The sequence below is a fragment of the Myotis myotis genome, unplaced genomic scaffold (assembly GCF_014108235.1).
Source record: "Myotis myotis isolate mMyoMyo1 unplaced genomic scaffold, mMyoMyo1.p scaffold_m19_p_4, whole genome shotgun sequence".
Taxonomy (NCBI): domain Eukaryota; kingdom Metazoa; phylum Chordata; class Mammalia; order Chiroptera; family Vespertilionidae; genus Myotis; species Myotis myotis.
The window spans coordinates 14,772,875-15,002,989 of record NW_023416346.1 but is presented as its reverse complement, the minus strand read 5'-3'; the positions used below and the strand labels follow the sequence as shown (position 1 = coordinate 15,002,989).

Below are 230,115 nucleotides of genomic sequence, written 5' to 3'. Positions count from 1 at the left end.
CTAAATGAAAGAATGAGTAGGTAGACAAGTGTATGCTGCTCCATCTAGCCCATGGGCCGTATAAGGCCCACAAAATCATTTAGTCTGGCACTCCTAGGGCAATGGCAGGTGGGACTCAAAAGTCAGTAAATATAGAAGCTTTTTTCATAGCAACATAAACTTATATTAAGTGAATAATATTAAGCCAATTATATTAAGCAAATGATGTTATAAATGTCCAAAATGGCCCTTGGCAGAAGAAAAATTCCCCATTCCTGTTCTAGAGGGTTAACTACAAAGAAAGGAGGGAGATTGCATGATGGATATTGGGAGACAAGACCAAGAAAATTGGCTTTTTGAAGGAATAGACTTAGTATGAGCATATATGGGGAGGAAGGAGCCAGATGAGAGAGATTCACAATAGAGGAAGAGAGCTGTTGCCTGACAGAACAAGACCTCAGAGTGGGCATGAGCCCAGGGATATAGGCAGATAAGGATTGGCCTTGAACAACACAAGGAACTTCTCTTCCTCAACAGTGGAGAAGAGGATGGTGGGTGCAGATGAAGAAACATCTCATGGAAAGGTGTGGTAGCAGAATAATGACTCCCCAAAGATGTCCACATCCTAGTCTCCAGACCCGGGGAATATGTGATGTTATATAGAAACATCCTTGATATGGAGAGATCACTTTGAATTGACAATGTGATTGCAAGGGTCTTTAAAAGTGGGAGAGAGGCAGAAGAATCAGTGTCAGAGAAGTACCATATGAGAAGGACTCACCATGCCATTGCTGACTTTAAAGATGGAAAAAGGAGCTGTGGGCCAAGGAATGTTGTGGCTTCCAGAAGTTGGAAAAGGCAAAGAAATGGAATCTCCCCTAAAATCTCCAGAAAGAACACACCATCTGACATCTTGATTTCAGCCCAGTGAGACCTGTGTTAGACATTTGACCTACAGAATGTTATAGAATAACTTTGTTGTTTAAGCCACTGAGTTTGTGGTAATTTGTTACAGCAGCAATAGGAAACTAATGCACTGAGGACAGATAATTTGAGGGAGTCCATGCTTGATTAACCCAATTTTCTTACACACACACCCAATATCAGAGGACCATAAGACATTTCAAATTCACCTGAAGCAGAAGAGAGGGAAGAAGATGAAAACAACCCTGAGAAGTGGTAATTAATAGCGAGCTCTCTGGTATATAGTTCAAATTCATTTCATCTCAGCAGTTCAAAAAGTCCTCAGGCACCAGTCTTGTGGCGCCCCCAGGTGCTTGCTAGAAACAAATGCAAATGCTCTAGAGCAGCGGTTCTCAACCTGTGGGTCGCGACCCCTGAAAATACATCCTGCATATCAGATATTTACATTACGATTCATAACAGTAGCAAAATTACAGTTATGAAGTAGCAGCGAAAATAATTTTATGGTTGGGGGTCACCACAACATGAGGAACTGTATTAAAGGGTCGCGGCATTAGGAAGGTTGAGTCTAGAGTAACATACCTTCATTCTAGGGCTCTAAGGTTTCTCACAATTTTGCTCACAGTAACAAACAGCAAAGACAGAAAGCCCTCAGTGAAAACCAGTAGAAACAACAGACAGCAGGAAAAGACTGGTAAGACTTCAATTTATTCAAATTATCAGATAAATGCAGTGGTGTGCTGAGTTGACTCATACAGACTCAAGAAAGCCAAGCATCTCCCTCCAACTCCGTATTTATCAGTGATATCAAGATAGTAGTTTGAAATTGGCCAAGGTGGGAGTTTTTATACCACAGAAATCAGAAAATTTTATAAATCAGGGCTTTTTTTCTTCAGAGAACTGACTATTAAAACTTTATCAGCACACCACTGGATGTAGGTTGTAAAATTATCATGCATATTATCTTTAAAGAAATAAAATTTAGGAGGCCTTGGGTTTAGCAATGAAGTTTCATATACAACAACAAAAGCATAACCCACGAAAGAAAGAAATGGACAAAAAGGACCACATAAAAGTTGAAAACTTCTGCTCTGTGAAGCACACTGTTAACAGAAGGAAAAGATAAGCCACACACTGGGAGAAAATATTTGGAAAACACATAGCTGATGAAGGACTGTTATCCAAAATATACAAAGAACTCGAAACTCAACAATAACAAAGCAAAGCACCAATTAAAAAGTGGACAAAAGATGTGATGCCAAAGAAGATATACGGATGGCAAGTAAGCATATGAAAAGATGTTCAACATTATATGTAGTTAGGAAATTGCAAATTAAAATGAGACAACACTACACACCTATTAGTGCGGCTAAAATCCAGACAACACAAAACAGTAATGAGGATGTGGAGCAACAGGAATTCTCATTCATTGCTGGTGGAAATACAGAACGGTATAGCATTTTGAAAGACAGTTTGGCAGTCCCTAAAACTAAACATACCATCCAGCGAAAGTGCTGCTTGGTATTTTCCCAAAGGAATTAAAAAGTTATTTTCACACTAAAACCTGCACATGGATGTTTATAGCAGCTTTATTCATAATTTCCACAACTTGGAAGCAGCCATGATGTCCTTCAGTAAGTGAATGAATAAATAAACTGTGGCCCATACAGAGAATGGAATATTCTTCAGTGATAAAAAGAAATGAGCTATCAAGCCATGAAAATAAATGGAGGGGCCTTAAATGTACATTACCAAGTGAAAGAAGCCAAAGTGATATGCTACATACTGTATGATTGTAATTATATGTCATTATGAGACAGTAAAAAGATCTGTAATTGCCAGGGGTTGTGGGGAGGGAGGGATGAATAGGCAGAGCACAGAGGAGTTTTAGGGCAGTGAAAATACTCTATGATATAACAATGGTAAATACATGTCATTATACATTTGTTAAAATTCATAGAATGTACAAAACAAAGAATGGACACTAATATAAATGTGTCACTATAGGCTCATCTATTGTAACTGGTTTACTGCACTAATGCAACATGTCGATGATAAGGGAAACTGAAGGAAAGTGGGCTGTGAGAGGGTATATAGGAACTCTATATTTTCCACTTGATTTTTCTAAAAACCTAAAACTGCTCTAAAAGCAGCAATAACAAAGAAAGTCTATTAATTTTTTTAAAAGACATCCCAGGTAATTTTGTTCAACTAGTCCAGCACCAAGTGTTTAGAAACTACTATGTTTTTTTAAATATATTTTTATTGATTTTTTACAGAGAGGAAGGGAGAGGGATAGAGGGTCAGAAACATCGATGAGAGAGAAACATCGATCAGCGGCCTCCTGCACATCCCCTACTAGGGATGTGCCTGCAACCAAGGTACATGCCCTTGACCGGAATCGAACCCAGGACCCTTCAGTCCGCAGGCTGATGCTCCATCCACTGAGCCAAACCGGTCAGGGCTAGAAACTACTGTTTTAAGCAATACATGCATTTTGGTCAAAATACATCCTTAAATAGAGGCCATTGAAATGATTCATCACTGACTATAAAGTCTGCTTCCCTTGGAAGGCATTGTTGTTGTATTGAGACTTTGAAAAACAGCATGTTTAAAATATAGGGCTTTCTTTCTTTGCCTCTACACCTGTAGGAGCAGAGCCTGACAGGATCTTGTAGGAAGAATTCAATCATGAAATGGGATGTAGATTGGAAATAGGAAGAAACTTGAGTACCTTAGTGTTTCTTCCAACATAGCAAGTCCATGAGTCTCTGCATTGGTTTTCTATTGATTGCTTCTCGGCTCCAAATCCATCCTTCTTTAACTGTTCTGTGATGATGGAGATGGGCTTTGTAAATATTGCACCCTTACAAACTGTTAATCCTTGTCAGTAGAGAGTGCTAGAGATATACTGGAAGAGAAAGGGGTTTCCTTCCAGGTTTGGTGTGTCTTGCTTGCTAGCCTGCAAAGCACAGCTTTCTCCAGTGCTTGGCTCAGGAGCCCGAGGTGTCTTCTGTGCTTGGCTTCTAACTGCATTCACTATGTCTTTTACTTTCTGTATTCTGATGCTTTGATATCTGGTGTTCTTGCTGACTCTGGAGGGACAGCCCCTCCCAGGGTAAGCCAATTTCTAACAATAGTAAATAACTTGCCAATGAGCACACTTTACAAATGCAAACCAAACAATCCAGGGCCCTTATCTCCAGCCACCTCCTTTATTGGCTTTCACACTCCAGGCCACTCTTCACCTGCCCTAATCACCTTAGGGCAAGGCACCTAGGGACAGCCCATATGCCCCTCCACCCTGCTGAAATTACTCAAACTGGATAATCCTTAAATTGCTAGCCCCACTTCGCCCATCCTTTTCCTCAGAAACCAAAATACAGGCTCTTGCCCACAGTTCCCTCCCCTGACCCTGGTACTTTTAAATTTGGCCCCCAATGGTATGGCATGTCCCCGCTTGGGAATCTGTGAGTTTAACAAACTACCTTTTCAGTAGCAATTGCCTCTTTACTTACTAGTCAAACTCTTATTACTCCAATCCCATTAGTGTTCCTCTTATTACTGTTCCCCTATCCAAATGACCATGTGGTTTCTGTCTTTTGATTGGACTCTGACTGATACAGTCTACTAAGTCCTATAATCATTTTTTTAAATATATTTTTATTGATTTTTTTTACAGAGAGGAAGGGAGAGGGACAGAGAGCCAGAAACATCAATGAGAGAGAAACATCGATCAGCTGCCTCCTGCACACCCCCCACTGGGGATGTACCCGCAACCAAGGTACATGCCCCTGACCGGAATCGAACCCGAGACCCTTCAGTCCGCAGGCCGATGCTCTATCCACTGAGCCAAGCCGGTTAGGGCCCTATAATCATTTTTGATCATCTTTTCTTCAGGGAGTGTTTGAGAGGGGGAAGTTGTGGTTTTCATCAATGCTTTACAATATAGACCAAAGGTCTATTTCCAGAATGTCACACAAAGCAAAAAGGAGCTGAACAAAAGTATAGAACTTAAATTAGAAACCTTCCCAAACTGATTACACACCATGATAAGATGATTCATATCTCTGTCCTAAAAGTGAGTTTGAGCAGTTTAGAGAATTATTACCTCCATGAGAAAAAATTTAAGTCTGTAGCTTTAAGTTTTACTCTTTTATATCCAACTAGAGGCCTGATGCATGAAATTTGTGCAAGGAGCCTGGCCCTCCCAGCCCCGACTTTGTCCAGAAGGTTGTTTGGCTGTCCAATCTAATTAACATATTGTGCTTTTATTATTATAGATATCCAAAATCATTTAAAAAAAAGAATTTCAAGCAAATTACAAAAATTCAAACAAGATAAAATAAACTAGTTAATCAGGGAAACTGAAAGATAAAAATAGGGACAATAGATGAGTTTATTAGAATTTATGCTTCAAGATTCTATACACTCACCAGAAGTTTGCCACATATTTGTCTGTGAAGTTTTCAATAAAGCACAGATGATATGATTGGTTTCTAATTCATTGTGTCTTTAAGGTAAATATTAAGCCCTGATATTTGACAAAGGAGCCAAGAGCATACGGTGGAGTCAAGGCAGTCTCTTCAATAAATGATGCTGAAAAAATTGGTCAGATTCATGCAAAAAAATGAAACTAGATCACTAGCTTACACCATACACAAAAATAAACTTAAAATAGTTAAAGTACTTAAATGTAAGATGGGAAACCATAAAAATCTTAGAAGACTCCATAGTAAAATATCAGACATGTGTTGTAGCAATATCTTTACTGATACAGCTCCCAGGGCAATGGAAACTAAAGAGAAAATAAACACATGGGACTACATCAAAATAAAAAGTTTCTGCACAGCAAAAGAAACCATCAACAAAACAAGAAAGCCCATTGCATGGGAGAGCATATTTGCCAATGTTATCTCTGATAAGAGTTTAATCTCCAAAATTTACAGGGAACTCATACAACTTAACAAAAGGAAGATAAATAAGCCAATCAAAAAAAAAAAAATGGGCAAAGGACCTAAATAGACACTTTTCAAAAGAGGACATATTAAAATATACTCAAAGTCACTAATCATCCAAGAGATGCAAATCAAAACAACAATGAGGAACCATCTCACACCTGTCAGAATGGCTATCATCAACAAATCAACAAAGGACAAGTGCTGGAGAGGATGTGGAGAAAAAGCAACCCTCATGCACTGCTGGTGGGAATGCAGACTGGTGCAGCCACTGTGGAAAACAGTATGGAGTTTTCTCAAAAAGTTAAAAATGGAACTCCCATTTGACCCAGTGATCCCACTTCTAGGACTATATCCCAAGAAATCAGAAACACCAATCAGAAAGGATATATGCATCCCTATGTTCATAACAGCACAATTTCCATAGCTAAGTTTGGAAACAGCCTAAGTGGATTGCTGTTGCCACATACTTGTCTGTGAAGTTTTGGAAACAGCAGATGAGTGGATTAAAAAACTGTGTTACATCTACACAATGGAATACTATGCTGCTGTAAAAAAGAAAAAACTCTTACCATTTGCAACAGCATGGATGGATTTGGAGAGCATTATGCTAAGCGAAATAAGCCAGTTGGAGAGAGATAAATATCAGATGATCTCACTCATATGTGGGATATAATGAACAACATAAACCGATGAACGAAAATAGAGACAGAAACAGAGACAGAGAAACACTGAACAGACCATCCAACCTCAGCGAGAAGGCAGTGGAGGAGATGGGGGAGAGATCAACCAAAAGACTTGTATGCATCCATATTAGCGTAACCAATGGACACGGACATTGGGGCAATGGGGGCTTGTCCTGGGGGGAGGGAGTGGCGGGTTGGGGTGTCAATTGGGGAAAAGGAGACATATGTAATACTTTAAACAATAAAAGAAAAATGAAGCCCCAGTTGGTTTGTCTCAGTAGATACTAGAGCCTCGGCTTTCGAGCTGAAGGGTCCTGGGTGCGATTCTGGTCAAGGGCATATGTCCAGGTTGTGAGTTCAATCCCCAGTGGGGAGCATGCAGGAGGCAACTGATCAATGATTCTCTCTCATCACTGATGTTTCTATCTCTCTCTCCCTCCCTCTTCCTCTCTGAAATCAATAAAAAGTATATATATATATATATATATATATATATATATATATATATATAAAATAAAATGTTTCAAGAACAACTATTCCTGGTACTCAAACCAGGTGTCTTTCTATGATTGTTCAGGGTCTTGTGAAACTTAAACCCAATCCACTGGATATCCTGAAGTTCCATTTCTACCCAGTTGAAAGCATGTAATCTATGCATGGCCACCAGGTCTAGTACAGTATCTAGCACATATTAAGCATTCAATAATGTTTAAGTGAATGAATGTATAACTTTCTACCTATTTCTATTAAAAAGAATAATGCCACAGTGACAAGGTTCTTTTTAAAAACTTATTTTTATTAATTGAATTTATTGGTATGACATTGGTTCACAAAACCATAAAGATTTCAAGTGTACAACTCAGAACATCATCTGCACACTGCATTGTGTGCCCATCACCCCAAGCAAAGTCTCTTTCTGTCCCCATTTATCACCCATTGCCCACTTCCACCAACTCCCACGCCCCTTTCCCTCTGGCTATCATCACACTGTTGTCTGTGTCTGTGTGTTATTTATACATGTTTTTTGGCTAATCCCTTCACCTTCTTTTATCCAGTGTCCCCGAACCCCCACCCCTCTGACCTCTGTCAGTCTGTTCCATGTATCCATGTTTCTGTTTCTATTTTCTTCTTGAATTTATTATGTTCATTAGATTCCACATGTAAGTGAAATCATATGATATTTGTTTTTCTCTGACTAACTTATTTTGCTTAGCATAATAATCTCCAGGTCCATTCATGCTGTTGAAAAGGTACGATTTTCTTCTTTTTTACAGCCGCATAGTATTACGTCATGTAAATGTACCACAATTTTTATCCACTCATCTATTGATGGGCACTGGTCTGTTTCCAGATCTTGGCTATTGTATCTTTAAAAAAAAAAAAAAATCCTCACCAGAGTATATGTTCGTTGATTTAGAGAGAGGAAAGGAGAAAGAGAGAGAAACATCAATTGGTTTCCTCTCCCACAAGCCCAGACCTGGGACCAAACCCGCAACCTAGGTATGTGCTCTGAATGGAAACAAAACCCGAGACCTTTTGGTGTATAGTATTATGCTCCAACCAACTGGTCAGAGCCAGATATTGGCTATTGTAAATAATGCTGCTATGAACATAGTGGTGCATATATTCTTTTGAATTGGTGTTTTGGGATTCTTAGGAAATATACCCAGAAGTGGATTGCTGGGTCATAAGGCATTTACTATTGCAACAAAAAATAAGGTACATAGGAATAAATTTATCCAAAGAGGTAAAAGACCTGTGGTCAGAAAATTATAGGATATTGAAGAAAGAAATTGAGGAAAATACAAATAAGTGGAAGCATATACCATGTTCATAGATTGGAATTAACATCATTAAAATGTCCATACTACCCAAAGCAACCTGTACATTCAATACAATTCCTATTAAAATATCAATGGCATATTTCACAGATCTGGAACAAATATTCTAAAACTTTATATGGAACCAAAAAATGATAACATTCTTATAGAATAATACTGTAAGCATGGCAAGGAATTCAAAGAGATCTTGGCAATTTTTATTATTAAAAATTTTAATTACAGTTGACATTCAATATTATATTAGTTTCAAGTGTACAGCATAGTAGTTAGACATTTATATAATTTACGAAGTGATTAAATCTTGGAATTTGAATTTCTTTTTTCAGTTTAACTTCCAAGATCCATTCCAGCTCTAAAATCTGATGTTCTCCCCAATAACACTTTAACATTTGTCTTAGGTTAGGATCCTTAGAAGCAGAGGTACAGGGATGTGGGGGCACCTGATATATGAGCTCTCAGGAGAAGGGGGTGAGGAAGCAGGAAAGGGCAGAGAAAGGGGCTGCCCAAGGATGTGGTGGCAGGTAGACTCTGGCTTCAGCCTGATCTCATGAGCATCTCTGGGGTGCTAATTGCACCTCACCACTTGTTTCATTTTTATACAAGGGGGCAGACTTCTGTTCTCCGTGCCAATCATTTGCTGTGAGCTGCCCCAGGGTTGGGGAGAGGGAGTGTATGTAACCTTCTAGGAAAGATGGCTCCCATACCTGAAGGCAATCCTCCACAGAAGGGGGTGCCTGGGAATCCTTAGCATCCAACACTCCCAGCAGCTGGCAGATGGGGGTAAAGCTGCCAGAGTGGAACCACTCACTGTCCCAACATTGTCCATGTCAACATTAAAACTACTTTGTCTATGCTGTCAAGAGGGAGAAAAGTTTTTATAGTTGCCATTTACTAATAGCCTACATTTGCATCATGCTTACACATACCAGGCATTGTTCTAAGTACTTTATATACATTAAAATTAATCTAATTGCCACAACAAGCCTATGATAATCTGTATCATCATCATCATCATCATCATCATCATCATCATCATCATCATCCCCTTTACAAAGGAGGAAACTAAGCACAGAGAAGTCACTTGCCCAAAGTTACCCAGGTGCTGGGTAGAGGAACCAGTTTCAATCCAAACTACTGTGGCTAGGAGTCTGTGTTCTGGTGTACTTTACTCTGGTGCCTCATCAACGGACTCGGAATCCTGTCAAAGTAAAGTGTTTTATAATATCTTTCTTGTATTAAAATAAACATATCTCCACTCCTCAGTGTTTACTGTCTATAGATTTCAGCCCCTAATTACACCAAACCAATTATCCATGCTATTTCAGAGTTGGGAACAGAAATGGGTAATACTTATATAATAGTTGGTATTTTAACTTATATTTTAATATAGACACCTTTAGCATTCAAACAATTCGTAACACTCAAAACAGATCGCTAAAACCCTCCACCGAAGGTCTTGCAAAAGCAGTTTACCTCTGGCACTGTTAGGGCTGGAAACCATCTCGGCCCAGTGACGGCGAACCTATGGCACGTGTGTCAGAGGTGACACGAGAACTCATTTTTTTGGTTGATTTTTCTTTGTTAAATGGCATTTAAATATATAAATAAATATCAAAAATATAAATCTTTGTTTTACTATGGTTGCAAATATCAAAAAATTTCTATATGTGACATGGCACCAGAGTTAAGTTAGGGTTTTTCAAAATGCTGACACGCCGAGCTCAAAAGGTTCGCCATCACTGGCTAGCACCTAATTGTGCTGGCACCTGGCTGCCATAGGTGGCAAAGAAATTGCATGCTTTTTTCCCCACTTGGTTGAACCCCATGGGATAGTGTTCAGAATGAAAAAAAATCCCCCCAAATTCTGCACAATGAACAGGTCAATGGAATGCTTAAACATTTGCTCAGGAAGCTGGAAGTTGATGTATAACGTCCTTGCTTGGCAACTATGTTACTCCCCTGGTGGGGGTTGGGGTGGAGGTGGGGGCAGAATCTTGTTAATCCTCACCGGAGGATATTTTTCCATTGATTTTTTTAGAGACAGTGGAAGGGAGAGAGAGAGAGAGAAACATCAGTGTGAGAGAGACACATCAATTGGTTGCCTCCCTGGACCAGGACCAGGGATTGAGCCTACAACCAAGGTATGTGCCCATGACTGGAGTCGAACCCAAACCCTTCAGTCTACAGGCCAACACTCTATCCACTGAACCAAACCAGCTAGAGCCATTTTGTTTTTGTTTTCATTTTATTGGTCCACGTAATGCAAAAGTCTGGGGATAACTGGTTTGAACTCAGTATCTCCTTTCTTCCCCGGTGTAATGGCTAATTATATGTATCAACCTGACTGGGCCACAGGTTGTCCAGATGTTTGTTAAAACATTATTTCTGGGTCTGTCGGTGAGGACACTTGCAAAAGATTAGCATTTGAATCAGTGAATCTGTAGACTGAGTAAAGTCAATGTCTCTCCCCAAAGTAAGGAGGCCTCATCCAATCCATTAAAGTCCTGAATAGAACAAAAAGGTAGAGGAAGGTGGAATTCTCTTTCTGCCTGACTGTTGAGCCCAGACATCCATCTTCTGCCCTTACTACTCCTTGTTCTCAGGCCTTCAGATCCAGACTAGTATCTACCTTCAAAATATAAGACTGGCTTTGCTGAGTCTCCAGCTTGCAGATAGCATATCATGGGACTGCTTGGCCTCCATAATCAAGTGAGCCAATTTCATATAATAAATCTCATTATAGTCATGCTTTGTATAATGACATTTCAGTAAATAATGGACTGCCTGTACAAAGGTAGACACATAACATTAAAATGGAGCTGAAAAATTCCTATTACCTAGTGACATCATAGCCATTGTAACATCACAGTGCAATGCATTCTTCATATGTTTGTGGTGATATTGGTGTAAACACACCTACTGTGCTGCTACTCACATAAAAGTATAGCACATACAATTATGTGCAATACATAATATTTCATAATGATAATAAATGACTATGTTACTGGTTTATGTATTTACTGTGCTATACTTTTTATCATCATTTTAGAGTGTGCTCTTTCTACTTATAAGAAAACTAGAGGCCCGGTGCATGAAATTCATGGATGGGAGGGGGTCCTTTCAGCCCAACCTGCACCCTCTCCAATCTGGGACCCCTTGGGGGATGGGGCCTAAACTGGCAGTTGGACATCCCTCTCACAATCCTGGACCGCTGGCTCCTAATCGCTCACCTGCCTGCCTGCCTGGTCACCCCTAACTACCTTCTCCCCACCAGCCTGATTGCCTACAACTGCCCCCCCACCAGCCTAGTCACCCCAAACTGCCCCACCTGCTGGCCTGGGCGCCCCTCATGGCCCCCCTGCCAGCCAAGTTGCCCCACACAGCCTGCTGTTCAGTCATTTGGTCGTCCCTCACTAACCCCCCTATTGGTCTGGTTGTAGGCAGCCATCTTTGTGAGGGTGTGAGGGTTAATTTGCATATTACCTCTTTATTATATAGGAAGTTTGTTGTGAAACAGTATGTAATGTTACACCAGCAGCAGTCTCATACATATCGAGCTTACTGCCTCTCTTGATTGCATCATTTTTTCTTGTGCTTAATTTGATCTCATGTTATGTTGTACAAGTAACATTCTGTATAGGTTTGTACCTAGGAGCAAGACCATGTAGCCTAGGTGTGTAGAGGCTATATCATCTGGGTTTGTGTAAGTGTACTCTATGATGTTTTTCACAACAAAGAAATCGCCTAGCTATGTATGCACTTCTCAGAACCTACACCCCTCATTGAGTGGCGCATGACTACAGAGACAGATATAGAGATGATAAAGGTAGAGATAGAAATTAGAGATAGAGCGATAGATTCTGTTTCTCTGGAGAAGTTAATACACCCTCCCAGACATTTCTTAATCCTTACCTCCAGCTCCAATTGTCCCCTGAAAGTGTTCTTATCAAAGTCCAAACCACCTCCACGTTGCTGATTCGAGGGCCCACTTCTCTGCCCTACCTTACTATATGTCTCAGCACCACGTGACACTAAACCATTCCTTTTTAAAACTCTCTATTTTTTTGGCTCTTAGGTCCCTTCTTGTACTTGTCTCTGGTATTGCCTCAGGCTATTCCATGGCTTCTGTTCTTTCACTTGCCTCGTAAGTGCTAGTGTTCTAGTATCTTACCAGTGCAGGCCTGACAATTCATTCCTCACCTTGCCTCCTACCACACAGGTGGATATATGTCCCCTTAAGTGATTCCTGGGAAGGCAGTGTGGTCAATCCAACAACCCTGATATGGGTTGGGACACTTGTGTGTTGAAAGGCAATTCTCCATGACTATCTCAGGTTTCTGCATGTTCCTGGACCACTGAGTGAATGAATTTATAGCCAAGTTAAGAATGTTGGTATAAGGAGACATTCCCAGATAGAAGGTCCAAGGTCAAGGTCCTGGCAAGGTTTTATGAGAGTCCTGGTGAGAGCCTTCTTCCTGGCTTTCAGACAGCTTTCTTTTCACTGTGAACTCACATGGTCTTTCCTCCGTGCCTGCATATGGAGAGAGTGAAACCAATCTCTCCGGTGTCTCTTCTTATAAAGGCACTTATCCCATCAGACCAAGGGTCCCCTCCTAATGAGCCAACCATCAGCTAAAGGCCTCATCTCCAATTATTAATTGAGGGTTAGAGCTGCAACATATGAATCTGAGGATGAGAGATACAAACATTTAGTCTGTAATAGTGGGGTAAACATTTGACTTACAATTTTGGAAAAACAGAACCTTGCAGGAGGTAGCTCTACAGTGTGCCTAGAGATCTTCCCTTCCTTCCTCGAATGCTTCCTTCTCCTGTTGCCTTTTCTCCCCAGGCTTACCTCCTCTTGTGTGTAATATGGCTTCTGGGGCTCCACCAATTACATGTTAAGGTTCAGTTTGAAGTTATTAAGTTGGTAGGGCAGGATGGGTCTGGGATGGGAAGCGGGAACTTCATGTCTCTAGGTCTGCCTTTTACCAGGGTCATAAAGTTTGTTGTCCATACAGAGGGCAATCATAGGTGAAGGGGCCTAGCCATGATTTCCAACAAAACCAGAGGTGAGTTGACAAGGGGTGAGAAGTTGGATATGTGAACCCTAGCGAAATGAGCAGGGACATAAGTCTAGTCAAGAATCAGATATTGGCTTGATTTTCATAGCACTGATTTAACCAACATTAGTTAAATGTTTTTCTTAATATAAACCAAGGGCGAAAATTCCGAGGTTGCCCTACAGATGGCTGGAGGTGGGTTTTGTGGGAGGGAGGGAGAAAAGGGGGTGGGATGGAATTGCTAAAATGTATGGAATTGCTCCGGCTTGGAGAGGTCGTGACTAGGGACGCCCAGGGGCCTGAGCTTCCCCACCCCAAAACTTTCCTTGTAACAAACTGCTTGGCTAAAAGTGGGAAGAAAAATTGAAAGAAAATAAATGATTTTTAATCCTTGAATGCCTCTGAACTTTTTTTAAACGCCGTGTCTCAGTAATCAATCTGGTAGTTCACTGAGCAAATCACGTTCTGTGCCGTTTGTAGACTGCGATCCCAAATGGCTTGGGTCGCGTCCAAGTTGCCCCAGCCTCTGCCCCCTGTTCCGGTTTCCCTGGCGGGAGCATAGGTGGGCGTGGGCGGGTGTGAGGGGCGACCGGACGCCTGGCCTCCGAGCCGCCAGCGCCGCGCCCCTCCTTGGAACCCCCCCACCCCCACTCCCGCGCGCGCGGACTTGTGGGTAACGCAGGGCCGCCAGGTGACAGCTAATGGCGGCGACCGCCTAAGCCGGCAGGCGGCAGTTAGGGCCTCAGGAGCGCGGCGGGACATTCCGGCGCTTCTCTGATCCTGATCGCGGTTCCCCGCGGCGGCGGCGGCGGCGGCGGCGGTCTGGGCGCTCCATGGACCGGCAGGCGGCGGCGGCGGCGGGCAGCGAGGGCGCCGGGGGTCCGGGCCCGGGGCCGGCTGGGGGCTGGAGACCCCCTCGGGTCGCGGGGGCCCCGCCCGCCGGCTCCCGGCAGCCCAGTGTGGAGACCCTGGACAGGTAAGGGGGGGCCGGCCCGCCGAGGCCTCCGCACCCTGATTCGCTAGGGCCCCTCCTGAGCCCCAGCCATCCCCTCTGCGCGCGTGGGTCGGAGGTGTGGGTGCGGCGTCCTCCTCCTTGGCCCCCTACTTGGCCCACTCCGAGGCTCCGAACCCCATGTCAACATCCCAGACCCCTCACCTGGCTCACTTCCGCCTTGCACGCAGGAGTTCCCCTGAGGGGCTTTGCAGCTGTCAAACCATTTCCAGTGCCACCTCTTACTGTGCCTGGGCTGGCGTTGCCCCAGCCACAAATCACTGGGGAGGATATTTCACCCGGGCTCTCCTCTCGTAGTGGTTTGAAGACCACCATAAATCAGCAGCACCATGCTTGGGGTCTTTGATGTTGGGATTGGGAGTGGAGGCCAGGGGTGGAACCCCGTGGGTGTGGAGCTGGTTCACATGGGGGCAAAGATACCCTGATTTGAAAAATTGGGATGGAAAATGTCCAAACTGCTCCTGATGCAGAACACGCAATCGTTTACTTTCAGTTCTCTACCCTTGGTAGGAACCAGTTTGATGTTTTCCTGAACACATGAACCGACTGCTTGTTACCTAGTCTCAGAACTAAGATCCATCAGTTAGAAGCATAAACTGACCATGTCCAACTGGCAGGGCCATCCTAATGCCCCCTAATGCAAGGGGTGGGTTATGCCATCTCCAGAATATCCAGTATTCCCACATCTTGGCCATTTCACTTGACACCAGAGTGCAGTTAGGCAAGAGAGACACCTCCATCAGGTTCAGATGTTTATTCTTGCCTGGCTTAGTCACACTACTGAGCTGAACTTTGGGAAATTTCCAAAAGCATAGGAACAACAAGGAACACTCCCTTTGTTTCTACCCCTGTGTAATTACAGTGTATTTTAGTAAGTTAATCACCCAAGTGGTCAGCTTCACTGAAAACTAAACACAGCTAAGACAGTACTTGGAATGGTCAAAATTTTCCCCTCATTGTGAATACTCTGTAATGTCTGAGGGCTTGGAGAGTCAGAATATTTGCTCTCTTATCATTTAGTGGAGAAGACAAACCAGCAGTTTATGTGGAATGTAAGTGCTAAGGTAGTGTGAACATGGAAACATTCTAGATGGGGATCATCTGAGAAGCTTTTAAAGAACTCCATGGGGCAAGGCCCCCCTCCTAAGGCTTCTGATTCAGGAGGTTTGGGGGGAAGCCCAGAAGTTAGTAGTTTCGAAAAGGTCACAGCCTCAGCTGTGATCTGCTACATTGTGGGTACACGGAAGTGGGTACTTGATTTATTTGTTAGTGGTAGGGGGATTGGCAAGTCTGGACAGTAAGCAAGGGCCTTCGGAGGAAGCTGACATTTGAACTGAGTGATAAAGAATGAGAAGTTAGCCGGGGGACAGGTTGGGAAGGGCTTTGAGCCATTGGAGTGGAATGTGTAGTCATGGAGGTGGTACTGGATGTGGGGAACTGGTAAGGGAAAGACTGGCGGGATAACAGGGGCCAGATCTTGAAGGGACCAGTGTGCCTTCCCAGGGCATTTTGCCTTTATCCTCTGGGCCAATGCTTCTCAGGGCATGGTTCTGTATAACCCGCCACAGAATCACCTACAGTGCTTGATTTAAATGCATATTTTTGGGTCTCACCCTAAATCTAGTCCATCCACCTCTGGGGTGGAGTCTGGAATTCTGCATTTTTAACAACCACTTGGCACTACCTGTAGGGTGGACCTCATGATCTCTTTTGCTCAGGATGGTACTGGTTTACCAGTTGGGCCAGTGTAATTATTAACAGTGTTCTCCTTCAACTCACAGTAGTGATTTGGTTTGGAAGGGGAAATTATATGGTCACCCTAATGCAGGGACCACAAAAGGATTTCCATCAAGTGAACTACAGGATGGGACTGGCATTTGAGAACGGATTGGAAGCAGGTAGCCTTATTTATCAGATTATGGAAATGCTAATCATTCATTCATTTCTTCTGCAAATACAGGTGCCTACTGTGTGTCAGGCATTACTTGTATGTTGGACTGAGGGTATAGCAGGAAATAGACACAAATACCTGCCCCCGAGGAGTGTATGTTTGGTGGGAGAAAGACAAAAATACAAGTGAAATGTGTTCTCTGCTAGATGATGATAAGTGCTAGAGGAGAAAAGTAAGTTGGGAAAGGGATGGGAATTGTTGGGGGTATGCACTTGGGAAGTGGTTGGAATTTTATTTAGTGTGGTCACAGAAAGCCTAGCTGAGAAAGTGACATTTGAATAATGTTCCTAAAAAGGTGAGGAATCCAGTCATACAGATATCTGGGATGACTGCATTCTAGGCAGAAGCTTGTGCACCCTTGAGTGGGACTGTGATCGAAGTGTTCAAGGGTCAGCAAGGAGACCAGTGTCACTAGCGGGTAGGGAGCTAGGGAGAGAGCAATAGGGGACAAGGGGCAGAGAGATCACAGGGGCAGATGGTGGAGAGTCATGGGGAGCCATTGCAGGTCTTTCAGCAGAGGAATGATATAATCTATTTAGATCTGAGTAATATCTCCATGACTGCAGTGTGGACAACAGAGCAAAAGGGGAAAGGGTTGAAGCAGAGAGACTAGCAAGTAAGAGGCTACTGCAGTCATCCAAGTGAGAGAGGATGATGGCTTAGACTGGAACAGTGAGGGGTAGAGGATGGAGGAGAAGTGATCAGATTCTGGACATAATTTGAAGAAAGGCTCCAGGGTAGAGCCAATAGGGTTTGCTGATTTTTGGTTGTTGGGTAAGATAGAAGAAGAATCCAGGACAATCCTGAGGTTGCTGGTTTGTAGGAAGTGGTGTTGCTGAGTTGGAGAAGTCTCTAAGTGAAATAGTTTTAGGAGACTGGCAGGCTCTAACTCTGTACTGTCAGTTATGAGATGCCAGTTGTCCTGGAGGCAGTTGGTTTATATGACCCTGGAGTTCAGACGTGGTGTCTAGACTGCAGACCTCAATTTGGGAGTTTAAGCATAGAGACTGGGCTTAAATTCATGAGGCAGGAGGAGAACACAGAAGAATGATGGGTGTCTGGAAAGGGAAACTGGAATAGCAATCAAGCAAGGTGCGTTCTTGTGACATTAGGTGTGAGAGTGAAGTGAGGGGTGGACTTCAATGTAAACCCCAGTTTTTAGGCCTTAGGGGCCTGGGTAACTGGCTGTGCTTTCCTCTAATTTAGAAAACATGGGGCTGATGATGGTTCAGAAAGTTTGAGTTGGCAGGGTCTCTGGGACTGATTAGTGATGTGTCCTAGAATTATGGGCATCCACACCCAGGTTGGAGAAATAAGGCTGGGGAGGCGCCAAGTGATTGTTGATACCAGGCATGTGGAGGAAAATTTCACAGACTAAAGAGAAGAGGTTGGGAAGAGGGGATATGGCTTCCCTTCTTAGGTCTATCATTCACAGTTCTGATTCACACTCTTAAGAGTGACCATGAGTATGGAACCTGGCTCTCCAGCCATAGACTGTGGGACCCTCTCCTGTCTTCTGAATACTGTACTTCTCTTAATGATGTCAAATCTGTGGTCCTGCAAGAGGATGTGGCTTGCTCAAGGTCACAGAGCTAGCAGATGACAGAAACAGCACTTGGATCCAGACCTCCTCTCTACCCTCTCACTAAACCACACTGTTTGTAACTTTTGGTTTCAGGTGACAAAAAATACAGATCATTCTAGCTTAAGCCAAAGAACAAACTGTCTTGGTGCACATCACTGCTGCAGATAAATGGCCATAGCACATTTGGCACCAGAGTTGCAAATAGTGTTGTCAGCCTTCCTGCCCCCCAATCTATTGAATTTTTCTTGTCTTACTCTTTATCTCTGTGGGTTCCTCAAAGTGGTATGGGGAGTGGCCCCCAGTGGACTGGGGTGGATCCAACCCAGGGTCTAAGAGAAAAGCTTCAATTGGCCCAGCCTGGGTCACTTCCCTACAAGTGGGGGCAGGAGGAACAAGAGGTCAGTCACTCTTCTCCCTCCCCCACAGAAGCCTATGAAGTTGAGGGGTTGTTCCCCACAGTAGAGAGAAGTGTCCTTATCAGAAGAAGGGGGAAAGAATGCTGGGCAGATGGTAACAACAGATCACCCATGGTGCGTACACAGGCAGGTTTCTGTTAGATTTGCAGTCAGGGGTAGATGCTGACAGGGAAAGGGCCTACATGATAAGAAAAGTATGCTATAACTGGGCAATAAAGGTGACAGCCTTTAAAAAGGAAACTAAAATCCCTCCCCTTTCCTTCCTTCTTCCTCTTAGAAATTGTGGTAAATGAATTCTTGACATATTGTAGGAATGTCTTCCCATTTAGTGCATGTTTTTACTTATATTTTCAGTCCCACAGATAACCACTGAGATATCTTTGTCAAATTGCAATTTAGATCACTAGTAGAGAACACCAAATATCTTTATTTCACTCCTTAGGTTATTTTACATACTGCCTAGGTAATCCAGGTTTTTCTATTCTTCCATACATGAATGTGTATTTAATTAGAGATGAGATTTTTAAAGGTCTTGAATATTGTTTACAGTGAAAGCTACCTGCAAGGTAAATGTTTTGCCCTTTTGCTTGATCTCTTCATTGCTTTGACCAGTTGAGAGAAAAACCTGGCCCCTAGGGGCAGTTTATAATTCCCTCTCTGCCTAGTTTGCTTATGTGGTCCGTAGGTCAGGAGTGCACAGCTCTGAACCCTTACCAGCCATGTGACTTTGGTCAAACACTGGAACCTCAGTGTTCTCATCTGTAAGATGGGTCACTGTGAGGCTAGGGTGAGGCTGTGAGTAGAAATGTGTTGAATATTTTAGAGCACCATACAAGTGGAAGGTACCATTTTCATTGCAATGCGGTGTTCTCATGTAGGCAGTGGCTGGCATCTGTGGTGCTGGCCTCTGTTTTGCCTTCCAGCTCAGTGAGTTGGCCACTACTGGTTGTGCCATGTTCTGGCAGAACAGCCCTAATGGAAGTGAAGGCAGTCCTGCCACTTTCTTACCAGGTATGTCCCCTTGTGCCTCAATTATCTCATCTCAGAAACAAGTTGGCTATTTTCTGTTCTGTCTTCTTATACCATGGTGTGAGGCTCTGATATAATGACTGGAAGAGCCTTTGTTAGTCATCAAAGCCTTTACAGAAATATAAGGAAGCATTATTACTAGACACAGACATCATTTTTCTATTCTGTTCTTTTAAAAATCACATAATCAACTTTGCTACATTAAGAGTTACTTTGATTTATTCAAAATTACATTTTCTAGATTTGAAACTACCAACATGAAATCTATTGAATGTTTAAAAAGCATATACTTTAAGATAAATATTTTACTTTATAATTAATTTCCTGTATACAGCACATTAAGAATATCCACTCTCTATATAGAGGTTGGCAAAATCTATATAGAGCTAGGGTCCTAAAGACCGAAGGCTCGACCAGACCGGAAGTCAGTGCTGGGTTGCTGTGGTGACCCAACACTGACTGGGGCCTCTGTGGCGCCTGACCCAGCACTGACTGCCTAGGGGGCTGCAGATCAGGCCCAGAGAGAGGCCTGCAGAGAGAGAGGCAGGGTCTGATCTGTAGCCTCTGTGGCAGCCGTTGATCAGAACTTGCCTCTTTCTCTACCGACTTGGCCAACAGCTGTGCCTCCATTTCTCTCCAGGCCTCCACCAGGGCTGCTGATCAGCTCCCCCTTTCTGATCAAGCCCCGTTGATAGGCCCAGAGATGCTGACTGGCATAGAAACTGACCAGTCAGCCAAATCTGGGTGAATGTAAGGAGCCAATGGCTGCCTAGGAGGCAGAGCTTTTGACACTGACTGGCATAGAAACTGACCAATCAGAACCAAATTGGCCAGCAGAGGAGGGAAGTTGGGGGCGAGATCAGGCTTGCAGGGGAGAGCAGTTAGGGGCGAAATCAGACCAGCAGGGGAGGTCAGTTAGGGGTGATCAGGCAGGCAGAGGCAGTTAGGGGTGATCAGGCCGGCAGGGGAGAGCAGTTAAGGGCGAGATCAGGCCGGCAGAGGAGGGCAGTTGGGGGCAAGATCAGGCCGGCAGGGGAGGGCAGTTGGGGAAACCAGGCTGGCAGAGGAGGGCAGTTGAGGGTGAGATCAGGCCGGCAAGGGAGGGCAGTTAGGGATGATCAGGCAGGCAGAGGCAGTTAGGGGTGATCAGGCAAGCAGAAGCAGTTAGGGGAGATCAGGCAGGTAGAGAGGTTAGGGGCAATCAGGCAGGTAGGCAGGCAGGCAGAGGGGTTAGGGGCAATCAGGCAGGCAGGCAGGTAAGTGGTTAGGAGCCAGCAGTCCCAGATTGTGAGAGGGGTGTCCAATCACCGGTTTAGGCCCAAGGGGTCCCCGATTGGAGTGGGTGCAGTCTGGGCTGAGGGAACCCCCCCTCTGTGCACAAATTTTGTGCACTGGGCCTCTAGTAATACAATAATTAATCAGTAATAATATAAGAATAAACTTTTGCATACTCACAACTGTAAACCTATGTTTGCCCACCCCTGTAATTGGAAGAGTAAAATTCCATTAAATGATAGGGAATAACTTGCTTAGAATCTTAAAAATAAATTTTTAATTCATTTAAAATCAACCTGGGTGCTCGCTTCGGCAGCACATATACTAAAATTGGAACGATACAGAGAAGATTAGCATGGCCCCTGCGCAAGGATGACACGCAAATTCGTGAAGCGTTCCATATTTTTACTGTCTAGGGCGGGGGGATAAAATGGACACATATGTAATACCCTTTGTAATACTTTAAGCAATAAAAATTTAAAAAAAAAATAAATAAAATAAAATAAAATAAAATCAACCTGGAAGCTAACTTACTTCCTAGTTATTAGTCAGTATTTCAGTTCTATTAGTAAATGTAAAGGTAACCAAATAGTCTAATAAAAGTTGATCTGAAAAAAGAAATGTATATATATCCCCAGTCAGTGCTCATTTTTCTCACCAAGAACTTACGTCTTAAAATATTTAATCACACTATTTCTTTTAGTCCCACAGGATCACATGTTGAATGGTGTAAACAGCTTATTGCTGCTACAATTTCTAGTCAGATTTCAGGTTCAGTGACATCAGAAAATGTATCCAGAGATTATAAGGTAAGCAGCATTGAGTTCTTAATTCGTTTTCAATATGCTAAGTAGCCAAGAAGCTTTGCAATTTTAAACCGAGTGAGACTTTGGTCCCTTGTTGCTGGATGGCCATTTGCTTGGGAACAAGGCTGAAAGATTCTCTGTTGTTAGATGTGAACTTTAGAAGAGAAACTTTACCAGGATCTAGTATATGTGGTCATAATTTTCTAATTGAGAGGAAAAGATGTCTTTATATTATAATAATTCTTTTAAAACTCCAGTTTCATTTTATGATTTAATATATATTATATTATATATTACTTTTTTACTTTATTGTAATAAATACCTATATCTTCTCTGTTAATATTCTAAATTTCAGAAAATATCTGATGTACAGTATCTTCCTACAATTTGTTTCTGTATTTAGATACTACCTGTGGGTATTTAGCATTAACATGTGATAATATAATGTAAAAAACTTGTAAAAATCTCAAGAATATTTTATGGGTAGCCTGATATTTTAGTCCTTATTAAATTAAGAAATATCTTCTTGTTTATTTTTAAAGCTGGATTTTCTGCTTATTCTAAAGTTAACAGTGATAAGCTCCTTTTCAGTAGAGAGGGGCTGGGGTTCTTTTACTCAACACTGCTTCCCTAGCATGATCTTGGAACTTAACAGGTGCTCAATAAATATTTGTTGAATCAATTAACAAATAAAACACTTGAGTACTCCATCTTTTAGGTTGAAGATTAACTTTGTTTTAATGTAAATAAACTATTAACAGGTACATTAAATGAAACTGTGTTTACATTTCAGGTTGTAATGTTTGCTTGATTTGAGATTTCTGTTTATTATAGTAATTTTGCCTGCTAGTAAGAGATAATTGATTTTCATAAGTATTGCAAATTACATTTAGTATTCCAGACTACCCTCAGTCAACAGTCTCTCAAAATCATGGTCCTTGCCAGGCATCAAATCTTACAAACAATTCAAGAACTACAATAAAGGCCCTAATTCATTCCTAATAGCCGCTCCTTGTTTAAGGACACTGGACTCAGTTCCTTTTTAGCTCATAACATAAGTGCAAAGACTGGCTCAAGAGGCCATGTAATTGAAAATTTGGCTGTCATGCTGTACTTGCTTCATACAAGCTGTCAAATGCTTTTGATGACACCTACCGAAGGAAAGCATTGGCTGTGGATTAGTAGAAATTGGATAATCTGCCCAACCAGAAGGACAGTGTATTCCTTAATAAGTTTCCCTGTTATTTGATTTTTGTGTTTGCCCACGTAGTAGCAGCTGGGACTCCAGGTCCTCAAAACCTGGCAGGCGCCCTAGCTGGTTTGGCTCAGTGGATAGAGCATCGGCCTGTGGACTGAAAGGTCCCAGGTTCGATTCCGGTCAAGGGCACATTGCCTGGGTTGTGGGCTCGATCCCCAGTGTGGGGCATGCAGGAGGCAGCCGATCAATGATTCTCTCTCATCATTGATGTTTCTATCTCTCTCCCCGCCTCTCCCTTCCTTTCTGAAATCAATAAAAAATATATATTAAAAAAAACAACCCGCTGGGCAAATATGCCATTTCCAGATGGGAGAAACATCTGCTGTATCGCTGATGCTTGAGTGGCTGGTCACTGAGCAGTTACTGGTTGCCCTATTGCCTCCACTCAACTCTCCCTGTTGAGTGGAGAAGCTCAAGGACCCATGTTAGCAGAGAACAGCTCTTAGTCCTTGGAGTGATTTTCTGTACTGATAATTAATGAGTTAACTGTAATGTTTTCATTTGGTTAAATATTTGTTAGTGCTGTGTGAGTTCTATAAAAGATTGAATGTTGATTGTGTGCATAGCTTTCTAACCTCTTTATTAATACATCAGACTGAGTCTGTACTTCAACATAAAGCAACTAAGTGGTTTTTTTTTTTAATTTTAGTCTATTTACAAATTTTGTGTAGCAGAATCGGCTCATATCGGAATGGTTTAACAGATGGTATTCAGAAAAAACTAAGGCTTTTCTATATTTTGTAAATTGAATTTTAAGTATCTACATCAGATCATGGCTAAAGTCTTTGATGAATTATTGTCTTATCATTGTCTTTGTTATATTTGCCCTGTAGTCAAATCTACAAAGTTGCTGTTAAAGTTATTATTCGGGAGTTATATTTTTTCAAGGAACAAGTTTTTTTTTTTTTAATAATAAATATTTTTTATTCTAAACCACAAAGATAATTTTACATGCTACTTATAAAGTAGTTCTTAAAATCAGAGTAACCAAGATGGGCCTTTGAGATACCTCTGGCCTGGGAGCCATTGTTGGGGTTTTCCCTAAAGGTCCAGATATAACTCTTTTTTAAAAAATCCTCACCCGAGCATATTTTTTCATTGATTTTTTAGAGAAAGTGGAAGGGAGAGAGAGAGAGAGAAGCATTGATGTGAGAGATGCACATCGATTGCCTCCCGTATGTGCCCCTGGGATGCTGGACCCTACAACAGAGGAATGTACCCTTCATACCCTTGACCGGAATGGAACCTGAGACCCTTCAGTCCAAGGACTGACACTCTATCCACTGAGCCAAACCATAGAGCCAGATACAATTCTTTGATAATTTAATTTGTAGTCATCAATCAGTAATATTTGAAATTGTCTACTGCACAAATATCTTATTTAAAATACACACTCAAACTTTGGATGGTGGGCACACGGTGCAATATACAGATCTTGTAACATAGAAATTCACACATGAAAACTATATGTTCATACTGACCAACATCACCCCAATCAACTTAATAAAAGAAAAATACACACTCAATTTGGAGATTAATTTAATGTAGGTAAAATTCAAGGTTTGTAATTAAATGGGAGCAGGTGTTTGTATGGAACAGAGCACTTGTATCTTTATTTGAAACTAGAGGCCTGACCCACGAAATTCATGCACTTAGGGAGGTCCCTCAGCCAGGCCTGTGCCCTCTTGAAGTCTAGGAGTGGGCCTAAGCCATCAGTTGGACATCCTTAGTGCTGCTGCAGAGGCAGGAGAGGCTCCCGCCCCTGCCACTGTGCTCCCCAGCTGTGAGCCTGGCTTCTGGCTGAGTGGAGCTCCCCCTGTGGGAGTGCATTGACCACCAGGGGGCAGCTCCTGCATTGAGCATCTGCCCCCTGGTGGTCAGTGTGCATCATAGTGACCAGTCGTTCGCCATTTGGTTGATTTGCATATTAGTTTTTTATTATATAGGATGCTGATTGTCTTCTGAATGGCAGGCTGCTGAGACTGCTTCCACATCCTCATCAACCTCCTAGCATGTACAGGGTTTTGTGGTTTTGACATATCACCCATTTAAGCCTTAAAATAACCCAGTAAGGTCACTTTTATTATAATCATCATTTAACATATGAGGAAACCAAGCATTGGAGAAGTCACTTGATTTGCTTAGTATCATACAGTCAAAACTGGGATTTGAACTCAAGATGGTATTAAAGCTCTAATGTTTTGCTAGTACAACTTTACCAAAAAAAAAAAAAAAAAAAAAAAAAAGAACTAGGATTTGAACCCAAATCATCCCATTGAAGAGCTAGAATGAGTTTTAAAATTTGTCCTAACCCTCTGCCCACTGTTTTTCAAAATGTGGACCTTGGGTCTTCTCACATCATCACTCAATGGGGCACCTGCAAAAATGCATCTTCCTTGGACCCCTCCTACTCTGTGAATCAGAATCTCTGAAGGCAGGCTCCAGTGCTTCATATATTTCTTACGTACAATAAAATCTGAAAAGCTAGGTTCCCGAGGTTAATATCTGTTGAAATTAGTGATGGGACCATACATTTCTGGTACATGTCCACAAATCTGAATAATTAGCAACCCATGATAGATTTTGGAGATGATTGTTTTATTATTTACTCATATCATAAATTGACAGCTCAGGATCAGATCACCCAAAGTGTGGTAAGAAAATCACCAGTTTCACATGTGATGAGTTTAGATGGTATGTCCATGGACATTTTTAACAGTTACATAATTATTTTAATGAGTTTAGTAAAACCAGCACATCACACTTGTAGTTTAATGGATGTTATTGCTTAGAGCTAGGGAAAGTATGAAAAAGGAGTGGATTTAAAGGCCATATAAAGGTAAATACTAATATTAGTACAGGCACTATACAGATACAGCAAACCAACTTGTAGAGGCAATATATGAAATGACAGAAGTTTGAGAAACATTGTTGCTGATGAAAGAGTAGATAGCCTTTATGTTGATTTGTAAATCAACTAAATAAATGTTTGCTTTAATACCAATTCATCCTGAAGATTTGACTAATAATTAAGACTCCTAGAAGAAATATAATAAAACTAGAAGCCCGTTGCACAAAGATTCGTGCAATAGGCCTTCCTTCCCCTGACTGCCAGCACCGGTTTTCCTCCAGCACCTGGGACCCAGGCCTTTGGTCCGTCCACAGCGTGGATTGGCTTCTCCGTTGTGGCCGCAGTGGAGAAGCCAAGCCAAGCCTCTTCAGTCTTCAGTCTTCATTCCGGCCGGAGCCTTCAGTTTTTGCTCTGTGCCTGTGTATGCAAATTAACCACCATCTTTGTTGGGTTAATTTGCATAGTCACTCTGATTGGCTGGTGGGCATAGCAGAGTGACACCAATTTGCATGTTTCTCTTTTATTAGTGTAGATGTTTTGTTTTGTTTGCCCTTCCCCTCTACTACTCAATTGCTTTCAGTTTTACTGGCCTAAAAGAGTAAAATTCTCTCTTGAATTTGTCAATAAATTTAAGAACAAGATCAGAATGTAATGTTCCATAGATTAGATGAAATAATATAGTTAAGAATTGTACTGAAACGTTTTTAGGAACTATTAAAAGTGACACAGTTGATCAGTTTTCATTGCTGGGAAAGTAGGACTACGCCAGGAAGAGGGAACATGATGGAATAGTACAAACAGTACTGGTTGGCTTTGTGAACTTGTATAATCCATGACTGTCAGTTTCCTTATCTGTAAGGATAAAAGAGTTTGGATTAGATTGCAAGTCTCTAAACTCCTTTCTTTCTAGAAAATTCTTCAATTTTCTTTTGTCCAAAAAGGATTTGATTCTGGCTGGCCTTCAGGAAATTAGGACATTATAATTTTAATGTTATCATCCTCATTCCTCTGGTTCCATCATTGCCATTATCATCATCACCTCTATGTACTTCTCCTCCCCTCATCCATACATATACAGTAGCTAGATCTTGTCTTTAAACATTCTGAAGAAGATAATGGAGAGGGTCCTGTACTAAGTTTAATCATTTAACAAATTAGTACAGTGATTAAATTCTGGATGCTCAACAAAAATTTCCTGAAGGGCTTTGGAGAGAAGTGGAATGTAGTGTATGGGGAAGGCTTAATTATGCTTGAACTAAGTCTTAGTTAATATTTCTTAAATGAAGTACTATGAAAAGGGCGGCTTGAGCATGATCTTTCGGAATCCATGGCTGTAATCCGTTGTTGATAGCTTGATCTCATGATCTATTTATTAAATCTGAGTTTGGAAATACAAATGTCTACATGAAATAGTTAACAAGCTGGCAGATATAGGAGGGAGCTGTGGGGAACTGCGGAGTACAGCATCTCCCCCTAGAATAATTAAATTAGAAAAAAGCCTGCTGCCTATTTGAGCAACAGGCATCTAATTTGTAACCACTCTAATAGAAAAGTGCTATCCTGTCTCCCAGGGTTACATGTGGGGAAGAATTATTGCTTAGAAATATCAGGATTTGGGCTTTTGCTTTGAGAAAGATGGAGCAGATGTACTTTTTCTTATTCTTTATTTTTTAACTTTTTCTTATTCTTCATGCTAAGGACAACTAGAAACCCTGGACATAATCTGTAAAATAAACATAAGAATTCCATGAAAGGGAGAGAGAAGAGGCAAACTGGTCAGGCACCTCAGGACCCAAGGAACGACAGGGTAGTGAAATCCCTGGGTTTTGTTTTTGCCACATACTGTCCCAGACTTATTGCTGAAGAAGCCAGCAACCCCAAAATGCCAACAGGCACAGATAACAAAAGCCTACTCTGTAACCAAAGGACCATGAAAGGGGCAGCCTAACAAAAAGAAAATTCTTAGACACTAACCAGTGTACTCCAGCCAAACACCACAGAAAAAGTTTTGGCCCCACACCCACCCTCCAGCAAAGCCAAGTGGAGAGCCTAAATTCAATCCTTGCTAGACTGTAATGAGGCAGTGCCCATCCTCCCCTTCTGCTGGTGCAGTGTCAGAGAAAGCGAGCTCAAACAGCAGGTTTAAATACGATCATATAATACTTAAAATGTCTAGATTTTTATTTAAAAAATCACTTAATAGCCCTGGCCAGTTTGCCTCAGTGGTTAGAGTGTTGGTCCTCAGACCAAAGGGTCGTGGGTTCTTTTTAAAATATATTTGTATTGATTTCAGAGAGGGAGAGAGAGATAGAAACATCAATAATGAAAGAGAATCATTGATCAGCTGCCTCCTGACGCCCCCTACTGGGGATCAAGCCTGAAACCTGGGCATGTGCCCTTGACTGGAATCAAACCCAGGATCCTTCAGTCTGCAAGCCGATGCTCTATCCACCGAGCCAAACCAGCTAGGGAAGGTCGTGGGTTCTATTCCAAGTTAAGGGCACATACCTCGGTTGCAGGTTTGATCCCTGGCCTCGGTCGGGGCAAATGTGGAAAGCAACCAGTCGATATGTCTCTCTCACATAGATGTTTCTCTCCCTCCCTCTCCTCCCCTCTCCTTCCTTTCTTTCTTTCTTCCTTCCTTCCTTCCTTCCTTCCTTCCTTCCTTCCTTCCTTCCTTCCTTCCTTCCTTCCTTTCTTTCTTTCTTTCTTCCTCCCTCCCTCCCTCCCTCTTCCTCCTCCTCCTCCTCCTCCCTTCCTTTCACTCTAAAAAATTAATGGAAAAATATCCTTGGGTGAGGATTAAAAAAAGAAAATTAATCATTTTACCGAGAATCAGAAAGATCTTAAACTGAATGAAAAAAAGAGAATAGATGCCAAAACTGAGATGATAGATATTAGAATGATGTAAAAAAGGTTTGAAAGAAGCCATCATAAAATTGTTTCAATAAGCAATTACAAATATACTTGAAATAATGAAAATAGAATGTCACAGAAAAATAGAAAAGTTTAAACAAAGAAATATGAGATAAAGGAGAACCAAATGGAAATTTTAAAACTGAAAAATACGATAACTGAAATTTTTTTTTATTATTATTAGTTAAGGTATTACAAATGTGTCCTCATCCCCCCCATTAACCCTCAACCTCCCCCCACACACACAAACTCATGCTCCCATCCCCCTGTTGTCCATGTCCATTGGTTTGGCTTATATACATGTATACAAGTCCTTCGGTTGATCTCTTCCCCTTACCCCCGCCCTCCCCTACTTTCCTTCTGGGGATTGATAGCCTGATCGCTGTTTCTCAGTCTTTGGGTCTGTCCCTTTTTTAAAAAAACCTGAATGGATGAATAGCAGAATAGAGAGGATAGAGAGAAGGGAATTACACTAAGTAAAAAACAAAACAAAACAGCACTCCTGTCCTAGCCAGCACATCGACCGGCATACTGAAGGGTCCCGGATTTGATTCTGGTCAAGGGCATGTTCCTTGGTCACAGGCTCCCGACCCTGGTCGGGGCATGCAGGAGGAAACCAATCCATGTGTCTCTCACATCTGTGTTTCTCTCTGTGTCTCTCTCTCACTTCCTCTCTCTAAAAATCAATGGAAAAAATATCCTCGGGTAAGGATTTAAAAACAAACACAACAAGCCAAAACCACACACACACACACACACACACACACACACACACACACACAACACACAAACACACACAACCCAGCACTCCCAAAAGGTCACAGACTTTATGTTTTCATTTATATACTGTATGTTTTCATTTATATAACAGTCTTGAAATGACAAAATTATAGAAATGGAGAATAGATTAGTGGTTAAAAGGGGCTAAGAAAGGGAACGGCAGGGAAAAAGTGGATGTGGCTATAAAAGAACAACTTTGGGTTCTTGTAGTGATTAAATTGTTCTGTATCTTGACTGTGTTAGTGTCAGTATCCTGGTTCTGATATGGAAGTATAGTTTTGTTATATACTCCCATTGGGGAAATCAGATGACATGTACATAGTACATGGAATCTCTCTGTATTGCATGTAAAAAATATTTTGATTAATATTTCTAAAAACTCATAATATATCAAAAGTATGATTTAAATGAAACATATAGTTATGCTATGATATGTAAAAACAATTACAAGAGAAGTGTATTGTAATTTCTGAGTCCAAATCACTTCTATAAATGTGATGTAAGGCACCTGTTCTTTTCAAGGGGCTGGGCTGGGCTGCATGGAATTCATAGTAGGGGAAAGAGACACCAGAAAACATAGTACAAATTGGACTGTAGTGAGCATTCAAAGGACAAGTAAACAAGGTGTGGTGGGAGGAGGGGAGGGAGCAGAGCATGGCATTCTGGGCATTAAGCCTGAGGGCCTTTATCAGCCTCCTCCAGAAAGGGAATAGGTTTAGGTGAGGCCTTTTCCAGGTTAAGAGCATGGATGCTAAAACCAGCCAGCTTGGGTTTGAATTCCCACTCTGCTTTGTTGGCTCTATGACCTTGGGTAAGTTACTTCACCTCTTGCTGCCTTGGTTTCCTCATTTGTCATATTGGTATAATAGTAGAATCTCCTTTCCCAGTGGCTGGGAGGGTTGAGACAACACCTAAAACATTTACCACAGCACCTAACATTGAGTGGATCTTGTTGATAGTTGTATTACTGGTACTGGCTGGGTTTGAAAACTTTCTGCAATAACTTCACGCTGTTGAGGATTTAGGGGTGTCAATTACCTAAAGGAGAATTCAAACAGAAGCTGAACAGATACAGACCATAATAATTGCTCAAAGCTGACTTGAAGGGCCTGGCTCAGGTGTGAGGCCACAGTGGGCCCTGGATAACACACACTTTCCCAAAGGTAGCCCTGGACAACTTTGACCTCTCCTTTGGGGCAGAGCCCCAAATTCTTCATGTACCCTATAGGCAGGCTGGCACACAAAGCCCAGAGAGGCAAAGGGGGCACAGTAGCTCTCTTCCCCAAATCCACCCAGAGCAAGTGATCATCCCGAGCCCTTGCCTATCTAGTGGGGAGTGCCCCAAAGAAAGATTTGAATGGAACCTGAGGGCAGAGGAAGAGAGTTTTTTGCCCAAAACAAACTTTCATACAAATTTAAATTTGGGGTATTCTCTGGAAAATAATTCACTGTTTCCCTCCCAGCTACTCACACTGCATACCTAGACCACTTCTGACACCAGGTGTGCATTTTCCCCCCACACCAACCAATACTCCAACACCAGCTGGGAGTCCTCCAATTCAATTAAATTCTCACACTAACTGGAGTTAATGCAGAACCCAGAGGTTAAAGGCTCAGTCTCATGAGAGTGTCCCCCATTTCAGATGCCAAAGCAAATAGTGGGTTCCCAGTTTCCCCAAAACTTCTGCTAGACTTGGCTACAAGTTAGAGCAATGATGGCGAACCTATAACACGCGTGTCAGAGGTGACACGCAAACTCATTTTTCTGGTTGATTTTTCTTTGTTAAATGGCATTTAAATATATAAAATAAATATCAAAAATATAAATCTTTGCTTTACTATGGTTGCAAATATCAAAAAATTTCTATATGTGACAGGGCACCAGAGTTAAGTTAGGGTTTTTCAAAATGCTGACACACCAAGCTCAAAAGGTTCACCATCACTGAGTTAGAGGCTCCCACAACCCCCTGTTGAATTTGACAATTTTCTAGACCAGCTCACAGAATTCAGGGAAACACAGTTTCTTAAAAGGTATGATAAAGAACACAGATAAACAGCCAGATGAAGAGATAAAATGGCAAGGTCCGGGAGGGTCCCAAATGCAGGAGCTTCTGACCTTCTGGAGTTAGGGGCAGTTGAACCACCCTCCAAGCATGCGTTCAATCCAGAAGCACTCTGACTCCATACTTAACTTTCAGGTAGTCTGTTTGTTTTGTTAAATAGACTAAGATCATTAACTTTTTTGCACCTTCTCGTAGGTTCTTGGCATGTGTAGGTGGTGAGAGAGGGGATATGAAGCAGGTCAAGATAGTTGTGGTGCAAGTTGGGTAGGCTGAGACCCATCTAATCTAATAAAAGAGAAACATGCAAATTGACCACACCTCTGCTACACCCCAAGCCACACCCACCAGCCAATCAAAGCGACTATATGCAAATTAACCCAACCAAGATGGCGACCGGCAGCCACGGAGCTGGAGCAGGCAGGAGGCTTGGTTGTCCCAGTGATGGAGGAAGCCAAGCTTCCGCTACCCTGGCCAGCTGCAGCCTCCGCTCAAAGCAACAAAGTTTCAATTATAGAAGAAAAATAAATCCCAGATACCTGCTTCCAGCCAGCCTCCGCTGGGACCTTGGGTGACTGGGGGCCGTGGCAAACAGCCATCAGCCCCTCAAGCCCAGGATGGCCACACCCTCAAGGGTGTGAAGCCCGCTGGGGGGCTTGGCCAGCCTGCAAACAGCCATCAGCCCCTCACCCAGGCTGGCCAGGCACCCCAGCGGGAACCCCCACCCTGAAGGGGCTGTGGCCAGCCTGCAAACAGCCATCAGCCCCTCACCCAGGCTGGCCAGGCACCTCAGCAGGACCCCCCTCCCTGAAGGGGGTGTGCCCAACCTGAAAACAGCCCTCAGCCCCTCACCCAGGCTGGCCAGGCACCCCAGCAGGGACCCCCACCCTGATCCAGGACACCCTTCAGGGCAAACCAGCTGGCCCCCACCCATGCACCAGGCCTCTATCCTATATAATAAAAAGGTAATATGCAAATTGATCCTAACAGCAGAATGACTGGGAATGACTGGTCACTATGACACACACTGACCACCAGGGGGCAATCGCTCAATGCAGGAGCTGCCCTCTGGTGGTCAGTACGCTCCCACAGGGGGAGCTCTGCTCAGCCACAAGACAGGCTGATGGCTGCCAGTACAGCGGTGGTGGCGGGAGCCTCTCCCGCCTCCTCAGCAGCGCTAAGGATGTCCGACTGCAGCTTAGGCCTGCTCCCCGCTGGCAAGTGGACATCCCCTGAGGGCTCCCAGGCTACCAGTGGGATGTCTGACTGCCAGCTTAGGCCCAATCCCCTGGGAAGCGGGCCTAAGCCAGCAGGTGGTCATCCCCAGAGGGGTCCCAGACTGTGAGAAGGCACAGGCGGGCTAGGAACCCCCCCCCCCCAGTGCACAAATTTTTGTGCACTGGGCCTCTAGTCTATATATATATATAAAAGCCTAAGTGACCATTATGACCGGACGACCGGCCAGTAGCTATGATGTGCACTGACTACCAGGGGGCAGACGCTTTATGCAGGTGATACCCCCTAGTGGTCAGTGTGCTCCCACAGCCAACCTCCCACAGCTGGCCAACCTCCTGTGGTCCCTCCCCCACCCGGCTGGCCTGATTGGGACTCAGTGCAATGGCCTTGATCACCAGCCAGGCCGAGAGGCCCCACTCATGCAGGAATTTGTGCACCAGGCCTCTAGTCAACTATAAAAGGTTACCTAAATAGTACTGATGCTAACAACTGCTTCCTGAGTACTTATCCACCTAGGTACAATTTTGTTACCCAATTTAACCCTTCCAACAACCTTCGAGGGAAGTGTGCCCAGCATCACTGGTTTAGAGAAAAGGAGACTAAAACTCCCAGGGCTTGTGTTGCTCTTCAGGGGTCTGGCGGGCAGTAACACAAGATTTGACTCCAGAGTTCATTCTTCCAACCACTATGCCGGTTTGCATCCAGAAGCCTTGGTTGGGAAGATGTTTTCTGAAGTATTTCCATGAGGATTAGATACATAACTCCTGTGGTTTTAGAGCTGATCAGGACCTTGCAGTCATTCTGAAGACTCCTCTCCTTTTGTATTTATAGAGACTGGGACCAAGTGCAGACTTTAAGAGGCCGTAAATACTGGTAGGACCCAGGCCTCCTAACTTAAAACCACTGCTCTCTTCTCTAGCTTCGGTCAGAATCCAATTCAAGGGGGAAAAAAAAGAATGAATCTCTCTGTGTACCTGAAATGGCTTATTTCAGAAGAAATGTAAACTAAACCAGAGAGAAACACTTAGGCATTCACTTACAGACTTTCGGGAGACCTTCTTGGTCTTATGTAAAAAATACTAAGGATTTCATTACAGTCGATAAAGAATTATGTGAGTGTAGGCCCGGCGGGTGTGGCTCAGTGGTTGAGTATCGACCTATGAACCAGGAGGTCACAGTTTGATTCCCAGTCAGGGCACATGCCAGGATTGGGGGCTTGATCCCCAGTGTGAGGCGTGCAGTAGGCAGCCAATCAATGATTTTCTCTCATCATTGATGTATCTATCTCTCCCTCTCCCTTTCTCTCTGAGATCAATAAAAATATATATTTAAAAGAAAAGAATTATGTGAGTATAAAAGCATGTATCATCCTACCCCTTTCCACGCTTTTGAGTTAGTCTCTCCTTCCAATACGAAAGGCTTATTGATAATGGTATATGTCCTACATATAAGGAAGGAGGGCTCAGTTACACTACTTGTGAATGCTGCTTTGTTGTTTTCAGTTGTTGGTATCACGTTATAGAGAAAGTGTCAGAAATATTGTAGTTATAGAACAAATGTGAAAATAATGGCTTGCTAGAGCAGAGGTTTGGAGGTAGAGAGGGGGAGCAAGGGAAGTGATAGTGGTGTTGATTTTTTTCATTAACCTTAAAAGGGAGATTGTATGCTTGAAGACTATAGTTTAAATGTGTTAATTATAGTGATGCCATCCTGAAGCAGTGTAGCAGACCACCTGGGTTTAAGTACTTGCTCTGCCACCTTGAACTTGGCCGATTATTTAACCTTGACTTGGTTTTCTCATCAAAACTGGAACCAATAGTTTTTATCTCACAAGTTTGTTCTGAGAATGAAATAAATTAATACATACAAAGTGCTTAGAAGAGTGTCTGGCACCTAAAAATCATATCATGAGTATTTTAAATTTTTTATTGAATTTTTGGAGTGGTATTGGTTAATAAAAATATATAGCTTTAAAGTGTACAATTATATAAATACATCATCTATATACTGTATTGTATTTCACCACCCTAAGTCAAGTCTCCTTCCCTCACCATTATTTATCCTTCTATTACCCCATGAGTCTCTTCAAACTCTTCCCACCCCCATGAGCTTTTTTATGATGCAACTTTGCTTAAGGAAGACAATAAAATAACTAAAAATCAAATTTTCAATAATCAGAGATTAGGAAGAGAGAGGTAGTAGTTTGAGAGAGCCTATTTCCTCATCTTTTAAAATGGGAAGAAACTAGGTACTGTTTAAGGTAGACAAATCAAGAAGTCGAGGTGTAACCATATTTATGGTTATGGAGGCGATCCACAGAATTAAAAATAGGTCCAGTTAAACATGGTTATCACTGAGGAATGAAGCTCAGGGGGTGGAGACTTTCTATTTTGAGTTTTATTGCCATATATGTCCCATTTTGAGTTTTTATTAACACAAGTATGCATATTTATACTAACTTTATTGTGTTGTCATTAACAAATGATAAACTTTCCATATTTAGCACATACAATTTAATAAGTTTAGATAGGTATACACTTATGAAATGGTTGCCACAATTAAGATGATAAACATATATATAACCCACTGTGCCCTTAAAAAACAAAGCCAGGTTTAAGCTTCTTAGTCTAAATAGTCTAAGTTTAGGAACTTATGGGCTTAAATAAATCTCTTTGTACTACAACATCACATAACTCAGAAAGCTTTTTTTACTTCAAGAGTATTTTCATTTAATGATGATACAGTGATGAAATCTTCATGTGCTTATCTATCCTGAGGAAAATCTATACAGCTAATAAGACCCTCTGGTGATTTTTTAAACTAATCTATGTTCCATAGAACATCCAGTGGTTAGATGATCAGAAATCAGACTTTGGAATGGGGAACACGTGATTCAGGTCTTCCTCAGACAATTACCACCATTCAGTTTTCAAAAGTTTCTTTCATTGTTTCCTCTGTCCTAGGCTTCCCGAATGCATATACTGCATGTTCAAGTAGTATTCATAGGCTATTGGTGCAGGAAGAACATTGCTGAAATTAGTGTCCCTTATTCAATAAAGCCTGGCTTCCCCTTGCAGGGGCAACAGCTTGGGCCTCCCCTCCCCATTCTCTGGCCCTCCCAGACCAGCCAGCTACCTCTTCCCACCTGGAGCTGTCCTTCTCCAGGCAGCGGGGCCTGGGGGTCAAGAGAGGCATTTTTCTCTTGGTGGGGCGGCCACATCTGGGAGTCAAATTCTGGAGTCCCAAGTGCGAGTTGGAAATATAATTTCTACAGAAACCAGGTTATGATTTGTGGTTATCTAAGTTTCACGATACCATTAACACTGTAGCTGAGCTATGTTCTGGGTCAAATGTGGGAGCTTTTGTGGGTTTTAGGTTTGGTTTGGTTTCTGTGGGCTGGTTTGGGATTAGAACTGCCTTTTTATATAATTGTTTCTATGGGAGAAATGTATTCAGTATTCCAAACAGATACACAAATGAACTTTTCAAACACTGCCTGTTCACAATGGCTAGTAATAGCACTTGACAGAAGGGGTTTGTGTTTAAAATAATGTTGTTTGTCTTAGCCTAAGGGCAATAAGTTTCTTCAAACCATAGACTTGCCTGAAAATTATAGGACAAATGTGTTGATTGATTTGATGTTGAATGAAACTTTAGAGGGCAAATGTGTTAGGATCGATCTGTTTGGTTTTATGTACAGGATTATGATGTTTATTAGGGAATGGGCTGGTGAACTTAATGACATTTTGTACAGGTCAATAGTAATGTGTTTGTGATGATGATGTTCTGTATTTTAACTAACAGGTTTTCAGGAGGCCTGATATAAGGGTAAGGATGTTTGGCAGATGGGCCTCCTACTTGTGTGTCTCTGTGCTTTATTGAACACAGTCTATTTAGTGTTCTTTACCTTCTCACTGGTTTTTATGAGTCACTCAAATCAATTTGCTCTGCTGTGTCATAGCTTTAAGTGTTCACTGGAAACGCTTTATTTGTTAAAATGTTTTTATGTGTAATAATAGCCACTGTGTATGAGGGCAGGATACTAAAATTGTTGCCAGTGTGAAATACTGACTTTTGTTGTGTTACATGAATTCTGACCAAATGGATCTTCGTGGCAGGGGCTTATAAGGCAGAGTCCTCTTTTAACCTTGTTTAGCATGTAAGTCATGCTAAAGAATTTAGCAACAACAACAAAATTGTTAGTTGTTGTCTACCCTATCTAAATAAGATTATAAGTCACTTTCATGTCTGCATGCTGAATCTCAAAAGTAGAAGTGCTAATCCTAAAAATAAGTTTAGCAAAATCAGTCCCATTTAGTATTTCTTAAAACACAAATATAACTATTATATCTAGTGGGTTATAGCTTATATTTCTTCATGATTTTCCTTCCCTTTATTTCAGAGTATTCATAAAGCAAGACAAAGATTGGTAATGTGCATGCATTTAAGCCTGAGTATTAGATGTTGAAAATTAACCTATTTCCATTAAATGAAAACAATGTGGATTTTGGTAGAATAATTTAGTAACTTCAGTTTAAAATTCTTAATCTTATTGAAGCCAATAAGTAGTACAAAAATAAGCAGGTTACATCAAATTCTTATGATTCTAGTTGGTTTATCTTTGTTTAATCTTGTTTTCACTGTTTTCTTTCATTCGTGAGAATCATTGTCTTTCACTGATTCACATTGTTAAATATTAGTGCTTGGCTTTACACTTGCATGGACTTTGAAATGCTGTGTGATTTTTGTTGTTGTTGTTTAGCCATTCATTTTTCCTGTTTTTAAAATTTGTGTCAAAGAATGATTCAATTCTCTTTGTATTTAAAAATGGAAAGTTCAAAAAAAAAACTGGCTGCATTTAAAAAAATCAACCTTCATTGAAGGGGAGCAGTACCAATTGTGTACTAAATTCAGTCTGATATAAAGTATACAAATGTATTAAGTAACAATTTCACTTTATTGACAAAAATGAAAGATGGGAAATAGTAATTTCTTTTAAATCTTTGTTACTTCTTCACTGATTGCCTTTCAAAGAAATATAGTCAGTGGAACCAGTTTCATGAAGGAAAAAATATATATCTATGCTAAATTTTAATATTTTCAGTCTTAGAGACTTGATACAATAAGAGGTATTATAATTTTGTCATCTTAAGTATTTGTATTTTTTATACCATCTGCTGAAGTAAACATCCAATTTTTAAAGTTTCAAAAATTGATTCTATGAAGAAATTAAATTAAGAACAGTATACCTTAAAGGGATTGGAAAAAATTTAAATAAAGATATGTGATCTCTCAGCTGTTTCTTTGAAGCACGTTGATACTGTAATTAGAAATATTTAATATGGCATTGATTCATAATTCACAATATTTAATTAGTAATAAGCAATAAATACCAGATTATATGTATACATATATTTATATGTATATGTATATCTCTAGCATGATATGTGCATGAGCATGTTTGTGGAAATTTTGGTAATACCAGTGGAGTTGATCGCTGGACAATATAATAATTCTTGAGAGTATATGAATACTTACTGTGTTTAAAATACATGTCTATGAACTGCCTTTGTATTTTGGCTGGCTTTTGCCCTTTACCTGGTTTCTGTGGTGTTCTTTATTTTCCATGAGCATATTACCTGTCTGCTGTTTTGTTCTCTTTGACTATATGCTATAGTGTGAATTGCTTGATTTTAAAAAGACAGTACATTCCTTGAAATCCATGATATTTGTTTGCTTTCCATTTTTCTACCCCAACACAAATACAGAATAGATACTCCACTTTAGGCTGAGGATGCTATAGATGGCCTACACGTTATTTCCTTACCTCCAAGGGGTGAAATGTTGTGATTTGCAAAGCCATGAAAGGTGTGTCGACTTTTACATGCTTACTGTCTCTTTAAAAAAGAAGTTCTGTGCTTTCACCTGTCTGTTTGCACGTGTTTCTCTTTCTCCTCTTTGCTTTTTCTTGTCCATGCACCTGGTGCTGTGCAGGAGATTCAGGAAGAACACAATGGCTACCCTTCTGAAGCTGAAGCTGATCAGGTGGCAAGTTCTACATGTTCATCTGTTTGTAGCTACAGAGTGTGTATTTAGAAGCCATTTCATACTAGATTTCTAGACAATAAGCAAATGCTTTTACCACTACAGTAGTGCCCTCCTGTCCAAGTTTGATAGATTCCATGATGACATTATTTGCAAAAATTGGTTTATCCAACATTTTGTCAACGAGAAACTTGTTCATCCATACTTCTTGGTTTTCCCACATAGGGTTATTAAAGTGTTAATGAACCTCAGACATAATAGGATTCTGATGGGCCTTTACAAAGACTTAGAGGGGACAGATGCATATGCTAAGCATGCTCCTTGAGGGTGCAGACTTTGCTTTCTTCAAATGTTCATGGTCCGTGCCCAGCATGGTACCTTGTACCAGAGAGCTGGTGGACCTTCAGCTGGACCTTCAGGGTCACCGGAACAGGATTTGGGTGAGATCATCAGAGGAAATTCCTCAACTGGGCAACACTTGGAGCAAAAGCACCAAGAGGAATAGGTGTATTCATGAGATCAAATTTTGTTCATAAGAATCCATTCTTTGATTATGCTGTACATGGGTTGGATAAATCAAGGGTCAAATTATGTCTTGTGCAACTTAATAGTTGCAACAAAAGCTTAATGTAGCACAAGTGTGAGTCCCATTTCCTAACATCAGATTGGTAAAGGGAATCTACTGTACTCACCAGACAATGAGCCTTTAAAAACTATTCTCCTCTTGAATTCCTATGCTAAAGTGAAATGTGTTTCCTGTACAAAATAAACATTTTATGGGGAAATCTGAAGCAGCAGGATCATTTGTTCGTTTTGTTCTGACAGTTGCTTTCTCATTACTTAAAGAGCATGTCCCAGATTTAATTATTATTAGTGAGGTTTATCTCACTGTCTCACCAACACAGTCATGCTTCATATAAATGCACAGGTGTTTTAAGCCAAATTCAACATGGCTTTTAGAAGAAAAGGGAAACGTTTGATCTTCAACCTCTACCTTGAGAGCCTTGTATATTCTCAAAATGGTCCCAATCACTGCTGTCTCCATCCGCACATTTTCCTAGGTAGTCGTGGGTTGAGGATTTTAAGGTGTTTAATGTGGCTCCACATAAGGCTTAAAGTGAGCCACATTTCCCCCATCCCTTCCAGCTACAGTTAGATATAGTTAATTAGAACAGCCTGCTTTAGTAACTATATTTCAAAATAACCTATTCTCATTTATTTTAAAATATAAGTTAAAAATATAAGTCTATATAACATATAATATAATACTTAGCCATTAAAATAAGCTTTAACAATGTAATATTTGAAGTAGTACAAAACTTGAATATTGATTAAAATGACTTTCTCACATTGTAACTATATTATAAAATTACCCTCTAGTGCAAGCAATAAATTAAAGAAGGTGACTTTCAAATTAAGGCTTCTATTAAGGATTTGTGATTTCTTACTGTTTATAAAACTAGACATTTAAAAATATGTGTTGGTTTATGCATTAGTGTGTAAAAGATATATTTCCAAATCAGGTGTGAATATTAAAATGAACCCCAAAACACTTTCTCATGTCCTCTTTAGTAGTCCTCTAAGTCCCTAAAATTTTGGGCTGAAAAGTGTCTTAAAACCAATCTGCACTAAAAAATCAAATGAAATAAAGGTGTTTGGAGGTAATTTGTATTGTTTTAATGATAAGGAGGAGAATGGACTTTGTTATTTTGTGCCCTCCCCATAGAACAGACATATCCAGACCAACATTTAGCATTGAATTTGCTCTTTATGCCTTCACCTTTTCCTTTTCTTTATTTTCAAAATTTTGATGAAACTACTATGTTTAGTGTTTTAAAATCGAGTCCCTTTAATAAATCATAATGAAATACTCTTATAACTATGAAAAGTAGTTATTTTGAATTTTCAATAATTTTTATTAGAATTAAAAAGTTTTCAAGTTTTAATGTTTTACTTCACAAAATTATGCTGAAAACTTGGTATTGTCCGATCTGTTTTCCTCTGAACACCAGTGGCCTCCTGATGTTAACTAATATTTTTTTTTTGGAGAAAGCAGCTCATGACCAAATAGGTATGGGACATGCAGCATACTCTAGCGCCCTCTTGCTGATTTGGCGTACATTAACATGCTAAAGACTGGTCTCACACACACATAGTTTAACTTGTTTTCTTTAATCCTGCATTTCCTCAACTTTTCACACACACACACAAAAAGACCTATTCATATCTCTTGGGAATTTAATGCTCTGTGAAACACAGCTTGGGATTTCTAGGGTTTTGAACATCTTACTCTTATTCGTGATACATTGTGTCAGAGATGCCAAGGAGAAAGTAACCAGTTTCCTTGGCAGCATTGCAGAGGATGGCAGTACCTTGGAATAGGCCCAGAGTTCAGGTTCTGGTCCCCAGCTTTGTAGTTCGAGAGCACCATTTTCTCAACTTTTCTGAGTTCCCTGGCACTATCCAACCAAACTCACAAGAGACTGACTACTGGACTTCCATGCCAATCTGGAGAACTGTGGGCATGTACCCACATTTATACCCAGGCACCTTATAATAGTCATCTATCCAAGACATCCTTTTCCTAGCATCATTGTAGCCAGGAAACCCAGTACCTCATTAGCAACTTGCTTGGTGAGCATGGAATTAGCACAAGGGTGAATTGACTTTGACGAAGCTTGATTAACACACTCTGCTCCACAGTCTTGATTTACATACTCTTGTCTGCCAGATGAGGGCACGCTTTCTTGTGGTCTGGATGCTATACACACTGACAAGCCCCTGAACTTTGTATATACACATGGGTGGCTGGGTTGCAATACAAAAGCCGAGAGCTTTCCTTAGTAATATCACTGCCCTGAGACACCTCCCTGACTACTTTAGACTTCAGGGTTTCCCACATTATCTCATAAGCTTGGCCATTTCTACAACTAGCTAAGCACCTACATCTAATTTTGATTTTATTTGAATTAGTTTTATGCTCAGAAGATAATTTTTTTTTTACTTTATTTCCAAATTCTGGAGGTACCTTATAATAGCTGTCTGTGTAGTGATTAGAGTATGTATCTGTTATGTCAAGCCATTTCTGTATTAATGTTTTCTGTGAACTTTAAATATGTGTAATAATTTGCTAGAATATGCAGCATGGTGTCCTGTGATGTTGAGCTTTGAAACTGTCTTGTAAGGGGAGGGAGCATACATTTTGCACGCTTCTGTAGCTTTGTAGCAAGAGCACAGAACACCACAATTATTCCCACGTATACAGATGGGAAGTGAGATTTACTCCTGTTTGCTTTTTTGCCAGGCTCTAAGGGATGGAAATAAGCTGGCACAGATGGAAGAAGCACCGCTTTTTCCAGGAGAATCCATCAAGGCCATTGGTAAGTTTAATGCGTACACTTTGCTTATAGCAATCCATAAAATGACATGGCACTTTCGTTGTGAGCACATGTGATGTAATTGCTCAAGGTCAGTCAGAACACTTCTTTAGACGACAAATGGACTAGGTCTTTTCAATCTTATTAATGTCCTTATGACCTTAAGAGATAGAAGACTATAGAGAATCACTTTAAACTCTGATTCAGTATTAGTTGGCATTACTAACAGAAGAGGATCCACCTTTTCCTGATGAACTGAAGGCTGATTAGACTTGTTATGTAGGTTCACTGCTTTGTTGGAATCCTTCACTATAAGGAAAATGTATCAAGAAAGTGCAATTTTAGTGCAAGAAAAGGGCATGTGTTGCCATCCTGGATTGTAAGGGCAATGGCCTAAAGGCTTTCACATCCCCCCACTGTGGACTAGCAGGCATTTCAGCAGATAGTCCACTGTGCCATGCGTGGATGAGAGGGCAGCTGGGTGCGACCTTTTTACCTCATAATTGCTGGATTTGGCTAGGACAGTCTGCTTTGCTAGGCTGAGTATTGCCTTCTTCCCTCATGGCTCCCTTCCAAAGATGTATGCTCAGTCTCAGAGTATGGTAATCTTGTGTCAACAACTTCTGAGTAGCTGCACTCTCCTTCCACGGCCTGCACACGGCCACCCCCACTAAATAACCTCTTCTGTGGCTCTGAACCCTGCCTATCCTATCCTTGGTTTTGGCATTCTTTCTCTCTTTGGCTCCCAGTACCTCATTCACTCCTGGTAGTCCTCTGGCCTCTCTGGCTGTTATTTCCCTGAGAATTCTTCTAGCCCTGCCTCCAAGCTGCTTTGGGAATGATCTGTTTAAAATGCAAAGCTAATTATGTCATGCCTCTGCTTCTCCTGACAGCAAACTGCACAGATTTAAAGTGAACATGAAGAGTTTTGACACATTATACACCTGGGAAACTATGATCACGTTCAAGATAATGAACATATCCTTCATCTCCCAGCAGTTTCCTTAGGTTTCCTTATAAATCTTTGCTCCCATGCTTTCTCCCCATTCCCAAGCACTATAGACTAAATTATATTTTCTAGAAATATAATTATTGAGTACATTCTTTTTCTTGTCTAGCTTCTACTCAGCATCATTATGTTGATATTCATTCATACAGTGATATGGGTTAATAGTTATTCTTTTTTATTGCTGAATAGTATTCCATTGTATGGATGCACCATAGTTTGCTTATCCCTTCATCTATTGGTGGACATTTGGGTTGTTTATACTGGTTGCAAATTATACTATTACCAATAAAGCTGCTCTGAACATTCATGAACAAGTCTTCTCTGACCTCATGTCCTATCATCCTCATGTACTCATTGATCCAGCAACTGGCTGCTCTTTCTTTTCTCCTTCCCCCCCTCTCCCCCCGCCACCCCCCACCCTGGGCTTCCTTGCCAAATTAAGTTGATCTTTTTTCTGAGCTCTTGTCACGTTGTGTCCACATGATTATGATAGCATTTATTAGGCTATAGTATAATGGCCATTTTATATATTGTCGCTCACAAGTCACGGGCTACTTGTGGGCAGGAACTAGAACCCCCAAAATAGAAGCAACTCGGTACATAATGAGTTATAGAGAACGTTAATGGAAGTGTTTGTCTGGATGACAACTTTTGTACCTTTAATTGATCCAGTTGGACTCATCTGTAGTTACGTACATTCTTGTCATTCCAGTGGAATAATGCTTTGGGAAGATCCTGTAGGTGTTTTTCAATAGGCATGAGGTTCTTAACATGCATAGGAATCAATATGCTGTTGATACCATCTACACTAATAAAAGATAAACATGCAAATTGACCATACCTTCGTTATGCCTTAAGCCACGGCCACCAGCCAATGAGAGTGACTATATGCAAATTAACCCAACCAAGATGGCGGCCGGCAGCCATGGAGCTGGAGCAAGCAGGAGGCTTGGTTGCCCCAGTGATGGAGGAAGCCAAGCTTCCCGCTTGCCGCGGCAGCTCTGAGCTCCACTCAAAGCAACACAGTTTCAATTATAGAAGGTAAATAAACCCCAGATACCTGTTTTCAGCCGGCCATGGCCACGGAGCTGGAGTGAGCAGGAGGAGGCTTCCCTCCCACCCGCCCTGGCTGGCTCTAAGCTCCTCTTAAGGCTACAAAGTTTCAATTATAGAAGGTAAATAAACCCCAGAATAAAAAAAAAAAAGAAAAAAAGGAGAGTCGCCAGGGGGCTTGGCCAGCCTGAAAACGGCCCTCAGCCCCTCACCCAGACTTGCCAGGCACCCCAGTGGAACCCCCACCCTAAAGGGGGTGTGGCCAGCCTGAAAACAGCCATCAGCCCCTCACCCAGGCTGACCAAACCTCTATGGGGTGGGGGTCCCCACTGGGAGGAGCTTGATCAGCCTGCAAACAGTCATCAGCCCCTCACCCAGTCTGGCCAGGCACCCCAGTGGGGACCCCCACCCTGAAGGGGGTGTGACCAGCCTGCAAACAGCCATCAGCCCCTCACCCAGGCTGGCCAGGCACCCCAGTGGGGACCCCCACCCTGAAGGGAGTGTGATCAGCCTGCAAACACCCCTCAGCCCCTCACCCAGGCTGTCTAGGCACCCCAGTGAGACCCCCACCCTGATCCGGGACACCCTTAAGGGCAAACCAGCCAGCCCCCACCCATGCACCAGGCCTCTATCCTATATAATAAAAGGATAATATGCAAACTGACCCTAACAGCAGAATGACTGGGAATGACTGGTCACTATGACATACACTGACCACCAGGGGGCAGATGCTCAATGCAGGAGCTGCCCCCTGGTGGTCAGTGCGGTCCCACAGGGGGAGCTCTGCTCAGCTAGAATGGCTGCCAGTACAGCAGTGGTGGTGGGAGCCTCTCCCGCCTCCTCAGCAGTGCTAAGGATGTCTGACTGCAGCTTAGGCCTGCTCCCTGCTGGCAAGTAGACATCCCCCAAGGGCTCCCGGGCTGCCAGAGTGATGTCTTCCTGCCAGCTTAGGCCCAATTCCCCAGGGAGCGGGCCTAAACCAGCAGGTGGTCATCCCCTAAGGGGTCCCAGACTGCGAGAGGGCACAGGCCAGGCTGAGGGACCCCCCCCCCCGAGTGCACAAATTTTTGTGCACCGGGCCTCTAGCATTAAATATGCTGATATTGATATTCTAGATATGAAAATAAAAGTCTGTAGGGAAGCTGATAAGGAATTTGAAGCAAATAATTATTTTTCCACTCCATTGATGTGGTTTGGTTTTTGTCATCTGTAAAGCAGTTGCTTTTAGGAGGTGCATTAGTGGCTAGTTTTTAGCTTTAGTTTTCATTAGCAGTAATTTATTAACTGGTAGCCCACTGTCTTCAGAGATTAATTAATATGTTTTGATATGATTAATTTATCACTCATAGAAAAAAGTTAACCACTTGGAAAAAATGACAAAATGTAGCTTATTATGAAGCCCTTCACTTAAAACCTCATTAAGTACCAAAATAGAATTTTGTTTGATAAAAAGGAATTTTATTAGAAGACTATCCATGTCTATTTAAAGTAATAACAAATTTATAATTTATTGAAGCACAAGTCTATGGCAGTAGTTGCTACTTTGAGTTTTTCCTTTCAGTGAAAGATGTCATGTATATCTGCCCATTTATGGGAGCTGTGAGTGGAACGCTGACTGTGACGGACTTTAAGATGTACTTCAAAAATGTAGAGAGGGTGAGTTTTTAAAAGTATGTTTTATTTTAAAAAACATGTCAGAAGCGAGTAAACAATAAAGAAGAAAGTAAGAAGTGCCCTGAAATCCCATCACCCTGAGAGAACCAGGTGAGTTTTAAGATGTGCACATTGACAACCAGATTTTGTATCTTGAGAAAAAAAGCTGTTAAAGTAGCACTTATACCTGGAGGGGAAGTCTAAACATCTTTAGAAAACATGTTATAAATCAGACTTCAGTTTCTTAGCTGGGACAAAGAGGAAATGTGAAGTAAACAAATAAGTTTTAAGCCAGGGAAGACTTACAATATGAAAACTCTGTTGACTGACACTAATAGGCATTCATCTTAATTTGTAAACTCAGGACCCACATTTTATCCTGGATGTTCCCCTGGGAGTGATCAGCAGAGTTGAGAAGATTGGAGCACAGAGCCATGGGGACAATTCTTGTGGTATAGAGATAGTGTGCAAGGTATGGTACCAACACTAGTAAGACTGCAAGAGGCAGTCAGCTGGGAACTTTTTCTGACACAATTTTCCTGTTCTTTGGACAGTCACAGTAATTTGTACTGTTAGTAACTCAAATGTTTTAGGACAGAAACCTCTTTTAATCTTGTATCAACCAATTCATACTATTATGTAAGCCATTGAAGTAAACCTTTTCTTTCCTATTGAAGTATTCTAATTAGCATGGACCTGTAACCTACATGCTGATATTATTTGTTACATTTCAGAGAAATCAAGAGGAAAGCAGAGATCCATATTTTCCCAGTTTGTTGTTTTAAGACTAATCTTCAGAACAACGGATGGTCAAAGACTTCCTAAAGGGACAACAGTACAGTGACCACTGAGCAATGTGGGGCTTAGGGGCACCAACTGCCTGCACAGTCAAAAATTCCCATATAACTTTTTCAAAAATATGTTTTTATTGATTTTTAGAGAGAGAGGAAGGGAGAGGGAGAGAGAGATAGAAACATCAATGATGAGAATCATCTATAGGCTGCTCCCTGCATGCCCCCTATTGGGAATGGAGCCTGCATCTCTGGCATGTGCCCTGACTGGGAATTGAACCATGACCTCCTGGTTCATAGGTTGATGCTCAACCACTGAGCCAGGCTGGCCAGACAGTACATCTCTCTTCACCCCTATTGCAGTCCTTGCAGGCTCCCACTGTTATCAATTTTCATAGATACCCTCTGCACATAAGATGTATGTATGTATAATCTTTGAAAACATTCTGCCCTTTCCATTCCCCCTTAACAATGTATCTCGGAGCTCGTTGACATCAATACATAGCAAGCTGAGTCTCATTTTTAACAGCACTCTAGTATTCCATTATATTCTAGTCAGCTTCTGATTATTTCCATCTTTTTGCTGTTGTTATACATATCACAACAATAACTTCCTCATTTCCAAATTACTCTACCTTAAATTTGTTTGTGGCCATAATTATTTTTTAATTTCAAATAATGTTAAAGAATAGTGATAGTTTTGTGTTTACCAGCAGTGGTTTTAGAAGGTTGGGGGACACTGCTCAAACCAGTCCTGGGAAGAAACTGCCCCATATGAGCCACCTCACAGGAATCGCTCCTCCCCACCTTCATTTGAGCTTTTGGACAGCAGCTTGCATGGTGGGGCATTTTAAGAAACTGATCTTAAGAAAGAGCATTATCGTTTTTGTAAGGAAGTCACTGAGGCGGGAGTCTCTCTGTGACAGAGTCCTTCCTCTGAGTTCTGGGAAGGAACCTCTGTTGCATTTCTGTTTTGTGGAGGGTTCAAGATCTGTAATTGATTCTTTCAATAGTTTAAAGCTCACCATTGATTGGGTGTCTCATATCTTTAGGAAGTAAATGCGCAGGTCTTGATATACTAACTTTATTCTTGATTCTATCTGAAGAGTTTTTTTTTCCCCAACACATGCCCTCTGTTCCAGTTTCCTCACTTAATTTCCACACTGGGCTTGGCCTGTGTGGCTCAGTGGTTGAGTGTTGCCCCATGAACGAGGAGATCACAGTTTGATTCCCACTCAGGGCACATGCCCAGGTTTTGGGCTCAATCCCCAGTAGGAGGCATGCAGGAGGCAACCGATGGATGGTTCTCTCTCATCATTGATGTTTCTATCTCTCTCTCTCTCTCCCTCTCTCTGAAGTCAATAAAAACATATTTTTAAAAAAGGAAAAGAAATCTTGTTGGGGGTGTTTTTGTTAATTACCTTTTGTTAGTTGGAGCAAGATAAAGTATAACATGAGAAATGATCAAAAATATTTTATTGATCTCTTATAGCATGGTTATGACTAATAGGTACTCAATACACATTGAATAAATGAGTTTTGCTAATTGTTTAACAGGATATGAGAAACTTGCGACTTGCTTACAAACAAGAAGAACAGAGTAAACTGGGAATATTTGAAAACCTCAATAAACATGCATTTCCTCTTTCCAATGGGCAGGTAAGTACACCAATATAAACCTTTTTGCATTCCTTTGTGAGGGTCCAAAATATCATGCTTAATTATTCCTTTTTTCAGAGGTTGCCTTTATCTGTTTTCTCTCTTTTGGCAACTAATATTTGAATATTTAAAATTCAGCAGTTCTGTGTAATGATTAAGAAAGCTGCATATTTGGTGCTTCAACATTTACAAATTAAAAGAGGAATCTTAATACATTCAGCTTATAACTGAATGAAAAGCTTTACTATTGGGTATATGACATAGCAGAGAAATGCTGACATGTATTTTGTGTTTTTTTGTATCCAGACACTCTTTGCATTCAACTATAAAGAAAAATTTCCAATTAATGGATGGAAAGTTTATGATCCAGTAGCTGAATATAAAAGACAGGTAAAGTATGTTGCTTATCGAAACTAAAAATAATAGGTTGAGCATATTTTTGTTTTCTAAAAGGTTAGAAATGTTGTGGTAATATGTATTACTTATTTTAGATATTGGTAAGAAATTTCTGTCTCTAGAGGAATTTCATGAGTATTTTTAAAGACAACACTATGCTCATTCTTTATAAAAACACTACAAGAAATGTATAGTACTGGGATTCTAGTATATAATTTTCATTTTTTTTAGTGTGTTTGGAAATTCTTATGCTTCATTAAATTTTTAAATGGGTAGGAAATGGGTCATATTCGATAAATATATATTTAAACTTTTAACTAGCACTGGACAAATTATAAACAGATTTTAGCACAAAATAGGAAATGGATATGGTTCATGCTTAGTACTTTTCAAAAGTATAAAAGTATGCTTTCCCCCTCTTCTTTCTTCTCTAACACCCTACAGGGCTTGCCAAATGAGAGTTGGAAAATATCCAAAGTAAACAGTAATTATGAGCTCTGTGACACTTACCCTGCCATCATTGTTGTGCCAACTAACGTAAAAGATGATGACCTTGCAAAAGTAGCAGCCTTTCGAGCAAAAGGCAGAGTCCCTGTAAGTAATAAACATTGTCATTTAGGTATAAACATATTGTGTTAGATCTAATATGGGAAGAAAATAGAAAAAAAAATCTAGTGAACAAAATGAAAAGTAGAAAAATAAGCCTGAAAACCTGAACATATCTTTGATTCTCAGGAACTACCTAATTATGTAAACATTATGTTTGCTGACTGCCTCATATGACTTCACATTACTAAGTACAAGGGTAATTTCAGTTTAGCTCTCAAAATGTAGTACGTATAACAAAAGACAGCAAGAATGAGTTAGCATGTTACTGCTTTAATGGTTTGTGTCTCTGGTTTCACCAACTCATCTCGGAGAAAGACACTTTTTCTTGGATGCTGAGTGCAAGGCTGCAGCTGCATGGGTGGGACACCATTATGAAAAGAAACATAGGAGCCAGCAGGGTATGGGTTTTTAAATAGCTTTATTGAGGATTAATTGATATACAAAAACATGGCACATGTTTAATGTATAAAATGTGATGAGTTTGGACATATGCGTACCCCCATGATACTGTCACCACAACCCAGGAGGGAGTGAACATTTTTGAGCCTAGAGTTTGCAGTCTGGTACAATCCTGATTCTCTTGGCCACAGGAAGAAAAAAGGAGGTTTGGGGATATAGTTTTAGATTTTATGAGAGACTGTATATTCACTTTGTCCTTATCTGGCCACATATATCATTGTTGAGATACAAAGATGTTTTTTCAATTAGGAGACAAAATAAAACTAGTCGATCAAATAGGAATGGGGCTTGATGTTAGTAACCTTTTCACTTAGTTTCTGCTTTTCTTAGAATCATAGAAGTTTAGACGCGGAAGGGGATTTTTAGAGCTCATCTAGCCAGACTTTTTTCATCCTGACCCAAACATTGCATCTCATAGCCACTGTCATTGCTGTGATTGGCCTGACCTCTCCACTTTGAGGAAAATATACAGAAGAAGCTGTGCTTGAGAAGAGAACTTGTTTTTACTACATGGTATTTAGAGCACATACTGTTTTAGGAACTGTACTCATATTTGTTACTTACACACATTAGGTGTTGTCATGGATTCATCCAGAAAGTCAGGCAACAATCACTCGGTGCAGCCAGCCACTTGTGGGTCCCAGTGATAAACGCTGCAAAGAAGATGAAAAATACTTGCAGACAATAATGGATGCTAATGCACAGTCTCACAAACTTATCATCTTCGATGCCCGACAAAACAGTGTCGCCGATACCAACAAGGTACATTCTTGATGACATTGCAGAACCAGTAGGTCTTGTCTCATGTACTGTCTGTAAATTGTTATGCAGTTCAAATAGCCATTGACTTCCTCCCCACCTGAAGGTAGAATCTTTCCAAGTACCGTAGCTATTCCTCCATGGGATATAGCCTGTGGATGTCTCATGTGAGTTGGGATCTTGTCTCTCTTATTGTTCCTCCACAATCCTGTCTGCTGAATTAATTAAGCAAAGACCCAGAAAGAGAATTATCACCAAAAGAAACAACTAAGTACCTTAATGAAATGATCGTGAGGCCCTTGGAAGTCCTTTAACCTGTGAAATATGGTGATTGCTTGACTAATTCACATCTGGTCTGAAGGTCTGTTAGAATGGAGTCAAATATGTGAAACTAGGGAAATATAAATGTTTCCATAAATCACATGGAGCAGAAGCATCTGCAGACCACTCCATTTGATTCTCAGTAGCTGAAGGGGACAGGGCCCTTCAAACCTAGCAATAGCTATGACATCAAGCCTCCAATACCCACTATCCAAATAGAAAAGGCTCTGAACTGAGTCATTTCTACTTCCCATGATTGACTTTCCAGCAATGTGTTACTACAGGTAGGTATTTGGCAGTCAGAGGGCTTGGCCCTTTCCGCAAGTAATTTCATGTATCAGGAAGGTGGTGACAGCCCTTACTATCTCATGTCTTTTGGGCAACAAACATGTAATAAGTACCTACTAGGAGGATATACCACAACAGACCAGGTGAGGTGCTATTTACAGGTATCAACTCAGTGTGCTGGGGGAGCCAGGAGAGGGACTGGCCAGGCCTGCTTGTGAAGCTGGGTAAGGCTTCACGAAGGAGGCACCATTTGAGCTGACTTTGGATGGTTAGCAGGTGGAGACAAGCAAGGCATTCTAGAGAGCACATGTACCTACCCAACAGTGTGCCAGAGCATGTCATTCACAAGAGTGGCAAGAAGGAAGATGTCTGAGAGCATGGTCATGATCCCTCATGTTCTCCTCAGCAGTGCTTAGGGAGGTCTTTGTTTCTCTGGGCAACTTGAACCTCTTATTTCCTCAGTGATTATTTACTTGACCACAGTCTCCAAAAAGCCACCTTCCCATCTCCCCCCATCTCACTCTTCAGAGAAGCCATTACCTTCTTCAAGGAGCAAATGAGCCATCCATTTTCCTTCAGTGCTTGAGTGCCTGCTATGGGCCAGGCATTTGCTAGGTATTGGGAGAGACACATACTGAACAAGTAGTCGCAGCAACTGCCACATGGTCATCCTCTGAGGTATGGAGGAACATGAAATATGCTCTGAGAGAGCATAGAAAGAAACTGGTTATTTGCTATATGACTTCATCTTTCTGCACCATGATTGCCTCATCTCTAAAGTGGCAGTGACAGTAAACCTACTTCCTGGAGTGGATGTGAGACTACTGTAAAGGGCCTAGCACACTACCCTGTGAGAAAGCATTTGGTTCAAGTTAGCTGTCATTGTTACTGACCTCAGAGTGTACTGCTCCATTCTCTTGACTTTTATGACATTCACCCCCTGGATTTCTCTGTCTCCAACCTGGCTAGCTTGGTCTCCTTCACTGGTTCCTCTTCCTTTCCCAACCTGCAAATGGCAAAGCTCCTCAAACTCAATCTGGGATCCTCTTTTCAACTTTGTGCACTCTCCTCCTATGCCATGAATTTAAACAATCTATATGCTGAGTTTCACATCCAAGTTTCTATCCCACCCTCATTCCTCCTGAGGTCTAGACAAAATTTCCATCTGTTGTCTAGTTGCCATCTCCACTTGGCTGTCTCCCAGGTAACAACTTTAGCAACTTCCGAGGCAGGGTATAAGAACCCTTGGCTTGGCAATCACTTACACCTGAGTTTTTCTTCAGGTTCTGCCACTTGATGCTATGTAGAGCCCTGAGCCATTTACCTCACCTCTTCATAAGCCTCAGGTTCCTCTTCTATGAAATAGGAGATAACAGTGCCCTGTGTAGAGGGCTGTGTAAGGATTAAAATTAAGTGGTGCCGGGAGTCGGTCCATCCTTGCTGTTGCAAGGGACCCGGCATATATGGCATACTGTTCTTAATATGTTTGCTCACCTTCTTGGCACTATGTGTTTTAACCAAGGTCTCTGAGAAAGGTTGTTTCCCCAGGTAGGGATTTTCCCTTGGAGTTAGGGAGGGAATAAAACCTCTTAACTAGTGCCAGGTGGGTAATTAATCACTTTAACTACGAACAATCATGCTTAAGCTACATAATCTTTACTCCCTGGAATGGAGATAAGAAACGCCCTAACCTTTGTAATAGAGATTGATAGGATTGAATCAACTGGTATAAATACAGATGTAATAAGACAGCAAGACACAGAACTTAGAACACAGAACTTAGAATACAGAACTTAGAATACAGAGCTTAGAACACAGAACCTACAGACAGAAGAACTTCGCTGGAGAGAACATGGCAAAAGATCCTGGACTGAACCTGACTACAGAAATTGGCAAGAGAACCTGACTAGAACCTGGTGACTGAACTTGGCTGGAGAACCTAGCGAGGGAACATGGCTACAGAACCTGGCTGGAGAACCTAGCGAGGGAACATGGCTACAGAACCTGGCTGGAGAACCTGGAGAACCTAGCAAGAGAACATGGACACAGACCCTGGCAGGAGATCCTAAGCAGAACCTCTCTGAAGATCCAGACCAGAACTTGGCTGGAGATCCTGGCTAGCATGCTGATCAACTGAACGCTGTCTCCATGTCATTCCTTCTTCACCGACTCCGTCCACACCTTTGGGGACCCCTGGACCTGCTGGGGCCGGACCCCGGCAAAGTGGGAAGAATGCACATAAGGGACTCAGCACCGTGCTGGGTACATCCTCAGAACTCAGTACATGACGTTGATAAGCTCACTGTCTCAGGTGTCTGGCCTGGGGAGTGATGGGTGGCATCAGCTACTGAGATGGGAAAGACTGGAAGAGGAACAGGGTGGGGATGGAGATGAGCAGTACATGAGTTTCCTGAGGCAGCAGTACAAATTACCACACACTTGGCACCTTAACACAAATTTATTCCCTCATGGTTTTGGAGGCCAGAAGTCTGAAATCTGGCAGGGTTTCACGGGAGAATCTTTCCTTGCCTCTTGCAGATCCTGCTGGCTATTCTGTACATGTAGCCACAGCACACCAATTTCTGCCTCTGTGTCTTCACATGGCCTTCTCCCCTGTGTCTGTGTCCTCTCCTTTCTTCTAAGGATACTTGTGATGACATTACAGCCCACCCAAGATAATCCATGAGTTCTCCTCATCCCAAGATCCTTAACTTAATCACATCTGCAAATACCTCTTTTTCCAAAAAAAGGTCATGCTCACAGTTGCCAGGGATTTGATGTGGACATCTTAGTCAGTTTCTCTTGCTACCCACATCTGGTGGATCACTAACCCTTGTCAGTCTTTCTATGTCTCTGCATACTTCCTGTCACTGCTGTAATACTATCCCAAAGATATAAAACACAAGATGAAAACTATATTCACAGAGGCGATCTTCTAAACATCCAACAGAGCAAGGGAAGTTCATTGTGTTTCATCCAATGTGGAAGAGATAGAAGCAGAACACCATGGAAGAGGGTGTTTCAGCTCTGGCTGATATAACAAAACACTGCAGAATGGGTGGTTTATCCTATCTAATAAAAGAGAAACATGGTACTTGGCGTATGACCGCTACCCTTCCCATTGGCTAATCAGGGCGATATGCAAATTAACTGCCATCCAAGATGGCGGCCGGCAGCCAGGCAGCTTGAAACTAACATGAGGCTTGCTTGCTTCAGTGACGGAGGACTCCAACGTTCCCCGCCTGCCTTGCCGGCCTCTGAGCCAGCAGTTTAAGAAACATTGTAACAAATATAGAAGCTAAACAAAACCCCAGAAACCTGCTTTCAGCGAGCCGGGATCTCAGAACTGGAGTTGATACAGAGTTTCGATTATAGAACCAAAACAAACCAGATACCTGCTTTCAGGAGCGGAGGCCTAAGGGCTGGAGCCTCAGAGCTAAAGCTGGCCCAGAATAAAAAAGAAAAAAGAAAAAAAGGAGCGGATGGGAGCTTCCATCACCCGCCAGCCTGAAAACAGCCCTCAGCCCCTCACCCAGACTGGCCAGGCACCCCAGTGAGGACCCCCACCCTGAAGGGTGTGTGACTAGCTGCAAACAGCCATCATCCCCTCACCCAGGCTGGCCAGGCAGCCCAGTGGGGACCCCCACCCTGAAGGGTGTGTGACCTGCTGCAAACAGCCCTCAGCCCCTCACCCAGGCTGGCCAGGCATCCCAGTGGGGACCCCCACCGTGATCCAGGACACCCTTCAGGGCAAACCAGCTGGCCCCCACACGTGCACCAGGCCTCTATCCTATATAGTAAAAGGGTAATATGCCTCCCAGCACTGGGATCAGCGGAGCCACGAGGCCTCCCAGCACCGGGATCAGCATGACAGGGGGCATTGCCCAAACCCCCTGATCACCCTGCAGCTCTGTGTGTGACAGGGGGTGGGGCCACAACCTCCCTATTGGCCCTGCTCTGTTCGTGACAGGGGAAGGCACCCCAACCTCCTGATCAGCCCTGCTCTGTGCCTGATACGGGGGAGCTCCCCAACCCCCGGATCGCCCTGCGGCTCTGTGTGTGACAGGGTGCAGTGCCCCAACCTCCCCCCCCCACGGGCCCTGCTCTGTGTGTGACGGGGTAGAGCCATAACCTCCCCATCGGCCCTGCCTTGAGTGTGACAGTGGCGGCACCCCAACCCCCTGATCGGCCCTGCTCTGTGGGTGATAGAGGGCGGCGCCCCCCCCCCACGGGCCCTACTCTGTGTGTGATGGGGTAGAGCCATAACCTCCCCATCGGCCCTGCCCTGAGTGTGACAGTGGCAGTGCCCCAACCCCCTGATCGGCCCTGCTCTGTGGATGATAGAGGGCAGCGCCCCAACCCCCTGATCCACCCTGCTCTGTGTGTGACAGGGGGCGGTGCCCCAACTCCCCTATCGCCCCTACTCTGTGAGTGACAGGGGGGAGCGCCTCAACCCCCTGATGGGCCCTGCTCTGTGCGTGACAGGGGGGAGCTCCCCAACCCCCCTGATGGGCCCTGCTCTGTGCATGACCGGGGGGAGCTCCCCAACCCCCTGATCGACCCTGCTCTGTGCATGACAGGGGGGAGCTATCCAACCCCCTGATGGGCCCTGCTCTGTGCATGACAGAGGGGAGCTCCCCAACCCCCTGATAGACCCTGCTCTGTGCGTGACGGGGGGAGTTCCCCAACCCCCTGATGGGCCCTGCTCTGTGCGTGACAGGGGGCAGCGCCCCAACCCTCTGATTGGCCCTGCTCTGTGCATGACAGGGGGTGGCGCCACAAGCTCCCTATCGACCCTGCCTTGAGGGTGACGGGGCGGTGCCCCAACCCCCCAGTCAGCCCTACCCTGAACATGACTGAGGGTGGCATTGCAACCTCCCAATCCGCCCTGTCTGTGCATGACAGGGGGCAGCACCCCAACTCCCCAATTGGCCCTGCTCTGAGCCCAACCAGGGGCTGCACCTAGGGATTGGGCCTGCCCTCTGCCACCCGGGAGCAGGCCTAAGCCAGCAGGTCGTTATCTCCCGAGGGGTCCCAGACTGTGAGAAGGCACAGGCCCGGCTGAGGGACCCCCTTTCCCCCCAAGTGCACAAATTTTTGTGCACCAGGCCTCTAGTCCTATCTAATGAAAGAGAAACATGGTACTTGGCGTACGACCGCTACCCTTCCCATTGGCTAATCAGGGCGATATGCAAATTAACTGCCATCCAAGATGGCGGCCGGCAGCCAGGCAGCTTGAAACTAACATGAGGCTTGCTTGCTTCAGTGACGGAGGAAACCAACGTTCCCCACCTGCCTTGCTGGCCTCTGAGCTTGCAGTTTAAGAAACATTGTAACAAATATAGAAACTAAACAAAACCCCAGAAACCAGCTTTCAGCCAGCTGGGATCTCAGAGCTGGAGTTGATACAGAGTTTCGATTATAGAACCGAAACAAACCAGATACCTGTTTTCAGCAGCGGAGGCCTCAGAGCTAAAGCTGGCCCAGAATAAAAAAATAAAAAAAGGAGCAGTTGGGAGCTTCAGTCCCAGCCTGAAAACAGCCCTCAGCCCCTCACCCAGACTGGCCAGGCACCCCAGTGAGGACCCCCACCCTGAAGGGTGTGTGACCAGCTGCAAACAGCCATCATTCCCTCACCCAGGCTGGCCAGGCACCCCAGTGGAGACCCCCACCCTGATCCAGGACACCCTTCAGGGCAAACCAGCCAGCCCCCACCCGTGCACCAGGCCTCTACCCTCTATATTAAAATGGTAATATGCCTCCCAGCACCGGGATCAGCGGAGCCGCGCGGCCTCCAGGCACCGGGATCAGCGTGACAGGGGGCAGCGCCCAAACCCCCTGATCGCCCTGCGGCTCTGTGTGTGACAGGGGGTGGGGCCACAACCCCCCTGATCAGCCCTGCTCTGTGCCTGATAGGGGGGAGCTCCCCAACCCCCTAATCGGCCCTGCTCTGTGTGTGACAGGGGGGAGCTCCCTAACCCCCTTATCGACCCTGCTCTGTGCGTGATAGGGGGGAGCTCCCCAACCCCCATGATTGGCCCTGCTCTGTCCGTGACAGGGGGTGGCGCCACAACCTCCCCATCAACCCTGCCTTGAGTGTGACAGGGGGCGGTGCCCCAACCCCCCAGTCGGCCCTACCCTGAGCGTGTCTGAGGGTGGCATCGCAACCTCCAATCCGCCCTGCTCTGTGCATGACAGGGGGCGGTGCCCCAACTCCCCAATTGGCCCTGCTCTGAGCCTGACTAGGGGCTGCACCTAGGGATTGGGCCTGCCCTCTGCCACCCAGGAGCAGGCCTGAGCCAGCCAGTCGTTATCTCCCGAGGGGTCCCAGACTGCGAGAGGGCACAGGCCGGGCTGAGGGATGATCCCCCCCCCCCCCGAGTGCACAAATTTTTGTGCACCGGGCCTCTAGTCTATATATATAAAAGCCTAAGCTACTAATGACCGGTTGACTGTTCGCTATGACCACCAGGAGACAGATGCTTAACACATAGGATCGGGTTCCCTCCTATCTGGATTGGGCCTGCAGGGATCGGGCTCCTTCCTGTCTGGATCGGGCCTGTGGGGATCAGGCCTAAACCAGCTACCTGACATCCCCAAGGGGTCCCAGATTGCAAGAGGGTGCAGGGCAGGCCAAGGGACCCCACCCGTGCACGAATCCATGCACCAGGCCTCTAGTAAACAATAAACACTTCTCACAATTCTGGGGGCTGGAATTCCAGAATCAGGGTGCCAGCAGATCCCATGTATAGTGAAAACCTATTTCCTGGCTTCTAGATAGCCACCTTCTTGCTGTGTCCTCACACATCTAAGAGCAGAAGGAGGCCAGCTCTCTGGTGTCTCCTATAAGGGTTCTACCCTCATCACCTAATCCCCTCCCAAAGACCCCACCTCCTAATACCATCACTTTGGGGGGTAGGATTTCAACATATGAATTTTTCAGGGACAGAATCATGCAGTCCATAATGAGTAGTGTGGATTTGTGAGTCTGGGGACATGGGAATACTGCCCTGGCAGTTTATCCCTTTGGCCTTTAGGAGTTGCCTGCCCTCTCTGAGGCTTCAGTGTTCTCACCTGGGAGCCCTCCCTGCTACTGAGGATTGGCATGCTGATGGGTGGAGAGTGCTGTACACCTTCAACAAGCACTGAAGAGCTGTTTGAAATCAAGGAAATCTGAGTACATCCTTCAGCTGGCTACTGGTATTCAGGTTTCCTTTTCCCAAGAGTGTTGGGATGGCCCTATCTCCGCTGCTATCAGCTTATTCTTGCAAACTTGGGGGCTGGTTTGTAACAGCGCCCCAGTGTCACTAGCTCCTCTTCAGAGCCCTGCTTGCCCCCATAGAAAGAGGTCTGGCCAGCAAGTTCTTGTCTTCCAGAACTCTCTGAAACTCTCTCCCTGTTCCTGCTGGGACACTTCTCACCCTCCTTCCCCTTCTTCTGTCTCAAGACCTCCAGTTGTCTGTTCTTTGTGTCCTGGCTTAGAGTGGGTAATCACACTCTTTCTCTTTTATAACCCCATTTTCTTTTCTTAATTTTAAATATATTTTTATTGATTTCAGAGAGGAAGGGAGAAGAGATAGAAACATCAATGATGAAAGAGAATCATTGATCAGCTGCCTCCTGCACGCCCCCAACTGGGGATTGAGCCCACAACCCGGGCAAGTGCCTTTGACCTGGGACCCTTCAGTCCGCTGGCCAACGCTCTATCCACACAGCCAAACCCGCTAGGGCTACAACCCCATTTTCTGATTGTCATTTGCCTCATTTGGATCTTTAGTAATTAGCTTCCAGGCAACAAACTGCCTTGCTATACATTCTCCTGTTTAAACCCAGCTTTTGGCATGAGCTCCATGATGACATGTTTGATAAGCATGAGGCCCTGCCCAACCCCTCCTAGAGCCTCTTCCTCAGCACTCTCTCAGGGAAGGGCTCCGCCTGGCCCATGGCTTCAGACATGGTAGGTGCTGGTGAGGTAATACTATATCAGTGCTTGAGTGACTTTGGGGGATGGTGGACAGGCACCAAGCTTTGCATGGATTAGCTTCAAGATAATTTATTTTATTTTATTAATTTACTTAGCAGTTAATCCCCACAGTGACCCTTTGAGATTTTTACAAGTGAGAAAGCTAAGGTGGCATTTGGGTGGCAGAACTGGGATTACAAACCCACTCTCCCTGCCACCCAGGCCTGTGCCTTTAACCACTACACTGTGCTGTTCCTACCTTAGCAAGCAGCGTCTTCAGCAGGTGCTAAGGTTTATATTTTTTTATGAAAAACATAATGATGCCACGGAGAGCAGGACTGGACTCTAAACTGCTTTGTCCATAGTTGGTGTTCAAAAAGTGTTTTAATGATGTTTAGGTGTTTCATATAATTCTATAAAATAACGGAGTATAAGCTGGCATCCAAATATACAAAAATTATGTTGTTTTCCTGTTAGTCATGTTTGCCATGTACAGACTTTATCAGATATTCAGCAACTGTTCCTACATCCGGGAGACCGGGATTTCAGCCTCACGCACAGCCTCTGGTCTTCCCCAGGGCAGCTTTCCTTCTGAATTCTCAGATGCAAACTGTCTTCTCATACCTTAGCTTCTTGTGCCAGTGCTTACAGGCCGCTCCACAGCTGGTCCTCAATGCACGGACCCCCAGACCCTGCACTTCCTCCTGTTTCTCTCAGCTCTGGGACTATCCACATGACCCTGCCCAGCCTGGGCTCCTTAGGTTGTCTGTCTCCTGGCCAGCATCTTGGCTCATTAGCCCTTCAGCACTCCTGCCTGACCCAGTTCACTTCTCCTTGCCTGCCTTTCTCATGCCCACAATCTGGGCTGCTGAGTGTTACAGGAGGATAAGAGGCTCACAATGTGCAGGTTGGAGCCACTCCAGATTTATACTCTCCAGACTGGGCCCTCATCGCTGCTGGAAAGTTTTTCCCCCTCAATCACCCAATAGACTCCCCAGGAGTTGTTTCAGCCTCTTCATGACTCTTGTCTAATGACTTTTGTATGACCCTGCTCTATCCCATTCATCCTCAACAGCTGACCTTCCTTCTCCACAGAGGGTAAACCAATCCTAAGACAGGAACTCCCACTGCTCCTGCCACCACACATGGAAACTAGCTTGCATTGCTGTCTGTGGCAGCCTCTTGCCTCCTGTTATTGTGGATGGGGTGGCTGCCTTCTTGTGCCCTGCCATTAGCTCCCAACCTCTCCACCTGCTCAGTCATCCCTTTTCTTGCTCTGGGATCTTTGACCTTTCCCCTCCACTGACTCCTTCCCATGGAGTCATTTCCATCTACATAGATACGCCCTCCCTGGATTCATCATCACTGTCTCTTTCCAGCTAGCTCCTCCTGCCCTTTACAAGACTTCTTAGAGGAGCTGCCTCCTTGATCCCCCTTAGTGCTCACTGCCACTCACTCACCCCTTAAGCTATGTGAAACTAGCTCCCATCCCCATCTCTACCCCGGCTGTTCTTGGTAAAGTCCCCAAGTGTTTTCTTTTCACAAAATTCAATGTGTTTGTTTTTTTTTAGTTCTTTTCCTTGTTTTCGTGAGCTTTTGACATGGTTAAGTACTTTCTCCTTTTCAAAATACTTCTCCCCTTTTTTTTTTTTCCTTCAATCTCTGGCTGATCTTCTCTTGCTTTATATTCCTTAAATGTTGGCCTTCTTCAAGTTCCTGGTCTTTACTTGTCTCCTCACATTACATGCTGTCCTTGAGCACCATGTGCCAGACCTTTGTCCTCCAATATCATCCACATGTCCTCGACTTCATATTGATATGCACAGCTCAGTCCTCTCCTCTGAGCTTCAGACCTGTGTATCCCACACCCTGCAGGCCTCTCCACTTGAATTCCTCCCAGGCATTTTGTATTCACTATACTCAAAGCCAAACACTGTTTCTTCTCTAATAGTGTATCCCAGTAAATAATACCACCATCTCTCAGGTTACCCAGTCCAGAATTTTAAGCATCAGTGTCACCTCCTGTGTTCCCCAGTTCCATTGCCCCAATCAGCCACCATGTCCTGCCTTTTAAATATCTCAAAGCAGGTGCATGTCTCTGCCCTGGTGCCTCCATCATGATTCCTTCAGCCAGGTAACCGCCTGTCTCTGAACTGATCCACCTGCACAAAGTCCCCCCTTCTCCAGTCCCTTCTGTCCCTATGTAGCCAGTGCTGATTCTACAGTAAAAGTCTGATTCAGGACCTGACCACTCTGGCCTCCTCTCTTCCTGCTCTCACAACTGCCCTAGTGTTCTCTGCTGAACTTCTTGCTTGCCTCTCAGGAAACCACATCTTCACCCATCTCTGGTCATGTAAACATGATTGGCCCCTCTACCTTGAGTGTTTTCGACCTTCCTCCCCACAGCAAAGCTTTCCTAACTTGTATAGACATCTCTTCTGCCCACCCTGGCAGCCTCACGCTCTTCTACAGGAAAGGACTTGCCCCCTGTTCTTTACGTGCCCTTCTCCTCACCTGATTACCCCACTAAATGTTGAAGACCTTAAGGATTATAGTCTACACTTGTTCATAATTGTTGCTCCAGTATTTAACTCAGGGTTGAGCATTAGTACCCACTAGGCAAATGGTTGGAGACTAAATGATGAGTGTGGTCTTTGAGTTGACAGATGCATTTATTGCTTTTATTAATATAAAATTCAGTTGGGAAGGCTGGGGAGGGTTGGGGGGCAGGAGGGAGGGGGGTAAGAGATCAACCGAAGGACTTGTATGCATGCATATAAGCATAACCAATGGACATAAGACACTGGGGGGTAGGGGAGGCCAGGGGATTGTCAAGGGCGGGTGGGGGGGAAGGACACATATGTAATACCCTTTGTAATACTTTAAGCAATAAAATAAATAAAATAAAATTCACATAACATAAAATTTGCCATTTAACCATTCCAAAGTTTTACAGTTCAGTGACTTCCAGTATATTCACAATGTTCTGCAACAATTACCACTAATTCTAGAATGCTTTCATAGCCCCAAATGGGAACCCTGTGCTCATTGACAGTCTCTGCCCATTCTCTCTCCTTCCTCCTCAATCCCTGGCAACCACTAATTTACTTGCTGTATAGATTTCCTTGTTCTGGACATTGCATATTAGCAGGGTCATACAATATGTAGTCTTTCACACCTACAACAGTTTGTTTATTCCTTCATCCATTGATGGGCATTTGGGTTGTTTTCACCTTTGGCTGTTGTGAATAGTGATGTGTTCATCTGTGTACAAGTTTTTGTTTGAATACCTGTTTTCAATTCCGTGGGCCTGGGATTGCTGTGTCATATGGTGATTCCATATTTAACTTTTTGAGGAACCACCAACATTTTCTCCCACAAACTATGCAATTTTAATTCCCACCAGCAATGTATTAGGGTTTCAACTTCTCTACATTCTCATCACAGATGTGTTTTAAATGTTGATCTCTACAAAATATAAGTTAGATCATATTTTGTTATAAGATTACCAAGGGGTGAACCATATTCCCCTTTTTTGTTACAATTTTAGTTTGCTAAAATTGCTTAAATAAATATCATTGTAAGGGATTTACAAATGATTTTATTATTTTTATTAATTTTGTGGTTGTATAACTTTTTGTGTTCAGACAGATGGCATTAACAGAACTTTTTAAGCCTAAACTGCCTTGAGTAAGATCCATTTCTTAATGGTTTAAAAACTGACAATGGGTGATGGAGGATTATTTTGGGTGAATTGTATCTCCATTTAAAAAAAAAGTCAAAGTCCTAACCCCTGGTACCTGTGAATGTGGCCTTATTTCAAAAGAGGGTCTTTGTAAATGTAATCAAGTAATGATGAGGTCATTTTGGGTTAGGCTGATTCCTGATCCAATCTGACTGGTGTCCTTAAGAGAAGGGACACAGACACAGGAAAAGGACTTGTGATGATGAGGCAAAGATTGGAGTAATGAATCTATAAAATAAGAATACCTGGGACCGCCAGAAGCTGGAAGAGGCAAAGAAGGATCCTCCTCAAGAGTGTTCTGAGGGAGCATGGCCCTGCCAATATCTTGATTTTGGACTTCCCACCTCCAGCACTGTGAGAGAAGACACTTCTATTGTTTTAAGGCACTCGGTTTGTGGTGCTTTGTTCCAGTGGCCACAGGAAACTCATATGAAAGATGTAGGGAGTTTATAATAAACAGATGAGTTTGTTGCTTCTTTAAATGGTCTCTATTTGGTAATACTAGAGAGGACAACAGTTAACTCAGATGAAGTGATGTCTTTCTTTTGTCTTTCACAGGCAAAGGGTGGAGGATATGAAAGTGAAAGTGCTTACCCAAATGCGGAACTTGTCTTCTTGGAGATCCACAACATTCATGTGATGAGAGAGTCACTACGTAAATTAAAAGAGATTGCGTACCCTTCGATTGATGAGACACGGTGGCTATCCAACGTGGATGGGACACATTGGCTGGAGTATATCAGGGTAAAGAGGGCCAGTCCCTTACATGCTTTCTGGATAAGATTTCTCTGTGTTGGTGCCATAAATCTGTATCCAAGTGGTTTCTCAACATTGCAAATTAGTACATATTTGCTGTGTGCTTGCACTTCCTTAGTTTCTATGGGAAGCATCCAGACTTTGGTCTTCTTTGGGGGGGCTTCTGTGATATAATAAAAAGAGATAGTGCTTGCCTTACATCGGGTCTTTTAAGTACATTTCGGCTGTTATAGTAAAGGACCCTAGTTACTGCTATAGTTTTTCTTAGTATAAATTTCCCCCTCCCATGATACTACTAATATTTTCTAGTGATTTTCAATTCCTTACATTCTTGTTTGGCTTATTGATCTGAACTTCCTGTGTTCTCCCCAGAATTATTTTTGTTATAACAGAAATTATATGTTGCTTGGTCTAATGTGCCTTCTTTTCTGAAGATGCTTCTTGCCGGGGCAGTGAGAATTGCTGATAAAATAGAATCTGGGAAAACCTCAGTGGTGGTGCATTGCAGCGATGGTTGGGACAGAACAACCCAGCTGACATCTCTGGCTATGCTGATGCTGGACAGTTATTACCGCACCATTAAAGGATTTGAGATTCTCATAGAAAAGGAGTGGATAAGTTTTGGACATAGGTTTGCACTGGTAAGTTGAGATAGGTTCATGCTTCAACTGTTTTGCTCCATTATTTGATGTAGGTATGACCTACCTTCCCTCCCTCCCTCCCTTCATTCCTTTCTCCTCACCCAAGGATATTTTCCTTTGGATTTTTAGAGAGAGTGAATGGGAGGGGGAGAGACAGAGAGAGAAACATCCATGTGAGAGAGACATCAATTGGTTGCCTCGCATACACACTCTGACTGGGGCCAGGGGTTGAGCCTGCAACTGAGGTATGTGACCTTGACTGGGAATTGAACCTGCAACCCTTCAGTCCGTGAGCCGACGCTCTATCCACTGAGCAAAACTGGCTAGGGCAGTATGGCTTTTTAAAATAAAAGTTGAGCCTGGCCAGCATGGCTCAGTGGTTGAGCATCAGGCTATGAACCAGGAGGTCATGGTTTAATTCCTAGTCAGGGCACATGCCCGGGTTGGGGGCTGATCCCCAGTGTGGGGCATGCAGGAGGCAGCCGATCAATGATTCTCTCTCATCATTGATGTTTCTATCTCTCTTCTCCCTTCCTCTCTGAAATCAATAAAAAGATATTTAAAAAATAAATAAAATAAAAGTTGAGGTAAAACTCATATAACATAGAGTTAACCATTTAATGTGTAGAGTTCAGGTCCTGGCCACTCCCCAGCGTGAATACCTCAGAGTCTTCCTATGGCCTATGGGATTGTGGGCAAACTCCTCAGTTTGGCATTCAAGGCACTTGGTCATCTGGCCTTAGTCCACCTTTCCAGCCTCATTTTGTCTCCCTTGCTGTGCTTCATCCTCTGAGCCTCAGTTGTGCCCAGCTAATAATGGCACCCTGGTGCCCCCATTGCTTCTGATATATTATCTCCCTGGCCAGCCAGGTAGCAGGCATCTTCCTGTCCTCCAAGGTTTATCTCAAATGAGACCTCCTCCATGACTGACTTGTATGACTTTCCCTCCTCATTCCCTCATCTACCCCATATTAAGATGGCCACTTGCTCCTTTGTGGCCCTTGGAACACTTTATTGCTCTTGTTATTTATAGGTCTTTCTCCCATGACCAGACCATAAATGAATTAATCATCAAGCATGGGTACTCTGTCTCATTTGTCTTTGTACCCCAGATGCCTAACCAAGGTCCTGGACTCTACTAGACACCATGAAAATGCCTGAAATCCTGAGGGCCAGGCAAGATGTGTTACAGACACCATAGGAGTTCAGTGAATGTCTATTAAAAGAAAGAATCTCACTTCTGATCTGACTTATTTTCAATGGTTTTTATCAGTCCTATTTATGTGATTGAAATTATCTTTTACTTTTTGTTTGAATCTATTAATATCTTCTAAAATATCAAAGACTATGAAAAACAATTCTAGCTATCAATTATATCTCAGCTGGAAAAAAATTAATACAACACTGGACTCCTAGAACAAGGACTTAGCCATTATTATTTCAAGAGTGAGATTTTTGGGGTTCTCTGAGTCATAGAAAATTGCTTAAAATTTGTATATTGTTAATGATTATTTTTATTCTCAGACTTTCCTGGCATTTCTGAACAATGGAAAAAATGTGTGTGTTTTTTTCACTTGTGGAGAAAATGGCAATCATAATGTGCTTTATGAGATGCTAATTGGTAGTTCCAGGGTGACACTGTGCACTTGGTGTGGTGGCTGGGGGCGACCCCATCATTTGGACTGAAAAATGCTGGCTCTTTGCTTATAACTCTTGATCCCAGCTATATGAAAGAAACATTATAAAACAATCATCATGTAAAAATGTAGTACACTGAAATTTTTTTTCCTAAGACTAATGAAAGTCAGTTCAATTCAGTGAACATTTTTGAGTGCCTATTATGTGCTGGTAATTCTGTTAGGCCTTGAGACATAGGAGTGAGACATGATTCTTTTTTTTTTCTTTTAATCTTTATTGTTGAAAGTATTACATAAGTCCTTCTTTTTCCCCCATTAATCTCCTCCAGCCCACTCATGCCTCCCCCCCGCATGCCCTCATCACCCCATTGTTTGTTTCCACAGGTTATGCATATATGCATACAAGTTCATTGGTTGATCTCTTCCCATCCACCCTCCCCTGCCTTCCCTCTGAAGAGACATTATTCTTGTCACCAGGCAATCTTGAGAGGACCATGCATACATTAAAACATTTAACCTGTTGTTTCTTTACAGCGAGTGGGCCATGGCAATGACAACCATGCAGATGCCGACCGGTCTCCAATATTTCTTCAGTTTATTGATTGTGTTTGGCAAATGACAAGACAGGTGAGAGATTTCAAATACATGTTTGACCTACACAGTCTGATTCAAACATTCCTTAGAGTTGAGTAAATTTTGATGTTCATTCAAAATGAAGACGTGTGTAAAATATGATCCCTTCTATTATTTAATTCATTTTATTCTAATTCATTTAGATTTAGAAATATAAGCAGAAAATTAGAAACAAACAACTTCTCACCAAAAGTTACTTTTCTTGTACAAGTGTTCTTTGTCAGCATCCTGTCCCCAAGCCTTGCAAACCAAGGCCCTACTCCTTAGCCATTCTACTTATCTTGCTCACTTTCTGTCAATCCCCTGCTGGGTCAGAAATGTAATGTGTTAGAAATGGGGATGGGACTGAAGGCCAGCAAAGGGGATTTGACCAGGGAATCCAGGAGTCTCCATACCCTGCCCCCAGGCCACAGCCCCTCTAACCCCAAGGTCACTGAGGGAAATGTCTATTCAAGAACCAATGGCAGATAGAAAACTGCAGAGTATTTTGTCATCTCCTGGTGCTTAGTTCCAAAACCCCAATACAAAGGGCCCTGGTAAGCAAGAAGCCCATACATGGACCACCCGTCCCTAAGCCAGTTGGGCCTGGAGGGCTTTAATTCAAAGCAGACCATGAGGTATGTATTGTTTTTCCCCTCATCTCCAACATCCAAACCTGAGTTTGAGGATTTACCATCATGATGGGAGATTGTGCCATGGAAGTGGACCTGGAATCAGAGAGAGACAGAGCCAGAGCCAGTCAGAAAAAGAAAGACAGAGACACAGAGAGTGAAAGAGAGATGATGTCAGAGAGAGAGGGGCAGAGGGGCAGAGAGAGAAGGGGGCAGAGAGAGATAGGGACAGAGAGGGACAGGAAAAAAGAGGAGTCAGAGAGACAGTGTGGCAGAGAGAAGCAGAGAAAGGGGCAGGGAGAGGGCCAGAAAGAGGTGGAGTAAGGGAGGTAGAGGAGTGCAGAGAGTGACGGGGCCAGAGAGAGGCAGAAAGAGGTAGAGAGGGGGGACAGAGGGGCAGAGAGGAAGACATGGGGGCAGAGAGGTACAGAAGGAGGTAGTGGGGGAGGCAGAGAATAGAGTAGGAGAGAGGGGACAGAAGGGGGTAGGAGAGAGGGGTGGTAGAGTGAGGAGTATAGGAAAGAGAGGGGCAGAGAGGAAAGGTCAGGAGAGAGAGGGGGGGACATAACAGGGGCAGGGGCAGGGGCAGGGACAGAGAAAGGCAGAGAGGGGCAAGGGCAGAGAGAAAGGGGAAAGAGAGGTAGGGCATGGTAGAAAGAGCCAGAGGGTCAGGGAGAGACAGGCAGAAATAGGCAGAGAGTGGCAGAAAGTGCAAGAGGGGTTAGGGAAGGGCAGAGAAAGAGAGGCAGAGAGGGGTGCATGGATACAAGAACAGGGGCAGAAAGAGGGCAGAAAAAGGGGCAGGAGGCAGAGTGGGGTAGGAGAGGCCACAGAGAGGAGTGTAGGAAAGAGAGGGGAGTAAGAAAGAAGGGGCAGAGAGAGGAGGCAGGGAAGAGAGGGGACACAAGAGATGGCAAAGAGTAGGCAGGGAAAGGGGGCAAAGAAAGAAGGAAGCAGAGAATGGGGTGGGAGGCTGGGAGGGTAGTAGAGAGAGAGGGAAGCAGAAGGGGGCAGGAAGATAGAGAGGCAGAGAGCTAGAGGGGAGATGTAAAGAGAGAGGGAGGGGGCAGGGTTAGAGAAAGAAAGTCAGAGGTAGGGAGAAGAGCTGGGGAGAGGGGAAGAAGCAAGGAGAGAGGTTGGGAGCAAAGGAGGCAGGCAGAGGACTTCCCTAGACCAGTGCAGCTCATACTTAATGGGAGCACAGAAATCCCCTCTGGCTTATAGTAAAACTAGAGGCCAGGTGAATGAATTCGTGCATGGGTGGGGTCCCTCTGGTGGCCTGTAGGGATCAGGCCGAAACCTGCAGTCCAATGCCACCTGTAGCTCCTACCTGCTGCTCCCGCTCATCCTGGCCCCAATGTGCCTGCTGCAGGCTCCCACCTGATCAGTCCCGATCGCCATGAACCCTGCATCTGGCGCCCTCCCAAGGGGAATGGCCTGTGGGATTGAGCTGAAACCGGCTCTCCGACATCCCTTAAGGGGTCCTGGATTGCAAAAGGGCACAGGCCAGGCTGAGGGACCCCACCAGAGCACGATCAGGCTGGGGAGGGACCACGGGAGGGCTCCAAGGCGTGTCCGGCCCATCTCGTTCAGTCCCGATCAGCTGGACCCCAGCAGCAAGCTAACCTACCAGTCGGAGCATCTGTCCTCTGGTGGTCAGTGCATGTCATAGCGACTGGTCAACCAGTGACTGTCTGCCCCCTGGTGGTCAGTGCACGTCATAGGGAGTGGTTGAGCAGCCTTAGCATATCATTAGCATATTACGCTTTGATTGGTTGTTCAGTGGTTCTGCTGTTCGGCCTATTTGCATATTACCCTTTTATTATATAGGATATAGATTCTGATTTGTGAATCTAGGGGTGAGCCTGAGAGTCTGCATTTCTAATAAATATCTAACAAGTCATGCTGCTGGTCCATAGATCACACTTGGAGCAGCAAGGATCTAGAGAGCATAGACATACCTTCAGAAATAAGTAAAAAGGGGGCAGTAGATCAGAGCAACCAAAGTAAATTCCCAGAGTCCTTGGGCCTCTCTTGGAACTCAATTTTACTTTTAGACCAGGGAGCTGCTTGGGCTCAACAGTCATCTGAGTGCCAGGTCACAGCTGACTGAAAGCAGTCAATTAAAAGATTGTTGGGGTAAAAGTGGTGTTCTCACAGGCAGACACCCTGGTATGAGTGATAGACAGGTAACAGCAAACACATACTCACAAGGCTGGCCAGAAGTCTCACTGTTTTGTGTGCCATGCACTTCTTGCTGTTCATGTTGATACCAAGCCAGTACAAAAATTAAATGTTGGTTACATTCAGGTTAAGAAAAGGAAGTGTGAAATCCATCATAGAAAAAATGTATAAAAAGGCTGAACACAGCCCAGCCGGCATGGCTCAGTGGTTGAGCGTCGACCTATGAACCAGGAGGTCATGGTTCGTTTCCGATCAAGGCACATGCCTGGGTTGTGGGCTTGATCCCCAGTGGGGGGTGTGCAGGAGGCAGCTGATCAATGATTTTCTCTCATCATTGATGTTTATCTCTTTCTCCTTCTCCCTTCCTCTCTGAAATCAATAAAAATATATTTTAAAAAATTGAACACAAAAAGTAATTCTGATGCTTCTGAAGGGATAAGCACCACTTCGTGGATCTGAAGTAGCTTATTCCTCCCAAATGTCTAGGTAAATGTGCGTCTGTTATTAACATCTTCAATCTGACTACCACTTGTCATGTTGATTAGTGCCTATTTTCATGTCTAATCTGCATCATTTTTGTACTGCTTGTTTTTAAGAAAGAAAATAAGGGGTTTGGATTAGAAAATTTCAGATGCCTTTCACAGCTCTAAGACTCTGTCCATGAAATGTGCATAATTATTTTTAAATGATATTGTTAGTGCATTAGATGTAGAAACATGAATGATTGGTCTTTATCTATCAATTAAGTCACAAGTGAATGGATGTAACTTGTTAGAAAAGATGTGTTAATATAACAAGATTAACCTATTTTTAGGTTGTCTGCTGCTAAATCAAGTAAGTTAATGCAGTATAAAGCTGTCAGAAAACTCAGAATAAAATAAACTAATCTCTGTGCACAAATTGATATAAAATGAACTAAGGGGAAAATTGAGGGATTCTTTAGAAAAGAGTCTCAAAGACATTCTACAACAGCCAGACTTTAACAGACTCTACCTTTTTGGATAAGTTTAAGTTGTTGTTATTTTTGCCCCTCGAGAAGTGCAGAATTTTATTATGGACTAGAGGCCCGATGCACAAAGATTTGTGCAAGAATGGGCCTTTCTTCCCCTGGCTGCCGGCACCGCCTTCGCTCCGGCCTGGAGCTGCCTTTCTGCCTTCCCATGCTGCCCAGAGGCCCTGAGCGGCTGGGGCAGTGGGAACGCCTGCATCGTCGCCACGGCAATGATGCAAGCGTCCTGCCCTGCCCCTGGCCGCTTGGCACCTGCATATGCAAATTAACCACCATCTTTGTTGGGTTGATTTGCACACTCCTGATTGGCTGGTGGGTGTCGTGAAGGTACAGTCAATTTGCATCTTTCTCTTTTATTAGTGTAGATTTCAGTGGAGTGTTTAAGACAGCTGTGGGCAAACTACAGCCTGCGGGCTGGATCCGGCCCATTTGAAATGAATAAAACTAAAGAAAAAAAGACCATACCCTTTTATGTAATGATGTTTACTTTGAATTTATATTAGTTCACACAAACACTCCATCCATGCTTTTGTTCCGGCCCTCTGGTCTAGTTTAAGAACCCATTGTGGCCCTCAAGTCAAAAAGTTTTCCCATCCCTGGTTTAAGACCACACTTTTTATGTAAATGGTATAGTTTCCAGGAGAAGAGGCCAAAACAAATTATTGCTACTTGCCCTCATGAAATGTTTTCTGAGTTGAATTTAATGCCATAATGCCCTTTGAATGAGAATAGCAGTTGAGGTGAGTAGGAGCCTTTGCATTCCAGTGTCTTGAGTGCTGATGGGCTTGGGCTGAGGGCTGCCCCATGTCACCTTCCATAACTGGTGCCCACTAGGCCAGAATAAGGCTCAGAGTCAGTGGTTTTAGAACAGGGGTGGGCAGACTTTTTGACTCAAGGGCCACAATGGGTTCTTAAACTGGACCGGAGGGCCGGAACAAAAGCATGGATGGAGTGTTTGTGTGAACTAATATAAATTCAAAGTAAACATCATTACATAAAAGGGTACGGTCTTTTTTTTTTTTTTTTTTTTTTTAGTTTTATTCATTTCAAACGGGCCGGATCTGGCCCGCGGGCCATAGTTTGCCCACGGCTGTTTTAGAATGTACCTAACTGAGCTCCCAGATCCAGAATGCAGGCTTAGGAATGAAGACTCATAAGATTCAAAAATCCTATATAATAAAAGTTTAATATGCAAATCGACCAAACAGCAGAACGACCGGTCGTTATGATGGGCATTGATCACCAGGGGGCAGACACTCAATGCAGGAGCTGCCCCCTGGAGGTCTGTGTGCTCGCTCCCACAGGGGGTGCACTGCTCAGCCAGAAGCTGGGCTCACGGCTGGCGAGCGCAGTGGTGGTGGCCAGAGCCTCTCCCACCTCCACTTTAGGCAGGCGATAAGGAGCAAGGGGTCATGGACTGCTAGAGTGTGCAGGCCAGGCTGAGGGACCCCCCCACACACACACACTCCAGTGCACAAATCTTGTGCACCGGGCCTCTAGTATGTCAATAAAAGTCTTGCTGTCCTGTTAGTAAACATATTTTTAAATGTTTGAAAAGAAAATAGATTTTTCCATTCCTATCCTTGATTTAATAAAACTTCAATAAACACAAATGTTATATATTTGCTTCAAATTAAACTTCATGGTCTAATAATTTGTGAATAGGGCATAACTAAGATGCATAGTAAAAGACTGGGAAAGTGGACATATTATACACTTGGCCTTTTAAAAGCCATTTGGAATGTGAGGCCATTGTCAGAGTTGTAAGGGGCAATCTTAAAGGCTCTGACAGAAGATTTGTCAGTAGCTATTTTTAACATGTCAAACAGATTTAGTTGATCATTAATTTAGATAATCTGAGAACAAGAATGCTAAAAGGAACAACCACCACAGCTCCTAGAAGTTATTGAATAAATGGTATTCTGATGGGGCTTCTTAGAACAGAATTGTGTGTTTCTATAAGAGCAATCCTTAAGATGGAGAGAAGCTGACCTTAATCCAAGGTGGCTGAGAAGAATTGGTTAAATTGGAGAATGGAATATCCTGGTGAGGAAAATAATTTCAGTTGGAGTTTGGACAGTCCTAAGCTAAAAAATAAACTTGTCTATCAGTGACCCTGGTTGTCACTCTAGAGGTGACAGGATTAGTCATGATAGTGTGCCAACATCATTCTGAGTGGGGAATAGGTCTTTAAATTGACAAAAACATGCTGGGTAGTTCTATTTGGTTTTGCTCTAATTGGCTTTGTTTCATTCAGTAGATGATTAATATTTCACTATGTTTTTTTGTGTGTTTTTGCTGTTCTTTTTATAATTTTAATTTTATTTTATTGGGGTGACATTAGTCAACATGAACATATAGGTTACATGTGTGGATTACTAATTTACAAAATCTGTATATAGAACCATGTCCCCACCACCCAAAGTCAGATATTCTTTTGTCACCTCATATTAGGACCCTTTTCTTCCCCCTCCCCCCTCCCTCTGACAACCACCACACTGCTGTTTGTGTTCATAAGTTTCAGTTTTATATCCCACATACGAGTGAAATCATATAGTTCTTAGCTTTTTCTGTTTGACTTATTTCACTTCACATAATGTTCTCAGGGTCCATCCATGTTGTTGTAAATGATGCTGTTTCATCCTTTCTTATGGCCGTGTAGTACTCCATTGTGTATATATACCACATCCTCTTTATCCAGTCCTCTATCGTAGGGCACTTTGTTTTAAAATTAGAATTCTGGCACAGGGTAGGACCCCCCCCCCCCAGTACATGCCTGTTACTAGAATCATTATTATCATTTCCAGGTTGCCTTCTCGTGGCTACTAAATGCCAGCTACTAGTTAGAATCTCCTAGCAAAGGAATAGTCTTTGTTAGAATTCTCCAAAATCCCATTAAGAATTAGCTAAAACAGCCCTAGCTGATTTGGCTCAGTGGATAGAGCGTTGGCCTGGAGACTAAAGTGTCCCAGGTTCAATTCTGGTTGAGGGCACACACATGTGCCCAGGTTGGGTTGCAGGCTCGATCCCCAGTTGGGGGGCGTGCAGGAGGCAGTCAATCAATGATTCTCTCTCATCATTGATGTGTCTATCTCTTGCTCCCTCTCCCTTTTTCTCTGAAGTCAATAAAAATATATAGAAAAAAAATTAGCTTAAACAGTTGAGGTGATCATGTGATTTTCTTCCTCACTCTGTTAATATGGCGAATTTCACTAATTGATTTTTTTGTAACATTATTGATTTTCAAATGTTAAACCAACCTTTCCTTCCTGAAATCAACCCCACATGTATTGCTACCCTTTTTATGTATTGCCAGGTTCAATTGCTTATATATTGGTTCGCATTTGGTGGGAGGGGTGTGTGTGCAAGGCGTTTTCTCCAGGGGAAGGTTTTAAATTATGAGTTGTTTTTTTAATACATATATTTCAAATATAAAAATATTTCTATTTTTCCTTGAGTCACTTCTGATATATGCTGTGCCTGTAATCCCTCCCCTCCCCCTTCTTCATGGCCCAGAATGTACCTCTAGGTGGAAACCTGAGACAATAGTAGGGCTCACCTCCCTGTTTCCTTTCTCTTGGGAGTCACAGTCCCATGCTGTCTGGTGCTAATTTCTGAAAACAGATGTTTCATATATCTTGTCCAGCTTTCTAGTTATTTCTGACAGAAGAGTGAATATGAACTTCTACCATCATGGAGAAATGTGAGCTCCATGAGTTTTGTTTTGTTTTTTTAGATTTTTAATTGATTTTTAGAGAGAGGGGAAGGTAGTGGGGGAGAGAATCATGGATGTGAAAATGCAATATTGATCAGATACCTCCTGCAGACCCCCTACCCCCCAGGGGGTTGAGCCCACAACTCAGGCATGTGCTCTGACCAGGAATCAAACCAGCAACCCATTGGTGCATGGGAGGATGCCCAACCAACTGAGCCACACCAGCCAGGGCTCCATAAGCTTTTTAGGCATTGACGGTACAATTTTTATTGCTTCCAGTTCAGCCAGATCTATAAGCTTGGACTTGAAACTGTAGATAGTTATGTGTCAGCTGTCTTTTCACAAAAATATTGGTACCAATCTGTTTTAGACATTGACCTTTAACCTTATTTCCCTCTCCATTTAAGTTTCCTTCAGCGTTCGAATTTAATGAACTATTCTTGATTACAATCTTGGATCACCTTTATAGCTGTCTCTTTGGGACTTTCTTGTGCAATTGTGAACAGCAGCGGTTCAAAGAGGTAAGTGCATTATATCCTGTCCATTGCTTTCCAAGTTGCTCAAGTGCCTTTCCCATTAAGTGCCACTGTAGAAGGGGGACTGAATGGAGAGGGACATAGGTGTAGGCCCCCCCCCCCGCTTTTTTTTTCTAAAATGTACTCTAAAAAAAACAGCTCTCTTGAGATATAAATTCACCCTTTAAGTGTACAGTTCAGTGGTTTTTAGTATAATGAGTGTGCAACCATCACCATTTTTCATAAAATTTTTGTCACCTTCAAAAGAAATCCTATACCATTAGCAATCACTTCCCATCAGTGTGTAGTAAGGGTCCAATTTCATTCTTTTGCATGTGGTTATCTAGTTATCCCATCACCATTTGTTGAGAAGACCATCATCTTTCCCCTATTTTCTTGGCACTCTTATTGAAAGTCAGTTGACTAAATGTGAGGATTTGTTTCTGTATTCTTTTCTATTCCATTGATCCACATTTATATCCATGCAATGCCACTACCACCTGTATTGATTACTGTATCTTCGTAATAAGTTTTCAAATTGGCAAATGTGAGACCTCCAAATTTGTTCTTTTTCAAAATTGTTTTGGCTATTCAGGGTCCCTTGAATTATGCTGGTGTTTCTCTTATAAAGTAATGAAAAGGTCCGAATTGAATTTTCTGAGTCTGGATAGCTTGTGAGGAAGTCAGCTGTCTTGAAAAGAGCAGAATGGTAGAAAATACTCTTGGCCTCATCATTTTCTTGTTTTTATTTTGTCACTGGGCTTGATCCATGTTTAATATTTACCTGCCCCACCAGGATATCCTCATTCAGATGAGCAGTGTAAATGATAGCATTTATAAACATGAGCAGTGTAAATGATTATAACATTTCTAAACCATGTACCACAAAATCAGGTGGTGGGGAGATATAATTTAATGATATATTGACTTCTCTATATAAGGCTTCTCCAGCCTGCAACCCTGGTGTGTTTTGCACAAGATAGCCATGGTTTCCCAAAGAAAGGAATCTTATCTGTAAATTCTACCCACAGTCATTAATATTAAGAGTCAAAAAACAAACTGCAAACCGGAATTAAAAATGTATTTGCTATGGATGAGCCCCATCATTCCATGGCTGTTAGAAAGTTCTCATTCCGCCTTCACACAGATGCAGTTGCCAGATGTTAACTCAGCAATCCATTTTTCCAGGACAGTAATCAGTGTGTGTTTCCGTGCCATCCCTAGCATGAGCTGATGCATGACAGAGGGATGGGTGTGGGGCTTAGTAAATTGAATTCAAATAAAAATTTGAATTCAATTCATTTGTTATGCAAGTCCTTTTCTTTATGTAATACAAATTCTTAAGGATGTGAAGAAAAGCTGAATTTATTTCAATGTATTCCTTTTTTGTTTTTCAGGATATATATACGAAGACTATATCCTTATGGTCTTATATCAATAGTCAGATCGATGAATTTTCTAATCCCTTCTTTGTGAATTATGAAAACCACGTCTTATATCCTGTTGCTAGTATGAGTCATTTGGAATTATGGGTAAACTATTACGTGCGATGGAATCCACGAATGAGGCCTCAGGTATCTTTTTGTTTTTCTTCTTTTCAAAAGAGCATGTCTTTCTGTTCAAGTAAAGATGGTATTTCAGAAATGGGTGCATGCTAGGTGTAAGCACATTATACTGAAGGCCCTCTGCCCTTGACTATCAGGGTTCAAACCTTTACAGTCATGTTCCAGCAGGTTCCTTTCACACACCAACCCAGATGCCATTTGCTGGGTTAGAGTTAAAAATCTTAGCACCTCTGTCTTATGCTGATGGTACATAGATGAAGTATTATTAGCTACCAAGTTTGACTCAGCTTTTACAGGAACTTGACTCAGAGGTGTTATGGGGGTAGCAGTACCAATTATGCAGGGTACCATATGGGGAGTCAGTGGAAGGTATTTGAAAAATGCATCGTGGTTTGTTTCTAGATTCTAGTAGCACAGCAGAAAGGGGGGCCTGTGCTGAGCCGCAGAACAGTGCCCCTTGAAGAAGGGGTAAAGTTTCCCTCTCCTGCCACACTTTTTCACTGATATTTTCTGAGATTAAAAAAATAGAGAACAGTGCACATCAAGACCAGGCAGCCCGGCTGTGGTCACCCTTGGTCTTCAGGGGCTGAGTTTGAGCTGTGGTTCAGACATTACCAGTTAGGGTCCCCATGGTGCTTCCCCAAACCTTTGCTCTACACAGTCCTGCCCCACCCTCAATCTCCTCCACATGGGTGGCCAGGGCATGGTTGGTGCTAGGTGGGGAACATACTGTTGGAGGCAGCCCTCACCTCCGTGGACAGGCTTTCTGCTGAAGTTGTTTTTTAAAATTAAATATTGTTAGGATTTCCTGGCAGTCCACCTGGAGTATGTTTCCAGGGCCTTGCTTAACAGCATCGCTTTTGTTGGCCACAGATACACAAATCTGCCTTTCCTCTCTGCCCTCTTCCTTCTCAATTCTTCCCTCATTCAGTGTCTTCAGTCTCTCCAGGCACATTTCATCTGTCTTAATCTTCTAGAGCTGCCATAGCAAAGTACCACAGACTGGGTGGCTCACACAATAAAAATGTGTTGTCTCCCACATCTGGAGGCTAGAAGGACAAGATGAATGGTGTCAGCTGGGTTGGTTCTTTCTGAGGCCCATGAGGGAATGATCTGCTCCAGGCCTCTCTCCTTGTCTTGTAGATGGCCACCACCTTCCCTTTATGTGTGTTTGTGTCCAAATTTCCCCTTTTTATAAGATCACCAGTCATATTGGATTAGGGACAACTTTAATGATTTCGCTTTGACTTGATCAACTCTATAAAAAACACTTCTCCAAATATAGTCACAACCTGTGGTATGGGGGTTAGAACTTTCACATATGAATGAGGGGATAGGATACGATTCCACCTATAACAATCCCAAGCCCCACTAACCTTGGGGAAGACTAAACTGTTCATTTCCCTTTTCAGTTGGCTTGGCACTTGAACTTCGAAGGTACTGTCACTTCACTAACCTTCCCACCCTACTGGAAAAGTCACTCACTGTAGACTTAGCTCCAGGTTCTGTTTGACAGGTGCAAATTGCTGCCCAAGGCACTGCTTTTCATCTCCTGACCAGCTCCCTTTTTCTCTCACACCACAGCCCAAGGTGCTCATCACTTGCTTCTTCTTTTCCTGTGTCATTCCATCTGTTCCATGAAGCTTTAGCTACAGAAGCCCTTTCCAACTCTGGAACCTCTGAGTCAGCCATGCCACCCTTAAGACCTGAGGCCTATTTTCCAGAACTCCGTGATCAGGGCCCGCTCAGCCCAGTACTTGTCCTTCTGTCCAAGCAGATCCTAGAACCAGGCCTCAGGTTCCCCTGCACCTGTGCCTCTGCCACCCCTCCTCCCAGGCTGATGGACTCCATGCCCCACAGGCTGCCGCTGAGTCACCCCCTACTTTGCCTCTCATGGTAGCAATAGCTGGTGGTCTCAGAACCTTCTTTACAACCCTTCCCTTATTTGAAACTCCCCTCCATTTACTATATGAGGGCCCAGCTGCTGTTACTGTGTCTCATGCAGATTTCTAATGTGGTGCAAGGGACTACTAGCCACTTCCTATGTTACAGCGCAGAGTAGCAAGGGAAGCACACATGTCCACACTGGTGTGCGGGGATCTCAGCACTAAGGCAGCCAGAGCACATTTCTACATACCAAACGGGTTCTGGGTTTAATAGTGTGTGCTTTGAGTAGCAAAAATGCTAACTTCTAAGAGTTGTAAAGTATTTTCTTTATTGAAGAACATCTGAAGCTGGAGAGACACAGTCTCAACTCTTTACTCCATGAAAACAAATAGTATACATTTAGTATACATTGGTCAGTGGTCAATGTTTTAAATACAGATTTTTTTTTTTAATTTCACTTGTGGCCAGTAAGCCATTAGTAACTCATTTTAAATGTTCAGTAAGTTTATCCCTGTACCAGCGAGCATCTGTCCTTAGCTCTGTGGCATCTGTGCAGAGTGCCATGATATCAGTTAGCAATCATCTGGCCTCCAGAAAGCTTCCTCACAAGCACAGTTCCAAAATCTGTTCTCCTTTCCTCTTTGGAGTGGCCTGCTCCTTGAGCCACTCATCCCCTAGTGGCCAAAGTCAGTCACACAAGGCCTCCTGGTGCAGCCAGTTATGGAAGGAAAGGCTGCCCCCAAGCAGCCAGGGCCAAATCCTATTTCTGGTGGTGATTGTCTCTGATGCCTGATGTGGGGCAAGGCCCGTAGCCTCGCTAAGACCTTGTGGGTGTACAAGTGTAAAATGAATTCCTACCTTGATGGGTGGTAGTGCTGGGCCTTGTTGCTCCTTTCTTCCTGCCAAAGTTAGGAGTTTGTTCTCGGCCTCTTCCGTGCTGGTCACCAAGCCACCGTGCTATGATGGGGGCACCTGGCTGCCCTGTCTCTTTTTCATCTCACTTCCTTTCTTCTCTGGCTCACTCACTCACATCTCTGTCCCGCTTTCGTTTTCTGCCTGTCCCTCTCTTTCCCTCTCATCTCTGTCACCCCCTTGTCTCTGTTTCTCTCTTCCTCTTTCTCTCATGTCTCTGCCCCTCCCTCTCGTCTGTCCCTTTCTCATCTGTTTCCCCCTTCTCTGATCTCTGACCCTCTCATCTGTCTTCCACCTTCCCTCTTTCTTCTAATCAGGCTCGTCATCATTGGCTTCCCTAATGGGACAGTTCAGTCTTTGGTGGAGGTAAATGATGAAATAGACAGGCCTGGTAGGAGTGGAGAGTCCAAAAGTGTCCCCCCACCCCCAGAGCATGTGCTATTTACACTGGTCCCTATGGGCTGAAGCAAGCACGTGTGTGAAAAGGCTGGGGAAGAGTACTCCAGGCAGAAGGGACAGCACATGCTTCCAATACCTGGAAGGTTCTGGAATGCTGGACCTGGTGAGAGGTGAGCAGGAGAGGCAGGATGGTGTCAGATTACACAGGGCCTTGAGGACAAGGCCAGGCTGTTACCCTTAGGGTGGCACGAAGAAGCCATTGCAGTGGTTCTCAACCTTCCTAATGCTGCGACCCTTTAATACAGTTCCTCATGTTGTGGTGACCCCCAACCATAAAATTATTTTTGTTGATAGTTCATAACTGTAATTTTGCTACCGTTATGAATTGTAATGTAAATATCTGATATACAGGAAGTATTTTCATTGTTTGCGACCCACAGGTTGAGAACCGCTGCATTAGAGGGTGTTAAGTGGTTGTGCCTAGCTGTATGGAAGGAAGGAGGGAGGGAAGAGCCAGTGTCCCCAGGGGACTCCCCTCTGCTGGCACTGCCCTCTCCAGGGGCTTCTGCTAGCTCCTATTCCAATCAATGAAAATGAATGAAACTTCAAGTTGTAGAAAGTGCTGATTTAACAGAAGCATTTTTAGTCAGTAGAGCTATTTATAAAATTGTAAAAATTCAGAGGTAATGGAGGTATGTATGCATGCGAGGGGCAGAAACCAGTAGCATTTTACGACCAGTCAGTACCTGTGGCCTTGCCTGATGCGCAGGTTGAGGTTTCACCTGAGCCCGCTTGTGTTCTCTGGGAATTTGGCCAAGCTGGCAGGGGAGTACAGAGTGACAAAAGCATCCCCACGGGGTTAGCTGGAACCTCTGGCTCCTGGGTAGAGAGTCCCTGTAGCTTGGCATGAGGACACATGGGCATCTTGGTTGTGAACTCATCCTGCAGTTAGAAGCATCTCTATGCTGAAAGTGCCCATGAGTGGCTAATGCAGCTGTGTCCTGCTTGCCCCCAGATGCCAATTCACCAAAATCTCAAGGAGCTGCTGGCTGTGAGGGCGGAGCTGCAGAAGAGGGTGGAGGACCTGCAGCGGGAGGTGGCCACTCGAGCCTCATCCCCATCTGAGCGGGGTTCCTCGCCTTCCCACTCAGTCACACCCGTCCACACCTCAGTCTGATGCTGCAGAGACAGTAGTTCCGGTGAGTCCAGCCATCAAGGCCATCCTGCGGCTCCACTGCTTTCCCAGGTGACTCAGGCAAGGGTCCTGCGACCTGTTCCGGCTATACATTGTGATCTTGTCTTTTAGGATTAGGCCCAGTGCCCTCCACATCTGGACAGCACTTCCAACCAGCGACCCTGTGTGTGGCTAGGTGCCAGCTCCCACTGTCGTCTATACTTTTTTGTTTTCTGAACATCCTATTTCCCTCCTGTTGGGTTTCTCAGGGGTGGCTGTCTGTCCCATTGATCCTGTGACCGGCCCAGGCACTTGGGAGAAGCCATAGTGAATGGAACATAGTGCTTAGGTTCAAGAAAGTCTCATACCATTTCTTTCCTTCATTAAAACAAACACCATTTACTTAGAGACCATGTTGCCAGCCCCAGGCTTCTTTCAGCTCCTTGCTACAACTTGACTGTTTTAAAGTTAACTATTTTGGGGGAAAAACAGACCATTGCCCTCTGTTCTAGAGTTCTTGCAAGGGGGCCCCTGTACCAATTACTGCTGTGTACATGTAAGGTATTTTTTAAAAAGAGAAATATGCATTTATTTTCCTATGTCCTTTTTTATGTTTATACTAGTCACCCCAGGAGGTATCTGCTAACTGGACTGTGAGAAATTCTTTTCAAAAACAGCTCATGATAACTTTTATGTGGTACATTTAAAACGCGACTTGAATACTGTTGTTTAAAAGGCATTGTGTTCTAGCCTCACCTAACTTTGGTACTTGCCTCCTGAGGTGGCCTAGGCCACTGATGGCAATAGCAGCAGTTTCCCTCGGGATGGCTTTGCAGAGGGGGAGGACTCTGGCAGCTCTGCGCTGGCCTCCCCGTGGGCTCCTTCACAGAGCTGTCCACAGCTCCTGGCCTGTCTGACCTTGCAGCCTCCTGCTTCTGAGTCCGCTCTCACCTGTTATCTGCCTGTCTGAAGATCTCTTTAATTCAGTTTATTCATATGACTTCATGTCAGTATTTTAAAGCAACCACTGAGCTGTGGCTTCAGTTGCCAAAAGCATAACACGCACTTCCCTGGGTTTTCTCATCTCAGAGCCAACCTTCTCCGGCCAGGCCTCTCCTCCCAGGTTTGAGCCTTCCCTCCTGAATTTGGGTTCTGGGACTCTGTCATTGTGGGCAGGAACTAATTTACCATCAGCTGGTCCATCCACTAGTGCTAGAGCTGAGTTCCTCTGTGTGGTGTCACAGAATCTTGTACCCGCTCCAGCAGGCCAAACCCTCCCCCTGCCCTGTCCATTTCTGCCAATCACTGGTACCCCCATCACTGCATGAGTTAAGCTTGCCTTTGGAGTCAGGGAGCCTCAGAAACCCATAGGGTTAGAGCTGAGTACAACTGCATTGGAATATCTAGTTTGTTTAATTAGTGGACGCCATGCACAGTCTTACATATTGACCTTATTTTTGAAAATATATTCTTAAAAAAGATTTTTTTTTACAAATAGTTAAGAGAATAGATGTTTTTTCAACTTGGAACTTTCTGATTCTTAAAGAAAATTATCTGGTACTTGTAAGGTATCAGAAGTACTTCTTCCAAGTAATTTGATTACCTAAAATGAATTCTTCATTTTTATCAGCTGGGGATTTGTTTCTAAATCATAGTTCAATTTATATTAGCTTTTGATTTATGCTCCCAACATACCTGAAAGCTTATTTACAAATGGATAAACTGGATAATTCATTGATACACTGTTTTCTTCCTAAATGGAGACATTCCCCTTTTTTGTTCCCTACAAATATCCTTTAATCCCCAGCTGCACTAAGACTATTAAACTTGGTGGGGACTGGATGAGGCTTCTGACAGAACCAGAGCAGCAGAGTGGGCTTATTCTTGCCCAGGTCAGCTAGCTTGGTGCTGGGCAGGGTGGGGGCCTAGGCTGGGCTGTCGCACCCTCCTCTGCATGTGGGGCCCTAGGAGGAGCCCTCGAAACTCCCATTCGATTTGAAAGCAGCAATCGAGATCATTCTCCTTTATATGTTCCTAGCACAAAACTATTTCTAAAATAATTTGAAGTATAGTTTTGTTACCTAAGCAGTTCTTTTTTTCGGTTTTATTTAAGTGTACTAGAATGTAAAACCTTTACGGTGCAGATTTTTAAAAACTGGTACAGTATCGTATTTGCCTCACCTGATGCACTATATTACAATCTGTAATTAAAATGATAATATCTTTGCTCTGTGGTTTCTTTTTTTAAGTGTTTGGGTAGATTTTCCCCCCCTTGGGGGAAATTAGTAATGGTAAACATTCAATCCATGTTATTTTATTATGTGCCTTTAAATAATTGAATTCATTTACTAAATCATAAATGCAATTTATCTTAAGTCTTCAGTGTTTTGGCTGAAATGGGTAAGTACTGTGATTTAAAAATCTGAAATGCCTCTTGACCTTAACCTTGAAAAAATGTTAAGGACAAAGGAAAGGACTGGAGACACCTGAGAACCAGATGCAGCTCTGAGGAGGCAGAGCTGTCTTTCCAGGCCATGAGTCCTGGAGCCTAAAACTGGGTGCACTTCTGAGAAGCCCCAGAGTCCCAACCCCAAGTCTACATAAGGAATGCTGGCCTTCTGGAGGGCTGTAAGGGCTTGGATGAAACCATGGTACCCCTGAGGCTCACCCTTCTTAAAAAGTCCTCGATCCCTGTCCCTCTCCATGGAGCAGTCACTGTAGCTGTAGTTCTCAGCAGTGACAGCTGAGTGGCAAGGCTGGGAGGGCCACTGTGTGAGACCCCAGTTGGCCATGCAGAACCTCTGCACTGAAAAGTCACTCGGTGGGTTTGGGTTTGAAGACTTAGTGCTGTTTTACTACTAGAACAAAAATGTCACCCACCTCAATGTGGAAGCCCTCCTAGTGTCCACCGCATCTTGCTCATGCTGAAATGTCAGGCTGTCTTTTCACTCTGTAAGCCAAGCTGTGGGGTCATGACAAGAGCACACTTTATCCCAAATAGGCCATTCCACACAGAGCAGCAATGAGTGATGGGGTGCAGGGCCCTCCTCCTTGCTCAGTTTCTCTGGCTGAAACCACTGCACAGACCTCACAGCCACCCTCGATATTGCCTTTCATTGAAGAAGGCAAAGCAGTGGGCTTGGGAGTCAGGAGTCTGGAGCCTTTGCCCTCCTGCCACCCCTTGCCCCTCACACACCCTGGAACATCAGGCACGTCACTGTACAGCTCTAGGCCTTAGCTTCTTATACCCTGAGTGGGGCCACCCCCTGGAAGCCCTAACCTACCTCTCTCCTTCCAAAGAAATACCTTTGGCTGGGGAGGGTGTGGAGGAGGTCAGCTCCATATCATAATTAGGGAAAAAAACAGCATCACCTGACAAAGGAAGTGCCTTGAACGCCACCACAATGCAATAATCTCTTAGGTTCTATTTTGTTTAATGCAAAGACGAGACAGTTTACAATTCACTCTTAAATACAAGCACATAAAAAGTACTGGGGTCTTGATCAGTCTCTATTTCTTCTTCCTCAGAGAACTGATACTAACTCCCAACCCAAGTAGCCAAGGTAGTGGGCTGGCACTGTTCTATGGGTCTGACCTGAGAGGGTATTCCACCCCACAAAACTGCCATGTCTCCTTCCTCCACGTGCTGTTAATAACACTGAGCCAGCTCTGCCCGCGCCCCCCACCCCCCAACCTGCCCACCACGTTAAGCTGATACAGATTGGTTCTTTTCAACTGGCCCTTCTAATTCACTCACTTTATCTCCCTTATCATCTGAGAGAGGCCCACACCAGCCAATGCAACTTTCAGATAATCACATAGTTACAAAAGCCCCATAGGCTTCTGCAGGTATCAGTACTCTGGGTTGACAGCTCTGCAAATGGGTGGCTGAGTGACTTTCCAGGCTTGGCCAGCCACTAGCAGCAGGTTTGAGCACTCATTCTGCAGAAGGCAACCCGAGAGCTAGGGAGGAACAAAATGGGTTTGGCAACTGAAGTCAGTGCTGCTCAGAATGTGGCTTTACAGAGCGTGTTGACTTCTCATCCCAGATGGAGGGGTGCAGGTTCTTTGCCATCACAAGCCTCAGGTTAAAGCTAAGGGGAGAAACCCAACTAATTCCAGTGCCAATCCTCGCCATGCCAGGGGCCACACAGGCCACATCACTCCTCATCCTACTCACTGCTGTGACTGACTTCTCTATAAAATGTCCACAGTTCCCAGTGGCAGGGAGAGAGTATTTAATCACATGCAAACGCTGGCCCTTTTTTTCCCCGTTAAAGGCCTCAGGAGGGCCTTGGTGCTCAGACATCCTAACACAATCCCTCTCTGACTCCTGTACTTAGGATACTGGCTGTCCCTGGGTCCTGAGGTCAACCTATCTACGTAGCAACAAGCCATAGATGCAAAAATCCTTCATAACTGCCTCCAGCCCAGCACTGGCCAGGGATTCAGGCCATCAGTTCTTGTCATTGTTGGGATGGGGAAGCCGAGCAAAGTTCACAACAATCTGGCTAGTGAGGGCTGGGAGGTGTTAGAAACAGGCATACCTTGCAAGCAATGCCTCCCCTGCTCAATCTCTTGGAACATGGGGAGGCCACATTTTCCTTCCTCCAGTGTCCTCAGTGCTCCACGCCCCCTCAAAGACACATACCCCTGGCCTGACTGGGAGGTACCTCCACACAGAAGGCATTTTAGGACCTGCAGGCCTGCATTGGCAATGGATCCGAAGGGCAGCACTGAGCCACACAATCCAACTGGACTGATTACCATCACACAATGGAGTATGTTTTTAAAACAAGTGCATAAATGAACACATGAGGCATGCATTAGATAACCTATGGGGTCTGTTCAGATTTCAACTGTTTCCTTAAGTTGGAGTTGGCTCTCCCAGCTCAGCAGACAAGGAGCTAACACAGAGCCTGGGAGACTGGTGGGGCCTCCTGTGCAGGGCAGAGGCACATGAACTTGTGTAAATAGGAGCCTATCTTCCTGCTGACCTTCGTTATGTTCTCAGGGAGTGACTTTTGACACTCCAAACTTATTATCAGTAGACAGTGACTCTATACTCTAGCTCAGCCTCTGACAGCAGAGCTCCCAGAAACAGGACCACATGTGGGCCAAAGAGAACATTCCAGGAAGTCAGCTCTGCTCCAGCCCCAATAAGATAGTGCCAGGTCAAGTGAGGAGCCAGTCCCTGGGTTCTGGTGTTTCCCACAGTGAGCAGGCCCCCAGTGCTCATCATCAACAGGCCAGACAGTATATCTATAAACTTGCCAAGGCAGGCATATGTCACTAAACCAAGCAAACATCCCTCCCCTCTTCTCCCCTCCCCTCCCCTCCCCTTCCCCTCAAATATATTTCTAAGCAAACAACAAGCATGCTTCTGGCTTTGATACTCATTCTTGATGTCTGTATCTTTTGCTACCAAATAAGAACACAAGAGGAAGGGGGATGAATTCATTTCTAGTACATAAATGATTCCTAAAAACTAATCATGTCAGCCTGGAGACCACATCCAGTCCCCTATGGAATCAGATGGGAATTAGACTTGAGAGTCACAGCTTGTACTTGTCTAGAAAATTCCTAAACTCTGAGGGCAGGACTAGCATGGCATGCATTTTTGCAATTAAATAAATGTAAAATGTAAAGTCTCCACATGGACCAGCTCTCTGGAAGCCCAGCAGTGAGTGTCAAAGCTGGAATTGGAAAGGACAGAAATGACCCCCCACCTCCACTCTGGGTGTCGTGTGTGCCCAGTGTTACCTGGTATTCACTAATTCGTTCCTTGCAGGGGCTCTAAGCACCGTATGTTAGCTGGGCCCCCTGATTGTTCTCTGAGGTCACACTAGGGCTGCCTTTTGGCAGAAACCCGCCAGAGAGTCAGGAACCACACTACCCTGTGGTCAGTATCTTGTCCCCTAAGCACAAGTGTCCTCTTGGCCTCCCTCAGCTTGGTCCCCCTCCCCAGCTCACTAAGGCCTGGAATTGTCTAGTTTTGGGGAGTGGGTGACCCAGCAGCTCCCACGGCTGGATTTCAGGGTATCTGTGGCAGGGAGGGCACCACCATCCTGTCTGCAGGGCACAGAAACCAAACTCACAAACACCAAGAGCTCATCCAGAAAACTTAAGAACGAGAAGCCAATGATATCAAAGGAACAGTACAGCAGCTGCGGGTCCAAATGAAATAAGGATCTTGGTCCTCAGTGGCAGGACCACTGTGAGCGGCTGCTGCAAGGGACCCTCAGATCCGAGGCGGCTGGGGCTGCAGTGGCTCCGCGGACTGTGGTGGCAGTTCTAAGCATTTCACTGGGAAGAGAAAACACCCGTTAGAAGGGATTCATTTCCACGCTGCACAGAAGGCGCAAATACACAAGTCAGCCCCTGCTGGGGACAGCAAGCTGGTTCCCTGTCTGTCCTGTTCAGGGGCTGGGGCAGCACAGCCCCTCCTGGCCAAACTCCCCTCTAGTGCCCACTCTGTCCCCAGGTCAGGGCAACCCACTTCCTCATCTGTAACGGGAATGCTTCTGATAGGATTCCTGGGCGGATTTTAAATAAAGCACTTGACACAGTACCTGGTCTACAGAACGTGCTCACACAATGTTGGCTAAGAGTTTTAAAAATGCTTATAGTGAATGCTGCTGTCGAGCCAGTTTTCCCATGTTTTAATTCAGGGCTCTTTAATCCATTCAGTGCAGTACTGTCAAGTACCCATCCTAAGCAAGGGCATGGGGCACGCTGTGCACCCCCACTGCTGCTGCCCTCTAATATAGCCACAAGATGCCTACCCAGCCTCTACTGAGGAAAACAGCCTTTCCTGACCACCCCACTCAAATTCCAGAGCCACAGGTGGTATCTACCCTGAGAAACTGGCCCTCCAGGCCAGCAGCTTGACCTTATGCAGCCTCCATTGCTGATGGCTCCTGTACCCAGAAAGGGCTTCATGACCATGAAGGAGACAGGGAAAGAGGGAAGGAGGGAGGGAGAGGGGGGAAAGGAGGGTAGAGGGAGAAAGGGAGGAAGGGAGGGTAGAGGGAGAAAGGAAATGAGGGAGGGGGAGGGAAAAAGGGAGGGAGGGAGGGAGGAAGGGAGGGAGACGGGTTCCAATAATAGGGTCTATGTTTTAACCAAGTTCCCTCCTGCCTTTGGCAATTTTCAAATTGAAAGTTTATGTGTCTAGGGTAAAATATTCCCCAGGGCTCTATGAGAATTTGTCTGGAGTCATCTATTTTCATTGTAGGGAGTACAGGGGCCTGGGGCTCATGCTCAGATAACTCAGGAGCACAGCCCGAGCCCCAATAGTGCACCGAAGTCCTCAACACAGCATCAGCTGGCCCTGGCTGTGGTCCCACTCTCCCTGATGGCCATCTGATCAGGGGCTGAGTGCAGGGACCTCTAGGCCACTGCAGCCCTTGTTCTGCCTGGATATTCTAGAAACAGACACCTCTGCACTTCCTGCTTCCCTAGCACAGTGCTGGGCTCACCAACTAGGGGACCTTTGGCAGCAAGGGACACTGACCAAAAAGTCTTTACCTTGAGGTTCTTCACACACAACAGCTTCTAGGTTCTCTCCCTTCACGTAGTCTGCATTGAGACCCTCTGCAAAGGGCAAAGGGCAGAGTTAGCAACTGAACCAAAGGGTCTCCCACCATGATCAAGCACTCCCGACTAAGTCCTCCAACTCCCTTCACAGACTCGGACCCTGCACCCTGAGCCACGTAAATGTCTTCATCTAGGCAGAGTGGCTGGCTGGGAGTGTGCTGCCTGCCCAATTCTCATCATCATCCTCAGAAATGATATCACATGGCAAAGGCCCCTGACAAACCCCGTCCGCATAGGGCAGGTGGCACCGCATGTAGATTGTGAGCCAGACAGCAGCTCCACTCAGCAGAGGGGGCACCCAATAGCAGGGCTCAGTGTCACCCATGGGTCCATATGCTGGGCCAGGGGCCAGGAAGGCAGAGAGGGAGCCAAGCACTGCATGAGTAACTGATGGATGCTGAGTAGAGGGGCAGATAGCTGAGTGGAGCTCACTTTGGAGATGCCTGCAAAGCCTCCTGCTAGTGTACAGCCTTCCCGGCAACACCTGCATGGAGAGGCCAACCAGATCCTCTAGGCAGTGGGAATGGCACTGGCCCTGCCCCAGCACATACAGGTGCTAGGGCCCAGCAACAGCTGCTCTGGTCTAGTTATTTGGCTTTCTCCCACCTACTTTCGAGAGGGACTTGGGGACTCTACAAAGCATGCTCTGCATGCCAGCGCTCTGGCCACTGAGCAGCACCATGCTGGACACAAGGGCAATTACTCAGGACTCAGAGTGGACCCAACCCCTGCTGCCTGGGGAGAGTCAAGAGCCCCTGTCTTATCCTTAGATGGGCAAGAGACTGGAAATCTCATCAGAGCTCTGGGCCTGCAGGAACACTGGATCATGGTTACAACAACCAACCAAATGAGTAGGCACCAGTGTAAGTCACTCCACCCTCCTAGGCTGCATTCAGGCTCCTTGCCTAGAAAAGTATGCCTGTATGCCCTGATGCTTGCTGGCTCAAGGCGATACCAGATGGGTCCAGTAAAAATGTGGGCATCTGTCAGCAGGTGTGGCTGGCCCCCATATGGGACAGGGTAGATGATGGAGCTGGGAAAAGCTATCCCCAGCTGATGGGCAGGGGATGGGAGACTCCTTGACCTCTGGTCACTGTCCAGCTGCCACCCTGGCATGCATAGGACTGGCTTTTACCTGTGGACAGCCATCTGGTTTGCTCCTCAGGGATGACCACCAGGGGGCATCTGAATCCTACACAGGACCTTCACCCCCTCCCACACATCCCTGAACCCAGCCTAGGGACAGAAATTCTGGCAGGTGGCACCCTCCTGTGTGTATCAGGGAAAGCTAAAGATGATGTGGTTGCAGCCAAGTTGGAAAGTGCCAAGGAAGAGCGGTGGAGAGCGGTGAGAAAGAGCAAGAGCAGCAGGATGGTGGGGGGAGGGGGGAAGACAATGAGGCATTGAGGCCAAAGCAGAAGAGAAAAACAAGTAAGTCAAAGTACATTGTTACCTTGACCTTCTGCTGCATCTGAAGGCAAGACACAAAACTTAGGACCCTGGAGCAAGAACTCAGCCCCCGGCAACAAAGCACACGGGCTTTTGGTGAAACACGCTGGCCCTTGGCACTGAAGGCAGAGATGGGAAGCAAAGGGTCCCCAAAACCTGAGCCCTTTTGATGGCAGAAAAGGCTGGAAGCCCCTGAGGGCCACATTGGGGAGAGACCCTCCTAGTAGCCACATGCCATCCCTTGGGGGGCTTGCTGGTGCACCCCGTGCAGAGTGGTTTCTGCTCTGCTTTTCCTGACCTCCATGCAGTGATAGTTGAGGCCACCCTGGGCAGGAAGTCCCAGCCCCCAGCTTCACAGTGGTTTTAGCCACCCCACATCCATGGGATTCCTCCTGATTCCCACCCAGTGTAGGTACCAGGTACATAACACATGAAGCACACACAGTCTTCCCACAGGCTGACAGTCCAGAGAGTGAACAGGGAAGCAGTCACAGATACAGAAACAAACCACCAAGCCCAATCCTTCCTCATGATCTCCATACCAGTCAGCAGGGGGCGCTGTGGGCACATCCAGGAGAGACATCTAGTCAGGGCCATCAGGCTGGGAGGGTCGGAAGGCTTCCTGGGAAGGTAACCCAGGCCCAAAGAATGAGAAAGGCTAAGTGAAGAGGGGACAGCAAGAGAGGATGCTGGAGGCCCCAAGGCACACTCAAGGAAGTGAGTATGGCTATGGAGAAAATCTTATGGGGCCATGGCTGCAAGGGTGGGGAGGGGAGCGAAAGGGCAGGGCTGTGGTTTGAGTGGAACCAACCACAGAATGACAAGCTCAGGGGCTCAGCCATTACCTGGGAGGAGTGGGGAACATGGGAGGTCCTGGCAGAGCTGGTTCTGTGCATTTTTAAGCAGGTCCTTCTGGCTGCTCCGTGCAGGGGGAAGTATGGGGAACACTGGGGCAGGCAGGAGGCTGATGGAACCATCCAGATAGAGGACTAGGAGACCTGGCCCTGGAAAGGCATGGGCCATGGTGGTGGTGTGACCCCAGAGCAGGGGGCACAAGCCCCAGGATTGGTAAACCACGGATGTGGCATGAGGAGACAGGAGGATCCAGGAGGACTGGTGGAATCTGTGAGAGGGGCCACAAGGATGGGGTGGACACAACTTAAAAACTCTGAAGAGAAATTTGGTAGTACAGGGAGTGGATACAGAAGCAAAAGATGTCCTTTTCAAAACTGGGGGATACTTCACACTTAGCTCCCTTCTGTGTAAATTGGGGGTGATGTTAGCACTTGCACAAGTGTCCAGTAAAGGGATTCAGGACAATGTAGGTTAAGCAATGATAATGACATCATTAACAGACTGAAGGGGGGGAAAAACAGGGCCAAAGACGAGGGTCCACTCATACAGGAGCCAGAGGGTGTAGTCTGAAGTCTGTGGCAGGAGGGAAGCCTTCCTTTAGACTGAATGGGGGGTTGGGGAGAGGCCTATTGGCTCCCACTCAGGGATCTGTGAGGCCAGTGGGTTCCATGAACTTCTTTGGAGCCATCATAGTCCTACAAGCCCACTTGCTTCCCTCGCCTATGCCACCCTGCCAGCAGGCTCACCCCCACTGCCTGGCCCAGCAATACCCTCACCTCGAGGCTACCCCCCAGAAAGGTCACATCCATGCCCTCCAGCTTTGTTGCCACATAACTTTCAGCTGTCATTAACACTCCCTCTTTTGGGTTTATTCTTTCCCAAATATTATATAAATTGCTCAGTTCTACACACCAAGTCCTTCATGTGTTCACATTTTATTTGGCTTCCCTGATAATCCAATTTGAAAAGCTCATATCTGTCTGTTTTATGTGAAAATAATGTATTTTCATTTCACCTTAGTACCCCCACAGAGACAAACAGATACAACCCAGACATCTCTTTTTTAGTTTGGAAATCAACCTTTTTTTCTCCTCCCTGTTTCTACCTACTGGTACCCCTTCTGGATTCATGGCTTCCCATCTGGAGTAAGTTCCTTCAAGGACTGTCTGTGCCTCTGTTCACCTATGAGATGAGGGTGTACGTCATTCCTAATCAGTGGGGCTGTGGGAGTTCTTACTCTTTGGGTAATGATGCTGTACTGGAGTGTATGGTGGCCCCCAAAAAGATATGATATGTCCTGGAACCTGTAAATGTGACCTTATTTGGAAAAGGGTCTTTGCAGAAGTGATCAAGTTAAGGATCTTGAGATGAGATCAGGCTGGATTATCCAGGTGGACCCTACATTTAATGACAAGTGTCTGTATAAGAGACAAAATAGGAGAATCAGACACAGAGGGAAAGGCCATGTGAAGACAGAGGCAGAGACTGAAGTGATGCAACCATATACCATGGGACATCTAGGGCCACCAGAACCTGGAATAGGCAAGAAAGGATCATTTCCTAGAGCTCCCAGAAGAAACCAACCCTGCTGACACCCTGATCTTGGACTTCTGGCCTCCAGAACTGGCAGAGAATAGATTTCTGTTGTTTTAAGCCAGTCCGTTTCTTTTATTTTATGCTGGGACAAAGGAAAGCTCTAAGGACAATCCAGCCTCCAGGTCTGCACTCCTGACTCTTCCTTGTTCACACCACTCTACAGCCAAGCTTCGCAATTCCTGGTGAGGTGACAGTATCTCCAGCAGGGAGACCATGAACAGTTGCACAGGTTGTGTACTGAGATGTGAATGGTGCCCCCAGAATACTGTGCGCAGTCTGTGTAGCTGTATGTGGTGGCCCTGGTCAAGAATGTTGTATAAGAGTAAAAGAAGCAAATATGATGGCCAGATGAAAAAGTAGTTGGAGATTTCAGCAATATCCACATTCAAAACATTCTGGGACTTGGGTTAATTTTCTGGGGAGCTCAGCTCCCAGCTAGAATTAAGGGCAGAGTCCTAGAGCAAGGGTAAGAGAAGCCTCATAGGGGATAATCCTAAATTTAGGAAAGAGGAAATCTACTGCTGAGTCAGATACTGTCCCTTGAACTAAAAATCACCAGTCTTAGGGATACACTCTTAGCAAACAGTGACACATCAAAGCTGTGCTTATAAAACCAACAAGTGTGGTTTTTCTGCCCCCGCCCAATAGCATTCCCACGGGTACCTGACAGCTTCCAAGACAGAATTCCATTTGTACCACATCTTATAGAAAACCATGGCATAAAACAGATGCATCCTAGCTTTCACAAATCTAGCATGTAAAGGAAGGGGTAAAACTACATTTATTTTTTTCTCTTGCATTCCTACTCCTTTAAAACAATTCACAATTCCACGTATTTTAAGATGTTCTGGCTCACACGGGGAGGAGCAGGGACACCAGGGCAGTGACTTCTTGGGATCTGAAAGGAAGGGAAAGGTTGCCAGAATGAGTGGTCCCCAGAGACTGCTGCCTTCTGCTCTGGAGAAAAATGACACCAGAAGAGGGAGCTGTTGACCCCAGAGCCTCTGACGCTCCCAAATTCCTTTGGGTGAAATCTGAGGCCATACAGAAATCCCAGGGTCTCTCCTGTTCTATGACAAGGAAACATCACAATGGCCACTGGGCTCTGCCCCCACAGAAATCTGGCTTCTAGAAACTGGAACCCTGGAAGACCAAGGTCAATGTGTCCAGCCCCATCCTCTCTTCTAGGCTGGTTTACACTTCAGTGTGGCCTAGACCTGTCCTCCAGGATTTCCAAAACTGCAACTCCCCCGCCCCACTCCCAGGAAGTCTTCTCTGGAGTTGCTCTCAGGCAGGCTGTGGAATAGACCAGAATCTCAACTTGCTCATGTTTCTTCCCCTTTCCCTCAAAAGGCCTTAACCATTCGTTCACATCCAGGACTGGGGGGAATGCAATTGCTGCAGGCACAGCCACAAGAAGCTACAAGGCAGATCCACTTACGCTGGATGCGGAAGCAGAACTTCTTCTGCTGGTAGGAGATGTAGCTGGTGACGGCGCCAATCAGGGCCATGGCCAGGGCACTGGCCACACCGGCAATGGTGCCAGTCTCTGGTGACATTCCTGGGTAAAGGTGAGGGTGGGAGAAAGGAGAAGACTCAAGGTCAAGCTACCGTACCACAAGGATTGGCTCAGACACTGACCTAAGTTTGTTCTAATGCTCAGGACCTCTGAGCCAGTGTTGAGAGGCCCAGCCATTTGTATCAAAAGGGTCCAAGTGACATATTGCCCCCCTGGACTTGCCAAAGCATTTGGATTTCCATAAGGATTTCCATTTTGAGAAGCTTAAAAGGCGGACATGGAAATGGCGCAGTCCCTTCCTATTTAACTCAGTTCCAGTTAGGTCTCTGGGTCTCATGCCAGCAAGGTTCCCATGGGATGACCTCCCTGGGGATCCATGTTTTCATGATTCATTCCTTTAAATGACTTTGTCCCTCTGCTGTTGCCCTCACAGTTCTTTAGCAGAAACATTCAGGGGAAGGTCTGGAAGGCCAACTCTGCGATGAGAGTGGGCCAGCACTATGTCTCCTTGTGGTTTCCAACAGAAATCTTGGGACTCAAACTCACCAGCTTCAGAGTCATCATTGTTGCCATACCGGCCATCACCTGGAGAAAGGACAAAAGCACATAGTGTCCGCTGTGAGTCTGTGACCATCCAGCTCGGGGTTAGGAGAAACAGTCCCTTTCCAATTCCCTGACCCTTCTTATTACCCCCTGCACAGGCTCCAGCCAGTAAACCTCCCAAATGAAGCAGGACTCGCAAAGCCCAGGCTTCCAGGTAGGAATTTTTATTTTCAAAATGATAGCAACTATGCATTGAGCATTTGTTATATCCCAGATCCTAATGCACAGTACTCCATTGAATTTCCTTGCAATCAAATGGGGCAGATCATCCCCATCTTACAGAAGAGAGAGCAGAAGCTAAAGGACTTGCCAACAGGTGGCTGAGCTGGGCTCATGCCAGGTGAGCCTGACTCTGAATGTCAACAGTATGTGTGTCCCATGTATCTACTATGGTAAGAAGTATTTATTCTTTATCTGAAGTGTATGTAAAACTTTGTTTTAAAAAAGATGAAAGGCTAGCATAAATATTCATAATCCCACCAGCCAGTGAGATTTACGGTTAATATTTTCAATTTACTTTCTTCCTGTGCCTAGTACTTTATCTGCTTTTCTTCACATCCAGATGTTTCTGTTCATGTAACTTAGGTAAAATACAGCATCCTTATGAGATGCTATAGGATTAAATCGTAAGAGTTTTTAAGGGCTTCCACTTCCAGCTTGGCATAGATTTGGAGTTGTTCTTGGAACATACACAAATGCAGGTTGACAATCCCTTACCCAGGATTTTGAAATTCAAAAGGTTCTGAAATATCACAGAGATGGAGATGAGATGAGTGGCTGACAGGAGTTAAGGAGGGTGGGGGGGGGGGCTGTCTGTGATTATAAAAGGAAAACAGGCAGGATCCTTGCAGTGGCACAACTGTCCTTTATCTTGACTGTGGTGGTCACAGGAATCTATACATGAGATAAAATTTCATAAAACACAAACACACACACACTTCCCCAGACCAACAGCTCCCTGCCAAGCAAGTGGTGCCATTTCAAGACATTAATTAGCCTTGAGCACTCCTTTCATGTCACCCTCTTCTTCTCAGGACATAACACTCATTAACGGAGGGAGACTGTTCACAAAGCCCAGAGTCCTCAGGGGGAACCGCCCTGGGATGTTGGAGGCAATGAACTCTGACATTTCCTTCGCCAAAGAGTCTGGGGCAATGTGGTTCCTGGATGGTAACAAATGTCCACCCTCTGGGAAGGGATGCTGGTAATGGGGGAGGCTGTGGGTGTGTGGGAGCGGGGTTGATATGCGAACTCTCTGTACATTCTGCTCAATTTTGCTGTGAACCTACAAGTGCTCTAAAAAATAGTTTATTTTTTAAAAAGAATCTTGTGGGAGAAAATGAGGTTTGTTATGTTCCCACCTGGGGCAGAACCCTTGGGTTAAATGCATTTTATAAAGACCCATGATTGGATATGAATGGTTATTTACAAAAAAAGGAACACTGGCATTTTAAAAACCACAATGGGGATTCATCAGTGGCCCCCCTCTGCTGTGCTAGAGAGGCAAGCCCCTTCACAGGCGTCTTCTACTGACATGTCACCAGATTTCCAGACAGATCTGAGCAATTCAACCTATTCTTTCTTTCACCTTGAGGTGAAATGACGCTGAGTGTTCACAAGTCTCTCTTTCCTTGTTAATGATATGGTCATGAGGATTCACAGCAACTTGAACCTCACAGTCTATATGATGGCTGAGTTAAGAGGGTGTTACATGAAATGTAAACAGGACTGCCGCTGGCTATTGTTCATCCAGATGCAAACAGAGAGACCTGGTACTCTCCCAGGCTGTCAAAAAGATTCAAAATCTCAACACATCTCTACAAATTCCTCACTGACAACCTGTGACTGTACGGAAGCATTATCCTAAGATTATTTTTTAAAAAACCATGTTATTTCTCTCCCCTTCAAAAAAAGTGATCCCATCCTGTGGGAAACTCATTGCTCAGATGGACATGTGAGCTAGAAACACCATGAGGTTAAACAATTAGAAAAAAATAGGCATTTAGGATCCTTCCATCCCTTCTAGTTGCATGAACCTAAACTAAAGTCAGCCACACAGACCTGCCATTGCAGTTAGCCAAGCCAATGTCATGGCTTTGATCCTCATTCGGCAACAGAGCTCTATTTACTTCCTCTGAGCACAGAATGAACCCAGTTCCTTTATGAAATGCATGCTGTATAAAAGATAGTATTGGGACAACTGATGAACCACTGGCATAAAATAAATTTATCTAATCCAATACCTTCCATGGAAGTTCCCAATAAATACAAAACAGATGAAGCCATAAAAGCACTACAGGAAAATGTAGGACAACATTTATATTGTCTTGGGGCAAGGAATGAGTTTCCAAACATGACCCAAAATCCAGAAACTTAAAAAGGAAGAGATATCAAAAGTAAAAACTTTAGTACTAAAGCACAAGCAACAAAACAAAAAGAATAAGTTGGATTTCATCAAAATCAAAACCTTCTGTGCTTTAAAAGACTTCACCAAAACAATGGAAAGACAAACCCACAAATTGGAAAAAACATTTGCAAATTGTATATCTAGTAAGGAACTAGTACTGACAATATATGTCGAACTTCTACAACTTGATAATAAAAAGGCAAATAACTAGATTTTAAAATGGGCAAAGGATGCAAATAGACATTTCTCCAGAGACACACAAATGGCCAATAAGCACATGAAAAGATGTTCAACATCATTAGTCATTAGGGAAATGCAAATTAAACCTACAATGAGATACTGATTTAAACACATTAGGATGCCTATAATAAAAAAATAAGTAAGTGTTGGCTAGGATGTGAAGAAATTGGAACCCTCAGATATTATTGATGGGAATGTAAAATTGTCTAGTTGCTATGGAAAACAGAGAAGAAGCAATCTAAGGTTTCTCTTGAAGGATGGGTGGCTTAGCACTCTCTGGGGAATGAGTGGGAATTCATCTGGTGAAAGAAAGGCTTTTTAGACAGAGAAACAGAATGTGAAGGCCTAAAGATAAGCATTACCAGTTCATATGTTTGGAAATAAAAGGAACCTGGTGGTCCAGGGTTGAAAAATAGGGCAGCAGGCTAAGGGGCTTCAATGTATTTTATAGGCAGTGGAGAGCCATTAAAGAGAATTTGTTTGTTTGCTTCTTTAAAAAAGTTTTCTAACATTCAAAAGAGCTGAAAGCACTGTAGAGTGAACACTCACACTAGTATATCCAATATCTGGATCCTATAATGAACACTTTGCATTATTTGCTTTATCATTGTCCATTCAATGATATTTCTTATATTTGTGATGCATTTCAGAGTTGCAGATATCAGTATACTGACCTCTAAACATATTTAGAGTTCCACATTTGCTTATGATTCCTTTTGAAGGTAAAGTTTACATAGACAAATCTTATGTGTACCATTTGATAAGTCTTGGGAGATGAATATACTTGAAAAATCCATATCCCCACTAAAATACACAATGTTACCATCACCCCAGAAAGTTCTCTCATGTCCCTGTTCAATCACTCTCTGTCCGTATCCCAGCCCTGACAGCCATGAATCTCATCTCTAACATAACACATTAGTTTGCAAGTATTATTACTTAATATGTTTGGGCTCATTTAGTATGTACTCTTTTTTTCCCTTTGGCTTCTTTCACTTAGCATAATGTTTTGACATTTATCCATGTTTTTATGTGTACCAGTAATTTATTCCATCATATGAGTGTATATCATAAATTATCTATCCACTGATTCTCCTATTGATACTTGGGTTGCTCCCAGTTTTTTGCTTTTATTTGGCTATTATAAATAAAGCTGCCATGAACATTTTTTACAAGTCTTTTTTTAGACATAAGCTCTCATTTCTCTTAAAAATACATGAAATTGCAGAGTCAATGCATAGTCTATGTTCAGTTTTATAAGAAACTTTACATTCCTACCAACAATGTATGAGTTTCAGTTGCTCCACATCCAGACCGACATTTGGTATTGTCTGTCTAATTTTAGCCATTCTTGTGGGTGTGTTGTGATATCTCTCGTGGTTTTAATTTGCAGTTCCTTAATGACTTTGAACATCTTCATATAACTTCCTTTGTGAAGTTTCTGCTCAAATCTTATGCTCATTTTTAGCTGGGCTATCTTTTCATTAATATACAATAGTTTTAAGCAGAGGTCTGACAAGATCACTTTCATATTCCTGATGGTTCTCTCTGGCCACTGCAAGGAGGAAAAACTACATCCAGGAGACCAGTGAAGAGGTTAAGGTGATGACCCAAGCAGAGATGACATGGGTCTGGGCTTGAGGGGAGGCAAAGAGAAGTAATATTCCAGTTTCAAAAGATACTAAGAGGGAGGATTTCTGGCATGAGGGAATGAATAAATCATCTCCTCAAAAAGCAACTCTAACTGTGGATAATCAAAGACAGCCATTTTAGGGAACAGTGAGAACAGCTGGAGTCTGCGGCCTTTTTGCCCAGGCTTGCTCACATTCCCCCCTCCCCCAGACTAGTTCAACTGAGGTGGAGTAAACAGGCCATAAAAACCAGCAACTGCACTGCAGCTGCTAAAGGGGACCCACGTGACTTGCAGTATTGTCAGTTAATGTGGCAATCTCAGTAGCAAGTGAATAGGGAGAGCCAGCAGCTCCTTTAGCCTGAGCAAGCCAACCAGTAAACTCAACAGGGATTTCATAGGAAGGTAGGAGGTGAGATAACAGATGCAACCTGTTGACAAGACTGTCACTGTCACCTACAGACAAGGGGGCTCCTATAAGGCCAGCAGAAATGTTTTCTGGAGAAAAAAATATATAACAACATTTCAGAATTACACTCCAAAACTATAGTTGAGTCTATGTGCCTAAGAATCAAGGTTGCATGAATTATAATTGTTTTTAGGGTGAAGATCATCATTTATTTAATGTGATGTTTTATCTTCACGCATGGCATTAGCATGTTGGCACAGAGGAGAGTGTCTGGGAAATGCATCATGTGCTTATCAAAATGTTTCAGTTTCACACTTGTATTTTTTGCTAGGACCCCTTTTATCTTCTTTTACTGAGATCCATAATGACAGAGGGTAAAACTTGAGCTAACAACTGATTCTTTATAAGACAAGTTCAAATATGAGCCTAATTAAAGAATTTCCTAACACTTCCTCATTGCTAAAGCATGTACTTTTAATAAGGAATAAAATCATTCAGACTTTTATTCATGTGCATGCATACATACACTACTACTGCCCTAATCTCCCCATCTGGAAATACCATTTGTCACCCAGGAGTAATTGGCTCATTTGCTGGGTTTGCCCTTTAAATGTTCCATGTACTCCTGACACCTGCAAGTTTCATTTAGAGGCCTTTAGAGCTTTTTACTCAAGATGACACTGTCTGGAAAGGTGTTCTGAAGGACAAATTTGACTACAGTATCCTTTGATCAGAAGAAAACACTCTTCCCATATGAAAAGTACACAGTTCCTGTAAAAAAGGAGCAAATGGTAGTACCACTGCCAGGACTGTGGGGAGTATCACAGGGTTACCACCAATAACTTCTCACACACATAACTGTAACAACGTACCATCACAGCAAGTTACAACCACAAACTGCTACAACCATAGCTTACCATCAGAACAGGTTACAACCATAAGTAACAATCACAAATTACAACCACAACCTGTTTTTTCATATCAAGTTTGGCTAATATTCTCTCCATATTAAGATAAAATCTTGACATATTCTATATAATAAAAGCCCAGTGACCAAATGGCGTAATGACCAGAACAACCAATGGACCAGTCACTATGATGCACACTGACCACCAGGGGGCAGATGCTCAACACAGGAGCTGCCCCCCGGTAGTCACTGTGCTGCCACTTGGCTGACCAGGATGAGCAGCTGCTCCCGCTGCGAATCCTGGGCCAATGAGCAGGAACCCGGGCTGTAATTGTTGCCTCTTCACCCCAGGCTCCTCCTTCTCGCCCCGTGCTGCTTCCTCTGGATGCCCACAGGTCACGCAGAGCCACCACTGGGCTTGAAGAGCTGACCCCAGAGGCTGGGAGGCAGGTTCATGGCCGCTGCAGGACTGAGGCCTACTCCGCCTCCTCTCAGTGCTATTGTCCCCTGGAGAGGTGAGTGCTCTGGCTCCACAGAAGATGCCAGACCAGGGAGCAGCTGCTCAGCTGACCCGGGTGAGCGGTGCTCCCACAGTGGGCCAATCCCAGTAGGCCATGCTCCTCACCAGTGCACAAATCCCGTGCACCAGGCCTCTAGTATTATGATAAAAGTTTTGCATTATTGGTATTTTGGGTAATTAAAAATAACTGGCTTTGGGGGAGGATGTGACTATGAAGGCTTAGCATGAGGGAGTTCGCTTGTGATGGAAGAGTTCTGCATTTTGAATTCAGATTTTACACATGGTTATTAAAATCTGCACTTGTGATAAAATGTGGTAGACCTAGATGCACACATGTGCACACACACACAAACACACACGAGTTCATATAAAATCTAATAAAATTTAAATAAGGTTGATGCTTGACTTAATAACAGTATTATACCAATATCAGCTTCCTGGTTTTGACAATGTACTATGGTTACGTAAGATGGGGGAAACCTGGTGATAGATACACAGCTTTTACTTCTTGTGGGCATTAGACTATGTCAAAATAAAAAGATATTTTAAAAACTGTTTGGCTTGCCTGGCCAATGTGGCTCAGTGGTTGAGCATCGACCCATAAACCAAGAGGTGACTGGTTTGATTCCCAGTCAGGGCACATGCCGAGGTTGCAGGCTCAATCCCCAGTAGGGGCAAGCAGAAGGCAACTGATTGTTTCTCCTCGATGGTTCTCTCTCTCTATCCCTCTTCTTCTCTCTCTAAAATCTATAATATTTAAAGATGATTGGCTTGCTATGGATCTCCTTAAAAAATGATTGTCACAATGATTTTTGCTTCTCCCATCCCAAGAGTGACAGGCTTCCCAGGTGGGGGACTTCCCAGTGAGTTCTGTAACCCTCAGTTACTGTAATTGGTGCTGCCTTGGCAAATGGCTTCTTCTAATGTACAGACGCTAACCCATGCAGCACCCTGGCTTTAGGAACATCAGAGAAAATGTGTGACCTTGCCAAACTGTCTTATAAACTCTCCTCCTTGAGCTGCAGAGCTCGCATCATTCCAAGTGAACCCCAAGTTGCAAGCGCAGATGTCTGGGAACTACCTCTGACTTCCCAGAGGCTAATCATGTAATCACATTGTAAATGAGAATAAGCTGTTTGGACAGATAAATGCCCCTACCTCTACCCTTGTCTGGTTTGTAGTCACCACCCCCTAATACGTCTTCGAGATCCTTGTCCGAAAAACCTAGAGAGAAAAAAATATATACTTCAATGGCAAAAATACATTTTTCAGTGACAAGAAACCTGTATAGGTTAATGTTGCCCAACAACCCCAGACAATAATTGCCACTAAAGAATGTTCTTGATCAATGTGGTAGACAAAATTCTAAGATGGCCCACAAGATTCCCTCCCACTAGTATACCCATCCTGTATAATATCCCATTACTTTGAGTGCCAGCAGGACCATGAATAGGATGGCTATTGCCCCCGTGATTAGGTTATATTACATTACAAAAGTGAAGGGATTTAGCAGATGTAATTAAGGCACCAAATGAGTATGGCTTTGTATTCATCAAACGGGAGATTATCCTGGAAAGGCCTGACTTAATCAGATGAGACCTTTAAAACAGTGTTGAGACCTTCTCTGAATTCAGATACTAGAAACAACAGAGTTAGTCGTCCTCTTCCACTCTACCCCTCTCTGTCTTTGTACTGTCTGGCTCCTGCTGGTCCTGGAGAAGCAAAGATCCATTAGTTCTACAATTGCAAGGAAATGTACTCAGTCAACAACTACATGACCTTGGAAGAGAACCCAAGCTCAGATGAGACCACAGATTTGGTCAACATCTTGACGGAAGCTATATGAAGCCCTAAACAGAAAACTCAGCTTAGCTGTTCCTGAACTCCCCAACAAAGGAAATTGAGATAATAAATGGGTGTTGTCTTAACTCACTAAGTTTGGATCATTTGTTATGCAGCAATAGAAAACTAATACTAGGAAACAGTAATTAATTTTATTATAGCTCAACCACTAAGTACACATTGTTTAATATTCTATGTGATGAAATGAACGTATGCTTAAAGCATTTCTGTCGCACTCCAAAACATTATAGTTAATTCATAAAAGCACTTGCGTGATTGGTTCAGTTCTGAGTTGTATTAGATGCTTTGTGTCATGGAAGACAACTTTCACAGGAAAGACTGAGTGATGGGCAAACTATGATTGTGGTATCTTAAATATTTGGCTGATGATTTCTTAAAAATGAATGAAATAGGCTGTCACTTAAAATCCCTGGAGGTATTTGTTGTCAATGATAAGATTTCAAACAAGAATTAAAATTTCAAAAATCTTTATCTACCACTGTGAACAAAATAACTTCCCTCTACTTAAATACTTTTTCCGCCCTAGCTGGTTTGGCTCAGTGGATAGAGCGTCAGCCTGTGGACTGAAGGGTCCTGGGTTTGATTCCGGTCAAGGGCACATGCCTGGGTTATGGGCTCCATCCCTAGTAGGGGACATGCAGGAGGCAGCCAATCAATTATTCTCTCTCATCTTTGATGTTTCTATCTCTTTCTCCCCTCTCCCTTCATCTCTGAAATCAGTAAAAATATTTTTTTTATAAAAGACTTTTTCTGATGAGATGGGTGGTAATATCAACAAAAGTGAATTTAGGGAATTGCATAATGAAATGGCATTATTTGAAAGATCAAAGGACCTAGGGGCAACAATATTTTTCAAACGACCAAAGCACAATGTGCATAATCAAGAATGGGGTTTAACTCAATTATGGGAAGTTCACTGATACAATTTTATATTCCACACTAGATGCCCGGTGCATGAAATTCATGCATGGGTAGAGTCCCTAGGCCTGGCTGATGATCAGGGCCGATTGGGCCCTTCCTTCCAGCTACCGGCCCAGGCCTTCCTTTGTTCCATGCCACCCCCTGATGGTCAGCACACGTCATAGCAGGCAATTGAACACCCAGTCTTCAGGTCGAACTCCCGAGGGGACACTTTGCATATTAGCCTTTTATACGTAGAGACTGCACTTAACCTGAAAGAAATAACTACTGGTTGAGTTTTAAGTTTTTAGTGTCTTATCCAAGAATGTCCACAGTGATCTGCTAAGTCTATTAAAATATTCCTCCCTTCCCCAGCTGCATAGCTATATGAGGCCAGGTTCCCTCCATATACTTCAACCATCACAACATGTTACAAATGAATCTGGAACCAGCAGTGAGACTCTAGCACTTCCACTAAGATAGCCATCATATCAATTTGCAAAAATTTTTCTCACTAAAGTCCTCTTTTATCTTGCCAAGCATAGTTATTTCACATGATACTATGCTATTTATGTTATCATGCATGGGCTTATTGCTGTTCATTTTTCATTAATAAATACTTTTTTTCAGTTTTAATTTCAAAGATGATAGATATTGATAGATGTGACCCACATAACCAAAAACCCTTGAGATCCTCAATAATTTGGGGGGGTCCAAAAATTTGAGAACATTGTTTTAGGGTTCTCCTGTGCCTTTAAGTGCCCCCAGCTCTGCCAGGCCAGGAGTGGCTCTGTGGGCTGCAGTAGTAAATGAGCTACAACTCGACCAGTGAGCTATAGTGCTGGCCAGTGCTTTTAACCAGCTACAACTTACCTCCTCCTCCTGCACTTGGCTTCCTGCGGCCATCATCTCGATCATTTCGATCATCCAAGGCATCAGCCAAGTCAAAATCATCAACTTCATAAAAGAGAAAATCAATTGGTTAAATGACAGGTAGCTCACTTGGACACTACCCCAGAGGGAGCTCCACAGGGTCTTTCCTCATTGCCCTCATTAGAGTAGCATGTTACCTGCAGGCTTTGCCGGAGCTCTGGTCGTTCCAGGCCTCTTGGTTGTGGTAGTGACATGGTCCCATCGCTCTAAAGGAGGGAGGGGGACAGCAAGAGGAGCCCGTTTAGTAACAAAATATAGCAGCCACTTCATGGCTCAGGGAAGTCACATCATGAGTAGCGTACCCTGGTCTTGGTCCTTGAGGCTCCTCGTAGGCCTCTGAGAATCACTTAGAGAAGGATGACAAGGAGATGTAGGAGGTTTAAATGAGACAAGTTCTGCTCACATTTCTTCAGAAGATGGGTGGTGAGGTGGATGTTGTCCCTCATTCGACCTATAGACCTCCAATAGTTTTGACATTTTTTGCAGAGATATTAAAAACCACCCTAAAATTCATATGGAATCTAAAAAGACCCCAAATAGCCAAAACAAACTTGAAAAACAACATAGTTGAAGGATTCACACTTTCTTAATTTCAAAATTTACTACAAAGCTATAGTAATCAAAACAGTGTGGTACTGGCATAAGAACAGACATATAAACCAATGGAATAGAACAGAGTACCCAGAAATAAACTCTCACATATATGGTCAATAGATTCTTGACAAAGGTTCCAAGAAACTGGATATGCAAAGAATGAAGTTGGAACCTTATCTTACACCATATATAAAAATTAATTCAAAATTGATCAAAGACCTAAACACAAGAGCTAAAACTATACAACTCTTAGAAAAAATATAGGGGAAAACCTTCATGATATTGGATTTGGTGATAATTTCTTGGATATGACACCAAAAGCACAGGTAAACTGATAGATAAATTTGCCTGGATCAAAATTTGAAAGCTTTTGTACAAAAGACACTGTCAAGAGAGTGAAAAGACAATCCATAGAATAAGAGAATATATTTTGAAATCACATATCCAATAAGATATTAAAATCGAGACTATATAAAAGAATCCTACAACTCAACAATAAAAAACCAGTGATATTTTTAAATGGGCAAAGGGCTTAAATAGACATGACTTTAAAGAAGATACACAAATGACCAATAAATGCATGTAAACATACTCAGCATTGCTAGACACTAGGAAAATGCAAATTAAATCCATAATGAGATAGGACTTCACACTCATTAGGATAACAATTATCAAAAGAAAAAAACAGCAAGTTTTGGAGAGGATGTGAATAAATTGAAACCCTGGTACATTGCTGGTGGAAATGTAAAATGGTGCTGCTGTTGTAGAAAACAGTTTGGTGATTCCTCAAAAAGTTAAACATAGGTTATGTTTAAAAAATGCTGGGAATATACTTAATGCCAATGGATCATACACTAAAATGGTTAAAATGGTAAATTTTGTTATGTATGTTTACTACAATAAAAACACAATTCAATGCCCTAGTTGGTTTGGCTCAGTGGATAGAGGATCATCCTGTGGACTAAAGAGTCCTGGGTTCAATTTCGGTCAAGGGCACAAGCCTGGGTTGCAGGCTCAATCCCCAGTGGGGAGCGTGCAGGAGGCAGCCGATCAATGATTCTCTCTCATCATTGATGTTTCTATTTCTCTCTCCCTCTCTGAAATCAATAAAAATACATTTTAAAAAAACACACAAAAGCACCACAATTCAACCTAGGTGAAACACATAATCCCAATATTCCTATAACCATTAATGAAACTGAATTTTTTAATTTAAAACTTCCAAAAAACTTAATTTCCAGGTTTTTATGGTTTCACTGCTGAAGTATACGAAATATTTAAAGAGGAATTAACACCAATTTCACACAATCTCTTCCAGAAAACAGAGGAAGACTAATTCCCAAGAGCAAGACTCATTTTATGAACCTGATAACAGAAAAAGAGCATATAAAAAATTTACAGATCAATATTTCTTATGAATTAATACATAAAATCTTCAACAAAATACTAGTGAACTGAATAGAATATATAAAAAGAATTACACATCATGAACAAATGGGATTTATTCTAGTTATGCAAGTCTGGACCTACATTTAAAAACAAATATAAACCATCATATCAGCAGGCTAAAGAAGGAAAATCATCCTATCTAATAATAGACAAACATGGTAATTGACCATACCTTCGCTACACCTCCCATTGGCTAATCAGCGAGATATGCAAATTAACTGCCAACAAAGATGGCGGTTAATTTGCATACGTAGGCGCAAAGCGGCGGAGCGAAGACTGAAGGCAGCTCCGGCTGGAGCAAAGGCCTGGGTCCTGGGTGCCGGAGGAAAATCGGTGCCAGCAGCCGGGGGAAGGGAAGGCCTATTGCACGAATCTTTTCGTGCAACAGGCCTCTAGTCTATATATATAAAAGGCTAAGTGTCTGTCTGTCTGACCATAGCTATGGCACACACTGACCAACCAGGGGTCAGACGTTCAACACAGGAGTTGCCATGACGCACACTGGCCATTTAAAAATAAACAGCACCATGGACCTAGCACCAACAAACCAATACTCAGCTTCCCCCAAGTGGGACACAGGCCTCGCCACCACCCCGGAGTGACACCCCACCAAATTGCAGCCAATGCTGCCGAGACCCCATGGCACAAAATGCGACCCACAGCCCAGCCCAGCCTGGAAACGGTCACTGTGGATGCCGGGTAATGACATCACACAGCAACACCTGGCTTCCTCTCCCTAGCAACTAGCCTCCTTGGAATTCCTTCAGCCCAGCAACCCAACTTGCTTTATAGCCAGGTGCAAACATTTTACAGTTTAACCAAATGTTTGTGAAGCATTTTCCCATGCCTCATCTCATTAGATCCTCACAGAAGTCCTGGAGTAGGTAGATAGGAGACTCCGTAGAATCCTATATTCTTTTCATTAGCTGGAAAACGGAGATTTAGAAAGTTTGGAAACTTGATCCAACATAAAAGAAGTAAGAAATGGTGGAACTTGAAAATGACTTCAGGTTTTCTCACTGTGCAGAATATAGTCAAACACTGCTGCAGTTAAATATCTTACCCTTTGTTCTCCCTGCCTGATCTACAATAATAATCTGCTTCATGTTGACATTTACTGCTGTGTTGCTGACAATTACCTGAAAGAGAAGTTGGGGTGCTTCACTGGGCTGGAAAAAGTTTAGCTACATCAGAAAGCAGGTCTAATTAAGTAAGTTTATTCTATATCTATAAAAGGCTGTTGACTCGCGCATGCGTGATACATATAAAGCTCTCACTGGTGCCAATCACACGTGTGTTTCAATCTGTTATTGTTGATCATGAATTTGGTTGACACTTCTATTATAGAGAAAGGGTGAATAGTGATATTAAAATATTTCTTCTAATTAATTTCTTTTCAATGTACACGAATTCATACACCGGGACACTAGTATAATTATATTGACATATAAAATCCAATATCCATTTATGAAAAAAACAGCAAATTAAGAATAGAACTACCACAACTTCATAAAGAACATTTAGAAAACATCTATAACTCTCAGCAGACTTGATGATGAAAGACTGATACTCTCTCCCTGAGATCAGGAACATGGCACAGAACCTGCTCTCACCATTTTATTTAACACTAGAGGCCTGGTGCACGAAATTCATGCATGGGGGGGGCGGGGGGCGGGTGGTCCCCTCAGCCCAGCCTGCACCCGCTCCAATCCGGGACCCCTCGGGGGATGTCCGACTGCCAGTTTAGGCCCAATCCCTCTCACAATCCTGGACCGCTGGCTCCTAATAGCTCACCTGCCTGCCTGCCTGGTCACCCCTAACTGGCCCCCCTGCCGACCTGATCACCCCTAACTGCCCCCCCACTGGCCTGGTCGCCCCTAACTGCCCCCTGCTGCTGGCCAGGTCACCCCCAACTGCCCTCCCTGCTGGCCTGGTCGCCCCTCATGACCCCCTTGCTGGCATGGTCACCCCACACAGCCTGCTTGTTCAGTCAGTTGGTCGTCCCTCACTAACCCCCCTCGCTTGCCTGGTCACCCCATGCAGCCTGCTTGTTCAGTCGTTTGGTCATCTCTCACTAACCCCCCTGCTGGCCTGGTTGTAAGCAGCCATCTTGTGAGGACATGAGGGTCAATTTGCATATTACCTCTTTATTATATAGGATAATACTAGAAGTGATAACATTGCAGCAAGAAAAAAACTTTTTTAAAGATTTAAAAGGAAGAAATAAATCTGCCCCTATTTGCAGATAAAAAATTCCATGGAATCTACAAAACAAAATTTTTAGAACCAATAAAAGGTCTCAAAATATAAGATTGACAAAATCAAAATCAATCATATATAATAGTAATTAGATATGAAATATGAAATTAAAACACATTACCACTTATAATTGTTCCAAAGAAAATAAAATATTTAGGTGTACACTTAAAAAACATATACAGAACCCAGTAATTCTACTTCTTGGTATTTAAGAAAATGAAAGTACTAATTTTAAAGGATATATGCAATCCAATGTTCACTGCAGCATCATTTACAATAGCCAAGATATGGAAACAACCTAGGTGCCCATCAATAGGTAAATGGATAAAGAAGATGTGGTACATAAATATAATGGAATATTATCCATCCATAAAAAGAGTGAAAGCTTAACATGTGTGACAACATGGATGGACCTTGAGGGCATTATGCTAAGTAAAATAAATTGGATACAGAATGACAAATACTGTATGACTTCACTTATATATGGAATATAAGAAATAAACATATGCATAAACAAAATAAAACAGAAACAGATTCAAAGATACAGAGAACAAACTGATAGTAGCCAAAGAGGAGGGTGGTGGGCAGAAGGATAAAATAGGTGAAGAGGAATAAGAGGTACAAACTTCCTTATATAATAAGTCACAGGGACATAATGTATAGCACAGGGAATATCCAATCTAATAAAGAGGCAATTGCTAATTGACCCTCATGCTGTAGCAAAGATGGTGGCGCCCACAGCCAATAAGGAGGAAATATGCTAATTGACCACCCCACCCTCAAATATGGTGGCGTCCACAACCAATAAGGAGGGAATATGCTAATTGACTGCTCCACCCTCAAAGATGGCAGTGCCCACAGCCACAAGATGGCAGCGACCAGGCCCCTCAGCCTCCCAGCCACCCAGGGCTTGCCTGAAGCACAGGCAAGCCTCGGATGGTGGCTGCCCACCCGTCCAGGGCCAGCCCAAGACTCAGGTAACCAGGGCTGGCTGAGGCTTGCACTGCTGGCAGTGGCAGTAGCAGAGGTCTGATGGGGCGTCACCTTCCCCTGATCGCCAGGTTGCCTCCTGCCCCTGAGGGCTCCCAGACTGTGAGAGGGGGCAGGCCAGGCTGAGGGAACCCCCCCCTCCAGTGCATGAATTTTCATGCACCCGGCCTCTAGTAGTGAATAACATCATAAAAATTTTGAATGGTGACAATGGTTACTAGACTTATCATGGTGAACACTATGTTGTACACCTGAAATTAATGTTATATGTTAGCTATATTTCAGTTAAAAAGAAACATGTACCGGACCCGCATGCTGAAAATAATATGCTAATCTGAGAAATCAAAGACTACCTAAATAATCGAAGAGGCATATTGTGTTCATAGATTTGAAGACTTAGATGTCAACTCTCCTCCAATTGATCTTATTATGTCTTTAACATAAGCCCTATCAAAATCTTCAGGAATGAGGGCTAGGTCAAGAGTTCATAGACTTGAAAGCAAAACCATGATCCATAAAACAACGTTAAATCAGACCTCACTAAAATTAAAACATTTCCTTTTGCAAAAGACCCTGTTAAGAAGATGAAATGACAAGCTACAGAGTAGGAGAAAATATTTCAAAACATATCCGACTAAGGACTAGTGTCTAGAACAGCTGTGGGCAAACTACGGCCCGCGGGCCGGATCCAGCCTGTTTGAAATGAATAAAACTAAAAAAAAAAAAAGACCGTACCCTTTTATGTAATGATGTTTACTTTGAATTTATATTAGTTCACACAAACACTCCATCCATGCTTTTGTTCCGGCCCTCCGGTCCAGTTTAAGAACCCACTGTGGCCCTCGAGTCAAAAAGTTTGCCCACCCCTGGTCTAGAATATATGAGGAAAATTCAATATTAAAAAAAAAAAAAAAATCTGACTAGAAAATGGGCAAAAGTCATGAAGAGAAATTTCACTGAAGAGTTTATACAAATGGCCAGTAAGCATATGCAATTAGGGAAATGCAAATTAAAACACAATGATTTACCATTACACACCTATCAGAATGACTATAATAAAAAAAACAGTGATAACACCAAGTGCTGACAATGCAGAGAAACTGGATCACATATATTGCCAGTGGGAATTTAAAATGGTAAAACCACTCTAGGAAACAGTTTTGAAATATTCTTAAAAATCTAAATCTACAACTATCATATGACTCAGCAATTACACTCCTAGGCATTTTCCCCAAAGAAATGAAAACTCATGTTCATACAAAAACCTGTATATAAGTACTTGTTTCCAAATATTAGAAACAACCCAGATGACCTTCATAAACTGGTAAATCATGGATTATTATTCAGCAAGAAAAAACCAACAAACTATTGATACATGCAATAACTTGGATGGATCTCAAGGCAATTATGGTGAGTGAAAAATCCCCAGACATTACATACTAGATTATTCCATTTACATAACTTATTTTAAATTGCCAAGTTCTATAGGTGGATAACAAATTAGTGGTTAGGAAAGGAAAAAGGTGGGAGGGTAGCAGGAGGGAAGGATTCTGTTCATGAAAGGACAGCAAGGGAGATCTTTGTAATCAGGAACTGTTCTTTGTCTGGACTATCAAAGTGGATACATGAACCTACACAGGTAATAAAATTTCATAAGAGGACCCAGCTGTCATGGCTCAGTGGTTGAGCGTCGATCTATGAACCAGGAGGTCATGGTTGGATTTCCGGTCAGGGCACATGCCTGGGTTGTGGGCTCAATCCCTAGTGGGGGTTGTGCAGGAGGCAGCCAATCAATGATTCGCTGTCATCATTGATATTTCTATCTCTCTCTCCCTTACCCTTCCTCTCTGAAATCAATAAAAAATATGTTTTTTAAAAATTGCATAAGAGGGAAAACATCCACATGAATACAAGTAAAATTGGGAAAACCTGAATAAGATCACTAGACTATATCAATGTCAATCTCCTGGCTGTTACATTATAATTTTACAGGATATTACCATTGGGAAACTGGGTATAGGATGTACAGGATCTCTCTGTAATATTTCTTACACTTCCATGTGAATTTATAATTACCTCAAAAGAAAAAGTCAATTTAAAACTAAAGATTGAGCACAGCTGGCACGGCTCAGTGGTTGAGTATCAACCCATGAACCAGGAGGTCACAGTTCTATTCCCACTCAGGGCACATGCCTGGGTTGCAGGCTCAGTCCCCAGTAGGGGGTGTGCAGGAGGCAGCCAATCAGTGATTCTCTCATTCCTGATGGCTCTCTCTCTCTCTCTCCCTTCCTCTCTGAAATCAATAAAAACATAAAAATAAATATAACTGCTCTGGCTGGTTTGGCTCACTGGATAGAGCATCAGCCTGGGGACTGGAGGGTCCCGGGTTCGATTCCAGCCAAGGGCATGTACCTTGGTTGCGGGCATCCCCAGTGGGGGGTGTGCAGGAGGCAGCTGATCAATGCTTCTCTCTCATCGATGTTTCTAACTCTCTATCCCTCTCCCTTCCTCTCTGTAAAAAATCAATAAAATATATTTTTTTAAAAATCTGACGCATAAATGACTGGTCTTCAAGGGCCCAGGAATGGCTATTATCAATCTGAAAAACTAAGGAGTAAGTCATGTAGTCCTGAGTTGGGGGAACATAGCCGTAGGTAAGAACATCTAGAAATGAGGTGGTATACACAAGGAAAATTTTCAGACAACTGAAGCTTCTTCCTTCCTGATCCCAATGGTTTGTACAACACTGAAACTCTTCTCCAAAGGATATCTTTCTAGAGCAAGTAACACAATTCTCTATTGAAATGAGTATATAAAACACAACCTTTCTAGAGAGCCCGGGATCACTTTTTTCTGTGATCACACTGTGCTTACCTCATAAAGATTAGTCCCCTTTTCAGCTTTCTAGATTATTGGATCTAATCTTCCAGGGCTAAGAAAACTGCAAAGCAGACCGGTAATACCCTACAAGTCAAAGCTGATATTTTTGGCTTCGAGGTGCTGCCACAACTTTCTGGGGGCAGGTTAACCTATGGATGAGTAGAGGCCTTTGCCAGGGCTTCTTCAGCCAGGGTGCATCAACTGACCTTAAACTCACCTTTGGGGTCATCATTACCCTGCCTGTGCAAGCACTTCCAATGGCAGCATGCAGCAGAGGAAAAAGTCCTCAAGGTAAAGCCAGAATCTCTGGGCTCCAGTCCAGCTGCATTGTTAGCTTGCAGCAGGACGTTGGACAAGTTCCTCTCAATTGAACAATGACAGGAGGACATATTCATTAAGGTGTTCCCGGGTTATGTCATCTAGAGTTCTTCCTCATTAATAAAGATGGCTTTAATTTTTTTAAAGTTGAAATGTATTAAAAAGGGAATATATGCTCAATATAAAAAAAAAATAATACAGTGGTGTAGAATGGCAAGAGAGAAAATATAAAGGTAAGTCTTAAATCTCTCTCCAGAAATGGCTACCATGAATCTTTTCAGACCTGCATGCATGCCCCTGTGTGTGTGTCTGCATGTTCACATATACTTATATTTAATAAGAACATGAGTCATACTACATATATCCTATTCTGTAACTTGCTTTTTTAATGTCAGTTCTAGAGATTTACCATATTTTTGTAATGGCTTCATAGTATGAATAGTTCAGAATTTATGAATTAAACCATGAGATTTGAGAGTATTTAATTTTTTTTAATATTTTACTTGATTTTTAGAGAGAGAGGAATGGAGAGGGATAGATAGAAACATCGATGACATCAGTTGCCTCCTGCAGGCGCCCTACTGGAGATGGAGCCGGCAACCCGGGCATGTGCCCTGACCAGGAATCAAACCGATGACCTCTTGGTTCCTGGGTTGACACTCAACCACTGAGTAACACCGGCCTGGTGAGAGTAATTTTAGATTGATACAAAACACAGGAAAGCTGCAAAAGCCATTCCAACTGTATCTCTGCACACATACATAAGTGCACCTGGAGGGAAAATGCTTTGAAGTAGAACTGCTCGTTCAAAGACTTTCTCAAATTGCCCTCCTAAAAGGTTTAACTAATTTATATGATTATCACAAAAGTGAAATTATAAAAGTATAACTTAATACACAGAAGACACATAAAAATGACCTTCCTGCCCCAACTCCACAAATACATGCTCATTGCACATTAATATTGAAGAGCTCAGTGATTTGAAGGAAAACATAAGGATGCTACATAAATATGTAGTCATCTTCTCAGAAAGTTCTTAAAGTTTGTTCCATGGACCTCTGGGGTCCATGAGGTCATAACTATTTTCATAATCATCCTCAGATATTTTTTGCCCTTTTTACAGGGTTGATATTTGCACTATGAGGTAAAAGCAATGGTGAGTAAACCTGGCCCTAGAATGAACCAAGGCAGTAGCACCAAACAGTACGAGGAATCAATAGATTCTTCACTATACAATAGCAGTTGAAAGAGAATGCCAGTTTTACTTAATGTCCTAGATCAGTGGTTCTCAACCTGTGGGTCGTGACCCCTTTGGAGGTCGAACGACCCTTTCACAGGGGTCGCCTAAGACCATTGGAAAACACATATATAATTACGTATTGTTTTGTGATTAACCTCTATGCTTTAATTATGTTCAATTTATAACAATGAAATTGGGGGTCACCACAACATGAGGAACTGTATTAAAGGGTCGCGGCATTAGGAAGGTTGAGAACCACTGTCCTAGATGAATATGGTAGGTATAACTCTAACATAGTTGCTAAGACTCCTGCCCTGCTGATATACATACCCCGTATAATCCCAGCCCTTTGAGTATGAGATGGACCATTTCACTCCCATAATCAGGTTATGACATATGGCAGAGGTGAAGGGATTTTGCAGGCTGAATTAAGATGCCCAATCAGTATGACTAAATTACACAAAATGGAGAATATTATGTATGATTTAATCAAGTGAGCCCATGAAAAGAGTTGTTTAGGCCTTCCCTGGGCTGACATTAGAGGAAGCAGACTCTGAGTCTCTTGCTGACCTTGAAGAAGTAGATACAGGTTCTATAACTGCAGAGAAATGAATTCTGCCAACAATCCTGAATGTGTAACTATATTACCTTACATGGGAAAAGGAACTTTGCTGATGTGATTAAGCTAAGGACCTTGAGATGGGGAGATTATCCTGGATTATCTAGGTAGACCCAATGTAATTACAAAAGCACGTATAAGGGAAAGAGAAGGAGGCAAGAAAGTCAGAGAAGGAGATGTGATGATGGAAGGAGGGATGGGAGTGAGAGAGAAATTTAAAGATGCTATACTGCTGGCTTTAAAGATGGAGGAAGTAGCCACAAACCAAGAAATGTAGGTGGCATCTAGAATCAGGAAAAGACAAGGAAACAGATTTTCCCCTAGAACCCCGAAAAGGAATGCAGACCTGTCAGTACCTTCATTTTATCCCAGTGAAACCCAGATCATACTTCTGGCCTCTAGAACTGTAAGATAATAAATGTGTGTTTTTAAAAAATATGCTTTTATTAATTTTACTTCACTTTTTTTGTTTTTGTTTAATTCTCACCTGAGGATGTTTTTTCCATTGATTTTTAGAGTGGAAGGGAGGGGGAGAGACAGAGAGAGAGAAACATAGATGTGAGAGAGACACATCAATTGGTTGTCTCCTGCACGCACCCTGACTGGGGCCGGGACTGGAGCCTGCAACCGAGGTACATGCCCTTGACCAGAATCGAACCTGTGACCCTTTACTCTGAAGGCCAACACTCTATCCACTAAGCCAAACTGGACAGGGCTGTTTTTATTTATTTTAGAGATACGAAGGGAGAGGAGGAGAAGAAACATCAATGAGAGAAAAACATCAACATCAATTAGCTGCCTCCTACATGCTTGGGCTAGGGTGAAGATGAAAATATTGATAGATATGACCCACATAACCAAAAACCCTTGAGATCCTCAATAATTTGGGGGGTCCAAAAAGTTTAAGAACACTGTTTTAGGGTTCTCCTGTGCCTTGAAGTGCCCCCAGCTCTGCCAAGCCAGGAGTGGCTCTGTGGGCTGCAGTAGTAAATGAGCTACAACTCGACCGATAAGCTACAGTGCGGGCCAGTGCTTTCAACCAGCTACAACTTACCTCCTCCTCCTGCACTTGGCTTTCTGCGGCCATCATCTCGATCACCCAAAGCATCAGCCAATTCAAAATCATCACCTTCAATGGGCACCAAAACATAAAGGAAACAGCCAACCGGTTAACGACTGGGTGCAAGATTCCAAAAAGGCAAAACTACACCCATGAGCTCAGTTAATCAATGGACTAAGCCAAAATAACTTAAATTGGGTTCTAACTCCTTCTACAGATATCAATAATGAAAATACCAGCAGGATGGAGTAAGTTACTGCTATCTGCCTTTGCATGATATTACCACTAGAGGCCCAATGCACAAATTCGTGCACCAGTGGGGTCCCTCAGCCTGGCCTGTGGGATCGGCTGAAACCAGCTCTCCAACATCCCCCGAGGGGTCCCAGACTGTGAGAGGGCTCAGGCCAGGCCGAGGGACCCCACCAGTGCACGATCGGGACTGGGAAGAGATGTGGGAGATTGGCCAGCTGGGGAGGGACCGTGGAAGGGCTCCAGGGCGTGTCCGGTCCAACTCGCTCAGTCCTGATCAGCCAAACCCCAGCAGCAAGTTAACCTACCAGTGGGAGCATCTGCCCCCGGTGGTCAGTGCATGTCATAGCTACTGGCCAACTGGTCGACTGTCTGACACCTGACGGTCAGTGCATGTCATAGCGAGCAGTTGAGTGGCCTTAGCATATCATTAGCATATTATGCCTTGATTGGTTGAAAGGCCGACCAGTTGACCAGACGACTGGACACTTAGCATATTAGGCTTCTATTATATAGGAGGACTTTCTACTTTTTATATTTCTATATACGCTTTCCTTAGGCCAGCAATCAGACCACAGCATACTCACTGATTACAGATATTAACCCAATATTCAAAACCAGATGTATAGAGTGCATAAACTGGACAATCAAGAGGGAGACTTCATAGTCGCATACACCCAAAAAACCCCCCACCCTTTTGAGGGTGCAAATGTGAAGACACAAGGGCAAATCATAAAGCAATAGTAAATCTCTCCTGAGTCAAGACTGTCTCTTTAGAAGTAACCCTACTTCAAGGCACATGGTAGCATGCTCCTAAATACTAGTAACAAGTTGCCAGATGGAATCAATGATTGCATCTCCCACTCCAAGGCTAAGCTTGTCTTTATATCAGTGAAGATGTCCGAATAGTAAGATGGTCCATCTGGACAAAGGTTAAAACAACTTCAGGAAAAAGTCACAAAGAAACATCAAGTTCCAAAATCCTTTACTGAACATGACACTGTAAAATAAATGTCATCCATAATGTTCCAACAGCCTGAGAAAGCATTTGACAGGGGGGGAAGGGGGGGGTGATAAAACCTATACAATTACATCTTCTCTGATTTTAGAATGTGAAATGGTTGAAAGGGGAAGAAAATCCAAACGGGTTTTTCTCTTGAAATTTTCCCAAGTAAAACTTTTCATAAAAAAAAAAAAAGACAGTGATTTGGCCAGCTATATCCTCTATTACTAGTAAGTTAAATCCAATGTTCAGATAAAGGTTTTGGTTGGCATTGCATATACAGGGCTTAAAGCTATGGGTAGTTCATCTGGACACTATACTACCCCAGAGGGAGCTCCACAGGGTCTTTCCTCATTGCCCTCATTAGAGTAGCATGTTACCTGCAGGCTTTGCCGGAGCTCTGGTCGTTCCAGGCCTCTTGGTTGTGGTAGTGACATGGTCCCATCGCTCTAAAGGAGGGAGGGGGACAGCAAGAGGAGCCCGTTTAGTAACAAAATATAGCAGCCACTTCATGGCTCAGGGAAGTCACATCATGAGTAGCGTACCCTGGTCTTGGTCCTTGAGTCCCCTAGTAGGCCTCTGAGAATCACTTAGAGAAGGATGACAAGGAGATATAGGAGGTTTAAATGAGACAAGTTCTGCTCACATTTCTTCAGAGGATGGGTTGTGAGGTAGATGTTGTCCCACATGCAACTTATGACTAATGGAGCGGGGGCTTCCTCCCAGATCTGTTAAAGGTGAGCACGTGGTCCAGTGAGTTCCAGAGCTGGAGCATGACCCTTGTGAGCTTCAAGCCTTGGTTTCCACCACTATCAACCTGGCAGCATAACCACAGACACTACTGCCCATGGATGGATGGAAGTTATGTTCCCCGTAGAGTATGGGAGTGTCTTATGAACTAAAAGTGGTTATAACACCAAGGAAATATTTTATATCAGTGTGGCAACTACTGCCAATATTAGGTCTATGGGCTTAACCATATTCCTTTAAAATTGTGGAATTCTTTCACATCAATTACAAGGCATGCCATGTACAAGTTTTCCAATAGTTTCTTTTCTTAAATATCAAGACTGTGCTGTAACTGTTAAACTATTGGAAGTAGTAGAGAGAAAGAAAATTTGAGTAATGGGAAAGCAGAGATGAAACAGGTTTAGGTTTATATACAGCAATCACTCAATAATTATTGACTACTCAGGAAAAAAAAACAAAATATAAATTAATTTAAAGTAAAATGATAGATACAGCTATAGAATGCAAATAGCAATCATAAGAGAGCTGGAGTAACTATATCAGATAAAATACACTTTAAGATAAACATTATTTCAGGAGTCAAAGAGTGACATTTTATAATGATTAAAGGATGAATCCAGCAGGAAGAAATACAATTTAAAACATATATGGCCCTAGCCAGTTTGGCTCAGTGGATAGAGCATCAGCCTGTGGACCAAAGGGTCCCGGGTTCGATTCTGGTCTAGAGCATGTACCTTGGCTGTAGGCTCCTCCCTGGCCTGGGCCCTGGTCAGGGCTCGTGCAGGAGACAACCAACCGATGTATTTCTCTCACATCGATGTTTCTCTCTGTCTTTCCCTCTCTCGCCCCCAAAATCAATGGAAAAAATATCCTCAGGTGAAGATTAACAACAACAACAACAAAATCTGTATGACTCAAACAGCTCTGGCATAAAAATACTTGTTTTCCCAGTTTTAAAAAAAATCAATTCACAGATGTAAGAGTTTATTTTTGAACTCTCATTTCTTTTTTATTGCTGCACATGTCTATCCTTATGCCAATATCACACAAGTCTTGATTACTACAGCTTTGGGGAGTTCTGCCCTACTATGCACAGTTTCTAGAAAAGTCTGGTTTCTCTGAAGATCTTCAGGTGCCATTTCAAGAAAGGGCCTTCCTTACATGCATATGGAACCAGTTGCTCTGTCAGAGCCTGAGCCTGCAGTGATATGGAACATAAGCTTGGATCTGTGCACTTTTTAAGATAATATTAGCGACAGATCTTGTTGTTAGCCTTTAAATAGGATAAGTGAGATGAGGAAACTCTAGTTACTTATAAAGGAATTAGAAGAGTAGTCAACTTCACTAAAGCAGCGAGTTCCTAAAATAAAGAAACCTATTTCTATGAAGCCTTTCTCAAAATAAAACTTAGAAAGGATTCTTTGCTGTTCAGCAAACACTGTCAGCAATATGGCATTCCTACCAGGAGTGATTCTTTATAATATGTGCTATAATAAAACAATAAATAGTCCTAGCCGGTTTGGTTCAGTGGCTAGAGTGTTGGCCTGCGGACTGAAGGGTCCCAGGTTCGATTCCAGTCAAGGGCACATGCCTGGGTTGTGGGCTCGATCCCCATTAGGGGGCGTACAGGAGGCAGCCAATCAATGATTCTCTCTCATCACTGAGGTTTCTCTCTCACACTCCCTCCCTCTCTGAAATCAATACAAATATATATTTTTTAAAAAGTAAATAAAACTGGTCAGGTTCACCCTGGACGGTTTGCTCAGTGATCAGAACTGCCGGGGTCCAACCCCAGCGGGTCCAGGGGTCCCCAAAGGTGTGGACGGAGTCGGCGAAGAAGAAATGAAACGGAGACAGCGTTCAGTTGATCAGCAGCCTAGCCAGGATCTCTAGCCAGGATCTTCAGCCAAGTTCTGGTCTGGATCTCCAGCGAAGTTCTGGTTTGGATCTCCAGCCAGGTTCTGTGTCCATGTTCTCTTGCTAGGTTCTCCAGGTTCTCCAGCCAGGTTCTGTAGTTATGTTCCCTCGCTAGGTTCTTCAGCCAGGTTCTGTCCAGGTTCTCCAGCCAGGTTCAGTCACCAGGTTCTAGTCAGGTTCTCTTGCCAATTTCTGTAGTCAGGTTCAGTCCAGGATCTTTTGCCATGTTCTCGCCAGCAAAGTTCTTCTGTCTGTAGGTTCTGTGTTCTAAGCTCTGTATTCTAAGTTCTGAGTCTTGCTGTCTTGTTACATCTGTATTTATACCAGTTGATTCAATCCTATCAATCTCTATTACAAAGGTTAGGGCATTTATTATCTCCATTCCAGGGAGTAAAGATTATGTAGCTTAAGCATGATTATTCGTAGTTAAAGTGATTAATTACCCGCCTGGCACTTAGTTGAGGGGTTTTATTCCCTCCCTAACTTCAGGGGAAAATCCCTACCTGGGGAAACAACCTTTCTCAGAGACCTTGGTTAAAACACATAGTGCCAAGAAGGTGAGCAAACATATTAAGAACAGTATGCCATATATGCCAGGTCCCTTGAAACAGCAACGATGGACCGGCTCCCGGCAAGAACATCAGCTCTCAGACCGAAGGATCACAGGTTTGATTCCTGGTCAAGGACATGTACCTCTGTTAAAATATCCTCAGATAAGTATTAAAAACAAACAAACAGCAAAAAAAACTGGTCAGGTTCTCCCAGGCATGGCTTAATGATGGTACCCATGGTATTCCAAGGAAAAGAGAACACTCATACAAAGCTTTATTTGAAAAGAGGAGAAGTGAATTCCCCTGTGAGATGATTACACACAGAGAAAGATGAAAGGATGTGGGGAGGGGGGAGAGAAAAAGATGGACAGAGAAGGAGAGACAGTGGGAAGGAGTGAAGGAAGGGAGAAAAGTGGGGAGAGAAAGAGGAACAAAATTCTGAAAACAACATGGATGAACCTTGAAAATATTATGCTCAGTGAAAGAAACTAAACATAAAGTCCACATATTATATTACCCCACTGATATGAAATGACCAGAATAGGAAAATGTATAGAGACAGAAAGGAAATCAGTGGGTGCCATGGGCTGGGGGGTGAGGAAGAATCAGGGGATTAGGGAGTGATAAGTAAAAGGTACAGTGGGTTGTCGTTCTTTTTGAGATGACAGAAATGTTAAATTGACTGTGGTTATAGTTGCACAACCTTGTGAATACACTAAAAACCAATGAATTGTGCACTTTAAACTGGTAAACTGTATGGTACGTGAATTATATGTCAATAAGGCTGTTTTTAAATATATACTCCAGGAGTTTCCTCTTGTAATTGGAATAAAATGTCACTATGCCTTTGAGACTTTATATGCTCTATCTCCTGGGAACTTCTCTGTCTTTTCTCTAACATTATCCATACTCCTAATCACACAGACTACCTTCTAAGCCCTAGAGCCAAGCTAATTCTCTGCTGTATGGTTCTTTCATCTAATCCCTTGGCTTTCAAGGGTTTTTCCCGGCTCCATGCATGTCAACTTTCACCAGAGAGTTCTTTACCATGTTTAAGTAGTTACCCCTTACCACGTCCTTGGGCTCTCCCTGTTCCATCACTCTGCTATATTTACTCTAGAGTACTGAGTAGTACCTGAAATTATTTTATGTACTGTCTATGTCCTTCCAGAAAAAATAATTTCATGAGGAAATTGACCTAGGCCACCTGGTAAGTCCAGCCCTGGAATAGTGACTAGCAGCAAGCAAGTACTCAATAAACATTACTGAATGGATTATTGAAAGCCTTTTACAATACCCTGACGTAGGTGGTTCAGGGATATACAAAGAAGAACATTCTCTGCCAGAAAAATAATTGAGCCAAAGAGAGATGGGCAGGCCTGTGTCTTTGAAATTTTAGTTGCATAAAGTATAAGCTAAAATAGAAAAACAAAGGATGGCAGAATGATGTGGTCTTAAAGGATATCATTCAACCCAAGACATCATGTGCAACCAAAGACATCTTGTATTGGTAGTCCTATGCATCCCAGACACACTGGCTGATGGGTGCTGATGAGTAAAATCCGATGGACAGGCATATGACTGAAAAGGTGATGTAAATATTTAAAAGCCCTCCAGTAGGAAATTAATAAATTTACTAATTGGTGGTCTGTTTATACTTAACAAGTTTTTCTGTTTTGTTTTAGATCATGTTTGTTTTTGGAGATGTTAATTTAATTTCATTAAAACCGCCGATAATAAATTAGTTGTACTTTTTTTTCTTAGGAATCTAAAAGGCTACCTGAATGTATAGGACTGTGTGCATGCTCAGCAAAAACCTGAGAATACCCTAAGATCTTGCCTCACAGCATACATAAAAATAAACTTCCAAGAGATTTATAGTTTTAGGTATATGATCCATTTTGAATTAATTTTTGTATAAGAAGTGAGGCAGGGGTCCAACTTCATTCTTTTGCATGTGACTAGGTAGTTGTCCCAGCATCATTTATTGAAGAGACTATTCTTTCCCCCATTGAATAGTCTTGGTACCTTTGTTAAAAATCAATGGGCCCTACCTGGTTTGGCTCAGTGGATAGAGCGTCAGCCTGTGGACTGAAGGGTCCCGAGTTCGATTCCAGTCAAAGGCATATGCCCGGGTTCTGGTCTTGATCCCCAGTAGGGGGCATGCAGGAGGCAGCCAATCAATGATTCTCTCTCATCACTAATGTTTCTATCTCCCTCTCCCTTCCTCTCTGAAATCAAAAAAATTTAAAAATCAAATGGTCACCCTGGTCGGTTTGGCTCAGTGGATAGAGCATCGGCCTGCAGACCAAAGGGTTCTGGGTTCGATTCTGGTCAGGGGCATGTGCTTTGATTGCAGGCTCCTCCCCAGCCTGGGCCCTGGTTGGGGCTCATGCGGGAGGCAGCCAATCAATGTGTTTCTTTCACACGATGTTTCTCTCTGTCCTTTCCTCTCTCTTCCACTCTCCCCAAAAATCAATGGAAAAATATTCTCAGGTGAGGATTAACAATAAATAAATAAATAAATAAATAAATAAATAAATAAATAAGTCATAGATACAAGGGTTTATTTCTAGACTCTCAATTCTATTCCATTGAGCTCTACGTCTACCTTTATGCCAGTACCATACTACTTGATTATTGCAGATTTGTAGTAAGTTTTGAAATTGAGAAGTGTGAGTCCTCCAACTTTTTCTTCTTTTGCAAGATTTTTTTAGTTATTCTGGGTACTTTGAAATTAAGATCAGCTTGTCTATTTCTGCAAAACTCTAGCTGGGATTTTGACAGGAAATTGCATTTAGTCTGTTGATCAATGTAAGCAGGTGAGCATTTCTTACGTATGCCTGACTCTTACACTGGAGACCCAATCTTTCCAATCAAATCAGTCAAAGAACAACAATAATGACACACACACACTGAACACTCACCTCATATCAAGTCCTTTGCATAGTTCTTCACAAGGGCCAGCTCATCTATTCCTTACCATAATCCTAGGAGGTAGTGCTTATTATTAGCCTCATGTAACACATGAGAAAACTGAGGAGCAGAGAAGTCAGGTGACTCACCTAAGGTGATAGTTAATAAGTGGCAGAGGCAGGATTCAGACACAGGAAATCAGATGCCAGAGCTCCTGCCTTTCTCAATCCACAATATACAAAGGGATCCCACAAACCCATAAAACCCCCCCAAAAAACAACCAATAGCCCAGTTTAAAAATGGGGAAGGAATATGAAGAGACAATTCACCAAAGAGAAAAGTGCAAATGGTCAATCCTATCTAATAATAGAGAAACATGGTAATTAACCGTAACTTCGCTACCCTTCCCATTGGCTAATCAGTGAGATATGCAAATTAACTGCCAGCCAAGATGGCGGTCAGCAGCCACACAGCTGAAGCGAACATGAGGCTTGCTTGCTCCAGTGACGGAGGAAGCCAAGGTTCCCCACCTGCTGCAGCCCAGCTCTGAGCTCCGGATGCAACAATGTTGCAATTATAGAAGCTAAACAAACTCCAGATACCTGCTTTCAGCTGGCAGCAGGCTCAGAGCTTAGAGCGCCAGTGATGGTAACAGAGTTTCAATTATAGAAGCTAAACAAACCCAGATACCTGCTTTCAGCCAGCACCGGCTAAGAGCAGGAGCCAGCTCTCAGCTCCAGTGACAGCCATAGAAGGTAAATAAATCACAGAATAAAAAAAAAAGAAGAAAAAAAGAGGCTGGGAGCTTCAGTCACCCACCAGCCTGAAAACGGCCCTCAGCCCCTCACCCAGATTGGCCAGGAACCCCAGTGGGGACCCCCACCCTGAAGGGGGTGTGACCAGCTGCAAACAGCCATCAGCCCCTCACCCAGGCTGGCCAGGCACCCCAATGGGGACCCCCACCCTGATCTGGGACACCCTTCAGAGCAAACCAGCCAGCCCCCTCCCGTGCGCCAGGCTTCTATCCTATATAGTAAAAGGGTAATATGCGAACTGACCCTAACAGCAGAACAACTGGGAATGACTGGTCACTATGACACACACTGACCACCAGGGGGCAGACGCTCAGTGCAGGAGCTGCCCTCTGGTGGTCAGGGAGCTCTTTCAGGGGGGAGCTCTGCTCAGCCACAAGCCAGGCTGATGGCTGCCAGTACAGCGGTGGTGGTGGGAGCCTCTCCTGCCTCCTCAGCAGCCCTAAGGATGTCCGACTGCAGCTTAGGCCTGCTCCCTGCTGGCAAGTGGACATCCCCTGAGGGCTGCCGGGCTGCCAGAGGGATGTCTGATTGCCATCTTAGGCACAATCCCCCAGGGAGCAGGCCTAAGCCAGCAATTGGTCACCCCCGAGGGGTCCCAGACTGCGAAAGGGCACAGGCCGGGCTGAGGGATCCCCTACCCCCGAGTGCACAAATTTTTGTGCACCGGGCCTCTAGTAAAAATATAAAACTAGAGGCCCAGTGCACGCAATTTCTGCACTCAGCAGGGGAGGGGGGGAGTCTTTCAGCCAGGCCTGCGCCCTCTCCCAGTCTGGGAGCCCTTGGGGGATGTCCAACTGACAGCCTAAGCTGGTGTAGGGCTTCTGGCTGAGCGGTGTTCCACCTGTGGGAGCACACTGACCACCAGGGGGCAGCTCCTTCATTGAGCGTCTGCCCCCTGGTGGTCAGTGCTCATCATAGCGACCGGTCATTCTGCTGTTCAGTCAATCTGCATGTTAGCCTTTTATTATATAGGATAATGCTCCATCTTAGTATAATCAGGGAAATGTATAATAAGCAGTAAGATATTTTGTCCATCATATTGGTAAAATGTTTGGGTTTTTTTTGTACAGTAGAACCAAGTGTTTAATGTCAATAAATGCAATCAGCAGAATCAAAGATATCATCTCAAGGAGGATTTTAAATGAACCTATGATGTTATTCCATCTGCTTTAATTTTTTTTTTTATTGCTTAAAGTATTACAAAGGGTATTACATATGTGTCCATTTTATCCCCCCGCCCTAGACAGTCCCCTAGCCTCCCCTATCCCCCAGTGTCTTATGTCCATTGGTTATGCTTATATGCATGCATACAAGTCCTTTAGTTGATCTCTTACCCCCCTACCTCCTGCCCCCCAACCCTCCCCGGCCTTCCCGCTGCAGTTTGACAATCTGCTTGAGGCAGCTCTGCCTCTGTATCTATTATTGTTCAAAAGTTTATAATGGTCTCTATTATCCATGAATGAGTGAGATCATGTGGTATTTTTCCTTCATTGACTGGCTTATTTCACTTAGCATAATGCTCTCCAGTTCCATCCATGACGTTGCAAATGGTAAGGTAAAATGTTTTTGATTGGTAAAATCTGGTGGTGGTGTGAGGCTGGGATAAAAGGTACTATTATAACAGTATCAATGGGAGTACATAATGGTAAATTCATTTTGGAAATAATTTGGCAAAATCTGTTAAAATATAAAATATATATACCTTTCGGCCTTGTGGTTCCACTGTACTTGGGCACAAAGGATATGGAGAAGAAATGTTCACTGAAGCCTTATTTGTAAATGTGCAGAACGGAAACAAACCACATGTCCACCAGTAACAAAATGGCCATGTCCACAGTCACATCACTGAAATGCTAGTTCCACAAAGCACAGGTTTGTGTCTGAGATACTAGTATATGAATAATACAGTAGGTTAAATGGTGGCCCCCAAAATATATAGCCACGACCTAATCCACAGAACCCAGGAATATGATCTTATTTGGAGAAAGGATCTTTGCAGATGTAATTAAGTTAAAGTTCTAGAAATGATACCACACAGGATAACCCAGGTGAGCTCTGAATCCAACAAAAACTGTGTTTATAAGAAACAGAAGAGGAAAAGACACACACAAATGAGAAGGCCGTGTGAAGATGGAGGCAGTGATTGGAATGCCACAGCGGCAAACCAAGTAACACCAAGGATTGCTACCACCACTAGAATCTGGAAGAGGCAAGAAACCTCCCCTTGAGCCTTAGGAAAGGGCATGGTCCTGCCAATACCTTGATTTTGGACATCTGGCCTCAGGAACTCTGAGAGAATGAATTTCTGTGGTTTTAAGCCACCCGGTTTGTGGTACTTTGTTATGGCAGTCCTAGGAAACTAATATAAATAAATATATTCACTCAGGTCCTTTGATACATATTAACTAAAAAAACAAGTTATGAAATAATATTCATATAACTAAATTAAAAAGTCCTACACATGTTATGTAAAACAAACAAAAAAAGAACTATGTGTATAGATGTGCATAATGACATAGAACACTAATCAGCCGTTCCTTCTTGGGGTGGGAGTGGGTTTTAGTAGGATGGGGAGCGGTCAAGGAAAATCTCAGCTTTACTTTCTAAGCATTCACACATTTTTTAAATGTAAAGACAAGCTGATAACAAAGCTTACCATTTGAGAGATTACATGCAGACACCATCTTAAGTAAAGCCATTTTTTTTTTTTATCTAAAAGGAGAAACAAATCCCTTATTCACTTCAAAGTACCTTATTCTGAGGTAGGGAAGTACCTTATTCTGAGCTTGGAGGCCACTGCCTGCTGGCATGTTATACCAGTACAGGCTATGACAGGAGCTGGAGAAAATGCTATATCAGTTATTACATATTGCTTGGTATTCTCCACAAAAGAAACAAAGAATTTTAAATATTCAAATTTTCTTTTGAATAATGTAATTTATGATACCCATATTTTATCCGATCAAGTGCAATACAGGCCACCCATTTTCCTTGAGTATGTATTCTGAGTGGATGGTACATATTAATTGCTATTGTTTGCTTTTAATAGATTATTCAATTTACTACTCACGCTTTACTGAGGAAGTTTCTTTCAATGCATCACTCAGATCAAAATCAAAGTCCGCGGATCCTAAAAAATAAAATTTTTTAATTTTAACTATATTTTCATGAAACAAAATAATACTAAAATACTCTCTTGTAATGGTCATTTCTCTTTAGCTAGTGTCATGAAGGTAATGCCACAAAAGAAGATCAGTTGAAGCCTCCCAAAGATATAATGAATTGATATCCTTCCACAAACAACTTATCCCTGCCCCCCCCCAAAATACATCCTTCAGTCCACTAGAAGTGTGAAGGCTCAAGTGTATAGAACATAAAGTACAATCTTACAAAAATATTTCTACATGTTATGTATGACTTTTGTAACAGGTAAGATTGGAGCCCAAAGCTCCACTGAAAATGGGCTAAGATCTTTCACCCCACCCCAGGTTTCACAAAGGCTACTCTGCATTTTGTCAACTCAGGGTACCCTCCTCCCCGACCCTAGCACCTACACCTAGACTAGTAGCTCTAACCAATAATACATAACTGAAAAGACTCTGGGGAAAAGCTTTCCACAAAGAATCTTCCATTCCATCTGCTCAATGCTGCTTGTTTTGGAATTTGACAGCTATCATTCCCTTGAGATCGGCATGTAGTTTCCCATGGGGGTATATACATTATAGCTATGCATTCTCACTGGAACTGAATATGTAAATGAATGGTGGATTGTAGAAGCTAGTTTTCTCACTGTTGGAGCATCAGATAATCAAGATTAACACGGACAGTGATGAGTAATATTGATAGTATATACCCTGGATATGATGTGATGAGAAGGGTGCTATAGTACGTGTGTGGTCTTTCTCTTAAAAACACATGACCTCAGTATAATCATGAGAAAAACATCAGACAAATTCCAATTGAAGGCATCCTAAAAAATACTTGATCAGTATTCCTCAAAACTATCAAGACCATCAAAAACAAAGTAAGTCTAAGAAACTGGAGTAGCCTGAAGAGTCTAAGGAAATATAGTTATGGAAAGTTATGTGGTACCCTAGATTGGATCCTGGAACAGAAAAAGGACTTTGGATAAAAACTAAGAAAATCTGAATGGAATATGAACTTTAGTTTATAATAGTGTATCAATATCGGTTCATTAATTGTGACAAATGTGCCATATTTTTATATGTTTTATTTATTTTAGAGACAGAAAGGAAGAGAGGAAGGGAAGTGACAGAAGGGGAGAGAAAAAGAGATACAGAGAGAGAGAAACATCAATGTGAGGGAGAAACATAGATCAGTTGCTTCCTACACACATCCCGACTGGGGATCAAACCTGCAACCTGGGTATGTGCACTGACCGGGAATCGAACTGGTGACCTTTTGGTGCATGGGGCAATGCTCAACCAACTGAGCCACACTGGCAAGAGCTCAAATGTACAATATTAATAATAGGGGAAACTGGGTGTGGAGCATATGGGAACTTTCTGTACTAGCTTTGCATTGTAAATCTAAAACTGTTCTAAAAATAAAGTATATTTTAATATCCATTTCCTATAGCAAAAATTAAGGGTAACCACTAAGAGATGATCTGTAACCTCAACTCTTTCAAAAAGTAAACATGCAAGTTCAACAACAGTAACTAAAATCAATCCAAAAAAGTCACTAAACGGAAAAAAGAAGCAAGAAACATAATTGTCCAAGACTATAGAATATATTAACACCAAGAGTGAACCCTCATGTAAATTATAGACTTTGGGTGATAATGATGTGTCAATATAGATTAATCAATTATAATTAATGTACCACTCTGATGGGGATTGTTAATAATGGAGGATGCAGTCACCCATATATTATTTAATATATTTAACTGTTAAATGCATTACCTACCAACAATAAAATAGACCTTTATGAAAACTGAAAAAAAAAAAAAAGAAAATGGAGGATACTGTGTGTGAGGGCAGAAGGTATATAAGAAAACTCCATACCTTCTGCTCAATATTGCTGTTAACCTAAAACTGCTATAAGAAATTAAATCTATTGAAAAAAGGATAACAAAAGCCTATATAATGACACTAGAGGCCCAATGCAAGAAATTCGTGCAAGGGGCTCGGCCCTCGCAGCCGCAGCGGCTTGCCTCGGCCCTCACAGCTTTGTCCAGCAGAAGGTCGTTCAGCTGTCCGGTCTAATTAGCATATTACAGTTTTATTATTATAGATAGGAAAGGGCTCCAAAATATACTATTAAATAAATAAAGCAAGGTACAGAGAGTATTTTTCCATTTGTCTATATACATATCCATAAAAATTTTCTGGAAAAATTGCTAACAGTAGTTATGTTTAGAGAATGAAAATAGGAGTCAGGAAGAATGAGCATTTTACTATTAATTTAAACCTTTCTCTGCCTTTTTTGTTTTTAATAATGTACATATATTTCTCTTTTGATGATGATAATGATAATTTAAAAGTTCTGTATCAACCCTCCAAAATCATAAGCCTATCATCCTACTGGGTCTCCATTTAAAACTCTATTCTTACTTTCTAGTCCAAGAATTGGAAGAATAGGTTCTTCCAAGTAACATCTTGCACAAGTAATATTTTTAGCCTCAGCCACTCCACTACTGTTTGCTGACACATTCTGTTATATATCATCAAGTAAAGAGTTAGGAACAATATAACACAATTTTGCAGTATTTCTTAATCCCTCATTGACCTTGGATTCAATAGACCCAAACCATCTGTGGACAAAACCATTCAATCTCAATCTAATACATCCTGAGCTCTTAAGGCTACTTCAGAGCGTACGACCAAGCATAGCTGCTAAAATCAAGATGGGAACAAATATTTTCATGAGAAATACCACATCTCAAATGGTCTAAAGTTAGAGCTGTATTCCATACCTCTTCTATGCAATCTGTAACTAAATAACTCAGTTTGGGTGCAGGCAGACAAGGATCCTCCACTTTAACAACACTGGCTCATCATTTGGCACCAGGCACACATTAGAAAGCAGCTTATTCATCGTAGGGTCAATTTACAAACCCCAAATCATTGTGTATCTGGGGGACCAGTGTTCCAGTATGGGGCAGGAAAGTTACCTCATTCAGCCCTCTCTCCCTCCAGGTAGCACACCCATGCCATTGCCTCCCCCCCCCCCCCCGCAGGTACATATCCCCCAATTCTAAGGGACCTCATGATATTTCTGCTGCTGTCAATAAAGTCTTGCTTGATTTTCTAAAAAAAGAAAAAGAAAAGTTACCTCATTCCACTGCAGAGGGTCACAAAAATTTGTTTTAATGGAAAAAGCATGTAATGAACTGGTCACACCTGTATAAAAACATCCTTTCATAGAGCAAAACTTTTGGAAATATTACACAAAGCCCTGCACATGTCCTTGAGAAGATCCATTTAGTAAGGAAAACGCTGCTTCTACCCACAGATAGCCCAGCGGCCTGTGTCTGTCCTAACGTGGATTTTGTCCCTTGGGGAGGGAACACAAACTTGACCTCATATTGCAACCTGACCCACTGTGACTAGGGTCTAAAGCTAAGGGCACATTTTCAGAGATCTGTAAAACAAGGCACAGCAGGCAATTGTTAGAGAATTCCACCAGGAACTGGCAGGACCCAGCAGCTGTCTTGATTGAAATGTCTGATCCATGAGAGCACCCACGTGATGTGCCCCTTCAGTAGTCTTACATTTGGATTTTATTTAATTAGCCACTCTCCTCTATTCTCCTGCCTGTTCCACTTAGTTTTTCCTGAAAGCTTGCCCCTTACAGTTAGGTGTATATGTTCATTCTCTCTCTAGCCCTATCCTGTCCATCATGGGAACCACTAGCCACATGTGGCTGTTTAAATTAAAACTAATGAAAATTCTATAAAAATGTTAAGATTCAGTTCCTTAATCACACTAGCCACATTCCAAGTGCTCCATAGCCACATGGGGCTGGTGGCTATTGTGTTCGACGGTGCTGACAAAGAATATTTCCATCATCATGGAAAGTTTCATTGGCATGTGCTGCTCTAGACAGTGAGCTGCTTGAAGCAGAGACTAGGACTTGGTCTTCTCCATGCCTATGCACAGGCCCAGAAGCAAGGAGGCACTCCCTGTTCATTGTGATTATCCAAAGGGTGTCTCCATATTGTGAGAATATCTTCGATCTTTTCCCCACAGACTCACCAGTAGATCGTACATGATATTATTTTGTGACAAATCCATTTGGGTTTCATGCCAAGAGCAAACTCATCTCTGCGGAGGAACATGTCTGCTCTCTGCTGATGGATTAAGAACTGCAGAGATAGGGACCTCTGGCTGCTAAAGATTTCATAGGCATAGTCACAACTCAGCCAGGAAGATGGGAGCCTCTCAAGTGTCCAATTACATCTATTCCCCTGCTCTCTAAGGATGGTTTCTCATCTCCCTTTTTCCTATGTACATATGAGAAACTTTCTATTTTTTTTTTCCTTTTTGGAAAGGGCCCAGTACAAATCCTACATGAATAAAAACTCACATAAACTGCTTTTGTTTTCAAATTTTAAAACCTTGGCCCTTTTCTGTGGATAAATAAGCATGCAAGGGACACCTGAGACTCGTAAATCATAAATATGACATCTCCGGATTTTCCATTTGTCTAAATGGAGCTTCCATAAACATCTATGTTATACTTAAATTTGTCCAATGCAAAGAGGACCCACTAGAAGGTGGGCCAGAATCAAATTCCTACCTAAGGGGTCAAATCATGACACCTTTAACAGGACTCTGGCATATACCCATAATCACTTGCGTTCAGAAAATAAGACTAGCCCAGTCAGTGTGGCTCAGTGGTTGAGCATTGACCTATGAACGAGGAGATTACGGTTCGATTTCCGGTCAGGGCACATACCCAGGTTGTGGGTTCAATCCCCATCAGGGGGCATGCAGGAGGCAACAGATCAATGATTCTCTCTTATCATGGATGTTTCTCTCTCTCTCTCTGTCTCTGTCTCTGTCTCTCTCCCTTCCTCTCTAAAATCAATAAAAAACTATTTTAAAAAAATAAGACTAAAACCAGCCCTAAAAGATTGAACCTAAAGGAGGAGGGGTGAGGGGCACCACTTGATTTAACCTGAAATGAGCAATGGAAGATGCTCCACCTTAATACAATAAAGATTTCACCTGATGGGGCAGCTTGTAAAAGCCATGTGTTTCCCCTGCCCTCTAGGCAGGGGGCCATTAAGGCTATCATATAATAAAAGCCTAATATGCAAATCGACAGAATGGCAGAATGACTGGTTGCTATGATGTGCACTGACCACCAGGGGGCAGACACTCTACGCAGGAGCTGCCTCCAGCCTGCAGGCCCCAGGCCAGCCAAGGCGGGTGCCAGCAGGGGTCCCCAAATCACCCCGCCCGCCTGTCACCCCACAGATTGGCCCTGATCATGGGTCAGGCCTAGGGACCCTACTCGTGCACAAATGTCATGCACTGGGCCTCTAGAGAGTAATAAAAGGAAAACCTGCAGATCAGAAAAACAACTTTATACCTCTGTGCTGCAGGAAGCCTCTGCCTGCCATGGAAACATTCCTGAACACTGCTTGTGGGAAATTTATGCAATAAACTCACTGGCACGCATGGTCAATTTTACAAATGTCTCTGGTAAAAATAACTTTTCTTCCTTAACACAAACAAGTAGGTCTCCCACCTGGTGCTAGAGAGGGTGGGAGCAAACCAAAAACACTAAATTATGCTAGTCCCTGATTTCCCTGAAATTTTGCACTGTTTTAAATTAACTCTTGTTGCTTAAATGTAGACTTGAACACATTTGTCTTGCCAAATTTATGCTTTTACACCTCAAAGCATGCTGAGTAATTAATATCCTCTAGGTTAGCTAAGCACTGCAGCATTGCAAGGGAACATGAAAGTGGCTTTCCTCTTATTCTGATTACTAAATGGATATAGCTATTGCCACCTGAGCTCCCACTAGTTTCATGAATAAATTTAAAGCACTCCCAGAGAGGACAGTAATGATGCAAAAGCTGTAGTTCACTAGAAGCCAGGGATCAGCATTTCAGTCCAAAACAGCCACCACCATTAATGCATCTGCAGTGTCCGACCCAGGCGCTTGATTACAGGTATTCACAGGACACACTGCATTCCAGTTACCTGCTACTTAAAGGAAAACTTGGTAAACAAGAGAAGGATTTATATTCAGGTGCCATTGCTAAAAGCATTTTTGCATATTCCTAGGAAGTGTCTATGTGTCCTACATACATGGAAAGTAGCTTGATTTTAAAGATGGGAGGAGGATTTTTTTTTTTAAATTGTGTAAGTCACCTCACTAATTAAAAGATGTTTTATTCTTCTTTTCCACACAACTGTTCAGAGAAAATCCCAAAGGTGTTCAGAAGAGTTTTACAGTTTTAGTTCTTACATTTAAAATCTATGATCCACAGCTGCCCAAGCAGCTCGCCCCTGTCCGAGGAGTAGCAGCCAAACGAATAGACAGACTGACCACATCTGAGGAGCGGCAGCCCTGCGCAGCCCACAGTGGTCTAAGGAGCAGCAGCCACACGCAGTCTGCACCTGTCCGACAAGCAGCAGCTAGGTGAGCATCCTGCCCCCATCTGAGGAGCAGCAGCCACACGTGTAGCTCACCCCCGCCTGAGGAGCAGCAGCCATGCAAGAAGCCCGTCCCCCATCTGAAGAGCAGCAGCTGCGCATGCAGCCCACATCCGTACGAGGAACAGTAGCCCTGTAAGCAACCTGTCCCAGTCCAAAGAGCGGCAGCCACACAAGCAGCCCGCCCCATCTGAGGAACAGCAGCAGCATGCAGCCAGCCCCAATCCAAGGAACAGCAGCCACATGAGCAGTCCACACCCATCCAAGGAGCAGAAGCCACGGGAACAGCCTGCTCCTGTCAAAGGAGCAGCAGCCGCGCTAAGCCCAGCCCCACCTGAAGAGCAGCAGCCTTGTGATCAGCCCACCCCTGTCCAAGGAACAGCAGCTGTGTGAGCAGCATCACCTGCCAGCCAGAGGAGACACCGCTGCTGCAAACAGAGGAGCCGCTGCCAACTGAGGAGCAGCCACTACTGCGACCACTTGAGCAACTGCAGCCTGAGGAACCACTGCCACCCAAAGAGCAGCCCCTGCACGACTCGACATCTAGATCAGTTGGTGAGACCAAAAATGGGTAGACAAAGAAACCCCCAAAGGAAAGAAAAGGAGGACTCGCCAGAAAAGTGGCTAAGTGAAACAGAGGCATTCAATATGTCAGAAAAAGAATTCAGAATAAGGGTCTTAGAGTGCATAAACTGGTTGCAGGAAATAACAACTTATGTAAGAATCAAGAAGAAGTGGATGAAAAAAATCAATAACTTATGTAAGAATCAAGAAGAAATAAAGAGTGATATAGCTGCAATAAAAAACACTATGGAAAGTTTCAACAGTAGACTAAGAGAAGCGGAGGACCGAATTAGCGAATTAGAAGACAGGGAAACAAAACACACACAAAATGAACAGCAATTAGAGAAAAAAATTAAAAGACACAAGGAGAGAGCCTAAGGGAGCTATGGGACAACATGAAACGAAACAAAATACGAATAATAGGGGTGCCAGAACAACAGGAAGAGGAGCAAGACTTAGAAAACCTATTTGAAGAAATAATGTCAGAAAATTTCCCTGCGGTGGGGAAGAAAAAAGTCACACAAGCACAGAGAGTCCCAAACAAGGTGAACCCAAAAAGATCTACACCAAGAAACATCATAATTACCATGGCAAATGTTCAGGACAAAGAGAGAATCTTACAGGCTGCAAGAGAGAAACGGAAAGTTACATACAAGGGATCTCCCATTAGATTATCAAATGATTTCTCAACAGAAACACAGAAAAGGATGGATGGAAATTTACAAAGTGATGCAAAGCAAAGGCTTGAATCCAAGAATACTCTATCCAGCAAGGCTATCATTCAAAATTGAAGGGGAAATAAGAAGCTTCACATACAAAAAAAGGCTAAGGGAGTTTATCACCACCAACCCAGCAATGCAAGAAATGCAAAAGGGACTGGTGTAAAAAGAAGAAATAAAAAGCTCAGAAAGAAAACAGCCACACAAAAATAAAAATGGCTACAAACAAGTACCTTTCAATAATAACTTTAAACGTAAATGGACTAAATGCTCCAATCAAAAGCCACCGAGTGGCTGAATGGATAAAAAAACATGACCCATACATTTGCTCTATACAAGAGACCCACCTCAGAAGAAGGGACTCACACAGACTGAAAGTGAAGGGATGGAAAAATATCTTTCAGGCAAATGGAAATGAAAAAAAAAGCTGGGGTAGTAATACTTATATCAGACAAAATAGACCTCAAAGTGAAGGCCATAACAAGAGATAAAGAAGGCCACTTCATAATACTAAAGGGATCAATACACCAAGAGGATATAACCCTGATAAACATATATGCACCCAATGCAAGAGCACCCAAATACATAAAAAACTCCTGGAATATATCAAGGGAGAGATCAACAACAATACAATCATAGTAGGGGACTTTAATATACCACTAACATCACTGGATAAATCCTCTAGACAAAAAATCCAGCAAAGAAACAGCAATCCTAAATGACTCACTAGATCAGATGGACTTAATTGACATCTTCAGAACATTTCACCCTAAAGCTGCAAAATATACGTTCTTCTCAACAGTGTCCTGAACATTTGCACATGGGATACTTTCAAAAATAGACCACATATTGGGTCACAAGCAAAGTCTCCCCAAATTCAAGAAGACAGAAATCATACCAAGCATCTTCTCAGACCACAATGGCAGATATTAGAAATAAACTACAATAAAAACAATCCAAAACACTCAAACACTTGGAAGTTCAATAGCATGTTATTAAATATTGAATGGGTTACCAATGAGATCAAAGAAGAAATTAAAAACATCCTGGAAACTAATGACAATGAAAACACAAGAATCCAAAACCTATGGGACACAATGAAAGCAGCCCTGAGAGGGAAGTTTATAGCTCTACAGGCCTACCTCAAAAAACAAGAAAAAAATGGTAGTAAATCATCTAACTCTACAAATCAAAGAATTAGAAGGAGATCAACAAGAAAAGCCCAGAGTGAGCAGAAGGAAGAAGATAATAAAGATCAGAGCAAAAATAAATGGCATAAAGACAAAAAAAAAATACAGAAAATCAATGAAACCAAGAGCTGGTTCTTTGAAAGGATAAGCAAGATTGATGAACCTCTAGCCAGGCTCACCAAGAAGCAGAGAGAGAGGATCCAAATAAACAAAATCAGAAATGATAGAGGTGAAATAACAAAAGACCCCACAGAAATACAAATGATTGTTAAAAAATACTGTGAACAACTCTACTCCAACAAACTAGACAACCTGGAGGAAATGGACATATTCCCAGAAAAATACAACCTTCCAAAACTCAATCAGGAAGATTCTAAAATTCTCAATAGGTCAATAACTATGGAAGAAATTGAAGCAGTCATCAAAAAGCTTCCAGCAAACAAAAGCCTGGGGCTAGATGGCTTCACAGGGGAGTTTTACCAAACATTCAAGGAAGAACTAAAACCTATCCTCCTCAAATTATTCCAAAAATTCAAGAGGAAGGAACACTTCCAAGCTCATTCTATGAAGCCTCATACCAAAACCAGATAAAGACAACACAATGAAAGGGAATTACAGGCCAATATCCCTCATGAACAAAGATGCCAAAATCCTCAAGAAAATCTTAGCAAATCGGATCCAGCAGTACATCAGAAAGATCATACACCATGACCAAGTAGGATTTATCCCAGGGATGCAAGGATGGTACAATATCCGCAAATCAATAAACGTGATACATCACATAAACAAACTGAGAGAGAAAAAACCACATGGTCATATCAATTGATGCAGAAAAAGCATTTGACAAAATCCAACAACCATTTTTGATAAAAACTCTCAGCAAGGTGGGACTAGAAGGATCATACCTCAACATAATAAAAGCCATATATGACAAACCCACAGCCAACATCATACTCAATGTACAAAAACTAACACCATTTCCCCTAACAACAGGAACAAGACAGGGATGCCCACTCTCACCACTCCTGCTTGACATAGAACTGGAAGTACTAGCCATTGCAATTAGACAGGAAGAAGAAATAAAATGCATCCAAGTTGGAAAAGAAGAATAAAATTGTCCTTATTCGCAGATGACATGATATTGTACATAAAAAACCCTAAAGACTCCATAAAAAAACTATTAGACTTGATAAATGAATTCGGCAATGTAGCAGAATACAAAATTAATGCCAAGAAATCTATGGCATTTCTATACACCAATAGTGAATGTGCAGAAAGAGAGATTAAAAAGCAATCCCATTTACCATCGCACCAAAAAAATTAAGATACCTAGGAATAAACTTAACTAAAGAGTTAAAAGACCTCTACTCAGAAAAATACAGGCTGTTGAAAAAAGAGATAGAGGAAGACATAAATAGATAGAAGAACATACCATGTTCATGGACTGGTAGAATCATCATCATTAAAATGTCCATACTACCCAGAGCAATCTATAAATTCAATGCACTTCCCATTAAAATACCAATGGCATATTTCACAGGCCTAGAACGAACTCTCCAAAAATTCATCTGGAATAAAAAAAGACCCCGAATAGCTGCATCAATCCTGAGAAAGAAGAACAAAGTAGGAGGGATCTCAATACCAGATATCAAGCTGTATTACAAAGCCACTGTTCTCAAAACTGCCTGGTACTGGCACAAGAACAGACATATAGATCAATGGAATAGAATAGAGAACCCAGAAATCGACCCGAACCGATATGCTCAATTAATATTTGACAAAGGAGGCAAGAATATACAATGGAGTCAAGACAGTCTCTTCAATAAATGGTGTTGGGAAAACTGGACTGATACATGCAAAAAAATGAAACTAGACCACCAACTTACACCATACACAAAAATAAACTAAAAATGGGTAAAGGACTTAAATGTAAGATGAGAAACCATGAAAATACTAGAGGAATCCAAAGGCAACAAAATCTCAGACATATGCCGAAGCAATTTCTTCACTGATACAGCTCCTAGGGCACTTGAAACTAAAGAGAAAATGAACAAATGGGACTACATAAAAATAAAAAGCTTCTGCACAGCAAAAGAAACCATCAACAAAACAACAAAAAAGCCCACTTCATGGAAGAACATATTTGCCAATGTTACCACTGATAAAGACTTAATCTCCAACATTTATAGGGAACTCATACAACTTAACAAAAGGAAGATAAACAATCCAATCAAAAAATGAACAAAGGACCTAAATAAACACTTTTCAAAAGAGGACATTCAGAAAGCCAAGAGACATATGAAAACATGCTCAAAGTCACTAATCATCCGAGAGATGCAAATCAAAACAACAATGAGGTACCATCTCACACCTGTCAGACTGGCTATCATCAACAAATCCACAAACGACAAGTGCTGGAGAGGATGCAGAGAAAAGGGAACACCCGTGCACTGCTGGTGGGAATGCAGACTGGTGCAGCCACTATGGAAGACAGTATGGAGTGTCCTCAAAAAGTTAAAAATGGAAGTCCCATTTGACCCAGTAATCCCACTTCTAGGAATATATCCCAAGAAACCAGAAACACCAATCAGAAAGGATATATGCATCCCTATGTTCATAGCAGCACAATTTACCATAGCGAAGATCTGGAAACAGCCTAAGTGCCCATCAGCAGATGAATGGATTAGAAAACCGTGGTACATCTACACAATGGAATACTATGCTGCTGTAAAAAAGAAGGAATTCTTATCATTTGCAATAGCATGGATGGAACTGGAGAGCATTATGCTAAGTAAAATGGGCCAGTCAATGAAAGAAAAATACCACATGACCTCACTCATTCATGAATAATTAAGACCATTATAAGGAGGAAACCAAGATGGCGGCATAGGTTAACGCCGGAGATTGCTGCCTCGAACAACCACTTCAGAGATATAACTAAAGGACAGAACAGACATCATCCAGAACCACAGGAAGGCTGGCTGTGTGGAAATTCTACAACTAGGAGGAAAGAGAATATCATACCCAGACTCAGAGGAGGCGCAGTGCTGAAGTGAAATACTCAGGTGCGGAGTGCGCGCGCGGAGCGGGCTGGCGGCAGAGGGTGCGGTTGTTGTTTTCAATGGGAGGGAGTTTCAGACTCTGAGCTCCAGATCCAGGGGAGTCTCTAGGGACCCAGACTCAAACGGAAGAAGCGGGACTGTCTGGCTTCGGTCAGAACTCGAAGGCAGCTTTCTCTCCGAGGTTTGCAGCAGTTGCTGGGACTCTGAGAGGCAGAGCCCCTAGGGACGGAACTGAGAGCAGCCATAAACTGCTCGCTCCTGCCCGCCCTTTAGATCCCCGGGGACCCGCCCCACCCAAGCCCTGCGCAGCGCCATTTGCCAGATAGCCTCAGGCAAACGCTAGATTAGCACCGCCCTAGAGATCCAGCACAGAAGCTTTCCCACTGCAGACACAGCTGACTCTCATAGCCAGTTAGCCTGGAGGTCAAATCACCCCTGGTATTACCGACAACAATCAAGGCTTAACTACAAGACTGCGCACAAAGACCACTAGGGGGTGCACCAAGAAAAGATTAAAAAATGTGGAGACAAAGAAACAGGACGCAAATGTCAGAAATGGAAGATATAGAGCTCAAAACCACACTTTTAAGGTCTCTCAAGAACTGTCTAGAAGCTGCTGATAAACTTAGTAAGGCCCTCGAAAAGACTGGTGAGACCGCCGATAAATGTAGTGAGATCCTCAAAAAATCTAATGAGACCCTCGATGTTATGATAAAGAACCAACTAGAAATTAAGCATACACTGACTGAAATAAAGAATATTATACAGACACCCAACAGCAGACCAGAGGAGCGCAAGAATCAAGTCAAAGATTCAAAACACAAAGAAGCAAAAAACACCCAACTGGAAAAGCAAAATGAAAAAAGAATCCGAAAATATGAAGATAGTGTAAGGAGCCTCTGGGACAACTTCAAGCGTACCAACATCAGAATTATAGGGGTGCCAGAAGATGAGAGAGAGCAAGATATTGAAAACCTATTTGAAGAAATAATGACAGAAAACTTCCCCCACCTGGTGAAAGAAATAGACTTACAGGACCAGGAAGTGCAGAGAACCCCAAACAAAAGGAATCCAAAGAGGACCTCACCAAGACACATCATAATTAAAATGCCAAGAGCAAAAGACAAAGAGAGAATCTTAAAAGCAGCAAGAGAAAGAAACCCAGTCACCTACAAGGGAATACCCATACGACTGTCAGCTGATTTCTCAACAGAAACTTTGCAGGCCAGAAGGGAGTGGCAAGAAATATTCAAAGTGATGAATACCAAGAACCTACAACCAAGATTACTTTATCCAGCAAAGCTATCATTCAGAACGGAAGGTCAGATAAAGAGCTTCACAGATAAGGAAAAGCTAAAGGAGTTCATCACCACCAAACCAGTATTACATGAAATGCTGAAAGGTATCCTTTAAGAACAGGAAGAAGAAGAAAAAGGTAAAGATACAAATTATGAACAACAAATATGCATCTATCAACAAGTGAATCTAAGAATCAAGTGAATAAATAATCTGGTGATCATAATAGAATCAGGGACATAGAAAGGGAATGGACTAACTATTCTTGGGGGGGAAAGGGGTGTGGGAGATGCGGAAAGAGACTGGACAAAAATCGTGCACCTATGGAAGAGGACAGTGGGTGGTGAGTGAGGGCGGAGGGTGGGGCGGGAACTGGGAGGAGGGGAGTTATGGGGGGAAAAAAGAGGAACAAATGTAATAATCTGAACAATAAAGATTTAATTTAAAAAAAATAAAAATGAAAAAAAAAGACCATTATAAACTGATGAACAAAAATAGATAAAGAAGCAGAGGAACATCGAACAGACTGTCAAACTACAGCGGGAAGGCCGGGGAGGGTTGAGGGGCGGAAGGTAGAGGGTAAGAGATCAACCGAAGGACTTGTATGCATGCATATAAGCATAACCAATGGACACAAGACACTGAGGGGTAGGGGAGGCCGGGGAAATGTCAAGGGGGAGAGGGGGAAAGGAGACATATGTAATACTCTTTGTAATACTTTAAGCAATAGAATAAAATAAAATCTATGATCCATTTTGAGTTAATTTTGCATATGGTATGAGGTAGGGATCCAAATTCTTTTACATATATATATATCTCCAGTTGTCCCCGAACTATTTGTTGCAAAGACTGTTCTTTCCCTCATTGAACTATCTTGGCACCTTTGTCAAAATTTGGCTGGTCATAAATTTGAGGGTTTATTTCTTGACTCTCAATTCAATTTCATTGATCTATATGATTATCCTTGTTTGAGTACTAGCCAGTCCTGAAGTCTGCTGTATTGTAATGAGTTTTCAAATTGGGGAGTGTGTGTCCACCAATTTCATTCTTGTTTTTCGAAACTATTTAGCTATTATGGGTCCCTTGAATCTCTATATAAATTTTAGGATCTCCCTGTCTATTTCTGCAAAAGCAACAGCTGGGGTTTTGACTGAGCTTGCCTTAAATCTGTAGATCAATTTGGGAAGTATTATCTCATCTATTTTTAAACGTGCACAAATCTCTCCCACTTTAAACTAGAAAATTGATTTTTTACTATACAAATGGACACTGCCTTCTCTCTCCTCCTCTTCATAACCAAACTTATAAAATGGCTGTTTTAACTCGATGCCTCCACTCTCACCCCTTCCAATCACTCCTTAATGCCTCAAAGTCCCCTCATACTCAGCATGTCCAAAACCAAATACCTGCACTTGCCCCACCAAACTAGACCCTTTCCTGGGATTCTCATCTGTTTCACTGAATGACACAGCCACCCCCACCCATTTCCAAGTCAGAAAACTACACATCATCCTAGCCATCTCTCCCATACTCCATAGCCACATCACCGTCAAGAACTGTCAAGTCTACCTCCACAGCATGCCCTTGGTCCACCCACTTATCCACATCTCCACTGCAGCCATCATCTCTTGCCTAGACAACCATAAGACCCATCCACCTGGTCATTCTAGGCCTTCTCCCCACCGTAACCAAATCTCCACACCGTAGGCAGGGAGACACCCTTTTTCTTTTTTAAACAAACATCATAGCACATCATTTCCCTGCTCAAAGACCTCCTCACTATACTGAATATAAACTCCACATGCCAAACTATAGCCTGCAAAGCCCAGACTAACCTGGCCCCTGCCTATCTCTCTCTGTAAGTCTCTCCTGTATTATGCTTCTCAATGTGTTATGTAAATTTTTAAATTTGTTTTCAAATAATGTATGTCCACTCTGGAAGTCTTACATGATGTGAAAAAATAAATAAAATATTAGCAAGTGATTATCATATAGATGAATCTTGAGGACATTATGCTAAGTGAAATAAGCCAATCACAAAAGAACAAATAATGTATGATTCCATTTATGTGAAGTCTAGAGTAATCAAATTCATAGAGACAGAAAGTAAAATTGTTGTTTTCAAGAGCTGAGAGGAGAGGGATTATGGGGAGTTAGTGTTTAATGGGTACAGAGTTCCAATTTTGCAAGATGAAAAACTGGAAATTGGTTGCACAACAATGTGAATATACTTAACTTCTGAACTGTAAACTCAGAAATGTGTAAAATGGTAAACATTAGGTTTTGTGTTTTCTACCACAAATTTTTTTGCTTTCTTTATTCCACAATTAAAAATTTAACAAACCACAGCAAGCTATGATTCTTTTTTAAAAAACACTATTTATTTATTTATAATCCTCACCCAAGGATATTTGTCCTTTTTTTTCCTCCTTTTTTTTTTTTTTTTAGAGAGAGAGTGGAAGAGAGAGGGAAAGACAGAGAGAAACATCTATGTGAGAGAAACACATCAATTGGTTGCCTCCTGCACGAGCCCCGACCAGGCCCGACCCCCGCCAGGGGGGCGAGGAGCCTGCGACCAAGGTATGTTCCCTTGACTGGAATCAAACCTGGGACCCTTGAGTCTGCAGGCCAATGCTCTATCCACTGAGCCAAACCGGCTTGGGCAAGGTTTAGCAGAATAGGATCTGGAAAGATTTCTAAATGAATACTGCCAACCTGTTAAAAACAAACTTCACAAAGGCAAGGTCAACTTTCTCAGGACTTATTAACTTTGGGCAGAACCTGAAATGTAAACTAATCAACCATTCATCAGAAAACAGCAAACTCATCTCCAATGTATAACTCAGAGGTTTTCAGCCAGGAGGGACGGGCTGAGGAACCTCTTCTCTCAGAATCAATTGAGTTGGGGGCCCTAGCAGGTGCTTTTGAAGGTCATTCATTGGAAGAGGCAGGTTGTTGGAAACTTCTTTTTTTCTGTTGAACCCAAACTGACCCTGATCCTCTGGCACTACAACAAATCAGTCCATCCCCTGTTGCCCATGACAAACACCTGAATTCTGGGGTGAGGATCACTAGTCACCAGCACCAGATCTCATCTCCCTGCCACTTGCCTCACTTCTTCCTCAACCCCTTCCTCCCTTTGACTTGAACGACTTTTCTCCATGAACCTGTCCATGTGTGTTATATCTGCAAGAAATACCTTCCTCCAATTCTCTTCCCTGATATAGCTAATGACAAACATCCCTTGGCACTTGCATGGCACTCTGTAAACACTGAGTAAGCAATCTGGAAGCTGTGTGTAAAACAGAAGAGCCAGTCTTTGGGTATAAATATACCCTGCTCCATAAGCTCCTTCTGGGGCTAGCTTATCATTGAAGTAGGCCATCAATCTAACTCATCCTTCAACACAAATCCTCAAAAGGAATGAGACTCCCTCCCCAGTTTTCACCTGAGTAGAAAAGGGAAGATTGGTGTCTTAGGCTATATAGCAACTTTAAGGAACATATCCAGGCCTGTGTCTGCTTGATTTAGTCAAATAAGTTCGTAAATGAGCTAGTTCTTGGAGGGAATATAAATCAAATAATGTATTTAATACTATACAAAATGAAATCATAGCTTTTCAGCTGACCTTTTCCCTTTTCACCACTCTACTTGTGTCTCTGTACACAAGTCAATGGGGGGTGATGCTAAGGACACAATGACAATTTTTAAAAATCCACTAGAAATGACAAGCATCCTGCAAGTCTACATTGTTGAACATTCCTACTCAGTTTGGAGAGGGAAGCTGGAAGGGCCCCAAGAAAGCTTCCTGTGTGTCATGGAACAGAATCCAACTTGTGTATTTGTTAAGCTTCTTTCCAGCCCAAATGTGTCCCCTTAAAACATGAACCAAGCCAGGCTCAGCAGTGCACACGCTCAACATTAAGAACCTCAGCAACTCATCAGACCATAGTTATCTTCCAGTTGTTGCTGACATGGATCCCAGAGTTAGTAGAAACATAGTTTGCATCCCTAGACATGCACCTAGCAACAAATGATGCAACAAAGGCTACTCGAATTGTCTTGGCACCTTTGACAAAGACAGAAACAAATTCAGAAAGCTGAATTCTAACTTCTCTTCATAACTACCTTATTCACAGAAAGGGGGAGGAAACCTTTGGAGCAGCAATGGCCAACCGGTGGTCCACGGACCACTGGTGGTCCGTGAGATCCGAAAGGTTGGCGACTGCTGGTCTAGGAGATCTCAGGTTGAGATTTGTGCCTCTTCTCCTCCATGGCACCTGAAGCAAGGCCAGGTGTGGCACAGACCCACCGGGCACTTAGCACGTTTGTTAAATGAAGTCACCTAGCCCAGTAATTTTTAGTAACAAGAAAACCTACAAAAAGGAGGCTTTTCTCTTGTGTGGGAGGGAAAGGAACGAATGGCTAATATACACACAACGTTGATAAATCTAAGGGTAATTATGTTGAGTGACAGAAGCCAGGTGAAAATGAAAGAGTATATGCTGCATAACCCCATTTCTAAAAAATGCTGGAAAATGTAAACTAATCTATAGTGAGAGGAAGCAGATCAGTGCTGCCTGTGGATGGGGATAAGGACAGAGAGGTATTTCTTAGGGGCACAAGGAAACATCTAGGGCTGATGAAGACAGTCATTATCTTGAACTAGTGATGGTTTCACAGGTGTATACATATGACAAAATTGATCAAACCATACACTTTGAATGCGTGCATTTTATTGTATGTCCATTATACTTCAATAAAATATACACCCACTGGGGGGAAATGTAAATGCCAAAATCCTTACAATAGCCTCTGAGGGCCCACAGATCTACCGCCCACCTCACCAACCTCCTCAAGGTGTTTTCATGAAGTCTGGAATAATATATCACAAAATAGTAACAGTAGTTATCCAGAGGAGATGCTTGTTTTCTTCTTTTTTTTCTCAAATCTATTAATTTCATATTCAAAAACAAAACTATTTAAAAAAAAAGCCAATGTAATGTAATACAAACTAACCAATACCCCCTGTGGTAGGCAGAATCCCTCAAGAAGTCCCCATCCTAACCCAGAAACCTGTGAATATGTCACCTTATATAGCAAAAGGGACTTGGCAGATGTGATTAAGTTAAGGCTATTGAGATGGGAAGATGCTCTTGGATTATCTGAGTGAACTCAAGCTAATCACAAGAGCCCCTATAAGTAAAAGAGGGAAAAAGTAGAGTACACAAGTCAATGTGATTGGAAAAAGGGGCCATGGGCCAAGGAATATAAAGTAGATGATGGCCTTTTCCAGATGCTGGAAAAGGCAAGGAAACAGATTCTCCCCTAGAGCCTCTGGAAGGAACACATGCAGCCCTGTTAACACCTTGATTTTATCCCAGTGAGATCTGTGTCAGACTCTCAACCTCCATAATGTAAGAAAATACATTTGTGTTGCTTTAGGCCTCTAAGTTTGTGATAATTTGTTACAGCAACAATAGACCTTCCTTTCTTCCATGTAAGTGTTCATCTGTTATGTCAACAAAACTTTGCTGAGCAACACATCATCCCAGACCTGGAGAACAGCAAGAACAATGCATCCCCTGCCCTGGAGAAGTCACCAGATATGCTACTGTTTGAAAGAGGCTAAGTGCCCACCTTTACTTTTAACAGGTTGGCAGTATTCATTTAGAAATCTTTCCAGATCCTATTCTGCTAAACCTGTAATGTCACCCTTTCAACAAGCAATTACTTTTTAAAAAAAAAAAAAGTCCTACTTACAATTATGGATTTTCTAATTGGGTAATATGACTGACAAAGGCTTTAATTATGGTCCATAATTCACACCTAGTATATTATTAGACCTTTGCTATAAGTTGGCATTTGTGAACATTACACCATTGTTCTGTCATTTGTGCAGTTTTCTCCAATTATTGTACTTGCAGGGCAAGGTGACAAATGATGGTGGTCTAACTACCAGAGCCTTTATTTACCTGACAAAAGCATATTTTGGTCATTCAAACCCAGAATACAAAATGGATGTTCACCCAGAACATGTGAATTTGACCTTGGTTGGAAACAGGGTCTTTGCAGGAGTAATGAAATTAAAATGAGGTCAGACTGGGTTAGAATAGCCCCTAATTCAATGACTGGTATTCTTATTAAGAGAAATTTGGATACAGACCCAGGGAAGAACTCCATATAAAGATAGAGGCAGAGATTAAAGTGATACAGACGCAAGCCAAAGAACACCAAGGATTGCAGCTACCACCAGAAGCTAGGAAGAGGCAAGGATTCTATCCATAGTCTAAGAGGGAGCAAGGGAGCAAGGTGGAGAACTGGAGACAACTTCAGAGGGTGTCCACGGCTGGCAGAGAATCAAAGTACAACATGGTGATTGCTTACAAAGAAATATTCATACCATAGGGTGGCTGGAACCAACAAATCCAATGTGATAACATGGGGAGATCTTAAAAACATGGTACTGAATGCAAACAAGAAACAGACAGGCACTGTATGATTCATGCATATCACACACTCTATACATTTCACAGAAATGTACTTATTTAATAACATGTATCAAGAATAAGTGTTTACCCTGGCTGGTGTGGCTCAGTGGTTGAGCATCGACCTATGAACCAGGAGGTCATGGTTCGATTCCCAGTCAGGGCACATGCCCGAGTTGTGGGCTCCATCCCCAGTAGGGGGTGTGAAGGAGGCAGCTGATCAATGATTCTCTCTCATCATTGATGTTTCTCTCTCTCTCCCCCCCCCCTTCCTTCCTCTCTGAAATCAATAAAAATATTTTTTTTTAAAAAAAGAACAATTGTTTAATGAAGGGAGGTGAAAGAAGGTGGGAAGGGGGATGAAGGGGAATAAAAACTAATATAAAACAAAATGAAAGAGAGGCCTTGTAAGGCCACCATGGTGACAGTTGGTCAGTACCAAGAAGTGAGATGAACTCCATTATCCACACTAGAGAGCTAAGAGAGAAAGACTAACAAGGCAAAGAAGACCTCAGCCCATCACAGTGGCTGGTACACAGGAAGTCCTCAGGAAATGGAAACTCTCCCCTCCCCAGCATTAACACACTTTTTCATGGAAACAGATTCATGGGGTAACTTTGAACTCCATCAGCTTTCATTACAACAGGAAAAAAGAAGATGAAACCTATACTGAAGTTTTGGTAGTAGTGTTTTCAAAAACCCAGTTTAGGAAACTTTCTACAATTCAGGCCATGGAGAATGCAAAGGCATTGGGAACTCCAATCTTGGAATTCTTGACCATTCAGCCCAGTAATTGTCGGATGCAAAATGCCAAGTAGGGGATGGGATCCTGGAACAGAAGAGAGACATTAGGGAAAACTAAGGAAATCTGAATAAAGCTGGGACCTAGCTTGACATTGACTCATTAATTATGACATATGTACCATACTAACTTAAGATGTTAATAACAGGGGAACTGGGTATGGGGCATATGGGAACTCTGCACTATCTTTGAAAATTTTCTGTAAATGTAAGACTGGTCTAAAATTTAAAGTTTATTTTTTCAAAAAGTTTAGACAGGTCCCTGATCCTACTTCATCTTACTTCTCAGCCTGGGTTTAAGAGACTCAGAAAGATGGGTGGCTTCCTTTGGAGACTTCATTCCTTTTAATAGAGCCCATGGAGGTATTTTGTGTCAAGTAGGATCTAAGCCCTTGTAGACATTTTAGACTCTGCCTCCACTACACAGGTAACTCACCTGGACTCCTGGCCTCATCTCCAGCCTGTGCTCAGGTGATCAGAAGCTCTGATTTTGCTCACAGAGGGAGATCTTGCCCTGCCCTCGGGAAGTTAAGTTGAAATAAGAGAAACATACAGAAAAAAAAAAGTCCTGATTAAGAACAGTTACCAAAAACATCCAGGACTTTTTTGGAACTGTTGGCAAAGAAAAACTCTTTCTAGAGCTGGTAAAATGTAAACTTCAGCTGCCTGTGGCTACTTTGCCAAGAACATACCAAAGCATAAAGCCAACTCAGAGAAAAGCAAAACTGTGAGGTGGGAAGAGATAGTCAAGGTAACATCATTTAAGAGGCTGGATCTATATGCACTTGAAACTAACATCTGGGCTTTTGATGTATTTGAGCCAATAAATCGCTCACTCATTTTTCACTCACTCATACATACATCATACATACATACATACATACATACATACATTAACTCCAAGAGAAACAGTTTTTGTAGTGCCTTAACACACTGCTCCCAGAGGGAGGGCAAACAATTTGACAGTATCTATTAAAATCCGAAACCCAAATCCTATCACCTTGCAAGTCTACTTCTCAGCACCCATCTGGCACACGGGCATAGGGACAATTATACAAAGATGACTACTGCAGCACTGCTATACGAAAGACCTGGAAACAATCCAAATGACTATGGATGGATAAATTCATCAAAGCAGGTACAATGATAATGTGGATATAAGCCAATGGTTTATATGAATGACAGAGGTCACATGAAAAGGTCCTCAAGACATACAACTAAGTGGAATAGTGATACATAGAAATAATAGCATTCATGTAAATATTTAAAAGACCCATCCATCAACAGATAAATGGATAAAGAAAATGTTATTTAGCCCTGGCCGGTTTGGCTCAGTGAACAGAATGTCAGCCTGTGGACTGAAGGGTCCCGGATTTGATGCCAGCCAAGGGCACATGCCTGGGTTAAGGGCTTGATCCCCAGTAGGGAGCATGCAGGAGGCAGCCAATCAGTGATTCTCTCTCGTCACTGATGTTTCTACCTCTCTCTCCCTCTCCCTTCCTCTTAAAATCAATAAAAATATCTTTTTAAAAAAGAACATGTTATTTAATCATTAAAAGGAATGAGGTATTGATGCATATTACAACACAGATGGACCTTAAAAACATGCTAAGTGAAAGAAGCCGAAATCCGAAGTCCACATATTATATGATTCCAGTTATATGGAATGTCCTGAACAGAGAAATCTATAGAGAAAGAAAGCAGGTTAGTGGGTGCTAGGAGATGGGGGGGGGGGGAGGTGAGTGACTTCTTAATAAGTACAGGTTTCTGTTTGGGATGATAAAAATATTTTGGATTTTGATAGTAGTGATGGTCACACAACATTGTGAATGTACTAAAAATAATTTGTATTGTATGTGAATTATATGTCAAAGAAAAAATATGATAGCATAGGTGAATTTGAATAACGAAACTGGTAATATAGAGGAGGCAGCATATTTCTGAGATACAATCAATAGGATGCAGTGACAAAATGTGCTTTGGGAACAGAGACGAGAGAGTGAAAGGGCAAGGTGAAGGTGATAACGAGAAGGTTTGGAAGTCCCCTGTAACGCATTGCACTAGCTCCCTGGGGAGCCAAGTAGCACTAGGGAAGGGTTTCCCTGTACATATCAGGTCATTTCCAGTGAACCTGGCCCGACCTAGTGGCTAGTTTTCAGAGCTTTTTTTTGTGGTGGTCAGCAGAAGAGGCACTGGGACCTGCTTGTCAACAGACGCATCTTTGGAGCTGCACTGTCTTTGACATGAAGGTCCTCAGAAGTAGCCAGGGAGCTACCAGCTCCTACTTTCTACCGTGATCACCCAGTCCCAAAGTCCAGCCCTAAGATTCCCTCATCTTTGTAACTAACATTGACCACAGAGGTATGGCTAATCATGGAGATGACACACCACTAGATCTACAAGGGGAAGGCAGCCATACCAAGGCAGTGGGGAACTGATCTGAAAATCACACTTCCTATGCAGGAACATAAAACTGAGAGCTCTGGCCATAGGGCCTGCTGGCAACCGTTCAAAGGCAAAATTGCTGGGCCAACTACATCCAAACCCAGCAATGCCATTCACTAGCTATGTGACCTTGGACAGATTTGTACCTCTCCCAGAACCTCTGTTTCCTCCATTATACTTCCCATGGGTCCAGGGAGGCCCTAATGAGATCCTGGATGTGCATGTGTGTAGAGGCACTTGATCCAGTAATGGTATCTTTCCCCACCTCCATTGTCTCCTTTCTTGAACAGCCTGGGAAATAGTCAAGTCTCCTTAGTCCCTACTGCCCCTCAGCCACTGCCCTCTCTATACCTCCCGCACTCCCTAGGCAAGACAAATACGGACTCCAGGCCTCACTCCACCACCTGCTGCAGTCTGACATCACCCACCACTCCAAGAAACTGTTCTCAGGAATGTGAGCTAGAACACAGGAAAGGGCTCCCTGTTTTTTGAGTTGTTCCACCCGGGCTTCTCTTTCTTCTGATTTTCTTTCCACCTCTCTGGCTCCTGATGATATCTCTTCCTCAACCTTAAACTATGCTGTTACTCTTCCTTCTACCCTCCCTCTCTTCCTTCCTGACCCCATTTCCTGGGTGATGTGGTCTAGGACCATGACTTGGTTTTCATCTCATGTTGAGACCTCCCAAGTTACGTCTCCAGCCCTGACCTAGGCCATACCATGGTCTCTCCTCTGAGCACACCTACACCCAAGACTCATTTCCTCTTCAATTTATTGGAGCTGACAATCCCTACATATCTCAGAATTACTGAAGTGGCCCAGTACTTGGCACACAGTAGGTGCTTAGTATTGGTTGGTGTCTCTTGACTCCAGAGCTCATTACATAATGTGCTATGTGGCCGTCTGCAGTTTAACTTCTCTATCCCTCTATTTCACCATCTCTTAAGTCAGGACAATAGCTCTACTCTACTGTACTCACAGAGTATACATTTGGATATAAACCTTAGACAGCATACGCAGAAGTACTTGAAAAGTAAAGGGTCTCTGACACATAAAGTATGCTCAAATTGTATCATTCCACCCATACTGGCAGGTGATTCCAAGTTGCATCCTTGCCAAGTCCAACTCCCAACTTCTCTGCTGATGGGGAAGATAGGCATTCTTCCCTTTGTAGTTTGTTACTATAGCCAGAAGGCTCAGGAAGAAGCTGGTACCAGACACTGTATTAGGTGTTCTACATCATCCCCCAGAATGCTCTCATGAATACCTCGGCCAAGTGGGACTTATTCTAGTCCTTACTGGGGAGTGACCAGACAGAGAGGTAGATTTGCAACCCTGAGGTAAGAGGGTACACCCTAGAATGACTCTAGATTCTAGAGTCTAGAGTCTAGAGCAGTGGTTCTCAACCTTCTGGCCCTTTAAATACAGTTCCTCATGTTGTGACCCAACCCTAAAATTATTTTCGTTGCTACTTCATAACTGTAATGTTGCTACTGTTATGAATCATAATGTAAATATCTGATATGCAGGATGGTCTTAGGCGACCCCTGTGAAAGGGTCGTTCGACCGCCAAAGGGGTCGCGACCCACAGGTTGAGAACCTCTGGTCTAGCGGCTCTTGCTGTCTCACCCACTGCCTACTGCTTCTATCAGAGCTAAAAGCAAGCATTCTCCTTTCTTTCTCCAGACTAGGTTTCCCCAAATCATCACCCATCATCATCATCATCATCATCTGAGTAAGTGGAACTACCAGTTACAGCCACTCAGGCTGAAAATTTGGGCATTATATTACCCTTGATTTTTCCATCCCCTCACCACCCACATCCAACTCATCAATGAAGGCAGTCAATTCAACTGAAAAATATTAAATCCAGCCATTTCTTTTTAAAAATATTTTTCTACTTATTTCAGAGGAAGGGAGAGGGAAGAGATAGAAATATCTATAAGAAGAAAAAAAAATCTACCGGCTGGCTCCTGCACACCCCCTACTGGGGATCGAGCCCAAAACCCAGGCATGTGCCCTGACCGCGAATCAAACCGGCAACCTTTTGGTGCATGGGATGACGCTCAACCAACTAAGCCATACCGGCTGGGCAAGTTCAGCCATTTCTTTCATGCCCACTTTCACCACCCTAGTCCTTTAAGTGTGCACACCTTGCTCTATAGTTAATTTCCACTTTGTTATCTGATACCTATATTAATTTGATTGTCTTCTTCAAGTGTGTTGTCATCTCTTCTCCAGCAGGTTTCTTCTGGATCTTCCCAAGGTGCTCTAATGATCCAACAGAAAATACCCTTTAGAGTGCCCTGAATCTCTACCAGTACCAGGACAGCCAATTAGGACATGGCATGTGCTCTTGTCACTGTCACTAGCCTAGACCTCTGCTAAGGTCCTCTTCGCTTTCCTCAATAAAGAGCTATTTTATAACCTTTGCACTAAAGACAGAGGGAAATAATCAGGCTCTCTCTTTGAAAAAAATTTAAAAATGACTATCTATATAAGTAAATAGATTTAAAAAAGAAAAACCTTTCAAATATATTTCTATCTTGGCCTTTGGGAAAAGGGAGCGGGGAGAGAAAGGAAGGCTGACTGAAAAGGTTGTTCTCATTCCCAGTGCTGGTGAGGCATTTGATTTCATAAGTATTAATCAAAATCACTCTTGATTATAGCAAAAACAACCTTTGCTATAATTTTATCGCAATTAACTGGAATACATGGTAATTCTGAGCAATCTTGCTCTTGAGATTAAAGAACAGCCTGCCAGGAAACATATGAATAAAGGTTTAAGATCAAAATTTGCATAATTAGGTTTCTTCCTTACTCTACCCACCCCCCACCCCTAGCTTGGCTGGCTGTGAGACATTTTGTTGAAAGGAGATGTTTCAAATCATCAGGCCTACAACCTGGGCTGGCACCCTGTGCTTCCCTCCCAGGCAGAATATTCCTTGCTGAAAGCATGTTCATGTTTCTTCAACACATCCTTGATAGCCAAAGACTGTTAGGGAGAAGAAAAAGTGGACACACTGCAGAGTACAGACATTCTGAGCCATACTAGTACTTTCAGAGGCAGCAGCAAAGGAACAGCAGCAGTGAATTCTAGAATTTGCTTCCTAGCAGTTTAGCACCATGCAAATTTGTCCACCCTGCTCTGCAGATATATCATATTCTATTCTCAAAAAGATAACCTAAGCAATACATTAAACCCCCAAAGTATAGGTTATGTGTATGAAACATTTTAATGCCTGGTCACAATGGATGTCCTTTTCATATATTCACCCAGCCCAGGCACTGCTGCCAGCAGAAAGACCCACCTACTACACTCCCCTAACTGGGGCAAGGACAGCCAGAACCACTGTCTTGCCCCACTTCACCCCCTTCCTACCAGCCTTCGAGTCCCTAACCCTCTGGGGAGAACCTGTATTGCTCTGGGGAGAAGAAAAAGCTTCAAACAGTTATTTTTTCTGAAGATGTGACAAGCGAGACCATGCAAACACATACTCCAGAGAAGGAAAAATGCAAGAAGTGATGGTACCAGTTGCACATGACATGCAGGTTGGGGACTGAGTATTCCCCAGACTGAGTGAAACAATTCCTACCACTCATCTTCCACCTCTGTCTCATACAGACCTTTTCCATTCAATCCTACCCATGAAAAGATCTTTAACATTTAAAATTGTGTAAAATGTCAATAGTCCCATTTCCCTTTAAATAAGTTATTCTTTGGACATGCAATCAAGTTTAGGCCGAAATGTTAATATTCCTTTATTGGAAAGTGTGGAGAAAACAGAAGTCACTGATTTTGTTCTTTGCTGCTTTAAAAACAAGTACAGAAAAGAGAAAGAAAAGACAGGAAAACAGTTGGGTTTTTTTGTTGTTGTTTTGTTTTGGGTTTTTTACAGAGACCTTCAAGATAAAATGTCACACTAGAGACTACTCAGATAACTAAAAATCTGCCCTAACTTCCTGTTCCAGATGGTGGACCAAGCATATTTATACCCCGTCTCTGAAAACCCCTGGGAGATATAAGAAACAGAGTGCGTGAATGCATTCAAAATAGCACTGGGAGCAGGAAGGGGTGGGGAAGAGATTAACTTCAGAAATACAAAGGTGGATGAGAACAGAATAACATAAATCGAAGTCAGAGAAGCTGAATGTCACCCAATATTGGAGAAGATGTGAGATAACTGGACCTCTCACACACCGTTGGTGCAAGTGGAAAATGGTACAACCACTTGGGAAAACTCTACCAGTTTCTTAAAAAGTTAAACATATCCTGCCCTAGCCGGTTTAGCTCAGTGGATAGAACATCAGCTTGTGGACTGAAGAGTCCCAGGTTTGATTCCGGTCAAGTACCTCAGTTGCAGGCTTGATCCCTGGCTCTGGTTGGGGCACGTGCAGGAGGCAACCAATCGATGTGTTTCTCTCTCTGTGTCTCTCCCCTCCCTTCCACTCTCTCTAAAAATCAATGGAAAAAATGTCCTCCAGTGAGGATTAACAACAACAAAAAAAAAGTTAAACCTATCCGTACCCCATGAATTAGCAATTCCACTTGTAGGTCTCCATCCAAGAGAAATGAAGACATATGTCCACAAATAATCTTGTACACAAATCTTCACAGCAGTTTGATTTTTAATAGTGCAAAACTGGAAACAACCCAAATGTCAGTGAACAGGAAAATGGATAAACTGTGATATCCATATAATGGAAAACTGCTCAGCAATTTAAAGGAACTGTTGATATAAGCTGTAACATGGATGAAACTTGAAGGCATCATGCTCCATGAAAAAGCTAGACACACGGAAGTAAACATGGTATGGTTTATTTTTATGAAATTCTAGAAGAGATAAAACTATCTTATAGTGTAAAAATCAGGTAAGTGGTTGCCCGGGGGAGGGGGAGGCTGAGAAGTGATATAAGGGAAATTTCTGGGGTGATAAAAATTGTGGGGAGCCTCTATAGGGTTAAGCCTTGAACTGACCTGTTGGCAAAGTCACAAACAAGTCCCAGCTTAGAGGGCACAGTCCTCTTAAGCATAATTAGGCTTGACCTTATAACACTCCCTAGATCTTATCTGGGAAGCTAATGGGCTGAGGGAAGTGCAACAAGAACAAAAACAAGTGAAACTCACAAGAACAGTGTCAACAAGTGAAACTCACAAGAACCGTGTAACTTTGGTAACCACTACCTTGTTTACCTCTGACTATAAAAATAAAGGCTCAGATTGCCTGGGGATCTTTCTCTGTGGCCTCAGCCAGGCACAGGAAGATCCACGGAGACTAGAGAGAGCTAGAGAGTTCTCCATGTAAAACATTCTTTGCCGATTCCGTCCACACCTTTGGGAACCCCTGGACCCTGGCAAAAAATGGTCTGTTTTGATATGCATTCAAAGTTAGCATTTACTTGTATGTAAATTTAAAGATACTTAGGAAATGTACTAGAATTAATTAAAATTTTTAAATAATACTAAAGAACCTAAAAGAAGACCTGAACAATTGAATACTAAGTTGTGGATAGGAAGTTGCAATATCATAAAGATGTCAATTCTCCCTGATTTCTAATATGACATGTTTCCCATAAAAAAAAAAACCTAACAAGAAAAAATGTGGGAAGGAGCCAAACTCAGGAGGACATCACCTGCCCAGAAGGAGGTGTGCAGGCTAGGTAGAAGACCCCCTACCCCTTCCTCTAGTCAGTGTCAGGGGAGGTAGATGGTGGGAGATGGAAGGAGAAGGAGCCTAGGAACTGTGTGCAGACCTGGTGTTCCCCTTGGCCCCCTGCACAGCCCCCTCGCTGCAGAGAAGCTGAAAATCTCCTCTCTAAAGAAACTGAGCAAGCTGGCAAGGAGGAGCTGGCAGCTGAGCAGTCCCGGGACCTAGAAGGGGATCCATTCAGGCCAGCCCCAGCCTGTTCACTAGCTCTCTGACCATCCACAGTCCCAATATGCAGCCTTCCCATCCTCCCAGATTGCAGCCAGCCTCCCAGTCCAGGAAGAGGAAATTCCAGCTGGGTTTCCACTCAAGCATACAAGCAGGCACAGAGAATCACCAGACACAGGGAAACCAGCAACCTCCATTCATTCATCCAACAAATAGCTACTGATCAGCATGGCAAGGTGCCCATCTCTGATCTCAGCCCTAGGAAACATCCATGAACAAGGCAGCTACAAGTGATGCCCTTACACAGCAGCATTCTAGTAGGCGTCGTCTATCTGTACAACAAAATAGTATTTGGCCATAAAAGGAATGACGTTCTGACACATGCTACATACAATCTGAATGAGCCTTGAAAACCTTTTGCTGAAAGAAGTCTTACACAAAAGAGCACATACTGCATGATTCCATATATATGATACATCAAGAATATGTAAGTGCATAGAGACAGAAAGCTGATTAGCAGTTGCCAAAGGCTGGAGGGAAGAGGAGAATGTAGGCTGAATGCTTAATTGGTATGAGGTTTCCTTTTGGGGTGATGAAATGTCTTAGAACTAGACAGAGGCGATGGTCACACAACTTTGTGAATGTCCTCCATGCCACTCTTTAAAAGGGTGAATTGTAAGTTATGTGAATTTTATCTCAAAAATTTTAAGCCATAGAAAAAGGAAACTACATTTCAAGAGGATATATTCATAGGGAAGCCAGTGTAAAGGTGATACGAGTCAGAGACTACAGGGAGCTGGGCTGGATTCTGGCTGCCCCAGCCCCTACTCCCATCTAAAACCAGGGCTGGCCTGGATAATAGGAAGTAGGAGGAAGAACGGAAGTAAGCAGTACCCGGGGTGTGAAGAGGAGGAGAGATAGGGCAGATGTCTTGCCCACTATAAATATACCTGGCTCCTAACCAGGGTCTGAGCCTGACTGCCCAAATAGAAAACAGGGTGTACTTCCAAGGGCTGGTACGATTTGCTTAAACAGAACAAAAGTGGTCTGACCCTGCTACATGTGACTCAAATGTCTGCAAATGCAATCTTATTTTCAGTGACCCAAGGAGATTTCATTTAAAGGAAATCCTTAGTGAATGCTTTTCATAGGTTTATGGAACCAGAAACTTCACACAGAACTATTTAGTCAACAAACACTTAAGATCTAGCAAATACCAGAGACTGGGGAAGAGAGAAAGATGAAAAAAAAGAGCAGTTCTTAACCTCAGTCCAGTGGCGGAGACATTTAAACAATTGGGGTAATGATAGCTTCATGTGCCAGATGCTGTGCATCTTGGCAGCACGTCACTTGCTCTGCCTGGCAAGCTTTAAGGAGCGGGTGGCAAGCTGGGATAGGTTTAGGAAAGTGAGCATTCTCTGGGAGCAAAGGGAAGAGGACCTTGGCACAAAGGAAACCTCCTGAGTCAAACCTTATAGCAGGGGTGGGGAACATCGAACCCAAGACCCGCGAAATCATTTGATCTGGCCCTGCCAAAGCATGAGGGATGAGTTAATTAAATGTTTGACCAAATATAGTAGGCTAATTTTTAAGTGGATAATTTTGTATGGCCCGTGAATGATATTATCAATATCCAAATGGCCCTTGGCACTAAAAAGGTTCCCCACCTTTGCCTTAGAGATACAGTAGCCCAGCCGCCATTCTCAGAGAGCAAGGAGGTATCATGAGGAGAGAGAAATTAGGAGGGCTAGAACAAAGTACAGTGGGGTCTTGACTTAGGAGTGTCCCAACTAACGAGTTTTTTGAGATACCAGCTGTCTCTCGGCCAGTTTTTTGCATTGAGTTGATAGAGTAATTTGAGTTAACGAGCTCCTTAACGAGCTCGGTCTCGGAACGAATTAAACTCGTAAGTCAAGGCCCCACTGTATGTGGCAGGGAATGGCCAGAGAAGGTGGATGAGAAAGGCCAAACTGGGGAAGAGTAGTGAGGACACTTAAGAGATGCAGGTGTGAGAGGAGTATGAGGATGACTTACACGTGTCCCTTGACATGTGGGCTAGAATGGTGATACCACCCACCAAGCTGGGGAGCATAGGAGAAGAGGCCAGCTTGGGGGAGAAATGCCATGTCCAGGCAGACTTGAAGACTCATCCTTCTGAGTTTTTAAAAATTGCCTTTTATTAAAGTACTAGAGGCCCAGTGCATGAAATTCATGCACAGGTAGGGTCCCTAGGCCTGGCCAGCGATCAGGGCCGATCAGGTTCCCTGTCTCCCCACCTTCCCCTTCCCTTGCTCCCTCAGCACTCCACTGTTGCTGCTGGTCGCCCGCCATGTTCCACGCCACCCCCTGGTGAGCGATCAAACTCCCAGTCTCCCGGTTGAACTCCTGAGGGGAAAATTTGCATATTAGCCTTTTATTATATAGAATAGTTGGTATTCAGGTGTACAACATAGTGATTCGATTCGACATTTATATAGCTATGATGTCATCACCACAAGTCTAGTAACCACCAGTTGCCCTGCTATAAAAGTCCTAGAAGAAAACAAAAGCAATAAACTCTGACAGAGGTCATAGTGATATATTTTTGGATGTCTCCTCTGACAAGGGTAATAAAAGCAAAAATAGATAACTGAGACATCAAACAAGAAAAAAAAATCTGCACAGTGAAGTAAAATGAATGGGAGAAGATATTTGCAAATGATACATCCAATAAGGAGTTACTATCCAAACTACATAAGCAACTCATACACCCCAACATAAAAAAAAAAACCTGGCCTGGCAGGTGTGGCTCAATGGTGGAGTGTTCACCCATAAACCAGGAGGTCATGGTTCGATTCCCGGTCAGGGCACATGCTCAGGTTGTGGGCTCAGTCCCCAATATAGGGCATGCAGGAGGCAGCTGATCAATGATTTTCTCTCATCATTGATGTTTCTATCTCTCTCTACCTCTCCCTTCCTCTCTGAGATCAATAAAAATATTAAAGTAAATAATTAATTTTAAAATATTTGAATAAAAAAATGGGCAGAGGACCTGAACAAACATTTCTTCAAAGAACCTCCAGATGGCCAATACACATATGAAAAGATGCTCAACATCACTAATCATCAGAGAAATGCAAATCAAAACCTCAGTGAGATACCACCTCACACTGGTTAGAATGGCTATCATCAATAAACAACAAACAAGTGTTGGCGAGGATGTAGAGAAAAGGAAGTCCTCGTACACTGTTGATGGGATTGTAAATTGGTACAGCCACTGTGGAAAGCAGTGTGAAGTTACCTTAAAAAATTAAAAATAAAACTACCATAGGACCCAGCAATCCCACTTCTGGGTATTTATCCAAAGAAATGAAAAATACTAATTTGAAACAATATATTCACCCCTAGTTCACTGCAGCATGATTTACAATAGGACTCGTCTTTCTGACCCCTCCAGAGCATGTGACCTTCTTTGAAACACTTTATCCTGAATCTGGGTGACACTTCCTCCTCAGGCTCTTGTCCTCTTGCTTCTCATTCTTCTTCACTAATCCTACTCTGTCTCTCCCCTCCCACTCAATTTTGGTGTTCCCCAGATAGCTCATGTTCACCCTCTCACAGAGTGATCCCACCTGTTCCCATAATTTCAGTTTTCTTTTAAATATATTTGAGAAAGGAAGGGAGAGAAAGAGAGAAGCATCAATGATGAGAGAGAATCATTGATCAGCTGACTCCTGCATGCCCCCTACTGAGGATCAAGTCCACAACCTGGGCATGTGCCCTTGACCAGAATCAATCCTGGGACCCTTGAGTCCACAGGCCGACATTCTATCCACTGAACCAAACCGGCCAGGGCCCATAATTTCAGTTCTTATTGCCCCCTCCCAAATCTAAATCCTCAACACAAAGTGGCTCTGAGCTCTGGACCCAGGGCCTCCTGTCAGATACCTCTCTGATTGATCAGCCTGAGATCTGCTGAAATGCTTCAGTGTTTACTGCCAACTCTTCCTTCCCTTGGCTTCCCCTTTTCTGAATCATTTTTGAATCACCCCTTGCTTGGCTCTTTTGTATTATTAACTAGATGTCTCCAGTAAGGTTCCTGAGTGACACACAGCTTCCAAAGCATTACATTTTTAAATTGAATTTTTTATCAAGATAATTATAGATTCACATAGAGTGGTAAGAAATAATATAAGGAGATCCTTTTTATACCTACCCAATTTCCTCCAGAGGTCATATTATGCAAAATTACAGTGTACGATCACAATCAAGATACTGACATTGATATAATCTACCCATCTCATTCAGATTTCCCCAGTTTTACTTGCATTCATTTGTGTGCATTTATTAAGTACTATACAATTTTATGACATGTGTAGATTTATGTGACCAGCACCACAGTCAAGATAAAGAACAATTCCATTGGCACAAGGATCCCTCGTGCTGCCTTTCTATAAGCATACCTACCTGTCTCCCATTTCACATGCCCCTAATACCTGACAACCACTAATCTGCTCTCCATCTCTATAATGATGTTATTTCAAGAATGTCATAGAAATGGAACCATGCCATATATATTCTTTTGAGTCTGGCTTCTTTCACACAACATAATGTATCTGAGATTCATCCAGCTTGTTGTATCAACAGTTTGCTCCTTTTTATTCCTGAGTAGTTCCATGGGGTGGATGCACCATAGGTTGTTTATCCATTCACCCATCAAAGGACATGTGGGCTGATTCTGGTGTTTGGTAATTAGAAATAAAGCTGCCATCAACATTTGCATATAGGAAGCCTAACATTTTTCAAAGTGCCTTTGTGTTACCTCCCCTGAAAGCTATATAGAGGTATTGCCCTGTTGGCTTCTGACATCAACTCCTGTCATGAAAAAGGGTGAAGTACACCTAGCTTCTTTTCCTCTGATAAGTGATTTGATCCTTCTGCCTAGGCTTCTTTAAAAAAAAAAAAAAAAAAGGAGCACCAGCCTAGTCGGTGTGACTCAGTGGTTGAGCGTCAAACCAGGAGGTCATAGTTTGATTCATGGTCAGGGCACATGCCTGGGTTGCAGACTCGACCCCCAGTAGGGGTTGTGCAGGAGGCAGCTGATCAATGATTCTCTCTCATCCTTGCTGTTTCTATCTCTCTCTCTCTCTCCTTTCCTTTCTGAAATCAATAAAATACATTTTAAAAAATGATCACCAGAAGAGATAAATCATCTACCTAGGCATATTATGTCATCCCTTAATTCCTGTGCAATAATAGGTGTGTGACTTTACCTAGTCACTTGAAATCTGAACATCAATTCTCTCATCTGAGAAATGAAGATAACCATATCTGCTTCACTTCCATCACCCTTGAGTATTACAGGGAAATTACAGATCTGAAAAACAGGGAAAGAAACATGCCACCACATGGAATTTATGGAATCACTATTTAATACAGACCTCTCCCTTAAGTAAGTTGGTTCTCCTATAATTCATTACTGGGAAATTAGCAAGGCTTTTACTGCACGATATCTAAAATCCCAAGTGAATAGGGCAGCTGTGAGCAAAACCCAACAGACATCTACCAGTGTAGTAATAAAAAAGGCAAAAGGCACGTTCAAGCAATTCTGGGAGTATCTCTATTCTGCTTTACACCCCAGAGCAGCACAATACAGATATGAGGCAGGACAATGGGGTGGCTGGCAGTGACAGCTCCAAAAGCAGACTGCCTAGGTCAAATCTTGGCTCTGCCATTTCTTAACTGGGCGTCTTTGGATAAGTTACTGAAATAAGTTACTGAAATTCCCTGCACACCAGTTTAGTTTCCTCATTGGTAAAATGGAGATAATAATAGTGTAAACAGGATAAAATGTGAATGGATGTGAGAGTGATACTTAACTATCCTTGAAGGGATGCTATGTTGATTAAATAAGTAAATTTAAGTCCAGCATTTAGCTAAGTGCCTGGCACATATTAAGTGCTCAATCAATATTAATCAATATTGTTTGCCTTGCTACTAAATCTTCGTCCAGGTGAAATGGACATCAGGGATCCTCTTCAAGAAAATTTGGGGATGAAATTCAACCTCTACCATTTGGGATCTATCAGAACTTGATATAATCATAAGCTCTTCCTTCATCAGCTAATTTAGGTAAGAAATATAACAGGAAGGCTCCAGCTAAATATAATGGTCTGACTATGGTCAAACTGGTCAAATCTTGCTACCACGTATCAGAACAGAATAGAGTTTTATTGCTAAATCCAGCAAAGCTTCCTTATTTAAGCTGTCTATAGTTTTTCCATGGACAGTCCCCCAAATTCCCTGGTAAACTTGCTCTAGGAAGTGTGCTTACCCCTCGTCGTCTCTGAGACACTCACACTCTGAACCATCTGGTAACCACTGACATTCTATGCCAGGATCTGGGAATGTCTGAAATAGTGTTTGTCTATCCATTTCCCTTCCCATCCTTGGTGCTAAATGAAACAGAATGGAGCTTTTAGAATGATCTGAGAAATGTTCCTGGAATACCTAATTGCCTGCTCCTCCTGCAACCAATTGGTCACCAATTGGATTGAACTAGATGATTCTAGAAGGTGACTTTTGGCTCTTTCCCCAGTTCACTGTTTTACTGACTCCTGCCTTGGTCATTTTGCTTCCATTCTGCTCCTTTGCAGGCCCACCCCTAACAAGCTTCTTCCCTTAAACCATATCAAGCATTAAAAATGATTCATTGGCCCCAGTGATCCCACTTCTAGGAAAAAATTATAAGAAATCAGAAACACCAATCAGAACATATGCACCCCTATGTTCATAGCAGCACAATTTACAATAGATAAAAACTGGAAATAGCACGATTGCCCATCAACAGATGAATGGGTAAAAAAGCTGTGGTACATGTACACAATGGAATACTATACGTAAAAAAGGAAATCTTACCATGTGCAACAGCATGGATGGACCCAGAGAGTATTATGCTAAGCAAAATAAGCCAGTCAAATAAAGATAAATATCACATGATCACACTCATATGTGGAACCTAATGAACAAAATAAACTGATGAACAAAATAGATCTAGAGACACAGAAGCATGGAATAGACTGGAACCTCAGAGGGAAGGTGGGGGAGGTGGTGGGTGGGAAGAGATCAACCAAAGAACTTGTATGCATATTTGAATAACCCATGGATACAGACAAAAGGGTGTTGTAGGCCTGGAGCAGGGGGAGGGGTGGCAGGCTAGAAGGGGTCAATGGGGGAAGAAGGAGACACATGTAATACTTTCAACAATAAATATTTTTAATTTTAATTTTAAAGAAAAGAAAACATTATGCCACTAAAAGATGCCAGGGAGCCCCAGTTGGTTTGGCTCAGTGGATAGAGCGTCCGCCTGCGAGCTGAAGGGTCCCGGGTTTGAGTTCAGTCAAGGGCACATGCCTGGGTTGCAGGCTCGATCCCCAGTAGGGGGCGTGCAGGAGGCAGCCAATCAATGATTCTCTCTCATCATTGATGTTTCTCTCTCTCTCTCTCTCTCTTTCTCCCTTCCTCTCTGAAATCAATAAAAATATATTTAAAAAAATAAAATAAAATAAAAGATGTCAGGGACAAAAGGCCACATATTTTATGACTCCATTTATATAAATAGCAAATAAGTTGTTCCTGGGGGAGGGGACTGCTAAAGGATTAAAGGGTTTCTTTTGGGGTTGAAAAAATGTGTCAAAATTCAGTGGCGGAAATGGTCGTTCAACTCTGAATATACTAAAAACCAATGAATTGTACACTTTAAGTATGTGAATTGTATAACATATGAAAATGGAACTGTTTTGACATATGGGAGGGGAAAGGAAATCAACCTGCTATACAAAGGCTTCTGTAGTTCAGAGGTAGCAGATATAAAGATCCCATCTGTGACCATGGGCAAGTCCCTTTATGACTTTCTGCTTGTTTCCTCCTCTAGAGAAAATATTGGGGCCCTCTAAGCAACCCACATTCACTGTCAAAGAACCCTCCCTTCACTTTTAAGGCTGCAGCCCCTTTCTTTGAGACCATCATCTTATGACTTCTAGCACATTGCCTCCTAGTCATGGAATGAGGTAATGCTGTTTGGCAGTGGCTGGGTTCTCTCTCGCTACCCTATGAACCTGTCTGTCCTATGCTGGCATCTATGGCCTGGATCTTCTCCAAATCCTGCCCTTGGCCCCTTCACCTCCTTCCTCATCTCCAACATCCTTCACTCACCTCTCCTAGATAAAGGCAATTCCATCCCCACTCTGGACAAGAAACTGTACCACGTTGGAAATCTCACTCTCTGGCCTGGCACTATCTTCCCAATTTTGGCCAGACCTCCTGCCCCAGCAGATCGGCAGAACCTGCCAGACAGCCCTTTGTCATCCCTTCCTATTTTCCGTAGGGATTTTAACTGACTCCTCCACTTTTCCCACCTGGAACAGTCCCAAGTCAGTCATGGCAAAGACTCAAGCCAGCACTGACAATTCCTGTCACAACATTCTACCCTCTCCCACCAATCCCCAATTTTGACAGGAGAACCCACTCTGTAGCCACACTAGACTGAGAGCTCTTTGAAACAAGGCCAGTGTCTGAGTCATTTCCTTTGGCTCAGCACCATGCAGGGTGCCTGGCACTCAAGCAGCATTTAATTACTGCTTGAAATAAACTGACTATGCCGAGTGATCCTGCCACCTGCCCTGCTGCATTCTGGGGTGGCGCCACTTTGCAGTAGCAGGTATCACATCCCTGTGCTGACTAGCATTAGCACAACTGCCAGTTCAAAATGTTTGACTTGAGACTGGCCTTCAGGGTACCCTGGCAATCCACATTTCCATAATCAGCTCCCTTTGTTCCCTGGCATTACTCCTTCCAACCTTAACTCTCTAGCCAGCTCCCGGCACTCTCAGCACAAGACCTGCCTCCCCATCCATAGAAAAGACTGAGGCCATCAGACAGGACCGCTCCATGTGCATATGTGATAATAACAGTAACAATAGTTGGCATGCATCTAATATCTATTAAGTAAGATTCAGTACTTCTCTCTCCAACCTCTCCCAGCCACCCTGTAATTAGGTACCATTATCCTCAGCTAAATATTATGCACAAAGACACTTACTGAAATATACTTTATAACAGCAAAGACCTGGAGTCCACACAATATCCATCAAAAATCATATATTCAAAATCATCTAATTATATAAGAAAATACTCAAATAATATTAAATACCTAAATAGGATAAAGATATATATCAATTTGTGCTTCTAGTAATGGCAGAATAGATTATATGGACCAACCTTCCAATTAAAAACAACTAAAATGCTTGATGTTTCAAAAATCCCCTTAAAAGGGCTGAAGAACTGACAAGATGGTATAAAACTGATCATGGGAAAATAAAAAACCTAAGAGACAGCATACTAGTAAATTCTACAAAGATAGAAGCCAACAAATCTAAAGGCATTTGCCAAGCTGGACAAACTTGCCTTTCATTTCAGCCACCTCCCAAGGCAGGCAAAGGGATTGAAGTTAGGCCCATGACCACCTAAACTGAAGACTCTAATATAATGCCTTCCCACATTAAACTGGGATTCCAAAGGGCTACACCCATGGTGTAAGAGTGACTCAGAAACAAACTTGCTTCTCCCCAATTCAATCTCCAGAGGAGAGCAATGAAAGCTTCTTGGTGCTGGGGAAACAAGGGAAAAAGGTTGGGAACTTATTTCAGATGATCCCAGGCTAATAACATCCCAAGGCAACTGACAAAAATCAAAGACAAATCTTCTCTGGAAGAAGGCACACATACCCTAGGCCAGTGGTGGGCAAACTGTGGCTCGTGAGCCACATGCGGCTCTTTGGCCCCTTGAGTGTGGCTCTTCCTAAGCCTTAGGAGTACCCTAATTAATAACAATGTACCTACTTATATAGTTTAAGTTTAAAAAATTTGGCTCTCAAAAGAAATTTCAATCATTGTACTGTTGATATTTGGCTCTGTTGACTAATGAGTTTGCCGACCACTGCCCTAGACTTCAAAGAAGCCCTACAAATATATTTTAAGAACAATGAGCAGTACACAGCCAAAAATAACCAAGCACAAGAGAAAATAAAGCATCATGAGTGAGAACCATAGAAAAACAACAGGTAAATGAGCCAAGACTTGACCAGGCAATTCATTAACGAAGAAATCAATTTGGAAAATAAACATATGGAAAGATGCTCAACCTCATCAGTAACAAAAGACATGCAAATTAAAACATCCTAATATATAAAAATCCAGGGTCCGTAACATCCAAAACAACCAAATATATAAAATTCCAGGGTCTGTAACATCCAAAACGACCAAATGCTCGACCGACCGGAAGTCAGTGCTGGATTGCCGTGGTGACCCAGCACTGACTGCCGCTGCTCCGGGCGCCCCAACTCAGCACTGACTGCCGAGGGGACTGCGGATCAGGCCCAAAGAGAGGCCTGGAGAGAAAAGCAGGGTCTTTTCTGTGGCAGCTGTTGATCAGCACTTGCCTCTCTCTTTTGCTCTGGGCCTGGCCAGCAGCCATGCCTCTCTTTCTCTTGGGCCTCTGCTGGGGCTGCTGACCAGCCCCACCTCTCTGATCAGGCCCATTGATAGGCCTGGAGATGCTGCCTGGCATAGAAACCAACCACTCAGAACCTAATCTGGGTGAAGTGCGAGGAGCCAATGGCTGCTTAGGAAGCAGAGCTTCTGACACTGGCATAGGAACCGACCAATCAGAACCTAATCTGGGTGAAGTGCGAGGAGCCAATGGCTGCTTAGGAAGCAGAGCTTCTGACACTGGCATAGGAACCGACCAATCAGAACCTAATCTGGGTGAACTGCGAAGGCAGAACCTAAGGTGGGGGCTGAGGAGGGGTTTTAAGGGCAATAGCTGTTTGGTGTAAGGTGTAAGAAAGCAGCTCAATTTTTTAATGTCTGGTTTCACAGTATAGAGCATATGGCTGGCTATCAGTCCAGATATAGGGATTATGTATTTTTGTCTGCCAAGAGCATCTCCCCCTGATGAAAAAGGCTCCCCCACCCCCCATTTAAGCAATCCTATCCTATATAATCTACCTATACTTCTAAAAGGGTAATACGTTAACACATTGTATGCGGGACACGTATTAATACGTTTTTTATAGACTAGCGGTAGAATGCGGGTAACGTATAAATATGTAAACTAAAGTTATCGTAATTTTACTGAACGTTGCCATTTGCGCAAAAAAGTTAGCAAAAATGGCCCACGCCACCTGTTAGCACGCGATAAAAACTACCCACAAACAATGTGTTAATGAGCCCAGGTCCACTGGCCATCTTCTGGACGTCCGCTTCCTTCCGGACAAAACCATGGTGGTGGGGGCTGAGGCCGAGGCCCTAAGGGGTGATCAGGCCAGCAGGGGAGGGCAGTTTGGGGTGAGATCAGGCCAGCAGGGGAGGGCCATTAGGGGAAAGATCAGGCTGGCAAGGGAGGGCAGTTGGGGGAGAGATCAAGCCTGCAGGGTAGGGCCATTGGGGGCAAGATCAGGCCAGCAGGGGAGGGCAGTTAGGGGCGACGAGGCAGGCAGAGGCAGTTAGGGGAGAGATCAGGCTGGCAGGGGAGGGCCATTGGGGGTGAGATCAGGCCAGCAGGAGAGGGCAGTTAGGGGCAACCAGGCCTGTAGGGGAGGGCAGTTGGGGGCAAGATCAGGTTGGCAGGGGAGGTCCACTGGGGGCGAGATCAGGCCGGCAGGGGAGGGCAGCTGGGGGCGAGATCAGGCCAGCAGGGGAGGGCAGTTGGGGGCGAGATCAGGCCAGCAAGGGAGGGCAGTTAGGGGTGATCAGGCAGACAGGCAGGTGAGCGGTTAGGAGCCAGCAGTCCCAGATTGCGAGAGGGATGTCTGACCACCGGTTTAGGCCCGATCCCACAGGGTGGGACATCCCCCAAGGGGTCCCCGACTGGAGAGGGTGCAGGTTGGGCTGAGGGAACCCCCTCCACACACAAATTTTGTGCACCAGGCCACTAGTCCTAATAATAAAAAGGTATATGCAAATTGACCCTAAGGGGAGAACGACCAGTCACTATGACATGTACTGACCATGAGGGGGCAGATGCTCAATGCAGGAGCTGCCCCCTGGTGGTGTGTTTCCACAGGGGTAGCGCCACTCAGCCAGAAGCTGGCTCATGGCTGGCCAGTGCAGCAGCAGCAGTGAAAGCCTCTCCTACCTCCACAGCAGCACTAAGGATGTCCAACTAATGCAGTGGTTCTCAACCTTCCTAATGCTGCAACCCTTTAATACAGTTCCTCATGTTGTAGTGACCCCCAACCATAAAATTATTTTCATTGCTACTTCATAACTGTAATTTTGCTACTGTTATGAATCGTAATGTAAATATCTGATATGCAGGATGTATTTTCATTGTTACAAATGGAACATAATTAAAGCATAGGGATTAATCACAAAAACAATATGTAATTATATATGTGTTTTCCGATGGTCTAAGGCGACCCCTGTGAAAGGGTCATGACCCACAAATTGAGAACCACTGCACTAATGGCTTAGGCCCACTCCCAGGCTGCCAGAGGGATGTCTGACTGCCAGCTTAGGCCCGATCCCCTGGAGAGTGGGCCTAAGCCATCAGTCTGACATCCCCTGTGGGGTCCCAGACTGTAAGAGGGCACAGGCTAGGCTGAGGGACGCCCCCCCCCCCCGAGTGCACTAATTTTCAATCACTAGGCCTCTAGTCTAATCTAATAATACACAAATAGGGTAACTGACTGTACCTTCGCTACGCCTTCCATTGGCTAATCAGCGAGATATGCAAATTAACCGCCAGCAAAGATGGCAGTTCATTTGCATATGCGGCTCCGGCCAGAGCAGCAAAGGCGCTGAAGGCAGCTCTGGCCGGAGCAGTGAAGGTGCTGAAGGAGGCTCCAGCCGGAGCAGCGAAGGTGCTGAAGGAGGCTCCAGCTGGAGCAGCGAAGGTGCTGAAGGAGGCTCCAGCCGGAGCAGCGAAGTTGCTGAAGGAGGCTCCAGCCGGAGCAGCGAAGTTGCTGAAGAAGGCTCTGGCCGGAGCAGTGAAGTTGCTGAAGGCGGCTCCGGCCGAAGCAGCGAAGGCCTGGGTGCCGGAGGAACACCAGTGCCAGCAGCCAGGGGAAGGGAAGGCCTATTGCACGCATCTTTTCATGTAACAGGCCTCTAGTAATAATATAAAATTACACACTTATCAACTGCTAAAATTATAGTAAAGTCTAATAATACCAAGTATTGGTGAGGCTTTGGCACAACAGAAAGTTTTATACAATCCTGATAGAAATATAAAGTGGTACAGACACTTTAGAATAACAGTGTGGCATCACCTGGTAAGATTGAAGTTATAAACATTACATAATCCAGAAACTCCACTCCTAGGTAGAACCCTAGAACCATAATTTTCAAACTTTTTGGTATTAGGACTCTATATACTAAAAAATTAAGAATCCCAAAAGAGCTTTTGTTATGTGGGTTATATCCATTATATTTCTCACATTAGAAATTAAAACTGAGGCCCAGCTGGCGTGGCTCAGTGGTTGAGCATCGACGTATGAACCAGGAGGTCACAGTTCGATTCCCAGTCAGGGCACATGCCCGGATTGTGGGCTCAATCCCCAGTAGGAGGTGTGCAGGAGGCAGCTGATCAATGATTCTCTCTCATCGTTAATGTTTTTCTCTCTCTCTTTCTCCCTTTGTTCCTCTCTAAAATCAATAAAAATATTTTTTTTAAAAAAGAAATTAAAACTGAGAAAATTTTAAACACAAGAAGACACAGCACACATTCTGTTAGGCATCAGAACAATGATATTACAAGTCACATCAACTCTGAAAAACACTGTACACTCTTGAGAACAGTGCAAAAGGCAATTGACACCTTAGTGTCATTATGAAAACAGTTAAGCCTTGAAGTCTCAGAGGCCCTTCAAGGGTCCCCAAAACACAATTTAAGAACCAGTGCCCTAGAGAAACTTATGCATATCTGTATAACCATATTCATGGCAGCACTGCCTGAAACAGTCAAAAGGAGAAAACTACTCAAATGCCCATCAATAAAAGAATGAATTAAGAAAAAACTTGGGGTATATTCATACAGTGGAATAATGCATAACAATCAAAATTAATGAAGCACAAATACACACAACAGATCATAATCTTATGGGGGTTATTTTTTGGGGGGGAGGAGACAAAACATAATTACACTGTATACAGTGTAATTTGATTTCTAAGATAGGCCAAACTAAACTATAGGTGGTAAAGCAAGAAAGTAACTGCATAAAAGTGAAACTAGTAGTCACCTCTTGGGGGGGGGGGGCTGTGATCAGGAGGGGCAAAGGAGTTCTACTTGGGTGTTTGTCAACATCCTATTTCTCACCCTGATTGGTGATAACACAGATTTTCACTTTACACTTATTTATTAAAGGCCTTGCACACTTTTCTGTATTTATATTTCACAAAAAGGGGAAAAGCTATATATACAGTTTGATACCAATAATGTAAAATAAATATTTCTGCAGAGAAATAAAGTATTGAAATACTGTATTCCAATATGTTAACAGTGGTTAACCCTGGGTTATGCGGTTTGCATTTTCTCTACACTCTTCTACATTTGCAAGTTTACTACCAAGAGCACATATTACTCTTCTGGCCTTGTAAACACCTGGTATTGTCAGATTTTATTAAAATTTTAGCCTACTGGAGGGCATGTAATTTTATCTTGTTATCTTTTAATCTGAATCTCTCCAATTACTAATGAAGTTGAGAATATTTTCATGTTTGTTGTCCAATTTGATTTCTTCTTGTATGAATTACCTGGTCAAGTCTTCAGCTCAGTTTTCTGTTTATTCTTTTCCACCAGTTCTCAGAAAATCGTAAAACATATTTAAAAAGACAAGGCCACCATCTAAAATTGAAACTAATAAGGATCAACACAAAATAAATGGGGTATCCATCTCTGGGAATTTAGGCAGAACATAACTCTCTAAAGAGATTAGTGATGTGCCTGATCGAACTAAGGATGAGCTCAAAGCTCACCAAGGAGCCTAGGGTATACTCCTAGAGTCAAAGGGAGCTGCTACCAATCCACAAAGATTGGTTATGTTCTCATTTACTCCCAGGGTGGCAAACCCTCCAGATGCTTCTTCATCACCCAAGGGGCTTCACCACCCCTTGTTGGTCTCCCTTAACCCTGCCCATATCTTGTAAATAGCCTTTTGCTTAGATACTCAATTACTTGGTTTGAGGGTGCCACCCATTTCCTGCCCAGTCCCTGAATGTGCCAGGTTTTGTTCTAGATACTAGTAACAAAGTAGACAAAGACAAAATCCCTGCCCTCATGGAGCCCAAAGTCAAGTGCTGGAGACAGACAGTAAACAAAGAAACAGTTGGGCAGATAATACCAGAAGATAAGGGCAAGCTGGTGATAGAAGGGTATTTATAGTACAATTTCAGGTACAGTGCTCAGGGATGGCCTCTCCAAGGTGGGGGTATTTGGGAAGAAGTATGAGTAAGGACATACACTTCCCTGGGAGAACTAGCCAGAGGATAGGGCAAACACAAGGTCCCAAGGTGGAGGAGCACTTAGCACACTGGAAGACTGGCAAGCCAGCCCTGGGCAGGGGTGGAAGCTGAGGTCAGATCACCAGCAGAGGTCCATTCCGTTGGGACTTATAAGCCATGGTAAGGGTTTGGGTTTTATTTTCATTACAACTAGAAGCCACTGGAGGGTTCTAAGCAGAGGGACACAATGTGACTTAGGTCTCTAAGATTGTCTGGCTGCTGTGTGGAGGTAACTGTAGGGGCAGGAGTGGACTCTGAGACACTGTGGGGAGGACACTGCAAGGGCTCCAATGAGAGGGGATGGTGGTCTAGACAAGGGAGGTAGCCAGAGAGGAGGTGAAAAGAGGTAGGAGTCTGGATGATTCTGAGGGTACTCACATGTGGTCTAGTGAGAGATCAGTTGTGGGGCAAAAAGAAAAGGCAACCCTGGAGGAGTAGCCAGAGCCACCAGCAGAATGGGGCTTCCAGTTACTCAGGTGGGAGGAAGGGGTTTGAAGGGAGCAGGCAGAAACTCAGGTTTGCACAGGGTCCTTTCAAGATGCCTATTAGCAGGGGTAATAGACAAACTAATTTAACAAGTTGTGCAAGGCATGAACCCCTTCGTTGCTGGGCTTTGTGTAAGAGCCAGGATTCGAATATTAGGTGGGAAGAATAAGTGAACCTGAAGGATTTCAATAACCTACCCCAGCAGAGCATGAGACAACCACATGGAGATGTTGGGTGTAGGCGCCTGGAGGTCAAGAGAGAGCAGGTCTGGGGATAGAAACTGAAGACTCACAAGCATTTAAAGCCATGAGGCTGGTAGAAGCATCTGGAAAGCAAGTGCGGGGAAAGAAGCCTGTAGAGAAGAAGCTGACCAAAAACTAAGCCCCAGGCACTGCCACCAGTCCTGAGGTCAGGGAGGTAAGAAAGGCAAGAATGAGTAGTAAAGTTCAGCTTCCCAGAAGCTAAAGAGAGAAAATGCTTCCAGGGGGAGGGTGTGATCAGAGGTGTCAGATGACCTGATTTAGCAACACAGAAGACATCACTGACCACGGCAAGGAGCAGTCTCATGGGAGAGGTAGGAAGCAAAGTGTTGGGAGGGAATTAATGAGAGCCCCAAACTACAACTCCACAGTGGTATATTGTATTTGACAAGTAAAAGATGAGAACATGGATTTTGTTGGTTTCTTTTTATGTACCACTTTGGATTCTTGGTTTTTTTTTTTTTTTTTTTTTTTTTTTTTTTTTTTTGAGCTGGATAGCCAAATGAATGAACTGTAAAACTCTGCAGGTAGCCAAGAGGATATGTAAGCCACTCAATTAGAGTTGCTCTTGGGGCAATTCCTCCTGAGCTCATCTCAGTAATTTAGCTGGCACTTTGGTTCTGGCCAAACGCTGTTGTGTGGACATCAGCCCCTGGATTCTCATTAGAACCAAAGAAGCAGGTGGCCCCTTTTGCATTCTAGTCCCCTCTAGGGAGCCTAACTTGACTAATACCTTGACAACACACAGTCTGTTTGCATTAGTAATTAATTGCCTACTCGGACAATTCTGTGAGGCCAACAAAGCAGAGATCAGATAAGACCACTGTTGACAGCAAATGGTGGGGCCACACTGGAATGCAGGCCCTGTGTTAATTCCCTCATCCTAGGCTAGCTGAGACAGCAAAAAATAAATAAAAAGAAGAATGCCAAAATGAGCCCCGTCTGTGCCTTGGCACTGTTTTGGTCGTAATGAGTTCTGCGCTAAAACAATGCTTCCTGCTGAGGATACTGCCTCTAATTTAGAAAATAATCCCAAGTAGAATAATCCCAAATAAAGCCACCTCACGATGCCAGCCAGATGTCGAGCTTCTCCTTTAAACAGATGTTCACTGAGCAGGGGCATTCCTCTCAGTGGGAGTCACCTATAGCATTCTTCTACTCTAGTTTTCAAAGTGATTTTGTTTGTTTTATTTTATTTTTGTTTGGTTTGGTTTTTTTGTGGTTGTTGATCCTCACCCGAAGATATTTTTTTCCTTTGATTTTTAGAGAGTGAAAGTGGGTGGGGGGGGAGAGATAGAGAGAGAGAAACATCTATGTGAGAAAGACATCCATTGGTTACCTCCCACACATGCCCTAACCAGGGATCAAGCCTCCAGCTGTGGTACATGCCTTTGACTGTAATCGAACCCGAGACCCTTCAATCCGTGGGCCAGTGCTCTAACCCAGCCGTGGGTAAACTACGGCCCACGGGCCGGATCCGGCCTGTTTGAAATGAATAAAACTAAAAAAAAAAAAGACCGTACCCTTTTATGTAATGATGTTTACTTTGAATTTATATTAGTTCACACAAACACTCCATCCATGCTTTTGTTCCGGCCCTCCGGTCCAGTTTAAGAACCCATTGTGGCCCTCGAGTCAAAAAGTTTGTCCACCCCTGCACCTCTGAGAAAAACCAGCAGCGGTTCTCAACCTGTGGGTCACGACCTCTTAGGCGGTCAAACGACCCTTTCTTTCACAGGGGTCGCCTAAGACCATCCTGAATATCAGATATTTACATTACGATTCACAACAGTAGCAACATTACAGTTATGAAGTAGCAACGAAAATTATTTTATGGTTGGGTCACAACATGAGGAACTGTATTTATAGGGCCAGAAGGTTGAGAACCACTGAGCTAGGGCACCTGTTTGTTTTAAAGCTGCAGAACACTCTGACATCTTCAAAGCAGCCCTAGGTAGAAAACTAATAAAAAACAGAGCTCAAAACTGGTTGAAGCTAGAGTGGAGGTCCAGGCTATCAACCCTTGCTCTGTTCCTCTCCCCCCACCTGCCTCCAGAGAGCAGTCATCTGGCAGCAAAGGGGCAGGCCTAGACTCAACAAATAAGAAACCCTGTCTGCCCTAGCCAGTTGGTAGCTCAGTGGGTTAGAGCATTGTCCTGATACACCAAGGTTACAAGTAATGTTCTCCCCCAAAATTGTTCAAAAACACCCTCTGTCTGCTGGCCTTAGACTGTTTCCTGCTTCATGAGCAGCCATCAGGACTGGGGAAGGGAGAAAGGCCTCTTGGGAGACAGCCGGTGGCCCCCACTGCAGGCCTACAAAACGGGATGCATTCTGAAACAGGGACAGGCTCCAATCTCCTTGTGAAGTAGTTTAAAATCAAAGCCAAGCTTGCACGGCCGGTGTGATTCAGTGGTTGAGCATCAACCTATAAACCAGGGGGGTCACAGTTCAATTCCCGGTCAGGGCACATGCCAGGGTTTTGGGTTCGATCCCCAGTGGAGGGTGTGAGGAGGCAGCTGATCAGTGATTCCATCTCATCATTAATGTTACTTACTCACTCTCTCTCTCTCTCTCTCTCTCTCTCTCTCTCTCTCTCTCCCTGTCCCTTCCTCTCTGAAATCGATTTAAAAAATTTTTAAATCAAAGTAAAGCTAAAGAAATCAGGCTGCCTTCCAGAGCCCTTTGAGGTTTATTGCTGCACCAAAATCATCGCTGCCATCCAATTTTATGCACATTTATCTTAAAATCCTAAACTCAGAGAGTACTGGTGATGGATTTAAATTGGCAAAATTAAAACAATGTAAAGAAACATCACAAGCTAGTTTTTTTCAAAGAATGAAGAGGACTCTAATATCTACCCCTCAGCTTCTCTGTTAGTTTCCTCTTGCTGCTATAACAAAATACAACACACTTACGGGTTTGAAACACATTTTTATCTTACAGTTTTGGAGGTCAGAAGTCCAATAAGGTCTCACTGGGCTAAATTCAAGGTGTGTGCAGGGCTGCATTTCTTCTGGAAGCTCTAGGAGTCTGTTCCCTTGCCTCCTCCAGCTTCTAGAGGCTGTATGTGCTTTCCTTAGCTCAAGGACTCTTCCATTCTCAGAGCCAGCAAAGGCCAGCTGAATCTTTCTTGCATAGCAACACTCTGATCCTGACTCTACTGCCTCCCTCTTCCATATTTAAAGGACCCTGTTCTTAATTGGCCAGGATAACCCAGGATGAACTACCTTAATTCCACCTGCTATCTTAATTCCCCTTTACCATGTAACTTAACATAGTTACAGGTTCCAGAGATGAGGGCATGGAAATCTCTGGAGGTCATTATTATTATTATTCCCACCTGCCTCCATTTGGAACCTGCATGAAAGGTTTTCCTGCCCATTTATTAGGTGTTTAGTATGACTTTAAGCTTTTACATGCAAACCAAGACTGGCTAGTCAGTGGACTTGTGACCAAGCCTCAAGGAGAGCAAAGTCTGGGCTGGGGGGACTGGAACCCCTGCAGCCACTCCTCCCAAGTGCTTTCTAAACACTTCCAATGTGTAGTTCTTTTGCTTTCTCTTCTTTTTCTCTCTACTACCCTCCATTTCCGCCTCCCCCTCCTCCTCCCCGGTATCATCCATATCAGCCGACCCAGAGGGCACAGCTGACTCCTCCCCGGACGCCGACACTACCATCAAGCGCAGCCCTGATGGACCCTTTGATCCAGCCGTTCAACTCGCTGACGCTTTGGGAAGCCCGTCGCCAATGACGCCGCCCGCTAGCCAGATCAACAAAGACAACCAAACCACTGACTTGAGGACAGCTGAAACCCCTTGACTGAAGAGGCCAGCAACCTTCTACAGGAACAAGGCTCCTTGTGCGCTCCATCCACTATGTTTATAGCTATGCTCGCTATCATTGGTTGTCAGTCTTCTTCCGAGTCTTAAACAACCCAATCTGAGAGGTGGCCACTGATTTACATGCGCTACCATTTAAAAAATAAAAAAGGGGGAATCTGCCGGAAGCCGGGCCATCCTTGCTGCTTGACACAGTTGCTGCAGGGAAGAAACATCTGCACAGCATATGTTTCAAGGGACTTGGCGTATATGGCATACTGTTCTTAATATGTTTGCTCACCTTCTTGGCGCTATGTGTTTTATCCAAGGTCACCTCTCCGAGAAAGGCTGTTTCCCCAGGTAGGGATTTTTCTCTGAAGTTAGGGAGGGAATAAAACCCCTTAACTAAATGCCAGGAGGGTAGTTAATCACTTGAACTACGAACAATCACCCTTAAGCTACATAATCTTTACTCTCTGGAATGGAGATAAGAAACGCCCTAACCTTTGGAATAGAAATTGACAGGATTAAAATCAACTGGTATAAAAACAGATGTAACAAGACAATAAATGACAGAACCTGGCTGGAGATCCTGGCTACAGAACCTGGCTAGGCTGCTGATCAACTGAACGCTGTCTCCATGTCATTCCTTCTTTGCCGACTTCATCCACACCTTTGGGAACCCCTGGACCTGCTGGGGCTGGACCCCAACATCTTTCCAGTTACAGAATATTTTCATCACTCCACCAGGAAACCCTATACCTATTAAGCAGTTACTCCCAATTTCCCTTTGTCCCTGCCAACCAGTGATCTACTTTCTATCACTATGGATTTATCAACTCTGGACATTCTATGTAATAAAAGCCTAATATGAAAATTGCCCCCTCGGGCGGTCATTCCACTAGGAGATCAGGAGTTTGACCACTTGCTATGACGTGCTGACCACCAGGGAGCAGTGCAGAACATGACAGGCATTGGTGATGTGCTGTGACCTCTCGCTGGCTACCTGGGGGTGGGGGTGATGGGACAGAGGTGTGGTGAGAATGCATGCAGGGTGTCCACTGCTCATTCTCACTCCCCCTGATACTCGCCCTCCCACCCCCCAGACACCAGGGCTGGCATGCCTGGGAAGCCCCCACACTCAGGTGCCTGCGAGGAGCCCACCCTGCACCCACATGGCCACTTCTGGGTGAGCCAGGCCACAGCCACTGGACCGCAGGGGCCGGTCAGTCTCCCCATAGGTTCGTGCAGGAGCCAGTCTGCTAGGCTAGCCAGGAGAGAGTGTGCTGCCTGCCAGGCTTCTATGCAGTGCTGCTGGGCAGCCCAGAGGCCCACGCTGCACCCTGGCCTGTGGCATCCGACCACACTCACCACATCTCCATGTGGGGACTCAGGCACTGTGACTCAGGTGCAGTGGGGCACGCGGGGGCCCAGGTGCTGCCCCGGGCCCAGAGGTCAGCTGGGACCTGCCCGTCCATGCCAGACGCTCATGCTTCAATCACCAGCCAGGCCTAGGGACCGCACCCATGCACGAATTTTATGCACTGGGCCTCTAGTTTTATATAAGTAGGATCATACAATATGTGAGGTTTTGTGTCCAGTTTCTTTCACTTAGCATAATTACTTCAAGGTTGGCACTGTGTATTTTTTGGATGTGGCTTGGAAGGTCTTAGGCAATGAGAATAATTACTAACATAAAGTTCACTTGGAGCCAGGTGCTCTGCTAAACACTGCACTCATATAATACTAATAGCAATCCCATGAGATGGATGGTATGGTTATCCCCATTTTTCAGATGAGAAAACCAAAGTACCAAGCAGTTAAGTGACTTGCCCCAGGGTGTAGTAGCACTGGGCAGGATTGCTCCAAAGCCTTCACTCTCCCTGTCAGCTGGGCTACCTCTCTTTAAGGGAGCAGGCTCTCTCACCACACTTATTCTCGACCACTTCTCACATTTCTATGACCTACCTCAATACTAGAATTGTCTGCATTCATGCCGTCTGCTTTGGTTATTCAGCATAAGCCTGCATTCAAGACCTAAACCTCACTGGACCACATATTTTTCATCTGAGATATGGGTTACCACTCAGTTACTTTCAAGGCTGTGGGCAAATGTTCCTTATAGACCTCAGGAGACAGAGGAGTCACCATGCCAACCTTTCAGGGCAGTTATGATGAGGAGATGGGTATGAGGCACTGAGGGCCTGGAGTGTGGAAGACATTGGGGAAACAGAGCCCTCGTTATGATTACTACACACCTGTTCCACTGAGCTGCTTCTCCCCACTGCTCAAAAGAACAGCTTCCCATTTCTGTAGGTGCACACAGGCTAGAGACCTGTCCTCAGAGCTTTCCGAACTAGTAAAATACACAATGCACTAAAAAACCATCTGTAATTAGAACAGGGATGATTTCTTAACCACCCTTTTAAACTCCTTGGAGCCTAAAGTCTGTCTCAACTTGCCAGCATCTGGAGGGATTTTACAAATCATGCTTCAAGGTTGTGTGTGCTTTCTGAAGCCAATCAGGCTTTCTCAGTCACGCCTCACTGTTGAGGATGAAGACCAGAATAAGTGGCTCTTGGGCAGGCCCACCCAATCTACCACTTTGGGGCTCCAGGAAACACAGCCATTCTAAAACTGTAACTGCCCACATACCTAGAAAAAAACACCAATGTGAAACCCATAATTATCACTGTATTTTGCACAAAAGATCCAGAAACCTGGGCCCTACCTTGAAGCAAAAGCTTCTTCTGGAAAAAAAAAAAAAAAAAAAAAGCTTTTTCTGGTTCAGCTTTCTTACTTAAAATAAAAAAGGCCTTGGCCAGTGTGGCTCAGTTGGTTGGGCATAGTCCTTGTATGAAAAGGTTGCAGGTTCGATTCCCAGTCAGGGCACATGCCCAGATTACAGGCTCAATCCCTGGTAAGGGGTGTGCAGAAGGCAGCCAATCAATGTCTGTCTCTCTCTCTCTCTCTCTCTCTCTCTCTCTCTCTCCACTCCTTCCTCTCTCTTGAAAAATCAATTAAAATATATTTTAAAAATAAATAAAATAAAAAAGCTCACTGGGTAGCAGCTTTATCTAGATCAGCGGTTCTCAACCTGTGGGTCGTGACCCCTTTGGGGGTCGAACAACCCTTTCACAGGGGTCGCCTAAGACCATCGGAAAACACATATATAATTACATATTGTTTTTGTGATTAATCGCTATGTTTAATTATGTTCAATTTGTAACAATGAAATTGGGGGTCACCACAACATGAGGAACTGTATTAAAGGGTCGTGGCATTAGGAAGGTTGAGAACCACTGATCTAGATGGTATCTTGGCTCTCTCTTTTAAGCTATTTGACCAGGTGTCCCTCAATTGGAAGGACCAGCAAAATTGTTGGGGTAATTAACAACAATAAATGTGAAGTGCCTAGCACACAGCAAGCACTCTGGAGATGGTAGCTGGTGACAGCGCTGCAGATCTGAGAGTGACACATACCTGGTCCCCTCCACAAAGCTTTGTGAGTTGTTAGGCACTATCCAGATAAGCAAACTGGCCAAGGTTCAGAGTATTTTACAAAGGCCACTTGGCCAGTAAGCTGTAGAAGGAGGGCAACCTCCAGGAGTAAGGGCATATATATAGTGCTTGAAAGCAAGGACTGTGGAATCAGACAAGCCTGGATGAAATCTTAGCTTTGCCACATGAGGAAAGTTATTCGCCTCCATTTAGTCATCTGTAAAATGGTTTCACTGGCCCTGGCCAGCGTGGCTCAGTAGAGTGTCGGCCCATGCACCGAAGGGTCTTGGGTTCCATTACTGGTCTAGGACGCATACCTGGGTTGCAAGTTTGACTCCCAGCCCTGGTCAGGGCCCATGCAGGAGGTAACCAACTGATGTGTCTCTAACATCATATCGATGTTTCTTTCTTTCTCTCTCTCTCTCTCTCTCTCTCTCTCTCTCTCTCTCTCTCTCATCTCTCTCCCTCCCTCCCTCCTTTCCACTCTCTCTGGGAAAAAAAACATGGGAAAAATATCCTCGACTGCTGAATGGGGTGGATCCAGAGACTCAAAGCATGGAACAGAATGCAGAATTTCAGAGGGAACACAGGGGAGAGTAAGTGGGTGGGAGGTAATCAACCAAAGACCTTGTATGTATATATGCATAACCCATGGACACAGACAATAGGGTACTGAAGGCCTGGGGTGGGGGCGGGATGTAGGGGGTCAATGGGGGGGAAAGGGGGCATATGTAATACTTTCAACAATAAAGAATTATTTTAAAAGTATTGTCAAGTGAGGATTAACCAAAAAAATTATTTATTGATTTCAGAGAGGAAGGGAGAGGGAGAGAGAGAGAGAGAAACATCAATGATGAGAATCCTTGATCGGCTGCCTCCTGCACATCCCTTACTGGGGATGGAGTCCACAACCCGGAGATGTTCCCTGACTGGGAATCAAACTATGACCTCCTGATTCATGGGTTGAGGCTCAACCAGTTCGCAGTTTCCTCTACCACCTCCTAAATCACCTAGTGCAGTGGTCAGCAAACTGCGGCTCGCGAGCCACATGCGGCTCTTTGGCCCCTTGAGTCTGGCTCTTCCACAAAATACCACGTGCGGGCGCACATGTACAGTGCGATTGAAACTTCGTGGCCCATGCGCAGAAGTCGGTATTTTGTGGAAGAGCCACACTCAAGGGGCCAAAGAGCCGCATGCGGCTTGTGAGCCGCAGTTTGCCGACCACTGACCTAGTGTAACACATGATGGTGAAAAACTGAGACTTGATCATTTACATTCTTCACCTTCTCAATGTACGTAGCATGTTGAAAACTTTCAGAAGATAGCCTTTAAAGGAGTATCATTTTTCTAACTTTTTTGTGCTTCCACACTCAAAATTTCCACATCGTTAGATGCAAGTCAATTAAATGATTATACTTTTTCCCACAAATGCATTATACACAAAAAGAAATAGAAAATTCCACAACCCTGTAACTTTATTTTTCTTCAAGGCACGAACAATATGCCATACTGCCATGTTTGTAGTTGTTTTCACCCCCCACCAGAACATCAGCTCCATGAGGACAGTCTCAGTTCTGTTCACTGCACCACCAGTGTCTAGAACAGAGCCTGGCACCTTTGCCCCATGTTGTACCAACTCCAGGAGAATTGCCCACATGAGAAACATTTCTGCATCTTTTGCAAAACTATTTTGTCTAGCACTGTCTACTGTTTTCTAGAGCTCCTTATATGTAACATAAAGCCCACAAGAAGTCAGTACTAGGACAAACTTTTATTTTTGCTCAGCTCATTTGTTTTTCATTAGTTGAATTTGCCTTGGTTGTCAAGAAGCTCAGAGCACAATTCTGTACTCAACTGCAGTGTTGTTTTTTTTAAACCCCTTTTTTGATGTGGGGGTGGGATATAAATAATTGAGAAGATTCTGCCAGTACAAGTGTGAGACCCTATTTTTAACCACAGACAACTTATTTTAAGATGCTTCTCAAACTTGAGTGCAAATTACCCGGGGATCCAGTTAAAATGAAGACTCTGACACAGATCAGAGGCAGGGGTCTCCAGATGCTGCATTCCCAACGAGTCCCAGGTGATGGAGCGCGGGCCCTGGACCACACTTTGAATAGCCAGGATCTAAGAAACTTACTGCCTTGATTCGGCAGGATTTCTCTCTCCCCATCTTTGGCAAAAATATCATTAATGTTTCAAAAACTGGGGCGGTCACCAGAGGCACCTGGGGAGCTGGTTAGACCTACACCTCGCTGTCCCCACAGAGATCCTGAAAAAGGGGGTAGGAAGGCGCCCAGCAAGCTCGCCAGGTGTTTCTGTCGCAGGTGACCTAGAAACACATTTCGAGAAGCCCCGCTGGAGGGAATGAGTGCTCTCTTCAAGGTTTCCCAAAGGCAATCTCCTGGGGACAGCTGTTGTCACCGGTGGTGACACCTTGTTCAGAATTTTAAGGGGTACTATCCTGCTGTTTCCAGCCCAGCACCAGAAGGGGTCCCGCTCCCTCCTTTCCGGCCACGTGGATCGCAGCAGGGTCAGCCCCCAGTGGGCTTGGGGCTCGCACCCCCGCCCCACCGCCCGCCAACTGCGTCCGGCGCAGGCCCTTGGGGCGGGCACCGGGCCGCTCATGCGCACCACTGAGCCGCAAGGGCGTCGAGCCCCCGCCCCACGGGCCCTAGGGGGGTGGTCCCCGCGTGCACCCCGCTCGCCTTACCTCTCTGGACCAGAGTGTCCAAGGAGAAAGCGAGGCAGATGAGGAACGCCGAGCGCCAGGCCACCATTGCTGGGAGCGGACGGAGGGGACCCAGAGGAGAACAGTTTGCGCGAGAGCACCCGAGGAGTAGGTCCAGATGGAGCGGGGAAAGAGGCGGAGCAGCAGGAGGAGGAGCCTTGCCACCACCGCAGGACCCGCCCAGAGCCGGTGCGTGCAGCGCGCACCGGGAGGGACGAAAGGGGCGCGCGCGAGCGCAGACACCGGGGGCGCGCCCGGCTTGGGTGAGGTGAGGGGGGGCGGGTTTGCACCAGAGACGCGGGCGGCTGGGGGAGCCTGCAGTTTCGGGGGCGGGGCTGGTGTGCCAGAGGCGGATCCAGAGGACACCCTGCGGGCGGGGTTGTCTGGGTTGGGTGCGGGGCCAGCACCAGCAAGCGGCCCGCAGGTTCCTTCCCACCAGGGTCCTGGAGATGGAAGTCTCCGAGGTGGACCCTGCGGGCCCAGAGCAGTGTGGAGGAGCCAGAGGTGCGGGAGGCGAGTGTGGGGTGATTTACACGCAGTGCGCCAGATTCCGGGCCGGGCCGTGGCGGGACCTAGGGCGGCGCACATGCCCGGTGCGGTCTGCCAGACTGGTGACCCTTGGACAGAGCTCTACCCCTTCTGACCTTGGTGTCATCAGGATAAAGGCTCTTCCCTAAAGGCCCCTCTGGCTGCGGCTCCAGGATGGCACCCGCGCTTTTGCCTCAGTCGCTGTAGCCGACCTTAGTTTTTCAGAGCCGCTGGCTGCCCGCCCACTCGCTGATGCCTGCAGGAAACTGTAGTGGAACCCCGTCCAGAGGTTAACAAAAAGGGCTGTTTTCGTGTCTGGCCACGGTTGGCAAAACAGCGGTATGTCTGGAGGAAACTAGCCCGAGGTCGGAGCTCCAGGGCAGGCCAGAGGGAAGGGGTGGGGCGAGCTAAACTGGAGTGCCGCGGGCCCAGGGGACAAAGGGGTAGGCACAGGGTTAGCTCTCTGGAGACTTTGATGAATGTGCCGAAAGCGCAAGTTCATATCTGCAGAGTCGCGCTGTAAACGAGCTCACAAATAGACAAACGCGCTGCAGTCCTTTCCCATGAACCCCCGCAAACGAAGTCCGTGTCCTGGACCTGGCAAAATCAGACTCTGGCACTGCCCTGAAGAGCAAAATGCCCATTCCAGCCTTTGAGGTGAACGCCCTCAAGAAGGGCTCCAGCTACAGCCAGCTTTCGAGGACAAAGAGAAAGCACCGCTGCTGTCCTGAGTGGCAGAGCAGGGGCGTCAAGCCTGTCCCTACCATTATTCGACATGGGCTGCATTGGGCCACATCGTCCTTAAAGGGCAGCTACTACCACGTCCACCCAGTGTTCCTTCGTAGACTTCCTGTGCCCCACATCGCCGGGCCCACCCCCCCAAAGACCCCACCACCACTAGTGCCTTCCATCAATCACCCTCTGAGCCATAGTGGGGGGTAAGGGTCTCCTTGAAATGGAGCCTGTGACTTCCATCCTTTGCCCTGAATCCTGGGGCTTGAAAAATAAAACATAAGGAGTAAGTGGCTGTTTGGATTTTCAGGGCAGTGCTTACTTATTCTGTGTCACTACGAGCAGAAATAGCTAGTTATCGAACACATACTATATGCATGGTATACTCTAGGTATTTTACCCTTATTTTTTATTCCTCACAACTTCATGTAGCATCTCAATGATTAATGAGGGGAAAGAAGTAAAATGGAGGTTCCTTGAGGTTGAAGAGTAAATCAGCTCCAGTTCCTTAGTGTCCAAAGGCACAAGGGGATCACTAGGAAGCCCAGTGGGTGAATGGCTAAGAACATGTGCTTTAGAGCCAAGCAGAGATGAAATCCTGGCTGGACTCAATAAGGTTGTGCTAAGGATTAACTGACATGGTGGAAAGTGGGTGGTCTACACTGAGGAAGTGAGGAAAATGCAGCCTCTGAGTTGAGGCCATCTCAGTCAACATGCCCTGGACAGTCACACCCACCAGGAGCTCTATCTGGTACATGTGTAATGCAGACACCTAAACCCCACCAGCAGAATACTGGTCATGGTGTAATACACAGTAAAACTATCTTCTAGCTCGGGTAATTGGCCCACTGGCCAAATCCAGCCCACCTGTTTCTCTGCATGGCCTGCAGTCTAGGAGTGTTTTTGTATGTTTAAATGCTTGAAAAAAATCAAAAGAAGATTATTTTGTGACATGGGAGAGTTAGTTATATGAAATTCAAATGTCAGGGCCCATGAAGTTTGTGGGCGCACCCATTCATTTCTGTATTGTTGATGGCTATCTCTGTGCTGGCACAGCAGAGTTGTTATTGTGACAGGGATCATGGCGCCCACAAAGCCTAAAATAATTACTACCTTTACAGAGAAGTTTTCTGGCCTCTGTTCTAGCATCTTGAACTCTGACAAGGATGAATATTTTAAAAATATTTTTTATTGAATTTTTTAGAGAGAGAGGAAAGGAGAGGAAAGGAGAAACATGGATGTGATCAATTGGTTGTATCCTACACACCCCCTACCGGGTATCAAGCCCACAACCCAGACATGTGCCCTGACTAAGAATTGAACTGGCAACCTTCTGGTGCACAAGGAGAATGTCCAACCATTTAGCCACACCAGCCAGGGGTGAAAAGGATGAATATTAACAGGTGATGGTGTGAGACCTAAACAGTGTGCTCCACCAGAACACAGGATGACACAGGAATAAGAACCAACAGAAAAGGGTAATGTTGCCCAGCTGGCATAGGTCAGTGGTTGAGTGTCGACCTATGAACCAGGAGGTCACGGTTCAGGTATGGGGCACATGCCTGGGTTGCAGGCTCAATCCCCAGTGTGGGATGTGAAGGAGGTAGCCAATAAAAAATTCTCTCTCATCATTGATGTTTCTATCTTTCTCTTCCTCTCCTTTCCTCTCTGAAGTCAATCCTATTTAATAAAGAGGTGATGTGAAAATTGACCCTCACTCTATGATGCTGTCACAAGATGGCTGCACCCACAGCAGAGGCAGGGTTGCCGTAACACAGGATGGCTGTGCCCACAGTGGAGATGGGGTTCCCATAACTAGCCATAACGAACAATCAGCAGGGACCTGAGGCTGTGTGGCACCGGGCCAGGGCGGGGGACCTCAGGCCACACCCCCTGCCCGGTGGGGCTTGAAGGGGGACCTCAGATCACGCCCCCCCGCCTGGTGGGGCTTGACGAGGGACCTCAGTCCATGCCCCCCACCCAGCAGGGCTTGATGAGGGACCTCAGGCCACGCCTCCCATCCCAGCACTGGGCCAGGGGACCTGAGGCTGCGCCCCCTTCCCGGCAGGGATTGATAGGGGTGGGGCCGGGTCTGGATCTCGCCTAATGGGAGTAGGGCCAGCTAGGTCTGGGTCTCACGAAATTTCGAGGTGCACGCGGGTGAGCAGGGACTTGACTCTGGGTCCTGTGGCGTGCCCCAGACTCTGACAGGAAGAAGATTTTCATATACATTTTACTAATTTTCTTTCATTTCTGACACTTCCATTATAGAGAAAGGGCAAATAGCAATATTAAAATATTTCCTCTAATTAATTCCCTTTTAATGTGCACAAATTTCATGCACTGGGCCACTAGTAAAAATATATTTTTTAAAAAGAGAAAGGGATAATGTTTACCGTGTGCCAAAAGACACCCACTCAAAAATGTAATTAATCAAAATATTGAAAATGTCTGAGGTCAGTTATCCTACCAGATAACTCTCCCTATGTAAAATGACTCATCTGGGCCCAGGCTAGTCTCTAAGTCTCATATATTAGGTTAGTGTGAGTCTGAAAAGGCTGATGACATCTATGTCCTGAGTCTGCCAGGCTGAAGACCAGCCTAGAACTTGGTAATCCTGTCAATCAGATAATAGTTATCCTGCTGAATTGAAATGGAACATGGAGTTGACTTACAAACAGGAAATTCTACACTTAGAAACTGATTCTGTGCCTGCCCCTGGACACACACACACATACACTCCCCACTGCCCCTGAACATGGGAACTGGGGCCAACTCCTGGCCCAGCCAGCCTTGTCCCCACCCTCTTGCAACTCCTTACACCTTGCTGAACTTCTCACATCCTGAAAATTGTCACCAATTGGAAAACCATTTGGTCTGGCAAGCTTCTCTCCTAAAAAGCCCTATTTTCCTCAGCTCTGACAGAGAAGTACCCCATAGACCAGCCGTGGGCAAACTACGGCCCGCGGGCCAGATCCGGCCAGTTTGAAATGAATAAAACTATTGAAAAAAAAGACCATACCCTTTTATGTAATGATGTTTACTTTGAATTTATATTAGTTCACACAAACACTCCATCCATGCTTTTGTTCCGGCCCTCCGGTCCAGTTTAAGAACCCATTGTGGCCCTTGAGTCAAAAAGTTTGCCCACCCCTGCCATAGACAAATGGCCATCAGGCAAGTTGGTTGAGTCTGAGAGTACAAGAGAGGCACAGATGGAGCTGGGAGGACTTCTGAGGGCTAGCCTGGTATTCCACCATTTCCCAACCTTCTGCCCTCACCCTCATTACACACCATAGCCTTGAGAAGAGTACTCTAAATTCCAAAACAGCTATATCTCACTATCATAGTGCAGAGTTCCAGTCTATATCCCAAGTGTCACAGACCCTTTCTTGCAAAGTGCCCCAAGGGGGCCTCCTTCACCCATGGCCAAATTCACTCACACCAGTGGTGAGGGCTTGGGGCTGGTATGGGGGTAGGTGGAGGGGGTCGGTGAGGAAAAAGGGGGGATATATGTAATACTTTCAACAATAAAGATTTAAAAATAGAATAAAATAAAAACAAAATCACTCTCACTTAGAAGCATCTGCCCACCAGGCCACTGGACAGGCCTTGCCACCGCTGCCACCACCACTGTGGAGTGGAAGGGGCCACTTGAGAGCACCAGTGTCCATGTCACGAGTGCCATTTCCTGCTAACCTCCACTCCCATTGATCCTTGGGCCAGAATGGAGAGGGAGGGCAGCGACAAAGGCTGATGGGACCCAAGGCAGCTCAGCTTGTGCTCATGGCTTCAACAGCCCTTCCATCTGCTTCCTCCTTTCTGGCACAGCCTTTGGTTAATCCCTCTTAACCAAACTAGTTTGTGGGTCCCTGCACCATAGGGGTGGGAAAGGGAGCCACGTTTCCCCTACCCCTGAACTCCCCACTGTGCGGGCCAATTAAGAGACAAAGACTTCATGCATTTCAATGGGAATTACAGAGGCTAGCTAGTAGAGGGGCGGGGGAGCACCAAGGGCTACAACAGTTCCCCAAATGCCTGACATCACACATCAGGTCTTTACCAGTCCCAGGCGAAAGAAGAAAAATGCGGTTGTTGTTGCAAGTTTTTCCCCATAAAGCTAGAGTACTGACCTTTATTCTGAAATCATAGGCTTTTTAGTATACAAAAGTCCTTTATTTCATGAAAAGATGGCAGTGTTTTGTTTAATGTGCTTACTTTGCAAAATAGGAAGTTGGCAACCCTACCCATCCCCAAATTTAAAAGAAAGAAAGAAAGAAGGAAGGAAAGAAAGAAAGAAAGAAAGAAAGAAAGAAAGAAAGAAAGAAAGCTAGCTAGCTACTTGTTAGTAAAATTCACAATTCTGGGAATCACTGCCTATACCAGCATATTCAGCCCCACCCAGGACCCTGAAACAGGACTTTTTTTTTTAACACACCACACCCCATATGTAAACAGAAGCCCTGAAAATTGATTCTAAAACAATATTCCCTTTCATATTTTTTGAATTGTAAGCAAATTATCTCTCAGTCTTCTACGCCTCTCCACAGAGTTCTTGGATTTTATGATAAGGCAAGGTCAGGCAGAGCCTTGAATGCCATGCTAATGAGCAAAGATTTGATTCTGAGAACAAAGGGAAGCCAGTACAGGGTTTTAACCATTAAACAGCAGAGTGACTATAGGAGTGGCTACTGGCATCATCTAGCAGGGAGAGGCTGGGATCTGTGGGGCTGAAGAGAAGAGTTTATTTAGATTCAGAGTACATATGTGGTAGAGGAAGCAGTGTCCATGAAAGGAGGGGATAGGTATGTGGGTCTGTACCAGTTCTCAGGACAGGGAGGAAAGCAAGTCCCAGGTGCCCTGTGGGGAGGAGACAGATGACAAGCAATTATAACTCCATGTGATACAGGCAATTAGGGAGGGTAACACAGGGCACTGTGGGGGCCCATCCCAGTTGGATGACCAGGGTTGAGCTGATTTAAGGAAAAGTAATAATTCACCACACAGATAGGTGTGTGTGTGTGTGTGTGTGTGTGTGTGTGTGTGTGTGTGTGTGGCGGGGGCGGGGGGGGGGGTGAAAACCGATGAAGCAAAGGCCCAGAAATGAGAAAGCTCAAAACATATGGAATATGAGTCAGCTGTATCCGGGCCTTGTAGGGCTCACTGAGCAAATGAAGTTTGGACTGTATCCAAAGGCAACTGGGAACCCCAAAGAGTTTTCACTGGGGCCGGGGTGAGACTGCAGAGTGACAAGATCAGATTGGCATTTCATGGATCTATTTCTTTTTAAAAAATATAGGTTTTTTTTATTGATTTCAGAGAGGAAGGTGAGGGGAGAGAGAGAGAGAGAGAGAAACATCAATGCTGAGAGAGAATCATTAATCTGCTGCCTGCTGCACATCCCTTACTGGGGATCGAGCCCACAACCTGGGCATATGCCCTGACCGGGAATCGAACCATGACCTCCTAGTTCATAGGTCAACACTCAACCACTGAGCCACGCTGGCCAGGCTCATGGATCCATTTCTTTACAGAGACTCAGGGGTCTCTTGTACAAAATCCAGCATCTCCCTTAGAAAATGCTACTGTAGGTGACAGAGCCATCCTATCTAATAAAAGAGAAACATGGTAATTGGAGTACGACCGCTACCCTTCCCATTGGCTAATCAGTGAGATATGCAAATTAACTGCCAGCCAAGATGGCGGCCGGCAGCCAGGCAGCTTGAAACTAACATAAGGCTTGCTTGCTTCAGTGACGGAGGACTGCAATGTTCCCCGCCTGCCTTGCCGGCCTCTGAGCCTGCAGTTTCAAACATTGTAACAAATATAGAAGCTAAACAAAACCCCAGAAACCAGCTTTCAGTCGGCTGGGATCTCAGAGCTGGAGTTGATACAGAGTTTTGATTATAGAACCGAAACAAACCAGATACCTGTTTTCAGCAGCTGAGGCCTCAGAGCTGGAGCCAAGCCTCAGAGCTAAAGCTGGCCCAGAATAAAATAAAAAAAAAGAATAAAAGGAGCAGTTGGGAGCATCAGTCCCAGCCTGAAAACAGCCCTCAGCCCCTCACCCAGACTGGCCAGGCACCCCAGTGGGGACCCCCCACCCTGAAGGGTGTGTGACCAGCTGCAAACAGCCATCATCCCCTCATCCAGGCTGGCCAGGCACCCCAGTGGGGACCCCCACCCTATCCAGGACACCCTTCAGGGCAAACCAGCCAGCCTCCATCCATGCACCAGGCCTCTATTCTATATAGTAAAAGGGTAATATGCCTCCCAGCACTGAGATCAGTGGAGCTGAGAGGCCTCCCGGCACCGGGATCAGTGTGACGGGGCAGCGCCCAAACCCCCTGATCGCCCTGCGGCTCTGTGTGTGACAGGGGGCGGGGCCACAACCTCCCTATCTGCCCTGCTCTGTTCGTGACAGGGGAAGGTGCCCCAACCCCCTGATCAGCCCTGCTCAGTGCCTGATAGGGGGGAGCTCCCCAACCCCCTGATCGGCCCTGCTCTGTGGGTGATAGAGGGTGGTGCCCCAACCCCGCCCCCCCCCCCCGCCCAAGGGCCCTGCTCTGTGTGTGATGGGGTAAAGCCGTAACCTCCCCATCGGCCCTGCCCTGAGTGTGAGAGTGGCGGCGCCCCAACCCCCTGATCGGCCCTGCTCTGTGGGTGATAGAGGGCGGCGCCCCAACCCCCTGATCCACCCTGCTCTGTGCGTGACAGGGGGGAGCTCCCCAACCCCCTGATTGGCCCTGCTCTGTGCATGACAGGGGGGAGCTCCCCAACCCCCTGATCGGCCCTGCTCTGTGCATGACAGGGGGCAGCGCCCCAACCCCCTGATTGGCCCTGCTCTGTGCGTGACAGGGGGTGGCGCTGCAACCTCCCCATCGACCCTGCCTTGAGTGTGACAGGGGGCGGTGCCCCAACCCCCCAATCGGCCCTACCCTGAGTGTGACTGAGGGTGGCATCGCAACCTCCCAATCCGCCCTGCTCTGTGCATGACAGGGGGCGGCACCCCAACTCCCCAGTCGGCCTTGCTCTGAGCCCGACCAGGGGCTGCACCTAGGGATTGGGCCTGCCCTCTGCCACCCGGGAGCAGGCCTAAGCCAGCAGGTTGTTGTCTCCCGAGAGGTCCCAGACTGCAAGAGGCACAGGCCAGGCTGAGGGACCCCCGCCTTCCCTCCCAGGTGCACAAATTTTTGTGCACCGGGCCTCTAGTCTGTATTAATAAAAGGGTAATATGCTAATGAGACCAGGAGACCTTCCAGACAAAGCCATGGTGGCAGGGCCGAGACAGAGGCGGTTAGGGACGATCAGGCCAGGAGGGGAGGGCAGTTGGGGGTGAGCAGGCTGGCTGGGGAGGGCAGTTGGAGGCCATGAAGCTGGGAAAGGGGGGTAGTTGGGGGTGAGCAGGCTGCCGGGGGGCAGTTGGGGACCATGAGGCTGGCAGGGGGGCAGTTGGGGGCAAGCAGGCCAGTGGGGGGCAGTTGGGGGCAGTCAGGCTGGCGGGGGGGCAGTTGGGGGCAAGCAGGCCAGTGGGGGGGTAGTTGGAGCGATCAGGCCAGTAGGGGGAGCAGTTGGAGGTGAGCAGGCCAGCAGGGGGCAGTTGAGGGTAAACAGGCTGGCACGGGGGCAGTTGGGGGTGAGCAGGCTGGCAGGGGGGCAGTTGAGGTGATCAGGCTGGCTGGGGGGGCAGTTGGGGGTGAGCAGGCCATCGGGGGGGGCAGTTGGAGGCAAGCAGGTTGGCAGGGGGGGCAGTTGATGGCAAGAAGGCCAATGGGGGGGCAGTTGGGGGCAAAAAGGCCAGTGGGGGGCAAGCAGGCTGGCAGGCAGAGTGGTTAGGGGCAATCAGGCAGGCAGGCAGGTGAGCGGTTAGGAGCCAGCAGTCCCGGATTGCAAGAGGAATGTCTGACTGCTGGTTTAGGCCTGATCCCTGTGGGACATCCTCTGAGGGGTCCCAGATTGGAGAGGGTGCAGGCCGGGCTGAGGGACACCCCCCACCTGTGTATGAATTTTGTGCACCAGGCCACTAGTTGAAGAATAAAAAGCTGGGGAAAGTAGAGAGGGGATCTTGATGGGGCATAGAGGCAGGGAGAAGAGTGAGGAGGCTGGGGCAAGAATTCCAGGAGTGCTTAGCTAGGCTTAGGTGGAGCAGGGAGCTGGGATGTGGACTCTCAGATTCTGCTGGTTGTCTGGAGACAACCCAGTGTGGCTGGTCAGGAGCTGAAGCTTTACAGACAGAGGTGACTTCGATTTCTCTGGAAGTCACCTCTGCAGAATCCCCCCCCCCCCCGCCCCGCCAATCATACCTGTTGCAACTTTGTGTCATAAAATTGCTCAACCCCCACCTCCCCAAGGGATCCTTTGACCGGAGCATTTTGTAATCCAGTGCCACAGATTCCCATTAGATAGTAATCATCTCATCCTTTTTATTTCTGTTAGAATTCACGTTTGGGGGTTTCAGTTTTTTTCTCTTTATTTTATTTTATTTTTTAATTTAAATTCTATATTGTTAAAAGTATTACGTATGTCTCCTTCCCCCCCCCCCCCATTGACCTCTCCCCGGCTGCTCCCACCCACCCCCGCCCCCCATGAGTTTTTTTTTTTAATACACCAAGGACCATACAACGGTGATGATAATGGCAATGGTGGCCATGGTGACAACAATCCTGAGGAAAAGAAGACGGGTACAAAATGCCAGTGGGTCAGGACTTGGTTTCAAGGCTCATTATCATGAGAAGGAGTCCTCTTCTCTGGAAATCTAAATGCAAAACGCCCACCCATCTTCTGGAAGCCGGTGTGCCAAGTCAAGCAGGGCAAAACCTCATACCTGCATGTTTTCCTAATGCAAGAGACTGTTCTGTACATTTCTTTCTAGTGCTCAGATGAATTAATATGAAATTTGCATAAGCACTTGGCAAGAAATAATTTATGTCTCTGTAATACTTCCGAGGCAGCATTTTCCACTCTGAATCCTGACCTCTGCAGGAACAGGACTTAACATTTGCCTACCAAATGTGAAGATGTAGGAACTTATTTAACTTACGTAGTGAAGTCTACCTGAAGCACTTGGGAGACACAAACCACAGAAACCAATATTTGGCCTCTTTATGTCTTTTCCTGTAATGGAAGCAGTCCAAGAAACCCCTCAGAAGAAGTTACAGGACACAAATGTGGAAAGCAGCATCCTATTAATGGTAACAACATTGTGTTCAGATAACCTCCTGCTGGTTTTCAATGGGTATTGCCACTTCTTTGGGGCACCAAATACATCAAACACCCTCCTACACACAGACAGACACATGCACACACACGCACACACACACATCCATAGGGCACTGGTGGATGTGAATTTGGATATTACAGTAGCCAAATACCAGCCCATCCAACAAGACCATCCTATTCCATTAACTCCTATACAAATGTCAAACCTCTGTTTGATTTCAGACTTTTATCACCAGGCATGGGTAACCTGAGGGAGAGAAAAATCAGAGCAGTACAGATCTGCCACTAACTGATTTTGTGAATTTTAACAAAACTTTATTACCGTGTATTAAGTACCTAGCAATTCAATTCCTTCAAGACTTCTCAAAGCACTCCCCTCTTTCCATCCCCACTAAGGACACCCCAGCACAAGTGACCACCTGAGACTAATGCAAGAAAATGGAGCATCTTAACTGGGATCCTTACTTCCCTTTCTCTGTCTACTCTTCATACTAGAGGGATCTGAAAGTGTTCAGTCAGATCACAGTCCTGCCCTGTTCAAGCTTCTTGCCATTGTTCCTGGGACCTGGTATAAACTCCTGAGCTCAGCATTCAAGGCCCTGCAGAATTTGGCCTCAGATGACATCTTCAGCCATCTCCCTCCCACTGCTCCTGGCCCCAGCTTCCATTCTCACTGGAGCACTTGCTGGTCTCTAAACCTCTGTGCTTCTTCCTTTCTCTGTGTTTTTGCTCACACTGTACCTTCTGCCAGGTTCTTTCTTCTCACTCTAATCTCTCTCCCTGGGCCATCTCATTCATTCCCACGTGTAGATCACACCCACCTTTACCTCTCCAGCCGTGCTTCTTCTGTGAAACTAGATATCTACATTCAAATGGCTGTTCTGCATTGTCTAATGGCTGTTTCAGAGGCATTGCAATGTCCAAAACAGAACAATCCATCCTTGTCACCCTGCCACTCCCCCACATGGTCCCCACCAGTAAATGGCACCACGGATTTCCCAGTTGCTAGGGCCACAAACCTAGGAGACAGCCTTGACTCCTTTCCTGGTCTAATCCACTCCATTATCAAGTACTAAAAACTCTGCCTTCTAAACAGCCTTGGATGGCTCTGGCTGGTTTGGCTCAGTTGGTTGAGTGTTGTCCTTTGCACTGAAAGACTGAGACCGGTCAGGACACATGCCCAGGTTGCAGGCTCAATCCACTCCCACCCAGTCTGGGGTACATATGAGAGGCAGCTAATGAATGTTTCTCTTCTCTTCTCTTTTCTGTTCTCTCTCTCTCTCTCTCTCTCTCTCTCTCTCTCTCTCTCTCTCTCTCTCTCCCTCTCTCTCTCTCTCTCCCTCTCTCTCTCTCTCTCTCATCAAGAAAAACATATTTTAAACACCCTTGGATGTAGGCACCCATCTCTGCCCTGAATAACTGTGTCGCTGCCTCCAGCCCATTCTCCACCCAGCAGCCAGAGGGAGCCTCTTAAAAAATAAATCAGATCATGTTGTTCCCTTGCTTAAAGTCCATTAATCTCATGTTAAAGACTCTTCATCTCACTTAGAGCAAATCCCAATGCCTGACTAAATGACCTTCCTTCTCTTTTGCACCTGGCTGGCTTTGGTTTATCCCCCAGGCCTTACTAGAACACACTGTCCTCCCTATTCCTCTCTCCCCTACCACAGAAGGGTGAGGGGCCCATTCTTTGTACTCCTATGGTCTCTGTGCTGGACTGTCCTTTAGAACTGGGCCTGCTACTTTGAAAATTGTTGTCTCCTCTCACTGATGCCCTGGTTCTCAACCCTGGCAACATGATAGAAGCTTTTATTTTTTAATTGTTATAAATTGAGGTAAAATTCACATAACATAAAACTCGCCCCCCTTTTTTTTCAGAGAGAGTGGAAGGGAGGGGACAGACACAGAGAGAGAAACATTGATGTGAAAGAGACATATCGATTGGTTGGCAAGATACATGCGCTTGGCTGGAATTGAACCCACAACCCTTCAGTCCATAGGCTGATGCTTTATCCACTGAGCCAAACTGGCTAGGGCAAAATCCACCCTTTTAAAGGTGGATTTATACAATCCTATATAATAAAAGGCTAATATGCAAGTAGACCTAACAGCAGAACAACCAAACAACTGAACAACTGGTCGCTATTATGTGCGCTGACCACCAGGGGGCACATACAGAACATGGCTGGCATTGGCAGAAGGCAGCAGAGCATGGAACATGGTGGACATTGGCCATGGCGGGATGGTGGAGCAGGTGAGCAGGGGGTGCCAGACCAAGGTGGGGCACTGGTTCCTGTCATCGGGGTCAGCCTCTGGTGGTTACTGAAAATTCTTTGCTCCCGCGCTCCGTGGTCCCACCCAGCACTCGCACCTGCTGCCGGCACTGAAGCCGCCACTTGCACCCATTGCCAGCAACCATTGCCGGCACTACATGCCAGCCCCAATCACTTGGTGCCATCAGCGGGTGTGAGTGGCGGCTGCTGGTCCTGATCGCCCCTCAGGGCTTCTCCACCTCCCCCTGCTCCTGAGGGGCAATCAAAGCCAGCAGCCACCTCTTGCATCCGCTGCTGGCATTGGCCCCAATCACTCTGTGCCATCAGTGTGTGGGAGCAGCGGCGCCAGGCGGGAGCGGGACTGCCAGCAGACAGGGGACCAAGGGACATGGGGGGCCTGGAGGATGGGCCAAGACCTGCCCCTGTGCCTACCACAGCCTCACAGCCCACAGCTCCTTTCAAGGTGCATGAATTTCGTGCACTGAGCCCCTAGTTTTAAATAAATAAATAAATAAATAATGAAGTGTACAATTTAGTGGTATTCAGCACATTCAGCATTGCATAACCATCACCTCTATTTACTTCCAGATTATTTCCATCACCCCATACCCATTAGCAGGCACTCCCCCATTTCTCCTCCCCAGCCGCTGGCAACCACAAATCTGCTTTTGTGTTTCTATGGATTTGCCTGTTCTAGACATTTCATACAAATAAATCATACACTATGTGACATTTTGTGTCTGACTTCTTCCACTCAGCATAATGTTTTCAAGGCTTATCCATGTTGTAGCATGATCCTGGTTGCTTTTTATGGCTAAATAATATTCCATTTTATGGATAGACCACATTTTATCCATTCATCAATAGATGGACATTTCGGTTGTTTCCAGTTTGGGGCTATTGTGATTAATGCTGCTATGAACATGCATGTACAAGTTTTTGTGTGAGCATATCTTTTCCTTTCTATTATCCATTAGCACAGTGGGTATCCTGGTATTCAAATGCTAATGGCACTAAGCCCAAGGTCAACATGTACATCTTTCTCAAAACCTTTGAAAGTCAGATATTATTTGTCTATTTAATAAGGTATCATCTGTTACTATCTTGGGTGGGCATTTCCCATCTTTTACTATTTTTCACATATACCCTGATGTTGATTTTATCTAGATGGAAAGTTTCTGGAAGCCAGGGACGCCTCTTACTTTGTGTTTCTCTCCACAGTGCATATAATTGGTATGAAATGAAATTTGGTCAAGTTGATTGGGTGAAAAGGAGGGGCACATCTAAATATTAGGTGCCCCTGGCACTTGAGTCCCTCCTTCCTCTGCACCTTCACTCTTTCCATCAGACTCTGAGGGAGAGGGGGAGCTGGCATTGGGCACAGAGCATAGGGAGGTCAGTAGCCTTCCCTTTGTCATCTGTGGGAATTTTCCTTTGGAAACTCTGACCTTTGAATTTTTCCGAAACTATCTTTCTGTGGCGAAAAATTATGAAAGAACTGAGTGAGCCCAGCTGACCTCGCTCAGTGGTTGAGTAGCGACCTCTGAACCAGGAAGTCACAGTTCGATTCCTGGTCAGGGCACATGCCTGGGTTGTGGGCTCGATCCCGAGTGAGAGGTGTGCAGGAGGCAGCCAATCCATGATTCTCTCTCATCACTGATGTTTCAATCTCTCTCTCCCTCTCCTTTCCTCTCTGAAATCTATAAAAATATATATATTTTAAAAGAACCGAATGAAAGTATCTTACTCAGGGATCTCTTCACTGTGTCTTCTGAGACTTTCTTCTTGCTGTCACCACTGTCTTTTCCCTGGTTCCAGTTGTCTCCATCTCACTTCAGGATAATTGGACCAGCTGCTCCCTGGTCCCATTGCCTCCAGCACTGCACCCATGAACCCATGCTCTACAGGCAGTTGGGTGGCTGTCCTGAAACAGATTTCCTCCTTTGACTTTTGAGCTTACAAATGGCAACTTGTCTCCAATCTCTTAAGTGTGGGATTCCAGGCACCCCCACCATCTGACCCTGAGGCCCAGACCCTGTCATAATTCCTATGACTCTGATACTGCACTATGGCACACTTTGGTTTGTTTGTTTGTTTCTCTTCTTTTGTTGTTGTTTTTTAATCCTCATCCGAGGGTATTTTTCCATTGATTTTTAGAATGAAAGAGAGAAACATCAATGTGAGAGAAACACATTGATTGATTACCTCCTGCATGAGCCCCTACCAAGGCCCAGGCTAGGGAGGAGCCTGCAAGTGAGGTACATGCCCTTGACTGGAATCAAACCCGGGACCTTTTAGTCCACAGGCTGACGCTCTATCCGCTGAGCCAAACTGGCTAGGGCTGGCACACTTTGGTTATTTAAAAAAATGAAGTAGGAATATGGATGTCTCTGGGGCTCAGTCCAGGCTATCTCCTTTCCTGGAATGTCTGACCACTCACAACACATCCTGAAAGATTCACCTCTTCTGCAAGCACTGTCTCCTCAGCACTCCTCCCACCTGGGAGCTTTGTCCCAGTGTGAAGCCAATACATTCTAAAGAGAGCAATAGGCCACAATGAGATCCAACTTCATTCCCACAAGGGAGGCTATAATAAAAAAGGCAGACAAAGTGTTGGTGGGAATATGGATGAATTTAAACCCTCAAAGATTGCAGCTGGGAACGTTGTCTTTGTTCGGACTGCTATAACAGTGCCATAGACTGGGCGGCTTGTAAAAATACATTAACACATGCGCTAGCCGGTTTTGCTCAGTGGATAGAACATCGGCCTGCAAACTGAAAGGTCCCAGGCTTGATTCTCGTCAAAGGCATATCCCTGGATTGTGGGCTCAATCCCCAATGTGGTACTTGCAGGAGGCAGCCGATCCATGATTCTATCTCATCATGGATGTTTCTACCTCTCTCTCCCTCTTCCTTCCTCTCTGAAATCAATAAAAATATATTTTAAAATATACATTAACACACATGGAAAGTACACAGAATAGTGCCTGGACTACGATAACCTCTCAAGGGTGGTAGTTGTTGTTTTGTTTTAACTATTATTGAAAGGGCGAGGACTACGCCCTCCATCTTACCCTGGGTCCTCCATTTTTGGGCAGAGCCATGTGCTCGGCAAGGCTTCTTCCCGGAAGCCCAAGCATCTGCTAACCACACCCAGGATTTCTCTAAACTAACCAATGACAATCAAGGGAAGTGCACGCCATCGAGATGACCACATCCTGTGTAACGAGACACCGACTTGCGCCTGGCCAATCGGCAGGACCTACAGTCACCTCTCCTGCCCTTACTCCACCCCCCTATAAAACTCCTCTTCACACCGGGCTAGGTATCTCTCTGCCACCTGCTGCTGTGTCAGTAAGGAGGGCAGGGGAGCCAGACCCGGGTTTGAATAAGAGACTCTTTGCTTTTGCATCGGACTCGCTGGCTCCCTGGTGGGCTCTTGGGAACCTTGAAATCTGGGCATACCAATTATTAGTTTGGTTAAGTAGGTGGGAAGGGAAGGAGGCACAATAGGGAAATCATCTGGGGTTTGTATACTTCCTGAATCACAACAGAAATATTTTACATATTTTTTCCCTTTACCCTCTCAAAAAGCCTTGTTCTGCTTTATAAGCAGGGAGGTGACAGTCCTCCTGTCTCCTGGTCAGCCCACGGTGCCAGGATGCATACTCTGTTCTGGTTACCAGTAACCTCTCTGAGAGGCATTAACAAGCTGGACTTGTTCCAGGAATAAACGATCCAGATGTCAAAGGGAGCTCAGGACTTTCATACAAGGAATAATCTTGGGAAGTGTTTAGGCAAGAGAAAAAGATGACTTTAAAGAGTTAAAGGGGGAAGGATTATGGAGAATCCTGTAGGGTTTTTATGGGGGATTTGAACTGTTGTGAGTGGCCTCAACTGTGGGAACAAAGATAAAGGGACAAGTTATGGGATGATGGAACTTTCTAAGAGTCAGAACAACCTAAAGATGGAAGAGCTGGCTGGTCTCGTGGGGATGCTTAGGCCTGGTTCTCTAGTCCTTCTTTGATGTTTCTTCCATCTTGGAGACCTTATGACACACTGACCTCCCCCACCAGGTTTTGGCCAGGACAATAGTGAAAGACTGCTTTCCGAAACTGTTAGAGCAAAGCAAACAGAGGGTTTGGCAGGTCCTCTGTTTAGTCTAAGCCCAATTTGAGACACACCTTTGAGGCTTTGCCACATCCTGCCTATGGTCAAGTTGAATGGACACAGATTTTTCTGCCCACCTTTCCATTCTTACCCTGTGATGCTGAGCTGAGAAAGTGAGGCTGTGAGAGAGCTTCTGCCAGGAGCTTTTGTATTTATAAGCAAGATGAATAGATGAATAGGAAAAGCAAACATATTGAAAAAAGTCCTGGGATTCTATCTAGATCAAGGCCAGGGTCTAGCTGCTGAATTGGGGCCCAGCCCATCCTTTCTAAAGTACACAATGCCCTTTCATCTCTTAAAAATGAAATTCTGACATTTAAGTGTGATCCATGCCTTTACAGAGTTCTTCATTCAGATGGATGATGAAAGGTACATGGGAGGCTTTCCCAGCTCAGCCCAATAGCGCAGAAGGCTCCTTCCTTCAATATTATCTGGTTCAGCAGCCCCTAATTTAAAGATGAAGAAACTAAGGCCCAAAGAGGGAAAGCCACGTGTCCAAGGTCACACAGCATCAATGATGTAAAACAGGCCTCCTGCCTTCCTGTGGAGCTGTTGGTGGTGCAGCTTCCTGGACCATGGCTGTTTAGTGGCTCCCTGGGGGCCACTCCTGCTGCCTGGTCCTCTAAGAAGGCCTTTCATTTGTGTCAGATTCTTCTGCCAAGTTCGAATCAAGCAGAGTGGTTTTTAACCACCAGCAGGGTTTTCACTTGTAAACCACAGGAGGGACCAGCTACTGACTCAACACAGGGATAACTTGACTCTCTCCAATGGAGCCCAGCATTTGAAGGGGTGATAATTGTTGATGTAAATGTTAATAAGTTAACGCTTGTAATTTGCAAGCATTAAGTTACAGGTGATGCTGCTTCTCTTAGTGCCATTGCTTATGGGCTCTTTGGAAGTGCAAACAATATTACCCTTATTAGAGGATTTGTGCTTATTTTCAGTTTAGCTTGCCATCTGGTCAGAGAGGAAGAGAGGTTTGGAGAGTGTTCCGAGACTAATTCTGCTGTGCCCATTGACGAGCCTATCCTGTGCAATGTTCCATTTGCAGTCCATGAATCAAGTGCTATTCATGGGCACAGAACAGAACAAACCAACCCAAATCATTTAGCTTGCTTTACAGTCTCTCAATCCCACTCCCCCCTTTAAATGCATAAGCTCAAGGCCTGTCTCAAAGGCAAATATTGTACAAATGAAGAAATTGTCACAGAGTGTACTTGAAAAGAATTCAACTGATGTCGAACTACCCTGACCTGTAGGTGGCATGTCTTCAAAGAGATTCACTTGAATGGATTTAACCACCCCCTACATACATAAGAAATCTGTTTAGGACAGTGGTTCTCAACCTTCTGGCCCTTTAAATACAGTTCCTCATGTTGTGACCCAACCCTAAAATTATTTTCGTTGCTACTTCATAACTGTAATGTTACTACTGTTATGAATCGTAATGTAAATATCTGATATGTAGGATGGTCTTAGGCGACCCCTGTGAAAGGGTTGTTCAACTGCCAAAGGGGTCACGACCAACAGGTTGAGAACCACTAGTTTAGGAGGTCATTTTATGGCTCAGGAGGGGAGCTGAAATTCAAACTGTGAATTAAAAAATATATATATTTTTATTGATGTGGATTTCAGAGAGAGAGAGAGAGAGATCAATGATGAGAGAGAATCATTGATTGGCTGCCTCCTGCATGCCCCCCCCCCAGGGGATCGAGCCTGCAACTTGGACATGTGCAAACCATGACCTCCTGATTCATAGGTTGATGCTCAACCACTAAGCCACGCCAAATGCATATATGAAGGCTGGAAAGTGCAATGATATATCAGCAAAGAAAAGCAGGTGGCCTACAAACAAGAATCAGGGAATGTGGATATATAGTCAACTCTAGATCCACCAGGTGGCTGCTCCCCCTCCACCTGAGAGCATGGGAATTGGGGTCATTGTGACACAGACCAGCAGAAAGAGAACCTCTTAGGGGATCCGGAGTCTTTCTCGTTGCCATTTAAGGGGGAAGGTTTGGGTTGGTCAATGGAAATTTCAAATCCACAGGCAGACATTTGCCACCTCCATTCCTATGGGAGGCTGACCTACAAAGATATTGGAATCCTAATTCTGAGAACCCATGAATATTACCTTATATGGCAAAACAGACTTCGTAGTTGTGATTTTGTTAAGGATCCTGAGATGGGGAGATTATCTTGTTTTTCTTTTCTTTCTTTTTTTTCTCGGGGTGGGGGGGGAGATTATCTTGGATTATCCAGCTAGGCTCTAAATATAATCACAAATGTCCTCATAAGAGGGAGGCAGAGGATCATTGCCCACAGAGGCAATGTGACCACTGAATTAAGATGCTCTGCTGCTGGCTTTGAAGATGGAAGTAGGGCCCATAAACCAAGAAACACAAGGAATGAAGTTATAGATGCTGGAAAAGCCAAGCAAACAGATTTTCCCCTAAAGCCTCCTCAGAGAGGGTAGCCCAGCCCACATGTTGGCTTTAGCCCAGTAAAACTGATTTTGGACCTCTGACTTACAGAAATGTAACAGAATAAAGATGTGTTGTTTGAAGCCTCCAATGTGGTGGTAACTTGTTACAGCAGCCAAAGGAAATGGATACAACTCCCCTGATGTGGTATGCTTTTGAGAAGTTACTGTAGTCATAGAAGTTTGGGCTCAAGAACAGGACATTCCGTGTGCATTTGCTCTTTGCCAAGGACAGTCTAAACTGGCCTAACTAAGTTCCTTTATGTTTAATGCCCCGGCTGTTCTGGAACTTACTGGCATATTCCATGGAATAACAGGAGGCATAGTGGAGGGCCACACTCTTCAATCTTAGCAGACCAGCTTCCTAGTACATAGGATCGGATTCCTTTAGCCTGGGATTCTGGGTGAAGCCATTCCTGCCTCACTCTGCCTAGCTATCTGACAGTGCCATCTGCCCTACCTGTCAGGGCAGAATGTGGTCAAAGAAGTGTTATTCTTAATTTTTAAAAAATATATAGTTTTTATTGATTTCAGAGAGGAAGGGAGAGGGAGAGAGATAGAAACATCAATGATAGAGAATCATTGATCAGCTGCCTCCTGCACGTCCCTTACTGGGGACTGAGCCTGCAACCTGGGCTTGTGCCCTGACCAGGAATCAAACCTTGACCTCCTGGTTCATAGGTTGGTGCTCAACCACTGAGTCATACTGGCTGGTCAGGAATATTATTCTTCCACTGCCTTAACAAGCCTCCTCTTTAGGGACTACTTCAAGAAGTGAACTCTTGGCTTATTTTAGCAATCATCAGCCTTTTATGGGTTTCTACTTTGTGCTTTCAACTATGTTTGACTTAAAGTCTGAGCTATATTTGCTTATTCATTCATCAAACATTCACCAAGAGCCATGCTCCCTCTGAATGCTGTAAGAAAGCATCTGTCGCAGGCCTCTCTCCTAGTTTCTAGTGTTCCTTGGCTTATAGAAGCATCACTGCAATCTCTGCCTCTGTTTCATATGTCCTTCTTACAAGGATACCGGTTGTTGGATTTAAGGCCCACCCTAATCCAGTGTCGACTCATCTTAACATGATTACATCTGCAAAAACCCTGTTTCCAAATCAGGTCACATTCACAGGTACCAGGGATTAGGACTTCAACATATCCTTTTGGGGGACATGATTCAACCCATAATTTCTTCCAAACAGTCTTGTAATTTCTTGCTACTTTGAGGCAAAGCTGACTGTTCCTCCCATTCAGCGTCCACGGTGTTCCTTTTTTTTCCTGCTATCTAGAACATTGGGATAAGAAGCAGCCACCTCCATGGCCTGGGTATTTAAGATCGGTGAGCAGGCTCAGTGAATAAATGTGTATAGCTCCAGACACCATAGAATAGTTACTCTCCTGACTCACTTCAGTCAATCTGGCCTAGTAATGGTGGGTGTTCCTCTGCCCCAAACTTGGATCAAGTGAAACCTGTACACTAATGTTTATAGCAGTATAATTTATAATAGCCAGAAGGCAGAAACAACCTAAATGCCCATCAACAGATGAATCGATAAACAAACTGTATTCTATCCATATGGTAGAAATATTATTTGGCCAAAAAAGGAATGAAGTACTGATACATACTATAAAATGAATGAACCTTGGAAACTTCATGCTAAGTGAAAGAAGCCAGACATAAAAGACCACATACATATAGTGTGATGCTATTCATATACAAGTCCATAACAGGAAAATCTATAGAGACAGAAAACAGATTAGTCAATGCTTAGAGATAGGGAGATGGGATGGAGGTAAAGGGCTGTCATAGCTAAAAGGTACAGATAGGGTTTCTTTTTTGAATTTATGAAAATTATCTAAAATTAACTATGGTAATTGTTGCATATATCTGTGAATTTTCCAAAAACTTTTGCAGTTTACACTTTAAATAGTTCAATTATGTGATATGTGAATTATATCCCCATAGAGCTATTTAAAAATATGCTACAATTTCTTGCTACCTATGTATGTATATATTTCCCATTCAACTATGCTTATATGAAAGTCTCACACTCAACTACCTTGTCATTACATGGTTGTTTTATTTAATTAATTTGGGCTTACCCCACCCATAATTTTTAAGAAATGTATTTATTTTATTTTTTATTTCTTTTTATATTTTTATTGAATTTATTAGGGGGTGACATTCGTTAATAAAATTATGTAGGTGTCAAGTATACAATTCTATAATACATCATCTGTATATTGTATTGTGTGTTCACCCCCTCCCTTTACCCTCTTCTACCTTTCCTACCCCCCTTTCCCTCTGGTAATCACCATACTATTGTCTGTGTCTATGAGGTGTGTTTTTTTTCTGGTCATTTCTCATAGCAATATTTTTTTTCTGATATATCTCCACAGGTATGGTAAACAAAAGAAAAATAAACAAATGGGACTATAAGAAACTAAAAAGTTTTTGCACAGCAAAGGAAACCATCAACAAAATGAAAAGACAACCCACTGTATAGAAGAACATATTCGCCAATGATTCATCTGATAAGAACTTAATATCCAAAATTTATAAAGAAATTTGTAAAACTCAACACCAAACAAACTACTCAATTAAAAAATGGGCAAAGAACCTCAATAGACACTTCTCCAAAGAGGACACACAGATGGCCAATAGACATATGAAAAGATGCTCAATGTCACTTTTCATCAGAGAGATGCAAATTAAAGCCACAATGAGCTATTACTTCACACCTGTCAGAATGGCTACCATCAATAAATCAACAAAGAACAAGTGCTGGTGAGGATGCAGAGAAAAGGGAACCCTGGTGCACTGTTGGTGGGAATGCAGACTGGTGCAGCCACTATGCAAAATAATATAGAATTTCCTCAAAAAAATAAAAATGGAACTGCCTTTTGACTCAGTGATCCCACTCCTGGGAATATATCCAGAAACACTGATTCAAAAGAATATATGTTCCTCTATATTCTTTGCAGCCTTATTTACAATAGCTAAGATCTTGAAACAGCCCAAATGCCTATTAGTAGACGAGTGGGTAAAAAAGCTGTGGTACATTTACACATTTACAGCAGTAAAAAAAGAAGGATCTCTTACCCTTGAAACAGCATAGAGGGACATAGAGAATATTATGCTAAGCGAAATAAGCCAGAAAGACAAGTATCACATGATCTCATTCATATGTGGAATCTAATGAACAAAATAAACTGATGAACAAAAGAGATCCAGAGACATAGAAGCATGGAACAAACTGTCAAATCTCAGACAGAAGGCAGGGGTGGGTGGGAAGAGATTAACCAAAGAACTTGTATGCATACTAGAGGCCTGGTGCACGAAATTCGTACATGGGTAGGGTCCCTAGGCTGGCCAGCAATCAGCGCCAATCAGGTTCCCCACCTCCTGGCCTCCCTGCCTCCTCCTTCCCTCACTACCTCAGCACCCTGTCACCACAGCCGCTGGTCACCTGCCATGTTCCGTGTTGCCCCCTGGTGGTCCGTGCATGTCATAGCGAGCGATTGAACTCATGGTCTCCCGGTCAAACTCCCGTGGGGACAATTTGCATATTATCCTTTTATTATATAGGATATGCATAACCATGGACACAGACAATAATAAAGGGAAGGCCTGGGGCAGGGGGTGGGTGCAGCCTAGAAGGGGTCAATGGGGAAAAAAGGGGGACAATTGTAATAATTTCAACAATAAAGATTTTAAAAATAAAATAAAATGAAAAGCCATAGGTGGCACTGGTTACTGGACAAGCCATTTAAAAAAAGTTATGGCTCATTTACACAAGGGAATACTACTTGGCTGTACCCCACCCACATTTTAAAATTATCACTTGGATTCAGTTGACATGCAACAAGGAAATCTATGTTTGCTGAATAACCTGTACTTAGTATTTGAAGATAATTGATGTTTACCCTCACTCTGTTCTGTTCTGTTCTATAGTATTAAGGCTAGCCTGAAGCTTAGCGAATGTTTTAGTTTCCTATTGCTGCTGTAGCAACTTACTACAAACTTAGTGATTTCAAATGACACAAATGTATTACCTTGTAGTTATGGGTATCAAAAGTTTTCCAATCAAAGTGTGTGCAGGCTGCGTTTCTTCTGAAAGCTCTAGAGGAGAATCAGTTCCTTTGCCTATTTTCACTTTTAGAGACCACCTGCATCCCTTGGCTCATGTCCCCTTCCTCCATCTTCAAAACCAGAAACATAGCATTTTTTTTTATTGCTTAAAGTATTACAAAGGGTATTACATATGTGTCCATTTTTTCACCCCGCCCTAGACAGTCCCCTAGCCTCCCCTATCCCCCAGTGTCTTATGTCCATTGGTTTTGCTTATATGCATGCGTACAAGTCCTTTAGTTGATCTCTTTCCCCCCTACCTCCTGCCCTCCAACCCTCCCCGGCCTTCCTGCTGTAGTTTGACAATCTGTTTGAGGCAGCTCTGCCTCTGTATCTATTATTGTTCAAAAGTTTATAATGGTCTCTATTATCCATGAATGAGTGAGATCATGTGGTATTTTTCCTTCATTGACTGGCTTATTTCACTTAGCATAATGCTCTCCAGTTCCATCCATGACGTTGCAAATGGTAAGAGTTCCTTCCTTTTTAGAGCAGCATAGTATTCCATCGTGTAGATGTACCACAGTTTTCTAATCCATTCATCTACTGATGGGCACTTAGGCTGTTTCCAGATCTTAGCTATGGTGAATTGTGCTGCTATGAACATAGGGGTGCATATATCCTTTCTGATTGGTGTTTCTGGTTTCTTGGGATATATTCCTAGAAGTGGGATCACAGGGTCAAATGGGAGTTCCATTTGAAGTTTTTTGAGGAAACTCCATACTGTCTTCCATAGTGGCTGCACCAGTCTGCATTCCCACCAGCAGTGCACAAGTGTTCCTTTTTCTCCACATCCTCTCCAGCACTTGTCGTTTGTTGATTTGTGGATGATAGCCAGTCTGACAGGTGTGAGATGATACCTCATTGTTGTTTTGATTTGCATCTCTCGGATGATTAGTGACTTTGAGCATGTTTTCATATGTCTCTTGGCTTTCTGAATGTCCTCTTTTGAAAGGTGTCTATTTTGGTCCTTTGCCCATTTTTTGATTGGATTGTTTATCTTCCTTTTGTTAAGTTGCATGAGTTCCCTATAAATTTTGGAGATTAGGCCCTTATCAGATATGACATTGGCAAATATGTTTTCCCACACAGTGGTTTTTCTCGTTGTTTTGTTGATGGTTTCTTTTGTTGTGCAGAAGCTTTTTATTTTGATGTAGTCCCATTTGTTCATTTTTTCTTTAGTTTCAAGTGTCCTAGGAGCTGTATCAGTGAAGAAATTGCTTCGGCATATGTCTGAGATTTTGTTGCCTTTGGATTCTTCTAGAATTTTTATGGTTTCCTGACGTACATTTAAGTCCTTTATCCATTTTGAGTTTATTTTTGTGTATGGTGTAAGTTGGTGGTCTAGTTTCATTTTCTTGCATATATCTGTCCAATTTTTCCAACACCATTTATTGAAGAGACTATCTTGGCTCCATTGTATGTTCTTGCCTCCTTTGTCAAATATTAATTGAGCATATTGGTTCGGGCAGATTTTGGGGCTCTCTATTCTATTCCATTGATCTATATACCTATTCTTGTGCCAGTACCAGGCAGTTTTGAGAACAGTGGCTTTGTAATACAACTTGATATCTGGTATTGAGATCCCACCTACTTTGTTCTTTTTCAGGATTGCTGCAGCTATTCGGGGTCTTTTTTTATTCCAGATGAATTTTTGGAGAGTTCGTTCTAGATCTCTGAAGTATGCCGTTGGTATTTTAATGGGAAGTGCGTTGAATTTATAGATTGCTTTGGGTAGTATGGACATTTTAATGATGTTGATTCTACCAATCCATGAACACGGTATGTTCTTCCATCTGTTTATGTCTTCCTCTATATCTTTTTTGAACGTCCTGTAGTTTTCTGAGTAGAGGTCTTTTACCTCTTTAGTTAAGTTTATTCCTAGGTAGCTTAATTTTTTTGGTGCGATGGTAAACGGGATTGTTTTTATAATCTCTCTTTCTGCAAGTTCACTATTGGTGTATAGAAATGCCTCAGATTTCTTGGGGTTAATTTTGTATCCTGCTACATTGCCAAATTAATGTATTAAGTCTAGTAGCTTTTTGATGGAGTCTCTAGGGTTTTGTATGTATAATATCATGTCGTCTGCAAATAAGGACAGTTTTACTTCCTCTTTTCCAATTTGGATGCCTTTTATTTCTTCTTCTTGCCGAATTGCAATGGCTAACACTTCCAGTACTATGTTGAACAGGAGTGGTGAGAGGGGGCATCCCTGTCTTGTTCCTGTTCTTAGGGGAAATGGTGTTAGTTTTTGTCCATTGAGTATGATGTTGGCTGTGGGCCTGTCATATATGGCTTTTATTATGTTGAGGTATGATCCTTCTAGTCCCACCTTGCTGAGAGTTTTTATCAAAAATGGGTGTTGGATTTTGTCAAATGCTTTTTCTGCATCAATTGATATGACCATGTGGTTTTTTTCTTTCAATTTGTTTATGTGATGTATCACGTTTATTGATTTGCGGATATTGTACCATCCTTGCATCCCTGGGATAAATCCTACATGGTCATGGTTCTCTTTCATTTTGTTGTCTTTACCTGGTTTTGGTATTAGGGTGATGCTGGCTTCATAGAATGAGCTTGGAAGTGTTCCTTCCTCCTGAAGTTTTTGTAGTAGTCTGAGGAGGATAGGTTTTAGTTCTTCCTTGAATGTTTGGTAAAACTCCCCTGTGAAGCCGTCTGGTCCTGGGCTTTTGTTTGCTGGAAGCTTTTTGATGACTGCTTCAATTTCTTCCATAGTTATTGGCCTATTGAGATTTTTAGATTCTTCCTGATTGAGTTTTGGAATGTTGTATTTTTCTAGGAATTTGTCCATTTCCTCCATGCTGTCTAGTTTGTTGGAGTAGAGCTGTCCATAGTATTTTTTAACAATCATTTGTATTTCTGTGTGGTCTGTTGTTATTTCGCCTCTATCGTTTCTGATTTTGTTTATTTGGGTCCTCCCTCTTTGCTTCTTGGTGAGTCTGGCTAGAGGTTCATCAATCTTGCTTATCCTTTCAAAGAACCAGCTCTTGGTTTCATTGATTTTCTGTATTGTTTTTTTGGTCTCTATGTCATTTATTTCTGCTCTAATCTTTATTATCTCCTTCCTTCTGCTCACTCTGGGGTTTTCTTGTTGCTCTCTTTCTAATTTTTTGAGTTGTAGAGTTAGATGATTTACTACCATTTTTTCTTGTTTTTTGAGATAGGCCTGTAGAGCTATAAACTTCCCTCTCAGGACTGCTTTCATTGTGTCCCATAGGTTTTGGATTGTTGTGTTTTCATTGTCATTAGTTTCCAGGATGTTTTTAATTTCTTCTTTGATCTCATTGGTAACCCAATCAATATTTAATAGCATGCTATTCAGCTTCCAGGTGTTTGAGTATTTTGGGTTGTTTTTATTGTAGTTTATTTCTAATATTATGCCATCGTGGTCTGTGAAGACGCTTTTTATGATTTCAATCTTCTTGAATTTGGGGATACTTTGCTTGTGACCCAATATATGGTCTATTTTTGAATATGTGTCATGAGCACTTGAGTAGAATGTATATTCCGTGGCATTGGGGTGAAGTGTTCTGAAGATGTCTATTAAGTCCATCTGATCTAGTGAATCATTTAGGATTGCTGTACACACAAATGTATTACCTTATAGTTATGGGTATCAAAAGTTTTCCAATCAAAGTGTGTGCAGGCTGCGTTTCTTCTGAAAGCTCTAGAGGAGAATCAGTTCCTTTGCCTATTTTCACTTTTAGAGACCAACTGCATCCCTTGGCTCATGTCCCCTTCCTCCATCTTCAAAACCAGAAACATAGCATTTTTCAATCTCTCTCTCTCTCTCTCTCTCTCTCTCTCTCTCTCTCTCTCTCTCTCTCTCTCCTTCCTGTATCCTTGTTATAGGTACCCTTATGATTACATTGGGCCCATCTGGGTAATCCAAAATAATTTCTGCATCCCAGAATCCTTGACTACAAAATCCTTTTGCCATGTGAAGTAAGATAGTCACTGGTTCTGGATTTAGGAAAGGGCATTTTCTTAGGGAGGAGCTGATAGCAGTGAAGTTCCTTTTTATTTTATTTTTAAGTTTGTGGAGGATTTTTTAAAAATAAATTTATTGGGGTGACATTGGTGAATAGGATTATATAGGTATCAAATGTATATTTCTATGGTAGTTATGTGTATATTTCATTGTGTGCCCACCACCCAAAGTCAAATCTTCTGTCACCATATATTTGGCATCCTTTCCCCTTTATTACCCCCTCACCCCTTCCCTCTGGTAATCACCATACTGTTGTCTGTGTCTCTGAGTTTCAATTTTGTATCCCACATATGAATGAAATCATATGGTTCTTAGCTTTTTCTGACTGACTTATTTCGCTTAGCATGGTCCATCCATGTTGTCACAAGGGCAGTATTTCATCTTATGACTGAGTAGTATTCCATTGTATATATGTACCACATCTTCTCTATCCAATTATCTATCAAAGAACACTTTGGTTGTTTCCATGTGTTGGCCACTGTGAATAAGGATGCAGTAAACATTGGGTTGAATATAAAAAAGAAAAAAGAACTAAATCAGAGATATCACACTGTCTGAATTCAAATCATACTACAGAGTAATGATAATCAAAACAGCATGGTATTGGCAGAAAAACAGACACACAGACCAATGGAACAACTGAGAGCTCAGAAATAAAACCACATGTACTATTATATGGACAAATAATTTTTGACAAGTTAGTCAAAAACATACAATGGAGAAAAGAAAGCCTCTTCAATAGAGAGGCTGGGAAAATTGGAAAGCCACATGCAAAAGTATGAAAATAGACTATAGTTTGTCCCCATGAAGTTCCTTTTTAGATTGAGCATTTGATGCAGTCTCTCTCAGAGGATTACTGTGAGAGAGAAACAGAGGCTATTTTGTACCCTAGTTATTCTGTGTCTTCTATAGAAGACTCTCCCACTTGGAAATGCCATGAGGTAAAATCTTCTACCTCCCTATGTGCAGGCTCTCCACCAATGGTATCGAAAGGGATTGGTGCCATCAGTCCCAGGCATACTTCTTTGCACATACTAGGTGCTCAAGGCTGACTGGGTCTTTCCCCAGGAGAAGATGAAGGTCAATCTAAAGGGGTTCCAGGTGATTGGACCATTTCAAGGTCATCACTTACGCTTCTTCTCAACTAAAAACTCCACTCCTAGGAGCTCTTCATTGGGGCTATTTTAAATCTTTCCTACCATGATCGAAACCCATTTTGTTTGCTCTTTCTTAGTTCTCAGGACAATTGTACAATAGCTTCTAAACAGAGCACCCATAAACCAGAAAATCAGCATTGCTTTATTTGGGCTTTTTGATTAGGTGGAATCATTTCAACTCCTTTAAGCTTTCTTTAGGAATTACCCACACTGCAATAAACTTTACTCTATCTTTTCTACAAGACCCAGAAATTCTATGTCCAATCTGTCACTGCTAAAACATACCCATTGAGTGATCTGCTGTGAACTCACCTTCTTTCCTTCTCTCCCCACTAGGCTTCTGTCTCCTGCTGATTCGCTTAGTTTTAAAGGCAGTCTGCCTCTCAGTCTTTCTTTTTTATTTGTTTACTGGTGATCCCATGCACAGATTCGTGCACATTGAAAGGAAATTAATTAGAAGGAAATTAATTAGAAATTAACTAATTAGGCGGGGCGGGACTGGGCGAGAGGGCCGGACACGCCCTGGAGCCAACCTCCCACGGTCCTTCCCTGGCTGCATCTGGGGTGGCGCTGTGGCTTGAAGGGTGTCTGCTGAGTGAGCGGGGTCCCTCTGGCAGGTGGGGTCCCTCAGCTTGGCTCTCCAACATCCCCCAAGAAGTCCTGGAGTGCGAAAGGGCACTCGCAAAGTTGCTGTTGTACAGGGTGTGGAATGCAAACACAAGTGTGCAGTAAACCAGATTCGGGGCTGACAGTGCCCCAGCAACAACATAACCCACAGCCAAAGGTGGAATCACGCAGCTCCGCGAGGAATCAGGCTCCCTCTTCTCTGGTTTCGGCATGCATCACCCAAGAACTGCCACTGCCAAGTCACTGCAGCCTAGCAGCTCCTGCGTTGAGCATCTGCCCCCTGGTGGTCAGTGCACATCATAGCGATGGGTTGGATGGTTGGACACTTAGCATATTAGCCTTTTATATAGAGAGAATAATTATTTATTATAGTTTTATTGATTTCAGAGAGAGGAATGGAGAGGGAGAGAGAGAAACATCAATGATGAGAGAGAATCATTGATTGCCTACCTCCTGCACACCTCCTACTGGGGATTGAGCCCAAAACCCAGACATGTGCCCTGACTGGGAATCAAACTGGTGACCCTTTGATGCATGGGAAGACATTCAACCAACTGAGCCACACTGGCCAGGGCCTCTGTTGATTCTTATTTGTTCCATTTTAAGGCAGGCATCATGACAGAATATAAATAACATGGGATTTGAGTCAAAAGACATGAGCTAGAGTTCGTGCAGTGGACCTGTTGACTGTGTGACCTTTAGCCAGCCACCTCCCTTCCAGAGCAAGTCTCTTCATTTGTAAATGGGAGATGGTTAAAAATTCTGTGCTCAGCTCCTCCCCTCAAAGGGTGAGGATCTGGTGAGAGGCTCCTCAGACCCTGCTAAAAGAGTCTTACTCTTTTCGCCCCCGCCAAAACCTCTTGATCAAGTTATAGCAGAACAAGCTCTGACTGCACTTCACCTTCAGAAACTAAAAATGAAACAGCAACCTTAGCAAATGAGACTTTGAGCCAGACAGAATATAAATCAGGCCTGTCATTTTTGCCATTAACTCAAAATGGATAAAAGACTTAAATATGAGAGCTACAACTATGAAAGTATAAAATCCTTAGAAGAAAACAGAGAGGTAAATTGTCATGACCTTGGCAATGGTTATCTAGACATGACACCAAAAGCAAAAGCTAACAAAGGAAAAAAATAGGCAAATTGAATGGCATCAAAATTAAAAACAGTTATTTTCAAAAAATACATTCTGGCAAGGATACATCCTGGTGAGGATAATTCCTTGCCCTTATATTGTTTCGATACCCTTGAATAAAAATGGCATGGGCATCTAACCTGTTGCTCAATGGTTAGAGCATCAGCCTGTACACTGAAGGGTCATGGGTTCCATTCCTGGTCAAGGGCATGTACCTTGCAGGTTCGATCCTGCCCCAACTCACTCTATCTCTCCCTCCCTTCCACTCTAAAAAAATCAATGGAAAAAATATCCTTGGGTAAGGATTAAAAAAAAGAGAGAAAAAATTGCATGGGTATGGTACTGGCATAAGAATCGACAATAGATCAATGAAATAGAGTTGAGAGTTCAGAAATAAACTCACTTTATGACAAATTGATTTTCTACAATTGTGCCCTAACAATGCAGTCGAGGAAGAAATAGTATTTTCAACAATTGATGATGGGGAATCTGAATATTCACATGCAAAAGAGTGAATTTGGACTCCTGCTTCTCAGCATATATGAAAATTAACTCAAAATGGAAAACTCTTAAAAGAAGACATAGTTGTCAATCTGTATGACCTTGGGTTAGGCAATGGTTTCTTAGATATGACACCTGAAGCACAAGTGACCAAAAAAAAAAGAAGATAAATTGGACTCAATCAAAATTTAAAATCATTGTGCTTCTAATGACACTATCAAGAAATTGACAGATTGGACCCCTCCTATATTGCTGATGGGAATGTAAAATGATGCAGCCATGGTGGAAAACAGGTTGGCACTTTCTAAAAAATAATTAAACATAGAATTAACATATGACCCACCTGGCTGGTGTGGCTCACAGGTTAAGCATCAACCTATGAACCAGGAGGTCACAGTTCAATTCCCTGTCAGGGCACATGCCTGGGTTGTAGGTTTGATTCCCAGTGTGGGGCATGCATGAGACAGCTGATCAATGATTCTCTCCCATCATTGATGTTTCTATCTCTCTCATCCTCTCCCTTCCTGTCTGAAATCAATAAAAATGTATTAATAGTAATTAACATATGACCCAATAGTTCTACATATTTTTGTATATCTAACAGAATTTTTTTTATTTTTTAAAATTCTTTATTAGTTAAGGTATTACAAATGTGTCCTCATCCCCCGCAATAAACCTCCATCCTCCTCCCCCCACTCATGCTCTCATCCCCCTGTTGTCCATGTCCATTGGTTTGTCTTATATGCATGCATAGAAGTCCTTTGGTTGATCTCTTCCCCTTGCCCCCTCCCTCTCTTACTTTCCCTCTGGGGATTAATAGTCTGATCACTGTTTCTCTGTCTTTGGATCTAAGAGAATTTAAAACTGGTATTCAAACAAATACCTTGTACATGAATGTTCATTACAGCACTATTCACAGTAGCCAAAAGATGGAAACAACCTAAAGGTCCATCCAACAGATAAATGGATAAACAAATTGTGCTATGGCCATTCAATGAAATGTTTTTCAGCCATCAAAAAGAATGAAGTAGTGATTAATGCTTCAGCATAGATGAATTGTGAAACTATCATGCTAAATGAAAAAAGCCAATCACAAAAGACCAGGTATTGCATGATTCTATTTATATACAATGTCCAGAATAGGCAGATTTATAATAGAAATTAGATTAGTGATTGTCAGTATCTGGGGAAGCGGGAAATGAGGAGTGACTGCTTACTGGTTATGGAAGTCCATTTGGGTGTGATGAAAATGTTCTGGAATTACAAATTGGTGATGGTTGCACAACCCTATGAATACACTAAAAAACAAGGAATTGTCCACCTTAAAAGGGACATGTGCATGTCTTGGTATGTGAATTCTAGCTCAGTAAAAGTAAATTGCACAAGCAGCACTGAATGTGTGTGGTGGATGAAGAGGACAAGAGCATGGGCTTTAGAGTCAGGGGAATTTGGGTTCAAGTCTCAAATTCCTTCCTTCCTAGCTGAACATTCTTTGACTGTTTGCTGCGCCTCTCTGTGCCTCGGTTACCTTATTGGTCAAGTGAGTCTGATCATAGCCTCCTTGGACTGTTGTGAGGATTGCAGATAAAACTTAAATATAGGCATTGTTGTTCTAATTGTGGTTGTGGTGGTGATTGTTTTTCTCATCCTGAACAAGAAAAGACTCAAGAGCAGCTGGTACCTGCCTTCAAATCTCTTCAGGGCTATAAAGGAGAAAGGAGTTAGACTTTCTCCCTGAGACCTAAGCAGTAAAAGTAGGAGCCATAAGAAGATGTTGGGAAGAATTTTCTACAGGATTTTATCCAGGACGGCCTTGGTAGGTACTGAGGAGAGGGTCACTTAAGGTGTGTAAGCAGATGAGTCCTTGACAGGGTTTGAGCCACACACAGGGGTCTAAGCCTCCAACCTTGAGACGCTTGGGTTTTATAGATTACCCAGTGAGTCAAGTGATGACTGTGGGGAGGCTGCCAATGTCCTCGGTGGTACTCTCCTGAGCTGGAGCAAGGCCAATTGGCTCTGGAAAGGAGGAGAAGGGAGGAAGTTAGCAATAAATTAACATAATGGCAGTCCCTTCAGGAAAAGGGCTCTGTAAGGAGATAGAGGCTATGCATGAGCAAGTATGCATTTGCACTTCTTCTCTGGGGTACAAACAAAACAGGGCACCCTCCAGCTTCCTTCTCCTCTCTTTTTAAAAAATATATTGTATTGATTTTTTACAGAGAGGAAGGGAGAAGGATAGAGAGTTAGAAACATCGAACCAAGGTACATGCCCTTGACTGGAATCGAACCTGGGACCGTTGAGTCCATAGGCCAACACTCTATCCACTGAGCCAAACCGATTAGGGCCTTCTCCTCTCTTTTTTGGGGCAGTAGCCCTAGGGAAGGACAGTGGGGTGGGAGTGAGAAGAGTGGGGGCAATGAAGTGTCAAAGAAGGGTAAGTATCTATGGAGATAGGGGGAGAGAGTGGGACTGTTCCACACTGAATGGAGGAGGGCAATCCTTTTCACACCCCACCTTTTACTTTTTCTCCCCCTCCACCTTATAATTGCCTTAAAACAATAGGGTCATGACCTCTTCCATTTTTGGCCACTCTCCTCTCCATACCCCCAAATCCCGATCTTCAACCCCTGGGCAATTTTCCTTTTGAAAGGCTGTTGACTAAAACCTACATATTTCATTCATATGAAATTCAGACTAGGGAAATCTATAGAGAGAAAAAGTAGATGAGTGCTTGCCAGGGGCTGCCTGGATAGAGAGGTAGAGGGACAATAGCTAAAGGGTACAGGGTTTCTTTTTGGGGTGACAGAAATGTTCTAAAATTGAGTGTGGTGATGGTTGGGCAACCTTGTGAATATACCAAAAAAATCATTTAATTGACCCTAGCTGGTTTGGCTCAGTGGATAGAGCGTTGGCCTTCGGACTGATGCCCAGGTTGCAGGCTCAATCCCCAGTAGGGGGTGTGCAGGAGGCAACCAATCAATGATTCTCTCTTATCATTGATGTTTCTATCTCTCTCTCCCTCACCCTTCCTCTCTGAAATCAATAATATATATATATATATTTACATCATTTAATTGTACACCTTAAATGGGTGCGTTGTATGGTATGTGACTTATATGTCAACAAAGTTGTTGTTTTCTTTTAAATAAAGGCAATCATTGGGCAGTCCTTCGTTTAGCTGACCTATCTCTTTTAAATTTCCAAAAACAAACAAACAAACAAACAAACAAACAAACAAACCCAGAAGAGCATGTGCCGTGGGTCTGTCTGCGCCCAGCCTGTATCAGCATCATTATTGGACCTATTGTCACTGGTTCTGGGTGCTGCATCTTTGGGCTGGGCACCTCATTGTGATTGCAGATGGCTGGCTAAATGCACTGTGTGTATGCAGCAATGAGAACTATCTGGAAGGCATTTAATATAGTGACTCACCGGGTCATGCTTGGAAAATTAAATCAAATTGGCTTGGCATCAAGCCAAGGAATACTCTCTGAAGAGGCTGTAAACATAAGGTAATGGATAGAGTTGAAGGAGGAATAGAGGGAAGGCTGCAGGGGGAGGCCCAGCCACACAGCACCCAAGGCAGCTAGCTGGAGGGGGCTGATGTGGTGGCTGGCACTCTCTGTGCTTGGTTGGGGTTGGGGACTGGGCTCTAAGTCCTGGTCCTCTGTCTCATGCTGGTTCTTCTCCCCACTCTGGAGTCACAGGTACCTTGTCCATTCCTTCTGGCAACACTGATCGCTGTCACCCCAGATATCGTTGGTAGTCAAACACTTCTGTTTGCACCTTATCTCACTCCCTACTGAAAGCTCCTTAAGGGAAGAGAGGGGCAAGCTTTAGACAAACAACAGCTTGTGGGGTCAACCATAGTGTCTGCCCCAGGGAGGCCTAGATAGGCTGACAGGGGCCCCACCTTATTAAATCCACTTCCCAGAAAAAAACAAACAAACAAACAAACAAACAAAAAACACCACTCCTCAGTGGACAAAATATTAATGCAAGCCTTCATTTCAATAGTTTGTGCTGGGAAAATACAGGTTTCTTTGTGGATTTTACAAAGAGATGGTATGATGCCTTTGAGGATTTTTTTACAGATGCATTGAGGTTTAATATAGATTCTATAAATTGTAGCTGTACAATTCAGTGATTTTTAGGAAATTTGTAGAGTTGTGCAAACATCACCGTAATCACTTTTTAGAACATTTCCATCACCAAATATGTCTTTTAAACCCTGCATTGCCCCCCATATGCAGATGCACTCAGCGTTGCAAAATGTCCCTTTATCCCCCTTCCTGGCCCAGGTAGTGAAAGGTCAGTGACCGGAGGGCCAGCCACCTGGGTTCTCAGCCCAGCTCTGCCACTGAGCAGTTATGAAACCTTGAGCAAGCCTTTCCCCTCTCCAGGTATGCTTTTCTGTCCTATAAAGTGCCAGAGCTGGGACTGGGGAGGGGACCCACCTAGTCTGTGGAGGCCTTCCAGCTCTGGCACTGTGTGAGTATCTCTGCCCTAGCAGGAGGGCATGGCGAAGGTACATGGGATGGGGAGCTCTGAGACCGTGAAGGTATACAGCCTATCACTGGAGCCAGCTGTCACCTGCTCAAGTGGGAACAGGGGTATGGAAGGCTTCAGATGCTTCTTGGACAAAGTGCTTGGGTCTGGGACTCCTTTCTCGGGCATTAAAATTATCCCACTCTGCCCCTTCAGGCATGTATACCATCCCTGCAACTGGAATTGTGACCAACCTTTAGCAAACAGAATGGGATGTAAGCATCCATAGATACCCTGATTCCTTCAGAAGGTCCCTCAGGAGCCTCATACATTTGTCATGCTCCTCCAACCTACATTGTCCTGGCTGAGTGAATTCAAACTAATATTTCCTGAGTACCTAGTAGGGTTCAGGTGAGGAGACCCTGCAGGGATGTGGATGTGAGCAGGATAATTCATGCCTTGGAGAACCCCACACTGTCCACAGTAGAGGAGATGGGGTAGACATGTTTTCTATGGCTGTTGTAATCAATAGACACAGGCTAGTGGCTTAAAACAGAACATGTTTAGTATCTTACAGTTCTGGAGGTCAGATGTCCAAAATGGATTTCACTGGACTAAAGTCAAGGTGACAGTATGGCTGCATTCCTTTTGGAAGCTCTAGAGGAGAATCCATACCTTTGCCTTTTCCAGCCTCTAGAGATGCCCATATACATTCCTTGTCTTATGCTGCATCACTCCAACCTCTGCTTTAGTCCTAACATCTCCTTCTCTGATTCTGACCTTCCTGCCTTCCTCTTGTAAAGACCCTTGTCATTGGGCTCACCGAAATTGTCCAGGATAATTTTCCCATCTCAGGATCCTTAACTTGCTTCCCAGTGTGGCTCAGTGGTTGAGCATCAGCCTATGAACCAGGAAGTCACTGTTCAATTCCCAGTCAAGGGCACATGCCCAGGTTGCCGGCTCCATCCCCAGTGGGAGGCGTGCAGGAGGCAGCCAATCCATGATTTTCTCTCTTTGTTGATGTTTCTATTTCTCCCTCCCCTCTCTTCCTCTCTGATATAAATAAAAATATATATATTTTTTAAAATCCTTAACTTAATCACTGAATCCTTAAGTTTCTGTTTCCATGTAAGATAAGATATCCAAAAGTTTCTGGAATTAAGACACAAATATCGTTGGGAGACAATATTCTGTTCCACCTACAAAGCCTCAGTTGAATTCTTACTATAATTCATTACTATCATTTTCTTTATTTTGCTACTCATATTGTCCCAGACTTGGTCTGTGAGAGTCCTTTCAAACTGGCTTCTGGGTCCTTTCAGCATGTCCCCATCATTCTCAGAGCACATCCTTCTCTTCTTGGAAGTACAAGATGTTCAAGACTCATCTGTCAACTTCACTGTCCCAGGAAATTAACCATTTCTCTAAGGAACCCTGGTTCATTTATTTAGAAACCAAGGTCTGGGGACCAGGTGTGCTCATTGCTACTTGTATTTCATTGCTTTTAGGCCCTCTCAGTGGACAAAGCAAGGGAATATATGTGTGTATAATCACATGCACATATGCACACATGTACCAGTACACACATCTGTGTCTATGTGTCAAAAACCGTGATAGGCCAATTCCTGCCATTCAAATCCAATAACCCAGAGTTTATTATTACTCTCCACTATATTTGCACTTCCTTCTTCCAATAGCAAGAAAACTGATCTTTATTATCCTCAATATATTTACTTATTTGCCCAATTCCCCCATGTGGTACTAATCTTCTGGTCACAAAGGCCATATCAGCTGTGGCTCCAGTGACCCTGCCTATTGTACCTGCTGAAGCACAGTGGCCTGCACTGCCCAACACTACCGCTCAACCTGACACCAACCTGCTGTGTGACCATGGCCTCCTCCCTTTACTCTCTTCCTCTCACCCAGGCAATGGGAGTGGCAGGTAGAAATCTGTGCCTCTTTGAGAAATGTGCAGAGCACTGTGAGAGGCTAGAGCTTAAGAAAAGGCTGGAGCCATGAGACATGGGGCAGGTCTTCTCAAACTGGGGCTCAAAGAGCCCCAGGGGCAGCTGCTGACTGTAAGCGTTGGGAGTATACATGGGGGGTGGGAGTGGGGAATGGAAAGTGGACAGCTCCATAGGAGTAAGGAACTTGGATGGGGACTGGGTCCTGTGGCCTACATGGGGCAATAAAAAGTGTGAGCTGGAGTGAGCAGATCAAATTTGCATTTTCTTTAGAAGCTCTTGCTGTCCTATGAGTAGGTGAGAGAAAGGTTGAACAAACAGGAAGCAGGATACGATTGGAGGCAGAGACCAGTTAGGAAGCTCTTCCAGGAGGCCAGGGAGGGGAAATGGAAGTAGGAATGAAGGTAGTGGCAGTGTCAGTGCCAATGCCAGTGCCAGTGCCAGAAGAGGAGACAAACAATAGGGATGGCTAAGTTCAAGAATACCTTCTCTGGCCCTAACCAGTTTGGCTCAGTGGATAGAGCGTCAGCCTGAGGACTGAAAGGTCCCAGGTTCGATTCCGGTCCAGGGCATGTACCTTGGTTGTGGGCACATCCCCAGTAGGAGGTGTGCAGGAGGCAGCTGATTGATATTTCTCTCTCATCGATGTTGTTAACTCTCTATCCCTCTCCCTTTCTCTCTGTAAAAAATCAATAAAATATATTTTTTAAAAAAGAATACCCTCTCTATTCTGTCTTGGTGATCTGAATGGTAGAGGCCTCAAGCAAAGACTGGGAGATTGGGAAGGAAAGATTCAGGGAGGAGAGGGAGGGCTGAGGAACGAGAAGGGAGGCAGAGGGAGGAGGAGGGGAAGGGAGCGTTTCTTTTGATTGGGAGGTGACAGTGAGGTCTCAAAGAGAAGCCTCTGTACCAGGCAGATGAAGGCAGAGATGGCAGAGGAGGCACTCTACAGAGATAACTCTTCAAGGCCACATAAGGAGTGAGCTCTTTCAGAGAAGTGTGGGGCCCAAGGCCAAGGCCTGAGTATTTGGATGGTTGGAATTGTGGGAGCACGGGGCAAACAAAGAAAACCAGGGTAGGGAAGGAGGGGAGACAGGAGAGAGTATGTCATTCAGGGGCTCACCATGGCTGAACTGGATTCTCTATTGGAGCCCAGACCAGAAATCTCCTAGGAAGGAAGGAGTTTGTCCTAGTCCTTCTGGAGTGGCCCTTGTCCTTAAACTCCAACAAACATTCCAATCACCCTTGAGACTACTCAGCATAAAGATCCCTGCCCTCTCCTACTTGAAGGAAGGCTCTTCCATATGGGCCCCATTCAAACCTGCGGATCCTACTTTTTTTTAAGTGCCCTCTCCTCCATGCAGGCCACCATGATTTGCAGGAGGATCTGGAGATTCAGACATCCCTGAAGATTTGCATGTAAATCTAGTCTTAAACCCATTTCTCTCATTGACAGTTTCAGAGGGGGTTATCTTCCTTTAGCATCACTCAGGCCCCAGTGGCACTTAACACCTTAGCTTTAAGCTTCTCTGATCTCCTGCCTCTTTGTTGGGGAGAAAATGGTCTCTTTACATGCACCTCTGAACTACCCATGGAATTGCTGGCAGAGCCAGATCGGCTGACATCCTTCTGTTGGGGGGAGGAGGGGTTATTCCAGTGGTGACTGTTTGCATACTCTAGTGTTCCCTGGAATTGATTATTGATGACACTGCTTTGCCCTAATTCTTGCCTAGGCAGAGACAAGGAGATGAGGCCAAGCCCAGAAATGATGTAATAGTATAGATGGACAACAAAGTGGAGAACAAAGTCATGTCACCCAGTAGCACAAGTGATACCCTGTGATAGGCCCTGACCCAGCCTGGTACTCCTTGGCACCTTGGTATATTCTTCCCACCCATCTCTTGCCCTGTCTAAAGCCCAGAGCCCACTACTAACTCCTCCTCTATCTTCACCCTCCGAAAAGATCCAAAACTCACTTAGAGGTCACTTCCCTGGGCTGCTCTTGAAAGCAGAAGCGAGAGCAGGCTGGAGGGCGAGGACCACAGAGCCCAGTTCTCTTGCTGCCACTTGTGTGGAACTGTTTTCCTATTACTCATCAGAAGCACACAAACACGTCTCCCAGCAAGCAGGTGACAGGCCTTCCCTGCCCAGCAAGTGACCAACCCAACAGAGCTCACAGGCCAGCCTAGCAGTGTGGCTTCCTGTAAGCAACAAGCTACCTTAGGTCCTGTTGGAGTAATCTGGCTTCTACACAAGTGTGTGCTTTATGGACTGTCAGCGGTCAGTTATTGTTTGTTGCTGACTTCGAAAGCCATACCATATTCCACTTAGCTGATTCAGGGCAGTCCATTCATTGATCCACAGGAGTGGAGCTCAGAGTGATCCTAGGCCTTGGGAGAGAAGCAGGAGGGGGCTGTGCAGACAGAGCAAACTCTCACTGTGCCTGTCCTAAAGCCAGTCATAATTATTGTCAATTTAATTCAATCCACATGTCCTGGCTGGCCTCCTGTGAGAGGCCCCGGGCAAGCATTGAGGGAATACAAGGTAAAGCAGCAGCTCTGGCTGCTGACCTCAGTTTGCTCAGGTTTGCAAGGGGCCAAGTAGGGCACCCAACCTGGGGCTTAAAGCTCACAGGTCCACTGTGTGGCACAGGCATACTTTGCATGTGCTTGGAAGTCATACTCACTACTGGGTAGCAGAGGCTGACCATCTGCTGTCACTATGAATCCTTCTCTCTTAGCACTTATTTCACTCACACCCTCACTCACATATGCACACACTCCCTCAATATACTGCCTCACTCACATACACACACTCCTACACCAACACACTCTCACACTTACATATGTGCCCTTACATACACACACTCATGCTGCACATACAAACCCACATACATTCATAACTCTCACACACATACATCCCCCATATACACACACCCACATACCCCCACACAGCCGCATTCTCATACTCACACACTCTCACACAACTGCACACACTTACAGACTCTCTTTCTCATACATATGCCCTCACACACACACTTGCTCACAACCGCATACACGCATACCTCCATGTAATCCCTCACACGTATTCTGCCATACACCTTCCAACGCACTTATTCCAGTCGCTTGTAGTAGTCCTTTCCAGGCCCTCTGTGTGTCCTTGTGAGCTGAGGAAGCCAGCAGATCCAGAGATCTCCGTGAAGAGTATGGTTTTCACATAGGCATGAAAAGGGAAGGTTGGTCCCTAAATTGAAAGGGGAACAGGAAAGTGTTCTTTTTACTTTATTTGAACACCTGGAGTACTTTTCAAAATTACACATTTCTTCACTAAGCCTCTAGACCTCACTGCCAGGTGACAAGAAATACAAGGGGTAGGTACCATGTGTCTCTCAAGCATCAGAGGAGCACATTCATTAGGTCAGTCATTCAGCCAGTCAGATACTCAAGTATTGATTGAGCACCTACTAAAAACCCAAATGTCAAGAATACAGCCTGACTGGCATCGCCCAAATGGTTGAGTGTCAACCTACAAACTAGGAGGCCATGGTTTGATTCCTGGTTAGGGCACATGCCCGATTTCCAAGCTTGATCCCTAGTGTGGGGCGTGCAGGAGGCAGCTGATCAATGATTCTCTCTCATCATTGATGTTTCTATCTATTTCTCCCTTCCTCTCTGAAAGCAATAAAAAATTTAAAAAGAATAATAAAAAAAGAATACATACAACCTTGAACAAGAAGACACAGCCCCTACCCTGGCAGTATTCAGTTCAGTGGAAAGACATATGAGCAGAGGATGACAGTGTGGCCCAAGGGTGCTGGGAGAGTGGTGCTCTGTGGGTGCACTGAGGACAGACCTCACCCCTGACCAGGGTGACCAGGTAGCAATAGTCCTAGGCAGACACAGATAAACAAGCTCTGTGGTTGGCAAGCTCTAGGGCACATCAGTAGCCCCTGGAGGACTTGTTACAACACAGATTCCTGGAACCCAGCCTAAAGCTTCTGAGTCCAGAGGTCTGGTGTGGGGCATGAGCATTTGCATTTCTTCCACTGTTACTGCTGGTCTTTGGGTCTATACCTGGGAGTGGAGTTGCTGGGTCATATGTTTAAATCATTGGGGAACTGCAAGACTTTTCAACAGTGACAGAACCATTTTACATTCCTACCAGCAGTAAATGAGGGGCCCGATTTCTTCACATCCTTGCCCACCCGTGTTATTTTTTTTTAAATCCTCACCCGAGGATATTTTTCCATTGATTTTTAGAGAGAGTGAAAGACAGAGAAATATCGATGTGAGAAAAACACATCAGTTGGTTGCCTCCTTCACATTCTCTGACTCAGGCCGGATCGTGCCCTTGACTGGAATGAAAGCAGGGACACTTCAGTCCACAGGCCAACGCTCTATCTACTGAGCCAAACTGGTTAGGGGCCCACCCATGTTATTTGGATGTGAATTTGTAATGGGTCAGGTTAAGGAGGAGCAATCTTTTTTTTTTTTTTATTAGTTAAGGTATTACAAATGTGTCCTCATCCCCCCCATTAACCCCCAACCTCCCCCCCACACACACTCATGCTACCATCCCCCTGTTGTCCATGTCCATTGGTATGGCTTATATACATGTATACAAGTCCTTCGGTTGATCTCTTCCCCTTACCCCCGCCCTCCCCTACTTTCCTTCTGGGGATTGATAGCCTGATTGCTGTTTCTCAGTCTTTGAGTCTGTCCCTTTTAATCAGTCTATGTTGTTCTCTATAATCCACAAATGAGTGAGATCATGTGGTATTTATCTTTCTCTGACTGGCTTATTTCACTTAGCATAATGCTCTCCAGTTCCATCCATGCTGTTGCAAAAGGCAAGAGTTCCTTTTTTTTTTACCGCAGCATAGTATTCCATTGTGTATATGTACCACAGTTTTCTAATCCACTCATCTGCTGATGGGCACTTAGGCTGTTTCCAAATCTTAGCTATGGTGAATTGTGCTGCTATGAACATAGGGGTGCATATATCCTTTCTGATTGGCGTTTCTGGTTTCTTGGGATATATTCCTAGTAGTGGGATCACTGGGTCAAATGGGAGTTCCATTTTTAGTCTTCTGAGGTAGCTCCATACTGTTCTCCACAGTGGCTGCACCAGTCTGCATTCCCACCAGCAGTGCAGAAGGGTTCCTTTTTCTCCACATCCTCTCCAACACTTGTTGTTTGTTGATTTGTTGATGATAGCCATTCTGACAGGTGTGAGATGATAACGCATTGTCGTTTTGATTTGCATCTCTCGTATAATTAGTGACTTTGAGCAGGTTTTCATATGTCTTTCGGCCTTCTGTATGTCCTCTTTCGAAAAGTGTCTATCTAGGTCCGTTGCCCATTTTTTTATTGGATGGTTTATCAAGGAGGAGCAATCTTAATAGAACCAAGAGTAGTGGCAGGGAAGAGAGGAGGAAAAACAAGGCAGCACAGTGTCCTAGAAGACTGAGAGGCTAGATTTCAGGATACAGCCAGTGCTCATGCTAGCAGGATAGTGACAGTGTCCCAAGACTGGGGAGAACTGGTTAGGAGGTTTCTTAGGGGCCAGGATGGGGGTGGGGTCGGGTGGGGGTGGGTGGGAGGTGGGCAGGGGCTAGAGGTATGGCAGGGGTTTGAGGAAGTAAAGACACAGCTGCTGAGCTGGGAGAGGATGGTCATGGGCGTGGTGGGGGAAGGGGATATGGGGTTTAAGCAAGAGCTTTGGTCAGGGCCCTGGGACTTACAAGATGTAATTTGAGCTGGCTCCTGTGCTGGCAGTGCCCTTCATTATTGTTGGGGGTTTGGAGCATGTTCTGAGGGCCCAGAGGCCCTGTTGGCCTGACAGTTTGTTGGAAGAGGAACTGTCTGGAGTCAGCCAGCAGGAAATCTGGCTGAAGCAGCTGTAGGGAAGCCAGAGAAGACACTGGAACCACCCCCACCATTGAAATGACAGGTCCTTGTCTCTACAGGGGAGAAAGCCCCAAATTGTTGGGGCTCAACAAATATGCTGGGATGAATGAAAGGAAGAGAGAAGAAGAAGAAGAAGAAGAAGAAGAAGAAGAAGAAGAAGAAGAAGAAGAAGAAGAAGAAGAAGAAGAAGAAGAAGAAGAGAAGAGAAGAGAAGAGAAGAGAAGAGAAGAGAAGAGAAGAGAAGAGAAGAGAAGAGAAGAGAAGGAGGAAGGAGGAAGGAAGGGAAGGGAAGGGAAGGGAAGGGAAGGGAAGGGAAGGGAAGGGAAGTGGGGAGATGGGGAGATGGGGAGATGAGGAGAAAGGAGAGGGGAGAGGGGAGAGAAAAGAGGATAGAGGAGAGAAGTGAGATGCTCCTCAGTGGTCCCCAGGAGTCCATTTACATGAGATCTGTGAGGTTCCTGGGAGCCAGCAGGGCTCAGGAGCAGCTGGTAGTGGCAGCTTCTGGGGCTATGGGCAGCCAGGATAGCTCAGGAACAAGAGGCTGGCAGGCCAAGCAGTTTAAGGGTCACTTAGGGCAATGTCCTCCTGTCCTTTCCCCAGCCTGCTCTCCACCTCTTAATTTAAGGGCCGAGGTGAGGGTAAATTCACATGGGGCCCTTTGGCCAGGCTGAGCACCAAGTCCTGAATCCAGCTAGCAGGGCCCACACCTGACCTCACTCAGCAGGGCCTGGTGTAGGCTGACACCCAGTGCACAGTTAGTGGTGGAAGAATAGATTGACACAGTGGGGTAATCCCAGGGCACCGGAGTTTCTGAATGCCCTGCCAATCCTGTCAGCCTGGTTGACTTTTTGCTGGACCCTGAGAAGGATGGACTTCCAGAACTGAGAGTAAGGCTGAGAATGGAAAGTGGGGTGGGGAGCAAGAATGCAGAGGTGGGCTGAGGGGTGAAGTGGGGAGTGGCAAGTGTCTTAGGACCATCCTGCTGTGCTGCTTCTTTTCACCCTTTCCAACGCCTTTCCCACCTACTCCCAGACAAGGCTGAGCCAGCCTCCTAGTGCTTGTTATGGCTGGGACACCAAGGCCTCTCTTTCACATCAGGCTGTCTTCCTGCTGGTACCTGGAGGTGATCCCACTGGGATAAGGGGCCTCTGGCCATTCCCTCATCAAAGCTATTTCCTTTTCTTGCCCACCATTCTCTTCCCCTCCCTTTCCTTGCCCACACCTCCTCATATTCCCTCCCCTTTTTCCTCCCCTCTTGGTTCTTTTCCCACCTCTGTTCTTCTCCCTTCCCTTCTATTTTCTTCCTTAATCTCCCATTCCCCTCTCTCCCTCCCTTCACCTCCTCCTTTTCTTTTTTAAAAATATGTTTTTATTGATTTGTTTAGAGAGAGGAAGGGAGAGGGATAGAGAGATAGAAACATCGATGAGAAATCAATCAGCTGCCTCCTGCACGTCCCCTACTGGGGACTGAGCCCACAATCCAGGCATGTGGCCGGGATAGGTTCATGGGTCAATGTTCAATGGGTCGATGTTCAATGGCCAAGCCACACTGGCCGGGCTCCTCCTCCTTTTCTACAGTTCTCCTCTCCAATCTCCCATCTCCCCTCATCCCTCCATTTCTTTCTTTCTTTTTTTTTTTAGTTCATATAATTTATTGCAGTTAGCACACAGTTTAAAAGTTCACCAACACACCAATAGTACAAAACTAAACAGCATTATAAGTTATTCCCCCCTCAGGAAAATAAAACATACTATGATTGTTAAAGCTACATGTCAGTCTAAGTTTTAGAGCAAAGGAAGAATGTGAAACTAAGAGGAAAAAGTAATCACTCACAATGACCACAAAAAGAAAGTCTGTTTTCTCACAGACATTGTCTTTTCTAAATTAATAAAAATTATTTTAACATAAACTATATTTAAAAAAAAACACTAGAAACTCTTCAAGTAACTAAAGATAATGCTCCAAGGCCATTTTCACAGCTTTGTTTGTTTGTTTGTTTGTTTTAAATGCCATTACAGCCAAATTAACACGCATTTGACCAAATATTTCCAAAACAGTCCAGCAACACACAATGGAGTTTTCCATTCAGTATCTTAAGCACAAAAATAGGCTATGTTTACAGTAGTTGAGGTGATCAAATTTTAAACAGAAGCAATTTTTTTTTAAAAAAAAAAAGGAAAAACAGCAAACGTTTTCCATGCTACTTCCATAGACCTTATTTGTAAGTGCAAGATAGGAAAACAAACTGTGCAAAATGCTCTTGCCCTGCGTGCTGGTCACCATACCGCATGCTGGGCTGCAGCCTCTGCCATGAACCACATAGTCTACTAACCCCCTTCCCCATGTCAATCAAGGCAGTCCAGTCCTTTCAGCCTGGGGCTTTTTCAGTCCATAGAATCTTTTCATGAGTATGGGGAGGGGGTGGGAGGTGGGATAGGGAAGGCGGGTAAGGAAGAAGGGGAGAAAAAGAAAGGGGGAGCAAAAAAAAAATGAATGACCTATTGTCATTTTGTGCAGTAGTTATGCTAAAGATGCTCAACTGGGTATAAATGTGTACACCTAAACTTCAAGCTGGCATGGGTTTTGTGCAATCAGAAGTTTGTTATAAATGCACATGCAAGTCTTTGAGCCTTTTGTAAACATTTATATTTTCCTTATTATGTAGCGAAGTTATCAATTTGCAGCTTAAATTTTTATTCAGCTTAACAGTTTCCACTTAAAAACAGTGGGAAAGTCAATTTAAATTATATAAAATAAAAATAAAAACAGTTATGTTCTTCATAACACCAGGTTATTTTCTGAATGGTGCTATTTTTTTTCTAAGAATATTAAATAATTTTAAACTCACTCCTTAAAGTTATACAATGCAAACAAAGACAAAAATATATACACTCCATTTCTTTTTTTTTCCTTCCCTTCCCTTCTCTACTCCTGGCCCTGCCCAGTTAGAGGAGGAGGCTGGACCTTAGTCTTTAATCTTTCTTAGGGTAAGAGGGGAGGGGAGAATGTGGTGGGGGTAGGTAGTAGCAGGGAGGAGTTGCCTGTTTCAGCCTCAGGAAGCCTGGTGTTAGTTGTGGGGTGGGAGAGGTGGATAGGGGTGAAATTCCAGGTAGGGCCCTGTTTATACTTCCCTGCCCACCACTTGCACTCCCCTTCTACATATACCCTTTGGCCTCAGCACTGCTTTGGTTGCCCAAGAAAGGGAGGAATGGGTGACTGCAAGGCTGCCGTGTCACATGTATGTTTTCTAGGTACTTCCTGGATTCTTTCTGCTGGACCAGCCATGATGCTGGCGATGCTGATGGGAAACACTACAGAGTGACTGCCATGAATCACCTTGGCCATTTGCAAGCAAGTTCCCACAGTGTGGAGAGGCATGTGTATGTCCTAGGTGAGTCCTTTTGGGATATGTATATGTGAAGAAATGAAAAGAGCGCTGAGCTGGCAGTCTGGACTTGGCCATCGGTGTGACCGTGATCAAATCACTTACCCACTTTGGGTCTCATTTTCCTCCTCTGTGAAATTCTTTGGCCTGGTGGCTGCTGGGGTTGAGTACTAGCACTCAGCGAGTATAAGCCTCTGTCCCATCCTCTTTAGACTTCCTTTTGTTGGTTGATCAACTGCAAGGCTGTATGGCCTCTAAACCCACGCACTGGCCTTCCCTGTACAACCCCTGGGCCAGCAGTGTCAAACTCACCTGGGAGTTTATCAGAAATGCAAATATTTGCACCCCCCACTCTAGCCCAGAAACTTTGCGGGTGGGCCCAAGAATTGGGCACATACAAGAAGCAACCAATGAATGCATAAATAAGTGGAACAACAAATCTCTCTCTCTCTCTCTCTCTCTCTCTCTCTCTCTCTCTCTCTCTCTTTCTCTCTCTCTCTCTCCCCCCCCTTCCTCTTTCTCTCTCTAAAATCAATCAATAAAACTTTTTAAAAAGCATCTGGCTTTGAACAAGCCCTCTGGGAGATTCTAATGTGCGCTGATGTGTGACAACCACTGTGCCAGACTGTTTGTATTACTGGAAGGAACAAGGTAGCAGTTCATCCCAAAGAGCGGGCAATGCACAGATCCCTGTGGGTTGACATTCAATTGACACACAGAGAGCACAATAGTCCCTGACCAGTGCAACTCTCCCCAACCCCCCGTTGGCAGCCTTGCTTTAGATAGATTTGATTATAGCAAAATTAAGGATTTATTTCCATGAAGGACACTAAAGATAACAACAGGCGACAGATGGAGAGAAGATACTTGCTGTTTAAACTGACAAGGGATTAATGGAGAAAATATACAAGAAAATTCTGCAAACCAACAAGAAAAAGACCCAACAGGAAAATGAGCAAAGCATATGAATAGGCAATTCCCAGAAGGAGAAACCCAAAAGGCTAGCAAGTAAGTATGTGAAGAGACACTCAGATTCGTTAGTAATCAAAGAAATGCAAATTAAAACAATGAGATAGGATACACACATGTCAGATTGGCAAAAAGCAGATACATGATGCCAAGTGTTGGCTTAGATAAGGAGAATGGGGAACCATTGTGTGTACTAGTACTGGTGGGAATCCAGCTAGATTGATACAGCTGCTTTGGAAAGCCACCTGGAAACATCTGGGCAAGTCAACTGTACATGTCCACACTGACCTAACAATCCCTCTCCTGAGTTATGCCTCCAAGAAATTACTCTGCTGGCCTAAAAGGAGCTACTAGTTTCCTGTGGCTGCTGTAACAAATTACCATGAACTTGGTGGTTTAAAACAACAGAAATGTATTCTCTCATAATTCTGTAGGCCAAAAGTCCAAAATCAGTGCCACTGAGCTGAATCAGGCTGTCAGCAGAGCCCACACCTTCCCACGGCTCTAGGAAAGGATTCTTCTTTATCTCTTCCAGTTTTTGATGTCTCAGAGTGTTCTTTGGCTTGTGGCTGTATCACTCAAATC

At 43.9% G+C, this 230,115-nt stretch overlaps 2 protein-coding genes, 1 long non-coding RNA gene and 1 other non-coding gene across 14 annotated transcripts; 2 read left to right on the top strand and 2 right to left on the bottom strand.

The window, feature by feature from the left end:
- Positions 1-14,111: 14,111 nt before the first annotated feature.
- MTMR1 (myotubularin related protein 1) lies at positions 14,112-82,619 on the top strand. Of its 9 annotated transcripts, XM_036304260.1 has the most exons (19): positions 14,114-14,427; positions 21,423-21,528; positions 36,431-36,454; positions 37,029-37,055; positions 38,621-38,671; positions 41,976-42,051; positions 45,672-45,766; positions 46,128-46,235; positions 48,112-48,213; positions 48,520-48,603; positions 49,054-49,203; positions 50,251-50,439; positions 63,312-63,497; positions 63,944-64,150; positions 66,322-66,414; positions 74,347-74,460; positions 75,852-76,028; positions 80,233-80,416; positions 80,524-82,619. In XM_036304260.1, the coding sequence occupies exons 1-18, from the start codon at positions 14,285-14,287 to the stop codon at positions 80,392-80,394; spliced, it is 2,094 nt and encodes a 697-aa protein (XP_036160153.1). In that variant the 5' UTR covers positions 14,114-14,284; the 3' UTR covers positions 80,395-80,416; positions 80,524-82,619. The 9 variants fall into 9 exon arrangements, with proteins under 9 accessions (XP_036160160.1, XP_036160157.1, XP_036160153.1 ...); XM_036304259.1 differs by having other exon boundaries at positions 80,233-82,619; XM_036304267.1 differs by lacking the exon at positions 63,944-64,150 and having other exon boundaries at positions 14,112-14,427; positions 80,233-82,619.
- Positions 21,020-21,126, top strand: LOC118654779. Its single transcript, XR_004967047.1, has one exon. It is a non-coding gene; the product is annotated as a U6 spliceosomal RNA (small nuclear RNA).
- Positions 82,620-83,808: 1,189 nt separating the features above from the next.
- CD99L2 (CD99 molecule like 2) lies at positions 83,809-182,019 on the bottom strand. 3 transcript variants are annotated; one of them, XM_036304271.1, is made up of 12 exons: positions 181,828-182,014; positions 126,502-126,561; positions 116,863-116,931; positions 115,225-115,299; positions 103,959-104,027; positions 103,762-103,845; positions 101,284-101,349; positions 93,956-93,994; positions 93,332-93,451; positions 89,444-89,461; positions 87,922-87,987; positions 83,809-86,697 (listed from the first exon to the last, which is right to left on the bottom strand). In XM_036304271.1, the coding sequence occupies exons 1-12, from the start codon at positions 181,892-181,894 to the stop codon at positions 86,633-86,635; spliced, it is 798 nt and encodes a 265-aa protein (XP_036160164.1). In that variant the 5' UTR covers positions 181,895-182,014; the 3' UTR covers positions 83,809-86,632. The 3 variants fall into 3 exon arrangements, with proteins under 3 accessions (XP_036160164.1, XP_036160165.1, XP_036160163.1); XM_036304272.1 differs by lacking the exon at positions 89,444-89,461 and having other exon boundaries at positions 181,828-182,010; XM_036304270.1 differs by lacking the exons at positions 83,809-86,697; positions 87,922-87,987; positions 89,444-89,461 and adding an exon at positions 89,511-92,788 and having other exon boundaries at positions 181,828-182,019.
- LOC118653643 lies at positions 122,628-126,135 on the bottom strand. Its single transcript, XR_004966840.1, has 3 exons — positions 126,088-126,135; positions 125,691-125,790; positions 122,628-122,690 (listed from the first exon to the last, which is right to left on the bottom strand). It is a non-coding gene; the product is annotated as an uncharacterized LOC118653643 (long non-coding RNA).
- Positions 182,020-230,115: the final 48,096 nt, after the last annotated feature.

Bases quoted from the DNA above. Each gene is read 5' to 3' on its own strand.
- MTMR1 (XM_036304260.1), top strand. From the start codon at position 14,285: ATGGACCGGCAGGCGGCGGCGGCGGCGGGCAGCGAGGGCGCCGGGGGT. The intron at 46,236-48,111 runs GTATGGTACCAA...ATTGTTTAACAG, and splicing joins GTATAGAGATAGTGTGCAAG to GATATGAGAAACTTGCGACT. The intron at 50,440-63,311 runs GTACATTCTTGA...TGTCTTTCACAG, and splicing joins GTGTCGCCGATACCAACAAG to GCAAAGGGTGGAGGATATGA.
- CD99L2 (XM_036304270.1), bottom strand. From the start codon at position 181,894: ATGGTGGCCTGGCGCTCGGCGTTCCTCATCTGCCTCGCTTTCTCCTTG. The intron at 104,028-115,224 runs GTAAGTTGTAGC...TCCCTCCTTTAG, and splicing joins GCCAAGTGCAGGAGGAGGAG to AGCGATGGGACCATGTCACT. The intron at 101,350-103,761 runs GTAAGTTGTAGC...TTTTCTCTCTAG, and splicing joins GCCAAGTGCAGGAGGAGGAG to GTTTTTCGGACAAGGATCTC.